The sequence below is a fragment of the Sphaerodactylus townsendi genome, linkage group LG04 (genome assembly GCF_021028975.2).
Source record: "Sphaerodactylus townsendi isolate TG3544 linkage group LG04, MPM_Stown_v2.3, whole genome shotgun sequence".
In the NCBI taxonomy this organism is placed as follows: domain Eukaryota; kingdom Metazoa; phylum Chordata; class Lepidosauria; order Squamata; family Sphaerodactylidae; genus Sphaerodactylus; species Sphaerodactylus townsendi.
In genome coordinates this window covers 141,532,714-141,749,826 of record NC_059428.1, presented here as the reverse complement: position 1 = coordinate 141,749,826, position 217,113 = coordinate 141,532,714, and the positions used below count along the sequence as shown (strand labels likewise).

Below are 217,113 nucleotides of genomic sequence, written 5' to 3'. Positions count from 1 at the left end.
TTCCCGGCCTGTTTAAATCAAGCGGAAATACTTTTCTTTTTAAAAAACATTTTTCCCCATTGTGCAAAAGTAAGACTCACACTGTGGCAAAATCTGAGCTGAATGTTATAAGATCCTGCTCAAACCAAGCATCTGAAGAGATTCTAAGGGAAGCGAACAGAGTCGCAAGAGGGTCCGGACCAATTTCCTTTCGTCTTGCCTCTCTAAAGTCTGGTCTCCTACAGCTCGGCAGTTTTACATTGTCAGAAAGTAGTCCAGGCTGTGTTGGGTTGGGTGTGTTTCTCCCTGTCTCCTCCGTCTCTGCTCTTACCTTTTCGCTTGGGGGGGAGGCTGGCTGGTCTTCCTCGGTTTAACGTGAAAAATAAAAATAAACGGCTTGGCAGCTCAGAAGCATTTTTCTGTGACCTGAGTCATATTAAATTGTCTGTCAGCTAATTAAAGCGGAATGAACTGGGTGGGATTTGGAGAGGGTTATTATTATTTTTAAAAAACACACACCACTTTCCTGTCCCCCGCAAACCTGAGTTACCATTTGGAATAAAGCAAATAGCTGCAGCTTCCCAAAGGAGGGTCCGTGCTGCTAGAAGAGAACAGGCAGTTCATGCCAAAGGGGCCCAGTTCAATCCCCAGGCCGTCTAGTTACAAGACATTCAGGTGGCGGGCGTAAGGAAAAACGTGACTGTATATGAGAGCCCATTTGAAAAGGGAATCCTGAGAAGAAGAAAAAGAGGAAGGCAAAGAGAAGGGCAATGAGGATGGTTGAGGGACTGGAGCACCTTCCTTATGAGGAGAGGCTGCAGCATTTGGGACTCTTTAGTTTGGAGAGGAGATGTCTGAGGGGGGATATGATTGAAGGCTATAAAATTATGCATGGGGTAGAAATGTCGACAGAATTTTTTCTCTCTTTCTCACAATACTAGAACAAAGGGCCTACATTGAAAATGCTGGGGGGAAGAATTAGGACTAATCAAAGGAAACAGGTCTTCATGCAAAGCGTGATTGGTGTTTGGAATATGCTGCCACAGGAGGTGGTGATGGCCACTAACCTGGATAGCTTTTAAAAGAGCTTGGACAGATTGATGGAGGAGAAATTGATCTATGGCTCCCAATCTTGATCCTCCTTGATCTGAGATTGCAAATGCCTTAGGAGACCAGGTGCTTGGGGGGAGCAGCAGCAGCAGGAGGAGGCCATTGCTTTCACATCCTGCAGGTGAGCTCCCCAAGGCACCTGGTGGGCCACTGCAAGTAGCAGAGTGCTGGACTAGATTCATGCCAAAGGGTCTGATCCAGCAAGGCTCTTTCTTATGTTCTTAAGAGGTTTCCTGACATAAAAACTGACCTCCTGCGTATACAGATCGACTTCACTGGAGAAAACGGCTGCTCTGGAGGGAGGACTCTATGGCATTATAATATCCTTCAGAGATTCCTCTCCTCCACAAACCCCACCCTCCCTAGGTTGCGCCCTCACAATCTCCAGCTATTTCTGAACCCAGAGCTGGTCATGCTAGCCAAGCGTGCTGTGGTGTGCGTCGACCCTGTTCCTTTAAAAGAGTGCTGAGCGGCGCATGGCTCCGATCCCAGGAGATACACACGTTAGATCAATCAAGGGAAAAGGCTTGGACTGATTCCATTGACTGAGTACACCGCAGTTCCCTGAGCCCAGGGGCTGCTTATACCTTCTGCACCAATAATCTGCAGGTGCTGACTTGGGAGGGGAGGGCGGGGCTGAGCTGTCATCTCGATGCACCTTGTCTGGGCTGCTACCTGGATAGCATTTAGCATCAGAGCGCTTAAGACAGCGCTCCCTCCTTCCCCCTGCCCCACATATGCTCCTGGGGGAAGGACCCCTTCGCGACTGCTTTAGAGAGATTAACTCCAAGATCCGCTCGCAGAGCAGCCAGCGTCATCTGGTTCCGGCACTTTCCAGTCACGCTCGATCAACTGTGTCCTGCTCGGGAGGCTCCGAGTCCTTCCCAGGCACAATCAAGAGATGTTGTCCTAACTCCGGGAAGGCCTGGGTTCAAATGGTCACTCAGGGCTCCCCGCAATCCTCTGGGGGCCAAACCTGATTGCTGGAGAAGCTGGCAACAAAGGGGGCCGGATCAGCTGTGGCCACATGTCGAATGCTGCGTCCTTCTGTACAAGATTGGCCAAGCGTGCTGCAAGTGCATTGCCAGCCTCCGGGTGGGGCCTGGAGCTCTTCTTGGATTATCATCTCCAGGTCACCGAGATCAGCTTCCCCTGGAGAAAATGGCTCCTCCAGAGGGCAACATCTAGTTCAGTGGTGGCGAACCTATGGCACGCCTGCCAGAGGTTGCACTCAGAGCCCTCTCTCTGGGCACGCGCGCACAGAGTTTGTCATGTGGGGGGAGCGGAAAATCGCCCCCCCCCACACACATCTAGGCTGGCCTTGCTTCTGAGTAAACCCTCCTAGGGTCGTGATTCACCCCTTCGAAGCATTGCTTCACCAAGCTTACTCTCGAGTAACGCGCGCCTCGGAGCAAATTGTCTTGTCTAAACTAAAACCTCAGTATTCAGGTTAAATTGCAATATTGGCACTTTGCGATAAATAAGTGAGTTTTGGGTTGCAATTTGGGCACTCGGTCTCAAAAAGGTTCGCCATCACTGATCTAGTTGACCATAGATTTGAGACAAATCCCTCCCCAAACTTCCCCCTTCGGCCCACACCACACTAAATCTCCAGGAATTTCCCAGGTCGGAGTTGGCAACCTGAGTTGCAGACTGTACATACAAAGCAGTCCCCTAACAGTCAGGAGGTGGAGAAGATGAGGATAAGGGAAGAGACCGGCCCATGAGTTGAATGAAGATCCAGCAGCAGTGGTTATCAGACTCCCTAGAAAGCCTCTCTGTAGCTGTTGCTCTGGGGGTGGGAGTGGAAAGGAGAGGGGGGGTATTTTAATGTAATTCTATTGCTGTTTTAATTGTTATATTTTATTCATGATGCTTTTATTGTGGGTTTTCTTTTTTACCTTTGTAAGCCACCTAGAGGTGCTAGCATGAGGTGGGGGATAAATATTATAAATAAAGATTGATTTTCACTTTTGGCATGCTCAGGGACTGAGCCAAGCTTAGTCCCCCAACCCCCACGTCCAACCAGGGCAGCCCCCCACCTATTATTATTATTATTATTATTATTATTATTATTATTATTATTATTATTATTAGTAGTAGTAGTAGTAGTAGTAGTAGTAGTAGTAGTAGTAGTAGTAGTAGTAGTATTAATTAAATTTAATAGACTGTCCTACCCCCGAGGGACTCAGGGCGGTTCACAAAACAATCAACATTTGAACACAGCAAATAGTTTCAATTAAAACAATAAATAAATTAAACATTAAAACACTAGCAGCAGTGATCTTCCACAATTAAAATAAGTAGATGATGTCCGGCATTAACCCCCCGGGAGGGAACTGGCCGATATTCAATCAGCAGATGACAAAGCTGAAAAGGAGCAACAAAGAAGGGCAACCTAGAACAAAGAAGAGCAACCTAGAACACATCCAGGAAGCTAGAGGGCCGGTCAAAACACCTCTGACACAACCAACCGCTTTTCCTCGCTCTCTTGAATTTGGTACGTTTGAGCCAGCGCAAGTGAGAAGAAAGCAGCAGTTGTATATCTTTCTTTCCCGCCGCGTCTCTGTGTGCTCAGCTCTCCCTCATGCGAGCTCCCTTGGCCTGCCAAACCAGGTGGGGAGGCAATAGGGGATTATTATCTGACTCGCCAGCCCACTGAGAAACATTCCAAAGTAGTGACATCTAAGCTAGGAAAATATTTTGGGCATTGTCTCTGTGCATGAAGGGCTGGGGAGGTTTACTGGCCGGGTGCCCTTCGGTCAGCTCTGCCAGCGAGCGTCTTTCCTTTCATCATCAGGCAATCTCTTTATCCTTCACGGCTGCGCTCCCTGCCAAAAGACCCTCTCAAACTGTGCTCAGGTATTTAGTGGTCAAGGTGTTTCGCTGGGATAGATTACCTGGAAACTGCAGATTTTTAGCCCAAGATCTGGCTGTTTACTCTCACATTCACCATTCGACAGAATTCTGCATACATGTTCTGTCTACACACTGATCTCTTACGGCTTTCCCAATAATTCCTCTGACACACATTCTTCCAGCCCCTCAAGGCTCCTCTGCCTTTTCATAAATCATACAGCCCTCCTTCTTGTCCCTAGTCCCTGCACGAGGTCTCCCCTCCGCAGCCAATTTGACCTTTCACTCTCTCGTCACGACACAGCAGTGTTTCACAACATTCTTTTGCGGGCAGGTTCTCTCAGAGTGTTCAGCATGTTCACAAATATTGCATGTCCACCCTCTGGAAGATGAAAGGGGCAGGCAGGCAGAAGTGTACGGTGGGAAAATGGCACCCAGAGACAGCTGGGGATCATGGGACAGACCCCTGAACCCCCCAAGCCCCGCCCCCCTCCCGGCTCCCGGCTCCCAGTCGGCTCTCTGGGGAAAGCAGAAGCAACTGAGGTTCTGTCCTAGCCTCTGTTGCTTTTATAAGCACAGGGGTGGGGCTGTGCCCATAGGGGGCATGGTCCCGGCCCACCCCCACCCTCATGCTTATAAAAGCAAAGGAGATGAGGACAGAGCATCAGTTGCTTCTGCTTTCCCCAGATAGGAGGGCAGAAGGGACTGCCGGCTGCCAGTCAGGAGTGGGGGATGAGGCTTGGGGGGGCAGTGTCCTCAGGTTTCCTTGGCCCCACCCACATCGATGATGACATGGGCGGGGCCAAGGGCGCCTGAAGACTACAAAGCAGCAGGACTTCCTGCTGCCTTGCCGTCTTCCTGGTCACATGGGGGGGCTGATTTTGTGCCCCCCATGTGACCAGATTAGTGATGCCCGGGGACAGAGGGTACCCACTGTCCCTAGGGTGGTACGCCACTGCAGGCAGGCAGTTTTTAGTCAGTCTGGATTCCTACAGCATTTATCAGAACTTCTGGTGCCTTGTTTTCACTCCTCAGTCACTGAACTAGTTGGCCCCAGAGTCTGCTCCTGAAGGACCCTCTCTCTCGCAGAGAAAAATCAGAGCTGACCTTCAGCCATGCCCTTCTCCCCGACAACACATAAAATGGGACCTCGCTGCACCTTGCAAACATTTTGGGTCTCAGGTGTGTTGGCTCCCAGCTACAAAAGCTCCCAGCGATAGTCCTGAACACGTCTGCACACATCCCGAAGCGCCACTCGTGGTCAGCCTAAAACATCCATGCCTTTTTGGATTGAAGATGTCTGAAATGAAGAGAGGTTCAAAAGAGGTTTGGAAATACATGCTCGGAATGGCAAAATCAGAGCCCCCCTCCCCGGCCTTTGAAAGTAAAATTCAGGAGCATCCTGTGAAATGGATGCGTAGCAAGTCCTTAGCAAAAAGCAGTCCTTAGCTTATAACCTATGGAACTCACTGCCACAAGATACAGCAAAATGACTGCTAGTTCAGTTGGATTTGAAAAGAGCAATGTTTAGCCTCCCTGGATCAGTCGGATTTTAAAAGATCAATGGTTAGCATCCCTGGATCAGTTGGATTTTAAAAGAGCAATGGTTAGCCTCCCTGGATCAGTTGGATTTGAAAAGAGCAATGGTTAGAATCCCTGGATCAGTTGGATTTTAAAAGAGCAATGGTTAGCCTCCCTGGATCAATTGGATTTTAAAAGAGCAATGGTTAGCCTCCCTGGATCAATTGGATTTGAAAAGAGTAGTAAAATGACTGCAGTTCAGTTGGATTTGAAAAGAGTGTCTATAAAAGCCATTGGTAAATCTCCCCTTTGTGCCATGTTATTTCAATGGAACCTCCAGGTACAGAGGTAGAGTATCTCAGAATACTTGGGTGCAAAAAGCCAGGAAGAACGGACTTCCCAGAAGCATGTGACCAACTGCTTTAGGAAACAGCCTGCTCGTCTTGGTCTGATCCAGCAAGGTAAGGCCTATGTTGCTCAGGGAAAGCAGGCTCCAGTTCAAGGCCAGAAAGATGAAACTCTGCCTCTTCACCCTCATCCAAAGTCTCCCTTCATGCAACCTGGAAGCATTCAGGTGCTTCCGATTGAGCAAGCAAAACTGCTCATCTTTACATGAGCAATCAGTGCACCGAACGAGGCCACAGCCAAGTCGCGGCCCCACTGTGACGCCCCCACCCCATCATCTGGATTCCAGCAAAGACAAGCTCATCCCTTGTCATTTTTAAACTTCACTCTGTTATTAAGAACACACACGGCAGGGCTGCGGGGGGCTGGGGGGCTCTTGCGTATCCTGTGGGATAACATCTGGGGGCTATTCATCATGACAGCCACCATAAGATTTCATGCCACAACTTCTGACACGGAACGCAGCCCAGTGTAAGGAAAGACTTCTGCTGAGTTCGCACTGGTGCGCATGATAGATGAAATCAAGATGCTCGGTTGTATCCATTTCATCGGGTACTGGAGGCTCTCCCCCTCCCCAACTCCCCCCCTCCCTTTCTAAAGCTCAACTACTCTATTACCATGTGAATGTTATTTTGCATATGGAAAAACCCAACATTTTTCAGCTGCATAACAAGCAATTACCCTCAGCATCTTTGCAAGAAAAGAAAATCATTGTAGTAGGCCCTTAAAGAAAGGAGGGGTGATATTTCTTTTCCAGGGACAGGAAAAGTTCATTTTATTTATTTAAAAGATTGACACCCCATTCGACTACTTCTTAAAAGTCTACAATAAGTTTTTAAAAAGACACCAAAACCAAACCAGAAACCAAGCAAGTAAAAAGTTGCAGTTTTGACAAAACTCTGGACGCAATCCCGTGGATTCCTTTGTGTTCTCCTCTAGATGAAAAATAATTCCTGTAGTTTTGCAGCCGAAAGAGCAAACCGTGGAGAATAGACAATCTGCATTCCATTTTTTTAAAAGAATTCCACCCAAACGTATCGATTTCAATTAAATTTCAATGGCTTGAGAACACGTCTATCTCGCCGCTTTGTTCTTCCCATCCTTCAAGATGGCTTCTGATTTAGAAGCGATCGTATACATTACAGTTTTTTTAAAAAATAAGCTAACCTAAATACCATGAACATGGCACAGAAAACAATTTTGAAAAACAGCAAATCTCACTTCTTTAACCAATCCAATTCTGAGGCCTTTCAAAATATAGAGACATTTTCAATATACTTTTGAAGAATTCATGAGAAAATAGCAGGAAGTTCCAAAGTTGGGGAGGGGGGGCAGCATTCAAACGATTTCTCATCCCAAACAAGGAAGGAAGAAGAGAAGAAGAAGAGTTTGGATTTATATCCCCCCTTTCTCTCCTGTAGGAGACTCAAAGGGGCTTACAATCTCCTTGCCCTTCCCCACCCTCCACAACAAACACCCTGTGAGGTGAGTGGGGCTGAGAGAGCGCCGAGAAGCTGTGACTAGCCCAAGGTCACCCAGCTGGCATGTGTGGGAGTGCCCAGGCTAATCTGAATTCCCCAGATAAGCCTCCACAACTCAAGCGGCAGAGCTGGGAATCAAACCCGGTTCCTCCAGATCAGAGTGCACCTGCTCTTAGCCACTACGCCACTGCTGCGTAGGAGCCCTCCATCCCTGTCTACCATTTCAGTCCTTTATCTCTTCTTTAACTCTCAAAAGACAGCAGTGAATTACGACTGCGTGGTCTTTTCGAACCTGAGGAGCTTGGAAAAGTTCATTTCCCTTCAAGTCACTGTAACGGATTCTCCATGTTGGTAAATATGGTAAAGATGGTAAAGATGGCCACGTGGCTGCCTCGGGCAATGCTTAAGCCATGGTGAAAAAATCAGTGGGTAAAGGGAAGCATGTGCCCAAGCCAACACATTTACCACTGTAAATGCTCCCTTCCCATAAAGGCCAGGAAACTAGGTGTAACCTCACCGTCACTCAGCCAAATGGAGAGGAGCGCACAAACAAACCTCACCACTGCTCATGACAGAGGACAATTAGGCATAGTGGGCCGGCTCTTTTAGGGAAGCTGTCCCTGAAAACCACCAGTGTTGTATCCCAGCAGGTGCTGTGAATGCTTGCACCCTGCAGTTCATACTCTCCTAGGCTCATTCCGCACATGCAGAATAATGCACTTTCAAACTGCTTTCAGTGTTCTTTGAAGCTGTGTGGAATAGCAAAATCCACTTGCAAACAGTTGTGAAAGTGGTTTGAAAACGCATTATTTTGCGTGTGCGGAAGGGGCCCTAGATATATTTAAAGGTAGTGTGTACCGCCCAGGGGGACATATGGGGTCAAATGTCCCTGGGCTGCAGCCATTTAGTCACTTGGAGAATTGCTCCCCACACCCCTCCCCCTCCCCTGAGTCCATACACTGACTGGTGCAAAATAAGTTTGGTCGGGGGGGGGGGGGCAGCTGCCCATATGGGAAACTCAGATTTTGCACTGGGCTACATTTTCCCTAGATACACCTCTGGCCCCGTGCAAGAACCAGATCACTGCTGACCCATGGGCTGATGTCACATCACAGTGTTTGTTAGGTGGACTATGTTTATGTTTACCTCTACATTAATTCTCCTGTTAGCAACAGGGCTTAAAAAAACAACAATTTGCACCTTTAGTAGCATGTTGGCTTAAAAGCACAACCATCCATTAAGCCTAGGGTTACACATGGAGGGCCTTCCAGCTCCCATTCCTCAGGGTTTTTATTAAGAACATAAGAACATAAGAACTAGCCTGCTGGATCAGACCAGAGTCCATCTAGTCCAGCACTCTGCTACTCGCAGTGGCACACCAGGTGCCTTGGGGAGCTCACTTCAGGCAGCCTTGTAGCGGATGCTCCCACACTTAAAGGTGTCCGCAGTCGTTATTAATTGGGTGTGAGAAGGCCATTTCTGTCTCAACATGTGTTTCCAACCAGAGTTGCTCTGAGTCTGTAGCTATTGTGGGTTTTTTTTAAAAAAAGAGTTCCATAGCAGGGTGGGAACTTGGGAGTCCCCAAAGGAAGGACTAAACACTTTCTTCAGAACAAAAGTTCTTTTTTGTATTCTTAGCACACACTGCAAAACTCAGAGAACATGCTAAAGAAAGCATGGCTTGATGAAACAGAAATAAAGAACGAGCAATTTGCATGTGAGACATCAGCCCCCATTGCTTTCAAATCCTGCAGGTGAGCTCCCAAAGGCATCTGGTGGGCCACTGCGAGTAGCAGAGCGCTAGACTAGATGGACTCTGGTCTGATCCAGCAGGCTCGTTCTTATCTTCTTATGTTCTTAGCTTCTGAGGTTTGGGAAGAGGGAGAAGAGGTAGACGAGAGAGGTTTGCTGTCCCAACAGCTGTTGGTTGGCTGGCTAAGGAGTCATGGGATGGAATGCCTTTGCACAATAAGAGCATATGCTGGCCAGGGGTTTGGGAAGGAAGAGGGGAGGCTGATCCCGCTTCATTACACATCCTCTGACAACTTTCTGTGGGGCTCGGTGCTCCTTGTGTTATTGCAACACAATAAATCAAAGTAGTTTTTTTCCTGGCAGGAAGCGAACACCAGACCTGAACCCTTTTCAGTGTCAACAGCATCTTTGTCTTGCGCTCTGCTGTCTGTTTACTGTTAATTAGTTGCTAATTTGATCTGCTTTTTTTAAAAAAATTAGTCCAGAGTCAGGAGAGCTTTCATGTGGGTTGCTGCTCTACATTGAGATCTTGTGCTGTGGTAGAAAAGTATATATCTAGGGAACCAAGAATATGATTTATGATGCCTGAGAACAAAGGGAGCTTGACAGATAGTGTAAACGCATCACCGAGACCCTAGGGAGTTGCTGCACGAAAAGCACAATAGGAATAAGACCCCTTTGCCCTTAAATTAGAAATCATTTACGAAAGAAACAACTTTTTGCAACATCCAAAGCAAAATCAGGCAAACCAATTTCAGAATCTGTTTCCAGCTTATCTTTGTGTTCTAGCTCTAGGAAGCAGCAGCATGGAAATGAAGACTTGCCTGAGGGAGAAGGCAAGCCGGGAAAAGAGATTTATCCAATCAAAAGAGTGGTGTTAAGGAATCTGGGAGCATCCCTACAGCCGAGGCACGTGACTACCCCTGGGACACAGTCACCAGGACACAGTTCTCAACTAAACTTTGCAGCTCAGTATAACAACTTATCTTGCTTAGAGCTCTCCGTGGTCCTGAAGGACCCCACTTTCCACTATTTTGGCTCACAGTTTCCTCCCTACATCTTGTCCATGAACAACATGCCAATTTTCCCCCTTATCAACATCATCTTACCAACTACACCACCATGGTCTAGTGCCATGGTGGCGAACCTTTGGCACTCCAGATGTTATGGACTACAATTCCCATCAGCCCCTACCAGCATGGTCAATTGGCTGTGCTGGCAGGGGCTGATGGGAATTGTAGTCCATAACATCTGGAGTGCCAAAAGTTCACCACCACTGGTCTAGTGGGTAAGAGCAGGTGGACTCTAATCCGGAGAATTGGGTTTGATTCCTCCTGCCTCCGTATGAGCAACAGGCTCTTACCTGGTGTACTGGATTTGTTTCCCCGTTCCTCCCCAGGAAGCCTGCTGGGTGACCTTGGGCTAGTCACAGTTCTTCAGAACTCTTTCAGCCACGCCTACCTCACAAGGTGTCTGTTGCAGGGAATGGAATGGAAAATTAGTTTATAAGCCGCCTTGAGACTCCTTACAGGAAAGAAAGGTGAAGTATAAATCCAAACTCCTTCTCCTCTTCTTCAATCAAGTTCAGGTTACCAACAACTAGTTACTGACTCTAACTATCCATCTATACCAGGGGTCCCCAAACTTTTTAAACAGGGGGCCAGTTCACTGTCCCTCAGACTGTTGGAGGGCCGGACTAAAAAAAACTATGAACAAATTCCTATGCACAAATGATTGTAAAATGTTTGATTTCACCTTTCAGCCTTTCTGTCATGATCTATTTTTAGAACAGTGACCAAAGTATGTCAAGTACAGGGTGGGCTCCAAATATTGTTGGGGAGGCTGTGGAATACCTTCCCCTGTAAAAAAAAAAAAGCAGAACTTTCCCAATGAAGCATTCCATCTAACCCAGGATCAGGTATCTTCCTGGGTTCTTTCCTCCCTAGCAGCCAGCGAGCGATTCACCAGCCTGGCTGATGCCAATGGGAGTGAGGTGGAACAGAAAGCCTGAGAGCAACACATGGAGTAGCCGAGAGGGAAGGGCGGAGCAGGCATTGCCACATGTAAGATTTCCAACTCTGGGTCAGAAAATTCATGGAGATTTGGGGGTGCCATCATGTAACTGCAATCAACGGCCATTGGGGCCAGTTCCTCCTCTCCCTCGAGCCCCCACTGCACATGAATGGAGCCATCGCTGCCATGCCTGGCGAGCCGGATAAATGCCTTCAGGGGGCCACATCTGGCCCCCGGGCCGTAGTTTGGGGACCCCTGATCTATACCCTCAGAGATCTTCATACGGCACTTGTGGGCCGTACAACCGTCACAGGTCTACTCACAGGTGTAACAAGGTTATCAACATAGAACATTCACATGTAGCTCTGCATGCAGAACCAGGTGATGACCTGAGAGACATGTTCTCCTACAGATCGTTCCCTGGAAGACTGAAATATAGAGGGGGCAAATATATCCCTACCCAAACCCTACTAACTCTCCTCTCCACTCCCCACCAAAGACTTTCCATCCAGTTAAAGCTAGAGAAGTACATTTCCACATAGCTGACTGTGAAACTTGCTTTGAAATTATTGCTTTTTGGAGGACTTTTGGCCAATTCAAACGGAAACCTTTATTAAAGTATTAACAATGCATCTCCACCGTTTGCTTGTCAGGGAGTTATATTGGCCTATATTATCCCTGGTTTATATCCCAGACATGGGGAGGAAGGGGAGGAGAGGGTGCACTATAGTATAACCAGTACTTCTATTAGGATATAATACACTTCTGACATTTATGAACATTTATGACAAGGTCATCGCTCTTTTTAAAAAAAATACGCAGAGAAAGGATGCAAAGTTCTGGGTCTGACTTAGGAACCCAGGGCTTTCAAAGTTAAAGATGCTGATTTCTCTTGTGTTTATCTTTAATCAATTTAATAAAACTGCAGCCTCCTCCCTCCCCCCTTCATTTCCACAACAAAACTACAAGTCACCCTTCCGCTCATTTCACCGATTGTAGACTGAGGTTTGGCCTTCCATAGACAAATTGGGAGGGGTCGGAGGGAGGCGCTTCAGTCGGAGGAAGAGGGGCGTCAGACATGGCTGAGCAAAGGCAGAGGGCACACAGGCTATTCTGGGAAGGAAGATACAAGCGTTGGCGTGAACCGCTTCCCATCTTGCCGGGACTTGCCGTTCGGTTTCTCCGCCTCTGACCCAAATCTGTGTGGCAATTTATTTATGTGTTTATAATGCCACAACTGCCCTCCTGACAAGCACACAGGGCAACTTTCAAGAAGCGAAAAAAAGACAATCTTATTTAAAACCCACAGGATGAAAACGTTGCAGCACAAAATCCAGAAGAGTGAATTTAAGTAATACCATACTGGCCATTTGGCACTCCGGGGGAACATGCTTCTTATCCTGGGGAAAAGCTCCACCATTTGGGAAACAGAACCGTTGGATTCAACCCAAGGTTTCTTCAGTCAGAGGAGTGATCCCCCAACGCTCATGGTCAAAGCCCTCCGCAAAGCAGTGAACGAAAACCATATACAAATTATAACTATAGAGAAGAGTTATGATGACAGGGAAGAGAGGCAACTGGATCTCACTTGGTTCCTGAGGGCAGCTGACCTTCCCTTGGCTATTCAGCCCCCAAACGCTATTAATGAACTACCAGTAGTGGAGCGGCAAGGGGATGGGGGGGGGGTTTGCATTGCTCACCGGATGCACGCCTGGGGGGGGCGGAAAATAGCCCCCTCCCCTCCCCCTTTTCCTTGCCCCCCCGCACAGTTCCCCCCCTCTTCCCACATTTACCTTAGTTCCTTTTCTTTTTGTAGTACTTTTTCAGGCTGAAAAAAACCCAGCCTATTTACAGTTCAGGCTCAAAAACGGCCTGAGGAACTACAGTTCCCAGGAGAGTTTTTACAGTTCCTCAGGCAGTTTTTAGCCTGAACTGTGAAGAGGCCGCTTTTTTCAGCCTGAAAAAGTACTAGAAAAAGAAAAGGAATTAAGGTTAAGTGTGGGAAGGGGAACGGGGGGGCCCACGTGGGGGGGATGGGAGGCTGCGGGAGGCCACGGGAGTGCAGAAAAAACACACTGTGCATTGGGCGCAGTTTGACCCAGCTATGCCTCTGTGAACTACACATCCAAGAAGAAATGCTAGGATGCAAACATAGGAACAGGTTAGCTGTGGGGAGAGGACTAAGCCCCGAAAGCACCTTGAAGTTTATTTGGCTGCATGCTGGTCTACATCAGAGCACACCAGCTTCGGAACCTCTAGTTAACTTGAGGACCCAAGTTCAATCCTCGGCATCTCCAGTTAAAAGCATCAAGGAAAACGTGATGGAAAGGCTCCCTGGGTCTGATTCAGTTAACTTTTCATCAGCTAATGCAAGTCGGCGCCCTCAAAAGCTTATTGTGTTCCTCAAAAAATGATTTCGCTCCAGAAAAAAACAACCAGCCAAGAGACCAGTAAGAAAACAGAGACCTGATAAGGACTTGCTTCGGGCTCCAATGATCTCATCCACTTTCGGGACGCAAAATGGGATTTTCCCGATCGTTTCCAAGACAGCCTCATCTGCATTAGGCTATCTCTTTGCTTTCACATTCTCCACGGTGGCTGCCGCAACGGCGGAGCGATAAACTTTAGATTACTGGGAAATCCAGCCGTTTGGGTTCCTCTCCAGACTTGCTTTTGAAACTCTGCAGAGATTTGAGGAAATTCTCTTACAGGTTTAAACTTTTGTTTAACTGCCTTATGACTGCAGTCTGTGTTTTTGTCTGAATGCGTCAACGGCATTTTAAAAGTCCATTTAAAAAACCTACTTGAAACAACATAAAAATACTGTCCTGACTGCGACATGGTTTTTCCTACAGCCGATTTTGCTAAAAAGAGGAGGAAGAGTCGCGCGTGCTTCAAAGCCCTCTGCCATTTCATTAATCCCAAAGTTGAGGACCACTCCTGACTGCAGTTACTGAGTGGGAAAGGACAGGCACTCTGTCATGCTCAGATATCCCTGCCACAATGAGTACAAAAAACCATGCAAAGTAGCTACCAGAAACCATACCGGATTTTATCAAACACCTAGCAACATTGTTCGCACTGCCAGTTTTGAGTTAATATTTGAAAACATTTTCAGTTGGGAAGATCAGCCCCCACGGTCTCCTCAAAGAATACATGAGCCGCACCACTTAATCCACTGAAGGGGCGATGTCCCGAGATGTGGACCCCTCTCTCTTGTTACCAGAACCGGGGTGGGGCATGGAGCACATGCCAGATGGTTGGTAGCTTTTATGAGATCTCCATACATGGGCACAAATCTCCGTGCCAAGCACAATCGGAGCCCCCGAGGGACACCGGCGTCCAAATGGGGTCTGGAGATCTCTTGAAATTACAACTGATCTCCACAGCTTCAGAGATCAGTTTCCCCTGGGGAAAATGGTGGCTGGTTTGAGGGTGGAGTCTGGGGCGTTATAATTTTTTTATTTTATTTTATTCATTTATTTATTATTAGTTTTATATACCGCCCTCCCCCTGAGGGCTCAGGGCGGTTCACAACAGGTTAAAACGTACATTAAAACATAATTTAAATACCAATTACATAAAAACAGAACCCATTTAAAAAAATGTGGATGGCGTCTGGCTACCCCCCTCCCCCTCTTGTGCCCACGGGAGGCCAGATGACACGGTAGATGTATTTTTAACCAGGCTGGCCAAACGCCTGGCGGAACAGGTCCGTCTTGCAGGCCCTGCGGAAACTCTGTAAGTCCCGCAGGGCCCTGATCTCCCTAGGGAGCCTGTTCCACCAGGTAGGGGCCAGGGCTGAAAAGGCCCTGCCCCTCGTCGAGGCCAGCCCGATCATTTTCATAATGCAGAGAGGCTCGGCCCAAACACTGTCTCCCTTTCCAAATTCCCAGGAATTTCCCAACCCAGAGCTGCTAATCCTATAACCAACACACACACACACACACACACACACGTGATCTACCGCCAGATCTAGAACTGTGTGACAGAAGACCCCAGGAATCTACACTGTGTGACTGAAGGTAAGCAGCGGCAGCCAATTGTGGTTAGTTTTACCTTTGCCTCCTGTGGCCGCCATTTTGTTACGGTGCCTATCACGCTGCGTTTGTACCTCAAAGGTGTTCAGATGCTCCAAAAGTTTAGGGACTTCTGATCTACACTGATAAAAAACCTTTATGACAGAGAAACCTGAACGTGGTTGGATGCAAGATTGCAACCAGGTTTGTTTTTTTGCAGTATTTTCCTATTGCGTGTCGGGAACACAGTGCACAATCAAAAGAATCTGGATGTCATCTTGCGTACACATTCATAAGTGTCACAAGGAGCAAGCAAGCGAAGGTACGTTCACAGAACAAACAGAAATCTGCCGCAAACGGCACACAGCCCGATTCTGGAATTCATTTTGGAAAGCCTTCCACTTGAAGAGAAATTAAAGACACGGCAGGCAGTTCAGTCCCAGAACAATAAAGGGAAGGAACAAAAGAAAACTATTAATTCCTCATACAAGTCATAACAACCGAGGGCTAAAACATCTCAGGGCCTGGTGCCAGGGAAGGAATTGGGGATTCAACTAAAGTTGTAGCAGCGGATGATGCTATACTGACAACGCCATCCTAAGAAAGGTTACAGCTTTCTGGACCTGTTGATTTCACTGAACTTAGAAGGGTTAAGCCTGTTTAGGACTGCTTAGGACGGTCACCTAGTAAGAAAGCGGCAAATTACTGGCTGGGTTAGTCTTACAGATTCTCAATTTCCATTCCTAACTTGGTAAGGAAAGTTTGCCGTTGGAAAATTTGTGTCTGGGTGCACTGGAAATCCCCAGGTGGAAGAATTCTACCTGCCCGATCTCAGCCAGGTGAATTCCACTCAGTAACACAGAACGCCAGCAGTCTGTCGTGAGAAGGCCCAATTACATCCTAGACAGTTTATTATTAGACTATTTGTGAATGGGGAGAAGAGTTCCAAAAAAAGAAAATGGCCAATGGGGCGAGAGCTTGAACGGTAATGTGCAATTAGTCACTGCCGCTTCTATCTCAAGGAGGCGGATTCATTTCCACTGTCTTGTTTTACGGCTGCCCGTATGTTATGTCACTCCCAGACGTTTTATCACGAAATTATATAACAGCAAAAAGCAAAAAAACCCCAAACCCTCCCCACTTTGCTCATCTCGAAAGCATCCGGTTGGTGCCAGCCAACGGAAGGAGCAGATGTACTTTGATTGTTAGCACTGTTCCAATATGCGCGTTTGCATGAATGCGTGTGTGTAGGGGTGCTTTCCGATATTACATTTTAATCGCTGTCAGCTGAAAAAGAATATTTTTTAATTAAGTGCAATTCCAAACGATGCGGTAATGCCAGGAGGGAAGATCAAAAACATTCCACCCTGTCTAATGTCCAAGTACGGAAGACGTGGTACTTCTCAGACCTGGGATCGGTTGTTAGGGGATAACGCCCACCAAGTTCATCAGTTTACTGGGAATTAATGATGTCTAGAGATCTGAAGATGAAACATGGGCACTTTATTTGGGAGTGTAGGTTCTACACTGCGTTTCCCAGATTACTTTTTGGAGAAGCCTGTTTACTAATGAAGCACAGAAGTTTCCATATGGTCCTCATAACATAACGTATGTTCTCCATAAGAGCAACAGTACATCCATTTAGACTGTACTGTTGTGCAGGATTATTTCCAATTATTTCAATTAGAAGAAGAGTTTGGATTTATACCCCCCCTTTCTCTCCTATAGGAGGCTCAAAGGGGCTTACAATCTCCTCTCCCTTCCCACCCCCCACAACAAACACCCTGTGAGGTGGGTAGGGCTGAGAGAGCTCCAAAGAACTGCGGTTAGCCCAAGGTCACCCAGTTGGCATGTGTTGGAGTGCACACGCTAATCTAGTTCCCCAGATAAGCCTCCACAGCTTAAGCGGCAGAGCGGGGAGTCAAACCCAGTTCTCCAGATTAGAGTGCACAAGCTCTTAATCACTACACCACGCTGGCTCTAGATAAATTAGATAAATCCCTGGACAGGATGGCCCATGCTAGCCTAATCTTGTCAGTTCCCAAAAACCGAGTAGAGTTGGCTGTAGTTGGTACTTGGATAGAAGACCACCAAGGAAGTCCAGGGTTTCTACAAACCACCTCAATGACAAACCACCTCTGTTCATCTCTGGCCTTGAAAACCCTCCAGGGAGTCCCCATAAGTTGGCTGTCACTTGCTGGCACTTTCTGCCCCCTTTTCACAATAGAACAGTGGTTCTCAACCTTCCTAATGCCGCGACCCTTTAATACAGTTCCTCATGTTGTGGTGATCCCCAACCCTAACATTTATCCATTTTACAGATGGAGAACACTGATGCAGAGAGTCTTAGGCACCCCCTGTGAAAGGGTCGTTCGACCCCCAAAGGGGTCACGACCCACAGGTTGAGAACCACTGCAGTAGAACAACCCTTACAAACACGTGCTTTCAACATTTACCAATCCAGTTTCACTGTCCAGATTTTGGCTAAAAGATCTCCCAGCCAGGAAGCCAAACATGACAAATGAAGTATGAAGAAAATAAATAGGAGATCTGATGCCAAAATCCCAGCACTTGAGCGCGTCAGATTTCTTGGCGTCTCTTGTTGGTTCTTGGTTTCCCATTCTTGCTCAAGCATACTATGGACCTTTCCACACTGGCAAAAAGTGTACCGCAGATGTGGATTAATGCTATGTGGAGCAGCAACCGAAACTTTTTGTCACAGATTTTTTCTTACACATTTGACCCACATTCTATGGCAAGTATCCGGTCCCGCATCTGATTCCAGAAAGCTGACATTTCCACACTACCACACAATGGAATTGTCCTCAATGTCCTGATTGGCCGTTGTGCACTGCTGGGGCGGGCACTTTTCGAACGCGTTGCCACATGACGTGGCAATGAGAAGATGACACTCCTGTCTCCCTATTGGCTACCGTTATCTCGTGCTTTCTCACGGGAGTATAACGAGATCTCAGAAACCTTCCTTCCAATTGGCTATCATGCACTTGTGCTCTGCATTCCCCCACATTAAGCCTTGAACTTTTTTTTTTTTAAAAAGGACATTTTCCAGCAGGTCTGTTGGCAACCCAGAAGCATGTACAGAGTTCTTTTAATTTACAATGGAGTGGCTCTCCACAACTGAGCACAAGACATCCTTGGTTGGAATGTGTCTTTTGAAAAAGCAACAAGGACCTGCCTATTTTTTTTCTGAGATGAAATTCTGTCTGCTCCAAGACTAATGAAAATAACAGAATATAGAGTTGCACAACAGAATACAGAGCTGGTGCCTGCACTTTAAAAACAAACTGTAGTATTCTCACTTCACTGGGGTTATTAACTATCTTGGGGATTCTGATCTACCCTCCCTTCTATTCCAGCCCCTAGCTTGTCATGCCTGGATCCTCCCCCCCCCCCCCCGCCCCAGAAGAGCATCTCCGAAGTACACGCTGGTTGTATCCGGGGGGGGGGGGGGCTCTCTGCCTCGTATGGACAGACTCCCCCTGGGATCACTGGGATTATTAGCTGTCTTGGTGATTCTGATCCACCCCAAATGAAGAAATAAATATAACCCTCCCAATTCTTACCCCAGTGGTTCATCTAATATAGGGAACATGTTTCACTGCCAGTTCATACCCGAAAGCTGGAGCTGAGTCAGGAAGACTTCAGTCTCTATTGATTACAAGGAGGTGCTCTTCTCCTTGGGTTTGGCCAAGCTGGTAGATTTAAAAAAAAAAAGGAAAGTGCCAATAGTATGTAGATAGTCCCCCCACTGTAGCAGAGAATCCCCTTCCTTCTACAAGAACATCTCCAAAGTACACACTGGTTGCATCCAAAGGGGGGGCTCTCTGCCTCTTATGGACAGCCTCCCCCGATTAAACGGTATAACAATGAGCCGTGTTCCCTTCCTGCCGATCCGAGTGCTCGAGATCTCTTGTTCTCGCTACGCAGAGGTAATGGGAAGTGTGACCGAACGCGAAGAGCAGTAAAAGCTGAGTGAGAGGAAATCGAAACGAAAAATCTGCACGCACATCGCCATTTTACTGGCGACTTCCGATTGGCTGTGATAAATTGCGTCACTGGTGAGGCGGGCATCTTAAAAGTCGATCAGTCGCCAGCTTTTTCCACACTAGCCAGGCACATCTGGAGTAAAACCATGTTTTTTGAAAAAGTTGTACCCTGTTTCCCCGAATATAAGACATCCCCTGAAAATAAGACGTAGTAGAGGTTTTGCTGAAGTGCAAAATATAAGACATCCCCTGAATATAAGACATAGTACATCTTTGGGAGCAAAAATTAATATAAGACACTGTCTTATTTTCAGGGAAACACGGTACATACATCCAGGAGCAGGGGGAAAGTGAGGTAAATGGTCAGATATGGGACAAATTGGAAAGTGAACCAAACTGATCCGTGACACAGAGCTAGAGAGTGTGGAAAACTTGCAGAAAATGGAACTGTCCCAAATAATTGTTCTAGAACAAACCTGTAGTGTGGAAAGGCCCTATGAAATCTCAGCAGCCAGGAGGCCTGATACAAGCCCCGTTCAGATGGTCGCGCCACAGAAAGAGGCTCTGAACGGGCCGAGCGCCCCGAGTCTGCAGCTTCCTGCGATTAATTCAAACCCAAGACCCAAATGTCGTCAAGATGAGCTCAGCCAGCCCGCATCCGTCTTCAATCAGACCTGAGCGGCTGGCCTAAAATCACACTTTCTATATTGAAACACATGAAAGCAAGTTGGTGAAAACAATCAAGATAGCCCAGATACCGACTATAGAAGATTAATCACCCCTGCATAAAAAAGTCACGGTGGGGGGAGGCGTTTCTGGGGAGGGCCATCAATCCTCAACCAGCAAGGGGCATCAGGAGCCCCTAATGCCGAGCAGGCACTGCCTCAATATTAGTCTTGTTTTAGCGCCGTTCAACAAAAGAGCTGTTGGCTTTGAAGTTTAAGAGAGGGGGGGGGGGAACAGCGTGGATGTGCCTCTGTTGCAAGATGAAACATGATAAGACTTGAAGCCGGGAGGCTAAACCGCACTTAATCGGGGTGGTTTTACAAGCAACAAATCATGAATCTTGACAGTGAAATGTACTACTTAAAAGAGCATTTCGGCAGGGCAGTGGGGAATCTTCTCCTTCTTCTTCTGCCCTCCCCGGCTCCAAAGTATCCCAAAGGATGGGGGGGGAGGGGGGCACAGAATGGGCTCGTAAAATTTCAGAAAACCCCAGTTACCTTCAGGGCGGTGGGAAGCGACGTCACAGCGCAGCCAACTTATGGGGATCTCATAGGGTTTTTAAGGCAAGAGATGTGGTTTGCCATGGCCTGCTTGGGCGCAGTGACCCTGGACTTCTGGGGTGGTCTCCCATCCAAGCACTAACCAGGGGTGACCCTGCTTAGCTTCTGAGATCTCACAAGGTCAGGCCATCCTGGACCACGCAGGCCCACCTCTTTTTTTTTTTTTTTAGAACAAGCCAGCTGGATCAGACCAAAGTCCATCTAGTCCAGCTCTCTGCTACTCGCAGTGGCCCACCAGGTGCCTTTGGGAGCTCACATGTAGGATGTGAACGCAACGGCCTTCTGCGGCTGTTGCTCCCGATCACCTGGTCTGTTAAGGCATTTGCAATCTCAGATCAAAGAGGATCAAGACTGGTAGCCATAAATCGACTTCTCCTCCATAAATCTGTCCAAGCCCCTTTTAAAGCTATCCAGGTTAGTGGCCATCACCACCTCCTGTGGCAGCATATTCCAAACACCAATCACACGTTGCGTGAAGAAGTGTTTCCTTTTATTAGTCCTAGGCCTGACTCAATAGCAGGCAGCTCCATTTCTTCTAATCATAGAATCATAGAGTTGGAAGAGACCTCAAGGGCCATCCAGTCCATCCAGTCCGCACAATCAAAGCACTCCTTTGCAGGAGCAGCAGTGGCGTAGTGGTTAAGAGCAGGTGTACTCGAATCTGGAGGAACCGAGTTTGATTCCCTGCTCTACCGCTTGAGCTGTGGAGGCTTATCTGGGGAATTCAGATTAGCCTGTGCACTCCAAAACACACCAGCTGGGTGACCTTGGGCTAGTCACAGTTCTTTGGAGCTCTCTCAGCCCCACCTACCTCACAGGGTGTTTGTTGTGTGTGGGGAAGGGAAAGGAGTTTGTAAGCCCCTTTGAGTCTCCTACAGGAGAGAAAGGGGGGATATAAATCCAACTCTTCTTCTTCTTCCTCTTCTTCCTCTTCTTCTTCTTCTTCCTCCTGCTGCTGCTGTCAGATGGCCATCCAGCCTCTGTTTAAAAACCTCCAAAGAAGGAGACTCCACCACACTCCTAGGTAGCACATTCCACTGTCGAACAGCCGTGATGGTCAGGAACTTTTTCCTGATGTTTAGGTGGAATCTCCTTTCCTTCTCCTTGAACCTGCTACTCCTGGTCCTAGTCTCTGGAGCCACAGAAAACAAGCTTGCTCCCTCAAGGATACTGACCTATGAAAAAGAAGGATGTTACAGGGCTCTGGCTATGAGCTTGCGATCCTGCACGGGCCACTGCTGAAGAGTTTTTAAAGTAGGACTGATTAACAAATATGCCATCAATAACTGCTTCGGAAAGCCGAACTGTGGAAGATAAGGTTTACATTTTTCCTCGGGCCAAACATTTCTTTCCTACAGGCTCAGACTGGTGGTTACGCATAGCTCATCGCTACTTCCCTAATGAACACGCATCACGGGATGAAAACAAATTTCACGTGCGCTCAAGGTGGATTTTTCTCCGATTAAGCAAAACTTTGCACAACAGATCGGCTGTCGATTCCCTTTTGGAACGTGAATCCTTTCGGGGGGGGGGGGGGGGGGGGGAGGTTGTGTTTTTGTTTGGAATCAAGATAGATGAAGTTATTAGGAGGCATGCGAAGACTTTAATTTTATCCAGATGTTCTTCAGCCTCCCCCCCTTCCCTGCTTTTGACAGGTGTGAGCTCAGGAAGGCAAGTTCAGATGGAAAGATGGATTTTACATTTCTTTTTTTTAACAGCAGGGCAGGAATTGAGACATTTTGCAAGAGTTTTGTGCATTGAAAAGCGCATAAAATTAAATTCCAGCCAGGATGAATCCAAACCCCCAGTCAAATAGAAATAATCAGAACTGGGCTGGGTTCTGAGTCATGCTTCCCCTTTGGGGGAGGGCGGTCTAAAAATCTAAATAAAAATGAAATAAAGAAAGACTGTGCCTCAGAGGTCAGATTCATCTGTATCCTCTCTGCTACCTGACCTGGAAACCTCAGCCATGTATTGACAATCAGTGTACTTTGTTATATATATATATATATATATATATATATATATATACTATATATATATATATATATATATATATATATATATATATATATATATATATATATATATATATATATATTCAGGGTGGCTTACAAAATATACAATCCAATAAAAAAAAAAATGAAGAGCAATCAATGAGTCATGGAGCAGCAGCCGAGACAAATTGTGTGGAAAAGCAGGAATCGTAAACTTCGAGGCAAACAAATAATGTTGCGATAAAATTGACGAGGGGCAGGAATATATCAAACTCAGCCCAAAGAGAAAGCAAGTCCGTCCACACAGTCTGCAAAGCCAAACAAATGTCTCTCAACCACTAAAAGACCTTTTTAGGATCAGCAGTGGCGTAGGAGGTTAAGAGCTCGTGCATCTAATCTGAAGGAACCGTGTTTGATTCCCAGCTCTGCCGCCTGAGCTGTGGAGGCTTATCTGGGGAATTCAGATTACCCTGTGCACTCCCACACACGTCAGCTGGGTGACCTTGGGCTAGTCACAGCTTCTCGGAACTCTCTCAGCCCCACCTACCTCACAGGGTGTTTGTTGTGAGGGGGGAAGGGCAAGGAGATTGTAAGCCCCTTTTAGTCTCCTGCAGGAGAGAAAGGGGGGATATAAATCCAAATTCTTCTTCTTCTTCTTCTTCTTCTTCTTCTTCTTCTTCTTCTTCTTCTTCTCTTCTTCCTCTTCTTCTTCTTCTTCTTCTTCTTCTTCTTCTTCTTCTTCTTCTTCTTCTTCTTCTTCTTCTTCTTCTTCTTCTTCTTCTTCTTCTTCTTCTTCTTCTTCTTCTTCTTCTTCTTCTTCTTCTTCTTCTTCTTGCTACTGTCAGAGTTGCCAGACTCCAAATGAGACCTGAAGTTCAAATAACTGCTTTTAGAAGAAGAGTTTGGATTTATATCCCCCTTTCCTGTAGTGAAACTCAAGGCAGCTGACAAACTCCTTTTCCCTTCCTCTCCCCACAACTGACACCTTGTGAGGTAGGTGGGGTTGAGAGAGCTCCGAGAGAACTGTGATTGGCCCACGGTCACCCAACAGGCTTCATGGGGAGGAGCAGGGAATCAGACCCCGTTCTGCAGATTAAAGTCCACTGCTCTTAACCACCGTACCATGCTGACTTTCAGGGTGGGTTGGTCCTTCAGAGCAGAGCAACCCATCTTAGGACAGATGTTTTAATGGCACGGGGAGGGGAAAAAGTCTACTTGGTGTGCAGAATATCCCAGGTACTAACGTTGGCATCTCCAGTTAAAAGGATCAAGTAGGAGATGATGTGAAAGATCTCTTCCTGGTGTTGGATAATCTCCTCGGAGAGTTCACACCGTTGCATTACAAGCAGAGTGCACTGGAGGCTGAAGCATGAAGCATCTCTCAAACATTCACGTGAGCTTTGGCACACACAAAAAGTCGGAGTTGTTTGTAGTTTCTAATCTAATAAAAGGAATACTTATTAGTGAACTCCATTCTGGATAGAAGGTAGAAGAAGAAGAGCTGGGTTTATACTTCCCCTTTCTCTCCTGTAAGGAGACTCAAAGGGGCTTACAAGCTCCTTTGCTTTCCCCCCTCACAACAAACAGCCTATGAGGTGGGTGGGGCTGAGAGAGCTCCAGAGAACTGTGACTAGCCCAAGGTCACCCAGCTGGCGTGTGTTGGAGTGCACAGGCTAACCTGGATTCCCCAGATAAGCCTCCGCAGCTCAAGTGGCAGAGCAGGGAATCAAACCTCCAGATTAGAGTACACCTGGTCTTAACTACTTTGCCACTGCTGCTCATAGATAGATAGATAGATAGATAGATAGATAGATAGATAGATAGATAGATAGATAGATAGATAGATAGATAGATAGATAGATAGATAGATAGATAGATAGATAGGTTCACTAATCTAATCTAATGTAGCCAGTGGTGGGATCCAAAAATTTTAGTAACAGGTTCCCATGGTGGTGGGATTCAAACTGTGGCGTAGCACCAATGGGACTGGGCAGGGCACGAAGGGGGCGTGACTGGGCATACCAGGGGCGGGGCAGTGGTAAGGACACTGCCGTTGCGCTGGTCCTTGTGTGGGAAACGAATGCACGCAGGCGCGGGCTGCCACGCACGCCGGTGCACCTCCTGCTAGACTGCTTCAAGTTCTGCGCACTACTGCTGAGAGGAGGGGCGTAACTAAGGCAAAAATCACGTGGCAAAATCACCAATTAGTCACCCCCTCTCGGCACACACAAATAATTAGTAACCTACTCTCGGGAACCTGTGAGAACCTGCTGGATCCCACCTCTGAATGTAGCTGGATGGGGATGGATGCACACAGCATCCATCCTCTCTGCGCACATGGTGCAGTAGAAGGTCAGAGAGCAAGAAGGAGAGTAAGCCGGAAGGAAGTCCCTGAGAGTATGAGTTTAACATCGAAGGGATAGTCCCAGCATGATAGAGTATAGGTGACAATCCTTAGGTCCCTATCTAGCCTCTGGCTTACTAGTAAACCCCGCTCTGTGGTTGAGGTAGGAAACAGCATCAAGTCCTTCTCTTCCAACCGTTTAAACGCTTCAAGCTTCACACAGACGTCTGAGGTCCGAACCGTCATCCCAGCAGGCAAAGTCCACCGTCCTGCCCCGCTTCACCCACACAAAGGTCCTTTGTGGAAAATATCTTTCATGGTGGTCCAAACTGAGTTTGGTGTTGCTTGTGTGGGTAAAAGCAAGACAGTATGAAAACATTTGCCGGATTAACCCCAACCCCCGTACTTTCCTACTGCCAGTAAGGATGAGTGCCAAGGAAGCTGGTGCCCCTGTGACGGTCAGCCCCTGGGCAGATGTTTCATGAGGCCCAGATGTTTTTGAGACGTCCTCCCCCGCTTATAAAGCCTTTGCGGTTCCTTAACCCGGTGGGGAGTGTCTCCAGTTCAGGCCGCTGTTGGGAAGAAGGAAATACCACAAGACGTGTCCGTGCTGGTTTCCCTAATGTTTCTCCAACAGAAAGCAATACTGAGAACAACCCCATAAAAGAACGCCGGATGCAAACCGAAGGGGGGAAAAACCAGCTTCGTTGCAGCGACAAGAGGAGGTCAAACAGAATCTGAACGTGGACTCAATTTTGCGAGCAGGGATGAGTCTGGGCAAACCTTCCTGGAGCAGGAATCTTTAACTTTTAAAGTTTCAGGTGGAGAGTTATGTTGGTCTGCAGTAGGAGAGCAAGATTTGAGACCAGTAGCATCTCAAAGACCATAAAGATTTCCAAAGTATAAGCTACCAAGGGTCAATGTTCCAAAGTATTGTCGAAGGGTTTCACGGCTGGACTCAACTGGTTGTTGGGGGTTTTCCGGGTTAAAGTTTGCAGTGGTCAGTAGATCTCGCTTCCGAACGTTTCGCTTGCATTCCAGGGTTTGCAGAGCATCTTCAGAGGTGTATCACCGAGAGAAGTGTGTTACACACTGTGTCCAGTTACTGTGTCCAGTGTGTAACACACTTTTCTCTGTGATACACCTCTGAAGAAGCCAGCCACAGATGCAGGCAAAACGTTAGGAACGAGATCTACCAGACCACGGCCACACAGCTTGTAAAACCCTCAACAAGCAGTCAAAATTCCCTTCTGACAAATCTCGTCAAGAAAGCTTTGACACTCGAATGCTTACACTCTGGAAATCTCGTCAGTCTTTAAGATGCTGCTGCTCTCAAATCTTGCTCTTCTAATGTTATTAATGCTCTCTTTCTGGGGGGGGGGGAATCAAGTTTCTAGTTCTTATGCCTGGTGGACAGTGCTGGCAAAAATAACAGAAGGTAGGGCTGGGATTCCATCAACAGGAGGCAAGGCTTCATGGAACTTGTTCAGTCCCTACTACTTTATCACCCATTACCGGTGGTGAGATTCAAATAATTTAACAACTGGTTGTTCACAAGCACTATTTTAACAACCGGTTCTGCCAAAGTGGTGCGAACCGGATGAATCCCACCACTGCCCAGGAACCTGCTTCCTTCAGAAGCGAGATTGTCCTGATGGGCTGGTCCTTTCCTAGTCTGGCAAGTAGAAGAAGAAGAAGAAGATTTTGGATTTATATCCCCCCTTTCTCTCCTGCAGGAGACTAAAAGGGGCTTACAATCTCCTTGCCCTTCCCCCCTCACAACAAACACCCTGTGAGGTGGGTGGGGCTGAGAGAGCTCCGAGAAGCTGTGACTAGCCCAAGGTCACCCAGCTGGCGTGTGTGGGAGTGTACAGGCTAATCTGAATTCCCCAGATAAGCCTCCACATCTCAGGCGGCAGAGTGGGGAATCCAACCCGGTTCCTCCAGATTAGATACACGAGCTCTTAACCTCCTACGCCACTGCTGCTAAGTAGGTTATTAGGGGAACCAACCTCTTAAGCAGTTATCGAAAGGGCAGAAGTCGGGTCTCCTGGAGGAAATGACTGCTATCGAGGGGAAATTCCAATTTTAAGGGGTCATCTCTAGATTTCAACTTGGCAAATTTTGGCTTCTCTGCCTTTTGCTTTCGGTGCTAAAGGTGACCGTGGCTGGTAAACGTGACTCTGAAACTTCACTGAGTCAGCAGCTTTGCTGAATCATATCTGGCCCAAGATATAACTTTAAAAAGGGAGAGAAGATTATGATGATGATTTTGGATTTATACCCCACCTTTCTCTTCGGTAAGGAGACTCAAGGTGGTTTACAAGCTCCTCTTCCTTCCTCTCCCCACAACAGACACCTTGGGCGATTCCAGGCTGTCCCAACAGCAACTGAGTTGGCCCCCTGGAACCGAGCTAAGTGGGCGGGATCATCTTGGTGCCTGTTTCGCTCCTCGATCGTGATTGGAGCTTGTGTTTCAGCGGGAAACAGGAGCGGTTTTTTTTTTTACAGTTTTTACAGTTTACAGTTACATGCGCTTTCTGCCCGCCACGACTCTCCCATTCTGCGCATGCCACAAAAGCGGCTCATGATTGGTTGAACGGATGAGGTGTCGTTTCGATGCTTCCCCACTTCAAAGCTTCGAAGCGGTATCAATCTTGTTCCAGCAGAAAAGTGTAGTTCATAACTGTGACAAGGATGTCGCAGTTCTGAGGGGGGGAACTGAGACAAAACAATGTTGAGCTCGGTGACAGTGGGGATTCACTGCTTGTGAAGTAGGTGGAGCTGAGAGAGTCCTGAGAGAGCTGTGACTAGCCCAAGTTCACCCAGCAGGAATGTAGGAGTGCAGAAACATACCTGGTCCACCAGATAAGCTTCTCCCACTCATATGGAGCAGTGAGGAATCAAACCAGTTCTCCAGATTAGAATCCACCTGCTCTTAACCACTAAGAGGGGCTTAGCACACTGACATTTAGGTCTCAATAAATTTGTTGATCTTTCAGTCACCAGGAGCTTCTGGTTGGGAGCCTCGAAGGGAAGGCACCTCCTTGTGCAAACCGCTAGATCATAACTTCTCCAAATCTCCAGGACTCTCCTAACTTAGAGTTGGCAACCCCAAGGGCTATGGAATATCCCGCTCTCTGCCTTACGCCTAGTCCCAAACTGGAGGATGAATATAATGGCCCTGGTAGATCACCCTATCTCCGCGGTGGCGAACCTTTGGCACTCCAGATGTTATGGACTACAATTCCCATCAGCCCCTCCCAGCATGGCCAATTGGCCATGCTAGCAGGGGCTGATGGGTATTGTAGTCCATAACATCTGGAATGCCAAAGGTTCGCCACCACTGCCCTATCTGAATGCTGAATTTTCTGGCACACATTCCTGGCTGTGATCTTTCCTTTGACACTGAGACTGTATTTCTGCCACTGCTAATTGATTATTTCTGCTGGTTATCATTATTTGATGATGGATTTACTTATTGTTTCTGGGTTTGGGTGTGAGTGTATCTTCCGCAGCTCACAGATTGTATCTTCCGTTGTTCCTCCCCACCCCTGCTCCACTGTGTACAACTGTATAACATCTTCGTTGCATAACTTCCTGGGAATTTTTAATTGAGAAGTGCTTGCATAAAAGGTACTAAATAAAATGAAAAGACATTAAGCGCCCTTGTTGCTCAGCCAGCCAAAGCAGCCCGAACGGTGCCAACAGATAGAGGTAGGCTTCGTGTGGCTTGCAAAACCCGATTCCTTTTGGCATGGGATCTGGGTTTCCTGGCTACAGAATTCAAAGACTCTGAGAGGCAGGCGAGATACAGGCTTGTAAGAAATAACTCCAGGATTTGCCAACGATTTGGCCGTCGCTGGCAAAGGCCGCTCATGACAGTCTTTTCAGGACTGGCTTGCTGGCGCGGATGGAGCTTTTTCTTGGAAATAAACCATTATTTGATTCCCTCGTGAGATCGTCAAACTTGCCCCCGTGCCAGGCCTGGTTCTTAACAAGTTGTGGCAATTCTGGGACTGAGTCGCTTCTGTTGAGTGATGGGTTCTTCTTTCAGAAATTTGACGGAGCACCTGGGGACTTGGCTGGCGGAGCAGGTGAAGAGTGAAGAGCAGCGCTTTGATCTCCTCCACAGGTGCAGCTAAAGCAGGAGGGGGAGGGGGGATCAGGGGAGAAGCCCCCCCAATAGAGTCTGTTAAACCTCTGATCGATGATGCAAAATAAAACCTTGTTCTTGCACCCAGAAATGTTAACTTGCAAAGTGTGAAAGGATGCGAATAAACTGCCCTCCCAGGAGGACACCCCTTGTGTTTCTCCATGAGTCCCTGATCAACGCATGCTTCCAGATCAAGAGGCAAGTCCAACGCAGCGACTCATGCAGAGATGCTATGGGCAGCCTCCCATGGTAATTCCACAAAGTCTCTGCATAGGGAAAAGATGACTGAACCAATCACACACGATGAAGCGATGCAGTGGAACGAGTCCCCACATTGGGAAAGGGGGAAGTAATTGGAAGATGGCAAACTGGAGGAGGGAATCATGCAGAGATGCACCTGGCAGAATCCTCGCTGAGTGAGATTTGGTACATTTGTTTATCTCCCTGTTCCTCGTTTCTCTCTAGCAGTTCTGAGGTTTTCCCCAACCTTCAGCTTTGTATTAATGCCCACCCTGGAAGGCTTAATTTCCAAAACGAACTCTTTCCTTGCTGGTGGCTTCCAAGCCGGTTGAACTCCGGATGTACTGTCCACACTAGGCCTGGCTCCTCACACCCAACTCTGGAGAAATCAAGTAGGAAGTCACCGGGGCTGCTCTAACAGAGGAAATGGATGCTTTTCCAAATCATTCAAGGAAACGTCTTTTGGTCCTCAGCGTAATTCAATTGGTGCCCCGTATCTCCCTGCCTTTAATTAACTATGTTGATGCCAAATCTCTTGGCCTCAGCGAGACAAAAAAAGGATTCTTATTAAGTCAGAACATTCACGAGCATATTAAGAAAATGAGGGTTTAATGGCAGAAAAACAAAAAGGAAATAGGGACCCAGAAGGGGTATTACTGCAAGCGTTGGCCGTAACACAGCCAGGGAATGGACAAGGGAGGTTAGGGTGGGGAAAGGAAATCCTGTTGAATTGAAAGAGGCTTCAGGCATGGCTAGTTCTGGGAACCAGTCACCCCAACTGTACAGGTGGAAGGTGCTGACCTGGAAAGGAAGCAAGTTCCCTCATATAAAGCCGTGGTGCGACCGCACTTGGAGTCCTGTGTTCAGTTCTGGTCGCCACATCTCAAAAAGGATATCGACGAGATAGAAGAAGTGCAGAGAAGGGCAACGAGGATGATTGAGGGATTGGAGCACCTTCCTTATGAGGGGAGGCTGCAGCGTTTGGGACTCTTTAGTTTGAAGAGGAGATGTCTGAGGGAGGATATGATTGAAGTCTATAAAATAATGCATGGGGTAGAAAATGTTGACAGAGAGATTTTTTTCTCTCTTTCTCACAATACTAGAACCAGGGGGCATCCATTGAAAATGCTGGGGGGAAGAATCGGGACTAATAAAAGGAAACATTTATTCATGCAACGCGTGATCGGAGTTTGGAATATACTGCCACAGGAGGTGGTGATGGCCACTAACCTGGATAGCTTTAAAAGGGGCTTGGACAGATTTATGGAGGAGAAGTCGATCTATGGCTACCAATCTTGATCCTCCTTGATTTGAGATTGCAAATGCCTTTATTTATTATTATTATTATTATTGTTGTTGTTGTTGTTGTTGTTATTCTTTCTTTCTTTCTTTCTTTCTTTCTTTCTTTCTTTCTTTCTTTCTTTCTTTCTTTCTTTCTTTCTTTCTTTCTTTCTTTCTTTCTTTCTTTTTTTCTTTAACTTGATAAACCGCCCACCCCCAAAGGGCTCTGGGCGGTGTACAACAGAGCAACAGCTAAAAACAGTAGTGCACAATAAATAATTAATAAATAATTAAAATTCCTAACTCAACTCAGTAGACAATAACAGCAATCTAAACCCAATAACGATGAAACTGATGAAACTAATGATGGCGCCCGATCCCAAGGCCAGGAGGGGACAGACAATACCAAAGAGATGTCACTTAGGTAATGCCGATGATGGTACGGCGCATAGCACGGGGGTATCCAATCCGCGGCTGGCTTCCCCAATGGCCCGGTGGAACAATGCGGTCTTACAGGCCCTGCGGAAATAGCAGACCAGGTGCTCGGGAGCAGCAGCCGCAGAAGGCCATTGCTTTCCCATCCTGCATGTGAGCTCCAAAAGGCATCTGGTGGCTTGCAAAGTATGACTTGCAAAGTAGCGGAGTAGCAGAGTGCTGGACTAGATGGACTCTTGTCTGATCCAGCAGGCTCTTTCTTATGTTCTTATGTTCTCTGCAAGATCCACCCCGCTACCCGCTGGGTCAAAGCCAAACACATGCAATTGTTCCCTCTGGAGGGGCACAAACCTCAGTATGCCGGCTTTCTCCCATACACTGAGCCATCCTAACAAGTCCTGCCTTCAGTCACACACGAAGCTGCCTTAGTTTAGTTTGTTCAGTTTATAGGCCACTCTTCCAACATAGAAAGGCTCAGAACGGCTTCCAGCATGGGAAGCAATAAAACCACACATTAAAACAATTTAGAACAGGGGTCTTCAAACTATGGCCCCCCAGATGTTCATGAACTACAATTCCCATCAGCCCTGCCACTTAGCCATGCTGGCAGGGGCTGATGGGAATTGTAGTCCATGAACATCTGGAGGGCCATAGTTTGAAGACCCCTGATTTAGAACCTAGATGGCAAACAGGCGATCTAATCTTACCTAGTAAAATAACCCACATTTACTACATCTCAATCTATGATGTACCTGGGAAGGGGAGGGTTTGGGGTGAGAGCTCAGTAGGCAATACTGCCCACCCTCTAGAGCAGCCATTTTCTCCAGGAGAAATGATCGCTGTTGTCTGCAGAGTAGTTGTAATTCTGAGAGATCGCCAGGCCTCCACTAGAGGAGGGCAACCCAAGGACATTACTGGCTACTCAGACTGGCAATAGTTCTCCAGGGTCTCTGGTGGGGCTCTTTCACATTATCTACCTTACCCAGTGGTGGGATTCAAATAATTCAACACCTGGTTGTTTACAAGCATCATTTTAACAACGGGTTCTGCTGAAGTGGTGCGAACCGGCTGAATCCCACCACTGACCTTATCCTTTCAGAGATGCCAGGGCTTGAATCTTGGACTGTCCATATCCATGGTGGCGAACCTATGGCACTCCAGATGTTCATGGACTACAATTCACATCAGCCCCTGCCAGCATGGTCAATTGGACATGCTGGCAGGGGCTGATGGGAATTGTAGTCCATGAGCATCCGGAGTGCCATAGGTTCGGCACCACTGGTCTATATGCCTACCACTGAGCCATGGCTACATCCCTTCAAAATACATATGAGGTGAGCCATCAAGGTGAGCATTTTCTACTCAGACTGGCTCCACAGAGTCTCAAGTTGGGGTCTTTCACCATCTGCTGCTTGTTTCTTTCATGCTGCCGGGAATTGAACCGGGGACTTTCCGCATGCAAACCAAAGGCTCTACCCCTGAGCCCCAGCCCCTCCCCAAATGATCTCCTCCGCAAGAAGGGACTTTGGAGGAACAATCAGCTTGTGCTCTTGATGTTGACAACAACGTGGCCTCCTCAGCCTCTCTGCCTGCTGAAGACGGCCACAGAGAAAACTTCAGGTAGCAAAAGTCGTTCAAATGTCAAATAAGAAACAAAATACCTGAGGCTTGAGCGCAGCGCCACCTGCTGGACAGAGCCCCAAAAGGCAGATCTAAACCAAGCCCAAATTAATTCAGATCCTACACTTCCACTCACAAGCATTACAGTTTAAACAAAACATTGCGATTTTCATTTGTCTGAATAATTCAATGCATAGCTTTTAACACCTGCAGTATAAGTAGGGCCTTTTATGGGTTTGGTATAAACTTTGGTAACTTACCTGTCCTATGAGGTTTGGTCTCCAACGGGGCTTGCAAAACGAAGCACTTCTTTCTGTCAGGGTTAGTCAAACTAGCTTCACGGGGCAGGAACATGAAGAAGTAGAGTCTCAGGTGCGGTCACAATTGGTCAGATGTCACATCCAGCACAGCAAACAGGTGACGAGGGCGGTAGAGAGGCAGAGGGTCAAAACTAGCCCAGAAGACAACCAGAGCCAAAGGCAATAGGGTTGCCAGCCCTGGGTTGGAAGATTTTGGGGGTGGAGCCTCAGGAGGGTGGGGCTTGAGGAGGGGAGGGGGTATAATGGGGGTATAATGCCATAGAGAAGCAGCAGTGGCGTAGTGGTTAAGAGCAGGTGTACTCTAATCTGGAGGAACCGGGCTTGATTCCCCGCTCTGCCGCCTAAGCTGTGGAGGCTTATCTGGGGAATTCAGATTAGCCTGTGGACTCCCACACACGCCAGCTAGGTGTCCTTGGGCTAGTCACAGTTCTTTGGAGCTCTCTCAGCCCCACCTACCTCACAGGGTGTTTGTTGTGAGGGAGATAGGGAAAGGAGATTGTCAGCCCTTTGAGTCTCCTTACAGGAGAGAAAGGAGGGATATAAATCCAACTCTTCTTCTTCTTCTTCTTCTTCTTCTTCTTCTTCTTCTTCTTCTTCTTCTTCTATTTTCCCCTGGGTAACGGATCTCTATAGTCTGGAGATAAATCTTAATTCTACTTTGTACCAAGCTCTTTAAAATAATTGAGTCTTGGAATATTTCAGTGTACAGAATTTATTTTATTTATTTATTTTTCAATTTATATCCCGCCCTTCCCACAGGGCTCAGGGTGGCAAACATCAATAAAACCACAACAATCAGACAATATAAAACCAATACTGGCACAAACGGTATCATTTAAAACTTTCACAATAAACAATAAAAGAAAAACAGATGGCGATAAAACACTAACCCACAGGTGTCAAACTTGTGGCCCTCCAGATGTTCATGAACTACAATTCCCATCAGCCCTTGCCAGTATAGCCAATGCTCATGTTGGGATGGACTGATGGGAATTGTAGTTCATGAACATCTGGAGGGCCACGAGTTTGACACCCCTGCCCTAACCAGACACCCATGGGAGGCAGCGATGTTCCAGTCAGGCCGGCTGGCACGATATAAAAGTCTGGCGGAAGAGCTCAGTCTTGCAGGCCCTGCGGAACTCACAGGTGTCCCGCAGGGCCCTGATCTTCGGTGGGAGCTCATTCCACCAGGTGGGGGCCAGGGCCGAGAAACCCCTGGCCCTGGTAGCAGCCAGCCAAGCCTGTCTTGGGTTAAAAACCACCAGTGAATTCCCCCCGCCCCTGCCAATTAGTGGAGGGGTCTAGAGGGGCAATATGGGGGAGGCGGTCCTGCAGGTATGTAGGTCCAAGACTGCTCACGGCCGGACGGAATGCATAGAAGTGAAAAAAATTTGGACAACTGTAATGTTATATATTGAGAAACTGGTGAAGATTAATATTGAGATAAATAATGATTTAATGTTCATGGGTGTAATGGAGGATAGAAGGGTAGATAAAAAATATAGCTATATGTATAAAATAATGATCAAAGCAGCACATGCAACGATAGCTTTAGGCTGGAAAGAAAAGAAAAAATGGACAATCCAGAAATGGCTGGAATATATCTGGGAACAAGTGACACTGCACATTTTCGAAATAATAACAGAGAATAAACTGTGGCAAGATAAACAGAGCGAAATCTTGAAGATATGGACCATATATGTAGACTGGATGAAAGAAGCTGGAGTCAATGAGGAGAAATGGGAGAAGAGATTGCAAAGAATGAACTTACTGCTGTTTGTTTGAAAAAACTATGAAAAAATATAGGGGGGAGGGGAAAAAGGGGAAAAATGCATTGTTTGAAAACGAATGAAGAAAAGCATTAATATAAAATGAAATATTCAAATGATACAATAAAAATATGTTTTTTAAAAAGACTGCTCACGGCCTTAAATGTCAGAACAAGCACTTTGAACCTGATCCGGAACTCAATCGGCAGCCAGTGGAGCTTGTATAAGACTGGAGTAAGACTGGGTGCTGCGTTCTGAACGAGTTTTAATTTCCGGATCAGAGCCAAAGGAAGGCCAGCGTACAGCGAGTTACAATTGTCTATTTTAGAGGTGACCGTTGCATGGATCACTGTGGCCAGGTCGGAGGGAGGCGATGCACAATAACCATGTTCCTTTAATATCTAATGGAAATTTAGCATTCCAATTAAGAGACTGCTTGAAACACTCTGTCAGTCCTAAGCCAATACATAGAGGCCCAAAGTTGTTTGCAGTGCCAAACGTTGTGTGATTTTGGAACTGTTTCAGGTTGGTTTGCAAAAAAGGAACCAGCTTAATTTGAAATGGTTGTAAGAGCCCCAAAGATAAGAAGGAAATATAGAGACAGGGCGGGAATGGCTTGGTGTATAAGTTGTGGCTCTTCCCCAGGTAGTTATGGTGCTTTCCGGATTAGGAGTTGTGACACTCCCAGGGATGCGAGTGGTGTTTCTGGAGGTGGGATAAATCGTGCTTCCCCAGACGTTATTGAAAACACTCATGTGAAAAAGAACAAAATAAATTCAGTTCCCAGCCATCATTAACACAGGCCAGCATCCCCAGTTTCTCTGCCTAATTTTATAAAAGCAGAGGCTTGCCTGGAAATGCAAAAAGAATGTGTGGCTAAAAATACATTTTCCCATAATATTCTTCTCCTCTTGGGAATGTTTTGTGTATTGGCCCCAGTGGTGGGATCCAAAAATTTTAGTAACAGGTTCCCATGGTGGTGGGATTCAAACTGTGGCGTAGCACCAATGGGGCTGGGCGGGGCATTCCGGGGGTGGGGCATTCCTGGGCGGGGTTGTGGCAAGGATGCAGCCGCTGCGCCGGTCCTTGGACAGGAAACGAATGCACGCAGGCGCAGGCTGCCATGCACGCTGGTGCACCTCCGGCCAGACTGCTTCAAGTTCTGCGTGCTACTGCTGAGAGGAGGGGCGTAACTAAGGCAAAAATCACGTGGCAAAATCACCAATTAGTCACCCCCTCTCGGTACACACGAATAATTAGTAACCTACTCTCGGGAACCTGTGAGAACCTGCTGGATCCCACCTCTGGTTCAGATATCTGAGAGAGATAACACAGAGAGGTGTTTATGGGTTTTCCACATCAGCCAGTTGATCCCAGCTGTGAAAGACTTCAACAACAACAATGGAGACTCTTTCCAGCGATGACACATACAGTATTGTGGCCCCTAAATCATTTCAAACAGGGGGTGGGATCTGGGAATGTTTAGTTCAACCAGTAGCAATCAAGTTTATCCCAATAAATCCTCTTTCTGCATTCAAATTCAGACTATTTGTATCAGTCAAGTGTGTTTTAAAAAGAAAAAAGAAAGAAACCCCACGGGGAAGCATATTGGTTTTGAAAACTATTTCTTCTTTTATTGATGAATGGGTTGAGACAATCAGAGTTTTTATGCGGAGAGTTCCAAAAAAAAAAAAAAAAAGGACACTGGTAAATGGTTTACGGAATGCAGGCAAACCAGACTTTATTTTGGACAGCGTATAGTTGAGAGCAACAGGATTACTTTTTAAAAATACTTAAGGGAAAACATAGTAGTTCAGACAACATAAAAAAGCCTCCTGTATAAATAAGACAGTGGACTGTTCGGGTTCGTGGGAAAATCTTTAATGTTCCTGTCCGTCGGGAAGGCGTACCAAATTGTATTGCGTAACCCCCGGCCTTTCAGAGAATCCACACAACGTTTTGGAGGGCTCCATGGAAGAGCTGACGAAATGGGAACGTGTTGGTAACTTCAAACAGGGGCCAGAAACGGGATTTTTCCCCCCGCTGCAGAAATAACAGGTGTTTAAAATGTCACACCAGTTTCAAAAATCTGGTTGTGCAATTGCGCTTTAATGGGAGCTGCTTGCCAGGGGCACTAGCTAACCACACGGCTGACCGATTAACAGACGGTGTCAATGTTTACTGGGGAAGGAGCCTGCTAGAGAAGGGGCTGTTAGATTTGGAAGCCTGAGGAGAGATACTAAAGCACATTTTGTGAGTTTTGTAAAGGTCCGGTCACACATTGCTGGTGAGTTCGGGCACGGTTGAAGACCGGACTGGACAATGCAACTCTTGTGGGAGAATGTGGAATGAGATGCAGCAGCAGAGAATCAAACCTTTTCTGCGCTCACATGGGTGCTGAGCAGATTTAACTTAGGCTGATTCCGCATGGGCCAAAAACAGCGGTGTGAAAACAGTGTGAAAGCAGTATAAACCCTTTTACACCGTTTTAAACACTTTTACACCATTTTCACACTGCTGTTTTTGGCCCATGCGGAATCAGCCACAGTTTTTTTGTGGAAGCAGTGGGTCTTAAGCCTACTTTGCAGGGGTGTAGGGCAGCAAGTAACATTCTGAGTCTGGTGGGGGATTTTCTCCCCTCACCAGCTATGAAGTGAGTGAAAGAGATGCCATCTAGAAGAGACTAATTGGATTTGAGGAAACGGCCACGGCCTTCTTGGGTTTTTATCATCTCAGCCTGGTTGTCATTTTGGCCCTGTGGGTCTTTTCCTAGAAGGGGGTTGGGAGAGTTAAGCCGGCAGGCAGAAAGGTAAATAGTAGATTGATAGATGGAGAAGTGATAGATATGTAGGTTTTTTAGGTAGATTGATAGATAGATCAATAGACTGATAGATCAGAGGTTTACTGTATACAGCCTTTACAATCTAAAATATATTCACAATCAAATAAAAATTTAAAACATTTCAAATCCAAGAAATTCGAATATTGCTACCAGCATAAAAATGTTCTAGACTGTTCTAGAACAGTAAGACTGTTCTAGAATTATAACCATCATTCTATATTTGTAATCCATCGTTCTATATTTCTAATCCAAGGGAATAAAATTCAATTCAGTTAGTTGCTGACTGTCTTTGCCTCGATTTTCCTGGCGACCAGAGCAAAAAGGGATATCCCCGCAAGGGATAAAAGAGTCCACCTCTGGTAGCTAAAAGATTAATTTATCCAGGTCAGATAAGGAGGATAAAGTTGACAAAACATCGGGCAAGAATTTATTTGTCGGTTCAGTGTATGAAGGACAGGCCAAAACAACGGAGAAAGTCTTTTACAGATGTGTTTCGCTTATGTTTTTTTTTAAGGGAAGAGATGTTTAGGGTTTTTATTTTCCTTTTTGATACCGACATCAGATTATTCTGGTCCACAGGTCTTTGTGGGGGGAACCCGTTCTTCAAAACTGGGTCGTAGCAATGGCGGTTTGAATCTCCCCGGTCTCTTTTTTCTGTAATGATCAACCATATTTTAGCCGTTACCTTTTAGCTTAAGAGGACGGGATAGTCGGTGCTAGGCGTATGTGCAACCTTGCACATAGCTTGCTCATTAAAAGCACCCGTTCCGACTTTGAAGTTGTTTAATGATCAATTCTGGGATTCTTGCAAGTAGCTGGAAGTGCTCCAGTTCTTGTTGGAGTTCTGTGTCTTGGAGCTACACTCGGCTGCAGCAAACCATGGAAGGCAATTCCAGCGCCGGAGTGTTTTCTCTTTCTCCCCAGTTTACCGCTGCTGACGTGACCGTCGTGGTGGCCTATTTCATTTTAAACTTGGTGGTGGGCCTGTGGGTAAGACTGTTTTCCGTTGAGGCGGCAAATTTTAATCGGTAGCCGAATCGATCGAAAATGTTCGGTCTATTGGTAGGAGCAAATCAAAGTGGTCGAGGGTTGCGGCAGAGTGTTTGTCGCTGTAACAGGATAATAAATTGGGTTTCTATTTATCGATGTAGATAATTTATAAGTTGCCTTCCTGCTTAAATAGCCACCTCTTCGCTGTCTTTCCTATAAGAATGGCGGCTCTGGGAAGACGTGAAAGTGTAGTTAACCAAGCAATCACCTGCCTTTTAATCTAACTTCAAATCACCTGCCTTTTAATCTGTTAAAATCATCCAGTGCTTTAAAATAATATAGGAAGGTGTGCCTTTCTCTTAAGGAGACACTGGGCCATGGCATTGTCTCCCAAAGAAGTGCCAGTAGATAATTACCCGGTTTATTTCCAGAACAGGTCAACAGTGGAATTCCTCCCTAACCCACCCCCCTCAAAAAATTGCTTTCCCCCTTTTTTTGATTGTTGAGTTGCAACTGCTTATGGTGACCCCAGAGGGCACAGATGTCAAACTCACGGCCCACCAGATGTTATGGACTACAGTTCCCATCATCCCCTGCCAGCATTATGCTGGCAGGGGATGATGGGAACTGTAGTCCATAACATCTGGAGGGCCACAAGTTTGACACCTAGGCCGTAGGGTTTTAAAGGCCAGCAAAGACATTCAGAGGTGGTTTGTAGCAACCCCAACCAAAGCAGACCCTGCGTAGCTTCCAAGATCTGTCACAACTGGTCTATCCCGGACCATCCAGCCCATTGCAAGAGATAAACAAAGGTGGTTTGCCATGGCCTGCCTTGGTGGCCCCCCCAGCCAAATACTAGTTCAAGTTCAAGTTCAACCTTTATTAGGCATAAACATTCAAATACTAGCTGGTGCCAATTCTGGTGAGCTTCTGAAATCTGATGAGATTGGGTTTTCTCAGTCAGTGCAAAAGATCCTCTACCTCTGGTTTAATAAGGGGGCCATTCAATTTTGGGTAGAGCAGAGCAAATGTCCCTTGTAACTGGCACGTGAGCATTTTCCCTGGTAGGATCTCAGCAAGGGAATGTACTCCGGGCTTGCCCACTTGCCTTACTCTCGTAACAGCAAATAATGTTCTCCTTGTCCAGAGGTGGGATCCAGCAGGTTCTCATAGGTTCCTGAGAGTAGGTTACTAATTATTTGTGTGTGCCGAGAGGGGGTTACTAATTGGTGATTTTGCCACGTGATTTTTGCCTTAGTTACGCCCCTCCTCCGCTCCTCAGCAGTAGCGCACAGAACTGGAAGCAGTGTAGCAGGAGGTGCGTGGCAGCCTGCGCCTGCGTGCATTTGTTTCCTCGGGCCCAAGGACTGCAGTAGCTGCCGCGTCCCTGCCACAGCTCCGTCCAGCAATGCCCCACCCCCAGAATGCCCAGCCACGCCCCTGTCGTGCCCCACCCAGCCCCATTGGCACTACACCACTGTTTGAATCCCACCACCATGGGAACCTGTTACTAAAAATTTTTGATCCCACCACTGTCCTTGTCCCTGGCTGGCAGTTGGATGAGTTATCTGGGGAAGACCCCAGGGTATTGCCGAACCATCTTCAGCTGCAGCTTCTTCATGCTATGGCTTTTTCCAGATCTTGCCTTTAAACAATGCAACCAGGAGAGGGACGACTTGGTTCATTTCTGGGAACTGGTTCTGCAAAGGTCAGGAGGGTCCAAACAGCGATATTTTGAACTTGCGAATTCCCGCTGGCCTGCCTTTCCCTGGTCGCAGCAGCTTAAAAAAAAAATAAAAAAAAATGCCACTTCCCGTCTCTCGGCAGGACCTTGTGTGGGTGACCCCCCGCGGGTCCCGACCGTAAAAAGAAACTGGAGGCTAAAGGAAGGGTGTCTCATGTGGCTTTTATGCATAGCCTCAACTACCTCTGTTCTGTGCCCTTAACTAGACCCCCTCCCACAAGAAACTCTGCGCTCCGGTTCTACTGCTGTGAAGCAATTGCAGAACTATAGGAGAAACAGCCGGTTCGATTCCCATCTCGTGCATTTGTCTCAGTCTTTCCCCAAAATGGACACTTACTTCATTTTTTTAATTCATTCATTCATTCATTCATTCATTCATTCATTCATTCATTCATTCATTCATTCATTCATTCGTTCTTTCGTTCGTTCGTTCGTTCATTTGATTTTATAGGCCGCCTCATCCCCAAAGGGCTCTAGGAGGCTCACAATAATCCTAAACAACCATATAACAATTAACGGAATCCAAAAGAATACACAAACCATCTAAAAACAATAATAAATTAATTAATTAAAATTCAATGCAGCAAATAATTTCATCACAACACTACAATGCATGATTAGATTGGAGGCACCAAATCTAAAAGGCTGGGAGGGGCTGGCAGCGCCCAAGGATGGAAACAGCAGGCGCTGCCAAAGATGGTAAATGTGGCGGGCATTACGAGGGGGCAGCCGATCCGCAGCCAGCCTCATCAAAGTCCCGGTGGAACAGCTCAGTCTTACAGGCCCTGCAGAACTCGCCAAGGTCCCACAGGGCCCGGACAGCTGGAGGAAGAGTGTTCCACCAGGCAGGGGCCAGGGCCATAAACGCCCTGGCCCTGGTAGAGGCCAGCCACATCACGCAAGGGCCGGGGACCTCCAGTAGCTCCACCATCGCAGAACGCAATGGCCTGTTCGGGACATATGGGGTGACACAGTCCCACAGGTATGCGGGCCCCAAGCCGTGATGGGCCTTAAAGGTCAATACCAGCACCTTGAAGACTATCCGGAACTCCACTGGGAGCCAGTGCAGGCGGCGAAGCACGGGGGTGATATGAACTTGATAAGCACCCCCTGTAAGAAGCTGAGCAGCTACATTGTGGACCAGCTTCAACTTCTGGGTCAGTCTCAAAGGAAGGCCCACGTAGAGTGAGTTACAGTAGTCCAATCTCAAGGTGACCGTCGCATGGATCACAGTGGCCAGGTCGGCCTGGGAGAGGTAGGGTGCCAGCCGCCGGGCCTGGTGAAGATGGAAGAAGGCAACATGGGCAACCTGGCCCTCCATTGATAAGGAGGAATCCAGGCGGACCCCCAGGCTGCAAGCCAGAGAGGTCAGGGCCAACTTGACCCCTTCCAAAACCGGCGGCTGAAAATCCCCAGGCCTCTCACCACGGCCCAGCCAAAGGACCTCCGTCTTCGATGGATTAAGTTTTAACCTGCTCTGCCTCAACCAACCAGCAACCAACTCCAAACAGTGCTGGAGGGCCACAGGAGCAGAGGCTGTCCCCCCTCCATCAACAGAATGAGCTGGGTGTCGTCAGCATATTGATGACAACCCAGTCCAAAGCTCCGCACCAACTGAGCGAGGAGTCGCATGTAGATATTACATAAGAGCGGGGATAACAAGGCCCCCTGTGGTACCCCACAATGAAGTGGGCACCTATAGGAAGCCTGGTCCCCACACCACACCTGCTGACCCCTATCCCGGAGAAATGAGGTAATCCACTGAAGGACAGTGCCCCCTACCTCGAAAGCAGCCAGGCGGTGGGTCAAAAGATCGTGATCGACCACATCAACTGCTGCAGTAAGATCAAGCAATACTAGCAGCGCCGATCCGCCTCGGTCCAGCTGCATGCGGTGCGTATCTGTGATAGCGACGAGGACAGTCTACGTCCCATGTCCAGCCCGGAAGCCGGACTGGAAGGGATCGAGTGCCGATGTGTCCTCCAGGAAGCCCTGAAGCTGCTCCAACACTACTCTCTCAATTACCTTCCCCAGAAACAAAGATTCGAGACGGGGCGGTAATTGGCCAGATCACCGGGATCTAAGGATGGTCTTTTCGAGAGTGGGTGGACCACCGCCTCCTTCAACCCACCCGGAAACACTCCTTGCTCAAGGGAGCTGTTGACGCTATTCAACAGGTGGGGTCGTAACTCCTCCCGGCAAGCTTTTATCAGCCAGGAGGGGCACGGATCCAGAGGACAGGTTGTAGGTCTAGCAGCAGCTAGGACCCTGTCGACATCGGACTCGGCAAGCAGGGAAAACCGGTCCATACAAGGACCTGAAGGCGACTTTGCCCAAGGCAACTGTCTCGCCCCAGGTTTTGGTGATACAAGCCAGGTCCATCTGCTGGGCCCCAAGAAAGTCCTGGAGTATCACGGTCTTATTATTGATGGACCTGGCATTGATCAACACCAAGGATGAAGCAGGGGATGCCTGAGCCCCACAGCCCTCATTCCTCGGGATAGGTCGGAGGCCGGGGGGGGGGGGGCGAGCATAATCACATCTCCCCCTTCTTCTCTCATATGGCCCCCACCTACCGTCATATCTACCCCGTCCCAATACTACTGGTATCCCCCGCCCCCTAGTGCCACCCCCCCCCGCTCCCACCATCCCCTCCCATAGCAATGGCCCAAGGCAAAAGAGCCTGATCCAACAGTTAAAAGCAAGCTGTCTAGCTACTAATTTCAATAACATCTAACTCCTAGCTACACTCACTACTCACAACCGTATGGACTAACTACTTTACCTACCTGTTAATTACAATTCAATATGATAACCTAATTAAATACTCAGTATGACAATTCCACCAACTAGCTATTTACAATAACATTACCCTACGCTACCAATAAAATTTGAGGACTATATATATGTATGTGTATTTATATATGTGTGTATTTGACCATCTGCCAGCCCCCTCCTTGGGGTTTGATGCCAGACGTCTCTTGCTATTAACTATTTATTGAAGGTTACTGCTGCTATAGTTTTAAGGTTTTATATTATTTTTAACTGGGATTATTCAATTTGTTTTTACTGTGTTTGTTGTTGTTTTGCTGTATACTGCCCTGAGCCCTTTGGGGGTAGGGCGGTTTATCAAATCGAATGAATGAATGAATGAATGAATGAATGAATGAATGAATGAATGAATGAATGAATGAATGAATGAATGAATGAATAAAATAAAATAAAATAAGATATAAAATGCAAATGCATGGTGCAAAATGCAATGGGAGATGCAAAATGCAATGGGTGATGCAAAATGCAATGGGTGATGCAAAATGCAATGGGTGATGCAAAATGCAATGGGCCACAGTCAATACCAGTGAAGATAATCCTCTGGGCCTCAACTCGTGGAGTACAGTCAAAGAATAATTCCAAAAAGTCCAAAAAGTCAAGAGGAGGGTAGCTGTAACAGTTGTGTTCTGATAGTATAAAAAAGTATTCATCAAGCACCATCCAGGAGTCTGTGCCACTGGCTCCTGAGCAAGATGCTGATGACTAGAGCTGACGCTACCAAGGAGGACCATGGGGGTCGCTGCCACCAACACCTCCACGGTTCTGAAAATAGTACCCTCTTAGGCGCCAAAAGGATCCTCCCATGGTTGGAAGACAGGGGCTTCTGCCCCCAGCCCCACGCACATCCAGTTGATCACCCTTCCCAACTCACTGGGCACCTCCTCTCTCCTGTTGGACTCCCACACCGCCAAAGGACTGGCAGAAATGTCCACAATGGCCAAAGTCAACACTACAAGTAGGAAAAACCCACAGAAACGAAATGCATGGGTGGGTGCAGGGGTGTAACGAGGCAGCCCTGGGCAAACTGTAGCCCTGGGCAAACTGTAGCTCAGGCAGACCCTGAGTTGGATGCCCCCCCACCCCCATGGGCGGCCACTCCACCACGACCAAATTTTTTTTTCACCAGGACATTGGTGTCTGCAGGGGGTGCAGTTTTAGACATATCAGCACCAAATCTTCAGCATATCATCAGGAGACTGTCCTTACGCTACTCCCCAAGTTTGGTGAGGTTTGGTTCAAGGAGTCCAAAGTTATGGACTCCCAAAGGGGGTGCCCCTATCCCCCATTGTTTTCAATGGGAGCTAATAGGAGATGGGGGCTACAGTTTTGAGGGTCCATAACTTTGCCCCCCCCCCCCTGAACCAAACTGCACCAAACCTGGGGGGTATCATCAGGGCAGTCTCCTGATGAGACCCTGAAAGTTTTGAGACTGTGCCTTCAGAAATGTGCCCCCCCCCAGCCTGCAACCCCCATTGACAGCAATACAGAAAACTCAATGCAGAACAAAGATTCTTGGGCAAATTTCTAGGATGTTCCTGAAGGGGGCGCATTTTTGGATGTATCAGCACCAAAATTTCAGGGTATCATCTGGAAACTATCCTAATGATACCCCCCAGGTTTGGTGCAGTTTGGTTCAGGGGGGCCAAAGTTATGGACCCTCAAAACTGTAGCCCCCATCTCCTATTAGCTCCCTTTGGAAACAATGGGGGCTAGGAGCACCCCCTTTGGGAGTCCATAACTTTGGACTCCCTGAACCAAACCTCACCAAACTTGGGGGGTAGCATTTGGTGAGGTGCCGCTAGCCTAAAAACTGCGCCCCCTGCAGGCAAACAATGGAAAACCACTAAAATACCCAAAAACGACCCCAGCATTTTGATGCCCCCCACAAGGTGATGCCCTGGGCAGCTGCCCACCTTGCCCAATGGGCATTACGCCAGTGGGTGGGTGTGTTTGTCTTCATCCTGGGCTAGTGAGCGTAGGTTGCAGACTGTGATGAATATTTAGGGGTTGCCAATTTCCAGTTGACGACTGGAGCTCCTCCAGAGTAACAGCTGACCTCCAGACTGCAGCAATCAAAAACAGCCACATTAAAGGGTGAAGTCTATGACTTTATACTCCGCTGAGGTCCCGCTCCGTGCAGCAATTGTGGTCCCTAATGGTGTCTTTCTCAGTCTTCCTGTAGGGTCAACAGGAACACAGTGAGCGGTTACTTCCTGGCGGGGAAGAATGTTGCTTGGTGGCCGGTAAGTGGGCACAGACTTCCCCTTTGGGTGCTGAATCAGGAGCACCACCCAGTGTGGTGTAGTGGTTAAGAGCAGGTGCACTCTAATCTGGAGGTGCACTATTCCCTGCTCTGCCACTTGAGCTGTGGAGGCTTATCTGGTGAACCAGATTAGCTTGTGCGCCCCAACACATGCCATCTGGGTGACCTTGGGCTAGTCACAGTTCTTTGGAGCTCTCTCAGCCCCACCCACCTCACAGGGTGTTTGTTGTGGGGGGGGGGTAGGGAAAGGAGATTGTAAAGGCTGTTTGAGTCTCCTTAACAGGAGAGAAAGGGGGGATATAAATCCAAACTCCTTCTCCTCCTCCTCCTCCTCCTCTTCTTCTGAAAGCCCAGTTTGAAATTAAATGTGACGCACACAAAGGCATGGGATTCTTATCGGCTGTCTTTGGCTTGCAGATCGGAGCGTCTCTGTTCGCCAGCAGTGAAGGATCAGGCCTTTTCATCGGGCTGGCTGGCTCTGGAGCTGCTGGGGGAATAGCCGTGGCCGGCTTTGAGTGGAACGTAAGGACCTCTGTTTAATCAAACCTTTATGGTGAATCAGCCCATAGACTCTTGTTTTAACTCTCCGTGTGTCAGAGATGACGTGGTTAACTAAGCATGATCCCGATATTCGGTCAGGCATATCTTCACATCCAAGAATGACTAGAAACTGGTCTTTTGTTTTAATCCTGTGATTCTAAGGAAACTGAATTAGGTGTTGAACTGTGGTTTGTGCATAACAACTTGAGGAGGAATACTTCTAGTAGTTTCCTGGCATTATCCTACTCTTTTCATCCGTGATGAAAAAAATAGATTATCATTGTATTAAAAAAATCTACAGATAATTTGTAGAGCACTGAAATTATATACCTTTGGACATCCTACGTTGAAGAATATTAGGAAGAATTAAATGAAGAGATTTTCAAAAGCTCACAAACTTAGGTCACAAAAGACCCAAACAATCCCTATTCGAGTTCACTCAGAGAAATAACCCTGAACGAACATATTTACAGGTATTTTAAAGTGTGGTTTATTGCTTTTACCTAAACAAACTTTTGTAATACAGTTACTGCATCAAGTAGTCCTGCTTTAGTTGACCACACCATCCCTGACACCGTGGAAACATACCAAATAATTAACATCTCTCGATAACTGTGTTGCTCTCATAGAGCCAGCGTGGTGTAGTGGTTAAAGGGACAGTTTAGGGCAGTGGTGGCGAACCTATGACACGGGTGCCAGAGGTGGCACTCAGAGCCCTCTCTGTGGGCACGCGTGCACAGAGTTTGTCATGTGGTAATAGTGTAATTATTTCAGGGAGATTATTAGCATTAAATCTAAGACCTAGTTTTGGAGATGCCGTGTAGGTAACCCTGTTAAGCGCTGTTAAACCCTACTGATTTTCATGGGAAGAACGAAAGCATGATCCTTTACCTGGGAGTAAGCTCTGTTACTGGCAATGGGGTTTGCTTCTGAGTAAACCCTCCTAGGGTCGTGATTCACCTGTTAGAAGCGTTGCACAGTTGCTTCAAAGCAAAGTCACCGACTACCACCAAGCTTACTCCTGAGTAATGCGCGCCTTGGAGCCAACCATTTTTTCTATACCAAAACCTCAGTATTCAGGTTAAATTGTCATGTTGGCACTTTGCGATAAATAAGTGGGTTTTGGGTTGCAGTTTGGCCGCTCGGTCTCAAAAAGGTTTGCCATTACTGGTTTAGGATCTGGGAAACCCCGGTTCGAGTCCCCACTCTGCCATGGAAATTTGAGTGACCTTGGGACAGTCACGCATTCTCAGCTGATTTTGGCTAGCATGTCAATGTGAATGGAAGACCTCCAAAGAATACCACGGGAGGGGGGACTCCGAGGCAGGAATGACAAACCACCTCTGAGCATCTCTGGCCTTGAAAAGTGTAAGTCGCTGCAAGTCAGTTGTAAGTCATTGTAAGTCAGCTGTGACTTTTGCACACAGAGGGTCCTATGTCCAATTGCCCACAATGCCAGATGGAAAGATCAGGGAGTAAACAGGTGGTGTGAAATACCGGTACCTCTTTCCGGAGACCCTGAAGAGTGGCAGCCAGCCTAAGTAGACTGAATGTGTGATCTCCTATAAAGCACATTTGTTTGCATGAGACCTGAACGTCTGTGAGTAAATTTCTCTCTGCGTTGTTTCAGGCTACCTACGTACTTCTGGTGTTGGCTTGGGTGTTTGTTCCCGTCTACATGTCTTCGGAGGTAAGCAGAAATGGGCACGTACCTGTTAATAACACATCATATATTTTACTCACGGCTCTGTTGGAGCCGTGGCTACCTCTTCCTCGTCAAAGATGGCTGACGGCTGAGGAACGTCATGTGCTGGGGCAGAGGCGGAGCGCTCATGGGGACATGTAGGATAACATATCCCCGGGCGCATGCCAGCTGGTCATATGGGGGGCAGAGAATTGCCCCCCACACCCCGCCCCTCGACCCGGCCCCGCCAGGCTGCTCCTTCAGCCGGCGGAGTCTCCGTGGCAGGTTCCCGCCAGCTAAGGTAAGTGGGACATGGTGTGTGTGTGTGGGGTGTGGGTGTGTGCCTAGAGCAGGTGTTGCCCTGGGCGCCATCCCCCCCCCCCCCCACGGCTCTGTGCTGGGATCTCTTGTTATGTTCCTTCAAGGCTCAGGATTGAATTCAATTTATTGATTGGAGTTCAAAGCGGGTTATGCTTCAGGAATTCATTGTCAAGACTAAAGCTTTCCCACCGAGCTATCCCAACAAAGATTGCTGGCCTCTGTTACTAGGCCACAGCAATCTGTTACTACTACCCCCCCCCCCCCCCGCCACCGCTTTCACCAGCTTGCCCCATCACCCCGCTCCCAGATATCAATCCAGATGTGCCCGGCCTGGGAAAGGCATTGCTGAAAGCCCACGCGTTCCTACATAGCAAAGCTCTACACAAACAACAAGCAGGAGCAGTCCGGGTGCCGCAGAGGTGCTGTGTAGCAAATCTAAATGGAGTAAGCTGCAGATAGAGGGTAAATAAAAACAGTAGGGGAGGGAGAGGGAGGGGCCAAGCATCTGGCTGTGGCCCACCCACCCTGGGGGGGAGGGTGAAGGAGGAGGAGTGAGGAAGGGGGCCTATATTCTGGTTGAGGCCCACCTACACTGGGAGGAAGGTTTGGGGGAGGAAGGACCGGTCATCTGGTTGGGGGCCCACTCACCATGGGGGAGGGGGAAAGGGGCCTGTCATCTGGTAAGGACCCACCCTAGGGGGAGGGGGAAGCGGGAGGGAGGGTGCCCATGGTGATGTAGTGGTTAAGGTCAGGTGCACTCTAATCTGGAGAACTGCGTTGGATACCCCGCTCTGCCATTTGAACTGTGGAGGCTTATCTGGTGAGCCAGATCAGCTTGTGCACTCCAACACATGCCAGCTGGGTGACCTTGGGCTCTCTCAGCCCCACCCACCTCACAGGGTGTTTGTTGTGGGAAGGGAAGGGAAAGGAGATTGTAGGACCCTTTGAGTCTCCTTACAGGAGAGAAAGGGGGAATATAAATCCAAACTCCTCCTCCTCCTCCTCCTCCTCCTCCTCGTCTTCTTCTTCTTCTTCTTCTTCTTCTTCTTCTGACCCACCCACCCTAGTGGGAGGGGGAAGTAAATAAATTACTCCCCACCCCCGGATTTAGTAATCAATCTTCCCATTTTCCCCTATTAGTTATTACCATTAACAGCTAGAGAGTTGGAAATAGCTGTATTTTCCCCTCCATCTGAAGATGGATTGGTTTTTCTTAACTGACACTCTGTCTTTCTCCCCAAAGGGAACCCGAAGCAGCTGATCCCGTTCTCCCCTTCTGTGCTTTGTCCTTACAACAACCCTGCAAGGCAGGTTACAATACTGTTCTTCTGGGGCAGATTGCTGTGTGACCTAGGGCCAGTCGTGTACTTCTCAGCCTAGCCTACCTCATAGGGTTATTGTGAGGGTACAGGTAGAGAACAGGGGAAATGTTGTAAGTCACTCTGGGTTGGGGAGAGAAAGCAAGGTTTATAACAATAATGCAGAGGTCCTCTTTCTGCCTGCCCCAGATTATCACCATGCCGGAATATCTCCAACGGCGGTTTGGCGGAGAGAGGATCCGTGTGTACCTTTCGGTCCTGTCCCTGTTGCTGTCGGTCTTCACTAAGATCTCGGTGAGTGAGTGACAACGGGGAAAACAGTGCCTTGTGGCTACACTGGGGCATTCCTCACCCTTGTTAGAATTGTTTGCAATGTGGTGAAGCATACCTGCGTCAAGCCACTCCCGACGCCCGGTGACCCTACGAATCAACAATTATCCCAAATGTCCTCTTGTTCAGGGCTTGCAAACTGAGCGCCGCGGCTTCCTTTATAGAATCGATCCATCTTATCCCGGATCTTCCTCTTTTCCAGCTGCCTTCAGCTTTTCCTAGCGTTATTGTCTTTTCCTGTGACTCTTCTCTTTTCACAATACAACCAAAGTACGATAGCTTCAGCTTAAGTATTTTAGCTTCTAGGGAGAGTTCAGGCTTGATTTGATCAATAGCCGACTTATTTGCCTTTTTGCGGTTTCTGTAAAATTCTCCTCCCACACCACATTTCAAATGAATTTACCTTCTTCCCATTGGCTTTCTTCATTGTCCGACGTTCACACTCATACATAGTAATAGGGAATATTATGGCATGAATTATCTTGTGCTTGGCTGCTGGCAACACATGTTTACACTTGAGAAATTTTTGTAGCTCCTTCACGGAAGCCCTTCCCGGTCTCAATCTCTGATTTCTTGGTTGCAGTCTTTCTTCTGTCAGTTTCTTTATTGTGCAGCTTTCACACCAAAGCACACCACGTTCCCTTATGAACGGACATTTGGCTACCTTCAGCTCCCAGCTTTGCCCCTCCCTATAGAGAGTGTCTTAACCTACTGCATCTGTGTATGGTTCTCCAGTTGCACAGTGGCAGATAGGAAGGCGCTCCAAAGGGTGATCACTACTGCACAGAGGATTATCGGCTGCCCTCTCCCCTCCTTGGAAGAACTCTATAATTCCCGAAGCCTAAAGAAAGCCCAAAATATTCTGAGAGACCCGTCTCATCCAGCACACTCTCTTTTTGAACTGTTACCATCCGGCAGACGATACAGGTCTATCAAAACTAGGACAAAGAGGCTTAGAGACAGCTTCTACTCTAGAGCTGTGGCTATGCTAAACTCCGCGGCTTCGTGTTGATGTGTTTGGGGCTGTGTAGGGATGGGTGGAGGAAGGGGAAAGTGGTGATGGGGTATGAGTCTGAAATTGTGTGCATCGAGGAATGCTGCTGTAAATTTCATTGTGCGTGCACAATGACAATAAATGCTTATGCTTATGCTTATGCTTATGGTACTCGGCAATAAAACGACGGCTGAAAATATTACTCACCACAACACAATGTGTAGGTGCTGGGGCAATCCAGCATTTGGGTTGCGATGAGCCCCGATGTAGTGGGTTCGAGAGATGGCAAAAAACCATCTGTGTCAGAAGCGACAGTCTCAAGTCATGTCTCTTACCTGAAATGGCTTTTACTCCTGATAGGGACAATTTACAAGATTCTTGATTCAGTTCTGGAACCCAAGAAGAGTTTCGGGGTAGGAGCTCTCGAGACTTAATATTCCTTTTGGTGGCTGGCAATAGGAACTTTTACTCTGGAAAGCTCATACTACTAAGTAGCGTTTAGGGGCTACTGGACTGAAATCTAATTTTTGTACTACATAAGAACATAAGAACTTAAGAAAGAGCCTGCTGGATCAGACCAGAGTCCCTCTAGTCCAGCACTCTGCTACTCACAGTGGCCCACCAGATGCCTTTGAAAGTTCACATGCAGGATGGGAAAGCAATAGCCTTCTGCTGCTGCTGCTGCTGCTCCTGAGTACCTGGTCTGCTAAGGCACTTGCAATCTCAGATCAAGGAGGATCAAGATTGGTAGCCATTACACACCAACATGAGTACTTTTTCAAGGTTCTTTAAAAGTTCCTGTATTTTCCCCAGGATGGGGGTTAAAAGCACCTCTTTTTGGTGGGAAACCAGCAGGAAAGAAAAGGGTGATGCTTTCTTCTTTCTTCTACTGTCCTCTTCCCTGATAAATCAGTTCAAGTCTCTTGAGTTAGCAAAAGAAGAAACATCATTTTTTCAAGATGTAGCAAATGTCTTTCTTTGCAGCGTGGTGTAGCAGGTGGATTCTAATCTGGAGAGCCGGGTTTGATTCCCCACTCCTCCACATGAGCGGCAGACTGGAGTGGAATTTGTTTCCCCGCACCTCCACATGAAGTCTGCTAGGTGACCCTGGGCCGGTCACAGTTCTCTCAGAACTCTCTCAGCCCCACCTGCCTCGCAAGGTGTCTGTTGTGGGGAGAAGAAAGGCAAGGAGGTTTTAAGCCACCTTTACAGGAGAGAAAGGTGGAATATAAATCCAAACTCCTGCTCCACCTCTTCTTTTGCTGCTGCTGCTGGATGGTTTTGGTTGTAATGCAGCTATTCCCCCAGCAGGGTGTGTGTGTGGCTAAGCTACTCCCCCAACCCAACACCTTTCAGCATGTCTCCTGCAAATTCCTGCTGATGTTTCACTTATCCACAAGCTGGGTGGAAGGAAAATCTGAGGTTTAAGTCTACAGCCCGTTTCTACCAAGGGGCATAACTCTTTGGGAACCAGCCTGAGTTCAATTTGTTCATTGCTATTAGTGGAAGTTGTGCACGTTTAACTTTGCCTGAGACGTGCCTGTCAGGAATCTTTGCTCTTTATTGCTGATTATTGCAGGCAATTCTGAGGGTCATTAGTGAATCAAAGTTACAGGAGACATTTTTTAAACATGTAGTTAGAGGGTGTTAGACTGTTTGAACCAGGTTCGAATGCTCTGCCTTGGAAGCTTGCAGGCTTGCAGGCTGACCTTGGCCTAGTCATTCCTTTAAACAAAAGAACATAAGAAAGTACCTGCTGGAACAGACCAGAGTCCATCTAGTCCAGCACTCTGCTACTCGCAGTGGCCCACCAGGTGCTTTGGGGAGCTCACACGCAGGATGTGAAAGCAGTGGCCTTCTCAGCCAAACCTACCTCTCAGGGTTCTTGTGAGTTGCAAAATTTTTGTGTCACAACCCAGAAGGCCCTTTCTCAGGCTTCCTGGCCCCCACCTGGTCCCCCAAGCAAGTGTGTAGGTCTTGTTTTGTATTGAGAGAAAATTGTTCAGCTGCATCTTTTTAAAGATTGGGGAGATGAGAGAAGACTGCCTGGAAAAGAGAATAATGGGCGGCAGGAAAAGTGGAGTGGCTACTGGAGATCCAATTGGTTGGGCAGATGAAAAAAATGTTTCAGTGGCAGCTGCAACCACAATATTGACTTTATTTTCTCTCACTCCTCATTTCTGGTGTATTTTTAATTACCTCCTTTCCTAAGGTGACCAGATGGTCACCTTTGTGAACCGGGATGGGGGTAGGTGGCCGCGCGCGCATGCGCGTGCAGCCGCAGGAGCACACAGCCTTCTGGGGCTTGCTGTTTCCCGCCCTGTGACAGGGCGGGAAATGGCAAGCCCCAGAAGGCTGTGCTCCTGCGGTCACGTGCGGGGGAGGCTGCTGCACTGCCTTGCGCCCCAGAAGGCAGTGCGGCAGCCTCCCAAAAATCGGGACAATTTAAATAACCCACGGGACGCAGGACAAATTGTTTGAAGGAGGGACTGTCCTGCCAAAAGCGGGACGTCTGGTCAGCCTGTCCTTTCCTCCTTCACTCCTCTGTGTGTATAATTCCACCCCCTGTGGCAGCCATAGTTTGTGGCTCCGTCCACTGTGGCTGCCATGTTGTGAATTGGTCCACTTGTGGCAGCCATAGTTTGTGGCTCAGCCTCCTGTGGCAACCATGTTGTGGATTGCTCCACCTCCTCTGGCAGCCATGTTGTGTGGCTTTGTTTTCTGTAGCAGCCATGTCGTGGATTGCTTCGTCTCTTCTGGCAGCCATGTTATGCTGCTCCGCCTCCCGAGGCAGCCATGTTGTGGATTGCTCCGCCTCTTCTGGCAGCCATGTTGTGTGGTTCCACCTCCTGTGGCAGCCATGTTGTGGCTGGCTCCATCTCCTACAGCAGTCATTTTGTAGTTGCACCTATCACCCTGTGTCACAATTCCAGAGGTGCCCACTGGTTCCAAAAAGTTGGGGACCTTCTGCTCTAAAAACCTTATAAGTAGCATAAGATGTGCAAAAGGCTGACCTTTCTACCACCTTCTATTTCCTGGCGTAACATTCTGCCAGGTATGTTCCGTTCTTTGTCCTTTGTTGTCTTTGGGGCTTCTTGGCACACCTAGGTGTGACTCTGGAATTTCGGTCCATTGTTTCCACGGCTGTGCCGGCCGGCCCTGCCTTAGGGCTTTTCTTTAGTCTAAATGGTAGCTGTTTTCCCCAAAGGACATCTCGTCTCCTGCCTTCCCCAGAGGCTGGGCCTTTTTATTCAAGGGCATTGCAACCTCTTAGTCATGTTCTCATTCTGCCATGGAGTAACTGGTTTGGTCCAGGGGATTAAATGAGCATCTACCCCATTCAAGGGGGATTTGGATAATTGCGTTGCTAACAATTGGCTGAGACAAAAGTCTGCGCATGCAGGAGATGTGTGAAGGAGTGGGACAGTCCATTCAGACCTGAGATTCTGATTTGGGTTTCGTCTTCTTTTCTTTTTGTACAGGCAGCGGTGTCGATTTATTCATTTTTATTTATTTACTAGCGGTACCCAGCCACGCGTTGCTGTGGGTTATTGTGGTGAAATGGGAAAGGAACAGTAGCAGCAAATCAATTGCAGAGGCCAGCAGTATGTGCTCATGGAAACGCGCAGCCTGATACTGTGCGATGTCATTGATGGGTGTGACCACATTCCTTGGGAGGGGGGATGGAAAGGCACCCCTCCCACACATCTAGGCTGGCTGGTCATGATCCTTTACCTGGGAGTAAGGTTGGTTGGTGGCAATGGGTGTTGCTTCTGAGTAAACCCTCTGAGGGGCACGACTCAGCCATTCAAAGTATGTCACGGTTGCTTTACCGAGCTTACTCCTGAGTAACGCATGCCTCAGAGGCAACCTGGTTTTCTGAACTGTAACCTCAGTATTCAGGGAATCTAGGCTGGCTGGCCCCTCTCTCCCCTCCCTTGCATGCCACTCCTCACTCTCTCCCCTCCCTCACTTCTCTTCCCTTGCATGCCTCCCCCTCCGTCCCTTCCCTCTCCCTCCCTCCAGCTGTCTTTTACATTCAAGCTTGTTCAATATGGGTGTGGAATATGGGCGAGGAAGTAGTTAAATGGTGGTTGGATGTGAGGGAGGGCAGAGTGAGGAGTGTGAGGATGAGCTGAATGTGTATGAGAGTATGTGTGTTGTGTGATAGTAGTGGGTGAGGCACAGAGAGTGAAAGGTACCTGCGTGTGAGGGAGGGGGGACCCCACCTGACGTCTCACATGGCAATATGAGTATGTGTTTCACTTCCACTCGAGTTATTACCTATGTACTGTTTCCACTGCTCATATCTGGCCATCTGAGCGAACATTTTAAGGGCACGAACATTTTAAGGGTGACAGTTACACACAGGCAGCTGCATGTCCTTCACCATGGAGCGCCAGAAAAAAGGTGTTTTACCTGGGCCATGTGTGAAATTTCAGGTATGTGAACATCTAAAAACACTCTTGCCTGGCTGACTACAGTGGCTGGGAATTTTCAGAGGAATTGGCCCAGCAGTTCCTGTGCTAGACCATCAGGAACAAACTCACAGTTTGTTTTTATATATATAGATAAATCTTTACCCCTGGCCTTGTCCTAGTGCTTCTAGGCAGCTTGCATGAGTTAAAAACAATTTTAAAAAACACAATAAAAATATCATCAACGAAATATGACAATTAAAACTGCAATAAAAATAGAACAATAAAAATAGAACAATTAAAACTGCCATTAAAATATCCTTGAAATAATCCCCACCCCAACTCCCTGACGCCCAACCTCTAGACCAGAAGCTGTAGAGGAGAGGATTTCCAAGAGGAGGCTATTCCAGAGCCTCAGGGAATCATGGAGAAAGCACTCCTGTGTGTCTCGGCTTCCCCACTTAGGTGAACAGAGATACCACCAGGAACACCTCTCTGTGTGACCTGGGCAGGTACATAACAGGTGCAGGTGTTCCTTCAGGAAGGCAGGGCCCAAGCCATTGAGAGCTTGAAGTATCAACGTCAAAAACATGAATTGGGCCCGGGGGCAAATCAAGAGCCATTAGAGTTCTTTAAGGACCAACATGGTTCATGTCTGGCCAGATGTACTGACTAACAGCTCAGCTACCACACACTGCACCAGCTCCAGCTTCTGGACTGTCTTCAAGGGCAGTCCCACGCAGAGCACATTGCAGTAGTCAAGCAGAGAAGTTACCAGAGCACAAACTGGCAAGGAATGCTTTTCCCAGAGTAAAGATGGCCATGTGGGTCAAGTGGGAGCACGGATCCCTGCGATGGCCGTCTTATGTGAATGAAGTAACGTGTGCTTTTCCCATGTGGGTCCAGCTGGCAGGAATGGAAGCCGTTACCCACGCAGAAAATCAACACTTTGCCCAATTCATGCAAAACCGTATCAGGTGCTTCACGGGGGCCTGCGGGGCTTGTGTTTATGTGAACCTAGTAGACTACCCACACATGGGATTATGCTCTGTTGTTGGCACATATCTGGCCCAAGTGGACCGCGAGGCAGTTTCTTCTGCGTTAAGGTGCTGCTCAGACTTAAGAGCCAGGTCAGAATCAGGTGGTTTATGAAACCTTCAGTCCCAGGATCCTTGCTTGAATGGGAACCACAATACGGCCTCACAGCTATAGCAGCGGTGCCGTAGTGCGGCAGAGAAGCAACCCAGCATTTCCATTCTGAAGCCAGCCAAATAGAACCGCCATATTCAGAGACAGTATACCTCTGAATGTCAGTGGCTCTGGGCAGTGAGGAGGGGAGCTTTATGTGGTGTAGTGGTTAAAAGCGGTAGATCTTGAGAGCTGATTTGACTCCCTACCCCTTTGCATGAGCAGCAGACACTGATCTGGTGAGCTGGATTTGTTTCCTCACTCCTCCACATGAAGCCTGCTGGGTGATCCTGGGCTAGTCCCAGTTCTCTCCAAACTCTCTCAGTCCCACCTACCTCACCAGGTGTCTGTTGTGGGAAGGGGAAGGGGAAAAGTGTTTGTAAGCCCCTTTGAATCTCCTTACAGGGCAGAAAGATGGGGTACAAATCCAAACTCTTCTTCTTTGGCCTCTACATGGGGCCTGTTGTGGTACTCAAAAGCGAAATGGGAGACCGGACTCAATGGATCCTGGTTCTGATCCAACGGGGATTTTCTTCTGCTCCCGCTAGACTGCCCAGTCAGAGACACCTGGGATCTTACCAAAATATGTCCCCCCAAAAGTGGAGTATTTATTTTGCTAGAGTGAAAATTGTCCAGAGCTGAACGGGTTTTTGTTTAAAATCTCCACTGGGGTGATTTAAGGATAATTTCCTCGGAAAGGGGTGATGTATTCCTTTTACTGCCTTTCTCGGATCAAAGTAAGGAATCCATGAGCTCATCGAAAGCGTCCTGTTCCTCTCCCAGCGCAGGGAACTGCCCGGGATTACCTCAAAGGCTGTTCCCGTTTTGTGAATGCCTAATGTCTCTTCTGTTTTTACAAGATTCCTGTTGCATTTGGAAGTTGTTGTCTTAAACAAGCCCGCCTCATGTTCTTTCCCCACCCAGCCGAGGGAAATCATAAAGGGAGAAGCGGCTGGGGTCATGTTTTGCTAACGCAGGGAGTGGAATTATTGTTACTTTTAAATCAAGGTGTGGGCCGCTGCCGGCGGCTTATAGAATCCCTTCCCCTCCCTACCCAGATAATTCAGAAAAAATTTCCAGGGATACTGCATATGCCAAACCCACCTGGCAATAGGCAGTTAAATAAACAGTTTGAAGAAGAAGAAGAAGAGAAAGAATAGCCAATAATTTAAATGAAGAAATAAAGAAGAAGAAGAAGGCTAAAGAAGAAGCAGCTTAAAACAAATAGCCAGCCATACGCCACAAAGAAAGAAGAAGCAAAGAAGAAGAAGAATAGCTGAAGAAGAAGAAAGCAAGAAGCGGCATCTGATTGTTCGGCTGACCCAGCGACGACGGTACTTGACGGCAATATTGACGAGACCAACTGGCAACAGCGCACAATACCGTTTTAATGACCACTTGGCATCGACGCATCTAATTTGGCTGCATGGCCAGCGGCAACGAGCGACGACGGCGGCGACTTTAATTTATACGACGCATCGCAATTAATTAATTAATTTTATCTAATTTTAATTTTACTACCACTATCACTTAATGGCAGGTCAATGACCAAATATACCTGGCAAGGTGACGGAAAGAACAAGCCTGGTATGGTGGGTAGGGTGTCGGAGTGGGATATGAAGGATCCAGGTTCGACTCCACATTCTGCAAAGGGAGCTCGCTGGGTCTTCTTGGGCCAGCCACATCCCCTGCCAGCCTGACCTATCTCACAGGGTTGTTGTGAGAATAAGATGGAGGAGTGAAGAGTGAGGTAATCTGCCTTGTGCCTGCAGTCGATGAGAAAAGTAGAGTAAAAATGAAATAAAGTTAAAAATAAATCTAACCTTCATGGAGCAGGAATAGGGGTGGATTACTGGGACCTCCATGTTCAGACGCAGTCTACCTCTGAGGAACATGTACAGGGCTGAGGCTGGCGAACAACAGAGGCGCGTACGTGTTGCCTTCATTCCTATAAATATTTAGTTTTGGTCATAAATTGCCAGAGCTCTAGCAGGGCTGTAAGGCGAAGGGGGAGGCGAGACTTATTAATTTAATTTAGCATATCTCTTAGAATCAGTGTGGTGTAAGACTTTGGAGGAGACTTGCGTTCGAATCTTCCACTCTGCTCCAGAAGCTTGCCAGGTGACGGGCTCTCAGCCTAAGCTACTTCGCAGGACAGTGTAAAGATAAAATGGGACAAGGAATAGGGATGTTGTAATTCAGCTTGGCCCCCCGCAGGGAAAAATAAAGTAGTTAAGTGCCGTCGTCGATTCCGACTTACGCTAGACCTGTGAATGAATGACCTCCAAAATATCCTATTGTTAACAGCCTTTCTCAGATCTTTCAAACAGATCCGTCCATGGCTTCCTTTATAGGCTCTGCCAGTCTTCTGTTGGTCTTCCTCTTTTCTGCTACCTTCAACTTTTCCTTGCATTATTGTCTTTTCCAGCGCCTCTTGTCTTCTTATCATGTGACCAAAGGACTATAGCCCCAGTTGGGTCATTTTAGCTTCTAGGGCAGGGGTAGGGAACCTGCGGCTCTCCAGATGTTCAGGAACTACAATTCCCATCAGACTCTGTCAGCATGGCCAATTGGCCATGCTGGTAGGGGCTGATGGGAATTGTAGTTCCTGAACATCTGGAGAGCCGCAGGTTCCCTACCCCTGTTCTAGGGAGAGTTCAGGCTTGATTTGACCAATTGATTGAGCCAAAGTGGCCTAGTGGTTAAGAGTGGTGGACTCGAACCTGCGGAACCAGGCTCGAGCCCCCACTTCTCCACATGAGCGGCAAACTCTTATCTGGTGAACTGGGTTTGTTTCCCCGCTGCTGTGCATGAAGCCTGCTGGGTGACCATTCCCAGTTCTCTGAATTCTCAGCCCCACCTGCCTCACCAGAGGAAGAGGAGGAGTTTGTAAGCTGCTTAAGGTTGAGAAAAGGAGAGTAAATCCAAACTCTTCTTCAATCACCTACTTATTTGTCTCTTGGGCCATCCACGATCCCTATCAAACTCTCCGACACTACTTTGTTCCTGTCAGCTTCCTTCATTGTCCAACTTTCACACTCATACATAATAAAGGAGATTGTTATGGAATGAATTATCTTGATCCTGGTCACCAGCAACACACTTTTATCCTTACGAATCTTTTCTAGCTCCTTCACAGCTGCCCTTCTGCCGTCTCAGTCCTTCACTGCTTGGTTGCAGTTTCTCTTTAGTTCATGATGGAGGCAAGGAATAGAAAATGTTGAACCATTTCAATTTCTATCACTGAGGCGCCATCATGTACTGTGGAATTAGTTGCTTTAATTTTAATTGTAAATTCCCCACTTACCGGGAAGGGCGGCCCATCAATCAAAGTATAATGAAATAAACCAAGGTTGCGTAGAAATAAACAAACAGTTTGGACTTTCACTGCTTCTTCGGTCTGTTTGAAGCTCATTCCAAATAAAAGTTGTGGAGAAAAAGTCTGATTTAAGATTTTGGCTACTGCCACCTGCTTACATTTAAGATCGAAAATTGTCACTGAAAGTCAAGAGGGGTGAAGTGGGTGAAAAAATAATCAGAGCCAGTAATTAAGTATATTAATTACTGGCTCAGATATATTAATTTGCACCTCTCTATTCTGCATTGGTCAGATCTCACCTGGAATATTGTGTACAGTTCTGGGCACCGCAATTCAAGAAGGATATTGACAAGCTGGAACTGGTCCAGCGGAGGGCAACCAAAATAGTAAAAGTGAAATTCCACTCCTGTCGTCTCAAAGACAGCCTATTGAAATTAATGAAACTTCCAATTTAATATTGTTAGATTCTTCTAATGTAACAGAATCTGCATTACCTAAAAAAAAGTGACTACACCTCTGTGAGAGAACCTGGCAGTTTAGGCTCATAAACGCAATTCACTCCATTCCGTCCTAAAAGCGAACAAGAAGGCATAATGGCAAGGCTGGAAATGACAAAAGTCCAATTTAATGCAGCTTACGACTTCATGCTCTATTCCTTCGACTCAGGAATCTCTAGTGTCTGATATGATGAATAAGGATGGACCTATCATTTCTCCTAAGAACACTTTTTTTTTAGCCAATCAGAATTTAGATTTGACAAATAGAAAATGTTTCTCTGTATCTAAACATAACTGATAATGCTAAATGGACGAATGGGTGTGTAATCTGTGATGATGCAGGGGTTTTGGATAGAGTTGAACCGCTGAGCTGACTTGCTAAACCGATTGAATCCCCAGGCTTATGTTCAAGTTTTAACTTTCTTGGAATACAGCAGGGTGGAACTCTAAAAGGGAGGATCGTGTTCTGCTGGATTTTATTTCTAAATTTGATTGTGTACTATTACAAGAAACCTGGTTATTAGATGCTCCAAGAACGACAGGTTTCCATCCTTTCCATCTACGTGGCTTTAGGTTAAACCCAAGCTGGTCTCTGTATTCTGATTAAGGAATAGCTACATGCCATAATGAGATATCTTGATCCATGTAACTCATTCGCTCAGGCTTCATTCACAGATTTGCACCCTAAACCATTATTAATTGTCATCTGTTTTATTTACTCATCACTTCTATTATGTACATCGGAACTTGGTGGCTACTGGAGCTCCAACTTAGACTAATCATTTTAAGGAAGCAAACTTCCCTAATATCCCAGTACTAATATTGGGTGATTTTAATGCTAGAATAGGTAAGAGAATTAAAAATGCTAGGAAAAGCTGAAGGTAGCAGAAAAGAGGAAGACCCGACATAAGATTGGCAGAGTCATCTCTGGACTGTGGGACTGGTGAGGGACACCCCCTTTTGGGAACTGGTAGTCAGCAGTGGGATGATGTGACGTGGGGTATAATGGAGACTGCATTGCTGGTTATGCTTAGTTCTGGCAATAGACGTCTCAGCAGTGGCGTAGTGGCTAAGAGCAGTGGCTAAGAGCAGGTGCACTCTGATCTGGAGGAACCAGATTTGATTCCCAGCTCTGCCGCTTGAGTTGTGGAGGCTTATCTGGGGAATTCAGATTAGCCTGTGCACTCCCACACACGCCAGCTGGGTGACCTTGGGCTAGTCACAGTTCCTTGGAGCTCTCTTGGAGCTCTCAGGGTGTTTGTTGTGAGGGTGGAAGGGCAAGGAGATTGTAAGCCCCTTTGAGTCTCCTACAGGAGAGAAAGGGGGGATATAAATCCAAACTCCTCCTCCTCCTCCTCCTCCTCCTCCTCCTCTTCCTCCTCCCTCCTCCCTCCCTCCCTCCTCCTCCCTCCCTTCTTCTTCTTCTTCTTCTTCTTCTTCTTCTTCTTCTTCTTCTTCTTCAATGCTTATTCCCAGTGCTTTAATAAAGAAAACACCTGAATACAGAGTCTTATTATTGAACAGTCCAGGGGCACGCCGTCGCTTTTGTTCAGTCACTGTGTCCTCCTGCTGCTCCACCCAGGCCTATTTGGTGCACGAGGTCCATGTGGGTGTAGATTCATGTTGTTGTCTGGCTGCAGAGGCGTGAGCTTTCATGTACCGATGCCTTGCTGTCCTGGGGCAGGGAGTGCTTAACTAGGTCACCCCAGTTTTTACAGCCTCCATTGGCTCCCCGGGCATCTTCACACCACATCCACGGGTGAGCCGTGTGCGTTGCAGTGGCTTACACCAGAGCAGCTCCATAATTCCATGAAGAATGTTAATGCCCAGCTGCCTCTGATGTGGTCGGGGCGTGAGCTGAGAACGGGAGCCGTGCCTTGTAAATGGAAAAAAACAAGGTCATCGGCTCACGTGTTCTTGGGAAGGTGCAGGCTGTCTTGAAACGAAACATCTGTGCGTTTGCAGAGGCCGTTTCTGCACCCTTTTGGAAGGCTGCAGGTGAGTTTTAAAGCAAAACAGAAAACTACGAGATACCTCCATACCAAATGTGTGCGAGTCCACAGAACAGCTAAAAGCATTATATTCACACACACACGCACGCACACACACACACACACACACACACACACACTATGCCTTACTTCAAATGAGATATGGTATAGTGGTTAAAGCAAGGTTCCCCAATGTGGTGTGCACTGGCACCATGGCAGGCACAAATATATTTCCCAGCGTCATTCAAATGCTTTTAGAAAATGGGTAGGGACAGTTGGGATTCTGGCAGAATCATAGAGTCATAGGCCCCTTCCGCACATGCAGAATAATGCACTTTCAATCCACTTCCAATGGACTTTGCAGCTGTGTGGAATAGCAAAACCCACTTGCAAACAGTTGTGAAAATGGATTGAAAGTGCATTATTTTGCATGTGCGGAAGGGGCCATAGTGTTGGAAGAGACCCCAAGGGCCATCAAGTCCAACCCCCTGCAATGTAGGAACACCCAATCAAAGCACCCCTGTCAGATGGCCATCCAGCCTCTCTTTAAAAACCTCCAAAGAAGGAGACTCCACCACACTCCAAGGCAGTGAATTCCACTGTCAAACATTGTCTGCTCCTGCATTAGAAGATAGCTCACCAAAGGCAAAAATAGGGATAGTTGTTTACAGCAGACAGGGACCATAAAATAGGAACACCCCCTCCCATCCCCCAAGTCAATCACGATAACCGGGTCATGTATTTCCCACCATGACTGATCTCCACATTAAAGAAACTCTGATAAACATTGGAGAACCATAGAGGTTCTCCCAGAACAGTTTGAAACCAGCGGTTGCAAACCACCGAAACCTTCCATTCCCATGTGGTTGGATCTCAATTTAAAATCAGGTTGAGGAATCAAGACGGGGAAAACCAGAACTCGGTGCCGGCTGAAGCTCGCCCAACGCACCCTCCCCTGCAGCAACCTGGCATTTCAAACAAGCCGACTGGATCCGCCCTTCTCCCTCCTCACGAGACTGCACCCTCACTCAGAGAAGGCCTTGCCAAGTTGGTTCGTCGCCAACCCGAGGTGGCTCAGAAAAGTTACAGCACCCGCCTGTTCGACAGGCCGGCCAAAGCTTATGGGGCGAAACCCTGCCCTATAGAACTTATAGAATCATAAGGGTCATCAAGTCCACCCCCTGCAATGCAGGAGAGGAACACACAATCAAAGCACTCCTGACAGATAGCCATCCGGCCTCTGTTTAAAAACCTCCAAAGAAGGAGACTCCACCACTCTCCGAGGCAGTGAATTCCACTGTCGAACAGCCCTGACGGTCAGAAAGTTCTTCCTAATGTTTAGGTGGAATCTCTTTTCCTGCCCTTTGAATCCATTCCTCCTGGTCCTAGTCTGGAGCAGCAGAAAATAAGCATGCTCCCTCACCAACATGACATCCCTTCAAATATTTAAACATAGCTATCATGCCACCTTTTAACCTTGTCTTCACCATTTTATGGTTGGGCCCACCACCCTGTGTCAGAATGTCAAAGATGCCCACAAGGTTGGGGACGGTTGGGTTAGAGGATTCAGGAGCATCTGGGTTCCGATCCTGGCTGGCTCTGTAGTTTGTCTCAGAAAAAGATGCTAGCAGGGTTGTATATTCATCCCCCACAGGATGAAATGTGCTGGACCTTCTTTGCTGTAGAATGCTCTTGGCTGGGTGTTAGTGCCTATCCAGCCCTGCTTCCGCCCCTCCTTCAATCCGTTTGAAAATAAAAACACATTTTGGCATTCAGTTTAATTATACAACCTTGGCACCCAACTCACCTTTCCTTCCAGCTGGCCTTCCCCACGTGCCGCGCTGACAGGGCCGTGCCCGCCCAGCCATTTTGCCAAGAAAAAGTACGACGCAGTTGGCAAAAGGCAAGTATCGGTGATGGTCGTTCAACAAACTGTAAACGCTCTTGTTAATAACAAAAAATTAATGTTTTTGACAAAGGCAACACATACATGGAATGATAATTCTCATATTTGTTTGGGATCAGTCATGGTGGGAAATACATGACCCGGGCCGGTTATCATGATTGACCGGGGGGCTGTTCCTATTTTCTGATCCCTGTCTGTTGTAAACCACTATCCCTATTTTTGCCTTTGGTGAGCTATCTTGTTCAAACTATTTTGAATGGTGATTTACTTGGAAAAGATTGTACGCCAGCTGTCAGCCTCTCCCTCCAGCAATATATCAGTTATGTGTACTGGGTGCAATTTCCATTTTTAAACAGTCCATTATGTGTAAGTCTGCTCGAATCCAGGACTATAACAAAGGCCAATGAGATTACCATTCTCACTGAGAGTCAAAACTCTCTTCCTCAGATACCAGACAGGGGTTTTGACTCTCAAAAGTTTATACGCCCGAAATCATGTTTGTCTTTTAAAGCGCTACTGGGGAATCTTAGAAGAAGCATTTGGGTTTACATCCTGCCTTTCTTTCCTGTAAAGAGACTCAAGGCGGCTTACAAACTCCTTTCCTTTCTTCTCCCCACCACAGACAATATGCAAGGCAGGTGGGGATGAGAGAGTCCTGAGAGAACTGTGACTGGCCCAAGGTCACCCAGCAGGCTTCATGTGTAGGAGCAGGGAAACAAATCCAGTTCACCAGATAAGAGTCCACCGCTCATGTGGAGGAATGAGTAATCAAACCCAGTTCTCCAGATTAGAGTCCACTGCTCTCAGCGACTACACCACGCTTACTCATCTACTGTTGACCAACACGGTTACCCACCAGAGACTATGTGTAGTTTTATGACTTAATACTGGTGGTGTCCTGACCTGGATAGCCCCAGCTAGCCTGATCCCAGCAGATCTTGTAAGCTGAGCAATTTCAACCTTGGTTAGCACTTTGAGGAGAGGCCATCTAGGAAGTCCGCATGGCAAAATTATACCTGTGTATCACTGGTGTTTCTTTTTTTTAACCTGGGTCTATTTTATCCTGGGGTGTCTGTCCACATGGCTGCCTGTTTTTTGAAGGAATCTAGTGAAGGAAGGAGGGAGGAAATACTCCAGCTTGTTTTGCATACAGATTTCTGTATTTACTTTGGAAGCATATCTGGGCATGCCCGGTGTCCCATGTTCTGATTGGCTGTTGTTTTTGAGTGGCAGCTGCAAGCAGCCCTGAGGATGCCCGGTGTCCTGTATTCTGATTGGCTGTTGTTTTTGAGTGGCAGCTTGAATGAATGTCAGGCGAGGAGATCAGCAAGCTGGGCAGGAAAAATAAACCGGTCCTGCTCCCAATTGGTTTTCACACGGTAATAGGCTCTAGCACAGCGGTTCTCAACCTGTGGGTCATGACCCTTTGGGGATCGAACGACCCTTTCACAGGGGTCACCTAAGACCATCGGAAAACACAGCAAAATTACAGCTATGAAGTTGCAATGAAAATAATTTTATGGTTGGGGGTCACCACAACATGAAGAACTGTAATAAAGGTATTAAAGGGTCGTGGCATTAGGAGGGTTGAGAACCACTGCTCTAGCAGGACTGGGAATTGTGCAGAATTCTTGGCTGCACAGGGATATTTTTCTTGCTCAGCCCAGGATATCTTGACTGTGTGAAAATGACCCAGGGTAGCTAAGTTGAAGCAGATGATGGCAAATCACCTCTAAACATCTCTTGCCTTGAAAACCCTACAAATCGTCATAAGTTGGCTGCAGGAAGTGTATATTTGGCACTCTCCTAAGAAGCTAAGTGGATTTGAGGTTCTAGTCCTCATGGGCGTGTTTTCTGGCAAGTTATCCATGGGTGAACCAAAGCATGGCAGGGTATAGTGGTTAAGAGCAGGTGGCCTCTACTCTGGAGAACTGAGTTTGATTCTCCGCTCTTCCACATGAGCGACAAACTCATATCAGGTGAGCTGGATTTGTTTTCCCTGATCCTACACATGAAGCCTGGTGGGACCAATCGCTGTTCTCTCCAAACTCTCTCAGCCCCGCCTGCCTCACAAGGTGTCTGTTATGGGGAGAAGTAGGGAAAGGAGTTTGTAAGCTGCCTTGAGTCTTCTTACAGGAGAGAAAGGTGGGGTATAATTCCAAACTCTTCTTCTTCTACAAGCCAGGGGGACCTTGTAGGGTCCCTGGTATCGTCACAGCCCCAGGTGGTGAGTTCCTTTCTAAATCTGGCCAGATGTGGTAAACAAGCCCATTCCGCCTCCACATCGGTCCCCTTCTTTGAAGACAGTCGTACCAGGTTTGGAGCCAAGCGTGGCAACGCTCCCAGGAGGCGGGGCAGATGCCAGAGGAACAAATCCCTTCAAGTCGAGGGCGAGAACACCGGCTTCGCCCCACTTGCCGCCTTCCGCGTTGCCACCTCCGTCATCTCGCCCGGAGGGAGCCACAGGCCAGCGAAAGCATTTGCTGATCCTGCAGAAAATCAGGGAGGCGACCGGCCCTCCTTGGCAACACATCTTAGGAAGAGCCGGACGCAAAGAGACTCTTGGGGTTGCTGGTGAGGAGGCCAGACTGTAAGGCTGGGCTCTGCAAAACTGGCGAAGAGCAGTCTGCGTCTCTTCTTGGCGGCGGCTTGGAAGGTCCCAGATTCAGGGCCCTTCCGCACATGCAGGATCATGCACTTTCAATCCCCTTTCACGATTGTTTGCAAAGTGGATTTTGCAATTCTGCACAGCAAAATCCAGCGGCAAAGTGTATTATCCTGCATGTGCAGGAGGGGCTTCATTCAGCCATGAAACTTGCACATTTGGAGAAAGTCACTCACACCGGCCAACCGTGCAAAGTTAAATATGGGAGGGTCACCGTGCACAAAATCCCGACGTCTTTGGGGGGCAGCTGGGAGGAAATAGTTGTTTGTATAGCACCCCATTGACACATCACATGCTTCAGAGAACCAGAATTCAGGTCCTGGTGATAGGCACCGGGGCAAAGGCCCTGTCCACAGAGCAAAAGCTCTGACCGGTTACAAAAATAACCATCCAAAAGCTTCTTCAGTGTTCAGAGATTTATTGTTTTCATTCAATTCTGCGCAGAAGAGGGAACTCTCCTCTGTTAGCAACAGGGAGGAGGTTCAAGGGGCTGTTGCTTGCGTAACATAATTTATACCCTCTTACAAACATCCCTCCTTGTCTTCTGATCATTGGTTTGAGTCAAGAAGACGTACAGACCTGGTCATCTCATCCAGTGGTGGGATCCAAAAATTTTAGTAACAGGTTCCCATGGTGGTGGGATTCAAACAGTGGCGTAGCGCCAATGGGGCTGGGTGGGGCACGACGGGGGCGTGGCTGGGCATTCTGGGGCGGGGCATTGCTGGGCGGGGATATGGCAAGGACGCAGCCGCTGCGCTGATCCTTGGGCGGGAAAACGAATGCACGCAGGCGCAGGCTGCCATGCACGCCAGTGCACCTCCTGCTAGACTGCTTCAAGTTCTGTGTGCTACTGCTGAGGGAGCCGGAGGAGGGCGAATAGCTAAAGGCCAAAATCGCATTAGGCAAAATCACCAATTAGTAACCCCCTCTCAACACACACAAATAATTGAAGTAACCTACTCTTCGGGGAACCTGCTTGAGAACCTGCTTGGATCCCAACCTCCTGATCTCAGATCCCACCTTTACCACACCTTGCCCACTTCCCATATTTGGTGAAACTTAGAAGTCAAAAAACACCTTTGGCGTAGTGCCAAGGTTTCTGTAACAACTACTGGTTTCTAGTTTACCTTTATCTGTATTTGTGAGCTTCTGCTAATTCCTTATCTCCTTGGTGGGGCCCTGTTTTCCCAAACCACCTGAAAAACTCAGTGTCAGGCTGCCCCATGAGTTTCGTTTCTTCCAACTAAAATAAGCTTCTGAAGTGCTTGGTGCCCAGTGAATTACTCTCATATAACTTGTATGATTAAATACAATGGCTTAAAACATCATAAACTATATGTCCATATCACTGGCTCCAGAGGATTTATTGTCTCTGAATTAGACCGGGGTCCCCAACCCTTTTGAGTTGTGGGTGCTTTCGGGATTCTGACAGTGTGGTGGGCGCAGCTGAGCTGGCCACAAAATGGTGCCACGGCTTATCTTCGGTCACAGAGAAGACCCTTGTGTTGTGCTGGGGGCTGCCAAAGAACCGTTTTTAAAAATCGGCACCGCCAATCACATCTCTGGTGGCCAATGAGCAGTCTGACTGGGCAAACGTCCAATTTGGTCCCACCCACTTTCCAAAACACTTGGTAGTGACCAGGGAAAAGGCTTGTGAACCGCATGGCAACCTGGGCACCGCGTTGGGCACCCATGAACCAGGCAAAGGGCGGAAACGGAGGAGGTGGGCCTAACGTGAATACATATTCATCCCTGTTGCATTTTTATAGGCTTAGTACTTTACTACATCTGCCTGGGATGTTCCTAGTGTTGTCCTCCGGTCCCCCATGGGTCTTGCCAGAGATGCATGCAAGTCCCCAGTTAGATTCTTAGGGTGATTTGGATCGGGGCCATATTGCTCCCTGGTGCCATTTTGCCATGCACCTGGGAAACAGTTGTCTGTTGTTGGTTTGGGGGGAACTTATGTGCACTGATGGTCTTCCTGTAAGCATCTGTGAGGGGTCATATATCTGCTCCGTTGGGTTGCTTCAAGTTAGGGAAACGATACAGGGCCATGTTTAAATTCATTCTTCCTGCACATTATTGTACGGATCTGAATCAATCCCAGACAGCTGAGAGCAGATATCCGCTTGGCCGGACCTGGGAAGCCCAAAAATAGAAAAGGTCCAGCGTAGTATTGTGTGGAAGCCTTAAAACGTTTTGCTTCACTCAGTGCCTCGGTCTGTCTTCTTTTGACGTTTACTGCACTGAAGAGGAAAGTGCTCCCGAGCATGTGCAGAGGGCTCACCCGCTGAAAAAGCCCCTTGATACTCTTTAAACAGTTCCTGTTCGCTTCAGTGAGGTTTGTGTTGCCCTGCTGGTTTCTTGACTTCTCTTAAGTTCCAGACCGAAATGTTTCTACTTATGTGGGTTTGTTTCTTTTTAGTTGTTTTATGATCTGGTCTGAGCCTGAAGCCTCTTTCATTATTATTAATTTAGATGCTCTGTTTTTGTTTTCCTGCCCTGATTTGAGTTTGTTTTTGTGGATGTTTGTTTTTAAACGCCTCTCTGTCCTACTGGTTTAATGGCTTGCTTTTATAATGTGATTCGTTTCGGCTTTATTGTTTTAGTTGCAGTTCATGATCCACCTTCATTTGTAGACAGGCAGGTATAAATCCTGTAAGAAGACTCAAAGGGGTTTACAAACTCATTTCCCTCTGCCCCCCCCCCCCCCCCAACAAACACCCTGTGAGGTAGGTGGGGTTGAGAGAGCTCCAAGGAACTGCGACTAGCCCAAAGGCACCCAGCTGGCATGTGTTGGGAGTGCACAAGCTAAACTAGTTCACCAGATAAGCCTCCACAGCATAGAGTTTCAGAGGATTCCTAGACCCCTTCCGCACATGCAGAATAATGCACTTTCAATCCACTTTCAATGAACTTTGCGGCTGGATTTTACTGTGCGGAACAGCCAAATCCACTTGCAAATAATTGTGAAAGTAGATTGAAAGTGCTTCATTCTGCGTGTGCAGAAGGGACCCTAGAGCTGCTCAGATCAGGGCGGGGCATCAAAACAGGAAATGATGTCATTACACCGGGGATTCTGGGGAATTTTTAAAAACCCCTTCCCCCCAAACCAAGCGACTGCAAGGAATGGGAACTTGTGAAGGGACGAATTTCTGGCCCTAGCCAGAGACTTCGCAATGGGAACGGGACTATGGAGTGTACCACTAATATGCACTGTCTGTTGCTGTCTGTTTTTATCACCGAATCATATTTCTATTCACACAGTCTTCTCCTTGCATTGTTTTGTATGTCATGTTTAATACGTATGCCTCGTGTCAGATTTCTGCAGTCTTCATCCTATTACCTTGTTTCTCAGATGCCTCTCGTGCCGACTCGCTTTGCGCAATCCGTCTTCAGCCTCAAGTGAGAAAGGCAGGCTATAAATAACACAAATAAAATAAAAATGTGGAGGACTTCCTTGGCCTCTGTCCAATGCCCGATCAGATCCCGGCTTTGATTTTTTCCCTTGCAGACAGACCTGTATTCGGGAGCCCTCTTCGTTCAAGTGTGCCTGGGATGGAACCTCTATCTCTCCACCGTCTTGATGCTGGCCATCACGGCAATTTATACAATTGCAGGTAAGGCGGTAGATTAAGGGGTTTCCAGGCTTTTTGAGCCTGTGGGCCCCTCTAGAATTCCGGGGCAGGGCAGTGGGCGCAGCCACAAAATGGCTGCCTCGGGAGGCGGAGCCAGCCACAAAATGGCTGATGCAGGCGGCAGGGCCTGCCACAGAGTTGGGGGAAAGTTTATATATACTTTTAACTTTAAACATAGAGCCAGTGTGGTGTAGTGGTTAAGAGCAGGTGCACTCTAATCTGGAGGAACCGGGTTTGATTCCGGCTCTGCCACTTGAGCTGTGGAGGTTTATCCGGTGAACCAGGTTTGCTTGTGCACTCCAACACGTGCCAGTTGGGTGACCTTGGGCTAGTCACAGTTCTTCGGAGCTCTCTCAGCCTCACCCACCTCACAGGGTGTTTGTTGTGGGAGGGGAGGGAAGGGAGTTTGTAAGCCCCTTTGAGTCTCCTTACAAGGGAGAAAGGGGGGATATAAATCCAAACTCTTTTTTAATGATAGTAACTGGTTGTTGTGGGGGGTTTGGGCTGCGTGGTTGTGGTCTGGTGCTTTTAGCCCGCATACGTTGGGAGGTAAAACTGCCAGACCCTGGGCACATAGCCTGAGAAACCCGCAACAGCCAGATGCCAGCCACAGATTGGGAAGGAACTCTGTGGAGGAAGCTCAGCCAAGTATAATGCCATAGAGTCCACCCTCCAGAGTGGCCATTTGGTTCAGGGAAACTGATCTCTATCATCTGGAGCTGACTATGGGAGGACTCCAGACCCTGCCTGGAAATTGGCAACCCTAGTTTTGGAGGAGGCTGGTCCTGAACCCTCTGACTAGAGGGGAATTGTGGTAGGGATCCCGTCATCTTGTTGCATTGAGAAACTTTATTCCAACTAGCTTCTTCCCAGCAGGGTTTTGCCGTGTGGATTTGTGATTCTTGTGTTAATTCTGTCCTCTTTTCATAGCTGCTCTTTTACTTAATCAACTGTCACAATATCTGGTTAATAAAACACCCTTGTGGTTATTATGCTTCATTTTTTATTATGTCTTCCTTTGTGAGACTTCCCTGCAGATGGGAATGGAAGAATCGCATAAATAAATTATTTATTGCTGTGATCTCTATTATTATATTATTAGTAATGGGGACTGTTTGGTGTAGGGTTAAAGTGTTGGACTAGGATCTACGAATTTTAGGTTCAAATCCCCTATTCTGCCACAGAAAGTTGCCGGGTGATCTTGGGCCAATTGCTTTTTTTTTACTTTGCAAGGTTTTAAGAATAAAATGGAGCTGTAAATCACTTGGGACCCCATGGGGAGGAAAGGCCGGGACACAAATTGACTACACAAACCACCCTCAGCTAAGCTGTGTTTGTCCTTCTGCCTTCCCCTAGCCCGCCCTCCCAATCATATGTAAACTTTTAATTTGATTTTATTGGGAAGGGGGGCATAGAGCCAAGAAGAAAAGCCCTCCTGTTGAGAAACTCCTGGCTGGGGAGTCCCACAGCTTGGGTGCCACCACTGAGAAGACCCTGGATTTCTTACCCACCTGCCCACAACCTTTAGAAGGAGACGCTTCCAGATGGTCCTCGGAAGTGGACACAGAAATGGACTCACGGGAGAAGCCGATCTGTCTTGTGGTGTCTATGTCTATGCCGACACTGTGTGTCTTGCAGGTGGCTTGGCGGCGGTCATCTACACAGATGCTCTACAAACCTGCATTATGATTGTTGGAGCGGTCATCTTAGCAGTGATGGGTAAGATCGGGAATGCTTGGTTCTACTCCCCTGATCTCCAGGAAGTGATGCAAAAGCTCTCCCTTCTTTGGTCATGTGTGCACTTTGCTGTGGAAGGAAGGATCCTGCCAGTGACATTTTTAAGGACAGGCTGGACCAGTGACGAAGGGAGGGGGAATTGCACCTGGGGCATGAACTGCCCACACGCGCCCTTCTGCCCCCCGACACGTCTTGCCCCGCCCTGAAATGTCCCTGACACTCCCCCGGCCCTGCCTCCCCATGTGACTGCAATGATGCCACCCGGGACAAGCCGCCCCAGATGTTCCAATTGCAGCTATGCGCCTGGGCTGGACTTAAGAGAGCAAATCTGGGCCTGGTTGGCAGGAAGTGAATTCGCTGCCTAAGTGACTTCTCATGCATCTGGTCCCCTCTCCCCATCCTGCTGTTCTGACTAGGCCAAATTTAGAATTTTGTGCCTTGGGCCGGGATTTATGACAAGCCCGAGCATGTATTCATTCCCCATCATCTGGATCATATATCTGGCATGGCCTTGCCTAGGTCTAAGGCCCTTTCAGCATAACAAAGGTCTCTTCCGCACATGCAGAATAATACACCTTCAATCCACTTTCAATGCCCTTTGCAGCTGTGCGGAATAGCAAAATCCACTTGCAAACAATTGTGAAAGTGGGTTGGAAGTGCCTTATTCTGCATGTGCGGAAGGGGCCTGTGAGATTGGGTGTTTCCCCAGGTGGAAAGGACCAGCCTCCAGAAGGGGAACACTCCGGATTCCCCCGGATTTCCTCAGTGGAGTTTCCTTTTGGCAAATGGGCTCGAGGCTTCCTCTGGAGCTACTGTCTTGCACTGGTTCTTGGGTGTGGCAGGTTTGATGGGGTATTCCTCTCCCTGTTTTGAGCTGGCCCAGGGTAGCTGTTAACAGGAAGGGAAAGTAGCAATTTTGGATGTTTCAGAAAAGCAAGAGAAACGGGACTGACCAGGCGCTGTCGTTTCCCACTAATTTCGTTTCCTCTTCCCCGCCCCCCAAACATCTGATGTAATTCTCAGTCATGTGTGTATAAGATGCTCTGCAGATTTGTATCTTGGGGCTGGATGGTGTGGACAGTTGAGCTACTATCTTATCATGAATCCATGTTTTGCTTTTCATGTGTGCATTGAATCTTCATGGTCGCACTTCCTTGGTGGGTTGGTTGCTTTTTTCCCCGAGCACCTCGAGGCGCAGTATTTTGCGCCTGGAGAAATGGAAATATCAACCCCCAAGTAGCATCCTGGGGACCACCATATTCTTGCAGCATCTTGAAAGACTACCATTTTAGCACAAGCTTCTGTTGAAATAATTGGATAGAGCCTAGAGTTTGTAAAAACCAGAAATGGCATTGTGTACCTCTAGGAATCTCTGGAAACTCTATGGAAAAAACATAGTTTCCAGTGATTCTTAGAGCTTCCCTGTCTCACTTCCTGTTTGTTTCAGTTTACTGGAAGTGATGGGATGCTGCATCTGAGGATTCGGACTGTAATCTAATCTATGAGAATTGATGCTAGACATTTTTCCACTGGGTGCCGCACAACTCGCAATTGCTTTTTCTGCAGTAGCTGAATGTGTCAGCCCCTTTGGATCTGACATTATTACATCTACCTGTGGTGCCGCTGTGAGTGGAGTGTTGTATACAGTTGTGATTCCCCCATCCTAAAAAGGATATTGTTGAACTGGGCAAGTGAACAGTAAAGGTTAGCGTGACAAACAGGGCTGTCGGAGACACCAGGTTCAGATTTCTACTCTTCCACAGGGGTTTGCTGGGTAACCCTGGGCCAGTAGATAAATAAATGCACTGAATGATTGAAGAATTTGAGGGTTCACACTCTGAAAAAAAGGAAAGGCTGGCTGGATCAGTCCAAGACCCATTTAATTTAAGACATGGCTGGAAATTGAATGCGGGTATTTTTGGTTGGATCAAAACATGTGGCTGTAAGAATGTCCACATCCTGTCGTCATTTTTGTAGCAAGATACAGCGGTGAGGGTGCCCAGCTAGTAGTGATTAAGAGCAGGTGCTTTCTAATCTGGAGAACTGGGTTTGATTCCCCACTTTGCCACTTGAGCTGTGGAGGCTTATCTGGTGAACTGGATTAGCTTGTGCACTCCAACACACACCAGCTAGGTGACCTTGAGCTAGTCACAGCTCTACAGAGCTCTCTCAACCCCACCCACCTCACAGGGTGTTTGTTGTGGGGGGGAGGGGTGGAAGGGAAAGAAGATTGTAAGACCCTTTGGCCCCTTCTGCACATGCAAAATAATGCGTTTTCAAACCACTTTCACAACTGTTTGCAAGTGGATTTTGCCATTCCGCACAGCTTCAAAGAGCATTGAAAGCAGTTTGAAAGTGCATTATTCTGCATGTGCGGAATGAGCCTTTGAGTCTCCTTACAGGAGAGAAAGGGGGATATATATCCAAACTCTTCTTCTTCATCATTTGGGAGGCCCAGGTTTGAACCCTTACCCTGCCATAAAAGTGACCTTGGGCCAGCCTTGCCTCCCTCATAGGGTAGTTGTGTAGATAAAATCCTTGATTTCCTAGGGTGTTTCTTACATTCTAAATATTCTAGCCATAATTCTCTCGTGTGAATATCCTTTGGTCGGAGACATGTTTCACTGCAGAACAAGAGACTGGCCGCATAGCTTTCTGAATTTTTATTTTTTAAATCTGTAAACAATGTTTTTGGGAGGCTGTACAGCCAGGCTTCCGTCCCTTCCCCAACCCTCATTCCCAACATACAAGTTCTGCTTTGGAGGGCACATGTAGCCAAAGTGTAAAAGAAGAGAGTCAAGAACAGCAGCAAGCCAAGAACCTTTCGAATGAGGCAAAAACGTCTCCCTCCCTTTCTGGTGACAGTCAGATGGGGTTTTGCATTTCCATTTTGGACAACTGTCCTCGTCTTTGGGAGCCGGCCCTGGTTTCTAATACCCAATCCCAGTCTCCTGGAGAGATTTAGAGATTGTTTTGTCTGAAAACTTGGCTAACCTGAGTTTCAAAAGCCGCCCTTCTTCCTCGTCTGGCGCAGGTGCAGCATCCCAAATGCATGACGGTGACCTGTGAGATCAGGCTTGCAGCGTGTGTCATGGATCGGGGCCATCCCCACCCATCATATTGCTCAACTTTGGTGCCGGAAACACCCCACAAGCAGGTCGGGTGGTGGTTTACTCAGATCTGGAAATCACATCACATTCACAGGAATATTTATGCCTCTCTGTTTGTTCCCACGTACTATAAGCCAAATCTCAAAGCCTTTTTCAGCAGCCATGTTGAGAGGTGCGGATTATGACTGTCCTAAAGGACCATGCATCCTATTTTTTTTAGTTTTTGGTACTTCTCCAACATAAGCAGTTCCCTTGTGTCTGTGAGTCTGGTCGAGTTAAATCTCTGGAACGCTGGCAATGCCAAATGCCTCTTGACCTTAGTGTGCATGTGTGTACAATGCATGCACACAAGCACAAATAGCTAATTTATTGCTTGTTACCTCGTCCCCCTGTTAATTCTAAGGCGATTTTGCCAATTAGGTTCCAAGTTAGGAATTTGAGCCAACTGTCAGTAAACTGGAATCCCAGTGGCAGGCTGGGAATCTTGAATACCGTGATTCTTGACGTTTCGTGGGATTTAGAAGGGTGGATCTCTGCTTTTGGATTACACTGCCCGAGACCCGATCCACAAGCCTGTGTGTTTTAAAGGACACTCAGGGGAAGCAACCGAAACTTTAAAAAAAAATTGAACATTTTTTTAACAAACCATATGACTTTTGTGTGTCCGTTTGGATCTTATTTAGGGGATCTGATGCACTGTTGTCAAACTCGCAGCCCTCCAGATGTTATGCACTACAGTTCCCATCATCCCCCTGCCAGCATTGCTAATTGCTCATGCTGGCAGGGGATGATGGGAACTGTAGTCCACAACATCCAGAGGGCCGCAAGTTTGACACCTGTGACTGATGTAACGCATTTGTCCTGTTCAACAGTTATTGTTTCAGTGATCCAACCGTTTCCAAGAAGATGTGTACATATGCGGTATGTGAGATTCTCTTATTACATTCAGGGTGTGGCCAGGACAACTTGTATCTTCCAGCTTTGGAACATGGGATCGGGAACCCAGATTTTTCAAGGGTACAGTCGAGAGGGTTTGACACCCTCGACCATGCCAGCTGTGAGTAGCAGTGGCCATTGAAAATTAAGTGTCCCAGGAAGCCAATTTTAGGGGTCTTTCAGATGGACCTGGGCCAGAAAGCTGAAATCTCCTGTTTGTCTGGGCACAGAAGAACTTTGGGTGCTGCGTTAATTACTGTACATGTTTGGCCACTGGGATTTTTTAAATTTAGTCACCACAACGCCTTGGTTCAGCCCTATTTTAAAAAAGTTACTCCTTCCGAGCTAATTCCCATAAAAGCAACACTGAGCGGGACACTGAGCGGGCCTACAGAGACAATGCCACGCCCTCCCTGGGTCGGCTCGCCCGCTCGGTTGCCATGGCGAGGCTACGAAAAGACCTGAAACCACTCGTTCCAGTTGGCGTCTGCCACAAAAGGCTCTAAATCCTTCTTGCGATCTCCCTGACATAATTCACTTTCTCCAAAACGGCAGCGATGTTGGTGGGTGCTTTTATCCCTGTCCTGCAAAGGTGGGCATTTTGTCTAGCCTGCCCTGGGAATGACCAGCCTGCCCGTGTGTTACGCCATGTGGTCAGCAAGACTTGAGCCCAAGACCACTGAGTGTTCGAGCCAGCGTGGTGTCGTGGTTAAGAGCAGCGGACTCTAATCTGGAGAACCGGGTTGGATTCTCTGCTCTTTCATATGAAGCTTGCTGGCCCAGTCACGGTTCTCTCTGAACTCTCCAGGTGTCTGTTGTGAGAGGAGGAAGGGAAACACTTTGAAAGCCATGTTGAGACTCCTCATAAGTGAGAAAAGTGGTGTATAAATCCTCCTCCTTCTCTTCTAGATTCCTTTCACCAGGTCTTTGACTCTCGAAAGCCTTGTTGCTATTCCAGGTGCTTTCGGGCCCAAACGTTGTTCCTCATCTACAGACCAATATGGCCCACCTCCAGGCTATAAAAATCGGAACATTTTGTGGTATTGGGTACCTAGCAAAACCCTCCAATCTTTGGGGATCTCCCTGGCTGGCGTTGGCAATCTTTCACCGGAAGCCGCTATCTGAGATCTTTTACAGCACCTGTTGCATTTTACCGAGAATTTGAACTCGGCGCATGCCAGTCGACCCCGCTGAGCCAGCGCCTCGAAACTGCTGCTGTGGGTTGAACCAGATTCTGCATTTATTGGTAGAACAGATTAGCCCACATTGGCAAATTTAAGGGGAGGGTACCGGTGCAGTAGAAGAGCTGGATCCGAGTCCAGTAGTAACCTAGAGACAAGCAAGATTTTTTTGGGTACCAGCTTTCAAGCATCCCTTTGGCCCCTTCCGCACGTGCGAAAGAATGAACTTTCAATCCACTTTCACAATGGTTTGCAAGTGGATTTTGCTATTCCGCACAGTAAAATCCAGCTGCAAAGTGCATTGAAAGTGAACAGAAAGCGCATTATTCTGCCTGTGCGGAAGGGGCCTTTGTTACGCTACCTGATGAAGGGAACTTTGGCCGGCTGTTGTGGGTTTTCCAGGCTGTTTAGTGTGATAGATTTTGCTCCTCACGTTTTGCCTGCATCTATGGCTGGCATCTTCAGAGCCACACAGGAAACCCACAACAGCCGGTCGATTCTGGCCAAGAAAGCCGTTGACAGTACAAGGGACTTTTGACTCCCGAAAACTCTTACTCTGAAAATCTTATAGGTACAAAACTAGGGGATGTTTTCCCTGCACAAGCGTCAAGTTAGCTACAAGTGAGTCAGGCTCAATTGCCATTTTCCCAGGAAAGGAAGCTTTGCTTTTCAGGGTGAGGTTGGAAGCGCTTTGAACGGAGCCACAAGTGTGTTTGTTCTCCTCTCAAAAGACAAGGCTTGTGCAAACCTGTTGGGACTCGAGGGGAGGGAGAAGCAGTCCCCGCGGGCCTGGTGTTTCGAGAGGACAAGAAACCCAGTTCCCGGCACTTCTTGCGTAGCTGTTGTAATGGTGGGACAAACTGGGGCATTCGAGGCTCCCGGGAAAAATACCTTATAGGTCAGTGGTGGTGAACCTATGGCACGGGTGCCAGAGGTGGCACTCAAAGCCCTCTCTGTGGGCATGCGCAAACAGAGTGCCCCCCACATCTAGGCTGGCCTGGGCTGCTGGGCTCGTTTATTAGCATTAAACCTAAGACCTAGTTTTGAGGAATCAGTATAGGTAACCCTGTTAAACGCTGTTAAACCCCACTGATTTTCATGCGAAGAACTAAAGCACAATCTTTTACCTGGGAGTAAGCTTGGTTGCTGGCAATGAGGCTTGCTTCTGAGTAAACCCTCCTAGGGTCATGATTCACCTGTTGGAAGAGTTGCACGGTTGCTTCAAAGCAAAGCCACCGACTACCACCAAGCTTATTCCTGAGTAAAGCACGCCTCAGAGCCAACTGTTTTTTCTAAACTAAAACCTCAGTATTCGGGTTAAATTGCCGTGTTGGCACTTTGCGATAAATAGGTGGGTTTGGGGTTGCAATTTGGGCACTCGGTTTTGAAAAGGTTCGCCATCACTGTTATATGTCTTTGGAGATGATTTTCTTTAATGTGATGTTTGATATTTGTTCCTCAGAAAGAAAAAGAGGCTCAGATGCAGGTGGGAAAGGGGTGGGGCACAGTGCAAATGGCTCTGGGTGGATCTAAGTGTATATTTTGCGGAACCGGGGAGACTCCAAATGTCTGAAGTTGGCCCCCTGGTGCCCTGTTTTTATTGTCTCTGCCTACTTCGCTTGGATGGAAAACCTTTTGCCTAATTATGACGTCCCAAAGCTTTCTGAGCCTGTGGGCACCTTTAGAATTCTGATAGTGTGATGGGTGCGGCCACAAAATGGCTGCTTCAAGAGGCGGAGCCCGCTACAAAATGGCTGCTTCAGTAGGCAGAGCCTGCTACAAAATGGCTGCCGCAGCAAAAATTCTTCTGCTGTGTGGACAGTGTCTGCTAAAGCAACGTCACTTTAAAAATCTGCACAGCCAATTGGAAACCTTGCTGGACAAAGACCCCGCCCACTTTTGCCCGCGTTGGGGACCCTTGGCCTAATGGCTCCCTGTTGTGCATTATGCCGTGTTGATGAGGGACGAAGGGAGCCCAATACTGTCTTGGCAACTGTTGCATGTCCTCGCTAGAGTCCTTTCTAAAAGAACAAGTTTGCTGCTCGGGGACTCGTGTTCCCTTGCATTCGAGCTGTGCTGGGCCGTTGCAAAAGGGTTGTTCTCCGAGGAAGCAGAACTGTGCAAACCGCAGAGATTCTCTAATAAATTACAAGTGCATCGTCCTATTGGGTAGACTTCCCAGCTCATCCCTTCCTGTCCCCCTCGCCATTTTTTTCCCGTTCATGATACGCTTCCTTCGTAGTCATAAGATTGCGGACTCCAGAGAAATTTCTGGAGATTTGGGGACGGAACCTTGGGGGGTGGGGGTGGGGACACCTCAGTGTGGGGTAATGCCATAGCATCTACCCTCCATAGCAGTATTTATCTGGGAACAGTTGTTTTGGGAACACTCCAACCCAGCTTATAGCCACTGGTGCAATAAGAAACAAGCAGGGGGCATGCTCAAACATGGCCTCTTTCAACCGCCTGGCCGTCTTCTTGCCGTCTCTTCTCGGTTTTAACTCAGCCCACCCTCTCCTTCCCCACTGTCTTTGCCTTCCAGCTTTCGACCGAATCGGCGGCTACCACAACCTGGAGGAGGCCTACTTGAACGCCGTCCCCGCCACGATTATCCCCAACACCACCTGCCACCTGCCCAGGCCGGATGCCCTACACCTTTTCCAGGATGCCCGCTCGGACGACTTGCCCTGGACCGGCATGACCTTTGGCCTCTCGGTTCTGGCCATGTGGTATTGGTGCACAGACCAGGTAAGCGTGGCCGCCTCTTCTCCCTCTCCCTGCCAGTCGGACGTACGGCAGGAGTTCCTTCCACAGGTTCCTGGACAAACGGGACTCATTCTGCAATACTCAGCACCCTGGAGGGGATCTCCACTCTCTGGGTTTTACTGGTCCTTGTGGCTGGTGGTTCCGTGGGGCTTCCTCTTAGGGTCAGATATGTGGGACACCCTGTTTTTCAGATGTTTGGATTGGGACAGTTTGGACAACGGGATGCCCAGCGGTGTCCTTATTTCCTCCAGTAACCTCTGGCTTTCTTGGAACGGGGACGGTGTGCCCCTGGGGGCCGTCCCTTGGACGCTGCTTTGCGGGAGACGGCCGGGCTGGGTGTGTTTGCTGGGGCCAAAGCCATTGCTCGGCCGGGGCTGCTGGCTGCCCAGGGGGGCCTTTTTCGCCCTGGCTCCATCCCGGTGGTATCTGCAGTCTCCTGGGATTTTCCCCTGATGAGCCACCAGGGCGCTGCTTTTCCCCGTGCCTGCCGACACTTGCGCCCGGGGTCCGTAGCAGAAAAACTGTGGTCCCTGTTGGGGGAGCAGAAAGCAGAGGACGTAAGGCACTGAGCTGTAGCTCTCTCCCGCTTGCTTTAATATCACCAAAAGACAAAATGGAAATTGTTGGCAGATTTATTTTGTATACATGTAAAGATAGTCCCTTTTATGGGGCTTTCCGCACTACAGAAGGGAGCTAAGATCGACTCGGTTCCCTTCAGTGGGGGGCGATTCCAGGCTGTCCGCACAGCAACTTACTTGGCCCCCTGGAACCGAGCTAAGTGGGCGGGATCATCTTGGTGCCTGTTTTGCTCCTCGATTGTGATTGGAGCTTGTGTTACCACGGGAAACGGGAGCGTTCTTTTTTTTTAACAGTTTTTACAGTTTACAGTTTACGACTCTCCCGTTCTGTGATGCCACAAAAGCGGCTCCTGATTGGTTGAACAGATGAGGTGTCGTTTCGATGCGTTCGCACTTCGAAGCTTCGAAGCGGTTTTGACCTTGTTCCAGCAGAAAGGTGCAGTTCATAACTGCGACAGGGATGTCGCAGTTCTGAGGTGGGGGCGGGGGAACTGAGACAAAACAACATTGAGCTCAGTTGCAGTGCGGATATACTGAGGTGAACCTAGATAGAAACCAGTACAACTCTGTCAGTGCGGAAAGCCCCTAAAAAGTCATTATTGACCCATGGGGTGACGTCACTAGGCAGGCACATGCAGAAGAAGGGAAGAAGGATTTGGATTTAAACCCTGCCTTTGTCCCCTGTGTGGAGTCTCAAAAGCGGCTTACAAACTCCTTGCCTTCCTCTCCCCACAACAAACACCTTGTGAGGCAGGTGGGGCTGAGAGAGTTTGGACAGAACTGGGACTAGCCCAAGGCCACCCAGCAAGCTTCATATGGAGGAGTGGAGAAGCAAACCCGGTTCTCCGAATTAGAATCCACAGCTCAGGTGGAGGAGTCAGGAATCGAACCCGGTTCTCCAGATTAGAGTCCACCGGTCTTAACCACTACACCACTTAACTCATTTTACTGATCTTAGACGAATGGAAGGTGAAATCAGCCTCGAGTCGGCTACCCGAAAGTGACTTCCTTTGGGATCGAACTTGGGTCGTGAACAGAGCTTTGACTGCTAGGAGCAGCAGTGGTGTAGTGGTTAAGAGCAGGTGTACTCTAATCTGGAGGAACTGGGTTTGATTCCCAGCTCTGTTGCTTGAGCTGTGGAGGTTTCTCTGGGGAATTCAGATTAGCCTGTGCACTCCCACACACGCCAGCTGGGTGACCTTGGGCTAGTCACAGTTCTTCGGAGCTCTCTCAGCCCCACCTACCTCACAGGGTGTTTGTTGTGAGGGGGAAAGGGAAAGAAGATTGTAAGCCCCTTTGAGTCTCCTTACAGGAGAGAAAGGGGGGATATAAATCCAACTCTTCTTCTACTTCTTCAGACTGCAGCTTCCTACTCTGTGCCCAGGGGCTCCTTTTATGTCGATATAAATATATCCAAGATTAGACCGACAGATCCAACGTGATGTAATATATATATATATATAGCATTATAATATATAAATCATATCCAGATATATATCTGCCTATCGTATGCGGAAGGCCTCGAACCCAATATAGCGCAGTGTATAATGCTAAGCATTTGTATAATAATCATCATCGTAAATTATATTAACGTGAGTTACTTAACGCCGAGCCCAGCCCAGTAGGCCTCTTGTGATGCAGGAGTCGTTGAGCTGCGGAGGTTTCTGCATGTTGCAACAACCAAGCCGAACAGCAAATATTTAGATAGCAATTCAGAACTATTAGGGTGCCACGCCTGATTGGCAAACAGGATCCAAAACAGAAGACCAGGAAACTTCGGGGTGAGCTAGAAAAGTGTTTTCTTTTCCGCCTAGTTCAACTGTTCTACTGGCTTCACCATGGCAGCTAGCGTGGCGTAGCGGTCAGGGGGTCGTGCTAAGGTCTCGGGGAACCTGGTTTGAATCTCTGCTCTGCCGTGCGAGATGTCCCGGGGACATCAGCCTGTCCCAGCCTGTCCTACTCCGCTGAGTTGTCACAAGGATGCAGGGTGTTATTAAGCCACTTTGGGTCTCTGTGGGGGAGGAAGCTGGACGATAAATAAATAGAATATTTTGTGAGCAAGAGAGGCACCATTAGTGCCTCAAGCTGTCTCTCCCAGATCCTACTCCAACGCTCTAACCCCGTGGAGGCGAACCTTTGGCACTCCAGATGTTATGGACTACAATTCCCATCAGCCCCTGCCAGCATGGCCAATTGGCCATGCTGGTAGGGGCTGATGGGAATTGTAGTCCATAACATCTGGAGTGCCAAAGGTTTGCCACCACTGCTAACCCCTACATCACACTGGCAACCCCAGAGGAGTCCCGTCAAAATCAGTTGTGGGTTCTTGTAGAATCATGGAAGAGGCCAGAAGGGCCATCCAGTCCAACCCACTGCCATGCAGGAAGCCCCTTTGGCAAATGGCCATCCAGCCTCTGGTTAAAAACCTCCAAAGAAGCAGACTCCACCACCCTCCAAGGCAGCCTATTCCACTGTCCAACAGCCCTGGCTGTCAGGAGGTTCTTCCTAATGTTTAGTGCACCTTCAATCCATTACTCCTTGTCCTAGTAGTCTCTGGAGGAGCAGAAAACAAGCTTGCTCCCTCTTTTACATATCCTGTCAAATATTTCAACATGGCTATCATATCACCCTTCAACCTTCTCTTCTCCAGCCTAGACATACTCAGTCCCCTCATAGGGCATGGAATCTGGACCTTTGACCATTTTGGTCACCCTCCTCTGGACCCGTCCCAGTTTGCAAATATCCTTCTTCAACTTCGGTGCCCAGAACTGGATACAGTATCCCAGGTGACGTCTGACCATAGCAGAATAGAGAGGTACTATTGCGTCCCTCAGTCTAGACTCTAAACTCCTACTGATGCAGCCCAGAATCGCATTGGCTTTCTTGGCTGCTGCATCACACTGCTGACTCGTGTTCAGTTGGTGGTCTGCTTAGACTCCCAGATCCAGTACTCTTGCCCCATCTTACCTCTGTGCATTTCATTTTTTTCTACCTAAATGCAGTATCTTACATTTATCTCTGTTTAAATTCATTTGGTTAGCTTTGGCCCAGCTCTGTAATTTGTCCAGGTCATGTTGAATTCTGACCCTGTCCTGTGCGATCTTCGCTACCTCTCCTCATTTGGTGTCATCTGACTCTCCTGATGACCCAGTGTGTTTCATGCGCTTCCAGAGGTGCTCACGTGAAACCCTTCCCAGTGATGGCCGCAGGGCTCAGTCCCGTGGGCACTGGATATGGTTTCCACGCCCAACTTGACTCTACTCGGTCCTTCTGTCTCAACCACATCTGTCCTGCCATCTACCAAATGCCGTCACCTGTCTGTGGTTGCCAGGAGCCTTATATGTCTCCTGTGTCATGTTGGGGTGTCGTGAATCACTATTCTTCCACGGAAAGCCCCACGGAAAGCCCCAAGCCCCAAGACAGGTGAGCATTGTCTGGTCATGTCCTAAATGAGCATGAATCACATTTCCCTTGAGTCACGGGTTGACTGGAGCAACTTGAATGTTCGTGCTTTGCGTCTCCTGAACCTGTTGTAGGGAAAGAGCCAGGATGCTAGAGGTCCTGGAGACTGTCGAGCTCGGTCTTCCTCATCTCTGAAATGGGGGGAAGAGCACAACAGCCCTGTGATTAAGGCACAAGATGATTGGCTTTAGTGACTCGGGGCTGATTTGGAGATGGAGGTGGCATCTGACCATCGCTCATTTGCATGGCTTGCCAATGGCCTGAGCCAGGGTGGTGTAGTGGTTAGAGTGTCAGATGGGCTTTCCAACCTCCAGGGGATGGCTGGAGATCTCCTGGGATTCCAGCTGATCTCCAGGTGATAGAGACCAGTCCCCCGGAAGAAAATGGCCACTTTGGAAGGTGGGTCCTATAGCATTACACCCCACACATACGCTGCCCGCTCCATGCTCCACTCCCAACATCTCTAGGCATTTCCTCACCCGGAGCTGGCAACCCTAGCATCAGACTAAAATCTGGGAGACCCAGGTTCGAATCTCCACTCTGGCATGGAATCTCGCTAGATGAGCTGACTGTAACCTATCTCTTGGGGGTGTTGTATAAACATCACGAATAAATAAATCTCCTTCCAGTGGCCAGGTATAAGCCTTGCCGTACCCGTTCTTGTGAACTGGAAGAGAAAAAAGTATTAATGTGGCTCACCGTGCTGTCTCAGAACATCGGCTGCTGTCCTCAAAATGAAAAGGATTCGGAATATTTTTTTTAAAATCTGGGAAGCTTCAAAGGCAGAGAGAGGGAAACCCGTTTGCCCCAAAGGGAAGGAGAGATCTTGTTCTCCTTGAGGTTGTGGGGATCTCAGTAAGAGGCACTGAGTTGCTAAGCCTTGCAGGGGCTTCTCAGTTGTGGCCCCTGTGATATGTGCTGTCTGATAACACCACGCCCTGCTGAACATTTTTATTTTCCGCAAGGTCTGCAAGGTTAGGTCGGCCTTTGGGGTGTAATCTACATTTCCAGGATGCTTTGTCAGTGGGATGGTGCTAGCCATGTGTTTTAATAGTTTGACTATCTAATGCAAATATTTTCTGGTTTTCTAAGTAGGTTATTTTATTTAAACGCATTTCAACTGTTTTAACGCCAGTCGCCATAAGAGCGGTGATTGAAAAACCAGAAAATCTAATAAATCGGTAAATCTGATAAATAAAATCTGATACTTAAATAAAATAAATGTCCAGGCAGAGGCGTAGCAAGGGGGGAAAGCGCCCAGTGCACCGGTGCGTCCTCGGCCCCGTCTTACACTGGAACGCCCCCGCCATGCCCCCGGAACACCCTTGCCATACCCCCACAGGGGCGCGCACCTGGTGCATCGCGCCCCCCCGTCCCCTTAGAGCTATGCCTCTGCGTCCAGGTAAGAGCTGGAGTTATCCTGAAATTGCAAATGGTTTTCAGAGTCTAGAGGTCAGTTTGCCAGAGACGACGGACGGCAGCTGTGAAGGGCCGACTCTACAATATATCATAGAGGCGAAACCCCTTCCCAAATTCTCCCTCCAGAGGCACTGGCTCCAAATCTGCAGGAACGTCGTAGGCTGCACTTGATCCTCCAAACGGAAGTGCACGAAGGAGAGAAGAGAAGGCTGGTTTGCACCACCTTCTGCAACTCAGACTCTAGGCCCACTTTGAGAGAGCTGCCAACCTCCAGGAGGCGGCTGGAGATCTCCCACTGATCCGCTTCCCTGGAGAAAGTGGACACTTTGCAAGGTGAACTCTATGACATCATAGCCCACTGAAGCCCCTCCCCTATTCAGGCCCCACCCCCCAAATCTCCAGGTATTTCCCAACCCTAACCACAGGCTACGGGGTCGGAGGAGACGGCTGAAGTTTGCATGCTTGCTAAAAATAGCTTTTTGCTCCCGTATAGGACTTTTGGAGAGTTGCAAAGGTTTGCCGCGCATTATCTCAGCCATCGGTCGGTAAAGATGGCTGTTTGTTATCCCTGATTCTGAAGAGGATTTGGGGGACGGAGAAAGAGAGAGCTGCTTTGCCTAAGGCCACCTGAGAGGCAGAGAGAGACACGCCCTCCGTGGTTTCACTGATGAAAAGAGGGACATGCCAAACAAGCATCTCTTTGCCAGCCCCACACCCTCTAAAAGCACATATTGCTGACGGGTAACTTTCTCTGCATGCCAGGGGTTGCCACAGCCGGGCTAAAAGAGGTTGCATTGGTTTGGTTTGAAATACACTTGGGGGAAAAAACACATTCTTCAGCATGCTTCATGCCCCTGTGACTTAATAGAACCTCCACATCTGGGGACGGTCAACCTTTGAATCTCAGTAGTAGAAGGAAACAGCAGGGGAAGGCCCCGACATCTATACTTGTTTGTTTTATGTTGGGAAAAAACACTTGGGAAAACATAATTCTACAATGTGTCCTCATGACACAATGACTGCACAGAACCTCCACAACTAAGGGCAGTCAACCTCTCAATCCCAGCCCAAGAAGGAAAATCAGGAGAGGGTCTCAACCTCTATATTCTAATATGCTCAGAAAAGCATCATTCCACATTATGTTTTTATGCCACAATGAAATGCACAGAACTTCCACATCTAAGGGCAGTCAATCTCTGAATCCCAACTCTACAAGGAAACATCAGGGGAAGGCCTCGACATCTATGCCCTGTCTTTTGGCCCTTCAGGGCACCTGGTTGGCTTCTGCGTGAAACTAGATGCTGGACTTGGTCGACCATCGATCTAGTGTTCTTACATCCTTATGCTGTTTGTACTTTCATGGGTTACCTAAAATATATACCTTGGCAGTCGCAGTATGTCAAATGAGACATTACGAGCTGCAGGACGCTCTTTAACGTTCTTAGACCCATTATAAATGTAGATTTTCCTTGGAGCTGTTTGCTGCGGTTGTGGAGTCTCCTCGCATTTCTCTGTTTACACACGAGGAGGTGCCCCACTGCCCACTGCCCGGCTTGCCTGCCCTCACTTCCGGGTTGCTCCCGGCCTTCACAAGATTTGGGTGCTGTGTGGTTTCCGGGCTGTATGGCCGTGTTCTAGCAGCATTCTCTCCTGACGTTTCGCCTGCATCTGTGGCTGGCATCTTCAGAGGATCTGAAGATGCCAGCCACAGATGCAGGCGAAACGTCAGGAGAGAATGCTGCTAGAACACGGCCATACAGCCCGGAAACCACACAGCACCGAAGTGATTCCGGCCGTGAAAGCCTTCGACAATACATCTTCACAAGATTGCCTGCTTCATTTAAAAAACCCTTTACCTTTTTTATATTGATATCTCTATGTCAGTGGTGACGAACCTTTGGCACTCCAGATGTTATGGACTACAATTCCCATCAGCCCCTGCCAGCATGGCCAATTGGCCATGCTGGCAGGGGCTGATGGGAATTGTAGTCCATAACATCTGGAGTGCCAAAGGTTCGCCACCACGGCTCTATGTCATATCAACATTTCTGTGTACTATTGCTATTTCTGGCGTATCAATATTTTTGTGCTTTTCACAAAAGCCGGCTGTAGATCCTACGGAAATTCCTGTGAAGAGTGAGGAGGGGGGGCGGAGATCGGAAGGAGCGGAAACCCCAAAGCGAGGGGAAACATCTGGGTTTCCCTGTTTTCTTCCGCACCTGCAGAATAACACACTTTCAATCCACTTTCAATGCAGTTTGCAGCTGGATTTTACTGTGTGAAATAGCAAAATCCACTCTCAAACAGTTGTGAAAGTGGATTGCCTGTGCATTATTCTGCATGTGCGGAAAGCGCTTTCAGGATCTGTGGTACCGTAACACAGAGCATGTCAGTATAGAAATGTCTGCCCTGAAGGAAATGTTTTATCGCTGCGAGGCAGAGCAGCTGTGGATAATCAGCCTTAGACGCAAGATGCATCCATTTGCCACCTTCCAGACCTTGGAAGAGGGGACTAGGAAGCAATTCTAAAAAAGATTTTGGGCAGGCCTAAAAGGATCAAAGTAGGGACAGTGATCCAACGGAACAACAGGGATCAGAGAAAGAGGAACCGCCAAGTAAAATGGGAAGTTTGGCATAATGGCAGAACCAACGGATGAAAGATTTTGGTCTTGCTAATAATAGAAAATGGGAGGTAACTTTAAAGTGCAGAGGAAACGAAAGGAGAAAAACCTCTTTACTATTGTTCACAGTTTCCCCTAGAAGAGTTTTGCTCTTGGGCTTTTCTTCCAGTGGGGCTTGCTTACAATCTCAGATCCCCGCTGGGGCAAACGAGATTCCTATGCTGCTTTGTAAACCCTTTGTGTTCCTACCCCCTTTCTCTGGATTGCCCTAACTTTTACTCAAAGCTCAGCCACCATCATGTGCCCTTTAGCGAGACACCATCGCCTACCTCGCAAGGTTGTTGTGGTGAGGGTGAAACAGCCCAAAGGGAGAATGTTGGAAGCAGTGGCATAGTGCCAAGGGGGCCAGGGGGTGCGTGGGGGTGTAGGGACATTCTGGGCTGTTCCAGGGGCATTTCGGGACGTGGCGGGTGGGAGTGTGGCAGGGCCGCAAGACGCACGCGTGCCCCGGGCGCAGTTCCCCCTAACTCCGGCACTGTTCAGAAGCTACTTTGGGCGTTCTCCTTGGGCAGAAAAGCGAAGTAGCCAAACATAAGGACATTTTAAAAATACTGCTGATTTTTGTGAGTCAGTTTTGAGCTTACAAACAAGTGTTTTAAAAAGCAGTTAACAGCTATCGAATAATATCGAGACCACATTCTGGGTCAAAGTAACACCAGCCTCCATTTATATTTCTGGCAGGTCATTGTTCAAAGATCTTTGTCTGCAAGAGACCTGAACCACGCCAAAGCCGGATCCGTCCTCGCCAGCTACTTAAAAATGCTGCCCATGATTGTCATAATCATTCCCGGAATGATTAGCCGCATCCTGTATCCAGGTATGGAAAATCCCTCGCTTTTTTGCCTATTGTATGGCCTGCTCTTTTAGAGAAGATGCGTTGGAAGTTCATTTACAGCAGTAGGTTATTTTTAACCATCTGCAATTCACAGATTGCCCCAAGATTTGTAAATCATCCCAAAGCAATGTGGCTACAACATTTTTCTTTTATAAGTGCTTCAAACCTCTGTCGAGTCAGCGGAGTATGAAGTCTTAGCTTGCTCCTTGTCGGATACTGCAAACGTTTTGTTATCTAGCAATCCAGGGGAAAGCTAGTTAATCCAACGCCTTGGATACTGGAGCTTTATGAAAGCTCGCTGGGGAATGCTGTTCCAACGACATAGCCTTAGCCTACCTCGCAGGGTTGTCGTGAGGAAAAAATGGAGGCAGGGAAGACGTTATAAGCCTCTTCGAGGGTCCTCATTAGGACTATAAATAAAGTAAATAAATTGCTGCTCTACTCAGTGGAAACCACAGTGACCCACACCCAGGGGTGAAGCGAGGGAGAACTGCGCCTGGGGCACGTGTGTGCCCTGTGCCCCTGCCCACCCCCACCATGCCTTGGACTGCCCCCGGAATGCCCACGCACTGCCCACGCACTGGCAAGCGCCTTGGGCAAGACTCTCCATCCCCTGGCAGCTACGCCCCTGCCCTCACCTCGTTCCTTGGGAACACCATGACTGCACCCATGGCTGGTGAGGCCAGGGTGCTGTCCTACCCTATAGGGAGGCAAGTATGCAGGCTGCAGTCAATCCTCCCTGGCAGAATTGGTTACTAACAGCTCAAGGGGGAATTGGGCACCCAAAGTTGCGGCCATCGAGCAGTGATGGACAACTGATATGTGCTGAAAGAACGGGTTTGTCTGCTGGGCAAATCCTGGTTAATCCAGATTTCTGGATAATCTAATGCCCAATTAAAAAAAGCTTTTTTCTATAATATCTGTTCAGCAGTGTTGTGTTTTGGGTGTCCCAGCCGTGTTGCTAACATCACGCTAAGGAGCAGGATTTAAGCAGCGGCCCAGGAAAAAATGCTTTCAAAACCGAGGCTTCCGACTGTGGGTTTAGTCTGCGGTTTGACCAAATGCTGAGCTGTTCAGAAGTAAGAAAACTCATTATGTGAGTTTTCACTGATTCACGAATGGGATGATCATCCTGCCGAAATGAGTCCTGTCTTAGGAGAGGCGTTCCCTCCTTCTGCGAGAAAAGAGGAATGCCGTTTTGAAGGCAGTCACGGCTGCCTGCAGTGTCTCAAAAATAACAATTACGCTAAAAGCTTCTAAATTAGCGGACGAATCCCATGGACTGCCCACGAATTCGCTGACTAGTTATTGGCAGTCCTGTTCCCAAGGCCAAGATTTGTGCATCCGTTCTAGGCACGGCGCTTAGTTAAGGATGAAAATTCTTCCGCTGAGGAACGGTAAACGATGCGGCGTGGTGTTAAAAGATCATTCGTGAATTATTTGTGCAATTATTTTGGGTAGTCATGGGGAGGAACAAAGAGCAAAAAAGGATATTTTACCCTTGACTCTTGTCTATTTAATTATATATTACCCCTGCACTTCACGTCTAACTTTGCAGTCCAGAAGGGCTAGAAACTTGATTTCTTGAACCAGAAAAGTTTTCACTTGTACTGCATGATAGTACAGCCCACAGCTCATAACTGCAGGAGGAATAAACCTTTTGGAGTTAAACTCCCCCTTGCAGCGATGGAAACAGTCTGAGAATTGCATTTTATTTATTCATCAACAATGTTTCTACTCCAGACTCCCAATTGAAAAAAAACATTTCTGAGGCGACTTCAAAAAACAGTTCCAACAACAGAAACAATGAGCTAAAACGACTAAATAAAAGCAGCAGCAGTAAAATCATTAATACAAGAGGGACTTGAAGTGGCAAACCGGAACACAACTGCAATCTCCCAACTGGTTATAAATAGCAGAAAAGTAAATAGTGGTAAAACCGGGCAATCCCTCTGGTTAAAAGCCGGAATAAGAGATAAGCGAAGCAGCTGTGGAAGGAGAATGAATAACATTATAAAAGACAGAGGCCGAGGAATTTCCAAGGACTTTGATGATGCGGCAGAGAAATGACCTTTTGGAAGAGACCCTCGAGGAGGGCTTTTGAAGCAGATCTTAGACCCCTTCTGCACATGCAGAATAACGCACTTTCAATCCACTTTCACAATTGCTTGCAAGTGAATTTTGCTATTCCGCACAGCTGCAAAGGGCATTGAAAGTGGATTGAAAGTGCATTATTCTGCAAGTGCGGAAGGGTCCTTCGGAATCTGGATATGTACCGAAGAGGCTGGGACCCCTGAAACACCCTCTTTTCTTGACCTTGGAGGGCTTTCTTCGAAACTAAAAAGCTCCAAATATTTTCACACTGAACGATCACATTCGAGAGATCCTCGAGCATGAAGAATCGGTAGAAGAAATCATGCAGGGTAGCCTCGTCTGGTGATCCTAAAACCAACTTTACCTGATCTGGATGGCCCAGCCTGGGTGGATCTCATGGGATCTCGGTAGCTAAGCATAGCTGGCCTGGTGGGTTAGTACTCAGATGAGAAGCGACTGAGGAAGTCCAGGTTTGTTTGCAATGGCAAACCACCTCCATCTCTTGCCTTGGAAACCCTACCGGGTCACCATAAGTCACCCGTGACTTGAGATTCCTTTCCAACACAACTGAAAACAGCTTGCCACTTTCCCAAAGCAATATGTTCGACACGCACGTGGTGTGTGAGTCATTCATAAAAATTGCCCGCCGTGTAACAAATTCATTAAGTGCATCGAAATTAATTTATTGGGGAAACCCATAGGTTCAGGTGGGTTTTTTTTGTGGAAGGAAAACCCCACGAATCCACATTTGGCCGCGGGTCTGCAGAACTGTCCTTTGGACACGTTCCTTATTTCACACGAAAGAAAATACACTGGGTGGGTTTTTGTGTTGCTGGTAGTTCTAAAGGCCGGCACCTCGTGGGAACGCTGTGAAGCTGTTTGAAAGATCTCCAGGAACAGCCTGACCCAGTGCTCTGTCAGACCTTCAACGCCTTCGGCAAGCCCAGCCTTGCAAAAGCCTACCTTGTGAAGGCAAATTGAAAATGCCATTCACTTCTCAGGGAGTAAAAAGCAAGATGTTGTTTGGGGCTTGGGCCGGTTTCTTTTCATCTGCAAAGCCACGTCTGTAGCCTGTGGCCCTAAGCATGTGGGTGACAATCAGCATGGCCTAGTGATTAGAGTGTCGGACTAGTATTTGGGAGACCCAGCGCGAATCTTCACTGGCAATGATATTGTGTCGATTGCGCCCTCTTGTCCTACCTCACAGAGTGGTTGTTGTGTGGATAAAATAGAGGAGAGAAGAAGAAGAAGAGTTTGGATTTATATCCCCCCTTTCTCTCCTGCAGGAGACTCAAAGGGGCTTACAATCTCCTTGTCCTTCCCCCCTCACAACAAACACCCTGTGAGATGGGTGGGGCTGAGAGAGCTCCAAGAAGCTGTGACTAGCCCAAGGTCACCCAGCTGGCGTGTGTGGGAGTGTACAGGCTAATCTGAATTCCCCAGATAAGCCTCCACAGCTGAGGTGGCAGAGCTGGGAATCAAACCCGGTTCCTCCAGATTAGATACACGAGCTTTTAACCTCCTACGCCACTGCTGCTCCTAACCTCCTACGCTCCTAACCTCCTAAGCCACTGCTGCTGTGCAGATGGAGAGGAGAACGTTGTTGTGTACATTGTTAGAGAACGTTGTAGAAGAACATTGTTGGATCCACTGTGGATCCCCAATGGGAAGAAAAGCGGGGTATAACTATCTAAATAAATGTATCAGAATACCACGTGTGAAAAAAATAATTTATTATGGTTTTTAAAAATCCAAATAAATAAATGTCCACTTGGAATATCTGTGGAAGAGACTAATCAGACATTTGAGAATAGAAATTTGTGTTCTTTTTTTTAGAATTACATTAAAACCTTTCTTAGCAGTCAACAAGTATAAGAGCCTTATTCTAAAGGTGTTTGGAGGAAGTGGTTAAGAAAAGCCTTTAAGAGAAGCAGCGGATGTTTGTAAAATAATGCACCATCAGAAAGGGGGAGATAATGCACTTTCAATCCACTTTCAATGCACTTTGCAGCTGTGTGGAACAGCAAATCCACTTGCAAACAATTGTGACAGTGGATTGAAAGTTCATTATTCTGCATGTGCAGACGGCCCCATAGAGCAGGGGTCTTCAAAATGCAGCCCAGTTGACTGCAGAGAGAAGACCATTCAACGCCGGGCTTGGCCTTGCCGGGTCCAGCTTCGAATTGTGAGCTCCGTCTCCAAAGTCCACCTGACTTTTTTGAGGCAGAGCCAGCAGCCGATCGCCGAGCCCAGTGTTCAACACTGCACCCTTGCATATTTGTGAAATATATAATGTGGTTTGTGCGATGAAAAGCGCGGAGATCCCTGCCGTCAGACCTGCCCTCCGGGGCTGCCGTTTTCTCTGGGGAAACTGATCTCTATAGTCTGAAGCTTATAATGCGCCACAAATTTCCTCCCTGGACAAAATGACAGCTTTGGAAGGCAGGCTTTACGGTATGCCAATGGATTCTAGATGAAACACCTCAAATTCTTTCTGTTCCAGGTATCGTGGCCAAATCCTCAGGAATGTTCAGAGCTGGTGATGGCTCCTGCCTTCCAAAATCCTCCCCCCGCCCCCAGGCTACTGGTTCACCTCACTTTATTAAATAGCTGGCCTCGTCTTGTTCTATGGATTTTTGTTTTGCTATTTCTGCTCTTAGGGCGTTCTTCGTTTCTCGCCGATTTGGGGCAAGCCTCGAGGAACACGGGTTGACAATGGCGAGCGCTGACTGAGAGTGCCCTGCTTGGGTCAGCCCAGAAACCAGCCAAACAGGCTGCCACCGTGTTGACAAACAGACGCTAACCTTCCTGTTTGACAGCACAGTCGCTGGCCTACTCTTGAGTAATGACACGCGCAGTTGTAAAGGAGCCCGGCAGCCACAGCTGAGCAGGGCTTGCTCCCATTCGTAGGCCGTGGCAAACCTCAGATTTACAAGGATGATAATGCCACATTGTCGGACAAACCTGTCCGGGGTTCTTCCCTGGATGTCTTCACCCCTGATTGGTCCTCCTCAAGACTGTCTCTTTTGACTTGGGGAGGTGGAGGGATAAATCTACGGAGAGTATTAGGGCTATCAATGCTGGAGGGCAGGAGCGTTTTGCAATGTTTGGGCACAGAACACGGGATTTTATGGGGAAAGAGGCGGCCTGACAGGTTTTGGCTACCGGAGGTGTGAAGTGAATTTGGGAAATGGCAGACGTCTTGCCTCAGGGTCCTTCGACTGAGTAATTAAATTGGGATTTTCCCGGCGAGAGAAACAGAGGAACTCAGCAAGGGGAAGGACTGTGTCCTTTAGCTGGAAGAAAACAGCTCTTCCAGAAGTTTGCCCTTCTACCCTTCAGGAACCCAGATGTTGCTGTCACCCTCCTGGATAACTGGACTTCTCATTCAGCGCTCATTTATGTTATCCTGGGGAGGAGCGGTTCCTTCAAGTCAGTTGAATCGCCGGTTTGCTTATATGATTACAGCTGTGTTCGCCTAATTCAACCTGAAGTAGTGTTAGGCCCCTTCCGCACACGCAAAATAATGCATTTTCAAATCACTTTCACAACTGTTTGCAAGTGGATTTTGCTATTCCGCACAGCTTCAAAGAGCACTGAAAGCAGTTTGAAAGTGCATTATTCTGCATGTGCGGAATGAGCCTTAGAGTGCTGGGCGTTCATCTCATTTATTTTATTTATTCAACATGCTTCTCAGCTGCCGTTCTACCGTGCAACACTCAAAGAAGCTTATAATAAAACAACAACAATTGAAACACACGAAGAGACCCCAGTTTGAAATCTCCAATAACAAAACTCTAAATTAGGCAAAAAGTTAGCCCCAGGTCTGGAGAAATAGCTTTACCCATTTTCCAAAGAAATACCTCTGTAGTAGAACAGCAGCAAGATTGATGGGAGGTACAGGTCTGGGCACGCATAGGGATTTTGCAACTCTCCGAGAGCGCATCCCGACTTGAGTGACCCCAGAATCAGCTCATAATGCCTGCTGATTCTGCACAACCTAGGCCCCTTCCACACATGCAGAATAATGCGCTTTCAATCCACTTTCAGTGGACTTTGAAGTTGGATTTTACGGTGTGGAATAGCAAAATCCACTTGCAAACAATTGTGAAAGTGGATTGAATGTGCATTGTTCTGCATGTGCGGAAGGAGTCTCACATCTGAAATTCTTACAAAGTTGGCACTTGAAGTCAACTTTTAGGATGAGTTCCAGACTATCCCAACTTCTTGGATCAACCGCCTGCAGTGCGCCCTTGGCGTTATCATCCCGAGATGCTCCGAGGTCATTATAGGCTCAGCTGCATCAGGGACTGATGCTTGTAATGCATGGCTTGTAAATAGCCATGCGCCTGATCACCTGGCGAGTAATGGTCACCCAAGGGACTAAATAAAGACACTTACGAAACTTCCACCCTCTTCAAAAGCCTGCTTTTTTTCCCTTCGAGTTATCAGTGTGGCATAAATTCTTGGGGCCGATTCACACCTCGGATGTATTCTTGGGAATTCTGTGCTTTCCGTTGGGCCTAATTCTGTTGGGCCTAATTCAGAATTGGACTCCCGGAGTGTCGGGAGAGGCAGTTTTAAGCCTGACCAGAAACGGTTGCTGGTAGCCGCCGAATGCTCTGTTGGGGAAACTTTCCCTGCTGTGGCTTGACCGCCATTTAGAAATGTCCTTCACAAAGCAAATTGCAACTTCCTGACATCCCTTCAGCGTGGGAAAATGGCACGGGAGAAGTCCGTTCTCCCTGCGGGTCCCGATTCAAATTGGGCCCACCCACACCTGGGAATTTCAAACTGGACATCGAATCATCGAATCAGATAATCATCGAATCAAAAGTTCGCATGGGGAATCTGTTTGTTATGTGTGGATTGGGGCCTTTTGTGCAAATGTATGTGGACAGCCAAGTTTTCAGACAAAGGCTGGAGTGAGGCACCTATTGCCTTCAAGTGATAACTGCCTGTTTCCTGCTGTGTGTGAACCCCCGGACTGTTTATCTTTGTGGTTTTTCAAGGTGTATTCGAGTTCAGGCTTCCTGTTACCCAACACGTTTGAGAAAATAATACTCCCACTGATAAAACATTACAGTGCTATCAAGTGATAAGTGCGGCATGAATAATCTCTGGACCCACCCTGTTTTTTATACATCACATACTCTGAATTGTTAACAAAACAAGAGTGTGAATATCACAACAAAACTGGTCTCATCGAGCTATTTCAGTATCTTTGCAGACAATTACAAAAAAACAACACTATGCATAGAAGGTTACAACAGATAATCCTACCTGTGGAGCATTGCTCGGACAGGTAATGTAGCCTTCGGGCAAAACACGTGGGCTACGGCCCCTTCCCAAAACACACCTAATCTCTTCTATGCTGTCGCTTCGCAGCCTCCTCCTCCCAGCCTGCTCCAAACCTGGGCTCAACATCGGCTGGGGGCTGCCCAGTGGACTCACAAATGTGCCCCGGCTCACGTGTGGCTCGCTCAGCTTCCTTTGTTGGCAAGGGCTATGCCCTCCTTCCCCATTGGGGAGGTCATCGGAATAGGTCCGGCGGAGAGGCCCAAAGCGGTCCCTCACCTCGAAGTACTCGTCTGAGATGGACGACGCGTTGGAGTGTTGGCAGCTGTGGGCAGCGGAACCACTGGACAAGCTTCCCTGGTCGCTGAACGTTAGGTAGGCCTCTTCCTCGTCCTCGTCTGCCTCACCCCCTTGCACCCCATTCATGGGGCAGATATCCAATTTCTGAGAGATGGCTGCCTGCCTCGTCAGCTTGCACGGGCTCCCCCCATCGTTGGGCTTTCTGGGACTTTCCTCAACCTTTGTGCCGGCACTGTCTGTTTCTAGGTGCTGCGGCTGGGTGTCTTTGGCTACAGCTGCTCCACCTTCGACAGGTGTGCTTTTCATGGAGATAAAGTCTGTCACGTGAACAGTCCTCGGTTTGGGGACTGGAGGAGTCACACTGTTGTCTGCCACTGGCTCATTAACTTTTGTCCATGACGATTGCTTCAGGTGCTCACTGCAAGCCAAAGTGGCAAAGGCACCTATAGGTGTAGGTTTCCTGTTAGTCCTTTCAGTTGGGCTATGGTTAGCGGCATCCTGGTTGTGACTTGTAGTGTTAGCGGCATCCTGGTTGTTACTTGTAGCATTAGCAGCCTCCTGGTTGTGACTCGTAGTGTTAGCGGCCTCCTGGTTGTGACTTGTAGTGTTAGTGGCCTTCTGGTTGTGACTCGTGTTAGCGGTCTTCTGGTTGTGATTTGTAGTGTTAGCAGCCTTCTGTTTGTGATTCGTAGTGTTAGCGGCCTTCTGGTTTTGACTAGTAGCGTTAGCGGCCTTCTGGTTGTGATTCGTAGTGTTAGCGGCCTTCTGGTTTTGACTCGTAGCGTTAGCAGCCTTCTGGTTGTGATTTGTAGTGTTAGCGGCCTTTTGGTGTTGATTTGTAGTGTTAGCAGCTTCCTGGTTGTGACTTGTAGTGTTAGTGGCCTTCTGGTTTTGACTCGTAGTGTTAGCAGCTTCCAGGTTGTGATCCGCATCGTTAACAGCTTGTTGGGCATGTCCCGTTGGATTAGGCGCCTTTTGGATGTGTCCCATAGGGTTAGGGGCCTCCTGAATTTGGACAGAGGAAGAAGTGTTATCGTGACGGCCGGGAGAGGTAGAGGCAGGTTGCTTGCTCTGATTATTTTTAGCACCTTGCGTTTTCTGTTGGAGCATCTGTCTGTGCTGTGAGCTGGCTTGCGAGACATCGCACACTTTGATGCGGTTCATTTGGGAGAGCTGAACGTTTTTCATCTTGGGGTCGATAATGTTTATGTAACCCAGCACCTCGCTCGGTTCCGGGTCTGGCTCAGCCCAAGTAGGCAGGTAGTCAAACATGTTGGCTTTTTCCAGGTTCAGGAGCCCTGGGTGGATCGGCGGGACTCTCTCCATGAGGCCACTCGGCCGCTCGGACACCTGTCCTTCAGGAAAGGCCTTCCCTTTGGCTTCCACTCTCTGTTGGTCGGTGAGATTCCGGTCACTGCTCGCGTGATTGCTGTTGGTAATCTTCTCAGTGCTTTTCACTCTCACCAGGGCATACTTAGGGTTGACCATTTTCTTCACTACAGTGTTGGCTGGAGTCACGGGCATAACCGACGGCAGGATCACCGGCTCGGGTTCTGGCTCCTCACCCATGGGGACGGACTTCAAGCTAACACCTCGAGATATGAGGTACAGTTCTTGGAATTGCTTGTCAAACGCCTCCACCACCTGACCCGACAGGACCGAAATGACATTCCTATCGGTTCTCGCAGCAGACCAGGTGAAGCTGTGTGGGAACAAACCAAGAATTATTTTTGGACTTCATGTGTGTCCCTTCCTTGGTGGTTTTATGCAAAATAAAGTACCGAACATGGTTGAGTGGAGAATGGTCTAAGCCACAGGTGTCAAACTCGTGGCCCTCCAGATGTTATGGACTACAGTTCCCATCATCCCCTGCCACCATGATGCTGGCAGGGGATGATAGGAACTGTAGTCCATAACATCTGGAAGGCCACGAGTTTGACACCTGTGGTCTAAGCTGCTTTGGGTCCCCATTGGGGGAGAAAAGGCAGGGGGTATCAAGAAGAAGAAGAAGAGGAAGAAGAAGAAGAAGAGTTTGGATTTATATCCCCCCTTTCTCTCCTGTAGGAGACTCAAAGGGGCTTACAATCTCCTTGCCCTTCCCCCCTCACAACAAACACCCTGTGAGGTAGGTGGGGCTGAGAGAGCTCCGAGAAGCTGTGACTAGCCCAAGGTCACCCAGCTGGCGTGTGTGGGAGTGTACAGGCTAATCTGAATTCCCCAGATAAGCCTCCACAACTCAGGCAACAGAGCTGGGAATCAAACCCGGTTCCTCCAGATTAGATACACGAGCTCTTAACCTCCTACGCCACTGATCAATAAAATAAATTAATAAAATTAATAAACAAAAAAACCAGGAAAGATTTAAACCAGTTCTTTTAAAACCTCGTCCCAATTTAAAATCCGAATCCTGTCTGACAAAGGTTAAGAAAACCTTCCTCTGCTTTTTAGCTTTTCAAAGAATACCTTTTCCGTTGATGCTGGAAAAGCATTTAGAAGATGATGGACATTACTTCAGAAGATAAAAACCCCATAAATTGTTTCAGAAGATAAAATCCCATAAATCATTTCAGAAGATAAAAACCCCATAAATTATTTCAGAAGATAAAACCCCATAAATTTCCTTCCACTTTGAATCCTACACTCTGACCTATTCAGAAGACAACTAAAATTCCTGTTGTTCCTGAACCAGTACCTGTATGGAATTCCTCACACTTTTAACCAAGCTGTTGCTAAAACAGACTGGGGTAACCCCCCAATTCTCTCCTGTTTCTAGAAGAATGCCCGTACCTATAAGACCCGCTTACGGCTTTGTCGCCATCCACAAACATGAATTTCTGAGCCAAGGCACCCTTGAACTTCGTCGATGAGCGTGTGAAAAATTCGGTTCCTCCCATTGTGCGGACTCTAAGATTCTGCAAAACAGAAGGCAAGAAATGAATTAGTTTCTCGGGTGACCACACAGGGAACACCTTACGAAAGAGGGTTAGTAGACTATACTTCAAGGAATGCATCAGTTCTGGTTTGATCATGCCATATCTTCTGCCGGGGATATGGGATCCTTTCACCCCCCCTCCCCCCACACACACACACATATTCCCGCTCCTCCCTAACTGCTGTTGCTGTAGTTTTATTTTCCTGGTAAAGTTTATAATGAGTTGGTTAGGCACCTGCTAGCCAACACTTTTCTCAGCGCAGGGGAATGTGGGTTGTTTTGACCAAAGTGAAGGTCTCTGGACAGTGGGACTCAGGGGCGTACCTAGGCAAACTGGCGCGGGACAAATCCATGGGGGCCTCACCGCATATGGGCGGCCACCCTCCCCCACCATGACCAAACAATTATTTTTTGTACCAGCTCACAAAACACTTCCCACTCCCAGCAAACATACATGGCTCTCTCCCCACCAACTCTTTTCCTAATTTCCTAATCACAGCAACCCTATGAGGTAGGTTGTTAGCCTGGAGAACAACTCCAAGCCAGTGCAAGTGGGTATTACATGTAAAGCCTCACAAACACTAGTGGAATCCACCCCAAAACAGCATCACTTTCACGGTGTTTAAACCGAAGCTCAGATTTTTCTTTTTAAATCTAATCTTAAAGGAGAATCTGGGGTCCCTGGTTGAACACGGAAAGTGATGCTATTTGGGTGGGATTCTCCCCACCCCTGAAAACAGCATCACTTTTGGAGGGTTGGGTTGGAGATTCAGATGAAACAAATACCAGATTCAGCTGGAATCTGGGCAAAATTGGGCAGATTCGGACAAAAATTGTCCGACATGTCCTGTCCAAATATGAACAAATGTGCTAATGCGCGGTATTTGGGTTTTGGGGTATTTAGGCGTTGGCTCCAGGAGCGATTTTTGTGTTAAGGCATTCGATGATTTTCAGGGTATCATTCAGGAGATCGCCCTGATGATACCATTCCGCTTGGTGATGTTTAATTAGGGGCAGCAAGCACATGGGATTCAGTCGGAATGTTCCTCATCCTCATAATGGAAGAGATGAGGTTGTCTCCATTTGAGGGGACTATAATCTCTTTGGTCCCCTGAACATAACTTTGCTCAGTCTCTCAGGAAACAGGTCAGTTAACAGATGATACCCTGAAATTTAGGTGTTCTAGTAGAACATCCCTTCAAGAGGCCTCTGTCTAGTTATTCTTATATTAAATTTGCTCCATTGCAGCTACCGAGGAATTTCTGAGTGCAGGCAGGCTGCACTACTTTGAAGATAGAGGCACCAGACTTCAGGCTCCAAGAGCCCTTGAGTAATAGCATCCAAGCTTGGTGAGCTTTGCTTCTGGAGTGGGGAGCTGAGAGAGTTCTCATGTGCAGAGCAGGAAACAAAATAAGCCTTTTGGGACCCATAAAATTGAACCCCCCAAAGCAAAGTTCTCCAAACCGGGATGCTATTACTAGAGGCCCTCCTGGAGCCACCCCTGAAAGTCTGGTGCCTCTATCTTCAAAAATGTGCAGCCTGCTCCTTCAGAAATTCCCCATTGGCTGGGCAATGAGCAAAGTCACTGCAAAACAAAGAAACTTGGGCAGTCTCTTCTTTGGGATGCCTGGAAGGGGATGTATTTTTAGCTAGTGACACCAAATTTCCAGGGTATCATCTGTTAACTATTCTTATGATGCCACCCAAGTTTGGTGAAGTTATGTTCAGGGGACCAAAGTTATGGTCCCTCAAATGGGTAGCCCCCATCTCAGGTTAGCTCCCATTGAAAACAATGGAGATGGGGCACCCCCTTTGGGGGTCCATAACTTTGCTGCCCCTGAATCAAAAATCACCAAATTTGGGTAGTACCATTAGGACAGTCTTTGGATGGTACCCTGAAATTATGGTTCTGCTAGCCTTAAAAATGCGCCCCCTGCAGGCCGGAACGTGAAAAAACACTTGAAAATTAAAAAACACACAAACGACCCTGAAATGTTGGCGCCCCCCCACGTGACCAAATGGGGGGCGCCCGGGGATATAGGGTACCCCCTGTCCCTAGGCAGGAACGCCACTGGTGGGACTGAAGGGATGCCAGCCCCCCTTGGGAATTGGGTTTTGGAGTGGTGTTGTGTGACGTGGGGCATAATGGGGGGGGGGGCTGGGGTGCTTGGGCACTTAAATAGAAGTCTAGATGCTTTTTCTTGATACTTTTTCGTACTAAAAAAACCATCTGAGTACAGGCCCTTTCCCCACTTACCTTAAGCTCCACACTACTCGAGGAGAGTAGCGCGGGGTCCCTCGGCACTCCCCACTGAGAGGGGCGGCGACAGCGCAGCCGCCCCGAAGCTGATGCTGTCGCGCCCCTCAGCGCGCAGCATCCCAGGCGCTCTTTTTAACGGCGCCTTTTGATGGGGTCGTGGGGACGGCCGGGCGCGCGCCTAGGATGCTGCGCGCTGAGAGCAGCGCGCGGCATAGAGGGGAAGGACAAGAGTGGGGAAAGGCCCAAAGGCCCCTTCTGCACATGCCGTGGTTTTTTTTAAAGATAAGGTCAAAAGGCAGGAATGATGAACAGCAAAAGGAAATAAAAACGTGACAAAATTTTTAAAGTTGTTAAAAACAGAATTATGCACTTTCAATCTACTTTCAATGCACTTTTCAGCTGGGTTTTACTGGGCGAAATAGCAAAATCTACTTTCAAACGATTATGAAAGTGGATTTTTTTCTGCATGTGCATTAAACTTTTGCTTGGAGAGGCAGATCCATTTGTATCCTCGTGTCATGGATGTATAATAAATGCAAGTCGATATGTGTCCCATAGAGAGCCATCCTTTTTGAAAAGGGGTACAAAGACGGAAATGTTAGACTAGGTGCCCCAAATTTGACAGATGGCTCTTTGGTCCCTTCTGCACATGCCGAATAAGGCACTTTCAATACACTTTCAAGGCGCTTTGCACTTTTGATCCACTTGCAAACTATTGTGAAAGTGAATTGAAAGTGCATTATTTTGCACGTGTGGAAGGGGCCTTTGAGATTAGCAGAACCAGCTCATATGCACCCCCCCATCCCTGCCCTCTCCTTTAAAAATAGTTAAACCAGAGGTCCCCAATGTTAGGTTTTGATCCTTAAAACAACAAATGGACTCTGGATTGCTAATCAGTATTGTTTACTGGAAAGGTAACAAAGCACCCAGCTTGCAAGAAGCCTGTTCTGCTTTATCCAGAAATGACCCCCTTTCCCATTTTCCCAAAGAATGTGAGAAAGAGTTACACTAGAGTTTAAGCGTGCCCCAAGGCCAGTAACAGAAAGAGACCGAACCACCTGGACTCCTACCCGCACGTAACGGAAACATCCCGCTTCCCATGGCAGTAGTCAGGGACATGCCTAGTTATCTATCATGCATGTGAAACAGATCAAGGGAAGAAGGAGGAAGAGGAGGAGGAGTTTGGATTTATATCCCCCCTTTCTCTCCTGAAAGGAGACTCAAAGGGGCTTACAATCTCCTTCCCCTTCCTCCCTCACAACAAACACCTTGTGAGGTCGGTGGGGATGAGAGAGCTCTGAGAGAACTGTGACTAGCCCAAGGTCATCCAGCTGTGTTGCACAAGCTGATCTGGTTCCCCAGATAAGCATCCACAGCTCAAGTGGCAGAGCGGGGAGTCAAACCCGGTTCCCCAGATTAGAGTCCACCTGCTCTCAACCACTACACCACGCTGGCTCCATTAACTCAGTGGTTACATTTAGCAGGCAGAGTAAAGGTAAAGTTTCCCCTTCAGTCGTATCCGTCCCTGCAAGCAGTGATTTTATAGGCAAGCCATTTTTGTTGGGTAGTTTGCCATTGCTTTCCCCGGTTATTCTTTATCCCCTAGCTATGAGCTAGGACGCTAGGTACTCATTTACTGACCAAGAAATGGCTTGCTGGCTGAGTTGACCATGAGCCAGCTGCCAGGATATCTGACCCACAGGGGGCTCGAACTTCTGACCATGTGAGTGGCAGTGCAAGCACTTAACCACTACGCTATGCGGCTCCTTAGCAGGCAGAGTACATATATTTAAAAGAAGTTACATTGACAGGGATGCATCTCAATCAACTTGATACAATCGCCGTCTCCAATTTATATGGCCCTAACTCGGGGTTAGGAATGTACCTCATGCAGCTGCACCTACAGAGTTTCTTTTATGTGCTTGGTATAAACTGTCCTGCTCTATCAATACCTTTTGCGCAAGGCACAGAGTTCCTGTTCATCTTTTTTGCTTTGGGGTTATTCCCCAGAACCTCTGTGTGGCCTATTACCTGGACCAACTTCTTAGCCACAAACTCAGATGAGCATTTCCAAGAGCAAGATGCAATTCCTTTCCATCGTCTTTACTTCAAGGCCGGCACGATCCACACTGATCTTTCTGCCCTTCTTATACTGACTCCCTTGAACACATCTTGCTCTTCCGCCCTAAGAGCAATGACTTTAGGCCCGACTTCTCTGCCTTAACCTCGGTTGGGTTCTCGGATCTTTCTGTCAATGCAAGGATGACTTTTTTGCTCAACAATCCCAAGGTCGAAATAACTGAAACAGTAGCCAAATTTTCGCTGCGTGTTTTGAACTAGGTTCCCTTGGCTTCTGTTCACGTTACTTGCACTGTTCTTTGCTGGATTTTCCTCTCTGGATTTACTGGATTTTCCTCTTTGGAGTTACTGGACACATATCAAATCCAGTTCTTTAATGGATTTACTCGTTGGATATGCCTAACAATGGTCTCTGAATCTGAACTGTCCTGCTCTCACAACGGGGCATGGCCAGGCAGCAAGAACTGGGGAACTGGCGCTGAACAGTGGCTCAGGAGCAACCCTCCTTGGCGTCTACCAACCAGATCTCTTGTGAGATTAACACAGAGGTACCAGGCTGGCGACGTTTGGCATCCCTTTCAGTTGAAGCGTCTGCTGGGATTGATCAAGGGAGGAGGTTTGGAAAGGCGTTCCCGTTTCTGGAGTAATAAGCACCCTTGGTTAGAGATGGGCTGTTGCCCAGCGATGCCCGAGGCGGAACGTGGGAATGGTGCCCGCCCTGGCGGCAAACTTAATTTATTTTTCCTACCCTTTAATGGAATTTCCTGTTATCTTCAGAGGCCTGGCTTCGGTTGCCCCGACCATTTTGAGGCCAGACGGGTGGCAACCTAAGACAGAGCCTTTTCCGATGTGGCCCCTAAATCTTTGGAACTCCCTTCCCAGTCAGATTCTTCTGCCCTCCTCTGTTGGCATCTTCCGCCACAGGTGATAACTGTTTGGTTTGGAAAACCCCATATAGCAATGACGGGCCCTCCTTCCTGGTTCAGATGGTATCCGTTTTATCATTTTAAATACTGTTTCTAATTGTCCAAATGTTTTTGAATTTCGCCGCCTTGGGGGGACCCTGAGCGGGTGGAAATGAAAATGTTTTAAGAAATAAATACATTTCAAAATCTGCCTCCCTCCTTGAGATGGGCTGCCTTGCTCTGCCTTGCGCTCCGACCCATGGCCTCTTCACACATGACGGAGAACCCATGTTGGGTTGAATCATAGAATCATAGGGTTGGAAGAGACCCCCAAAGGCCATCAACTCCCTGCAATGCAGGAACACACGGTCAAAGCACTCCTGACAGATGGCCACCCAGCCCATCTTTAAAAACCTCCAAAGAAGTCCCAACTGTGTGTCCTGGTGACGGAAAGGTTCTCCCAATTTCCTCACTTTCTGCTCAGTTCCTATCATGATGGGCTGAAGGACATTCCGCATTAAGTCCTGGATAGCCCCAACTGCACATTTATGGCTGATGAATTTGCTAAGGTTCATTCAGCTCAGATTGCAGTAAAGTCGCCAACTTTAAATCCTCGCAGCAGTGCAAGGATCCTTGGAGCAGCAGTGGCGTAATGGTTAAGAGCAGGTGCACTCTAACCTGGAGAACCAGGTTTGATTCCCCGCTGTGCCGGTTGAGCTGCGGAGACTTATCTGGGGAACTAGATTAGCCTGCACTCTCCAACACACACCAGCTGGGTGACCTTGGAGCAGCAGTGGCGTAATGGTTAAGAGCAGGTGCACTCTAACCTGGAGAACCAGGTTTGATTCCCCGCTGTGCCGGTTGAGCTGCGGAGACTTATCTGGGGAACTAGATTAGCCTGCACTCTCCAACACACACCAGCTGGGTGACCTTGGGCTGGTCGCAGCTTTTTGGAGCTCTCTCAGCCCCACCTACCTTACAGGGTGTTTGTTGGGGGGGGGGGGTGAGGGAAGGGAAAGGAAATTGTAAGCCCCTTTGAGTCTCCTTACAGGAGAAAAAGGGGAATAGAAATCCAACTCTTCTTCTCCTCCTCCTCCTCCTCCTCCTCCTCCTCCTCCGCTGCCACTGCCACCTGGACACCCCCACTGATCACCAGATAACCAAGACCAGCTCCCCTGAAGAAAAGGGCTGCTTTGGAACATTATACCCTGCGGGGGTCCTTCCCTTCCCAAATCCCACCCTCCCTGGTCTCCATTCCTCAAATCTCCAGGTCTTTCCGTACCTGGACCTGGCAACTTTAGATCAGTGATGGTGAACCTTTTCGAGACCGAGTGCCCAAATTGCAATCCAAAATCCACTTATTTATCGCAAAGTGCCAACACGGCAGTTTAACCGGAATACTGAGGTTTTAGTTTAGAAAAAATTGTTGGCTCCGAGGTGCACATTACTCGGGAGTAAGCTTGGTGGTAGTCAGTGACTTTGCTTTGAAGCAACTGTGCAACTCTTCCAATGGGTGAATCACGACCCTAGGAGGGTTTACTCAGAAGCAAGCCCCATTGCCAGCAACCGAGCTTACTCCCAGGTAAAGGATCATGCTTTAGTTCTTCGCATGAAAATCAGTGGGGTTTAACAGCGCTTTACAGGGTTGTCTACACTGCTTCCACAAAACTAGGTCTGAAGTTTAATGCTTATAATCGAGCCCAGCAGCCCAGGACAGCCTAGATGTGGGGGGAGGGGGGCAACTCTGTTTATGCGTGCCCACAGAGAGGGCTCTGAGTGCCACCTCTGGCACCTGTGCCATAGGTTCGCCACCACTGCTCTAGATTTTCCATGGATGAACATTCAAGAGTCATAGTTTTCTGACAAAGGGAACTTTGACTCTCGAAAGCCAATATCCCCAAAATCTTGTTCGTCTCCAGAGTTCTACTGGACTTGAATCTAGTTGTCCTAGTTGTCTACATTTATGTGGGGAGCCTTCCAAAAACGAATCCCCCCACCCCCGGTCTGATATGCATAATCCAATGTATGACGTTAGTGGAATCACAGAGGAAGAAAGCCGTGGCGGCAATTGTTAGAACAGGCCTTTCAAGCGACTTGCTGAGGGCGATGAGATAGAATCGCTGGCAAAGTTATCTGAAAATGGCTCAGGCTTTTCCTGCTGCAGCTGACGGAAATGACAACTGACATGCTTCCCAGACGCCTCTTGGAGCAGCTACTTAAGTTCTGCCTGTCTTCCATTGAAGGAAGGTGATAGATTTATGGACTATAAATATACTCCTGCACCTGATACATGACAGGTCTTCAGGTCTCGAGAGCTTTGTAAACAATGGATTTTTTTTTTGAGAGGGAGGCTCGAAGTCTGGGATGGAAAGTCTCAAGCGAGGGAGAAAAGGAGCGGCTCAGTTATCTTTTCTTGTTCCAAAATCATTTTTTTTCACTCTTCAGACAGCCGTCCTGAAATTGATGAGGGATAGAAAGAGAAGATGCCCCCCAAGGGACCTCTCTGATGTGAGAACCACACATTTGCCGTGGCTTATAGAAACATAGAGTTGGAAGAGACCACCAGGGCCATCCAGTCCAACCCCTCTGCCATGCAGGAAGACACAATCAAAGCACTCCCGACATGTGTTCATCCAGCCTCTGTTTAAAAACCTCCGAAGAAGGAGACTCCACCACCCTCCAAGGCAGCCTATTCCAATGTCCAACAGCCCTGACGGTCAGGACGTTTTTCCTGAAGTTTCGGTGGAATCTCTTTTCTTTCACCTTGAACCCATGACTCCTGGTCCTAGTCTCTGGAGCAGCAGAAAACAAGCTTGCTTCCTCACCAACACGACATCCCTTCAAAGATCTAAACATGGCTGTCATGTCACCTCTAAACCTTCTCTTCACCAAACTAAACATCCCCAGCTCCCTGAGTCTCTCCTCGTAGGGCATGGAATCTGGACCTTTTTTCCATTTTGATCGGCCTCCTCTGGACCCATTCCAGCTTGCCAGCATCCTTCAGATGTGCACTGCAAAGGTTATTGCTGGATCCACCAAAATGCGAAATGTCTCCTGGCGCAAGCAGATGTGCTAATGAGCTGATGTGCGTCAAACTTCATTATACAGTTCAAAGCATGGATGGGTGGATTTTCCTCTCTTACAGCTGCATCTCAACCTCCACCTGCTTTCGAGGGATTTAAGCCGGACGCCGCCTCTTCCTGGTTCCGGTTCTGCCAGAACTGGCATCCGCCCTGAAGGCCTCCAAAGTGCATGGATCATCTCAATGGTTCTCTTAATGGCGCTCTGCCTAAAACTGAGTATTCCCCAGTAGTTATTACTGTTGTATCTGGGCCATTGAAGTTAGACCATCATCAACCTTAAAACTGTGTAATTCCTCAGTAGTTATTACTTTTGTATCTGAGCCATTGAGGTCAGAACAGTGGTGGGATTCAGCCGGTTCGCACCACTTCGGCAGAACCGGTTGTTAAAATGGTGCTTGTAAACGAACAGCTGTTAAATTATTTGAATTCCCACCACCGGAACCGGTTGTTAAACTATTTGAATCCCATCGCTGGGTCAGAACATCATCAACCTTAAAACTGAGTAAAACTGAGTAATTCCCCAGTATTTATTACTTTTATATCTGGGCCGTTGAGGTCAGATCATCATCAACCTTAAAACTGTGTAATTCCCCAGTAGTTATTTTGTATCTGGGCCATTGAAGTCAGATCATCATCAACCTTAAAACTGAATAAGAACATAAGAACTAGCCTGCTGGATCAGACCAGAGGCCATCTAGTCCAGCACTCTGCTACACGCAGTGGCCCACCAGGTGACTTTGGGAGCTCACATGCAGGATGTGAAAGCAATGGCTTTCTGCTGCTCCTTCTCCTTTTTTTCTTCACCTTGAACCCATTACTCCTGGTCCTGGCATAATTCCCCGGTATTTATAACTTCTGTCTTTTTCAGCTGTAATCCTGCTTTGGCACTTTCTGCTTTAACCCTTATCAGTACTGGTTTCATGTCATAGAATCATAGAGTTGGAAGAGACCCCAAAGGCCATCTAGTGTAGCCCCCTGCCATGCAGGAATGCAGAGTCAAAGCACTCCTGACAGATGGCCATCCAGCCTCGGGTTAGAAAGACGGAAACTATACCACCCTCCGAGGTATCATACTCCACTGTCAAACAGCCCTGACCATCAGGAAGTGCTGGGAAATTGCTGTGCTTTTTTAAATCGGGCGCATGATGATCTTTTAAGTGCAATGTGTAATGCGTGTGATGCATAATCGGAATTTGGGTCTGCATTTCTGCTTTTGTTGGTAAGCATCTTTAACAGGTGACTGCAGCGTGTGGGAATGCAGAAGTATCTGTGGCCACAAAGAACGGCCGCCTCATGTCTGTGCTAGAAATATGCGCCACTCCATCGTCTTCCATTGTCTTCTGTAAATCTCCCTCGGAGCTTTTAGAAACAGTTTAAAGGAGGCATTTGTCTGGCTAATGGGCCTGGCTCGCTTTTGCGGGTTGTTGTCCCGATCAGGTTTTGTTTTCTGTGGGGTGTTTTCTCGCTGCGTGACACACAGCTTAGGACTGTGACTTTTGTGGAACGGTTTAGGATGTCCCTCAGCAGGGGCGGATGACTGGGGTTTGTTTTGTTGCCGAATACCATTTGACCGACACGTCAGCACTTGAGAGTCTGAGCCGGTCTGATCTCACACTCGAGATTCTGAAAGTGTTTTGTTAATCCCGGCTTCTGTGTCTGACTGGGCCTTTTCGAGAGTTCACAAAAAGGGTCAGAGGCACGGCTCGGGCCGCACCCAGCCCAGCAAAAAAGCCGTGCAGCAGCCCAAATCTTCCGCTTCTTCCTCCTCCTGGCTTCATTCAACTAGATCTATTTGCTCAATCTCCCAAAGGGGGAAAAAAAAACCTCAGAAGCAAACAAGCCCCAGCGGATGAGCGGCCGGGGAAAGTGCAGTCTCTGCTTGAATCACTCGACAAACACACCCCTCTGATTGTGGAGAGCATTGTGACACCGTTGCCCGAGCTGGCGTGTTGACCTGTTCCGCCTACTTGCTGTGGCTGGCCGAAGAGGGGCCAGTGACTCGCTCCCCGCTCGCCACTTCTTTATTCTTTTAACCCACCGATACTGACATGGACCTCAGCGATGTGGGGGAAACTTTGCTGGTTTTATTTTTTTCAGCCTGGACTTTTTAAAGGGCCTCTTTTTGCTCTCAAAATAAGCAGGTGAAGCTGGGCCATGGTTTGGAACACTACCCCTACAGTGTGGGAATTTAGGTGGTAAAAGAGACTTCCCTACATGTGATTTTTCACAGGCAGCATAGTGGGGCAATAGCCCTCTGTGTGCTCTCCTTCCCAAACCTTCGGGTACAAGGTTTGTACCCTTTGGGTACAACAGTGTACAAGAAAGGGGTGAAAGCATTACATGTTCATATTAAACGGTTGTGGAAACATGTCTGTTTCCCCATGGGGAATTACTTGCCCCCAGTTCCAATTCCCCACCCCTAAGAAATCAAACTGGAGAAAAGGAATGGCCTCCGCATGGTGACGTTCTAGAAATTTCCCCCAGTCTCCATGGTAAAGGTCATCGAGACTAGAAGAGTCTCGAGCCTAGAGCATCACGTGGAAGCGACATCACACCCACCCCAAACTTTGCCCTCTGCAGGCACCAATCTCCTGGCATTTGCTGGGGCATCGTCTCCATGGCACCAACTATCCCCATGCCTCCCTCTCTATATACTTCCCCCAGATGGGAAGTATGTCATTCTATCATTCTATAACAGGGGTAGGGAACCTGCGGCTCTCCAGATGTTCAGGAACTACAATTCCCATCAGCCCCTACCAGCATGGCCAATTGGCCATGCTGACAGAGGCTGATGGGAATTGTAGTTCCTGAACATCTGGAGAGCCGCAGGTTCCCTACCCCTGTTCTATAACATGAAAACAGTACAATACAATACAAATAGAGATGGGACACGTTTCCCATCCCTATTTGTTTTTGATTTCCAAGTAGTGGTGTTTATCGGGTGTTGTGGGGTTTCCGGGCTGTATGGCCGTGTTCCAGTAGCATTTTCTCCTAATGTTTCACCTGCATCTGTGGCTGGCATCTTCAGAGGACCCTGTGAAGATGCCAGCCACAGATGCAGGCGAAACATCACACAACACCCTAGTGATTCTGGCTGTGAAAGCCTTCGACAGTACAGTGGTGTTTATATTTTGCGCTTGGCTCTTCTTTAGTGCCTGCTTGTCTCCTCCTGTTCTGTATATTTTCTGCAGCATCTCTCTGCTCCTCTGGGTTCAGGTGGGCAGGAAGCCCACCAGCCAAGGGGAGGGAAGCAAACCTCTTGACTCTGTTTCATGGCTGGCACCCTGTTCTCAAAGAAAAAGGCCTTTGAATATTCCCTTGGTGCAGAAACGGTGTTTGTTTTTTCCTGGCAGGGTTGGCTTTATCAAATAAGCAGCTGATCTAGGTGACGATGTAAGAAAGGCTTTGCTGTTTCAGCTGAAGCCAGGCCAAAAGCGGCGTGGTTTACGACCCAGGGGCCAAAGTACCATTTCCAGCTTAAAACGAAACCAGCCGGGATCACCTTTGGCACAGCTGAAGCAGCCAGAGCCACACGTACACGCCGCAGTGTCATGCCGTCATTTCGCGCAGCAATCCGCAATCGTCACCGTATCCCTGTGCATACGTTTTGTAACCTGCAAATTCAGGTTGCCAGATCTGGGTTGAGAAAGTCCTAGAGATTTTGGATGAAGGGAGGGAAGAGACATCCCTGGGGTACAATGCCATAGAGCAGGGGTGTCCAACTCTGGCGCCCTAGATGTTCATGGACTACGATTCCCATCAGTCCCTGCCAGCATGGCCAATTGGCAGGGGCTGATGGGAATCGTAGTCCATGAACGTCTGGGGCGCCAGTGTTGGACACCCCTGTGGTAGAGTCAGCCTTCCAAATACGCTGTTTTCTTTAGGGAAATTTCTGTTTGGTGATCAGTTGTGATTGAGGGGAGGACTCTAGGTTGCCAACTCTGGGTTGGGAAATCCCTTGAGATTTGGGTGAAGCCCAGAGGCTTCAAAGCAGCCATTTTCTCCCGGATAACTGATTTCGGTCATCTGGAGATCAGCTGTCATTCCGGAAGATTTCCAGGCCCTGCCAGGAGGTTGGCAACTACACTTGCCCTGGATATCGTCATTCCTGTCCAGCGAAAAGGTCATGCCAACTTAAATGTTTTCATGCAGCCAGGAAAGCCAGCCAGCCAGGCACAGTGGCTTGAGCTCGGAGCTGAGAAACCCTGGTTCAGATATTGGTTCGTTTTCGGAAAGAGCAGCAGTGGCGTAGGAGGTTAAATGCTCGTGTATCTAACCTGGAGGAACCAGGTTTGATTCCCAGCTCTGCCGCCTGAGCTGTGGAGGCTTCTCTGGGGAATTCAGATTAGCCTGTACACTCCCACACACGCCAGCTGGGTGACCTTGGGCTAGTCACAGCTTCTCGGAGCTCTCTCAGCCCCACCTACCTCACAGGGTGTTTGTTGTGAGGGGGGAAGGGCAAGGAAATTTTAAGCCCCTTTGAGTCTCCTGCAGGAGAGAAAGGGGGGATATAAATCCAAACTCTTCTAAGCCTGCCTGCCAATAGGAATAATATATCTCAGGGGTGTATCTATTCCTGCAGTAAGGGGGGGGGGAGGCACGCCGCTTCCGGCGACTCTAAATTGTGCCCCAAAGCAAACTACATTTAGCGGATTTGCACAATGGCTAGGTTGGCGTAATTTTCAGCCAGCGTCAGCGACACGCTTTGCATTGGTAACTTTTCGGCCATGAGGGCTAGAAACGTGGATTTTGGATGACTGCTGAGCTTCTGAGGAAATAGAATTCAATCCCTGTGGGCAATTCTAGCATAGTGTAGCCCTTCTATCCTACTACTAAAATTGCTGAGGATTGCGTATTCAAAGCATTTGAAACATGTGGTATGCTACTACGTCACATTTATTTATTGCATGCGTGTGCTGGTGGAACTGGGGCTGCACAATTTGGGCCGTGTATCCAGGACTCTTGAGGAGGAGGAGGAGGAGGAATTTGGATTTATATTCCTCCTTGCTCAATCTCTTTTCCCCTCCCCTCTCACAACAAACACCCTGTGAGCTCCGAAGAACTGTGACTAGCCCAAGGTCACCCAGTTGGCATGTGTGGGAGTGCACAAGCTAATCTGGTCCACCAGATAAGCCTCCACAGCTCAAGTGGCAGAGCGGGGACTCAAACCCAGTCCTCCAGATTAGAGTGCACCTGCTCTTAACCACTACACCACGCTGGCTCTCTGAAGGCGTCTCTGAAGTGAGATGCCTGCTGTAGGGTCGCCAGCCCCCAAGTGGGGTCCGGAGATTTCCCGGTATTACAAATGTTCTCTGGACTACAGACATCAATTTCCCTAAATCAAATGCCTGCTTCAGAGCGTGGACTCCACCTCAAATCTCTAGGAATTCCCCAACCCTAACCTGGCTGTCCTAGCTGCTAATATGCACCTGTGTATAAAAACATCCAGTGTGGTGTAGTGGGAAGTAGGACCTGGGAAACTCAGGTTTGAATTCATGCTCGAGCCAGCCCCACACACTCAGCCCTGACTCTGTGTCAGGCATTGCTCCTGCTTTGCGTGGCTTCGGCTGGGCAGGGCCCAAGGCCGCATCTGGGCCTCCTGTTATCTGTCATATACAGGACCGGAGCAAGGGGAAACTGCGCCCAGGGCACGCGTGTGCCCTGCGCCCCTGCCACGCCCCCGGAACGCCCCTGCACCGGTGCGCACCCAGTGCATCGCTCACACCCCGCCCCCTTGGCGCTACACCATATGCTAATGGACCTTTCTATCCTTAATCGCTGTGGTTTGCAACATAGTTAGCTGGCATCATCACCTCAGGCGTCCGGAAGGGGAGAGGATGGAGGCAGAAGACTATCGCTGGACCTTGAGACTCTTAGAACTGCATAACAAGGCTATTCACGCTTTGTTGTTCTGTTAATCTGTGGGAAGATTGATTGGGGGGCGGGGAGTTTGAGCGGGAAATGTGGGGAATAAACATGGTTACAGGAACCACGATCCCCAGATCTGGCTTCCTGCAGTATCGGTCTCTGTTGACAATAAAGACTACTGACTCCCTATCCAGAGCCAAAATTATTCATCGCTTACACCCTGGCTAGTATTCAGATGGGAGACGTCCAAGGAATATCAGGGGTGTGACATGAGGGCAGGCGACGCCAAGCCACCTCCCAGCATCTCTAGCCTCGGAAACTCTATGGCCATGCTGGCAGGGGCTGATGGGAATTGTAGTCCATAACATCTGGAGTGCCAAAGGTTCGCCACCACTGCTCTATGGGGTCACCAAAACCGCCCCCACGCACAATAAGAAAGCTATTTTTATGGACCCGCAAGAAGACTCTTGCCCTCCTGTGGCTAACACAGCACGGTGTGGTCGACTCGTCCGGATCGGCGCTTCCGTTACCTTCAGGTGTCCGGCGTGCATTTGGGTTCTCTCGCACATCTGGAGGAAGTATTTCAGGTTGCTCTCATCGAGGATGATGTAGATGCCAACTTTCCTCTTGAAGCCGGCGTCGAGGAGGTCCTTGAAGATGTCCACATCGGTGAACATGTCCATCACCACAGCCACGACCTGCAGAGGAGAAGGACGGAGATGGGACTTGAGAACCTGAGAGAAAGTTTCCAGGGAGGTTCATTTCACTGGGACCCTGCGGTCATGTTCGTGGTCAAGAGCAGTGGACTCCAATCTGGTGAACTGGAGTCGTTTCCCCCTCCTCCACATGAAGCCTGCTGGGTGACCTTGGGCCATTCCCAGTTCTCTCCGAACACTCTCAGTCCCACCTGCTTCTCAAGGTGTCTGTTGTGGGAAGAGGAAGCAGTTTATAAGCCACTTGGAGACTCCTTATGGTTGTGTTTTAGAGTCCTTTGTGTGTTAGAGTCCAGTGCTTTGACTCTTGCAAGTTCATAAACCCAAAATCTTGCTGGCTTCTAAGATGCTACTGGACTCAAATCTAGCTCTTCTGCTGTGGACCAACACAGCTATCTTTCTGCAACTATGCACGGTGTGTATGTTCTAAGGCCCCCTCCGCACATACAGAATAATGCACTTTCAATCCACTTTCAGTGCATTTTGCAGCAAGATTTTAGGCCTAATTCCCACTGAACATTTAATCTAGATACAACCAAGTTTCAAAAGAATCGGCACCTTTTCATCCCGGTTCCAACATCCTCACTGCAGCATGTTTCTAGTGAAGACGTCTAGGCCTGCCCCTTGGGTGTGTGTGTGTGTGCCTGCGGTCAGGGGTGCAATTGTTAAGCTAGCAGCACCAACATTTCAGAGTATCTTTAGGAGACACTCCTGATGATACCACCCAGGTTTGGTGAAGTTTGGTTCATGGGGGCCAAAGTTATGGACCCTCAAATGTGTAGCCCCCATCTTTTATTAGCTCCCTTTGGAAACAATGGGGGATGGGGCACCCCTTTTGGGAGTCCATAGCTTTGGACCCCCTAGACCAAACTTTACAAAACCTGGGTGGTATCAGTAGGAGATCCTCCTGATGATACCATCCAGGTTTGGTGATGTTTGGTTCATGGGGGCCAAAGTTATGGACCCTCAAATGTGTAGCCCCCATCTTCTATTAGCTCCCATTGCAGTGTTTTTTTTCAAAAAGGTGCATATACAAGCAGGTCTGGGAAAATCTCGTGATAAGGGGCGGTGTGTGTGTGCCAGAAACGGGACTGATCTGTGTTCCGTGATTCAGCTGTGAAGAGATCTCGAGGGAACCTGGATATTTCGGGTGACTATCCCAGGATTAATCGCCAATGGGAAATTGCCCTTAGTATGCGAAGTAGCAAAATCCACTTTCAAACAATTGTGAAAGTGGATTGAATATGCATTATTCTGCATGTGCAGAAGGGGCCTAAGTATCTACTGCCTTTATTGAACCTGAATAAGAGAGCCAAGCTATTTTTTCTTCCTTTTTTACACATCAACATCGGTTAGGAGAGTCGCATTTGCTTTCTTATTTTTCCTTTTCCCTGAGTTTTATGCCGGGGTGGAAGGATAACACAGAGTTTGTTCTGAACGGGTCCCCCAAACTGTAGCAAGTTCAGAAGCAGTCCCGTCTCCCAAAGTTTGAGAACCACGGAGCAAAATGATAAACATACCACACTTTTCATTTGTCCAGGAAACATGCGCGCGCACATCGGTTTGGTCACTTTTGTCACCGGATGGAAGTATCTGATTCGTTTACTTATTTTGCAAGCCAATAGACAAAAGCACATTGCTTTTTAAAAATAAAGTAGTGTGCTTTTTTGTTGGGTTGCTTTTAAAATAAATCGACACACCGATTCCACCCCTTATGATTACTTTAAAAAGCAAGGGGGAAAAAAGGATGCTAATTATTTTAAGTGCGCAACCCTGAATTTGATGTGAGTTGCTGCTAGTAAGTGAATCTAGCCTGAGTTCAAACTTAGCCAATTGTACTGCCGGTTTCATTGAACACCCAAGTGATGTGAAGTTTTCTCCCTCTACCTGTTAACAGCCCGACTGACGCTATCAAGGGCAGAGGCCCCTTCCGCACATGCAGAATAATGCACTTTCAATCCACTTGGATTGAAATCCAAGTGGATTTTGTTGTCCCACACAGTAAAATTAAGCTGCAAAGTGCATTGAAAGTGGATTGAAAGTGAATTATTCTGCAAGTGCGGAAGGAGTCATACCCCTGCGCTGCCCGGTATCTCAAAGCCCTTTGTCATTTTTATTTATGTCAGCAATCTGCCCCCCCTGGAGAAAACGGCTGCTTTGATGGGGGGGGGGGGCTGCATGGCGTTATATTCGGCTGTCCCTTGGGTCCGTCCCCAAAACTCCAGTAATTTCCCAACGTAGAGCTGACAAACTAAACCGTGGCATTTCCTTCCTTTGTTTTGCAGAGAAGGCCCACGTACGTGGAAATAACTCGTCACAATCAATAGGTTGTAAATTTGGATGGATTATCTAGGGTGGCCAGCTCTGAGGCAATGCCTGGGGATTATGGAGGCGGAGACTGAGGCGGCTGGACTTCAATGGGGTATCATGCCACAGAATCAACCCTCCAAAGTGGCCATTTTCTCTAGGGCCGTGGTGGCGAACCTTTGGCACTCCAGATGTTATGGACTACAATTCCCATCAACCCCTGCCAATTGGCCATGCTGGCAGGGGCTGATGGGAATTGTAGTCCATAACATCTGGAGTGCCAAAGGTTCGCCACCACTGCTCTAGGAGAACTTTATCTTTCCGATCTGGAGATGAGCTGTAATTTCAGGTAATTTCAGGAGCTCTCCAGTTCTCACCTGGAGATTGGCAGCCCCAAGCGTGCCCCAAGAGTTTACTGCGCCTTCCCATGTCTTCCTCTTCTCTGGCTTTTAAGCCTCCTGATTATATTGTTAGAGCGCAGCCTTTTATCCGGGCACATCAAAAGTGCCCCGTGCAGAAATCCGTTCATTAAATCACTCTGGCTTCCTCTTTATGGGATGCCGCCGTCTGACCTACATGGATCGGAATGGGAAACTGAGGCCCGTGAAGTGGCTGCCACACGGCCAAACCGCGCAGTGATGAATTGTGCTCTTAGCCACATCACACCCGGTGACTCGAAAGCTCGCTGGCATCACAGCTTTTTAATTAACGCTTATTACTGTTAATAATAATGACGCCTCGGTGTTTGGGTAGCACGTAGCAAGGGGATGCGTAACACCGCTTGGCCCGCGCTTCTGAACAATGGTCGCCGAAGATTGCAGAGTCAATCGATCCGGATTAATGACGCGGCGTGAAATGGTTTTTTTAAATAGCACGGCTGAGGATAGGTTTGATTTGGGGCCGCCCTGCCTGCTGCCGTAAAAATAAATCAACAAATAAACAAACAGCAGCATCCTATGTCAAGTTAGGCTATTGGAATCATAGAATCATAGAGTTGGAAGATACCCCCAAGGGCCATCAAGTCCAACCCCCTGCCATGCAGGAACACACAAAGCACTCCTGACATGTGTTCATCCAGCCTCTGTTTAGAAACTTCCAAAGAAGGAGACTCCACCACTTTCCGAGGCAGTGAATTCCACTGTCGAACAGCCCTGACAGTCAGAAGGTTTTTCCTATGTTTGTTTGTTTGTTTATTTATTCGATTTGATAAACTGCCCCACCCCCGAAGGGCTCAGGGCGGTGTACAACAGCAAATAACAAGACAATAAAACAAATCAAATAGCCCCAATTAAAACAGTACAAAACCTTAAAACTATTAAAACTATAGCAGCAGTAACCTACAAGAAATGAATGATAATAAAAGGCGTCTGGGATCAAACCCCAGTGGACAAACCCTGGGCGGGAGGGGGTAGGCAGATGGTCAGATATATAGCCAGGGGGGCTCAGCGGCCGGCCCCCCCAAAAACCCAGTGGAACAACACAGATGGAATCTCTTTCCCATCTGAGCCACAGCTAGCCGTTGGTGCCACTGAGTTGCACAGCCCTACAGTGCTGACTTGTCGCTCCGCATGGGCTACTCTGCTTTATCGCAGGACCATTTTGACTTGCCTGTATCATGCTTACAGTGTGAAAAATCATCTTCCCCACAGCATTAAACCATAAGCAGCAGCAATTAAAAATCCCTCTTGTTCATATTAACTTTAACGAATGGTTTTTGGGGTTAGGGCCCCATTATCTGATTTAGCAGTGACTGCTGAATCCGACAGAACCATACTTCCGCTCCGAGGTTTGCGTTCCAACACGGGTTGGGCACATGCCCCCAGAAAGCCTATAGGGCAGGAATGGAGGAGAAGCCCTTCTAACTGGTCCCCGGCATCTGGCACTCACAGGTAGACTGCCTCTGAACTTGGTGTTCCTACAGTCCATAGGGAAATGTTGAAGCTGAAGGAGTTGGGGGAGGATTCACAGCAGTTGCTTTTGAAACATCTGCGCGTGGACGTCGCTGTAGGCACTGGTGTTAATCTGGAGGCTGAGCTGAATAAACCCAGCTAGATAGATGGCCTTTCTAAACTGCACAGCTCTATTTGCTTGCCTGTTGTTTGTTTGGAGGCACCGGGTTGTTGGTGGCTGGCCAGCCATTTTGCCTTTGTGGAGGCACCAGCGCAATCTTCCAAGATCTCACACTAGAGCAGTGGTGTAGCTTGTGGTGTGCGGAGGAGCGAGAGCCCCAGGTATGGTCACGTGGGGGCCACGTTGCAGGGCTGCACCCCAGTAACTGCACCCCAAATGTCCTGTGGAGTTCAGGGCAGGGGGAAAGTTGAACGCTTTGCCCCCAAACTCCACTTGGAGTTCAAGGGTGGGCCAGTTATGGTGGTCGGCGTTCAGCTGCGCCCCTGCCCAGGTTGTTCAAGACCGGGATGCAGTGGCAAGAGAGCAGGCTGCAGCTGTGTGTGTGTGGGGGTGGCCCCCAGGATGAGCCCTGGATGCCATTTTATTCAGCTATGCCCCTGCTTCACAGAGATCCTTTTTGCTCTTTTCATAAGGTGACCAGATTTTCACCTTTGTAATGCGGGACGCACGCGCATGCGGCCGCAGGAGTGCACTGCCTTTTGCGGCACTCCCCGGTTTCCCGCCCTGTCACAGGGCGGAAAAGGGGAGTGCCCCAGAAGGCAGTGCAGCAGCCTTAAAAAAATCGGAAGAATTAAAAAACCCCGCGGGATGTGGGACAAATTGCTCAAAAGCGTGACTGTCCCGCCAAAAGCGGGACGTCTGGTCACCTTATCTTTTCAGTCCTGCAGTGGCTAACATGGAAAATATACCAAGCTCTTTTATTCTGCTGCTTCTAATGAGATTATGATGGGGCATTAGAAGCAGTATCTTCTGAGGGCCATCTGAGGGCAAAGTAGAGGAGAGCTTTGTCTCCTGGGTCCTCTGGTAGTGCAATAAAAAATTCTGAGCAGCAGCTTGGGCTCATTTTTTAAAATGGCAATTCTTTTGTTGGAAACTTTGCTATACTCGGGCGGGTAGCTACGTGAGTTGCATCTGGATTCCCTAGTCTGACTTTCAGCGGCAAGTTCCCCGCTGGGACCGCAGTTCCTAGGCTAACAGGGGTCCAATTTGGTTGGTTGCGTTGGCAGTCCACGGGACACAGAAACAATGACACATATTCGTCTCCCTTGTGAACTACACACTAAGGAAACAACTCATTTCCCCCCACTTAAATTGGTTTGCACAAACTCACGCCACCAATGCAGAGTTGTTACTGACCAACGTTTTATTAGAGGATAAGAACCCTGATATTTCCTATGCTGTGGCGAAATTCTGTTCATTTGCGTAAAAAGACGTTGTCTCATGATAAACAAGAGGGCCGGTGTCTTATCAAAAGGATCGTATTTATTTTATTGTGGGTGTCTCTGCACTTCGTAAACTTGGTAATTAATCTGACAAATGTTTTCTCTGCGTGTAGAGGCTGTGTGCTTTCCATCTGAATGTAGTATATTTCTACTACTGATTGGATTTGATTATTTGTTCAAGACCAATGTAGGGAGAAGAAATTTTTACACCCCTTCCTGTCTTTTTTGCCTGACCTGGAGCAATCTGGAGGAATAGGCTGCTAAATTGGCCAGGTCTGCCAGTGAGTTTCCTTCCCCTCTAGGAATTCCCCTTCATCTCCATGAGCTACATCATAGAGATTAGGAGAAATTCCTAGAGCATTAGCTAGAAGGCATATATCCTCCCCAAATTGTCTTTCTCAGGTGCCATCCCTACAAGCTCCTGGCATTTTTCTAGGTATTGTTGGGAGCCTTCTTGGGGGGGACTCTGTTTACTCTTCTGGGAAAGCCTCATCTGTATACCCCATCAGTGAATGTGAAGGCATGTGAAGTCCCCAGTGGGATTCCCAACATAGGTTCCCAACAGTGCTTCAGCAAAGACCAGGCAATTTGGGGGAGCAGTACTTGAGAAGGATGGAGTTTGGGGAGGATGTGATGTCTCTTCCACGTGGTGCTCTAGGTTACCTCCTCAAGTCTCTAGTGTCTTTACCATAGAGACTAGAAAAATTCCTAGAGTGTCACGGTGTGGTGGTCATTATTTCTTCCTTTCTGCAATTTCTTGGGGGTCAGGAAATTGGGGCTGGATAAATGGGAGGCCCACCCAACAAATGCCCCAGGGCCGTTTCAGGTCAGGAAAGTGGCATGGAAGTGGATTGGAAGACTGAAGCCCCTCCTCCCAATCCAAGGCAGGCCCCTGGGTACTCAGGAGTTGAATTCCCAGTGGGAAATTGCTGCTCACGCCTGACCAAAAGTCCTTGAGGAGAGCACAGAGAATATGTACCAGGCCACAGGTGCCAAAATTGGCAGAAGGGCAGGGTACTTAGTGTTTTAATTAAATAAATACAATTACTACATAATGAAAGCCTGCTCTGAGGTAACTGGAATTATTAGGCTGCGAAAAACCAATTGCATTTAAATATCGCATGGGTGTTTACAGTGTGTCGATCATGTAAATGGGACCAGTTTGCATACAGTAACTGATCGGGCATTACGTCCCCCGCTTCGGCCAGTCGAGGAGCGAACAGGCCCGAGAAAGCCTAAGCCAGTGATGGCGAACCTATGGCACGGGTGCCAGAGGTGGCACTCAGAGCCCTCTCTGTGGGCACGCGCAGAGTACCCCCGACACACATCTAGGCTGGCCTGGGCCACTGGGCTCGATTATTAGCATTAAACCTAAGACCTAGTTTTGGGGAAGTAGTGTAGGTGACCCTGTTAAGCGCTGTTAAACCCCACTGATTTTCATGCAAAGAACTAAAGCATGATCCTTTACCTGGGAGTAAGATCGGTTGCTGGCAATGGGGCTTGCTTCTGAGTAAACCCTCCCAGGGTCATGATTCACCCGTTGGAAGAGTTGCACGGTTGCTTCAAAGCACAGTTGCTTCAAAGCAAAGCCATCGACTACCACCAAGCTTACTCCTGAGTCACGCATGCCAACCACTTTTTCTAAACGAAAACCTCAGTATTCAGGTTAAATTAACATGTTGGCACTTTGTCATAAATAAGTGGGTTTTGGGTTGCAATTTGGGCACTCGGTCTCGAAAAGGTTCTCCATTGCTGGCCTAAGCCATCAATTCCCCATTGAAATTCCCAAGCCAAGGATCTCAACAGCTAGACTTTTGTGCCTGCTGCCCACTACGTTTAGGGTTGCCAACTTTGTGTTGGGATGTTCCTGGAGATCGTGTGTGTGTGTGTGTGTGTGTGTGTGTGTGTGTGTGTGTGTGTGTGTGTGTGTGAGAAACCTGGGGTGGCCAGAATTTGTGGAGAGGAGGCGGCTCAGCAGAGTATAATGCCATAGAATCTAGCCCCCCCACCCCTTTTTCTCCAAGTAAACTGATCTCCGTTGTGTGAAGATCAGTTGTAATTTCAAGAGATCTCCTAGCCTTGCCTGGAGTTTGGCAATCTTATGTTGGGAAGGGGAGCAAGCTGATATATTGTTTCTTGGGGGGGGGGGGTTGGCGGGGGGGGGGACAGATTTTGTAGTTTGGATATTCCCTTTCCCAGCCATGCTCCTCTGCCCGAGATACTGAAATTTAGGGGACGAATTTTAGTTCTGGCATGAAAATAAGGTGGGTGGGCAACCCGAGTTTGCAGCCGCAAGAAAACAGATGTGTGTACATAACACTGCCATCAACATTTTTTCCTCCCGGGCTGCTCTTGCTCATTTCTCTCAGTGCCTCGATTCAAGTATCCTCCCAAGACTCCTTTCTGCTGAATTCAAAAACGGCAGCCAAGCATTTGGAATATGCTGCCGGCTTACATTTTTGTCAGGATTAGGCCCTTAACACAGGGCTGCCTAAAAGCAGCAAAGACGTCAGGCTGTTGTGCGGAATGACCTCTTCAAACAAGGAAGAATGGGCCGTGAAATTCTATATTCCCCCTTCCTTTTAATCAGCGGGTATAAAACGTTGAATTGTTTTGTTACAGGAAAAAATGGGGTGGTAAATGAATCCTTTTTCCCAGCTTCTCAGGAAAGAATGCCGATCTCTGGCCCTTTCCACGCATGCAGAATAAGGCACTTTCAATCCACTTTCACAATTGTTTGCAAGTGGATTTTGTTATTCCACATAGTAAAGTCCAGATGCAAAGTGCATTGAAAGTGGATCGAAAGTGGATTATTCTGCAGGTGCGGAAGGGGCTTGCTGTGTGTTTTGTTTCTGTGGCACACACTCATAACTGCAGCAAACAGGGGCGGCTACCTGCTGGGAATGCCCCAGGTAGGAAGGAAGTCAACTTTCCTAAGCACACGTATTCCTGCCTCCTATACAGGGCTGCCAACTACTTTGAATCTTGTAATTATGAATTGAAATTTGCAGGGGGGCGGGGGGGCGGGAAGGATTGAATGGGGGCAAGAGTCAGAAAACACAATGATCCTGCCAAGGGGAAGGTATGCGGTGGAAGTCAGATGTCAAAACCTCACCTAGGGAGTGCTAGAAGGGAAACCTGCAGGTGTTATGGGAACTCTCCTTCATAGATTTCCGACTGTACCTTCCGTCCCCCTCTTTGGAGAGCAACTTACAAAACGGGGCTGCAGGCTGTAGCCTGCTTTGCCAGGAAGGTGATAGCAAATATCATTTGTGGCCGCTCGTGGTCGATTGGGCTGGCAGAGCCATAGCTGTGCTCCAAGGTCATTCTCTGACATCTCTTGGCAAAAGATAGCATGACTGGAAACCAGGCCGGGGAAAGTCCCCTTCCGGAAGAGAGCTGTAGCTATTTTTTCTGGAATAGAGAGGAGCAGGCCGGTCTCCTGTTTTGGAGAGCCGCTTCTGAGATATTGGGCATCTCCACAAAATGGTGGAGGGGGGATGGCTGGCGTTCACCCAACACAGCAATCTCTCTCGAGCTCGATTACCGCAACCTGGGACGGAAACGGGTTTTTATCAAGCGGCCATCAGCAAAGCATTGTCGGCAATCCGAGTTCTTGAGAAGGCCAATAAAGCCACATCGCAGTATGTACAGAAGGGCAAAGTTCCTTCAGAGAGGAAGGAGGACTGGACGTGGTGCGCCTCCCTCGAGCACTAAAGAAAACTTGAAAAGGAGGATCATGGCCTCACCTGTAAGATGCATAAAACAGGAAGGTGGACACTTCTGCATCCCACCAATTGCCCGTGCTGCAGTCAGCTCTGGGCTTTTGGCCTGTGTGTGCTGAAAACCTCTCTTGAGCAATTCAAATAAAGTTGGCCCTTTAATTATCTCAGCTTACAATGTTAGGTTTCCTTATTCCGGGTCCGGGGGCAATCGAGTTCTGTTCGACGCTTGGATGACCAAGCTAAATTTGTTCCCCAAAGGAAAGGACTCAACCAATTGGGCAACTGGAAAACAATAGAGCATTTGGATAAAGTAGGGGGAAAAATAAAATTGATGATGAGTGGTTCTGAAGATTAAAGATTATTAAATGAAGAACCAATGGAGAAAAGCGAGACATTTATTAGTGGCTCTGCAGATCCAATTATACCAAGGGGGTTAATGGCCAAGTGGCAAAGAAATGGCCATGAATGTTCATATTCGGTGCTGAAGAAACTAGGAGACCTCATGGCATATTTACCTTGTGCTTCGGTGAATTCTTCTTTGTGTTTTGGGTGATTGAAAGACTTTTAAATATTAACCACTTTTTTGTAAAGCTCTGCTCTGAGCTTGGTGTGGTTGGATGCGCTAAGCAGCTTACGAGTTAGTAGAAGGCCGACTGGGTATGTTAGCTATCTTCTGTTTCCCGCCGGGGAAACAGAGGACGGAAAAGAACTGGTAGTCTTAAGAGATGCTAAATTTGGTGCATGCGTGGAACGGCAAACAGTTTCCTGCGTATAACCCCGGAACGTGCCAGTGGGACCCCACAGGTATTGTGCAGTGTCTTACGAGCGATATGCTAAATGGTAGAGGGAGGGGAGGGGGGTATCATGCACAAACATGGGTTAGTGCCAGGCTGCCTGAATGCCTTTGGAGGAGGGTTTGGCTTTGGGAAAGAGATGCTTGGCGTGCTGCCAAGATGTTTGCGGTTTGAAGTTCCCAAGCACATTGACGCAAGACTCCCTCGCGTTGCCGAGCGTTTTTCCCCCAAGAGGACGGCTTCAGGGGACTGGGCTACAGCTAATAATGGGATTGTTGTGTCTCTGGATCAGCCCCAAAAGTCTTGAGCGACGGCAAAACCAATTAAGCGGGCGGATGGCGAGGCAGAGAGAGGGAAAGGGAGAGAGCTTCGGCTCGCAGCAAGCAAGTTGGACTTGGAACTGGGGAGCCAGAGTCCAGGTTACCTGCTGGAAAGACATCCGCACCGCCAAAACCCTGAGGTTTAGCTGCAAACTATGCAAGGAACCCTGATTTGGTCGAACAACTGGAAAAGGGGACTTTTCCTCATTGAAAGGGCACCCTTCCGGATGCAAACTTTATCAGATAAGAGAAGCCCGTGCTGTAAAGCCAAGCAAAATTGGGTTGTCCTGACCGTAGCAGCCAGAAGTGTGTGTGTTTGGTTTTTTTTTGTTTTAATAGGTTTGCCCTGTATGCAGATGTACTGATGTTCGCAAGTGTGAACTATTTTTCATGCCTGGGAGTATGACCGTGATTGGTCTGGACATGCAAGCATTCAGGAGCACAGTCCTTCTGTCTGTTCACCTGGCTACCTGTCCACAGGTAAAACTGGAGTAGGGTTTTTATAAAAAACAGAACATGAAGTATGGAGGGGAGTGAAAAATAAAGCCCTCATGTTGATCTTCCCTTTTCCTTTCCTCCCTACTGGGGATCCCAACGTGGGGGCGGGGCGGGGGGCTGCCACGCTTTTTCTGCTGCCCACCAATTGTGGAGGGACCAGGTCGGGCTTCTGCCCAGCAAGGTTTCTGATTGATTATTGGACACTTGATTGGCTGTGCAGATTTTTAAAAAATAAATGTTGCTTTGGCAGCCGATGGGTCTGTACTTTGATACTGAAGTTACACTGTGGCAGCCATTTTGGACTGGCTCTGCCTCCTGCAGCGGCCATTTTGTTGTGCCACCCGCTACGCAATGTCAGAATTCCAGATGCGCCTGCGAGCCCTCCAGAGTTGTTTTATCTTCGCAATAACTCTGTTAGATAGGTACAACGTAGCATATGTGACAGGCCCACAGTCCCCCAGCAAGTTTTCCGGGCCAAGGGGATTCGAACCCAGTTCTCTCAGGTCCTAATGTGATAGTCTCAGGACCTATTTGTTACGAGGGCTGGTTATGACATAAATGTGACTTGGTTGGGCGGACTCGTGGGTAGCTTCCTCAGCTGGCCCCAAAACGACCCTGGTGTTTGTGTGTTCCTGGACTGGTGAGCCCACAGCAGGGTGTGGTAGCCCCCCTCTTGAGCCAAAATTGAGATTCTTTGCCTCAGCTGGCTCTCAGATCTGATAAGCCCTCTCAAGGGGTTGGATCTGGGCCCCGGGGCACATATTTGACACCCCTGCTCTAACCATTATGCAGTCACTGTTGCTTTACTCTGCTCCTCTGTTTAAGCCTACTTCCCTTGGAGCAGTTCTGATTCTGTAAGAAAAACTGAGTTTGGAAGAATTGCGAGAAGAAACAGAGCCCAGCAAAGTGCGGCACGAATCTTAACGTGTTGCCCTATTTTTATTGGCTTGCTGTTGTTCGCTGGCCGGCAGGCATGTTTTCTAAAGAAATAACTCGAACCCTCCACATGCACTTTAGATGTGTGCTGGTGGATGCGTCGTGTGGCAAACCACCTCTGCTCATCTCCTACCCTGACGTAGGTGGCTCAGGCTAGATGATCGAAGCTAAGCAGTGCTGGCCATGGTCGGGGGATCTCCAGGGGAAGAACAATGCAGTTGTCTGTCACTGTCACGGGGCAGAACAAACATCATCGCCCCCAGAGATTGAAATCTAGCTGTTGTGTCCCATGAAATCTCAAAGGTCGTGATGCCTCCTTGTCATCTGACACATGCTCAGAGAGCGATGCCTCATCTAGATCGGTCAAAGGTCTTTGGAGTCAAATGTTTTGTTTCCAAAGCACTGGGGGGGCGGGGGGGCGGGGCGCTGCCGTTTCTGTGAAGCACGGTGTGAAAAATGCAACCAGGTTTTTGTGACATCTTGAATTCTAGCATGGTTTTTGGAAGAGCGAAGCTTTTTTTGGATGTGAACCCTCTTCCCGCCTGCATCTAGTACTCGGAGGTATACTGCCTCTGAACGTGGGGGCTTCATAGAAGTCCTTCCTTAAAATTGTTGATACGTGAACTTTACAGTTACATTACATGATATACCGAGAGAGATTTAGTTCTGTGTGTTTCTTTGCTTCAAAACAAGCATATCCTCCATTAGGGCTTGGCTTTTGATTTCTCTCCCCCCGCCCCCCTCCGATTAACTCATAGCTGATTTATGGCTACCTAGACGGTTTTCTTGCCAAAAGAGGTTTAGAAGTGGTTTGCCACTTTCTGCCTCCACGTCCCCAGCCTGATTTTCCTTCATGGTGTCCTGTCCAAATACTGACCAAGGCCGAGCCGGCTTAGCTTCCTAGTTCTGACAGGATTGGACTATCCAGATCAAGGATTTTTGACTCTAATTGGCTGTGACTTCATCACTTTACACACACACACACACACACACACACACACACACACACACACACACACACACACACACACACACACACACACACACACACACACACACAAACCCTAAAGGGTGTGAAATTGCTCCCGGTCTCCAGGTAGGGAACTCATGCTCAAGAGAGCCGATGCTCTTCTTGCCTCTTGCACTGTGGCTCCATTTGTTAGCCGCCGGGCCCCATCCTTTGCCTTCCGCCCCTCCGGCAGGCAGCAGGGTGGTGCACCAACTGCCCACGGGTCGGCTGGCCGTGTCGGCTTCCTTCACCGCTGGAGCCGGGCGGTGCTTTCCTGGCGGCTGGTGAGGCCGAGCTGCCGGGTTATCCTTGCCCGCCCAGCAGGCAGGCAGGGCGTGTGGCGATCCATGCTTTCTCAGAATGAGCGAGAGTAAAAGGTTAAAAAAACTCATATATATAGTGTTATCTTTATTTTAAATGTCAACAATTATTTGCGGCTCCAAGTGTTTTCTTTTCCCATGGAAAACGGGTCCAAATGGCTCTTTGAGTGTTAAAGGTTCCCTACCCCTGTTCTATTCGCACACATCAGTTGTGGTTTGATGGTGTATGGCACAGGTGTCAAACTCGCGGCCCTCCAGATGTTGTGGACTACAGCTCCCATCATCCCCTGCCAGAATGATTCTGGCAGGGGATGATGGGAAGTGTAGTATATAACATCTGGAGGGCCGCGAGTTTGACCCCTGTGGTGTATGGTGTGGTTGTGTGTATGAACAGACCTTCCACCCATTGCTTTGGATGAATCCACCTGGGTGAAAGCCGATGATTTCGCACGTGCAAACCAACCTTCCAGTTATTGAAGGGGTGTCCAACTCTGGCGCTTGAGATGTTCATGGACTACAATTCTCATCAGCCCCTGCTGGCATGCCCAATTGGCCGTGCCAGTGGAGGCTGATGGGAATTGTAGTCCATGAACCTCTCAAGCGGCCAGAGTTGGACATCTCTGATCTATTGCTTTGGAAGACGAACATTCACGTGCCAACTGGCCTTCAGCCTCGCATGCAAAAACACCCGGGCTGACTTTTCCCACACCTTCCCAAGAAGGCCTCTCGCTGCCAACTGTTTGTGATCAACACAATCTCTTTCTGAGACAACACCACCTGACCAAGCACATTTGATTCCAGCTGGTTGTGCTGGCTTATTGAGGGGCAAAAAATAGAGAGATTTGCTGTGGTCTCACGTACACGTTTTATGGATGTGAGGGCCATCACGTTGCAATTGACCTATGGTGACTCCGGCAAGGGGCTTTCAAGGCAAGTGAGAAGCAGAGGTGATTGGCCATTTCCTTCCTCTGCGGAGCCTTCCTTGGTGGCCTCCCATTCAAGTACTGACCCTGCTTAGCTTCCAACTTATGACAACCGCAGCAAGGGGTTTTCAAGGCAAATGAGAAGCAGAGGTGGGTGGTTGCCTTAAGAAGAACATAAGAACATAAGAACAAGCCAGCTGGATCAGACCAGAGTCCATCTAGTCCAGCTCTCTGCTACTCGCAGTGGCCCACCAGGTGCCTTTGGGAGCTCACATGTAGGATGTGAATGCAATGGCCTTCTGCGGCTGTTGCTCCCGATCACCTGGTCTGTTAAGGCATTTGCAATCTCAGATCAAAGAGGATCAAGATTGGTAGCCATAAATCAACTTCTCCTCCATAAATCTGTCCAAGCCCCTTTTAAAGCTATCCAGGTGAGTGGCCATCACCACCTCCTGTGGCAGCATATTCCAAACACCAATCACACGTTGCGTGAAGAAGTGCTTCCTTTTATTAGTCCTAATTCTTCCCCCCAGCATTTTCAATGAATGCCCCCTGGTTCTAGTATTGTGAGAAAGAGAGAAAAATGTCTCTCTGTCAACATTTTCTACCCCATGCATAATTTTGTAGACTTCAATCATATCCCCCCTCAGCCGCCTCCTCTCCAAACTAAAGAGTCCCCTAAAGAGCCTTCCTCTGCAGAGCTTTCCTTGCTGGTCTCCTGCCCAAGTACCGACTCCGCTTAGCTTCTTGGACCTGTCCCATGCTGCCTTCCCTCCTGTGCATGTCTTTGTTCAGGACAAAACCAACAGAGAAGGTCAGTCTCAGACCAAGGAAACTGCTTCTTATAATGGGTCCCCATCATTGCAGCCTGAACTGGGGTAACAGTTGCTTGATTTTTAATGTTTGTGTTTTGCTTTTTTAATTTTATGGGGATGATGCCTGACAGGGGTTGGTGTGTGTTTTTTTTTAGCTCACTTTATCTTGCAATAACCTGAGAAGTAGGTTAGTGTTACACCCATTTTACAGGTTGAAAAACTGAGGTTGTGAAACCATTAACCTTTTTCTTTGGCTGCACCCCTCGCAATAAACGTTGCCCGTCCTTTGCTGGACACGACAATCTGGTTTTTCTTATGGTGACAGTGTGACGTAGTGTCAGAGGAGGAACCAGGTTCAAGTGTTCCCTGGGTGAACAGTGTGTCACACGCTGTCAATCTTGCCTACCTCACAGGGCTGTTGTAAGGATGAAATACAAGAGAGGATGGCAAGGGAGGGGGGGTCGAAGCGAAGTAAATAAACAAATTGCTGTAAGTTCTACCCAGTTTGGGATAAAAGCAGTTTGGGAATATTGACTTCCAGTTCAAGGAAAGAATTAAATAAGTCCCCCTTTCTCCACGTCTCAGTGGCTGTATTCAATAAAAGCAATCTGCTGATGGTCAGAATATCAAACTTGGGTTGTGCGTGGGATCGAACCCCAACTCAGCCTCAAACATCAGTGGATGACCTTCAGCCAGTCTCTCTCAACCTAGTCCACCTTGTTGTCCTGACAGCTCAAATTGGAGGGTTGTCGTGACAGCTCAATTGGAGACCTATAGGCCTGAATTCTTTCCTCCTTGGAGGAAAAATAGGATTGGAACGGGGTGGATAAACCAAAATATTGATTATTTGGATCATGCAATAGGATGTAGGGTATTATTCTACCCTAAATTAAATGTATGAAGATAGGTTGTTGTTGTTGTTGTTTTAAAAAAAATTGTTCTCAAGTAGAATTGGAGTCCCTTTCATTAGAAATTACAAATGGGCCTTAATTTGTGCTGCACTTGAATGTACAGCCCAATTCTCCAGCTTTGGGCAAATACAGGGTTAATTTAGTCTTCTTCTTAAGTGACCAGCAGTGGCGTAGTGGTTAAGAGCAGGTGTACTCTAATCTGGAGGAGCTGGGTTTGATTCCCCGCTCTGCCACTTGAGCTGTGGAGGCTTATCTGGTGAACTAGATTAGTTTGTGCACTCCAACACACGCCAGCTGGGCAACCTTGGGCTAGTCACAGTTCTTTGGAGCCCTCTCAGCCCCACCTACCTCACAGGGTGTGTGTTGAGCGGGGGGGAAGGGAAAGGAGTTTGTAAGCCCCTTTCAGATTAGCCTGTACACTCCCACACACGCCAGCTGGGTGACCTTGGGCTAGTCACAGCTTCTTGGAGCTCTCTCAGCCCCACCCACCTCACAGGGTGTTTGTTGTGAAGGGGGAAGAGCAAGGAGATTGTAAGCCCCTTTGAGTCTCCTGCAGGAGAGAAAGGGGGGATATAAATCCAAACTCTTCTTCTTCTTCTTCTTAAGCAGGAAGGATCTTTTTTTTTTAACACATCGTCACACTCTGGTGCGTATGCAACTGTCAGTAAGAAGATGCAGACAGTTGCTTGCTGGGCATTTTCCCTGAGCATGCAAAGAGTGCCTTTGTTGCTGAGCAATCACTGGCCGTTCTCACTCCTCTGGAATTAGGGAGTGGTATTTCTAGATTGGAAGGTGTCACTTTCCTACTAGACTCAATTCCCCCCCCCCACTTCCCTGAGCCATGCCCTAACTTGGTTTGTGCCGAGTTTGTGCTGACGCAAAAACATCAGAGCACCGTAAGCCACGGCATTTACCGTAAGGAGTGCTTTCCATCTACCCCTTCTCCTTTGCGAGTCCAGACAGCGGCCCCAGTGCCTGCGAAAGAAGGAAGCTAAGATCTGGGCCAAGAAACTGAGATTGGGGATGATTCACTCGCACAATTTTAAATCCGTCATCGTTGCAACCCGTCCAACACCCCTCATGATTTCTTTACGAGCTCAGATGGCGTCTGGGCCCTTATCATCCGCCGAGTGGGAAATCAGGATGAGCACCCAGCGTGATGAACTCATGCTGAAACAGACTAGACATGTTCACAGAACATCCTCTAGGCCAAACTCTGGAGTGGCATCATCTAACCACACATCCCCGGTCCCCCTACAAAGAAAAAACGACCCGGCAGAGCGGGCACGCGCGCCTCACCTTTTGCGCTTGGAAGATCATCTTGCGGACCACCTCTTTGATGTGGGGCTGGCCCTCGATCGGGGGCTGCATGTAGACAGTGGCCCGTGTCACCCCACGGTAAGCGACGCTCTCTGGCCACCCGAGGTCCAGCTGAGGGATGGAGCGGTCAGACTTCGCCGGCCAGTACTCCAGAGAGGGCAGCGGGCCTTGTTCGGCAGTCTGGCCCTCGGCATCACCGTTCTCCTTTCCGCGGTGGGTGTATTCTGAACCGGGGTCATACACCTCCAGCGTGTCCAGGATCTTTTTTAGCTCCAGTTCGGAAAGGAAGTCCCGGATGTTCTCCTTCTTGAGAACTTCGTAGAAGGCTTCGGGGCCTTTGGACACCAGGGCTTCCAACGCCAGCCGCTGTTCTTCACTGTAGAAGAATTCAGGTTTGGACTCGCTGGATCGCCAGTTGACGTGGCCGTCGTCAAGACACTGGACCTGCGAGAAAGCCATGGCTCCCGGCGAGAAAGAAACAAGGGCCCTGATCCCACAATGCCAGTCCAAAAGCAATAAATAATAGCAAGGTGGCTATTCGCCAAGTCTTTAAAAAAAATAACTTAGTATGACTTATCCCTGAGTCAAACAACTAGCAGCGAATTCAGTTCCTCCTCCTTGTGCAAATCCACACCTGTGCTTTCGTTAATCCTCTTTTGTCTTTGATCCTTTGCTTGTTTTCAGAGCTGGATTTGATATCCTAGTTACCTCATTTCAGTGGAGGGGGGGTAAAGTGCAGATTTGGGGTGGGGGCGGGGGAATCAGTCCCGTCCAAGTGCCTTTCGCGCTCAGAACTCTTGGAAGAGGGTGAATCGGTCCAGATGGCAGCATCCGAAAATTGCCTCGCTCAAGAATGTTCGTGGCTTCGGGAGCCGGTTGGGCCAAATTCCTCTAGCCCTTGGAAAATCCGTTTCCTTCACGTCTCTCTTTTGCTTTCCAGCTCTCCATATGAAGGAATCCAACAATACGGCTCAGGTCAACTCCACACTCCCCAGAACTTCAGTCCCACGGCACCAATTTGGGATTTTCCCCTCCCGAATCTCATGCCGGTCTGCTGTGTGGACAGAGCAAAAACCGGGCCGGTTCAGTTTCCTGACAACCTGGCTGACCTTCCCGGCACTGGCTTCTTCTGGGGTTGCCGGCGTTGCTGAAAGCTGTTGCCAGTGAGCAGTCAGGCAGGTATCAGCCAGAAGTGAAAATCAGCAGTGTCGGGAGGGGAGGGGCAGAGGAGGGAGGAGGGAGAGAAAGAAGAAGAGAGAGATGGTGTAAGGTGCTCCTCCCTGCCCCACCTGCAGTCACATGTTCCCCCGCCTTTGGATCGTCCCCGTTACGGGCCAGCCTGCTGTTAACTCCTTCGGCATGAAGCAGATGTGCATACCTCTGGCTCTGGCGCTGGAAGGGCAGGGCCGGAAACTGACTCATGGGAACTGACTGGGTCTAGCCGACCGGGCAAAGGAGGGAAGGGCTTGACCAGGCCTGGCTTAGTCACGTCAAATGGATGCTGCGTTTATTGATTTATTACACTGGGACCTGGGCCTCTCCAAACTTTTCAGGAAGCAGGAGTACATCTGCTTTAGAAGAAGAAGAATTGGATTTATATCCCCCCTTTCTGTCCTGTAAGGAGACTCAAAAAGGCTCACAAACTCCTTTCCCTCCCCCCCCCACAACAAACACCCTGTGAGGTAGGAGGGGCTGAGAGAGCTCCGAAGAACTGTGACTAGCCCAAGGTCACCCAGCTGGCGTGTGTTGGAGTGCACAGGCTAATCTGGTTCACCAGATAAACCTCCACAGCTCAGGCGGCAGAGCGGGGAGTCAAACCCAGTTCCTCCTGATAAGAGTACACCTGCTCTCAACCACTACGCCACTGCACATCGGATGAAAGATTGAGGGCATGAGCCATGGGAAGCCAGTTTCCTCTTCTGTATCCCCATGAAGTTTCTGGTTTTGATTTGATTTGATTTGATATTTAATTTGTATACCGGCCTCCCCCGGCGGGCTCAGGGCGGTGAACAACATTGTAAAAAACAATAACATAGGCATACAGAACCAGCAATTCAGTATAAACAATAATAACATCAGGTTAACAACTAATCACAACTAATCAACTAAAATAACAGCATCACCAACAATTAATACAACAGCTCATAACAACAACATAGTGATTACAAGTTAACAATATAACATTTATGATAAGATAACAAAATGATAATAATAACAGTGATATAGCATAACAGTATCCCAATAACAGTCTACACAATAGCATAAATCCATAACAGTATCCCAATTACAGTGCACACAACACCATAAATCCACAATAACATCAGTACACAATAAATCATATACCCTTCCCAAAGCAACAACCTATTAGTTAACCTGATATAATATAGACTAATAAACGATAGTTTATAAACGGTAGTTAGGGTCTGGGTTCGTGTCTCCACTGTGCCGTAAATGCTCACTGGCTGATCTTGGCCCAGCCGCGTGCTCTTGGCCTAGCCAACCTCGCAGGGCTGTTGTGAGGATAAAATGAAAGGGAGGAGAATGGAGTTAGTCGCTTTGTGTCCCCTTTGGGCAGAAAGACAGGCTATACATAAAGTCAATAAATAAAATGGAATTCTTCTGGATTTACCCCTGAGCTACAGGGGTCAGCTCCCCTGGCACAAATGGCAGCTATGGGGAGGTAGACTGTATGGTATGCAGTAGAGTCTAGAAATAACAAGTCCTAGAGTGGCACCACATCTCTGTTGAGCTCCTTCTTCATCCAAAACACTGCCCCTAAATATCTAGGAATTGTTCAAGCTGCCACCCCTATTTGCTGTGCCAAGGAGTATTCCAGCCTGACACTCTTTCTTACAGCCACCAGTCACGGACAAGCTGGAAGCAGCCTGTGAAAACAGGCCTCCTGCATTGTTTTTGTCCTCAGCATCCTGTGTGGTATACTGCTGCGGAACATGGAGGTTTCATCCAGCTGTTTTGGCTCATCGCTGTTAGCCTGCTTGTTCGGAGCATTCGTCGCACCCAGAACTGAGCAGGTCCGGCCCACAAGGCCTGCCAGGATGAAGTACTGCATCAAAGCATCTATAATTATTATGACATTGTTATTATTATGATTGGTTGATTTCTCAGCTGCCAGAGGCCTATGATGATGATGATGATGATGATGATGATTAACGATGCAATATCTTTGCTGCATGCTTTTTTTGAGAGTACCAGAATACAAACAAAGCCTCCTCTCCTAGGAAATCAGAACCTGGGAGCACCCCCAAATCCAGCAGATTTCCAGGCAGGGATCTAAGACGAACCAGCTTGAGGATTTGCATTTATTTGACAGACTTCCCCGACTCCATTTTGTCCTCACAACGCCCCTGCGAGGTTGGTTAGGCTGAGAGAGAGTGAAGTGAAATTACAACTGGAGGTTGCTGAGCTTGAGTTAATTTGCACGTTCGGAACAATGGATCCCCCAGGACTGCATAAGGACATAGGACAGTGGTGGCAAACCTATGGCACTCCAGATGTTCATGGACTACAATTCCCATCAGCCCCTGCCAGCATGACCAATTGGCCATGCTGGCAGGGGCTGATGGGGATTGTAGACCATGAACATCTGGAGTGCCATAGGTTCACCATTATGGATATAGGAGAAGAAGAGGACAAGTTTGGATTTATACCCCGCCTTTCTCTCTTGTAAGGAGACTCAAGGCGGCTTACCCTTCTTCTCCCCACAACCTGTGAGGCAGGTGGGGCTGAGAGAGTTCTGAGAGAACTGTGACTGGCCCAAGGTCATCCAGCAGACTTCATGTGGAGGAGCAGGGAAACAAATCCATCAGATAAGAGTCCACCACTCCTACACCACGCTGGCTCTCTTATTGCATGGGGGTTGTTGATTTTCTGCTCTCTGATTTTCTGTGTTATACCTTTGCTTGCTTTACAAGCATTCTTTAAATACTTCTCCCATCTACAAAGATCTCCATTCCTTCTGATGAAGAACAACTTTGACTTTCAAAAGCTTCTATCGCGAAACTGTTCTTGGTCTCTGAGACACATTTGACTTGAATCTACCTGTGGCATGGCTGCCCTCTGAAGATATATTTATTTGAGTACACTCCTGCTTCTCTGCCAAAAAAACTCAGAATAGCTGCCTCTGGCCCTTTCCGCACATGCAGAATAATGCACTTTCAATCCACTTTCACAATTGTCTGCAAGTGGATTTTGCTATTCCCCATCTGCAAAGTGAATTGAAAGTGGATTGAAAGTGCATTATTCTGTATGTGTGGAAGGGGCCTATGTTTTTTTTTCCTCTCCATTTTAAACTCACAGCAACCTTGTGAGGTAGGTTGAACGAGACCGTGACTGGCCAAGGTCATCCTGCGCTTTTTGTGGCTGGTGGGAATTTGAACCCGGACCTTCCAGGTCCCAGGTTCTTTAACCACTGGGAGACCCAGGTTTGTAAATTCACTCTGCCATGGAGATGACCTTCAGCTATTCACTCCCTGCCAGTTTAACCAACCTCACAGGGTTGTTGTGGGAATAAAATGGGAAAGGGTGAAACCAAGATAAGCTGTTTGGGGGCCCTATTTAAGAAGAAAGGGAATGAATGAATGAATGAATGAACGAACGAACGAACGAACGAACGAACGAACGAACGAACGGCCAACAACCATGATATATTGAAATTCCATGATCTGTGGTTATTGATGTTCAGTTACTAGGGTCAGGATCTGGGAGCCAGTGAGGTGTAGTGGTTAAGAGCAGGTGGATTCTAACCTGGAGAACCGGGTTTGATTTCCCACCCCTCCACCTGAGTGGCGGAGGCTTATATGGTGAACCAGATGTGTTTCCCCACTCCTACATTCCTGCTGGGTGACCTTGAGCTAGTCACTGTTCTCTCAGAATCTTCTTCTTCTTCTCTGGACACATCTAGCTGGCCACTCAAAATAAACCTTTGCTCTGATCCCACAGGGCTTCAGCAATGTCTGGAGGGCAGAAACTTCAGTTAAAGACATTGCAATCTAAATGTTGACATTTGGGGAAGATAGCATTGGAGAGAGGAGGAAAAGGAGTCAGGCAAAGTTGTGCATTCTTTGGCTTATCTTCAGTAGGGGGCGGAACTGAAAACTCGACTCTCCTCGGCTGCGTGTGGTAGCGCCCAACGCAAGAGTGTTACTTCAGCGCTGCACTGTTGTATTGGTTTAAGTTCATGCGATTTTTAAAAATAATCTCCACGATAGACGTCATGGGACTAGGCAGAAACCCGCGGCATCAAAAGTCGAATCCTCTGCAGAGAGTAATTGGTGCCCTAATGCAGATTTTGGGAAAGGGCGGGTGGCGGGGGAAGCTGGGAAAGGGGACCATAAAATTGATTTCAGATGCCAGCGGGGGGTGGGGGGTGGGGGGCTTTGAATGGATGCAAAACTAATCATGAGTTGGAGAAAATAAGCAGGAGTCATAAATGAGGAAATGGCGGAGGAGAATGCAGATTGGGAGAGGAGATTTTAAGGTTATGAGAGAGAGAGAGAGAGAGAGAGAGAGAGAGAGAGAGAGATTCGGTGGGCTTGAAAGCTTGCTTGACATTTTGTGGCAATATTGTAGGCCCTAATAAAAGGGGGGGGGGCAGGAAGGGCCATCAAGTGGCAGTTTGCTTATGACACCCCCAGTGGTATTTCGAGGCAACGGACAAGCAGAGGTGGTTTGCCATTGCCTGCCTCTGCGTAGTGGCCTTGGAGGACTTCCTCCGGGAAGGGGGGTCTTCTACTCAAGTAATAACTAGAGCTGGGCTCTGCTTCTGAGACTGAGCTAACCTGGCTATCCAAGTCAAGGCAAGAAATGCACAGAGATGATTGGCCATTTCCTGCCTCTGCATAGCAACCCTGGACTTCCATGGTGGTCTCCCATCCAAGTACTAACCAGGACCAACCCCGTCTAGCCTGTCAGTCAGGTGAGTGCACTAAAAAGACCCCCACTTGGTCTTATCCACTTTCCAAAAATATTTGGTGAGCACCAGGAAAGTCAGTGGTGCCCACTGGTGCCCACGAGCAGCAGCAGCAGCAGCAGCAGAAGCAGAAGCAGAAGAAGAAGAAGAAGAAGAAGAAGAAGAAGAAGAGGAGGAGGAGGAGGAGGAGTTTGGATTTATATCCCCCCTTTCTCTCCTGCAGGAGACTCAAAGGGGCCTACAATCTCCTTGCCCTTCCCCCCTCACAACAAACACCCTGCGAGGTAGGTGGGGCTGAGAGAGCTCCAAGAAGCTGTGACTAGCCCAAGGTCACCCAGCTGGCATGTGTGGGAGTGTACAGGCTAATCTGAATTCCCCAGATAAACCTCCACAGCTCAGGCGGCAGAGCTGGGAATCAAGCCCGGTTCCTCCAGATTAGATACGAGCTCTTAACCTCCTACGCCACTGGAGGAAGAAGAAGAGGAGGAGGAGGAGTTTGGATACCCTGCTTTTCTCAATTACAAGGTTTCTCAAAGGGGTTTACAAACTCCTTCCCTTCTTCTCCCCACAACAGACACCTTGTGAGGTCGGTGGGGCCGACAGAGTTCTGAGAGAACTGTGAGTGGCCCAAGGTCACCCAGCAGGCATGTAGAAGTGGGGAAACAAATCTGGTTCCCCAGATAAGAGTCCGCTGCTCATATGGAGGAGTGGAGAATCAAACCCAGTTCTCCAGGTGAGAGTCCACCGCTCTTAACCATTGCACCACGCGGTGGACCTCTGAGCTAGAACCATGGAAGAATCAGCTATGCTATTTTTAATTCTAGACTTCTTACTTTCGTTGATTTACCGTAATCCGCAACAGCTTCTCTTCTCCTGGCTTGGTGCCACGGGCTCGGTGTGCCGTATGGTCAGATGCCCGAGAAGCTGGACAATTTTTTTGTCTGACATTTCAGATGCCGTTGGCTGTGTGGCCCCGGATGAATGTACTCGAGTGTGTGGGGCTGCGGTCGGATGCTCCAACATTGCTTACCCCACACTGGTAATTAAACTGATGCCTAGTGGTAAGTGAAACTTGGTTCGTGCTGTCGTGTTATTGTCTGACTGGGTTGGGCCCCGACCATTTCCTGTTTCTTATCGTATTTGTTTTGGGTTTCCAGGTAGAATCAAGACCCATCTGGGTTTTTCTCAGGTTTCCCATCAAAAGTGGGAGGCTTTCTCCTCCCTTCTTCTTTCAAATGAGGAACCATGAAGCAATGACTAACGGGGGAACTTAGTGAGAAGATTTCTTGCTACAAGTTGGGGTTATGGGTGTCTTTGGCCCCTTCCGCACATGCAGAATAACACACTTTCAATTTACTTTCACAATTGTTTGCGAGTGGATTTTGCTATTTCGCACAGTAAAGTCCAGCAGCAAAGTGCATTGGAAGTGGATTAAAAGTGCATTATTTTGCACGTGTGGGAGGGGCTTTAGTATTCTTGACTCTTCCACCGTTGGTTCTTAAAGGGGGAATAAGAATACAGTTTCTGGTTCAGCCGCTCTGAATTCAGATCGTGCCGGGAAAGAAGAATTGAAAGGCTTACCAGTAGCTGTTGATCGTAACAGTCTCTGTGGCTTCCGTGGCTGGCTCCCACAGGTGTTCTTGTCCCTTGCCCCCAATCAGGACAATTTCACTGCAAAGGACTGCATCTCAGTTTGTCATTACATCCTGCCTGTCTTCCCGAGGTCTATTCTTGATTTAAGTGATGGAGAATCCCAATGAAAGTGGGCAGGTGGGGTGCTTTGAAGCATACGTCTGTTAAAGGTAGAACTAGTCCACTGTGAGTGCCAGGTCATTACTGATCCATGGGGTGATGTCACATCACATAGTCACTAGGCAGACTATGTTTACAGGGTGGTTTGCCATGGCCTTTCCCGGTTGTCGACACTTAACCCCAGCAAACCAATTATACTGATGTTGGAAGAGTGGAAGGCTGATTCAGCCGTGAGTCGGCTACCTAAAATCAACTTCTGTCGGGATCGAGCTCAGGTTGTGAGCAGAGTTTGAACGGCCGCACCACAGTTTACCACCCTGCACCACTGAGCTCTATAGGTTGGTTACTGGAGCCATTAGTGATGGGTTTTGTGCACTGTTGCCATATTTTATTTTATTTTAGGAGTAGCAGTGGCGTAGTGGTTAAGAGCAGGTGCTCTCTAATCTGGAGAACCGAGTTTAATTCCCCGCTCTGCCACTTGAGCTGTGGAGGCTTATCTGGTGAACCAGATTAGCTTGTGCACTTCAGCACATGCCAGCTGGGTGAACTAGTCACAGTTATCCACACTGTCTCAGCCCCACCCACCTCACAGGCTGTTTGTTGTGGGGGGGGGGAGGGAAAGGAGTTTTTAAGCCCCTTTGAGTCTCCTTACAGGAGAGAAAGGAGGGAGGTATAAATCCAACCTCCTCCTCCTTCTGATTGGGGTGTGTGTGACAGAGTGGTTTCACAGGTGGGCCTGATTTTTGAACCCTTCTGTCTTCATGAGATGTTTTCCATCTCTGCTGCAGAGCATTCTGGGAGCATAAACTATGCCAAATGGTCATGAATTAGATACCTCCAAGATAAGAGAGAATACATTAGCCATAATACCAGTCCGTTGTTATACGGTCTTGCAGAGGAAGATGATCAACTTTGCTGGAATGTTTCCCTTGGTCTCATTAGCCTGGCAAAATCTCCACTCCTTAGACGCTCTTGGTTGCCATTTTCTGGTCATGGGACATGCGAACTTGCCTGAAAGGGGCTTTACCTGTTACACTACATAAAAGGTTGGCTAAGAATGATGTAATCCATGACACATTTGTGGCTGACAACCCCTAAACTTGGTAATTTTGCTTCTGCTTTTAGTCAGTCGCTTATTTTAGCTGCAGCTCAAAATACAAATATTTTACCTCTCGCCCCAGCGTCTGGTTGAGTGGGCTTGGTATTTGCCACGTCCTGAGCCCAGGCCACCAAAACGTGGTGGAGCATTGTGATGTGGAGGCGGGCAACTGCAAACCACCTCCGAATGTTTTTTGCACTGAAAACCTGACAGGGGCGCTGTAAGTCTGCCGCGACTTGACGGCACCCCAGAAAACCTACCAAGCATGCATTCTATTAAGCTTTTTGTCAACTTTCTTGATTACTTCTGTCCCCCAAATCTCCAGGAGTTCCCTGCTGCAGTGTAGGAAACCCTAATTCTTTGCCAGCCCGGACTGGTTTCCTTTCACCCCTGAGCACACGATATTTCCCGACAGCTTCAGATTACAAGATGTGGAGTAACTTTCAGGGAAGCGGATCTCGATCCAACCAGGTGAGGAAAGGCTGATAAAAGACATCTGGCCAAACATCCGGTTTTGAACAGGATCGACCGGTTATCGTAATCCCCTCGGCAAAGCTTGGAGCCTTCCTTGGGCTGGAGGAGTCCCCTGGAAGCATCACTCCCACCTCAGGAAAAAGTTTCAATCTATGCTGAGCAGAGTAGAAGCAAGTAGGCCGAAGGTTGGAAAATCGTCAGCCTCAGAGGCAAGGTGAGTTAAGAGATCTTTGCCTCGCTTCGAACGAGTCCTGCTGAATTTTTGGCATGGAAATTGCCGTGTCCCATCAACCCAAAGGCAGGCTGCAACCACCAGGTCAGAAGGAAATTGGGGCTCGGGAGGAAAGGAAGAGTCAGATTTGATACTTTGGTTTTCTCTACCTTTAAGTCACCCCACCTTTCTGCAAGAGACACCTGGTGAGGTAGGTGGAACATGACCAGCCCAAGATCACCGAGCAGACTAGAAGGAGGAGGAGGAGGAAAAAGAAGAAGAGGAGGAGGAGGAGGAAGCAGCAGCAGCAGCAGCAGCAGCACTGATGAAATCAATTTGCTAGCCAGTAACATTGCACGGGTTCAAGTCTTCCTGATGAGTTTCACAAAGCATCTCTTTCTTTCTCTTGTGGATACAGTATCTTCAAAAACATATGCAGCCTGTTTCCATACAAACAAATACTTTGCTTGCAAGAGAAGGAGAAAGGCTTACTGTTTGGTTTTTCCCCATAACGTATCCCAGAATAAGCAAAGAGGTTTTCCGGGCTGTAAAAAGCCTTGGAATATGAGATCATCATGTGACAATAACGATTTATTCTGCTCGTTGTTGTGGGGGATGCTGCTTGGTCTATGACCATATAATATGCCTACCAACCATATTTGACAGCAAACAGACTTTGAGGTAGGTCACTGTTGCCAGATCTTTCATACCTTGTTTCTCAAATTGGGAAAACGATAAGAGAACAACGTATTTTCGAAGGCTTTCACGGCCCGAATCGCTGGGCTGTTGTGTGGTTTCCGGGCTGTATGGCCATGTTCTAGTAGCTTTTTCTCCTGATGTTTCGCCTGCATCTGTGGCTGGCATGTCCTCTGAAGATACTGAAAGATTTGAGGCCAGCCAAGCCTAAAAAACCAGGACTGTATATATAGGGATACAAGGCAATGAGGTATAAGCAGTTAGTTTGAGTATAATTTCAATAGATACTTCATAAACCGTTCATAAAGATTATTCATAAATACTTTGCTTGCAAGAGAAGGAGAAATGCTTCCTGTTTGGTTTTTCCCCATAACGTATCCCAGAATAAGCAAAGAGGTTGTGATTATTTAACTGGATATAAAGGTAATAAACACACATATAATGAGAGCATGTCATAAACATTGTCCATGAGGCACGAAACCTGCAATAGTCATATTGCGTTCCAGTCAGTTGAAAGAGTCAGTATCTCCAATATTCAATGAATCAGAAATATTAAGATGAATTGTGGTAGTAGACAGCAACAGCTCCAGCAAGTGATGAAGAAACTACAGCGACAGCAGCCACATTCGCAGAACGCGTTGCGTGCTAGTCCATGTTTTCAACAGAAATTTGTTCAGTGCGTTCAGGTAAATCTATTAGAAATAGAGATTGAATTCTCTTATTGTGTGTTTAGCTAAGTAAAGCAGCATACAGCTTCTACATTCAGTGAATCAGCTAGTTACAAAGTAATGTATATATATATATATATATATATGCAGTCCTTGTTTTTTAGGCTTGGCTGGCCTCAAATCTTTCAGTATTGGTTTGACTGTATATATTTGCTGATCTGTTTAATATGTCCTCTGAAGATGCCAGCCACAGATGCAGACAAAACGTCAGGAGAAAACGCTACTAGAACACGGCCATACAGCCCGGAAACCACACAACACCTCGATAAGAGAGCAGTTCTCTTTTAAAGCGATTAAACTGATATGGTTTTTGTAACAGACACTGGCCTGGTTTTGCTGAATCAGTCAGATGAAGCAGTTCGGAACAGCTGTGTTTGTTCAGTGGACTGACCCAACGGATTACAGTACGCTGTGTGTTGGATTGCTCTGAAGGAAAAAAAGGAGGGGTGTCAGCCCTGCCAGCAAAACAACAGCCAGAACCCGCCTCTCCTACTTGTGGGATGGCCTTCCACCTTCACAAGTAGATTCTCACTTCATGGTTCAGGCAAAGATTTTCAGTCATAAAGGATTGAAGAAGAAGAAGAGGGGTTTGGGTTTAGACCCCACGTTTCTCTCTGGTAAGGAGACCCAAGGTGGCCTACAAGCTCCTTCCCCTTCTTTTCCCCACAACAGACATCTTGTGAGGTAAATGGGGCTGAGAGAGTTCAGAGAGAACTGTGACTAGCCCAAGGTCACCCAGCAGGAATGTAGGAGTGCGGAAACACATCCGGCTCACCAGATAAGCCTCTGCCACTCGGATGGAAGAGTGGGGAATCAAACCCGGTTCTCCAGATTAGAATCCACCACTACGCCCCGCTAGCGACCAAGATCGAGATCATTCATACCACTGTATTTCCCATTACTGTGTATGGGTGTGAAAATTGGACAGGGGAGAAAACTGATAGGAAGAAAACTGAATTATTTGAGATGTGGTCAGTGGTGGGATCCAAAAATTTTAATAACAGGTTCTGATGGTGGTGGGATTCAAACAGTGGCGCCGCCACACACACGCACCTCCAGTCCCTATTGGGCAGGGAGGTTGCTTTAGTAACCCCTTCTCGGCACTCAGAAAAAATTAGTAACCACTGGTTGGATCCCACCTCTGGATGTGGTACCGGAGGAGATGACCACCCAAAAGACAAATCAATGGGTTCGAGATCCAATCAAGCCTGAACTCTCCCTAGAAGCTAAAATGAGCAACCTGAACCTATCATCCTTTAGCCGCATTACACACCAAGGCAATGTGTACATTGTGGTTTTGCCCTCCAGGTCTGCGGGGGTTAATGATTGCGGTCATGATGGCTGCTCTGATGTCATCGCTGACCTCGATCTTCAACAGCAGCAGCACCCTCTTCACCATGGACATCTGGAAGAAGATCCGACGCGAGGCTGGGGAGAAGGAACTGCTTCTGGTTGGAAGGTGGGGGAAGGGGTGCTGTGAGGGGGGAAGGGGGTAACAAAGCAACACTATTATAATAATATTTATCGAGAGCTTCAGTGGCTACTTGTTGCATTCCAAAGTTTGGCTCCCAGTGTAGCGTACGGCCTTTTAATATATAACTGCAACAAAAGATGCTCAGGGAAGTAGTGAATTTCAGGTCCATTTTTGACTGAAAAAGGCGCCTGGTCCAGATTCCTTTCAGCTTTGTGTTCAAGTTTGACTGCTCTTCCCTCTTCTCCCAAGGAGCTAGGGACAGTGCCACACAGTGGTCAGAGTGTCGGACTAGGATCTGGGAGGCTCAGGTCCAGATTTCCACTCGGCCACAGGTGCTTGGTAGATTATCTTAGGTCACGCACTTTCAATCTAACCTGCCTTACAGGGTTGTTGTGAAATGGGGGAGGGGAGGATGAATGTAAGCCACTTTGGGTCTCAGTTGAAGTAAGTAAATAAAGGGCTTGAATGCACATCTCCTGATTCTAGTCTGGCAACCAACCAAATCGATTTTCCCAGTTAGAAAAAGTAAATTTCAATCCTGTCCATTTGCTTTGCTATTTGGTGCCCCTGTTCTTCCTACATGTAATGGGATTCTGTTTCTAGAGAAATGGGCACTTAAATTATTTTGGGCCCGTGGTGCTGGTTAAACCATCCAGGAAGAAGACCCGTCAGAAGTGAGTGTTGTTAACTTATGGAACTCATTGCCGCAAGATGTAGCGACAGTCACTGGTGACAGCATCAGATGGCACAAATCTGTTTCTTTAAATTTTATCATTTATTTAAGACCTTCATATCCCGCCTTTCCACAACAGAGGCAAATGGATGGAGGACGAATCTGTTAGCTGCCTAGGGAAGTGCCCCTTCCGTGTTGAGAGGCAGTCTATCCAGCCGCAAGCTTCATGAATGGACCAGTCTTAGAAACACATTGCAGTGGGGACCAGCCTGCAAATGTGTACATAGCAAATAAGTGCCTGAAGAGGATGAATGTTTTGGTCCAGTCTTGTTGGTCGTTTACATTCAATGTCCTTTGGACACTGAGTTAGTTTGCCCCCATCTTCTCGATCGGGAACAGTGGTTCTGACCCGCTGCATTCATCGCCAGAGACATGCAAAGAACCACTTCTTTCAAAAAATAACCCAGATAAAGTATCTTGTGGTGGTTGTTCATTGCTGACCTCTGCATAACCTCTGTTTGAACAGTGGAAACCCAGGACACCAGTCACTCGAATGCAGGTTGACCAGGGGGCCATGAGGTTGCCAAACCCTGAATGGTGCCTGAATAACGATTGAACACCTAGCAACAGAGATCAGCTTCCCTGGAGAAAACATCTGATTTGGAAGGGGGACTCTATGGCGTTATACTCCATTGAAGCCCCTCCCAACCCCAAATCCTGCGCCTCCAGGCTCCTCCCCCCAAATCTCCCCCCAAATCTCCAGGAACAGCAGTGGCGTAGGAGGTTAAGAGCTCGTGTATCTAATCTGGAGGAACCGGGTTTGATTCCCAGCTCTGCCGCCTGAGCTGTGGAGGCTTATCTGGGTAATTCAGACTAGCCTGTACACTCCCACACACGGCAGCTGGGTGACCTTGGGCTAGTCACAGCTTCTTGGAGCTCTCTCAGCCCCACCTACCTCACAGGGTGTTTGTTGTGGGGTGGGGGAAGGGCAAGGAGATTGTAAGCCCCTTTGAGTCTCCTGCAGGAGAGAAAGGGGGGATATAAATCCAAACAACTCCTCCTCCTCCTCCTCCTCCTCCTCCTCCTCCTCCTCCTCCTCCTCCTCCTTTCTTCTTCTTCTTCTTCTTCTTCTTCTTCTTCTTCTTCTTCTTCTTCTTCTTCTTCTTCTTCTTCTTCTTCTTCTTCTTCTTCTTCTTCTTCTTCTTCTTCTTCTTCTTCTTCTTCTTCTTCTTCTTCTTCTTCTTCTTCTTCTTCTTCTTCTTCTTCTTCTTCTTCTTCTTCTTCTTTCCCAATCTGGTACCCCAGGCCCATATTCATACCTCCACTTTTTTGAGGTGAAGTCACCACAAGCTGGCCTTTTCTTTCAACAGGCAACGGGGTGGCCTTGTTACCTTTTGTCATAATAAGTAAATTAGTGTATCCTGTGGGGATTCCACACCCCCCCCCCATCCCCAAATTCCTAAGCGATGTCCAGGAGTTGGCATCTTGAGATTGCTAGGAAAAGCTGCAAAACTGTCATGCTCTTTAGCGCCGTGATCTTTAAACCTTCTTGAACTGAGGACCGTTATCTGGTTTGTTTGCTTTGTGAGCCGCCATGTTTTCTTACACTAGCAGCTATCTTGTGGGCAGAGGTCAAATGAGAGAGAGCTGTGGATTAAAACTAATCTGCTGCATTGCCTCATTGTGGACCACAAACTAGCGAAGTTCTGTTTGTCAAGGAATCCAGTTCATTTCTGGCCTTTTCCTCGGCCGCTTCCGTGGCAGCAATAGACGTCTGTAATACCCTGTAATTCACCCTCTTCCTTCCCCCGTGGTAATAAAGAGACATCTTCTATCTGATCTTTTTTTCTGTGGCACTCTTCCAAGAAGGATCGATCCTGTTTGTTCTGAAGTCTCATAGACTCTGCGATGGCTTTTTGCCGGCATCTGGGCTTCAATTGATCCTCCCATGCAATGGATTTAACGATTTCATTTAAGAGTTTCACTTCCTGATGTTAACTAGCAAGGTTATTTGCATGCTTGATGGACAGCTGATAAGCAATAGCCTAAATTGCAAGTTGATGCTCCCAATATTTAATCATCCGGCGTTGCTTCATTTTCTCAGATCGCTCTTTGGAACATCTATGGGTTGGCCTGGTAGATGGCTTGTTAAAACTGCTGCGTTATCCTGCGTGATTATGGTCAAACCACCAACATTGACAACTTAATCGTTCTTGTGAAATTTGGCCATTGTGACACTCGCAGTAATGAACTGGCACGCACATCAAATGCATTTGCCTGCTCACCTGATTTTGCCCGTGTTAACCATTCTTAGCTTCCTAGGAAAAGCAACCCATCTTTCGTACAACTCTCTGCCCAGGTAGCCTTGGAGACAATTCTTTTGCAATGGGAGTCTGGGCATATAACCATTTGTTGGTGTGCTAAACCATGTAGGTGTGACCATAGGCAAGTGGTGTTGTGGAGACGAATGAAGAAGAAGAAGAAGAAGAAGAGGAAGAGGAAGAGGAGGAGGAGGAGGAGGAGTTTGGATTTATACCCTGCCTTTCTCTCCTGTAAGGAGACTCAAGGTGGTTTACAAGCTCATTCCCCTTTCTCTCCCCACAACAGACACCTTGTGAGGCAGGTGGGGCTGAGACAGTTCTGAAGAAATGTGACTAGCCCAGCAGGAATGTAGGAGTGCAGAAACACATCTGGTTCACCAGATAAGCTTCTGCCACTCAGGTGGAGGAGTGGGGAATCAAACCTGGGTCTCCAGATTAGAATCCACCTGCTCTCAACCACTATACCTCACTGGCTCTCACAACAATTGGGAAAACCCAGATTTTAGACCCCACTTTGGCCTGGAGAGCACTCAGACTCTCTGTCTGCTTATCCTACCTCACTGGGTTGTTGTTAGGATAGAATGGGGAGGAAAGGATAATGTTGTAAGCTGTGTAGGGTCCTCATTGGAGAGAAAAGCAGGAAGCCCGTCCGTAAAAAGAAAATAAAAAGAATTTGTGCCTATTTATTATCTCCATAGCCCTCTTTGCTAATTTAATTGTTAGTCCTAGATCCAACTTCCACTGAGAATCCACTTCCAAAGGAGCATTCATATTCAGTGGTGTTTTGTTTTGCATCCTGTGTGCAGTTTTGAGCTTTGTTTTTTTGCTGCTGAAAAGTAGAATCAAGCTGTAATGTCAACATGGGCTAGTTAATGCTGTCCTGTCTGACGGAGCAGTTGGGAAACTCCGGGGAGCCCCAAACACTTGAAACACAATGCAGACTCATAATGAATTAATACCTGATCGGGGTGAAACACATTTTTTCCGCCAAACAGAGAGCGAGACGGTGCCGCCCTTATAAACGATCCACCAAACTGGTTGCGTCAAACTGATTTGTCAGTCGCCACTTGGCGACTTGCCGGCGGTGCGTAAGCATCGCTCCCAGGCGAATGCATAAGGTTGTTCTTTTCTGTTTAATGAGAAGAAAGTTGATTCCTCTTCCTTCTTGTCCTCGGTGATTAAAACTGACAGTCTGAACCCTCTGACTGTGTCGCCTGAGTTGTCATCTTGTGTAAAAGATCGTAGCCAAAACAGGTCCAGGAAAGACTATGACAAAACCGGGGTGGGGAGGGATTCAAGAAGCAGATGTCAGGTGGATGTGTGAAGGGTATTCGATTAAAAGAGAGATACTTATTAGCAGGAAGCAGCATCCAGTGGAAGAAGAGAGCCAGAGATACTTTGATTTGCATTATAGAAAAGTTTGCTAACTTAAAAGAGTAGGGTTACATGGAATAAAAACAAATAAATGCTGTACTGCTTTGTCACATATCTATCTATCTATCTATCTATCTATCTATCTATCTATCTATCTATCTATCTATCTATCTATCTATCTATCTATCTATCTATCTATCTATCTATCTATCTATCTATCTATCTATCTATCTATCTATCTATCTATCTATCTATCTATCTATTCATTCTTTAGACTTTTATACCGCCCTATCCCCAGAGGGCTTCGGGCGGTGCACAACATACAATCATGGTACAGTCATAAAATAGCTAAAACCTTTAAAAGCAGCAATAGAACAATAAAATACTAGATATAATAAGTATAATAAATACAAGTGGCGTCTGACAACCCCATTTTCAAACTCCTCTCCCAAGAGGGAGGGACGGCGAGTCCCATTAGATGACAGGAGGCCCAGATGTAAGGGCCAAGAAAAAATGGGGGGCACCATCAGCGGCCGGACCCTCCAAAGGCCCGGCGGAACAGCTCCGTCTTACAGGCCCTGCGGAACTCACCGAGATCCCGCAGGGCCCGGACAGCTGGAGGAAGAGCGTTCCACCAGGCCGGGGCCAGAGCCGTGAAGGCCCTGGCCCGCATGGAGGCCAGCCGCATCATCGAGGGGCCATTTGTAGTACTAACTATACACTTAAGACTACATCTTTATCTTCCTACTTCTGTCTGTCCAGATGTTGTTGTTCTTATCCCGAGACAAAGAAAACAAGTTAACTTTACACCTTCTGATGTATGTACTCCTTAACATGTAAGCAATGGCTATCTGACTGACCAATAACTAATCAATAGGTCAGCTCATCACAATATCACCTTCGCATCCTGTTTACATACAAACAGTGAACTCTTTTATGACTGAGTTGCGACAGACCCTTGCAAATACCAACAATGTGCCTAAAAACAGTATTCCTGTAAGAAAGCTGAGACGGAGAAAAGTATTCGGGTGAAAACAGCGAGGGACAAAGTGCGTCAGGCAAGACTGGAGGGTGAATTCTGGAAATGGGATGAAGGGAGCATTTAGGGTAATTCCCAGCACTCCTATATGGGCCTCCAGGCCCACACAAGTGGGTTCTTCATTGGAGGGGGGGGGGAATTAATTTTGGCAAGAGCCCTGGCTGAACTCCTTTCCGCACGTCTCACGCCAGGTGGACCGATTGTCAACGTTCCATTACTGATCATTCCCCATTTCAAAAAGGATATTGAAAAGCTCGGACAGGTCCAGAGGAGGGCAACAGAAATGGTAAAAGGTCTGGAAGAACTCTCTGACTGTCAGGGCTGTTTGACAGTAGAATGCACTACCTCAGACTTATGGCGGAGTCTCCTTCTTTGGAGGTTTTTAAAGAGTGGGTGGATGGCCATCTGTCAGGAGTGCTTTGATTGTGTGTTCCTACATTGCAGGGGGTTTGGACTTGATGGCCCTTGGGGTCTCTTCCAACTCCATGATTCTATGATTTCAATGATTTCAATTCCATAAGTGGCAGCTGCTCAGCTGACTGGTTTTTATCTTGATTATCCAGACCCAGGCATATATGTATCCCAACCCGACTTTGCAACTATTTTCTCGTTTCAATTGTGAAGCAGCCGTCTGGGACACTCCCAACGGGTCCACCCGGCTGGGACTGAGTTCCCTTTAGCGAGGCAGGAACCGCCTTTCTTAATTGTTTCTATTCGTCCTATCTGTTTGGGGGCACGGGGACGGTCGGTTTGCTCAGGGGAGAGAGAGGAAGACTCACCAGGCCAGACACCACTCTGCAATTGAATGTCACTTGCTACCCTCCCAACTGACCTGATTCTTCAGGACTTGCCCAACGTTGTGAGTCAGTGAACCCTCAAGCACACCCAGACTGTTTCAGCAGCCGGACTCCCATTGTGCATATAAACAGACGTAGTGGCTCGGATATTCTTCTTCCCCTCTTCTTGGGGGTTGCATTAGAAATGCAAGGTGAATTCGGAGGATGGAAATGGATTCCCAGCCTTGTGCTTGCAGTTTGTGGCCATGAGCTGACCTTGGCCCTTTCCCCACTCACCTTAAGCCCCGCGCTACTCTCAAGTAGCGCGGGGTCCCCTGGCACTCCCCACTACAGGGGCGGCGACAACGCAGCTGCCCTGACGCTGGCGCTCTCGTGCCCCCTCAGCGTGCGGCATCCCCGGCACTCCTCAAAACAGCGCCTTTTGATGACCTCGCATGGGGATGCCCGGGCGCACGCCAGAGATGACGCGCGCTGATAGTCACGCGCAGCAAAGGGCAGCAAAGGTACGTGGGGAAACGCCTTCTGTTCCTTCTTACTTAACTGTCTGTGGAATGGGTTGACTCCTCGCTACTTAACATTGGGAGGAGAAGTGCCAAGCGGCGTAATGGGAGCATTCAAATGGTCAGGCGAAAGTGAAGCCTATCAGTTACTGCTTGAGGATGGAATTTGACACAACAGGGCAAAAGAGAGCTAACACCCTTTGTGGCTCAGTTCAGACAGTGGGTCACACTGGAGTAAGACCCTGATTTGGGCGCAAGCTGTCGACACGCCCCTGTGTGCGTTTCTCTCTTTGTGCGGATCCGGAAGTGAAATTTCTCATTTTGGTCAGTCGCTGATTCGTGAGGCCCGTTTGCAAGTTACAGTGAATGTGTGTACAATCTGTGTATGGTTGTTCTTTGTATGTGCATCGAGTAATTCTCGGGTTACATTTAACCCGTGCACAATTTGTGACACAAACCACACTTTTGTCCAGGTACCAGTCTGCAGTTCCATATGTAAAGTGATTGCAGGTAAACTTTTTCTTGCGAACGGATGTACACATGAATCGATGTTCACTGTAATATGGGAAGGGGGGTAACTGTAACATTCAGATGTAGTTTGCATTCAACAATATGGTGGTGTTGCAAGAGCCAGCGTGGTGTAGTGGTTAAGAGAAGGTGGATTCTAATCTGGAGAACCGGGTTTGATTCCCCACTCCTCCACCTAAGTGGCAGAGGCTTATCTGGTGAACCAGATGTGTTTCCAAACTCCTACATTCCTGCTGGGTGACCTGGGGCTAGTCACAGTTCTTGGGAACTTTCTCAGCCCCATCTACCTCACAAGATGTCTGTTGTGGAGAGAGGAAGAGAAAATGAGCTTGTAAGCCACCTTGAGACTCCTTACAGGAGGGAGAAGTGGGGTATAAATCTAAACTCCTCCTCCTCCTCCTCTTCTTCTTCTTGTAACAAACCATATTCATTCTGTTTACAGAAAGAAAACCTTAAGCACTGTGGCACTGTGGATATCTTTCCTATGCCAGCAAAATGCTTTTAGAAAATAGGTGGGGCCAGTTTAAATTCTTACCTGGCTTCTGATGTCTGTTGGATAGCTGCTTGGCTGCATATTTAAATATCCATAGTGATGCTTTTAATTGCTTTCCTATTGAATTTTTGAAAATTCTTCTTCTTCTTCTTCTTCTTCTTCTTCTTCTTCTTCTTCTTCTTCTTCTTCTTCTTCTTCTTCTTCTTCTTCTTCTTCTTCTTCTTCTTCTTCTTCTTCTTCTTCTTCTTCTTCTTCTTCTTCTTCTTCTTCTATGCATTTGGGTAATGCCTACCCCACTGCCCACTGTAATAATGCTAAATATGACCCAAAACAAAGACTCCCTGGCCAATTCTCATTGAGGTTGCAGGAACTTTGCCGTGCATAATCGTCCAGACTTTATCACAACTTTGTCTTAAGTTTTTAAAAGTACCTTTGTTCACTTCAGGCAAAAGAAACTTTAAACATGCTCAGAAGCTCACTGCGCTGGAAATATATATGTCGCAAAAGAAGGGGGCTTTTCTCTCTGTCTGGCCCAGATTAACCTGGGATGGATCAGCACGAATAATGGGGTTGTGTGGATAGCATTTGTCTAAAGCAACAAACGGGGTAATAGTGATGAGTGGAAACAGTGGCGTATCGCTACAAAACAGCACCTAGGGCTTGCCCTGGGCAGTACACCTAGCCTACTGCCAAACCCCAAACTTCCCCAGGCCCCAAATTCCCGCCACTGCCGACACCACTCCCCCAGACCCCCTCTCCCCACAAATCTTTTCCTTCTCCCAAGCGGTGCCAGCTGGCAACACACTGGGGGTGGGATTAACCCCAGTGCCATGCAGAGGAGAAAAAGGTTTGTTGGGGCGGGGTTGCTGGCGTGGCAAGTTTAGCGGCAGGAGGTTAGTGATGGGTTCAGGCAAGAGCTGGGGTTGGGGGGCAAACATGCACCCCCATGACCCAGGCGAATGGTGCCTGGGTCATCTGCCCCCTCTGTCCCCCTGATAGGCCAGAGGGTGGGAAATAAGTACACAGGTAGGTAGGTAGGTAGGTAGGTAGGTAGGTAGGTAGGTAGGTAGGTAGGTAGGTAGGTAGGTAGGTAGGTAGGTAGAATGGAGGAAAAGCAAACGGAAGCAAAATGCAGTCATTTTATAAAGTTATTTTCTGTGGTTTGCTCGCCTGAGCAGCAGTGGCGTAGTGGTTAAGAGCAGGTGCACTCTAATCTGGAGAACTGGGTTTGATTCCCTGCTCTGCCACTTGAGCTGTGGAAGTTTATCTGGTGAACTAGATTAGCTTGTGCACTCCAGCACATGCCAGCTGGGTGACCTTGGGCTAGTCACAGTTCTTCTGAGCTCTCTCAGCCCCACCCGCCTCACAGGGTGTTTGTTGTGAGGGGAGAAGGAAAAGGAGAGTGTAAACTCTTTGAGTCTTCTAACAAGAGAGAAAAAGGGGATGTTTCGTTTCCTCTTTGGATATCGATTGCGTAACATTCATCATGATTAAGCGCTGCAGACAAGGACGAGATATTTTAGAAATGGGTGAATGGGTGACTCACCTGAAGAGTGTCAGATGAGCCAGCAGTAGGGAGGATGCCTGTAATCACCCAAGGGGAGACCGCGTGTTGGAAGGAACCGCAGGAAGACAGGCCGAACAATAGCTGAGCTCGATAGTTTCTACCACAGCTGGCCCCAGATATTTTGGTAGGCAAGGCATTATGCTGAGACAAAGGGTTGTGCCCCTACACTGTTCAGATGATTTCTTTTATTGAAAAACAGTTTCAGGAAACAGCATTTAATCAGACTCCTTTCGCACATGCAGCATAATGCACTTCCAATCCACTTTCAATCCACTTTGCAGCTGGATTTTACTGTGCGGAAAAGCAAAATCCACTTTCAAACAGTTGTGAAAGTGGATTGAAAGTGCATTCTTCTGCATGTGTGGAAGGGACCTTATTCTTATATTGTCACACCTAAAATTTGGCACCAAAGCATATACCACCTCACATAACACCACCCCCATGGTAACAGTTTCCATGGGAGGAATGGTACCCCTCCAGTCTCACAGGAAGGAAACAGCCCAGTCTTCACTAGGTGAAAACAACCCACACTCCTCAGTGCGGAAAAGCTGGCAGTGTCTAACAAGCAGATTTGACTGTGCCTGGAAAATGAAACCAGGAAATGAAGAAGAGCTAGCTGTCCCAGGGAGGGAGGGAGGATCCCTCGTCCCACTGGGGAGACATGGCAGGATTGGCCAGAACTGGACAGATCGTGACAGGTTGCCAACTCCAGGTTGGGAAATACCTGGAGATTTTGGGGGTGAAGACTGAGAAGGACAGGGGTTGGAGAGCGGACACGTGACAGCGAGTGTAATGCCAGAGAGTCCACCTTACAAAGTGGCTGTTTCCCAAAGTTGAACTAATCTCCATCATGAGGGCATCAGGTGCAATCCCAGGAGATCTCCAGCCACCACCTGGAGGTTGGCACCCTACTGAGACAACATGGTTGAGAGACAGCACGGTGTAGTGGTTAAGAGCAGGTGGATTCTAATCTGGAGAGCCGGGTTGGATTCCCTACTCCTCCACCTGAGTGGCAGAGGCTTATCTGGTGAACCAGATGTGTTTCCACACTCCTACATTCCTGCTGGGTGACCTTGGGCTAGTCGCAGTTCTCTCAGAACTCTCTCAACCCCAGCTGCCTCACCAGGTGTCTGTTATGGGGAGAGGAAGGGAAAGGAGCTTGTAAGCCACCTCGAGTCTCCTTACAGGAGAGAAAGGGGGGATATAAATCTAAGGGTGTTTTCCCACTTACCAGTAGCTGCGCGCTACTGTATGGAAGTAGCGCAGGGTTCCCCGGCACTCCCCACTACAGGGGTGGTGACAACGCAGCCGCCCCGACGCTGCCGCTGTCATGCCCCCTCAGCGCGCGTCATTCCTGGCACTCTTCCAAACGGCGCCTTTTGATGACCTTGCGCAGAGCGGGGGGTTGTGGGGAAGCCCGCGCGCGCGCCAGAAATGATGCGCGCTGAGAGCAGCATGTGGCATAGGGGGGTCATGGCAAGTGGGGAAACGCCCTAACTCTTCTCCTTCTCCTCCTTTTCCTTTTCCTTCTCCTTCTCCTCCTCCTCCTCCTCCAGTGTGATGAATGAAGATGCAGTTTTATTTCTAAGGTTGTCTGTCAAATGTTCTAGCCTTTAGCCGGAAAACATCCAAGTTACTGAAATCAACAATCCATCCTCAAAATATTAAAACACCGTGAAAAAGGTGGACTCTACTTTCGCTTTGGAAAATGGACTCTAAGACATTATACCCCATTGAAGTCCCTCCTCTCCCCAAACTCCTCCCACCTCAAGCCCCACTCCCAAATCTCCAGGTGTTTCCCAGCCCAGAACTGGCAACCCTATCGTGGTGATATATCTATAAGGAAACTACCAGTTCTTTTAAAAACTAACCACCATTTCCCCGTCCCAGTTCTTTCCCAATTCCTCAGCAGCCTCCGCCCACCCCAGTCCACAGAAATCTTTCCATTTTATTAAAAAACCATCAATACTAGACCGTGCCAACATGATGTTATAACAATAGGTGTAAAAGGGTCTCTGAATTCCCAGCTTCCATTTAAAAATAAAAGTACGTCTCTAGCATCTTCAGTGGCAGAGCTGCACAGTTGCCCTTATATCTCCACAAGGAAAGGAGATTAAGACTTTGTAATGAAAAACGAACACTGGGAATTCCAAGAACCTGTTACACATATTGTTGCAATGATACACCGATATAGTGGTGCTCTGTTGTTAATTTTTAAAAACAAAAAGCCTCCGAGAATGGTGGGGGAGGAAATGACTGCAGTGAGAACAGGGTTGGGGAAACTGGCCGTTGGTAGCTTACGGGACCCTAACCAGAACATCACATCATCGGGGGTGGGGGGGGGGGGAGCATTTGCAGTACAGAGGGAACTTATTTGGCAAATATATATATATGAATCAATACCCTTAATGTTAAAGAGTTTTAACTGTTTGGTGGTACTGTGAAAGTCCTTTCAACTTCTGATGGGACCGTTCAAACCCTCTTTGAAGCCAGCAACTGATAAGCTATTTTATCTCCAAGGCCAGAGGTGGGATCCAGCAGGTTCTCACAGGTTCCCGAGAGTAGGTTACTAATTATTTGTGTGTGCCAAGAGGGGGTTACTAATTGGTGATTTTGCCACGTCATTTTTGCCTTAGTTACGCCCCTCCTCTCAGCAGTAGCACGCAGTACTTGAAGCAGTCTAGCAGGAGGTGCACCGGCGTGCGTGGCAGCCTGTTCCTGTGTGTATTCGTTTCCCACCCAAGGACCGGTGCAGCGGCTGCGTCCTTGCCACAGCCCTGCCCAGGAATGCCCCGCCCCCGGATTGCCCGGCCCCGCCCCGCCCAGCCCCATTGGTGCTACGCCACAGTTTGAATCCCACCCCCATGGGAACCTGTTACTAAAATTTTTGGATCCCACCACTGTCCAAGGCTATTTACACCGACTGGTGTTTTGTGAGACTTTCCCCCCTTTTTTCATCCACCTGGCAAAGTGTTGCTAAATTGCCTTTTTGATCTGTCAGTGTGGGGCGCTGCTCTTTTTCTCTGCCAAACACCTGCCCAAGTAAGATAGGTGCTTAAGACCTTTAGACACCCTAAGCACGGAAAAGATTATGGTACTCCCCTATACTGTATATGTAATTCAACATTAAAACAATAGTAAACCCCATTTATAATAAGCCCTAAATATAAATTCTAATGAACAAATGTTATTATGTGAAACAAATACATGATTTGCTATTATTTGAAACAAAACTTCTATTATTCCATTACTTTCTGGCCTGGAAGATACGTGGCATTTTAACTCACCCGAATCCAAGATGCGAAATAATGGTGACTGTTGCTGACTGATAACTTTATTTATGCTACAAAAAAGTTTTCGCCTGCATTATTTACATTGCAAAGTCTTTGATCGTATCTTCAAAATTAACCTGCTTTAATACCTAGCAGAGATAAGGAGGGGGAAAACCCTCTATGGGGCCCTTTTTACTTGAGGCCGGGAGCACAAGCTCATTTAGTTGAATGGTTAATGCAGGGCTGATGGTTGCCAGTCCCCAGGTGAGACCTGGATGAAATGGCAGCTTTGAAGGGGAAAGTGTATCGCAGCCTGTGAGCATCCTTAAAATTTGGACACAGCATGATGGGCACAGCCGCGCAATGGCTGCCATAGAATGGCTGCCGCAGGAGTCAGAGCCAGCCACAAAATGGCCGCTGCGTCGTACCTGTGGCCATGCCATGGACGTAGGTAAGGGGGGGGGGTTCTCGGGTTTGAACCCCCCCATTCATGTCCGAAGCTCCGCCCCTCCATTTGTGGGTTTAAAAAAAATTTTTAGTGCTTTTTTTGGTTTTTGGCCTGCAGGGGGCGCATTGTTTGGGCTAGCAGCACCAAACTTTCAGGGATTGTTTTGGGGACTCTCCTGATGATGCTACCCAGGTTTGGTGAGGTTTGGTTCAGGGGGTCCAAAGTTATGGACTCCCAAAGGGGGTGCCCCCATCCTCCATTGTTTCCAATGGGAGCTAATAGAAGATGGGGGCTACACCTTTGAGGGTCCATAACTTTGGCCCCCCTGAACCAAACTTCACCAAACCTGGCCATGCCCTGAAGACCGTTGTGTTGTAGAGGCAGGGGCTACCAAAGCAGCGCTTTTGAAAAATCTGCACTGCCAATCAGAGCTCCAATGGCCAATAATCCCATCTGGCCCCATGCGCTTTCTGAAAACATGTCAGCTGCCCGGAAGGACGCCGTGCTGGGAAACCCTGCTCTATGGTATGCCATAGATTCTGGTTGAAATTCCTCAGGAAATCTGTCCCTCCTCAGGCACTGCTTCCAAAGAGTCACCATGTTTCCAGGCCAGCATTGGTGACCCTGGCTAGGTAGTGCCCTTTTTTTGCCTTTATGGCTGATCTGGTTTTATTCCTTCCGAGAAAGATTAAAGCATCTAAAGCCAAGACAGATGTAAGGTTTTAAGAGCCAGCGCGGCAGTTTCCTCATCCCTCCCCCTTTGTGAGAGCCACAATTTGCAACCCAAATGTGCATTCCAGCATGTCAAATTTTGGATCAGTCTTCCCAGCTTCCCCTCCCAGCATGCATTAGGTAGATGAATTGGCACAATTACTCCTTTGCATATTTATCCTCCCCGAAAACACACACCTACACGCCTCCCCGATGTTTAAGAAACAGTTGTAAACCACTCTGCAGATTGGGGAATGGGGAAAAGGGAGTCAGTGACAGTCCGGTCACAGTCCAATACGTCCTGTTCACGGCTGCTATCATGCCCCAGCTTTCAGACCGGAGTGCCCCACAAGGGCCCATTGCTCCTAAATGCACAGTGCTTTGAAACTACCCACTTCTCTAGTATAGCCACGGTCATACTCGGCTGCCGCCTTTGCTGTTCCTTCTGGCTGGGATTCAGCCCCGCAGCATAATTCCAGCCGTTTCTGTTCTTCGCGTCGAAAGAGAAATCACGCTGTCATTTCCCGGGCGAGCGGCGATCTTCTCGTGCAACGTTACAACAGGCCTTTCAGACTGAGAAAGGAAATAAAATAGTCACAAGAACTTGGTTTGCTAAAATTGTCCTCCCTAGGAAGATTAAAGAGAACCAGGGGGTTCTTTTATTTAATTAAACAGATTGGGCTTGGCCCGGGGTGTAAATAAATAGTTATCAAACAGGCATGCCTCAACCTGTTTCTTCTTGTTCACTTTCCCTCCGCCCTGTTGTTGATGCTGCGACGTTGTTCAAGTGTTCTTTCGGAGGACGTTAGATTCAGTGTGGGTGACGGCCTTCTCCTTGGACGGTGCCTTCCCAGAAATTCTTAGTGGCCTACAGTGGGAGAGTATTAAGTCGTCTGTCCCGGGTTTATGGATCATTTGCCCCATCGGCTACCAGGTCTGCTTGCATCACTCAGGAGTCAAGTGTCGAGCGAGTTCGGCCCGCAGAAACGCGTTTTACATCTTAATCCTTTCCCCAGAAAATTGGGAAATCACCTCGGTGTGTTGTGCCCTTGGGTCCGTTCCAAGCGATGTTCAAGGTGCGGATTAAGAGTGCATGCCGTGGCGGCACAACCCGACGCAATTTGTTGGGAGGTTTTGTAAACTTGGTATATCCTTCTCTGCTTTCCCTTGGGCGGAGACTGAGGGCAGATTCCTAATGCGCGGCAGATGGACGTGCTTCCCGACAGATGCGGCAGGGAAAAAATCTTGTCTGATCCGCACAACAGGAGCTGCGAAGTGCTTGTTTTTCTAGACTATTTCTACAAAGCTTCCGTAGGCCCAGTGTGTTACTGCATGGTGTATGGTTTAAAATGTCAGAAGTGTTTGGACAGGGTACTCCCCTTTACAACTCCCCCAACGGTGGGGTGTGTAAGCCAAGACTCTTCCCGCGACACATCTTTTCGGGCGTTACATAAACTTTGGAAGTGGCAGCGATACCTGCTTAGCTGGATTTGAGATCCCAATAAATGTGCGAGCGTGCTACCGTCTGGAGAATAGGCTTGGGTTTTTACCTGCTGTCCCCATGAATCCCTTTAGGGCCGAACGAAATGTTGTGATGGAGAACAGACCTTATAACACATTTGTTGGGGTGACGGCTCTGGAGAGATTTTTAATTTTTGAAAAAGATCTTTCTCCCCTGTGCTGTTTGCTTACTGAAAGTCAGCCCCTGGGTTGGTTTGAGCCCAGGGGGAGGAGAAAAAGAAGGGTTGCCTGTCTTTTTCTTTTACCTGTCTCTCCCCCCCCCCTTTACTGGGTTTAAAAGCAATCTAGGAGGTCTAATTTCAATCATGAGAGCCATGCGGGGAAAATAACCGAATCCTTCCTTTCCAGACAGGAAGGGCCCTGCGACAAGGCAAGTTGACATCACTTCCTCTTGTGTGGTTCTTGTTTCTTTCAGCAAAATTAGCGTGTAACTTCCTGATGGATGGATTGGTTGGATTTGTCTGAAGCACGACGATTCCACCCAGTGGTGGGATTCAAATAATTTAACAACCGGTTTCGGTGGTGGGATTTAAATAATTTAACAACCGGTTGTTTACAAGCACCATTTTAACAACCGGTTCTGCCGAAGTGGTGCGAACCGGCTGAATCCCACCACTGTTCCCACTTCTCAACTGCAGCTCTCCATCTGGCTGAGAACTTTTTTGGAGTGTTTTTTTTTGCAACCTGTTTATGTGTGGATGTGTCGTCATTATAGTGCTGAAAAACAAAGCATATAACTATCATCAGATTAAAAAAAACCTCAGGAGTGCTGATTAACCAATCGTGTAATTAGAAGCCAAGATAGATAACAGCTTTCATGCCAGGCGCATGATAAACATCGAAGACCAGTGCCAGGCGAAGGGATACGCCGCAGACCTGTGTATAACCCTTCCCTGATGGCCAGGTTCTTCTGGCAGCATATGCAGGTTTTCCAGAATTACCTTAATGGGTCAGGTAGGTTCCTGTGGGAGAGGAACAGCCCTTTGGGTAGTTTGGAACTTTAACTCCAAACCAACACTCTGTAAACAAGACTGCTAACCAGCGAAGGTAAGCAAGGAGTGACCAACTGAGGCTGGATCATATTCAAGCGCCTACTGATCCAATTAGGCAAACTTTCTTATCAGCACAGAGAACCCTGCTACCTATGATGTATCTCTCAGGGTACAGTTGACAAACTCAAGCAAATGAGCCAAGCTGCATTTTGCTGGGCAGTTATCGGCATTGTTTGCAAATGGTCTGAATTTTGTTCCTAAAACACTTCTGCATCTTGCACTGGCCCTTGTAGGATAGTCACAGTCTTCTTGGTGGTTGTGAGTGTGGTCTGGATTCCAATCCTGCAGAACTCCAACAGCGGCCAACTGTACATCTACATCCAGTCCGTTACCAGCTACCTCGCGCCGCCTGTCACAGCCGTCTTCCTGCTGGCAGTTTTCTGGAAGCGGGCCAACGAGCAGGTAAACCCAGTGTGGGGGCCCAGCTGGCAAACAGCAGCATTCTGGTTTTTTTGACATTCCCCAGACTGGGGTTGGATAACTGAGACTGATTCAGATAATTTAAGCTAGATAATTTAACTCCAGGTAGCATCACACGTTAGCCCACCTGGCTGCCCTGTAGCCCTGTGATGTTACCTGGCTATATATCCAGGTAGCATCACAGGTTAGCCCACTTAGAGTGATTCCCCACTGGCAGAGTCGACCTAGTTTCTACCTAGATTCGTCACAGCAACTCCCCACTGTCGCTGAGTTGGACCTGGTTTCATTTCAGTTCTGGCCCCCTCAGAACAGGAATTTCTGATTCCAGTTATGAAGTACAGCTTTTCCCCCAAAACTAGGTTGAACTCAGTTGTAAGATACAGTGGGGAATCGTCAGGGGCGACTCTCCTGTTCAGCCAATCAAGATATGTGTTTTGGGCATGTGCAGAACAGGAGAGTCACGGCGGTGAAAAGCGCGCTTTAAAAAAAACTGCTGTTATTGTTGAAGCTACGATGATGCGATCACATGACTCCCCCTTCAGCCAATCAAGATGTGTGTTTTGAGCATGCGCACAACTGAAGAGTCATGGCGATAAAAGCGCTTTTTAAATTGTATTATTTTGTTTTATTTTATTTATTTTATACTTTGTTGTGTTTTTGAAGCTTTGAAAATCCTTCTATGGTCTTCTATACCTTGAACTGACGTATCTGCGTTTTGGTGCCAATTCTACGTAGCTGCAACGTATAAAAACTAAAAAAAATACACATGCTCACGTTTCCTGCCGTAAAACGTGAGCCAATCAGAAACGAGGAGCGAAAGTGGTTCCACAGATGATCCCACCCTCTTAGCTCGGTACAAGATGGAACTGAGTTGAATTCTGTTGCTGTTGCTCCAAGTTAAAGGAACCGGATCGAACCTAGGTAGACTCTGCAGTGGGGAATCACCCTTAGCCACCCTGAAGCCCTGTGATGCTACCTGGTTATATATCCAGGTAGCATCACAGGTTAGCCCTGTTGTGGGACCACACACCATATCTCTATTGGGCCACTTCTGCCTACTGGCTACCTGAGCGGACCCACGATTTAAGCACTTGGGGGAAAATTCAAATGTATTTATTTATTTACAATATTTATGCCTTTCTCGCTGAGATTCAAGGCCGATTACGCAGAGTGAATCATTAGACGGGACTTTCCGCAAACAAAGCCACTGGATTAGGGCTGTAGACGTCTGGAACCACCTAGGATCAAATCAGATCAAAGTTATTGTTATGGTCGATGGCCAGATCAGAACAGCTAGTCAAGTTTAAAACGATGTCTCAGGAAAACATACCTCCTTTGGGATCAGTATATGTACCAAAAAGGATTGGCTAAAAATCCCTGCATGAGCTGGGAACAAGCAAAATAAATTTATTTATACACCGCTGATTAATAATCAAGAGTTTTCAATGAAAATCTGCTAAAACGGTTAGCAAAGTGCTTTTCTTAAAAACCTTTATTCATAGTATCAAGAGGCCTCCTAGTTTTTCCCGTATTTAGGCAGCAGCGTACAAAATCGAGCCACTCTGCATGTTGTTAGGTGGTTCTCACCTGAACGGAGAAAATCAAGTTTAGTTTTATTTGACGCCTAGAATGCTAAACGACAGAATTGCAGCGAAGCATAAATATTAACATTGACGCCAAAAAAAAATCACACTTGTTTATAAATTTAAAGTGTTTACACCCTGTCTTTCCAAAGCCGCATTCAAGGCAGCTTACACAATACAATAAAATGCCATCATACAACAATAAAACCCAGTGCAACACCATAAAATATAATACAGTCATACCATATCTTCAAAGAAATCAAGGCTACAACAAAATACACCTATAAAATCTGAATCACTGCTTGCTAAAATCTAGATGTTAGAAGCTGTTTGAAATAAAAATGTCATCACCTGATGTCAGAAAGAGAGCGTGGAAGGAGCCTTCCGTAGGAAAAGCATTCCAAATTCTGGGTGCTCTCCTGGGTCCCTTACAGGTGGGATGGGCCCTTCTTGGGATGATCTCAGTGAACGGGCAGGTTTATATGGGAATAGGTAGTCCTTCAGGTAATGTGCCCCAGTGTCATAGTAAGATCTTACTCATAGCAAGTTGTGTACAATAGAATAGACAGCAGGCCCAAGACCCCTTCCGCACATGCAGAATAATACGCTTTCAATCCACTTCCACAATTGTTTGCAAGTGTATTTTGGTATTCCACACAGTAAAATCCAGCTGCAAAGTGCATTGAAAATGCATTATTCTGCATGTGCGGAAGGGCCCTCAGATTCCCACCTTCTTGTGTTTTTATTTCCCCCTGCACCCTTCATTTTGCATATATATATTTGTGCTGACTCTTCGTGGGTTGGGACTCAACTTGAACCGAACATTTCTTCTGGCTACCCATTTTCTGTCGCAGAGGGGAGAACAAGCGGTTTATTTAATATATATATAAAAAGGGCAGAATAGCAGTTAACAAAGTTGTCGTTTTTGTGCGACCATAGTCCAATTAAAACGCAGTCCAGTAGTGCCTTAAGGCATGCCAAAAATTTATTCCTGGACTCACTTCATCAGATGTATTGGAGCGTTCATCCACAGCAGATGTTACAAGTCAGACAAGGTTACCTGACTCTCATTAAGTAAAGAACTTGGAAAGGGTAGTCTGTTTGTAGCCAAGCAATGAAGTGGCGCCTTTAAGGCTAACCACGTTCATCCCAACATAAACCTTGCGTGAATCGGTGCTTTCCGATTGTGGCACATTGGCTGCGAACGCTTGGCTTCTAGAAATTAAAAACATTCCAAAAGGGAACATGTGAGGCATACTACATTTCCGACTAGCGTCATCTATCCCAAGGTCCACAACCTTTCTGAGCCAGGGGGCACCTTTTGAATTCTGACACAGGGTGGTGAGCGCAACCCCAAAATGGCTGCCATGGGAGGCAGAACCAGCCACAAAATGGCTGCCAGAAGAGGCGGAACCATATTCAGAGGGGTTAATTAAAAATGCACTGGAAAAGAACTGTGAGAGAAAACAGAACAGCCAATGCGACAGTTGCCATATTGTTTTGATCTGCATAGCAAATCAGAAGCCCTTATGGGCAAGAGCCCCACCTGGCCCCACCCATTTTCTAAAAACATTTGGTGGGCACCCATGGGCGCCAAGTTGGGGATCACGTCTATTCTCTCAGAACAGATCTTTGGAGTCCTGAGTATGAAGAAGAAGGTTGGATTTATATCCCCCCTTTCTCTCCTGTAAGGAGATTCAAAGGGGCTGACAATCTCCTTTTGCTTCTCCCCTCACAACAAACACCCTGTGAGATAGGTGGGGCTGAGAGAGCTCAGAAGAACTGTGACTAGCCCAAGGTCACCCAGCTGGCGTGTGCCGGAGTGCACAGGCTAATCTGAATTCCCCAGATAAGCCTCCACAGCTCAGGCGGCAGAGCACGGAATCAAACCTGGTTCCTCCAGATTAGAGTACACCTACTCTTAACCACTACACCACTTCCTCAGCACCAAGACCCTTTCTGACCATTCGGAGAGGTGTTTCTAAACCTGCGTTCACATATTCTCAGTCTGACCTGTGATCCTTCTGAAATGTCAGAACGGGTAGCCATATTACTGGTAGCTTATTGTAGCAAGATAAAACAAGAGGTCCAGTGGCACTTCACAGGTGGTGGCAGCCGATCTGTAGAAGGCACGAATGAAGCTGGCCCAGCTCATTCCAAATGGTCTACTCTAAGGGGTTAATTAGGTTCAGGAAAAAGGCATTAGAGGGGAAACGGGGGTCTTCTCCACTCTTGCCGCCTCTTGTCAGCAAAGTCAGTTTATTGAGGAATTACAGTGAGATCTCCAGGTTTATATCAGTCTCATGAATAACATCAGAAGACCCCAGCTGGATCACACCCATGGCCAACCAGTTCTTCTGGAGGACCAACAGCAGGGCATAGAGATCGAGGCCTTCCTCTGATAAGAACCTCAGAAGAGCCTTTGTCCAGGAACAGGGCTGCCTCCCTGCACCAGTCAGCCTGTTCCACCTTTATCCTTGTCACAGACACCCACCCAGGGATCCTGGAACACCCTGCAATCGGCAGCCCCACCCTTGGGTTTATCAACAGGAGCAGGGACCTCCAAGGAAGCCAGGAGCTGGGAGAAACTTCAGAGAAATGGCAGGAGACCCTGGGCAACAAGAGCCAGGGAAAGGGGGCAGATAGCACAGCCCTAGCCAAATTGCAATTAGCCCACTGCAGCCTTAGAGAATGATGCTGGCACAGCCCCAGCCAGGCTGCAATCTAGAAGGAGGGCCAGGAAAGCTGAAGAGTCAGTCCTTGGCCAACAGGGCACGAGTGACAGCTCACCAGCTACTAGGAGGCTGGAGCAGGGATCCCCTAGAAGGGAGGAAACCTCCTGAGAAAGATAAAAGGGAATGTCTGACCAAAGTAAAGAGCTTATGAACAGAAGCCAGAGTCATGCCTTGTTTGATCCAAAAGGATAGCCGAGCCCCTACTAGGCCAAGGTGGCCTACACTGCAGGGGGGCTGACAGAGGGGACACTCAAAGCCTTGCTGGATCAGACCAGTGAGGGTTGATCTAGTCCAGTGGTGGCGAACCTATGGCACGGGTGCCAGAGGTGGCAGAGCCCTCTCTGTGGGCATGCGCAAACAGAGTCCCCCCCCCCCCCACACACACACATCTAGGCTGGCCTGGGCCGCTGGGCTCGATTATTAGCATTAATCCTAAGACCTAGTTTTGGAGAAGCAGTATAGGTAACCCTGTTAAGCGCTGTTAAACCCCACTGATTTTCATGCGAAGAACTAAAGCGCGATCCTTTACCTGGGAGTAATCTCGGTTGCTGGCAAAGGGGCTTGCTTCTGAGTAAACCCTCCTAGGGTCGTGATTCACCCGTTGGAAGAGTTGCACAGTTGCTTCAAAGCAAAGCCACCGACTACCACCAAGCTTACTCCCAAGTAACGCACTCCTCGGAGCCAACCGTTTTTTCTAAGCTAAAACCTCAGAATTCAGGTTAAATAGCCGGGTTGGCACTTTGCGATAAATAAGTGGGTTTTGGGTTGCAATTTGGGCACTCGGTCTCGAAAAGGTTCGCCATCACTCATCCATCATCCAGTCTCACACAGAGACCAACCAATTCCTCTGGAAGGTCAACAACAGGACATGAAGGTGCCTCCTGGTTGACTGCCTCTGAACATGGAAGTTCGCCACTAGTAGCCACTGATGGACCCTGTCCTCCGCAGGTCTGCCTCTAGCCCCCTTTGAAAGGTGTCTAAACCTGTGCCCATTACTGCACCCTTTGGCAGGCAATTCCACATTTCAATCAGTCATCCTCTAAAGAAGTATTTTCTTCAGTGTGTCTCAACTTCTCTCTCTTCAGGGGGCTTTCTGGGGCCTGATGGTGGGGATGGTGGTGGGCGTGACCCGGATGGCCTTGGACTTCGCGCACCCCAAACCTCGCTGCGGCACCCCAGACGACCGCCCGTTCCTCGTGAAAGACGTCCACTACCTTCACTTTGCCGCCCTGCTGTGCCTGGTGTCTGCCGTCGTGGTGGTCGGAATCAGTTTGCTGACCGGACCTCCAACCAAGTCCCAGGTGATCAAGGAAAGCCAGAGCTTGAGCTGAGCTTTGAAGCACTTGAGACCCCACAAAAACCAGAGAAAGTAGAAGAGCTACCAGCCTCCAGGCCGCACATGTGGAGGAGAGGGGAGTCAAACTCAGTTCTCCAGATCAGAGTCCACCTGCTCTAACCACTATACTATGCTGGCTCTCAATAGGGGAATTTGATGGCCTTGGATACAGAGTCCTTACAGAATCAGAGTGGTGTAGTGGTTGCAGCAAGCCAACTGATGGTAGAAAGTGCCATCAAGTCACAACCTATCATGACCCCTGTAGGGTTTTCAAGGCATGAGGTGGTTTGCCATTGTCTGCCTCTGCCTCTTGACTTCTCTGGTGGTCTCCCATTCTCGGGAATCAGGATAAAGGCAAAAGACAGGAGTAGTTTGCTGCCATTTACCTGCCTCTGCATAGCAACTCTTGACTTCTCTAGGTTTCCATCCCAGCAAGTACAAGCCAGGGTAGACCCTTCTTAGTTTCTGAGATCTGACAATGTCAGGATAACCTGGGCCATCCAGGTCAAGGCAAGAGACAGAGGTAGTTTGCCATTGCCTGCCTCTGCATAGCAACTCTTGACTTCTCTGGGGGTTTCCCATCCAAGTGCTAACCCATTCAAGTACTAGCCCGGCTTACCTTCTGAGATCTGACAACATCAGGATAGCCTAGGTCATTCAGGCCAAGATAAGAGACAGAGATGGTTTTGCAGAGCACACCCTCTGCATAGCAGCTCTTCGGCTTCTCTGGGGGTTTCCCATCCAAGTGCTAACCCATTCAAGTACTAGCCCGGCTTACCTTCTGAGATCTGACAACATCAGGATAGCCTAGGTCATTCAGGCCAAGATAAGAGACAGAGATGGTTTGCCATTGCCTGCCTCTGCATAGCAACTCTTGACTTCTCTGGGGGTTTCCCATCCAAGTGCTAACCCATTCAAGTACTAGCCCGGCTTACCTTCTGAGATCTGACAACATCAGGATAGCCTAGGTCATTCAGGCCAAGATAAGAGACAGAGGTGGTTTGCCATTGCCTGCCTCTGCATAGCAACTCTTGACTCCTCTGGGGGTTTCCCATTCAAGTGCTAACCCATTCAAGTACTAGCCCGGCTTACTTTCTGAGATCTGACAACATCAGGATAGCCTAGGTCATACAGGCCAAGATAAGAGACAGAGGTGGTTTGCCATTGCTGGTCTCTGCATATCAACTCCAAGCCCCACCTGGAGGTGAATCAACCATAATGAAAGTGGGATAGATTGCTCAAAGGTCAGCAATCCAAACAAGCACCTGTATGGCCTTTTGTACCAGTATTTCTAATATTCAATAAACACTAAAACAATGAGAAATAAGCTTTTTAGACTGTGTTGTACTTAACATAAACAATATGTACGCGCTGGCTTATTCATGCGCGATAATTTAAACCAAATCCAAATCCAAAACCTTTATTAGGCATAAAACTGGAGTGTGTCATGAATTCCAAATACAATAAAAAGATCATTATTGCACAACTTGCAGTACACAGAGTAAAAATGTAGCAACAGCTTCAGAGATTTCAGCATTAGAGTTATTTTGAAGCTCAGCCATTTTTATCTTATCAGAAAGGAGCATAAATCCTGTTGGTAATACAGTTCTCAAATCAGTTGTGATGTTGTTGTATTTTGGACAGTGAAGCAGAATATGAGAAAGTGAATCAGTTGTATTAGGACAAAAACGACAGCAACGCTCATTTTGTGGGATATTAGAGAAGCGACCTTGAAGATGTACTGACGGAAAAGAGTTACACCTTGCTCTAGTCATGACCCATCTGCAATTGTAATTAACAAGATGTTCCAGGTATATAGCAGGGCTAGATTTCTGAGGGATAATCCCAAATAATAATTTACACAAAGATAATTTACACAAAGATTCCTAAACCAAAGATTACAAGTAGGTTTCATTCCCCTCACTTTGTAATGTTAGTATATTGTTTCTGAAATATGTTTTGACAATAATTATTTCTTCATCATTATTTCTTAATATTGCACAGGATAACGGGCCACCGTGAAGGTTTCACGAAGTCATTCAGCAACCAGGGAATGCCGGCCCATGTGCCTATTGTTCTTGTCAGTTTGTTCCGTGAGCCTTTCGTCGAGGGACTATTTGATTTAGGAATCTTTGCGTGAATTATCACACAGTTATAGGCCTGTGTACATATTGTTTACGTTGTTAAGTTTAACACAGTATAAAAGCTTATTTCTAACTGTTTAAACTTTAAGTGTTTATTGAATATTGGAGGTGTTCGTACGATTGTACCATTAGCCATACAGGCACTTGTTTGGATGGTTAACCCACCAGGAAGCGGGCAACCCACTAAATTTGCCATGCGATGCTATGCCATCTACAGAAGTTTCGGGCACAGGGACATGGTATCGTGTGCGCCACAATGCCACTTGTGGGGAATCCTGGGAAGTGACATAGGGTTGCTCTAGGAATACCAGAAACTCTCTGGCAAAACCATAGATAAGGTTCTTCCTTTTCTGCAGATCGAAAACATGACCTGGTGGACGCTTCGTTCAGAGCGATGCCCATCTTCTCCTTCCCCTTCAGCGCCCGAATCACTACCCAAGAATGGCTTCTCCAGGACAGCGGAAGAGGGTAGGCTGAATAATTTAATGGAAGTGACAGTCACTCCCGGGGGCAGGAACTGTGCATGCTGGGGCAGGTCTCCGATGGCTGCCCCTTGGAATATGGAGGTAGATTTTGCCCAGAGACTAACACTTCTTCTGCTCTTTGGAGCCCTGTGGGTCTTAGGGTGATTAGGATGCTGTGCCAAATACACGGGGTCTAGCTTGTGTCTGCCCCGCCCACACGATCACACGAAGAAGGTCTGCGTCACAGAGCTCCAAGCTACCGTAAAAGCAGAAATGTGAAGAAGTATAAGAAATAAAAGATGTCAAGGGAATTCAGAATCTCTGGAAGTGGCTTGTCCGATTAAACCCTTAATCCCACTTACCTGGGGTGGCCAGCCCTAAGCATTAAAGAATTGGGAGCATGGTGGCCAGTGATGGATTTAGAGCATCGTACAAGAATCTCAGAGGTCCGCCATAGAGTCTTCACTGTGCCAAGGAAACTCTCTCTGGATGCCGCTGGCCCAGTTCCATACTCTCTGCCTACCTTTCGAGGTTGTTGTGAAGATAAGATGGAGACGCAGAGAATACTTTAAGCTGGTTCAGGTCCCTGTTGTGAATAAAGAAGAGTTTGGATTTATATCCCCCCTTTCTCTCCTGCAAGGAGACTCAAAGGGGCTTACAAAAACTCCTTGCCCTTCCCCGCTCACAACAAACACCCTGTGAAGTAGGTGGGGCTGAGAGAGCTCAGGAAAACAAAAACACTACGCCACTGCTTCTCTCTAAAGGCAATGCATACATGACGAATAGCATCATATCATATATCAGACTAGGCCAAAGCTCCATTTAGTCCAGCATCCTGTTTCCAACAGTGTCTTCTCAAATTCATCTGAGTTGGAGTATGACATTTTATGGTTTGACCTCAGCAAGAGCTATGGAAATAGACTACTCCTGTACCTGGAAGCGCCAGTTAGCTATCGCAGTAACTAGATAGATCTACGCTCCACAATGATTGTCTTTTAAAAGGTCTCCCTCATGTGCTACCTTCTTTTTTTCTTCTGAGACAGAGTCCCGAGAAGGACAGACATGGAGCCCCCCAGTTGTCAAATCAGAAATCCCCGCTGGGAAGACCTTCGAGGACCGTGCGCCATCTCTCTTCTGGTCTCGAGTCTGTTCCGTCAACGCCATTCTTTTGCTCTGCGTGAATGTATTTTTCTACGCTTATTTTGCTTAAGGGTAGCATTGGGTAAGGACGACAGGAAAATTGGGGCGGGGAGCAGTGTATAAAAGACAGAACCACCCTCTGATGTTTGTGTGCGTTTAATAATACGTTTAATAGTACGTTTCAACTTTTTGCATTCATTCAGGGGGGAAAATGTTACAGGACGTTCGATTAGGAATGTTAGCGATCTCTGCCTGGGATAGATTGTTGCTTACGTTACAATCATGAGGACTATAAACTTTATTGAACTATGAACTGAAAACTGGAAGAATTGGCTGTCCCAATCAGCAGGCTGGGTCCTCCTTTGCCCAGGTGACCAGAAACCTCTTCTGAACAGCTCAGATTTACCTGAGAGGTGACGTGGGGTATAATGGAGCTTGCAATATTGGCTATGCTTCGTTCTGGCAATCGAAGTCTAAATGCTCATTGCAGGTGGTTGGAATTGATGGCCCTTGGGGTCTCTTCCAACTCTATGATTCCGTGATTCCATGATGCTGTTTCATAATAAAGAAATCAACTGGAACCAGAGTCTTGTTATTGAGCAGTCCAGGGTGTGGCAAGACGCTCGGTGTAGGAAATTCCAAAACCACAGGGTTCTGCCTTTCTCGACCAGACGGTTTCTTTAGGAAGGTGCCTTGGTGGATGTACTGCATCTGAGAAAACTTTACAAGCTTCCAATCTGAGCAGGCCTTGGTTGCATCACCAGGAGCAGGAGGCAGACGCCAGCAGCTTCCAGAACTTCCCCCTGCCATGGGTGCCCTGCGGAAGGAGCGATGGCCCATTATCTTAAGCTTGCAAAACACAGGAGGAGCCCGGCTGATTTGGCGGAGGATCAGAGGCGATGAACCGCTGCTCCTGACCAAGAAGGGGGACGTTTTAATAGCCGTGATGAGCAAACGGGCCGAGTGATGTCATCGCAGAGTTTGCTGCAATGCCAAGGAAGAGGTTTGCCTCACCAGCTTGTACCCAGATCACCCACGGGAGACTCATTGGCTCTTTTTAGAGATGCACTGTTGGTTAATCTAGGAGCGTTGAAACAACCTACGGGGCCCATAACCTGTAGCCAAGCTGCGAGAGGTGCCAATCTGAAGGGCGATCTCCCGCAATCTCAACTGACTACTGCATGTCGAAGGTCAACTTCCTGAGAAAAATGGGTGCTTTGGAGAGTGGGCTCTGTGGCATTATAACCTGATGGGCCCTCCCCTCCCCAAACCCCATCCTTCCCAGGATCCAGCCCTCCCCCCCCCCCCAATCTCCAACCCAGCTGTCAAGACCTATTCAGTTTTCCAGTTCTTGCCATGACTCCCGACGGGATGTGATTTCTGCAATCCCAAATTGTTTAGCTAACCGCTCGTTTTCATTTCCCCCTGCTTTCCCGGGCCATGCTTTTTCAGCCTATTCTAGTAGGATAATAGGTGAGTTGTGTGACCTGCAAGCTTCAAGGTCGGGGAGATTACGAACCGCGTTCTGTCTGTTCTCATTGCACACCTTGCTGATGCAGAGGGGGTGGCATTGCTGAGCACCAGGAGGGACCTTGTCATGAATGTTTGCACACCTAACCCTATGGCTGTATGGCCTCATAAGAACATAAGAACTAGCCTGCTGGATCAGACCAGAGTCCATCTAGTCCAGAACTCTGCTACTCGCAGTGGCCCACCAGATGCCTTTGGGAGCTCACATGCAGGATGTGAAAGCAATGGTCTGCTGCTGCTGCTGCTCCTCCTGAGCACCTGGTCTGCTAAGGCATTTGCAACCTCAGATCAAGGAGGATCCAGATTGGTAGCCATAGATCGACTTCTCCTCCATAAATCTGTCCAAGCCCTTTTTAAAGCTATCCAGGTTAGTGGCCATCACCACCTCCTGTGGCAGCATATTCCAAACACCAATCACACGTTGCGTGAAGAAGTGTTTCCTTTTATTAGTCCTAATTCTTTTCCCCAGCATTTTCAATGGTTGCCCCCTGGTTCTAGTATTGTGAGAAAGAGAGAAAAATGTCTCTCTGTCAACATTTTCTACCCCATGCATAATTTTATAGACTTCAATCATATCCCCCCTCAGACGTCTCCTCTCCAAACTAAAGAGTCCCAAATGCTGCAGCCTCTCCTCATAAGGAAGGTGCTCCAATTCTTCAATCATCCTCGTTGCCCTTCTCCCTTGGATTATATCTTTTGCCAACAGCCAGCATGATGTAGTGGTTAAGAGCAGCAGCTTTGGTTACCCACTCCTCCACGTGAGCTGCGGACTCTAATCTAAAGACCCAGGTTCGATTCCTCCTTCCTCCACACGAAGCCGGTCGGGTGATCTTGGGCCAGTCCTAGTCCTCTCCGAGCTCTCTCAGCCCCACTGGCTTCACAAGGTGTTTGTTGTGTGTGTGTATGTGGGCGGGGGAATGATTGTTAGCTCCTTTGTGACTCCTTACCCTAGAGAAAATTGGCTATAAAAACCAAACCTTCTCCCTTCCACAGACCCTTCTCTCCACAGGTTTTGTTCTCAAATGTTCACAGCATTTCCCAATGTGCAATTGGAAGCTCTAAATGTCACGGCCAAAGGGACACGGCACAACAATCTTGCAGAAATCAGGGGTCAATTTGACTAAGTAAGAGGTGCTGGGAACTCAGGCTGAGGGCTGCCAGATATTTTAAAAAAATTTGCTCAATAGCATGTGGAATGGAGGGACTCTTTGAAGGTTCCCTGTGACCAATATAAACGTATATTGTATAAGATCAATTGAGAGAGGTGTAGTGGTTAGACTAGCATCTGGGAGAGCTGGATTCGAATCCCCCAACCTGTCACGGAAGCTGGCTGGGTGACCTTGAACCGGTGACGCGCTGGGAGGACCGAATGGAGAGCAGCTTTGGGGAGAAAAAGCAGAGTATAAATAAAATAGTTTTAAATCAGAACAATGCAGTGCACTGGCGTATTTGCCTAGGGACATGGGGTGCACCCCTTGTCCCCGGGTGCACCGATTGAGGTCACATGGGGGGTACCAAAACATCCCCCTATACTGAAGCAGTGGACTGCTCCCAGTGCCTGTCGTAGCCCTGCCCACTGTACCGTGGCCTGGTGTGTCCAGGGGGTGGGGGAGAAATCCCACTGGGCTCCCAGGAGCAGGACTGGGGAGCTCCGCCTCCCCTCCCTCTGACCCAGCGTGCCTTATTTGCTTTAAATTAAGTGTGGCATTAATCAGAAACCTTCTCCCCGTCAGCCAGGCGCCGGCAGGCACAGGAAAAGGCCAGCTGAGCAGGGAGCCCAGAAGCAGCAGCAGAACTGAAGATGATGCTGACCTTTGTTTGGTAAACCTTCAGATGGGGGGTGACTTGTGAGAGATTTAGATGCTTAAAAGTTAATTCCCCTTGCACTGGTTTGGAGCTGTTTGAGGACACAATCAGGAAAGTAGTGGGGAGAGAGCCATGTATGTTTTGTTGGGGTTGAAGGTGTTTTGTGAGCTGGTGCAAAAAATCATTGTTTGGTTGTCGTGAAGGAGGGTGGCCACCTATGCCGGGCAGGGGTGGGGGTGCGGGGTGTGGGGCGCCAAACTTAGGTTTTGTCCCCGGGCTCCAGTGTGCCTAGATATGCCTCTGATGCAGTGCAGTGGTGTTACAGCATCAGACTGGGAGACCTTGGCCAGTCACACAAGATCTTGCTTAACCACTGGGTATAATTGAAGTAAATGTGTATTTATACAGTCAGTCAATATTTATTTTGATACAATTTGTTTGGGAAGGTGCCAAACAAAAACTCACGTCATTCTTTAGGATACTGTAATACTTTATCTGTGTAACTCCAACTATTAAAAATCTTCTACTGTCTTCTAATTCAATTTGCATGGGTGGCTTAACTAATGCAGGTGTATAACTAGTTATTACCTTCTTCTCGGAAGTTAACTGCAGGGCTGTACAGTGCATTAAATTCAAAAGATGTCTATAGGGATCTTACCACCGCTCTAATTTTCCACTGGTTTTAGAAATAATGAGCCGGGAAAGTGTAAAAGAAAACCAATATACTTCTGACAGTTTGAAAAAAAGCTGTAAAACTTTTGCGGGATTGGTTTTCTTTGCCATGCAGTCTATTCCGTGGCTTTATTCTGTAGCTAGAGTCGATTCAAAGTTCTTGTAAAAGAATTGCAATCCAAGTATGTCAAACACTCTGGGGCTGTGGAACTAGAACGATTAGAACGAGGGCTGACAACTTAAAGGTCGGGTCTGGAGCTCATCCAGAGAAGCAGTTGAGCTCCAGACTAGAGAGATAATTTCTCCGGGAGAAAATGTTTCTACTGCGCTTTTCTCTCGATGGGGACCCAATGCAAAATATGCCATTCTCCTTTCCTCCATTTTAATCTCACAACAACAGCTTTGTGAGGTAGCTCAAGGCAGGGGATGTGTGACGGGCCCAAAGTCCCCATCAAATTTCCATGGCAGAGCAGCAGTGGTGGGATCCAAAAATTTTAGTAACAGGTTCCCATGGTGGTGGGATTCAAACTGTGGCGTAGAGCCAATGGGGCTGGGCGGGGCATGACGGGGGTGTGGCCGGGCATTCCAGGGGTGGTGCATTCATGGGTGGGGCTGTGGCAAGGACGCAGCCGCTGTGCCGGTCCTTAAGCGGGAAACGAATGCACGCAGGTGCAGGCTGCCACGCACGCCAGTGCACCTCCTGCTAGACTGCTTCAAGTTCTGCATGCTACTGCTGAGAGGAGGGGCGTAACTAAGGCAAAAATCACGTGGCAAAATCACCAATTAGTAACCCCCTCTTGGCACACACAAATAATTAGTAACCTACTCTCGGGAACCTGTGAGAACCTGCTGGATCCCACCTCTGCAGAGCAGGGATCCAAACCTGGGTCTCTCAAAAATGTAGCTACTCCACAAAAGCTTTGTAACAGATTCCCCTTGGTATGGGCCCTCAAAGTGTGGTTGGTACAAAACGTTTTTTGTCCTCCTTTAGACATATGCCAGGATCTAAGATCAGACTGTTGTGTCCCTGGACTAATAAATAATGAGACTCTGTGTTCAGATGATTTCTTTATTATAAAACAGCATCAGGAATAAGCATTTAGACTTTTATTGCTAAAGCAGCAGCGGCGTAGTGGTTAAGAGCAGGTGCATTCTAATCTGGAGGAACCGGGTTTGATTCCCCGCTCTGCCACCTGAGCTGTGGAGGCTTATCTGGGGAATTCAGATTAGCCTGTGCACTGCAACACACGCCAGCTGGGTGACCTTGGGCTAGTCACAGATCTTCAGAGCTCTCTCAGCCCCACCCACCTCACAGGGTGTTTGTTGTGGGAGGGAGGAAGGGAAAGGAGTTTATCAGCCCCTTTGAGTGTCCTTACAGGAGAGAAAGGGGGGGTATAAATCCAACTCTTCTCCTTCTTCTTAAGCAGCACAGTGTCCTCTATTACCCCATGTCATTCTCCCACGTCATAGTCAGAAAAAGGGGTTGGTTGGTGCAAAACCACACGGCCCACAAAAGACAAAATTGTACCAAAAGAGCAACAGCCAATGTAAAAGAAGCCTCCCACTGGAGTGCAAAAATGAAATTTTTGCTTATATAGAACGATAGCACCATTAAGTAAGTTGGCGTACAATCAAATGCAGCCAAAAGCCTCCAAGCAATAATAAATACCAGAATAAGCTAGTCGGAATCTAGATAATATGCTGACCTCGTAGTCACAACTTCAAGTCTTATTCTGGAAAGAAATGAAAACAACATTGTAAAAACATAGATAACAAGGTCCATTAGGAGAACACAGTCCCCCCAAATAAAATTGTTACACTTACAGATTAATTAGTACCCAAGAATCACGTTTATAATACTGATAAGGATGATCTACAAGAAACAAGCATTATTGTATTACAATCAGTGGCAGATAAGTCATTAGTATAAAATTCATACAATCAAGGAAAATACACAAAAGCAAGAAAACGAAAGGAAAAATACCTACATCGCACAATGCCTCCCCTGACTACCAGTTCCCAAGCAGGGATGGCACCCCACCAGTCTCACGGGCCAGAGACATAAGAACATAAGAACTAGCCTGCTGGATCAGACCAGAGTCCATCTAGTCCAGCACTCTGCTACTCGCAGTGGCCCACCAGGTGCCTTTGGGAGCTCACATGCAGGAGGTGAAAGCAATGGCCTTCTGCTGCTGCTGCTGCTCCTGAGCACCTGGTCTGCTAAGGCATTTGCAATCTCAGATCAAGGAGGATCAAGATTGGTAGCCAGAGATCGACTTCTCCTCCATAAATCTGTCCAAGCCCTTTTTAAAGCAATCCAGGTGAGTGGCCAACATATTCCAAACACCAGGTGAGTGGCAGCATATTCCAAACACCAATCACACGTTGCGTGAAGAAGTGTTTCCTTTTATTAGTCCTAATTCTTCCCCCCAGCATTTTCAATGAATGCCCCTTGGTTCTAGTATTGTGAGACAATGCGGCCTCTCTCGGGGTCAAAACAACCTACATTCCACACTAACGCCAGAACAACAACAGCAGGTGTCTAATGAGCTGATAAGGCATTGCTCGGGAAGTGAAAGCACAGAGACTGAGAAAGCACAACCGCAGCAATTAAGAGGAAAGAGAGACAGTATCCCATGTCCTGGCCGGGAGACATGGCGGGATCAAACCAGCAATGGGCAGATCACGGCACAGACGTGAACACGGGTGAAGCCCTTTCCTCTGGGGGCATCTTTGCCCGCTGGGAAGTCTGAAATTAGGCCTTGTCCTTATATGGCAAATGGCAGCCTTGAACCTATTGAGAACCACCCACCCATCCCCCGACCCCAAGAGTGTCTTGTATTCCTGTGGGATGAATGGTTACCACCAGGTCACAGCTGACTAGGAACTTGATCTTTCAAGAAATTAGACTTTATTTTTTATGCTTCTTTCTTCATTTTATTCAACTTGAAATTCCCCCCCCCCCCCCCCCCCGGTCAGGGTGGCTAATTAATTATTGGATCAATAAATTCAGACCAATCAATCAACAAATTAACTATCAGTTCATTAACTTATATACCATTATTATATAGATACTATTATAATATATATTATACATAGATCCATAAGTTATATGCAATTATGTTAATCATATTAGTAGCTATATTAATCAATGATTATAATAGGTTATATTACAATAAACTGGACTTACAATTAAAACGTTCTAGCATAAAGCTCTTTAGATGGGGGTGAGTCAATATTTTACCCATGCAAACTAGCACGTATGCCCCAGAAGGGGGAATAAAATCTGAACTCAATGTAGATCTTATGACTCTAGCTGTAAGCCCGGCGAAATAGAAGAAGAGTTGGATTTATGTCCCCTCTTTCTCCCCTGTAAGGAGACTCAAAGGGGCTTACAATCTCCTTCCCCCTTCACAACAAACACCCTGTGAGGTAGGTGGGGCTGAGAGAGCTCCGAAGAACTGTGACTAGCCCAGTCACCCAGTTGGCATGTGTTGGAGTGTACAGGCTAGCTGCTAATCTGAATTCCCCAGATCAGCCTCCACAGTTCAAGCAGTAAGAGCGGGGAATCAAACCCGGTTCCTCCAGTTTAAAATACACCTGCTCTTAACCGCTACGCCACTGCTGCTTGATTCTGCAAGCCTTCTGGAAATGTGAGAGGTCCTGTGGGGCTGTGATGTTAGCCAGTAGCGCGTTTTGCCATGTCGGAACCTGAACCTGGCTCTAGCGGACCCCGGCCGTATGTCCTTCGGGTCAGAGATCACGAAGAGATTACTATTTAAGGTTTCAAATCTTCAGGTGATGGGTGGAGTTCTTCTGACCTCAGACAAGAGATTCGTTCACCTGGAGAAAATGGATGCTTTGGAAGGTGGACTCTGGGGCATTATACCCCAATCGAAGCCCCTCCCCTCCCCAAATCCCACCCCTTCAGGCTCCACCCCCCCCAAATCCCAACTCAGAGTTAGCAACACAGGAAACCTCCCAGATCAGATCCTTTGGAGATCAAATCCCCTGGATAAAATGGCTGCGTTGGAGGGCGGACCATGTGGAATTATGCCGCTCTTTCTGAAACACTGCCTTCCCCAGACTCTCGTCCAAACCTCCAGGAATGTCTAGGATCTGGCAGCTCTATTTATTATGCTGTCCAGGTGGCTTGGGGGCTTAAAATTTTGCATCCTGCTTCTCAGTCCGGGGCAGCTTCCGTTTTACGATTCCTGCGACTTTACATCAGTTGTCCTCTTTTCTATGGTCCCTGCTGGCGTGTTTCCAGGTATCCAGGTGTTTCCTCTCCAAAGCAATCTCAGTCTTTCTCCATCCTTTTCGCTCCAGGAAGCACCACGTTTGGGTCTTCCGGCAAGGCCAGTTTTAGGGAGAAAGTGTGACATGAAACTTCCTCGCCTTTTGCGTGACCCCTCCCCATCACACCAGCCATTTCGCACCCGCTACGTTTCCCCAACATCCCAGAAGTGTCCATGGGATTGAGAAACTCCAAGATGCCATGGTATGTCCATGGCGATATTAATTCACACTGCAATAACGTGTCCTCTGGTGCCTTAAAAAGCAAACGCAATCGTTCATGTGATTAAAAAACGGGCTACAAAATACAAAGTGGGGTCATGGGTTAAACTAGGACAGTGACGGCAGATTCGCGACACGTGTGTCCAAGGTCCCATGTCATGATGTTTATAGGTGACATGCCAGCATTCACCAACACCTGACAGCTATTCTGTGTCTGAGTTTGTTTTACTTGTATTTCGTTTTTGTACTGAATGGATGCTTCTTTACATAACACAGAGCACCACATGTGACTCAATTGTGTGTGTGTGTGTGTGTGTGTGTTTTGAGGATTGTTTCTCTTTTGTTCGGGATACGTGTATGTGTGTGAGAGAGGTTTTGCTGGGAGAGCTCCCAGAATTGCAACTGAGAGAAAGACATGCCAGCAGAGTCAAGGTAGGCATTTTCCGAGTTTTTTGACATTTGAGTCCAAAATTGAGTCTAAAATTAAATTTAAATAATTTAATAAAAAATAAAATAAAAAGGGTCACCATCAAAGCTGGCAGAGTGACTTTGTCCAATCACACGTTTAGCCTGACCTACCTTACAGGAGTGTTGTGCGGGGAGTGGAGTAGCAGAGAACCATGTCAGCTGGGAAGAGAGGCAGGGTACAAACGAAGTAAATAAATAAAATACACAATGGTATCACTGAGAGTTCAAACTGTTCTTTGCTGGCCCCTTTGTGCTGCACACACATTTCCATAAATTTGCCTTAGAAACTAGAGCCGGGAGGGAAGGTAATTACATCTTGGAAGAGGACAACTCTGGTAAGTTGTACTTGCAAAATATTAACGAGGCTTCCACCAAACGTGGAAATAGGGGTGCTTGGGGACAAATATCCGGAACATACTGACTGTCCCCGGTAAAGAGGCATGTCCATTTCCACTGGCGTCGCTGTTTGCTAACTATGAATGTACCGAGACAGTCCAGTTGCCAAATCTGTTTGGGGAAGTCCTGCAGCTCAGAGAGGGGTGGAACCTGAGTGGGCTACAATTCTATAGAGTCAACTTCCCTAGTTGTAATGCTAGATCTCCAGGGCCCACCTGGAAGTTGGGAACTCTAGGTCAGGCGGCCAGCGATTTTCCCCCCTCCCCTGGCCCTGGAGTTCCCATTTAACTTGTGCTCGTTCTGTTGCAAAACAGCCAGCCCCATCGGAAGCAAACTGCAGCAAGCCCATTCTCAAAGACCCCCACAGTGCAGGAGAAAGGGGAGGGGAGGATGCCATGGAGCCGAGAAAGGTTGCTGGGGGAAAAGTGAGTTTGAGAACTCGCCTTTCTTTCTGCCTGTGGGTTTTCTGTTTCGGAGCAGGCCAGGCGCGAGATTTATGCAGCGCTTTGGGTTCAACCAAATGGACCATTTCCAACTGTTCCCTTTGCAAAGTCTGCGAAGTATGTTTGCAGCGCTGGCAGAGTCTGAAGGCCGCTTCCCAAACAGCAGAGGTGTGGCAAAGTCAGTCTCTTGACCGTTTCTCCCCAGCAGGAACCCAAGGAGGATTACACCCATCCTTCTCGCCTTCATTTTACGACAATCCCTTGGAGTAGGTTTGACTGTGTGAGCCAGTGATTGGCCCAAGGTTACCTGGCGTGCAGAGTGGGGAATTTGAACCCAGGTCCCCCAGATCCTGGACAGGCACTATAACCATGGCAGTGCGGGAATTCAGACCTGCGTCTTCCAGATCCTAATCAGACACTATAACCATGGAAGCATAGGAATTTGCACCTGGGTCTTCCAGATCCTAGATATTATAATCTGGCCTCCCTGGGGAGGGCAAGAGATGGCCTGAAGAGAGGCCGGGGTGTGGGGCTCGGATGGGGGGCTCGGGTGGGTGGCGTGGCGGTGGGCTGACTCCTGCCCGAGAGCCTTACTGGGGGGCTAGGGAGGGCAGGAGCTGGCCTCAGGTGCCCACTTGAGCCAGTCACTGCTGAGCTGCGGCCATAGGCCGGCTCCTGCCCAAGAGAAGAAGAAGAAGAAGAAGAAGAAGAGTTTGGATTTATATCCCCCCTTTCTCTCCTGCAGGAGACTCAAAGGGGCTTACAATCTCCTTTCCCTTCCCCCCTCACAACAAACACCCTGTGAGGTAGGTGGGGCTGAGAGAGCTCCGAGAAGCTGTGACTAGCCCAAGGTCACCCAGCTGGTGTGTGTGGGAGTGTACAGGCTAATCTGAATTCCCCACATAAGCCTCCACAACTTAAGCGGGAGAGCTGGGAATCAAACCCGGTTTGATCCTCCAGATCAGAGTGCATCTGCTCTTAGCTGCTGCTCTTAGCCACTATGCCACTGCTGCTCTGAGCCTGTGGTCCAGCTCTCATCTCAGGTGGGCACCTGAGGCTGGCTCCTACCCTCCCCGGCCTCCCTGCTGACAGGGCAGCAGAGACCGGCTCTCAACCAGGAGCTGGCCTGCGGCTGGGGCTCAACAACAAGCATCTCAGGTGGGGAGGCCGGGGAGTGCAGGAGCCAGCCTGTGGCCGTAGCACCCACATGAGCAGCACAGAGGGAGCCGCCGGCACCTGGTTCCCCCCACGGGATTAAATGGCGTGCAGCCTGGGACATAGGATACCCCGTGTCCCTATTAGCAGTACACTACTGCATGGCAAGGTTGGGATTCGAATCTGAGTTTTCCACATCCTACAGATATTATGACCATGGCAGCATAGGTGTTTGAACCTGGGTCTACCAGATCCTAGACCAGGGGTAGGGAACCTGCGGCTCTCCAGATGTTCAGGAACTACAATTCCCATCAGCCCCTACCAGCATGGCCAATTGGCCATGCTGGTAGGAAGGCTGATAAGTATGGACTGTTTTATCTGGAAGCCCTGCAGTTCTATCCCCTAACTGAACACTATAAACATGGCAGAGCGGGGGCTCGAACCAGGGTCTTCCAGATCCTAGTCGGACACTGTAACCTGGGACTTCAGCTATGCAAAGCGCGATCATCCCCTTTGGGGGCAGAGTTCCCTGGGTCACACATCCCCCTATCAAAGGGACACATTTGTCTTGTTGAAAGGCTGCCTCCCGGGGGCCTGTGGCCAACCCCAGAGCGAGTGTCTAAGCCTGAGGGAACAGCAGAATTCAAATATTTTCAAGCCACTGAACTGGATTTTCCAGCCGACGGGCCTCTGAGAAACGGAAACCCTCCCAGACGGTGACGTGAATGAGCCTCGGGGGGTCGCAGGTAGGGGAAAGTCCAGGTGGCGAAATCAAACGAGTGAATCAGCAAAACAATCCCCCCAGAAATATTCTTCGGGACCCCAAGAGCCGCTTAGCTACCAACATTTTTGCAGCATGGACTCAAATGCGGCACGGAAGAGGCGAGTTTCTCCAAAATGGAAGGACCCAACTGGGAAACGGAGCAAGATATACCGTAATTCAGACCAGGACCAGTTCTCAAGTTCAGGGGGTGGGAGAATTGTCTGAGATGAGACCGGTTGCAGGCTTCCCGCAGGCTTGAGAGTCTGCGCTCTTCAGCATCCCATCCCTGCCCGGATCTCCAGGAATTCCCAAACCAGCAGCTGGCAACCCAGTGACCACAATTAAACCGTCGAAGAGCAGCTGGAAAGCAGACTCATTCATACATTTCCTTGCTTGATTTATACCCAATGCAGTTCATGGCGTTCTCCTCTCTCCTGTTTGCTCCTCACAATAACCCAGTGAGGTAGGCCGGGCTGAGAGCGTACGTGACTGGCCAGAGGGCACCCAAGCATGCTTCCAGCACTATACACCAAGGGCAGAGCGAGGGGGAACTGCGCCCGGGGCACACGTGCGCCATTGCCACGTCCCGGAACGCCCCCGTCATGCCCCTGCATCGGTGTGCGCCTGGTGTGTTGTGCACCCACTCATCCCCTTGGTGCTACGCCACTGCCATACACCACTGGCTCTCATTTGTGATGTTTCATTTTCCAAAACAGAGGTAAAAAACGCTGCAATTGTGTTGCCTCATAAATCAGTGGGTGGAAAGGGTGGGTTGGCCAGAAATGTGGGTGTTTTTCTGGAATTAACCACGTGTGGTCTAAAACAAGTGGTGGGGAACTGACCCTCAATGTTCCCTTTTGTGCCACCTCTGAGTTGGAGCCTGCGGGTGGGGCAGTCGGGGAACCAGTGACGTAGGTATAGATTTTTTATGGGGTGGGTTCAGTGACTGAGCTGACTTTCCAGATGTTCCATTCCATGCATTGTTTCAAGCAAGTCGGACATGTTATGGGAGGGGTTTGAACGGTGAAACCCCTCTCCCCCTTACCTATGTCCCTACAGGGAACTGATCTCTATAGTTGGACACTCAGTTGTAATCTTGGGGGAGTTCTAGTCCCCACAGGGCTCTTGACCCTATCTGGATCCTTTTCTGAGAGTCCAAAATTGTGGTCAGGTGTGTATGGTTTCTCCTGCCCCAAAGCAGTCGAGCGGGGGGAAGATGGGCATCTCTCGGGATCCCCTCTCTCCTTCTTCCAAAACCTCCCTCTTGTTCCTGACAAGGCCTGGCTGGCGCTTGCCCATGCCGAGAGACGGAGATGAAATGGACTGGTGCGGAATGTGTTTGCAGAGATTCCTGAACTCTCGGTGAAACAGCCTCTGTTGCCACCTTGGTTGGCATCATCGGGGAGGCATTTGAGCTGGGCGGCGCTTGAATGTGCTGAGGATGCATTCTCCTCTAATTCCAGGGTGTCAACAGAACAGCTGGAGCGGCAGATGCGAGATACACATCTGTCTTACACCCGCCCTCTGAATGAAAGGTGTGGCAAAAATTGGGAAGGCAGCAAAGGAAGGCGGATGACTCCAGGTTGGACGCTTCAGGGGTGATGCCTGGGGAGGGCAGAGTTCAGGGAGCAGAGGGAGCTCAGAAGGGATGTGAGGTCACTCTAGGACTTCTGTTTCTCCTAGACTCTATTATATGCTGTAGCGTCCACCTCCCAAATCTTTGGCTGCTTAGGACTTGCTGGTTGCTGCAATTCTAGCAAGGGATGCTGGACTAGATGGACCTTCACTGGTCTGATCCAGCAGGGCTGTTCTGATTGTCTTCTGAGGGGAAGGCTTTGGCCTCACTCTCCTGCTGTAGGACCTGGTTGGCCACTGTGTGTGAGACAGGATTCTGGACTAGATGGACATTCACTGGTTTGATCCAGGAGGGCACCCTTATGTTCCTATGAAGACCTTGACCTCTATGCTCGGTTGCTCGACGTCCAGAGGAACTGGTTTGCCATTTGAGATGGGATGCTGGAGGAAGAAGAAGAGGAAGAGGAAGAAGAAGGAGGAGGAGGAGGAGGAGGAGTTTGGATTTATATCCCCCCTTTCGGCTTACAAGCTCCTTGCCCTTCTCCCCTCACAACAAACACCCTGTGAGGTGGGTGGGGCAGAGAGAGCTCCGAAAAGCTGTGACTAGCCCAAGGCTGGCGTGTGTTGGCGTGCACAGGCTAATCTGAATTCCCCAGATAAGCCTCAGCAGCTCAAACCGCAGAGTGGGGAATCAAACCCGGTTCCTCCAGATTAGAATGCACCTGCTCTTAACCATTACACTGTTGCTCCTAGATGGGCTAGCTGGATGGACTAGATGGACCCTCACTAGTCTGATCCAGCAGGGTTCTTCTGAGGTTCTTATCAGGGGAAGACTTCAGCTTCTGTGCCCTGTTGTTGGCCGTCCAGTGGAACCAGTGGTCCACTGTGTGAGACAGGATGCTGGACTAGATGGACCCTCACTGGTCTGATCTAGCAGGGCTCTTCTGAGGTTCTTCTGAAGGTTCTATCAGGTTCTTCTGAGGTTCTTATCAGGGGAAGACTTCAGCCTCTGTGCCCTGTTGTTGGCCGTCCAGTGGAACCAGTGGTCCACTGTGTGAGACAGGATGCTGGACTAGATGGACCCTCACTGGTCTGATCCAGCAGGGCTCTTCTGAGGTTCTTCTGAAGGTTCTATCAGGTTCTTCTGAGGTTCTTATCAGGGGAAGACTTCAGCCCTGTTATTGGACCTCCAGAGGAACCAGTTGTCCACTGTGTGAGATGGGATGCTGGACTAGATGGACCTTCACTGGTCTGATCCAGACAGGCTCTTGTTATTTTTCTGACATTCTTCTGCATTCAGAACAATATTTGCCCTCTACGCCATTTCGTAGGCTGGTTAAAACCAGTAGCGTTTGACACCCCCTCCCCGAGGCTTTTAGATAGTGGCGCCTGCCCTGCGGAGCAGCCTTCCTGAAGTTGCAATCAGGGTTGTTCCCAAATTGTGCTGAGCAAACTTGTTTACAGCGGCTCAGGACTAGTCATTAAGCCCGGTTCCGGGCTCTGGTGCTGGAGTCTCTTTTGTAAAATGGCTCCAATCGTTGGAGGAGAAGGTTCCAGGCGTTCAGATAAAGGTGTTCAGATAAAGGCAGAGAGATCTGGCGAGATAAGACCTGCGACTTGTCTAATCTGCATCTCTTTTCTCCCTGCCAGGGCTGCATTGTGGCCCACAAGATAGAAAACGGTGTGCCAAGCCCAATGGAATAGAACCGGAAAACTCAAAAAATCTAAATTGGCACACTGACCTGGATTTGCATGTAGACATCATTTGTAACAAACAATTCGAAACAACATTTGTATAAAGTTATTTTTTCATTGTTATTGCACACATGTAAATCCACTTATACTATTATGCACTTTAATTCTTTCATTGGTCGTATCCCCACTACCGTCTTAGCCAGGTTTCAGAACACAAACAAACCAGGTTTGAGGGACAACCTCCCCGGTCGAATCCCCACCACCGTCTTAGCCAGGTTTCAGATCACAAACGACCTCAAACCTGGGTAGTTTGTGTTCTGAAACCTGGCTAAGACGGTACTGGGGATTCGACCTTTATAGTATATTAGAATAGAGTTAGCATTAGTATAAGTGGATTTACATGTGTGCAATAACAATGAAAAAATAACTTTATACAAGGGCTGCATTGTGCCCACGGGTCTAGAAAGCCTGCGAAAGGCGAACTTTTTCTTAAATAGAAATATAGAAAGGCACAGTGTGTGTGTTATTGTGGGTGGTCTGCTCGCGCTCGAGCGCAATAAAAAGAAAGAAAATTAAAGGATGTCAATATCCACTCCTAGGGAATAGGTTTGCTCCCAAAGTTTTGCCTGCGGTGTGCTGCTGTGAGTGCCAACCTCCAGGTTTTGCCTGGAGATCTCCCAGAATTGCAATTGATTTTCAAACAACAGCATTCCCATTGCAGAACACTGAAACTTGGGGACATTATAACCTTCTAGGGCTCTCCCATCCAATAGGGCGACCAATCCGCGGGGGGGGGGGGGGGGGCTGGGGAGCTCCTGGAATAAAATATTTGCTTGGGAGTTTGGCCTCTGACAGTATAACCCAGTGAGGTCCCTCCCTAAACTCCGCCCTCCCCAGGTTCCAACCCCAAATCTCCAGGCATGTCTTGATCCGGAGCTGGCAACCCGACCTTCTCAAACCTCAGCATCACTAGGTTCTGCCTGAATTGCTAGGAATTTCCCACCCCAGGGTTGGCAAATCTATGGGTCACTTCCATTAACTTTGCTAATGGGCAACGTTGGACGGCCCCGACGGGAACTGAGGAGATGAAGAGAATTGATGGGCTACATTTCTTCTTGCAGGGATTTTTTTATAACCAAAGATTTCTTACCTGCAGTCTGGGGGAGTGCAGTCTATTCCAGGGGTGGGCAATTATTTTTTCCATGGGGCTGCATAAGAAACAGAAAATATTGTGGAGGGCCGGGCCAAAAGGCAGGGGGGTGAGGCGCTGTTGTAAGCCCCGCAGAAGCCGGCAGCCAAGGCAACCGGCTTCTGCAGGGCTTTCAAAGACGCCTCGCTCTCCAGCACGGCAGAGGGGCCAGTCAGGGTCATCCGATGGGCCAGATGTGGCCCGCGGGCCGTATAATGCCCAGGTCTGGTCTATTCCATGACTTTATTCTGTAGCTAGAGTAGATTCAAAGTTCTTGTCAAAGAATTGCAATCCAAGTATGTCAACCACTCCAGGGCTGTAGAACTGGAACTATTAGAACGGCATCGAGGTAATTAAATTTTCCAGCATTCAGATAGCTTAAGAAGAAGAAGAAGAAGAGTTGGATTTATATCCCCCCTTTATCTCCTGTAAGGAGACTCAAAGGGGCTTACAAACTCCTTTCCCTTCCTTCCTCACAACAAACACGCTGTGAGGTGAGTGGGACTGAGAGAGCTTGATGGGCTACATTTCTGAGAACATTGAAGGACTGTGACTAGCCCAAGGTCACCCGCTGGCGTGTGTGGGAGTGTACAAGGCTAATCTGGTTCACCAGATAAGCCTCCACAGCTCAAGCGGCAGAGCAGGGAATCAACCCCGGCTCTCCAGATTAGAGTGCACCTGCTCTTAACCACTACACCACACTGGCTCTCTTAAGAGAACCGAGTCATGGGGACCCCACATGGGGTGATGCCGCATCCCAACATTTATTAGGCAGACTGTGTTTACAGGATGGCGTACTAGTTGTCTACACTTTACCCCCAGCAAGCTGAGTACTCACTTTACCAACCACAGAAGGAGGGAAGGCTGAGCTGACCTAGAACCGGCTACTGGATTCCGTGGGGATCGAACTCAGCTTGCGAGCAGGACATTTGTCCTCAGTACTGCAAATTACCATTTGCCCCGTGGGGTCTAATTCTAATAGCTTTGGCACACTTCCCCCTTTTCCCGCACAACCTCAGCTACAAACATCTGCCTGATAAGGACTCGCAATGCACATGGGACGAAGTAGTAGACCCAAGTCTGTGACAACTTCGTCTTTTGTGTGTAACCATACTTGCAGGGGAGATTTTGTCTCGGGGGACCGACACGGCGGCCCTTGCTGGATTGCCCACCGCCTCCTCGAGCTTCTTTGACATTTCTAGTTCAGTGTAAACAGGTTTGAGTTTTTGTAGAAGTCAAGGAAGAGCGGCACGAGAAAGCAGCCGGGCCCAGTCAGATGGACAGGAGCAATCCACTAATATGGGTGCTGTGTGGTTTCCGGGCTGTATGGCCATGTTCTAGCAGCATTCTCTCCTGACGTTTCGCCTGCATCTGTGGCTGGCATCTTCAGAGGATCATGAAGGCCACCCCTCCCTCACTCCTCTTCCCTTGCATGGAACACCTCCCTCCCCTCCCTCCCCTTCCCTTGCATGGCAAGGGGAGGATCATCCTCTGAAGATGCCAGCCACAGATGCAGGCGGAACGTCAGGAGAGAATGCTGCTAGAACACGGCCATACAGCCCAGAAACCACACAGCACCCCAGTGATTCCAGCCGTGAAAGCCTTCGACAATACATATCCACTAATACTTAACCACCACCACCCCAATGCCAATTGAAATTACTGTGCTTTGGAGTGGCATAACTCTGCAGAGGATTGCTCAGGAAGGCGTCGACATGCTGCTTTTCTTAAAAGCAGAGCAGTTTGGTTTTTGTTTGATTATAGACACGCAAAACCTGTCCTTGGCCATCTGAAACCGAGCGGTGGCAGCTGAAGGGTACTGCTGTTTTCTTTTGAATGTGCACATAACCCTGAAGTAGGTTTAAAGCTGTTTGGAAAACATTTATGTAGGGACAGTGTCCTCTGGTGTTCTGTGGGATGCATTACTGCAGCCATCCTGTGGTGGCTGGGGTTATTTGTCGTGTGCACATTAAAGCTACCCAATAATCTCTAGCCCTTTCCTCCTCTTGACACAAAAAAGGTCTCTTCCGCACATGCAGAATAATGCCCATTCAATCCACTTTCACAGTTGTTTGAAAGTGGATTTTGCTACTCCGCACAGTAAAATCCAGCTTCAAAGTGCATTGAAAGTGGATTGAAAGTGCATTACTCTGCATGTGCTGACAGGGCTTAAAGAGAAGGCGACATTTTTGGACTGCAACTAGAGAATCACAACTTTTTGTCCTCGGCTGTTCTGCAACTGCCTTAAAATGAGGACTGTGATTTTCTTTCTTCCCGTTGTATCTGAGGAAGTGAAATCGGACTCACGACTGCTTGTGCAGGCATTGACCTCTTTAAGGTGCAATTGGACTTCTTGTACTGCAGTAGACTTACATGATGACCCTCCCACTCTGGAATTTGCAAACCGCGCCGCTATTTATGTTGTGCATTCAAAAACAAATGTTGTCCCGTCTGGAACAAGAAAGTAACACACAATGCAGGAGGAGAAAGAGAATTAAGAGTGCATTCTAAACTGCAGCCTTTCTACTAATTTTCCTCTGAGAACATTGAAAATTGTAGTGGTGTGTAAGAACACTAGTGATCTCCAGTTCTCAGTAACCACACTAAACTCCATTTCCCAGGATTCTTCTGGGGAAGCCAGCTTAGTTCCACTGGTATAATTTCAGCGCACGTTTGCAGTGTGGATCTGTCCGCAGCAGCTGAAGATCGTCCGCCTTACTTTGTAAAAACTGTTGAATTGTTTATTATGCATGTATTATTTATTTTCATTTATCCCCCAGCCTTTTTCCAAAAATGGTTAAAGTCAGAAAGCAGGTGATCATGAGATTTATCTAGAACCCAGTTATTGTGTGGAATCTAAATGCCAATATAGGATTCCTCAGCCTAACCTAGTATACAGGGTTGCTGTGAGGATAAATGCCAGCCACGCTGAGATCCTTGGAGAGTGTTGAGGTGAAGACAGAATTTTTTTTTTAAAAAAAGGAATTTCATAATGGTATCGATAATGACAACTAATGGTGACAATAATTCATAACGACGAATAGTGATAATTGTCAGTCCGTGCCATTCTTGGCCTGCCAGAGCGCAAGTACCCAGCTGGGCCTGAAACAGCTGGGCCAGCCATCTCCGACGCCCCAAGGCCATGGGGCCCCTGTCTTTTGTTTGCATGTAACTAGTTCAATAGAGCTTGCCCAGTACTCCTTATCTGTCTTTCAAAGGAAGTAACTCGCCTTTCCCAAGAAGAGAAGAAGAAGAAGAGTTTGGATTTATATCCCCCCTTTCTCTCCTGCAGAAGACTCAAAGGGGCTTACAATCTTACAATCTCCCTGTGAGGTAGGTGGGGCTGAGAGAGCTCCGAGAAGCTGTGATTAGCCCAAGGTCACCCAGCTGGCGTGTGTGGGAGTGCACAGGCTCATCTGAATTCCCCAGATAAGCCCCCACAGCTCAGGAGGCAGAGCGGGGAATCAAACCCGGTTCCTCCAGATTAGATACACGAGCTCTTAACCTCCTACGCCACTGCTGCACCCCGCCAAAACAATGTAACTGTAGTACTGCCTTCCTCATGCTGATATTGGGGGAATGCAAAGGTGGGGGCTTGGTGGGTTGAACCAAACTATAACCTTAAGGTATATACTGGGGACAGGGAGCTTGGATCTCAGATTCAGCTACCTGGCCGTTGGGCTGACACAGTTCTGAATAAAGCTCTTGAAACCTTCCTGAGACGTGTTACTGGCTCGAGTACCAGACCCTTACATTAATGCATAATAAGCACCAGTGATAATAATTATGATAATGGGGTTCATAATAACATATATCAAGGATGATGATGGCAGTGACGGTAATAATAATTGTATGCAAACTCAGTGATCCAGACGTCCTACTTTTGAGAAGCCCTCCCCACCCTTCCGCCCCTGCAAGGAACCCAGGTGTACATGTACCCTGTTCTGCTGAGTCAGAAATCCATTTGTCGTCTGGGCTCCTGGTCTGTTCAAGAAAAGCACTTCCGTGTGAGCAAAAGTCTTTGTTTAAGGACAGAAGTTCAGGGACAGATATGGCATCAGACGTTTATTGACAGAACAGGGAAACCCCGCCAAAAAAACCCCTTTCAAATAGGAAAGAGGACTCGCCACCCTACCCCAAGCACCTCCTATCCCAGAGAAACCCAACTGGTAGAATCATAGAATCATAGAGTTGGAAGAGACCCCAAGGGCCATCAAGTCCAATCCCCTGCAATGCAGGAACACATAAACAAAGCACTCCTGACAGATGGCCATCCAGCCTCTCTTTAAAATCCTCCAAAGAAGGAGACTCCACCACACTCCAAGGTAGTGCATTCCACTGTCAAACAGTCCTGACTGTCAGGAAGTTCTTCCTGATGTTTAGGTAGAATCTCTTTTCCTTCACCTTGAACCCATCACTCCTGGTCCTACTCTGGAGCAGCAGAAAACAAGCTTGCTCCCTCACCAACATGACATCCCTTCAGATATCTAAACATGGTCATCATGTAACTTCACCAAACTAAACATACCCAGCTCCCTACATCTCTCCTCGTAGGGCATGGATTCCAGACCTTTGACCATTTTGGTTGCCCACCTTTGGACCCGTTCCAGCTTGTCAGTATCCTTCTTGAATTGCGGTGCCCAGAACTGTACACAATATTCCAGGTGAGGTCTAACCAATGCAGAATAAAGAGGTACAATTACATCCCTTGATCTAGACACTATATTCCTATTGGTGCAGCCCAGAATCACATTGGCTTTCTTGGCCGCTGCATCTCACTGCTGACTCATGTTCAGTTCATGTGGTCTACTAAGACTCCCAGGTCCCTTTCGCAGGTGTCACCCATCCTATATCTGTGTAGTTCATTTTTTTTTCTGCTCAAGTATAGTATCTTACATTTATCTCTGTTGAAATTCATGTTGTTTGTTTTGGTCCAGCTCTCTAATCTGTCCAGGTCATTTTGAATTCTGACTCTGCCCTCTGGGGTATTAACTATGGCATCTGTGGCTGGCATCTTCAGAGGTGTATCACAGAGGAAAGTCTGTTACACAGTGTGTGTAACAGTGCGGACGCAGTGTGTGACAGACTTCCCTCTGTGATACACCTCTGAAGATGCAGGTGAAACGTTAGGAACAAGATCTACCAGACCACGGCCACACAGCCCAGAAAACCCACGACAACCAATCATAGGTGATTCTCCAAATTAGAATCCACCACTTCTAACCTGATAGTATTACAACAACAAAATATTTTTTGGGGAGAAAAGTGCTTTCTGATACAGATGGTTGGCATTGCTTTATTGATTGCTTGTGTTAGGTATTGAAATTCGTATTAAAGATGCAGGTTCCCGTGTGGAGTGAAATTCAGACAGCACCCCTTCTCAGCCTGGAAGAGAAAAACACATCTCAGTGAAATCTAAGTACTGCCTTCTCTTTGCTCAAAGTTAACCTTCACAAACATCAAAACAGCCCACCTCTTATCTATGGTTATGAGGAGCTACTTTGCACCCAAGTCACACCCTAAGTCTACCATAGCGGTAAAGAGCTCGTCAACATTTGGAACTGAGAACATGGTGAATCCTACAACTCCAGTTCTTTTAAACTAGAGTCAATCCTACAAAGATCAAGGTGTAGCAGGGGCAGAATAAGGAGAACTGTGCCTGGGGTGCGCACACACCCCGCGCCCCTGCCACAGCGCCATCCACCCTGGAACGCCTGGGAACGCCCCCGCCAAGGCGCCAACGCCCCCCCATCCCGTTGCCGCTACACCACTGGGGTGTAGGATGTTATATAAACCATGGGGGGATGAACTTCACAGAGGTCCCATTCCCAAGAAGAGTTTGGCCCAGTTTATTCCCCTCAACCCGGGATTTAGGAAAATCACTAGAGATCCTTTTGCACAATCCTGGGTTGGAGATATTCTTGGGTGAACACAACATGCAGATGACACTTTATTTCCCTCTCTTCCGCCTGTTCACTTTAGGTTCCGCGCTGTTCACTATGTCGGGGAGAATCCCCCCTGCCACCATTCTGTGCAGGTCACCCACCGGGGGGGGGGGGGGGCAGATTCTCTGTGCGCCCGACAGCACACGAAGTCCCCCGAGCACGTTGTCTCCCCCAAACGGTTAATATAACATCCTACACATTATATTTCGCTTGTGCAGAATCCACCAAAGTTTCTTGTCCAGGATCAGAAGGGGTGCACAAATTAATCTACTTACCTTCTCGCTACTCGGTTCCGCACACTGGGGCAGTCGTAAACGTTATCTCTCCGGCCATGCCGTAGCTTCCTGCAAACGGTGCCTTATCTCCAGCTCCCGAGCCCTCCTTCCCAGTCATGACATCTTCCAAGGGTATGGCAACTGAAAGAAAAACTGGAGTTGGAGATCTACCACTAACTTGAGCTGAGTTTGAATTGGGATTGGTCCCTTTCGTAGTGACCTGTACAGGTATTGTGGCAAAACTTTTCATGTAGTTTTCAAACTGTAGACTTTATTGGATAACCAAAGCATAACGAGACATAGACAATATCTGCGGAACAGAGCTCGGGCTGGATCTTTAATCCCCGATGCCCACGACCCCCCGCTGGGCTGAAGGCACTGCGGCTGCAGCAAGCAGAGGTGGGATCCAGCAGGTTCTCACCAGTTCCCAAGAGTGGGTTACTAATTATTTGTGTGTGCCGAGAGGGGGCTACTAATTGGGGATTTTGCCACGTGATTTTTGCCTTAGTTACGCCCCTCCTCTCAGCAGTAGCGCGCAGAACTTGAAGCAGTGTAGCAGGAGGTGCACCGGCAGGCGTGGCAGCCTGCGCCTGCGTGCATTTGTTTCCCGCCCAAGGACTGGCGCAGCGACTGCGTCCTTGCCACAGCCCCGCCCGTGAATGCCCCGCCCCTGGAATGCCCGGCCACGCCCCCGTCGTGCCCCACCCAGCCCCATTGGCGCTACGCCACAGTTTGAATCCCACCACCATGGGAACCTGTTACTAAAATTTTTGGATCCCACCACTGGCGGCAAGGTAACAAAAGGGGAGAGTAGGAACATTACAACACACATTACGAGACAATGATGAGAGTACAAAGGATGGGAACTACAGAGGAGGCTATGTCCATGCAATATGGGTCAGGTGGAGACACTCGATCATACCCTCTTTCATTGTGTAAGGTTTGCAAAAATCAGAATGTCACAATCTGCACTTATCCCATTTCTGTATAACAATCTAACTGATGCTCTTAAGATACCTATGCTTTTGAACAACATGGATCCCACAGTGTGTGAGAATGTAGCAAAATTTCTGCTAACAATAATAGACGTAAGTCTAGATGAATACCAACCAATGTCTATGTATTATGACCACATATAGCCAGCAGTAAATTTGCTAGCTTCTGTCAGTATCCGATGACGTTTAAGTGAGTTAACTTAGCTGAAGGAATGTCCTATAGTTACAGAAGGACCATGTATATATTTTAGTATTTAGTATTTTAGTACCAGTGTCTATAATTGTGAGCAATAATGGGCAAATTTTGTATGCTGATTTTGTATGTTTATTTTATGCCAATAAAGGCTTGTGACTGACACACCTAGGCCAGCCCAGCCTGGCTAGCAGCCCCCACTCCGGGAGGAGAGGGGAGCCAGGCTGGCGCCTGATAGCAAAGGCTTGAGTCCCCTTCCCTGATCGGCGGAGAGGGGCCATCCTGACACATACCACCCTTCCCTGAAAGGCTCAGGGCGGCGCACAACAACATAACAACATAGATAAACATAACATTGCACAACAACCATCAATAGACGGATCAATAAACGTAGGATCAATAAACACAATATCATGAATCATAGCACAGCATGGTCAGGAATGGGTTTCCAGTCCTGTTTGCTCTAAACCAGGGGTAGGGAACCTGCGGCTCTCCAGATGTTCAGGAACTACAATTCCCATCAGCCCCTACCAGCATGGCCAATTGGCCATGCTGGTAGGGGCTGATGGGCCACCCCCCCCCCCCCCCCCACCCCCCCCCCCCACCCCCACCCCAAACCCCCCCACCACCCCCCCCCCACCCACCCACCCCCCCCCCCCCCCCCCCCCCCATCCACCCACCCCCCCCACCCCCCCCCCCCCCCCCCCCCCCCCCCCCCCACCCCCCCCCCCCCCCCCCCCCCCCCCCCCCCACCCCCCCCCCCCCCCACCCCCCCCCCCCCCCACCCCCCCCCCCCCCCACCCCCCCCCCCCCCCACCCCCCCCCCCCCCCACCCCCCCCCCCCCCCACCCCCCCCCCCCCCCACCCCCCCCCCCCCCCACCCCCCCCCCCCCCCACCCCCCCCCCCCCCCACCCCCCCCCCCCCCCACCCCCCCCCCCCCCCACCCCCCCCCCCCCCCACCCCCCCCCCCCCCCACCCCCCCCCCCCCCCACCCCCCCCCCCCCCCACCCCCCCCCCCCCCCACCCCCCCCCCCCCCCACCCCCCCCCCCCCCCACCCCCCCCCCCCCCCACCCCCCCCCCCCCCCACCCCCCCCCCCCCCCACCCCCCCCCCCCCCCACCCCCCCCCCCCCCCACCCCCCCCCCCCCCCACCCCCCCCCCCCCCCACCCCCCCCCCCCCCCACCCCCCCCCCCCCCCACCCCCCCCCCCCCCCACCCCCCCCCCCCCCCACCCCCCCCCCCCCCCACCCCCCCCCCCCCCCACCCCCCCCCCCCCCCACCCCCCCCCCCCCCCACCCCCCCCCCCCCCCACCCCCCCCCCCCCCCACCCCCCCCCCCCCCCACCCCCCCCCCCCCCCACCCCCCCCCCCCCCCACCCCCCCCCCCCCCCACCCCCCCCCCCCCCCACCCCCCCCCCCCCCCACCCCCCCCCCCCCCCACCCCCCCCCCCCCCCACCCCCCCCCCCCCCCACCCCCCCCCCCCCCCACCCCCCCCCCCCCCCACCCCCCCCCCCCCCCACCCCCCCCCCCCCCCACCCCCCCCCCCCCCCACCCCCCCCCCCCCCCACCCCCCCCCCCCCCCACCCCCCCCCCCCCCCACCCCCCCCCCCCCCCACCCCCCCCCCCCCCCACCCCCCCCCCCCCCCACCCCCCCCCCCCCCCACCCCCCCCCCCCCCCACCCCCCCCCCCCCCCACCCCCCCCCCCCCCCACCCCCCCCCCCCCCCACCCCCCCCCCCCCCCACCCCCCCCCCCCCCCACCCCCCCCCCCCCCCACCCCCCCCCCCCCCCACCCCCCCCCCCCCCCACCCCCCCCCCCCCCCACCCCCCCCCCCCCCCACCCCCCCCCCCCCCCACCCCCCCCCCCCCCCACCCCCCCCCCCCCCCACCCCCCCCCCCCCCCACCCCCCCCCCCCCCCACCCCCCCCCCCCCCCACCCCCCCCCCCCCCCACCCCCCCCCCCCCCCACCCCCCCCCCCCCCCACCCCCCCCCCCCCCCACCCCCCCCCCCCCCCACCCCCCCCCCCCCCCACCCCCCCCCCCCCCCACCCCCCCCCCCCCCCACCCCCCCCCCCCCCCACCCCCCCCCCCCCCCACCCCCCCCCCCCCCCACCCCCCCCCCCCCCCACCCCCCCCCCCCCCCACCCCCCCCCCCCCCCACCCCCCCCCCCCCCCACCCCCCCCCCCCCCCACCCCCCCCCCCCCCCACCCCCCCCCCCCCCCACCCCCCCCCCCCCCCACCCCCCCCCCCCCCCACCCCCCCCCCCCCCCACCCCCCCCCCCCCCCACCCCCCCCCCCCCCCACCCCCCCCCCCCCCCACCCCCCCCCCCCCCCACCCCCCCCCCCCCCCACCCCCCCCCCCCCCCACCCCCCCCCCCCCCCACCCCCCCCCCCCCCCACCCCCCCCCCCCCCCACCCCCCCCCCCCCCCACCCCCCCCCCCCCCCACCCCCCCCCCCCCCCACCCCCCCCCCCCCCCACCCCCCCCCCCCCCCACCCCCCCCCCCCCCCACCCCCCCCCCCCCCCACCCCCCCCCCCCCCCACCCCCCCCCCCCCCCACCCCCCCCCCCCCCCACCCCCCCCCCCCCCCACCCCCCCCCCCCCCCACCCCCCCCCCCCCCCACCCCCCCCCCCCCCCACCCCCCCCCCCCCCCACCCCCCCCCCCCCCCACCCCCCCCCCCCCCCACCCCCCCCCCCCCCCACCCCCCCCCCCCCCCACCCCCCCCCCCCCCCACCCCCCCCCCCCCCCACCCCCCCCCCCCCCCACCCCCCCCCCCCCCCACCCCCCCCCCCCCCCACCCCCCCCCCCCCCCACCCCCCCCCCCCCCCACCCCCCCCCCCCCCCACCCCCCCCCCCCCCCACCCCCCCCCCCCCCCACCCCCCCCCCCCCCCACCCCCCCCCCCCCCCACCCCCCCCCCCCCCCACCCCCCCCCCCCCCCACCCCCCCCCCCCCCCACCCCCCCCCCCCCCCACCCCCCCCCCCCCCCACCCCCCCCCCCCCCCACCCCCCCCCCCCCCCACCCCCCCCCCCCCCCACCCCCCCCCCCCCCCACCCCCCCCCCCCCCCACCCCCCCCCCCCCCCACCCCCCCCCCCCCCCACCCCCCCCCCCCCCCACCCCCCCCCCCCCCCACCCCCCCCCCCCCCCACCCCCCCCCCCCCCCACCCCCCCCCCCCCCCACCCCCCCCCCCCCCCACCCCCCCCCCCCCCCACCCCCCCCCCCCCCCACCCCCCCCCCCCCCCACCCCCCCCCCCCCCCACCCCCCCCCCCCCCCACCCCCCCCCCCCCCCACCCCCCCCCCCCCCCACCCCCCCCCCCCCCCACCCCCCCCCCCCCCCACCCCCCCCCCCCCCCACCCCCCCCCCCCCCCACCCCCCCCCCCCCCCACCCCCCCCCCCCCCCACCCCCCCCCCCCCCCACCCCCCCCCCCCCCCACCCCCCCCCCCCCCCACCCCCCCCCCCCCCCACCCCCCCCCCCCCCCACCCCCCCCCCCCCCCACCCCCCCCCCCCCCCACCCCCCCCCCCCCCCACCCCCCCCCCCCCCCACCCCCCCCCCCCCCCACCCCCCCCCCCCCCCACCCCCCCCCCCCCCCACCCCCCCCCCCCCCCACCCCCCCCCCCCCCCACCCCCCCCCCCCCCCACCCCCCCCCCCCCCCACCCCCCCCCCCCCCCACCCCCCCCCCCCCCCACCCCCCCCCCCCCCCACCCCCCCCCCCCCCCACCCCCCCCCCCCCCCACCCCCCCCCCCCCCCACCCCCCCCCCCCCCCACCCCCCCCCCCCCCCACCCCCCCCCCCCCCCACCCCCCCCCCCCCCCACCCCCCCCCCCCCCCACCCCCCCCCCCCCCCACCCCCCCCCCCCCCCACCCCCCCCCCCCCCCACCCCCCCCCCCCCCCACCCCCCCCCCCCCCCACCCCCCCCCCCCCCCACCCCCCCCCCCCCCCACCCCCCCCCCCCCCCACCCCCCCCCCCCCCCACCCCCCCCCCCCCCCACCCCCCCCCCCCCCCACCCCCCCCCCCCCCCACCCCCCCCCCCCCCCACCCCCCCCCCCCCCCACCCCCCCCCCCCCCCACCCCCCCCCCCCCCCACCCCCCCCCCCCCCCACCCCCCCCCCCCCCCACCCCCCCCCCCCCCCACCCCCCCCCCCCCCCACCCCCCCCCCCCCCCACCCCCCCCCCCCCCCACCCCCCCCCCCCCCCACCCCCCCCCCCCCCCACCCCCCCCCCCCCCCACCCCCCCCCCCCCCCACCCCCCCCCCCCCCCACCCCCCCCCCCCCCCACCCCCCCCCCCCCCCACCCCCCCCCCCCCCCACCCCCCCCCCCCCCCACCCCCCCCCCCCCCCACCCCCCCCCCCCCCCACCCCCCCCCCCCCCCACCCCCCCCCCCCCCCACCCCCCCCCCCCCCCACCCCCCCCCCCCCCCACCCCCCCCCCCCCCCACCCCCCCCCCCCCCCACCCCCCCCCCCCCCCACCCCCCCCCCCCCCCACCCCCCCCCCCCCCCACCCCCCCCCCCCCCCACCCCCCCCCCCCCCCACCCCCCCCCCCCCCCACCCCCCCCCCCCCCCACCCCCCCCCCCCCCCACCCCCCCCCCCCCCCACCCCCCCCCCCCCCCACCCCCCCCCCCCCCCACCCCCCCCCCCCCCCACCCCCCCCCCCCCCCACCCCCCCCCCCCCCCACCCCCCCCCCCCCCCACCCCCCCCCCCCCCCACCCCCCCCCCCCCCCACCCCCCCCCCCCCCCACCCCCCCCCCCCCCCACCCCCCCCCCCCCCCACCCCCCCCCCCCCCCACCCCCCCCCCCCCCCACCCCCCCCCCCCCCCACCCCCCCCCCCCCCCACCCCCCCCCCCCCCCACCCCCCCCCCCCCCCACCCCCCCCCCCCCCCACCCCCCCCCCCCCCCACCCCCCCCCCCCCCCACCCCCCCCCCCCCCCACCCCCCCCCCCCCCCACCCCCCCCCCCCCCCACCCCCCCCCCCCCCCACCCCCCCCCCCCCCCACCCCCCCCCCCCCCCACCCCCCCCCCCCCCCACCCCCCCCCCCCCCCACCCCCCCCCCCCCCCACCCCCCCCCCCCCCCACCCCCCCCCCCCCCCACCCCCCCCCCCCCCCACCCCCCCCCCCCCCCACCCCCCCCCCCCCCCACCCCCCCCCCCCCCCACCCCCCCCCCCCCCCACCCCCCCCCCCCCCCACCCCCCCCCCCCCCCACCCCCCCCCCCCCCCACCCCCCCCCCCCCCCACCCCCCCCCCCCCCCACCCCCCCCCCCCCCCACCCCCCCCCCCCCCCACCCCCCCCCCCCCCCACCCCCCCCCCCCCCCACCCCCCCCCCCCCCCACCCCCCCCCCCCCCCACCCCCCCCCCCCCCCACCCCCCCCCCCCCCCACCCCCCCCCCCCCCCACCCCCCCCCCCCCCCACCCCCCCCCCCCCCCACCCCCCCCCCCCCCCACCCCCCCCCCCCCCCACCCCCCCCCCCCCCCACCCCCCCCCCCCCCCACCCCCCCCCCCCCCCACCCCCCCCCCCCCCCACCCCCCCCCCCCCCCACCCCCCCCCCCCCCCACCCCCCCCCCCCCCCACCCCCCCCCCCCCCCACCCCCCCCCCCCCCCACCCCCCCCCCCCCCCACCCCCCCCCCCCCCCACCCCCCCCCCCCCCCACCCCCCCCCCCCCCCACCCCCCCCCCCCCCCACCCCCCCCCCCCCCCACCCCCCCCCCCCCCCACCCCCCCCCCCCCCCACCCCCCCCCCCCCCCACCCCCCCCCCCCCCCACCCCCCCCCCCCCCCACCCCCCCCCCCCCCCACCCCCCCCCCCCCCCACCCCCCCCCCCCCCCACCCCCCCCCCCCCCCACCCCCCCCCCCCCCCACCCCCCCCCCCCCCCACCCCCCCCCCCCCCCACCCCCCCCCCCCCCCACCCCCCCCCCCCCCCACCCCCCCCCCCCCCCACCCCCCCCCCCCCCCACCCCCCCCCCCCCCCACCCCCCCCCCCCCCCACCCCCCCCCCCCCCCACCCCCCCCCCCCCCCACCCCCCCCCCCCCCCACCCCCCCCCCCCCCCACCCCCCCCCCCCCCCACCCCCCCCCCCCCCCACCCCCCCCCCCCCCCACCCCCCCCCCCCCCCACCCCCCCCCCCCCCCACCCCCCCCCCCCCCCACCCCCCCCCCCCCCCACCCCCCCCCCCCCCCACCCCCCCCCCCCCCCACCCCCCCCCCCCCCCACCCCCCCCCCCCCCCACCCCCCCCCCCCCCCACCCCCCCCCCCCCCCACCCCCCCCCCCCCCCACCCCCCCCCCCCCCCACCCCCCCCCCCCCCCACCCCCCCCCCCCCCCACCCCCCCCCCCCCCCACCCCCCCCCCCCCCCACCCCCCCCCCCCCCCACCCCCCCCCCCCCCCACCCCCCCCCCCCCCCACCCCCCCCCCCCCCCACCCCCCCCCCCCCCCACCCCCCCCCCCCCCCACCCCCCCCCCCCCCCACCCCCCCCCCCCCCCACCCCCCCCCCCCCCCACCCCCCCCCCCCCCCACCCCCCCCCCCCCCCACCCCCCCCCCCCCCCACCCCCCCCCCCCCCCACCCCCCCCCCCCCCCACCCCCCCCCCCCCCCACCCCCCCCCCCCCCCACCCCCCCCCCCCCCCACCCCCCCCCCCCCCCACCCCCCCCCCCCCCCACCCCCCCCCCCCCCCACCCCCCCCCCCCCCCACCCCCCCCCCCCCCCACCCCCCCCCCCCCCCACCCCCCCCCCCCCCCACCCCCCCCCCCCCCCACCCCCCCCCCCCCCCACCCCCCCCCCCCCCCACCCCCCCCCCCCCCCACCCCCCCCCCCCCCCACCCCCCCCCCCCCCCACCCCCCCCCCCCCCCACCCCCCCCCCCCCCCACCCCCCCCCCCCCCCACCCCCCCCCCCCCCCACCCCCCCCCCCCCCCACCCCCCCCCCCCCCCACCCCCCCCCCCCCCCACCCCCCCCCCCCCCCACCCCCCCCCCCCCCCACCCCCCCCCCCCCCCACCCCCCCCCCCCCCCACCCCCCCCCCCCCCCACCCCCCCCCCCCCCCACCCCCCCCCCCCCCCACCCCCCCCCCCCCCCACCCCCCCCCCCCCCCACCCCCCCCCCCCCCCACCCCCCCCCCCCCCCACCCCCCCCCCCCCCCACCCCCCCCCCCCCCCACCCCCCCCCCCCCCCACCCCCCCCCCCCCCCACCCCCCCCCCCCCCCACCCCCCCCCCCCCCCACCCCCCCCCCCCCCCACCCCCCCCCCCCCCCACCCCCCCCCCCCCCCACCCCCCCCCCCCCCCACCCCCCCCCCCCCCCACCCCCCCCCCCCCCCACCCCCCCCCCCCCCCACCCCCCCCCCCCCCCACCCCCCCCCCCCCCCACCCCCCCCCCCCCCCACCCCCCCCCCCCCCCACCCCCCCCCCCCCCCACCCCCCCCCCCCCCCACCCCCCCCCCCCCCCACCCCCCCCCCCCCCCACCCCCCCCCCCCCCCACCCCCCCCCCCCCCCACCCCCCCCCCCCCCCACCCCCCCCCCCCCCCACCCCCCCCCCCCCCCACCCCCCCCCCCCCCCACCCCCCCCCCCCCCCACCCCCCCCCCCCCCCACCCCCCCCCCCCCCCACCCCCCCCCCCCCCCACCCCCCCCCCCCCCCACCCCCCCCCCCCCCCACCCCCCCCCCCCCCCACCCCCCCCCCCCCCCACCCCCCCCCCCCCCCACCCCCCCCCCCCCCCACCCCCCCCCCCCCCCACCCCCCCCCCCCCCCACCCCCCCCCCCCCCCACCCCCCCCCCCCCCCACCCCCCCCCCCCCCCACCCCCCCCCCCCCCCACCCCCCCCCCCCCCCACCCCCCCCCCCCCCCACCCCCCCCCCCCCCCACCCCCCCCCCCCCCCACCCCCCCCCCCCCCCACCCCCCCCCCCCCCCACCCCCCCCCCCCCCCACCCCCCCCCCCCCCCACCCCCCCCCCCCCCCACCCCCCCCCCCCCCCACCCCCCCCCCCCCCCACCCCCCCCCCCCCCCACCCCCCCCCCCCCCCACCCCCCCCCCCCCCCACCCCCCCCCCCCCCCACCCCCCCCCCCCCCCACCCCCCCCCCCCCCCACCCCCCCCCCCCCCCACCCCCCCCCCCCCCCACCCCCCCCCCCCCCCACCCCCCCCCCCCCCCACCCCCCCCCCCCCCCACCCCCCCCCCCCCCCACCCCCCCCCCCCCCCACCCCCCCCCCCCCCCACCCCCCCCCCCCCCCACCCCCCCCCCCCCCCACCCCCCCCCCCCCCCACCCCCCCCCCCCCCCACCCCCCCCCCCCCCCACCCCCCCCCCCCCCCACCCCCCCCCCCCCCCACCCCCCCCCCCCCCCACCCCCCCCCCCCCCCACCCCCCCCCCCCCCCACCCCCCCCCCCCCCCACCCCCCCCCCCCCCCACCCCCCCCCCCCCCCACCCCCCCCCCCCCCCACCCCCCCCCCCCCCCACCCCCCCCCCCCCCCACCCCCCCCCCCCCCCACCCCCCCCCCCCCCCACCCCCCCCCCCCCCCACCCCCCCCCCCCCCCACCCCCCCCCCCCCCCACCCCCCCCCCCCCCCACCCCCCCCCCCCCCCACCCCCCCCCCCCCCCACCCCCCCCCCCCCCCACCCCCCCCCCCCCCCACCCCCCCCCCCCCCCACCCCCCCCCCCCCCCACCCCCCCCCCCCCCCACCCCCCCCCCCCCCCACCCCCCCCCCCCCCCACCCCCCCCCCCCCCCACCCCCCCCCCCCCCCACCCCCCCCCCCCCCCACCCCCCCCCCCCCCCACCCCCCCCCCCCCCCACCCCCCCCCCCCCCCACCCCCCCCCCCCCCCACCCCCCCCCCCCCCCACCCCCCCCCCCCCCCACCCCCCCCCCCCCCCACCCCCCCCCCCCCCCACCCCCCCCCCCCCCCACCCCCCCCCCCCCCCACCCCCCCCCCCCCCCACCCCCCCCCCCCCCCACCCCCCCCCCCCCCCACCCCCCCCCCCCCCCACCCCCCCCCCCCCCCACCCCCCCCCCCCCCCACCCCCCCCCCCCCCCACCCCCCCCCCCCCCCACCCCCCCCCCCCCCCACCCCCCCCCCCCCCCACCCCCCCCCCCCCCCACCCCCCCCCCCCCCCACCCCCCCCCCCCCCCACCCCCCCCCCCCCCCACCCCCCCCCCCCCCCACCCCCCCCCCCCCCCACCCCCCCCCCCCCCCACCCCCCCCCCCCCCCACCCCCCCCCCCCCCCACCCCCCCCCCCCCCCACCCCCCCCCCCCCCCACCCCCCCCCCCCCCCACCCCCCCCCCCCCCCACCCCCCCCCCCCCCCACCCCCCCCCCCCCCCACCCCCCCCCCCCCCCACCCCCCCCCCCCCCCACCCCCCCCCCCCCCCACCCCCCCCCCCCCCCACCCCCCCCCCCCCCCACCCCCCCCCCCCCCCACCCCCCCCCCCCCCCACCCCCCCCCCCCCCCACCCCCCCCCCCCCCCACCCCCCCCCCCCCCCACCCCCCCCCCCCCCCACCCCCCCCCCCCCCCACCCCCCCCCCCCCCCACCCCCCCCCCCCCCCACCCCCCCCCCCCCCCACCCCCCCCCCCCCCCACCCCCCCCCCCCCCCACCCCCCCCCCCCCCCACCCCCCCCCCCCCCCACCCCCCCCCCCCCCCACCCCCCCCCCCCCCCACCCCCCCCCCCCCCCACCCCCCCCCCCCCCCACCCCCCCCCCCCCCCACCCCCCCCCCCCCCCACCCCCCCCCCCCCCCACCCCCCCCCCCCCCCACCCCCCCCCCCCCCCACCCCCCCCCCCCCCCACCCCCCCCCCCCCCCACCCCCCCCCCCCCCCACCCCCCCCCCCCCCCACCCCCCCCCCCCCCCACCCCCCCCCCCCCCCACCCCCCCCCCCCCCCACCCCCCCCCCCCCCCACCCCCCCCCCCCCCCACCCCCCCCCCCCCCCACCCCCCCCCCCCCCCACCCCCCCCCCCCCCCACCCCCCCCCCCCCCCACCCCCCCCCCCCCCCACCCCCCCCCCCCCCCACCCCCCCCCCCCCCCACCCCCCCCCCCCCCCACCCCCCCCCCCCCCCACCCCCCCCCCCCCCCACCCCCCCCCCCCCCCACCCCCCCCCCCCCCCACCCCCCCCCCCCCCCACCCCCCCCCCCCCCCACCCCCCCCCCCCCCCACCCCCCCCCCCCCCCACCCCCCCCCCCCCCCACCCCCCCCCCCCCCCACCCCCCCCCCCCCCCACCCCCCCCCCCCCCCACCCCCCCCCCCCCCCACCCCCCCCCCCCCCCACCCCCCCCCCCCCCCACCCCCCCCCCCCCCCACCCCCCCCCCCCCCCACCCCCCCCCCCCCCCACCCCCCCCCCCCCCCACCCCCCCCCCCCCCCACCCCCCCCCCCCCCCACCCCCCCCCCCCCCCACCCCCCCCCCCCCCCACCCCCCCCCCCCCCCACCCCCCCCCCCCCCCACCCCCCCCCCCCCCCACCCCCCCCCCCCCCCACCCCCCCCCCCCCCCACCCCCCCCCCCCCCCACCCCCCCCCCCCCCCACCCCCCCCCCCCCCCACCCCCCCCCCCCCCCACCCCCCCCCCCCCCCACCCCCCCCCCCCCCCACCCCCCCCCCCCCCCACCCCCCCCCCCCCCCACCCCCCCCCCCCCCCACCCCCCCCCCCCCCCACCCCCCCCCCCCCCCACCCCCCCCCCCCCCCACCCCCCCCCCCCCCCACCCCCCCCCCCCCCCACCCCCCCCCCCCCCCACCCCCCCCCCCCCCCACCCCCCCCCCCCCCCACCCCCCCCCCCCCCCACCCCCCCCCCCCCCCACCCCCCCCCCCCCCCACCCCCCCCCCCCCCCACCCCCCCCCCCCCCCACCCCCCCCCCCCCCCACCCCCCCCCCCCCCCACCCCCCCCCCCCCCCACCCCCCCCCCCCCCCACCCCCCCCCCCCCCCACCCCCCCCCCCCCCCACCCCCCCCCCCCCCCACCCCCCCCCCCCCCCACCCCCCCCCCCCCCCACCCCCCCCCCCCCCCACCCCCCCCCCCCCCCACCCCCCCCCCCCCCCACCCCCCCCCCCCCCCACCCCCCCCCCCCCCCACCCCCCCCCCCCCCCACCCCCCCCCCCCCCCACCCCCCCCCCCCCCCACCCCCCCCCCCCCCCACCCCCCCCCCCCCCCACCCCCCCCCCCCCCCACCCCCCCCCCCCCCCACCCCCCCCCCCCCCCACCCCCCCCCCCCCCCACCCCCCCCCCCCCCCACCCCCCCCCCCCCCCACCCCCCCCCCCCCCCACCCCCCCCCCCCCCCACCCCCCCCCCCCCCCACCCCCCCCCCCCCCCACCCCCCCCCCCCCCCACCCCCCCCCCCCCCCACCCCCCCCCCCCCCCACCCCCCCCCCCCCCCACCCCCCCCCCCCCCCACCCCCCCCCCCCCCCACCCCCCCCCCCCCCCACCCCCCCCCCCCCCCACCCCCCCCCCCCCCCACCCCCCCCCCCCCCCACCCCCCCCCCCCCCCACCCCCCCCCCCCCCCACCCCCCCCCCCCCCCACCCCCCCCCCCCCCCACCCCCCCCCCCCCCCACCCCCCCCCCCCCCCACCCCCCCCCCCCCCCACCCCCCCCCCCCCCCACCCCCCCCCCCCCCCACCCCCCCCCCCCCCCACCCCCCCCCCCCCCCACCCCCCCCCCCCCCCACCCCCCCCCCCCCCCACCCCCCCCCCCCCCCACCCCCCCCCCCCCCCACCCCCCCCCCCCCCCACCCCCCCCCCCCCCCACCCCCCCCCCCCCCCACCCCCCCCCCCCCCCACCCCCCCCCCCCCCCACCCCCCCCCCCCCCCACCCCCCCCCCCCCCCACCCCCCCCCCCCCCCACCCCCCCCCCCCCCCACCCCCCCCCCCCCCCACCCCCCCCCCCCCCCACCCCCCCCCCCCCCCACCCCCCCCCCCCCCCACCCCCCCCCCCCCCCACCCCCCCCCCCCCCCACCCCCCCCCCCCCCCACCCCCCCCCCCCCCCACCCCCCCCCCCCCCCACCCCCCCCCCCCCCCACCCCCCCCCCCCCCCACCCCCCCCCCCCCCCACCCCCCCCCCCCCCCACCCCCCCCCCCCCCCACCCCCCCCCCCCCCCACCCCCCCCCCCCCCCACCCCCCCCCCCCCCCACCCCCCCCCCCCCCCACCCCCCCCCCCCCCCACCCCCCCCCCCCCCCACCCCCCCCCCCCCCCACCCCCCCCCCCCCCCACCCCCCCCCCCCCCCACCCCCCCCCCCCCCCACCCCCCCCCCCCCCCACCCCCCCCCCCCCCCACCCCCCCCCCCCCCCACCCCCCCCCCCCCCCACCCCCCCCCCCCCCCACCCCCCCCCCCCCCCACCCCCCCCCCCCCCCACCCCCCCCCCCCCCCACCCCCCCCCCCCCCCACCCCCCCCCCCCCCCACCCCCCCCCCCCCCCACCCCCCCCCCCCCCCACCCCCCCCCCCCCCCACCCCCCCCCCCCCCCACCCCCCCCCCCCCCCACCCCCCCCCCCCCCCACCCCCCCCCCCCCCCACCCCCCCCCCCCCCCACCCCCCCCCCCCCCCACCCCCCCCCCCCCCCACCCCCCCCCCCCCCCACCCCCCCCCCCCCCCACCCCCCCCCCCCCCCACCCCCCCCCCCCCCCACCCCCCCCCCCCCCCACCCCCCCCCCCCCCCACCCCCCCCCCCCCCCACCCCCCCCCCCCCCCACCCCCCCCCCCCCCCACCCCCCCCCCCCCCCACCCCCCCCCCCCCCCACCCCCCCCCCCCCCCACCCCCCCCCCCCCCCACCCCCCCCCCCCCCCACCCCCCCCCCCCCCCACCCCCCCCCCCCCCCACCCCCCCCCCCCCCCACCCCCCCCCCCCCCCACCCCCCCCCCCCCCCACCCCCCCCCCCCCCCACCCCCCCCCCCCCCCACCCCCCCCCCCCCCCACCCCCCCCCCCCCCCACCCCCCCCCCCCCCCACCCCCCCCCCCCCCCACCCCCCCCCCCCCCCACCCCCCCCCCCCCCCACCCCCCCCCCCCCCCACCCCCCCCCCCCCCCACCCCCCCCCCCCCCCACCCCCCCCCCCCCCCACCCCCCCCCCCCCCCACCCCCCCCCCCCCCCACCCCCCCCCCCCCCCACCCCCCCCCCCCCCCACCCCCCCCCCCCCCCACCCCCCCCCCCCCCCACCCCCCCCCCCCCCCACCCCCCCCCCCCCCCACCCCCCCCCCCCCCCACCCCCCCCCCCCCCCACCCCCCCCCCCCCCCACCCCCCCCCCCCCCCACCCCCCCCCCCCCCCACCCCCCCCCCCCCCCACCCCCCCCCCCCCCCACCCCCCCCCCCCCCCACCCCCCCCCCCCCCCACCCCCCCCCCCCCCCACCCCCCCCCCCCCCCACCCCCCCCCCCCCCCACCCCCCCCCCCCCCCACCCCCCCCCCCCCCCACCCCCCCCCCCCCCCACCCCCCCCCCCCCCCACCCCCCCCCCCCCCCACCCCCCCCCCCCCCCACCCCCCCCCCCCCCCACCCCCCCCCCCCCCCACCCCCCCCCCCCCCCACCCCCCCCCCCCCCCACCCCCCCCCCCCCCCACCCCCCCCCCCCCCCACCCCCCCCCCCCCCCACCCCCCCCCCCCCCCACCCCCCCCCCCCCCCACCCCCCCCCCCCCCCACCCCCCCCCCCCCCCACCCCCCCCCCCCCCCACCCCCCCCCCCCCCCACCCCCCCCCCCCCCCACCCCCCCCCCCCCCCACCCCCCCCCCCCCCCACCCCCCCCCCCCCCCACCCCCCCCCCCCCCCACCCCCCCCCCCCCCCACCCCCCCCCCCCCCCACCCCCCCCCCCCCCCACCCCCCCCCCCCCCCACCCCCCCCCCCCCCCACCCCCCCCCCCCCCCACCCCCCCCCCCCCCCACCCCCCCCCCCCCCCACCCCCCCCCCCCCCCACCCCCCCCCCCCCCCACCCCCCCCCCCCCCCACCCCCCCCCCCCCCCACCCCCCCCCCCCCCCACCCCCCCCCCCCCCCACCCCCCCCCCCCCCCACCCCCCCCCCCCCCCACCCCCCCCCCCCCCCACCCCCCCCCCCCCCCACCCCCCCCCCCCCCCACCCCCCCCCCCCCCCACCCCCCCCCCCCCCCACCCCCCCCCCCCCCCACCCCCCCCCCCCCCCACCCCCCCCCCCCCCCACCCCCCCCCCCCCCCACCCCCCCCCCCCCCCACCCCCCCCCCCCCCCACCCCCCCCCCCCCCCACCCCCCCCCCCCCCCACCCCCCCCCCCCCCCACCCCCCCCCCCCCCCACCCCCCCCCCCCCCCACCCCCCCCCCCCCCCACCCCCCCCCCCCCCCACCCCCCCCCCCCCCCACCCCCCCCCCCCCCCACCCCCCCCCCCCCCCACCCCCCCCCCCCCCCACCCCCCCCCCCCCCCACCCCCCCCCCCCCCCACCCCCCCCCCCCCCCACCCCCCCCCCCCCCCACCCCCCCCCCCCCCCACCCCCCCCCCCCCCCACCCCCCCCCCCCCCCACCCCCCCCCCCCCCCACCCCCCCCCCCCCCCACCCCCCCCCCCCCCCACCCCCCCCCCCCCCCACCCCCCCCCCCCCCCACCCCCCCCCCCCCCCACCCCCCCCCCCCCCCACCCCCCCCCCCCCCCACCCCCCCCCCCCCCCACCCCCCCCCCCCCCCACCCCCCCCCCCCCCCACCCCCCCCCCCCCCCACCCCCCCCCCCCCCCACCCCCCCCCCCCCCCACCCCCCCCCCCCCCCACCCCCCCCCCCCCCCACCCCCCCCCCCCCCCACCCCCCCCCCCCCCCACCCCCCCCCCCCCCCACCCCCCCCCCCCCCCACCCCCCCCCCCCCCCACCCCCCCCCCCCCCCACCCCCCCCCCCCCCCACCCCCCCCCCCCCCCACCCCCCCCCCCCCCCACCCCCCCCCCCCCCCACCCCCCCCCCCCCCCACCCCCCCCCCCCCCCACCCCCCCCCCCCCCCACCCCCCCCCCCCCCCACCCCCCCCCCCCCCCACCCCCCCCCCCCCCCACCCCCCCCCCCCCCCACCCCCCCCCCCCCCCACCCCCCCCCCCCCCCACCCCCCCCCCCCCCCACCCCCCCCCCCCCCCACCCCCCCCCCCCCCCACCCCCCCCCCCCCCCACCCCCCCCCCCCCCCACCCCCCCCCCCCCCCACCCCCCCCCCCCCCCACCCCCCCCCCCCCCCACCCCCCCCCCCCCCCACCCCCCCCCCCCCCCACCCCCCCCCCCCCCCACCCCCCCCCCCCCCCACCCCCCCCCCCCCCCACCCCCCCCCCCCCCCACCCCCCCCCCCCCCCACCCCCCCCCCCCCCCACCCCCCCCCCCCCCCACCCCCCCCCCCCCCCACCCCCCCCCCCCCCCACCCCCCCCCCCCCCCCCCCCCCCCCCCCCCCACCCCCCCCCCCCCCCACCCCCCCCCCCCACCACCCCCCCCCCCCCCCCCCCCCCCCCCCCCCCACCCCCCGCCCCCCCCACCCCATCCCCCCCCCCCACCCCCCCCCCCCCCCCCCCCCGCCACAACCCCCCGCCACCACCAGCCCCCCCCCCCCCCCCCCCACCGCAACCCACCGCGCCCCCCCGCGACCCCCCACCCCCCCCACCCCCTCTTCTTCTTCTTCTTCTTCTTCTTCTTCTTCTTCTTCTTCTTCTTCTCATTCATGAATGGGGTCATGAATGGGGCCTGGGGCTGCTTCCATAAAGGAGTGGGGACACACACACACACACACAAACGCACCCAGCAGAGTGGGAGCAGATGAAAACACATGCCCCACCCTTGTGCCAAACAACACCACACCAACCTCTTCCCACAAGGTGTGACAGAGTTGTGACTTCCCAGATGTGACTCTGTGGCTCAGCCGGAAACAGAAAAACGCCTTTTGAAAGCTCAGAAAGGGGAAGTCGAGGAAATGCGAAGCTTAACTGTGAGCAACACATTCAGGCTCCCCTCAGAGTTTCATTTATGTGATATTGTGCATTCATTTCAAAATATTTTGTTAGCTGCTTTTCTTCCTTATGGAGCCCAAATACTGGTGAAATACACAGAATAGGTCACATTAAAAAAAAATCAGCTGAAATTTCAAATTGCCATGTTGGACTGTGGTAATCAAATTGTCAAATTGGGCAATTTCTTGACCTTTCGGGTACTTAATACATGTTAGAGACTGATACAATTGATGGGGTGTGGTGTTCTCTGAGATTCTCTTGGAGTCAAATGTGGCTGTTCTACCGGAGACCAACATGGCTACTTTCTAGTTGCAAACAAACACGCGGCTGAAGACTTTTGGAAGAAACCTGGGGTTCTTAGGTGAGTCTTCAGGGAGGCATCAATACCTTGGACTTCTGTGCCTCTCCTGGCAAGACAGATTTTGCAGCCGGGCAAAAGCCAGCAAACTCCGTTTGCCAGAGACCCAAGAGGACCAAGTGTGTTCACCATGAGTAGGTGTCTCAGGTTCAGACTGCCTTCCATCCTCTGGAAAAGCTTCCCCCCCCCCCCAAATTAGAACGGTGGGAACAAAAGACAGTGAGATCTACTCTGGAGAAGGGGGGGGGGGGGCAACTGTATGGCTGTGACATCCCCAGCTTCCTTGGTCTCACCTTCTGCGATTCTTCTCGACCTCTGAGGAACAGCTGTTGCTTCTTGGCAATGCTGGCGGTTTGGTAGAAATCCACCAGTTCGTTGATGGAGTTGAACTTCTCATCCCAGAGGAAATATTTACACTTCTTCTCCCGGAGCACCTTAAAATGCAAGACTTGCTCTCCGTCGCTGCAAAAAGACAGGGGACGAGGCCTTAGGTGGTCTCCAGGCTACGGGGATCCGTCCCCCAAGAGGAAATGGCTTCTTTGGAGGGTCAATGGTATAGCAGGACATCCTTGCTGAGTTCCCTTCCTTACCTAAACTTCACCCTCTACAGACTCTGCCCCTAAACCCCAGGAATTTCCTAACCTGGAGTTTGCAAGTAACAGCTATGGGGGGCAGACCCCTCCCCTTACCTGAGCCGCTGCCTGGTACGCACAGGTTTGCCAACCCCCCAAGTGGTGGCTGGGGACCTCCCGGGATTGCAACTGATCCCCGGAATAGAGGGATCAGTTCAGTGGTGGGATCCAAAAATTTTAGTAACAGGTTCCCGTGGTGGTGAGATTCAAACTGTGGCGTAGCGCCAATGGGGCTGGGCGGGGCACGACGGGGGCGTGGCCGGGCATTCCAGGGCGGGGCATTCCTGGGCGGGGCTGTGGCAAGGACGCAGCCGCTGCACCGGTCCTTGGGCGGGAAACGAATGCATGCAGGCGCAGGCTGCCACGCACGCCGGTGCACCTCCTGCTAGACTGCTTCAAGTTCTGCGCGCTACTGCTGAGAGGAGGGGTGTAACTAAGGCAAAAATCACGTGGCAAAATCACCAATTAGTAACCCCCTCTCGGCACACACAAATAATTAGTAACCTACTCTCGGGAACCTGTGAGAACCTGCTGGATCCCACCTCTGGATCAGTTCCCCTGGAGAAAATGGCTGCTCTGGAAGGTGGCGTCTATGGCATTATGCCCCTCCCCCAAACCCTGCCTTCCTCAGGCTCCGCCCCAACTCCCCAGGAGTTTCCCATTCTGGATCTGGCAACCCCGTCTCATCCGCCCCCTGCCAGTGACCAAGTGGGGACCCAGCAACCCTCGCAGGGAGGTTTTTGCCCAGAGTGGAGTAAGAGGCAGTGGAGGCAGAGTGGAGTGGAGGCAGTAAAATCCTCTACTTGTATTGTGAAGTAGTGCGGCAAAAGTCCCTGCATTGCTGAGTTCTTTTAAAGGAACAAAAAAACTCCTGGTACATTTCATGCTATTTGGAGACTGTTTTCAGTATGTTGACATTGGCCTATTATGGTCATTAAAATTAATTTGTCTACATCCTAAAATGTTTAAGATAAATGCTAAAATCCAAAATAAATTCAAATGTTAAAAATATGTCAAAAATAAATTCAAATGTTAAAAATATGTCAAAAATAATTTTGTATTTTTGTATATACGTTGAAATGTTAAAAGCACTATTCATCTATATTTTATAGAAAATCTATACGGCAGCTAAGAAATGTGAGAAAGAAAAAGAATGAAATTGTTCTTCTCCTGAGGAAGACATCAACGAAAACGCACTTTGAAACGCGTGAGGCGTTTGAGAGACTGATTGAGATTGACTTTGTAAAACGTTATCAACATGGATAGGATTTAAAAACTGTGTAATGGATGGTTTTTGCTCCTACGTAGGAATATCTTGAAAATATGATTTATTTCTTAGTTGGTTAAACCATGGTTACGGTCTACTAATTACTGGATGCTATAAATTTGTTCCATATGAATTGTTGTACTAAAATTTGTTAAAAAGGAAGTTATACTGATATACATATTATATTGGTTCAGTGCAACCTCCGTCTTAGGTGTGTGACGCGCTTCTTAGTTTTCATTGGCCTATTATGCACATGTGGTCTGCCCCACGGTAAGTGTACATTTACTTCGGGACTGATTTCCGCTCACACACAGGTTTTAGCTGCCCGACAATCAGGATGCCACAGATCCCCAAAGGCCCGCGTTTCTGAAGAGCTTGGAAAGCGCGCAAATTTTCCCCTGTGCTTCGGGGGGAAAGCGGCAGAGATGGCACTGCGTTACATTATTTTCTCTCTCTGCCCTGCCTCCCCTGGTTGTATTTCAGAGTATGTAAAGGGGTTGAGGGTTTTTGTGCTTCTCTGCAAGCACTCAATCGAGTCAAATATATATATCTTGCAAGCACTGAATACAATACATATACGTATACGTATGCGCATGGGCACACACACACATTCAAAGAAGGCAGCGGGCCGCAGAATCAGGGAAGCCATGAGTGAGCAGTAGTGGGGGGGGGGAGTTGAGGAAGGGGTTTCTTTCCTGGGGTCCTGCAGGGACTGATGATGTTTGGGGACACCGCGGCTGGCCAGAATGGCTTTGCTGGACGCCCCGCACAAAAAGCCACGAGGAAAGCCCACTTTGACGCGAACAGCCCCGGGGGGAAGTAGGTAATGAATGATAGGCCACTTTTAAAAGTATAACAAACTGCTGGTATATTTCATGCAGTTTGGACATTATTTGTAATATGAAAACACTGTGTTCTTTTAAAGGTACGATAAACTCCTCGTATATTTGGAGTGTATTTTCAGTATGTAGACAGACCACCCCTGGTGTTAACCACGCATGGAGCACTACAGCCAGATGGCACTGTAGATACTACACTTAGATGTAAGATACTACACTTAGGCAGAAAAAAAATGAAAGGCACAGATATAGGATGGGTGACATCTGGCTTGACAACACTAAATGTGAAAGAGACCTGGGAGTCTCAGTAGACCATAAACTTAAGCATGAGTCAGCAGTGTGATGCGGCGGCCAAGAAAGCCAATGTGATTTTGGGCTATATCAATATGAGTATAGCGTCAAGATCGAGGGATGTCATTGTACCTCTCTATTCTGCATTGGTCAGACCTCACCTGGAATACTGTGTACAGTTCTGGGCTCCGCAATTCAAGAAGGATATTGACAAGCTGGGACGGGTCTAGAGGAAGGCAACCAAAATGGTCAAAGGTCTGGAAACCATGCCTTACGAAGAGAGGTTTAGGGAGCTGGGGATGTTTAGTCTGGAGAAGCAAAGGTTAAGGGGGGGGGACATGATAGCTATGTCTAAATATTTGAAGGAATGCCATGTCGAAGGGGGAGCAAGCTTGTTTTCTGCTGCCTCACAGACTAGGATATGAAGTTATGGATTCAAGGCAGTGGTGGGATTCAGCCGGTTCGCACCACTTCGGCAGAACCAGTTGTTAAAATGGTGCTTGTAAACAACCAGTTAAATTATTTGAAGCCCACCACTGATTCAAGGTGCAGGAAAAGAGATTCCATCTGAACATTAGGAAGAACTTCCTGACCGTCAGGGCTGTTTGATGGTGGAATAGGCTGACTCGGAGGGCGGTGGAGTCTCCTTCTTTGGAGGTTTTTAAACAGAGGCTGGATGAACATATGTCGGGAGTGCTTTGATTGTGTGTTCCTGCATTGCAGGGGGTTGGACTTGATGGCCCTTGGGGTCTCTTCCATCTCTTCCCTTTATTTCTCCCTTCCTGGATATTGGCAGTGTGGCTTAGCAGACTCATCTGAAAAGACAGCGTGTGGTTTTCACAACTATGCCATTCCCGTTTTCACAGCCTTGCCATTCCCGTAGAACAAGCGATATTTGTGGGACCCCCCCAAAGTTGGAATAAGGTGTGGGCTTACTTCACAGAGATGGAGAAATCTCCCGGGCTGCTCTCGCTCTCTCGGATCAGGAAGGCCCCGTGGAACTGCTTCTTCAAGAGGATTTTTTCAGCCACCTGCCTAGAAATCCGGCCAGAGTACCACCTGGAAGGAGACAGTGTAGAGAGCGGGAATATGGCGTTAGAGGCAGAGCTGCCAATTCGGGGGTGGGGTGGGGGGACCAAGTCCAAGTCAGCCAACTCTTTGGCCTGAATATACAGCCTGATAGGCAGAAATCAGCAGGCAAAGTGGTAGAGCATTTGTTTTATATTTAGAAGGGTCCTACGCAGTGGTGGGCTTCAAATAATTTAACAACTGGTTGTTTACAAGCACCATTTTAACAACCGGTTCTGCTGAAGTGGTGCGAACTGGCTAAATCCCACCACTGGTCCTACGATCAGTCCCCAGAATCTCCAGTTGGAAGGGGCAGGCAATGGGTGATGTTTAAGGCCTTTGTCCGTCTGAGAACCTGGAGAGCGGCTGCCAGTCTGAGAAGACAATACTCATTTTGATGGATGGAGGGCCTGACTCAGCAGGAAGCAGCTGTGAATGTTCAAATGAAAGAGCTTCAGGCCAAGAGTACTGTTGGAAGCACCGGAAGAGAGGCTGGGGTAACCTGGCACTCTATTCAGCAGAAGGAAGACGGGCAGTGTGGTGCACTGGTTAGAGGATCCGGCAGGCCTCAGTTCGAATGTCCGCACTGCCACGAAGTTCCCCAGGGAACTTTTGCTCGGCCTAACCTACCTCACAGGGTTGCTGAGAGAAGAAAACAGAAATGAGAGAACGGGTTGAGCTATCGTGAGCCCAGAAAGGCAGGATAAAAAGGTTCTTGTGGCGAGCTGAGAGAGAGCTCAGTGCCACTGTGGGAAACCATTAAGATAATAATAGACTTCCCTTTAAATCTGTCTTTTGGGAGGCAGCTTGCTGGGGCACAGGAAACAGGAAGTGGCTGAGTTGCACAGGGCCGTGATGAGAAGTGAGAAGTTCCCAAACGCAAGATCTGCCTTCTGCAGGGTTGACTCTAGATTTGGAGGAGAGTCTGTCTGGTTCCTTCTTTGAAATGCCACCAGCCTTGCTCTGCCCCACTCCCATTTGTCATCTTCAGACCAAGCCACTCCTGCCTGGCTGCCCCTATGCCCAAGAAGAAGAAGAAGAAGAAGAAGAAGAAGAAGAAGAAGAAGAAGAAGAAGAAGAAGAAGAAGAGGAGGAGGAGGAGGAGGAGGAGGAGGAGGAGGAGGAGGAGGATTTATACCCCTCCTTTCTCTCCTGTAAGGAGACTCAAAGAGGCTTACAATCTCATTTCCCTTCCCCGCCCCCCACAACGAACACCCTGTGAGGTAGGTGGGGCTGAGAGAGCTCTGAAGAGCTGTGACTAGCCCAAGGTCACCCAGCTGGCATGTGTGGGAGTGCACAGGCCAATCTGAATTCCCCAGATAAGCCTCCACAGCTCAAGCGGCAGAGTGGGGAATCAAACCTGGTTCCTCCAGATTAGAGCACACCTGCTCTTAACCACTACGCCACTGCTGCTCCTTTCAACGCCCCCTTCTCCAACAAGAAACGGGAAACACGGATCAAAACCTGTGTCCACCCTGGCGCTGCACACTTAGGGTCGCCAACTCCAGGATGGGGAATATCTGAAGATTTGGGTGGTGGAGCCTGAGGAGGGTGGAGTTTTGGGTGGGGGAGGGGCTTCAGTGGGCGTATCGTGCCATAGACTTCGCCTCCCAAAGCAGCCATTTTCTCCAGACGAACTGATCTCTGTCACCCGGAGATCACTTGCAGTGGCAGGGGATCTCCACCCACCCTGTGGAGGTAGCACCCTCCTTTGACCCCTCCCACTAAGGCAAACAGCTGACCAAAGAGTCATAAACTCCATAAACCAGGAGACCCCAACACGGTACCTGCAAACACCCTTGTTGCTTACAAATTATTTTGGAAAGCAGTATGGCCAGCTGGGGCTTTTGGCTGCCAGAGTTTTTGACCGACTGGAGATTTCCTCCCCTCCCCCAAATCCCCCCCCAATCCCCCCCCCACATTGCTTCGGCTACAGTTCCATGACTGAAGGTAAGCTGTGTGTAAGCAACACTTCCCCACCCCCAACAGCATGTTCATTTAAAAAGACGTCCCATCAAGCAGAGCATCCACCTGAAATACTGAAGAGTTCCTATTAGAGTTGCCAATGACCTCACTTCCTGTGATTGGTTCGGCCTCCTGGGGCGGCCATTTTGTGGTTGCGCACCCCACACTGGACCAGAATCCCAAAGGCGATGACAAACGGTTTGGGGACCCCAACTATGAACCTTCCCTTACTTGCCTCTCCGACTAGGGTCTGAGTGATCTTCCCAACGTCCAATGCAATGTCAAAATGGCCTCCAGGGCCATCTCCCAATGTTTTGGTGGGAGTCGTTGGGGTAAGCAACGGACGTTGGGGTTAGCCCTTTTGCCTGACCACTCGTGAGAACTTCTGAAACCCGCCCTGAAATTACAACCTTCAATATAAAAGGCAAAAACGTTACACTTCTAGTGAAGTCAAATGTCCCTTGAACGCCGGGCTGAAATGCCCCATCTTGTGGGACACCTTCCCGTATTTGACCCTGCTTTGGTGCTATCCGTGCCACATCTGGAAATTTAGGAGGTAAATCTGGCTCACCCCAGGAGAAAAAGCCCAGGGATACAAAGCCCGTGATGATTGACTTGTGGGTCAGCAGGGTGCTAAAGTTGGATAGCCCTAGGTGGAACAGAACTGGTCTTAGCTAGCTACATCGTCGAGTTTCCCCGGCCTTCTTTTCCTCACTGGACCTTTAATAGATCCAAGACAAGCGAAGACTGAGGAGTTGAAGGCTCTTCTCAGCCAGCCTCATGATGTAGAAGTGAGGTCACCATCACCTGCTGACTTCCCACAGGTAACCGGTTAGAGAAACAAGAGAGATCAGCCAAAACACCTCAATTAACTTACGGGTGAGGCTTCATTTTGATGTAGTTTTTCGGGATGAATCCTTCGCTGCCGGTGAGCTCTGCTTTGTACCAGTTCTGGTCATCTTCCATATTCAGGATCTGGAGTGAAAAAGAGCAGGTGTTTTGAGAAGAACTCAGGTAGATGCTGGCATATTTAGAATGGGGCAAGCCAGGGCACGAACCCAAGGTGCTACTTGCCTAGAGGTGCCTAGGCCACTCCTTTCCAAAGCAGGAAGCAGCCGTCACTGCTTTG

General features: G+C 51.2%; 2 protein-coding genes and 1 long non-coding RNA gene across 3 annotated transcripts; 1 reads left to right on the top strand and 2 right to left on the bottom strand.

Moving 5' to 3' along the window:
• Positions 1–38,312: 38,312 nt before the first annotated feature.
• SLC5A10 (solute carrier family 5 member 10) lies at positions 38,313–170,556 on the top strand. Its single transcript, XM_048494819.1, has 15 exons — positions 38,313–38,423; positions 45,171–45,242; positions 45,680–45,784; positions 47,433–47,492; positions 49,316–49,420; positions 69,949–70,054; positions 71,711–71,791; positions 79,579–79,784; positions 88,624–88,759; positions 138,423–138,530; positions 143,738–143,888; positions 160,433–160,601; positions 166,023–166,238; positions 168,774–168,801; positions 169,958–170,556. Exons 1-15 carry the CDS (start codon positions 38,313–38,315, stop codon positions 170,089–170,091), a joined length of 1,788 nt encoding a protein of 595 aa, XP_048350776.1. The 3' UTR covers positions 170,092–170,556.
• On the bottom strand, positions 78,356–132,738 carry FAM83G (family with sequence similarity 83 member G). Its single transcript, XM_048494818.1, has 5 exons — positions 131,520–132,738; positions 114,127–114,294; positions 99,257–99,381; positions 96,155–98,171; positions 78,356–80,332 (listed from the first exon to the last, which is right to left on the bottom strand). The coding sequence occupies exons 1-5, from the start codon at positions 131,997–131,999 to the stop codon at positions 79,919–79,921; spliced, it is 3,204 nt and encodes a 1,067-aa protein (XP_048350775.1). The 5' UTR covers positions 132,000–132,738; the 3' UTR covers positions 78,356–79,918.
• Positions 170,557–191,500: 20,944 nt separating the features above from the next.
• LOC125432181 lies at positions 191,501–192,608 on the bottom strand. The gene is made up of 2 exons (XR_007244412.1): positions 192,452–192,608; positions 191,501–191,616 (listed from the first exon to the last, which is right to left on the bottom strand). It is a non-coding gene; the product is annotated as an uncharacterized LOC125432181 (long non-coding RNA).
• Positions 192,609–217,113: the final 24,505 nt, after the last annotated feature.

Coding starts and splice junctions, on each gene's coding strand:
- SLC5A10 (XM_048494819.1), top strand. CDS start 38,313: ATGGAAGGCAATTCCAGCGCCGGAGTGTTTTCTCTTTCTCCCCAGTTT. Junction 38,424..45,170: donor ACTTGGTGGTGGGCCTGTGG/GTAAGACTGTTT, acceptor TGTCTTTCTCAG/TCTTCCTGTAGGGTCAACAG. Junction 45,785..47,432: donor TGGCCGGCTTTGAGTGGAAC/GTAAGGACCTCT, acceptor GCGTTGTTTCAG/GCTACCTACGTACTTCTGGT.
- FAM83G (XM_048494818.1), bottom strand. CDS start 131,999: ATGGCTTTCTCGCAGGTCCAGTGTCTTGACGACGGCCACGTCAACTGG. Junction 114,295..131,519: donor TGATCTTCCAAGCGCAAAAG/GTGAGGCGCGCG, acceptor TCTCCTCTGCAG/GTCGTGGCTGTGGTGATGGA. Junction 99,382..114,126: donor TGCACGCCGGACACCTGAAG/GTAACGGAAGCG, acceptor TCTGTTTTGCAG/AATCTTAGAGTCCGCACAAT.